We start from the raw sequence: 285781 nt of genomic DNA on the forward strand, positions 1-285781 counted from the left end.
CTGTCGCAGCGATGTTTTTTTTTAAAAAATAATTTTGATAAAATTGCAACAAGAGCAGTGATTTTAATAAAAAAATTAACGGCGTTAAAAATAGCAAAAAAAATCGCTGCCGAGATAACGATTTGTCCCTTTATGCATTGAAGAAAAAAGTAGCCTTTGGCTCCGGACTCATGTTTTATTTGGTACTTCTTTTACATGTTTTAATTTTTATTTTTGGTAATTATCTTATTTCTTGGATACTTTTCCTATTATGTTTATATATTCTTACGGTTTAATTGGTTTCATGTTTCTTGTTTTCTCCGCTGTTTCGCTTGGTGTGTATTTTTTTTTTTATTTAATATAAGATTATTTATTGTATTTATGAATTTGGTTTGACAATGAATGATAATTTTAAAATCTTGTATCGACTTTGGTCCTTTATTTTTACGTCTTAAGCACATAAATTAAGATTGATAAGGAAAAAACAAATTTAAATAGAAAAAATGACTATATAATTATTGTTATACTAAAACATGCATTTTCAACACATCAAAACTTTGGTATATATACCATGGATCATGACCCGTGACCTCTTTAGTTAGGTACGCATAAAAATGTTAGGTGTTTTTAAAGTAAATATTTTTATAGTATTTGGGTAAAAATTAAAAATGTTTTTAAACTCTTCTTTTTAAGCAAAAGATAAAAATAAGTCAAATGCTATACCTCATTTAAAGATTCTTATAATAAGCTCGTCTATTATTGGTTAAAAAGTATTTCCTTTGTTTTATTTTACTTGACTTCAATACCAAAAATAAATATTTCATTTTTTGTATTTATCTTAATAAATCAAAAGAGTTTTATTATTTTTTCTTCCGGCATTACCCTTAGTGTTAATTTTATATTTTTTTTTTGAGAAAGTAAAAAAATTAAAAAAAATAAATATATATCCATACATGTGAACTGTTTTTTAGCAAAGTTTAGGAGTATATATAATCTTTTTCACGCATGAATTAGTTTTTGACTTCTTTGGTTATCGTTATTTGACTTTCTAATTCTTATTTTATTTTTATTTTTCATTCTTTGGTGTAAATATAAGAGAAATTTAAAAAAAAAGTGTGAATGAAAAAAAGAGAAAAAAATCAGAAAAAAATTAGAACTTATTTTTTCCATCTATATTGTAATTCAAAAATAATTTTTTTAGTTGCTTTATTGTAATTTAGTTTTTGTATCTATAAAAAATTTAGGGCATGTATGATAAATTTTACAATAAAAGTAGTGAGAAAAATAAATTTGACCATCAAAATAATAAATTCAAATTAGTCGTTGAATCAAAAAAGTAAAAAAAAAAACAAATTATGTGTGAAAAAAATTAAATAAACCCCTATATGTATTATTTTTTTTAATAAAAATCTTTCAAAAAATAATTTAAACTTTCGTTAGAAGAAAATGGTATATGTGAGTCATTTGTATAACAGTAAGAGTATATATAAATCACTTTCATAACGAGGGGTATATTAACTCTAAATGACAAAGTTGAGGGGTATATCAAATCATTTTTCCAATAATAATAGTCAAATTTAGAGTTTCAAAACAACGTTAATGAAGTTAGTTTAGTACTCCCTCTGTCCACTTTCCTTATTCACTAAACTAAAAATAGATGCATATTGTTTGTCCATTTTTAAAAAATAAAAAATAATTTATCACTTAATTCTTATTTTACCCTTATTATTAACAATAGTCTGCATTTTTTCAAGATATTAAAATTTATTTTATACAAAGATAATGTAGTAAAATTGAGATTCTATTTATGAAAAAAGTATACAAAAAAATTCTTAAATTATGTGAAATTGAACAAAAATGTCTTTCGTTAACAGTTTGATCCAAAAATGTTCATACAATCAATACTCTAATCCAAAAATATCCATATTATTACTTTTGAGTCGAAAATGATAAACATAATATTTCCTTTTTTTTTCTTTTTAAAAGAATTCTTTTTCTAATGAAATATCACAACCCATTACTATTTTTCATATTCATAAGAGCATAATAATTCATTATTAATTTTCATTTAAATAACAATAATTTGTTTTTCCTAATAAAATAGAAAATATTTTTATTTCTCAATATTTTTTGAATTGAAGAAGAATAACTATTATAATCATTGATTTTAATGTTAAGATACAACAATTATAATTTCCTATAACATGAAAACTTATTACATTATTTCGAATAATAAAATATCTTAAAATATTATACATGAAGTTATTGTTGACTTTTTTTCATATTAACTTTAAAATCAAAATATATTAGCAAATATTTATCCTACTTTAGTTAGAAAAAAATAAGAAATAAAAATATTTTATTAGATTTTTTTAATTATTATCTAAATGAAAATTAATGACGAGGTTGCTACAATCTTATATATATATATATATATATATAACCTTTATTATTGATTTAAAAAATACACGAGGTATTTCTGTTATAATTAATAAAAAGAAAATATATTAATTTCCATTTTTATATTAATCAAATAGATTTTAAAAGAAAAAATAATAAGATAATATTCTTTAAAAATATTTCTTTATAGGAAAATGGGTATTTTTGACAAATAGAAGGTTTATGCGATTTTGTATAACTCAAAAATAATTTTAATACTATTTTTTAAGAATAAATTGATAGTAAACGAATAAAAATGAACGGAAATATGAATACGAGAGTAGATGAGAATTGTCAATTGGGCGGAACAAATGGTCAAGTTGGGCCATGGCGGAAAAGGCAGGAAAAACAGCGAGAGAAGGGAATCGGAGCAACGAGAAGGTATGCAAGAGATGCAAACAGATATACGATTCAGCTTCTAACAACTCAAATTCATGTCGATTTCATCCTTCTTTCTTTGTCTGTCGCCGTCACGACGATCAGAAAAGGTATCACTTGCCTGTTTTAACTTTGTGCTTTTTTGTTATTCTGCCTAATCGTTCCTTCCATTGGTCAAAATCATATCCGTTTCGTATATTTGTCGGCAGACATATCAATTGATTAGTGAATTGTTTTGATATATTCAGATCCACTTCATTCAAATGCGGAATAATTTGTCCTTAGGGGTGTTAACGGACTATTACTGTGCACTGATGTGTGCTTTCTGATATCACAATTGTATCATCCTCTTATTCGTATTTTATTTCAGTTTTCGAGGAACGAGGTTAAACTAGGCGATGGGGTTATTTATGAGTGTGAAGTGCGAAATAGCTTTTTTTAAGAACATATATGCTTAGCTTGTTTAAATTGTTTTAGATATGATAGGTGTAATTTATCCTTGTATTCAACTATGTTGCTTCGGAATATTCAAAAATGTCCATAGGTGCGTGTTGGAGGCAGTGCATTTTGGAGAATCTGAGAGTGTGAGCAACATACGTATTCAGAGATCCAGAGATAACTCTAGCATTGTCCAGCTATTCTTCGGTAGGAACACAAAAATAATAGAGTCTCTAGTGCACTTAACAGAAAGAAAAACACTTTTTCCCCATTTTCATTGACCCCAGTCTTGAAAAGATCTCACTGTCATAGTTCATCCGTAGTGCCCTTTATTATATGGTGAGGTACTAAACTGGACATTCTGTATTGTTTTGTACCACTGAGCTAAATTTTGTGCCAAACAACATAAGCCAGGTAAATGGACCTCCTTGGTTGGCCAAAGATATTGAATCTTGATACTGTCAATATTAAATCATGACATGTTTTAGAATTTATACCAAGATTTTTTTCTCAAAACTTTTTGTTTTATAATATTAGATGAATCAAGAGTCGACATCAAGAAATGCATGGCTGTAATTTATGTATACAGTAAAACCTCGATAAAGTAATAATCTCGCTAAATGAATATTTTTCTCCGGTCCCGACTTGGGCCAGTTATATTAAAGTAATATTCTCGCTAAATGCATTAGATGATAATTAAAAATAAAGTATTAAAGGCTCAGAAAAAATATAAAGTAATAATTACTAAAATACATCAAGAATTTATATATATTTAATCAGTCAATAATACTAGACCAATAACTATTTCTTTTTAAAATATGATTCTATAGTTGATTGTTTTTTCTTCCCACCAAAACCAAAATTAATCTCATCTAGCTTTTTCCTTTTATAGTTAACATAAAATCTCTTCATATTCTATATACATGAATACAATTAGAAACATTAAACTTCACTAAATTCGTTTAACTTTTCTAGATTTAAATAATAAATATGCAAAGACTACACTTTTTAGTTTCCTAGATTTAAACTTTTGAAATTCTCAATTCAAATATTTCTTTTTCTTTCTTATGGCACATACTGCAAAATACTCTCTAAAATAATAAATATTTATTTATCGATAAATAAATATTTTATGCATTTATCGATAAACTAATAATCTCGATAAATGAATATTTTTTTTCGGTCTCAAGCATATGCATTTATAGAGGTTTTACTGTATTCGTTTATTTTTTGGGTACTAGTGATAAATATCAAACATATGCTATCAAAATGACCTTATTTTTAAATTTCTTAGACTTCATCTTGTGATATACAGATCATTGCACTAATATACTCGTATTCTAGCCTATTTGGCAAAGCTTCCCTAATCTGCTTATTTTGAGAAGTGCTTTTTGGAAAAAGTACTTTTGGAGAGTAACAATTTGTGTTTGGCTAATCACTTTGGAAAGTACTTTTGCCAATATAAGAGTAGCAATTTGTGCTAGGCCAAGGTCCCAAAAGTGCTTCGGGGGAAAAGCTGCTTTTCAAAAAAATGAAGAACAGTTCAGCTACTATTCAAAAGTATTTATTTGTCTCCAAAACACTTGGTCAGACATATCAACTCTCTAAAATAAGAATTTTTAGAGAAATTAAGTACTTTTGGTTTCTCAAAAGTTTGACCAAGCAGGCCAATAGCCCCTCCCACTATTAGGGGGAGTCCTTCCAAAGAATCTTTGTTAGAACTTATTAGACATGATAAATATCAATGTTACGTATTTAAGTTTCAGTCTCCTGCTCATGATGAATAGGGATGGATTTCAGCCAGAACTTCCCAAGAGAATATTTTAAGTTTCTGAAGCACAACTATTTCTTATAACCGACAGTTCATATTGCCTGTCACCTGGTATCACTATCAGCCATCTAGATGTTTTTTTTCCCCTCTTCTGGCAGGAGTAGGAACTAGGAACATCTACTTAGCTAACCTCACTTATGATAACCATAGTATATCTGACATGAGACCTTAAGCTTTTATTCATTGGGGGACAACCATCACTTTTTATGCAGTTCATATTAATGTATAGTTTGCTCCCTGAGGTTGTACGCAAACCCCTTTACACACCCCTTGACCATGGGAATCGGTTTACACATTAAACCTTTTTTCTAATTATGTTTAATAATTAATACATGCCTCATCTTGACCGCTTTTTCCATTTATGTGTATGTCACGCACGAATGATGGCCTGATACGTGTCACTAACTTTAAAATGAATGACTAAAATTACAATTATAACCATCATCTCTGCCAAGGGTTCTCCACCATTACACCTTAGCTCAACACTTCACACACTTGAAAATCAAATCTTTTCTCTAGCTCAATTACCTCTATCTTTCATCAGGTATGAATAAAAAATCAAAATTTCAATGAGAAGGTTCAAAGAGTGAGTCTCGGCGTAGCTTGTCAGCGGAGTCTTTGCTGTTTACAGTCAGTGTTGTCAAAGGCGAAAAGCGCAAAAAAGCTCTAAGGTCCATGGGGGTTTTAAGCGCAGAGCACAAATAAAGTGTCAGACTTAATGAAAAAGGCGCAAAGGGAGAAAAAGATACAAATACATATGTTTAGTCCAAGACCAATAATTATAAACATGAGTGACAAATATATGACCAAGAAATTGAAAAAAGAAGTATTGATAAAGTGAAATATCAATTGTTTAGTGTCAGTTCTTCAAAAGAGGCTCATTGGCAAGGAAAAGTTTGCCTTAGAACCTTGATGACCACACTGAAGCACACATAAAGCGAGGCGAGACGCTCAACACGTTTTGAGCCTTGCTTTAGGGCTTTAGCATGCTTAAAGCGCGCCTTTGACAACACTGTTTACAGCCATATTTTCCGATATGTTTTTGGGGCTCACTCACCAAATTGCTTCCTAACTCGGTATCCACCGATTTTTGTTCTAAACCTCCAACTCCTTGGCTTCTCAATTTTTTATTCACTATGTTCTGAAATGCCCAAGAGGGAAGTTACGAACTATGAAGGGAGACTCAAATTCAGTAGGGTTTATGGTCGATGAATGGACGTGGACTGAAGTTTTGTTAATATTTTATCTTCAGATTAGCAAACTTCTTCATTGCAGCTAGTGGATTAGTGGTGTATAAATTGGATCCTTTGTCTGGGTTTAAAACAGCAGTAGTAAGCCTTTATCTGGGTTTAAAGGAGTTAAGCAGCGGGACATGACAGGGATTATGGTGTAAAATGTTAGTAACCTTTTTTTTAATAGAAAAAATATATGAAATGTTTACACGTGTCAGTATTTGAACGAAATTGTATGCCACGTAATTAAATTGGTGTGTAAAATGATTCCCGTGGTCAAGGGGTGTGTAAAGGGAATTTGGATACAACCTCAGTGGGTATTGAGTTAAAGAACGGAGGTAAAGTGATGTGAAAGAATAAGTACAATGAGATTCAGTAAGTTTTCCTTTAAGACCTTGGTACATGAATTGAGAAGGATAGAGGAAAGGCCCATTATCGGCCGAGTTTCGAACCTTTGCCCATTATCAACCGAGTTTCAAGAATTTCTCGGTAATTGGGAAAAAAAGTTTCATTAGGAAACAGTACTTTCGCGGCCAAAGAGTAACGATATCTCTTCAGGATGGAGAGGCCCGAACTTTCCATCTTCCAAGGGGCTGCTATCCCTTACCAATCAACTCATCTTAGGTGCCCCCCGCCCCCCGTTTTATCTTCTTAGTGGCTGCTATCCTCTACCAATCAACTCATGTTAAAGAAATCTCTTCATCTCGTTAAGTGTTGACTACTGCAAAGTTCCTTGCAAACACTCAGATAGATAGTGTTTGCTAGGAAAGGACACTATTGGATGGCAGCTTCATGCTAGTTTGCTGTTTCTCATATGTCTGCTGGCTTATATGCCCGCAATTAACAAAGTCTAGAACAAGAGTGCACATTATAAAATTCTTTCCTGGGAAGGAAATTGCAGCTTAGATTTCAAGATAACCAAATTTAGAGAGCTGGGGAAGTGTGTACGACTCTAATAACCTAAATAATTGATTTATGTGCTCAGATCTTAAAATGAAATTGCAAACAATTTATTTCCAAAATGTGCTGGGTTATTAGTTCCCTGCTAATATGCATAAGACTTGCAACTATTGTCAGAAAGTTGGGTTTAGCACAATAGTTTACCTATGAGCGCTTCAATGAAGGTGTAGGTTCACGTCATCTGCTGCAGATTTTCCTCTATATTTATGGAGTAAGATCCTTTTGTTTGTTCTAGAAACTTGAGCACCCATGATCTCACTTGTAGAATCGGAAACTGCTGAAGTCCATAGACACGACTCTTGCGACATGAATTTCCCTGCTAACTACTTGACGCTGCACCCTGCTAGGTACAAGAAGGACAAGCCACCCAGTAACTTTTCTTTAGCCCACATAGATTCACGCTGAATCATAATTAGTCTGGGTGTTACATCTGTGAGGAACAGAGACAAAGAAACACTAGTCCTTTTCTCATCCTTGCTTGTTAATTTTTTGGCACTTTGCACCTTATTTTTCACTCCCTTTTGAGAAAATCCACCTGACTGACAAGAAAACTTTGATGTGCATACATGATTTTTCTGTGTGAAAGGGTGCTTTTCTTCTAGAGTTGCAGCTCTAAGTAATTGGTTTCTTTCAGCAAAGAACTTAGACCAGTTTCAGTGAGACTGAGAGAGCCTACTGATATTTTCTTCTTATAAAGAAATGAGAATATCTGTAAACCTTTGTTATCTACTGGATTGATGCACCGCTTATAACTTGATTGAGGCTTATAGGCTTGCCATTATTCTTAGGGTGTCAACATTTCTCATATAAATTTGTGTAGCCCGTCCAACCCTCCAAACTTGGGCAGGTTGAATTGGAAATAATTCATTGGATCAATTTAGAGACAGCTCAAACCAACCCATTTAAAAGTTTGGTAGCCCGAAATGACCCTTCGCAAACTTCATTAAACAATAGAAAAAGGTTTCTCTCTGTTCAATTTCATCCACTTCCTCGCATAAGTATTAGAAAAGCTGTTCCTTAAAAAAAGTTGTTTTAGTTTTTGGTAATTAAACTAGTTATTAGAAAGAAAAAAACAAGACAAATGATTTAAGTTGGGTGCATTGGGTTACAACTACAACAACATACCCAGTGTAATCCTACAAGTAGGGTTTGGAGAGGATGGGGCATACCTAAACCTTGGCCCTACCTTTTGCGGGGTAGAGATGTTGTTTCGGATAAATCCTCGGCAAAATGTTTCTAAACATAAGCTATTAACCTGTAAATTTCTACCACTTAACTTTCTTGTATTAGTAAGTCCTTTGGATGGATTTCTTCCTGAAAACATGGTACGGGTTTTCCTCCATATCTATTCACTCTCTGGGAGTGATATTACTAAATTTGTGTCACTCAAGATATTTTCTCAAGGATGGTTGACTAGTTGAAGGCCTCTGCCTTCTTTTCTCTTTGTAGGTATTACGAACTAGGACCAGACGATCCTCCTTATGCTGCCAAGTTTTATGATTGCTGCGGAGCAGAAGATCCTGAAGCAAGTGGCTGTACCACCAATTTCCATGTTTCATATGATGATGAGTAGGAAGTTTCTCATGGTCTGTTATGTAACCTTTCTCTAAATTAGAAACTGTCTGTACCTGAAAGAATTTTGCCCTTTGATCTTAAATGGACAGTCTCCACATGGTCTACGTAATTATATATATAGAAAAATTTTGTTTGATCTTGCACTTTGACGTGTTCTTGATTTTAGGGATTAGGTGATGATCAGCCTTACTGATAATCGAAAAGATTTAGTAATAGTTCTAACTTTAACTACTGAATTACGTATTGTTATCTTCTTGTGATATGATAAAGTTGGTTTCAGACAAAAGAAATGTAATATACTATGAGATAAGATGCAACCATAATAGTAGCCTGTTTGGATTGATTTATTTTTAAGCAACTTATAAGTTGAGAACTGCTTATAAGTTAAAAAAAAAATAGGTGCAGACCAACTTTTTTTTTTGACTTATAAGCTGTTTTCAACTTATAAATTGGTTAAAATAAGTTCATCCAAATAAACCTAACTATTTATTAGGGCTTATTTTAAGTACAAATGACTTTAAGTTGGTCAGTCAAACACTCAAAAAAATTAAAATCAGCTTATAAGCCAATCCAAACGGCCTCTAGGTTGTTGCCAACTATAATGAAGAAACATAAACTTGATAGATCTAGTTTTTGCAACTTTTTATATTGTTAACTGAATCTGATTGTATAGCAGGTGCATAAGCCAGCTCATTTGGAGATTCTACTGAACAAAATAGTTATAGTAATATCAACTATTTGATATTGTCCCAACTTGCTTAGCTGGTTTGCTTCAAACTTTTAAGTTAAAAAGGACATTCATATCTACTTATCATTAAAATTGAAGTTGACAATTCACTTGTGGCAATAAAAATAAAAATTGATCAAAATAATTTATTTATAAATAAAAGATTTTGAATGGTGACAGCAGAGTGATAACATGCGTCCCACCAATTGAGAGAGAGAGTGAAAGGCTACTTGTGGCGTGGTACACCTCGTCTTTGTCTGTACCACGTTTTAGCTTTACTTTTTTGTTTTCACCCAGTGTCTGGTATCATATTTGGAGTCTAACTAAACAAGAATTAGCATAAAAAAAATTCCATATTAGAAATAAAAAGCTTTCTAATAAATATGACTCTATACTCATGGGACTCGAATCCATTTTAGCTTTACTACCTTGTCTTCTTCTATAGTTTTATTTTATGGGCACTGTTAATTGTTTGACTCTCCAATCTCTTTAAGATTTTATATTGAGTACTGTCTCGGTTAGCTTACCCAAGCTTTAACTATTTCCTTAATTATTATCGATATGGATATCAGGTAACTATATCCATCAAGAAAAAACGAGTTAGAATTTTTAATTGATGAATTCTGAATTTCATTAAAAAAAGACAATTTATTGAGTGAACGTGCTAATATTGAGTTCTGAATCAATAAAGAATTGATCTTTATAAAAATTTAAAACTCTTAGCATTATCTCTCCCAATTTCTATAAAAGAATCAAGGGACTAGTTTATTTCCCTTCGTTCGTAATTACTCGTCATATAATGTAAGCACATCACATAAATTGAGATAGAGGACCAACAAATCGAAAGGTATTCTACAACTAACTTCCTCGTGCATTTTTTTAGTTTCGCGTAACTTGTAATGTTTACAAAAGATAAGAAGAAAAACGAAAAATGTATGAACTATGGTTTGATGGAGTTTAGTTCATAGATGGAGAGGAAATTAAAGATGCAGAAAGTACAGACCTTTTAACACTTAAAAGTGTGAATTGACTCTTCACTCCTGAAATGATTATCTTAGCTATGAAAAAAGTAAAATTGAAATATGAGAGCATGTTCGTATAATTGTAGATATATAATAATGTACCTATTGTTTGTTTGCCCATAGTCTTAAAAGTAGAAAGAAATCATATGTAGGACTAGGAGTGCATGTTACATGTGGGCATTCAATAATTGTTTCATAGGCACTAATGGGTGGATCTATAATTGAAATTATTGGTTCGATAAAATTTAATAATTTTAATTCAAATTTTTTATTTTTCTTTAAAATTTCACTTAATTAGTATATAGAGTATGAATTATCTATATCGAATTCAGTTATTGTTTAGAGTTTAAAATTCAAATTTTATAAACTTAAAATCTTAAATACATCTCTAGCAACATGACATCACATCATAACAATAAATAAAAATAATATATGTTAGTAAACTGTATTGAAAACAAATAATGAAACAACAACAATAAATTCTGAAATAAAAGACAGAACTATAACAGAAATAAGAACAGTGTTTGGAAAAATTATGTAAGAACAATAAACCGCGCCCACTGAATGCACAATGTGTCCTTAAGGAAATTATTTCCCTCAATGTACCTAAGGTTTTGGAATCTTTCCTCCTAGGATAGAATGATTTACTCACTAGAATAGCGGTACAACAAATCATGGTGACAGCGAATCACTCAAAGGCAGTATATCACACAGTTTTTAGGAAGTGCAGAAAAGAAGAAGAAGAAGATTGTTTATCAGAAATTTTCGTAAGGAACAATTCTGAGGATTAACCGATATATATAGCTTGTTTACATTCTTTTTGAAAAGGTATCTGTTGGGAAAAGATTTGCCAAAGGTTTGCAACTTTTCAGAAAAATTCCATTGGAAAAACGGAGGGAAATATCCATAGCCATAGTTGTAGCCGAGCGAGTGATGACGATGACTGCGCAAAGGGAGACCCTCTTCTTCATCCTTTAGCAACATGAATGAGTGCTTCTACTTTTAAGTAGGAGACTTTTTCTTTCCACCACCTATGTGGACAAATGTTTATTTCATAAAGTAAGAGAGAACAAATCATTTTCCCCTTCACTTCTTTTCCCTCCATTTCCCATTCAACCTATTAATTAAATCCAACAATATATCCCAACAGTGAGGCATAGGAAGGGTAAGATGTACGTAAATTTTATCTCTATCTTTGTGGAATAGAACAAATTATTTTCGATAAACCCTCAACTCAAAAGAAAACAATATCGTAGCACATTGTAGTGTAATTATTATATTTCATTTGCACTCAAAAGGCAGGGTGTGGGAGTAGGGTGGGGGGGGGGGGAGAATTAATAAGTCAAGCATATATGCTATATTCTATTTTAAAAGGAATATTTTTATTTATTGGGTTACACATCAATAAGGCTGGAATCCAAAATAATGTGTCTTGCGTTTTAAAAGTTTAGCATATTTCATGTGTTTGGAATTTTTTTATTTTTTTTTTTGCTACGTAGGCTATTTATATAGTATAATTTAAATTGGTAACCGTAAAAAATGGGGGTGCGGGGCACCGATTAAGAAGTATTGATCGATAGTTGGCCAATAGTATCGATATTACAATTAGATATTTTTCTAATAAAAATAATTTCTAGAGTGTCTGTCCAAATGTAACGATTGTATGCATTGGAGGAATTTTCAAAAGCATTGAATCGTTCAAAAATAATTTTCTTCGAACACTCTCCCTAGTCAAACCGTTTGCCTCTATTTTGTTCTCTAAACACATGCTTGAGAACTGTATTTAAAAATAATGTTATTATAAGGTAGATTTATCATTCTTTAAGCATAGAAATAACCTCTGTTGGGAGCATTAACAAGTTATTCTTAAGTTTTTGTAAGTATTAATTAACTCCTTCATTTTATTGACAGACTCTTTTGATAGGTAAATAGAGATTTAAATTTATTTAAAGAAACATTAGAAAACCAAGAAAACATAGTGAATTGTTATAGTTACATAATGGGGGTTTGATAGACCTCTACTCGTATATTTTTTTTTAAAAATGTAAGATAATTTTTGGTTTTATTGGGACAACAAATTACTCAAATATTGTTATTTGACTAAAAAAACTAATCCATTTGTCATACCATCTTATTTACAACAATAACATATTCTATGTAATCTCATAACTAAAATCTAGAAAAAGTATGTGTACGAAAATCTTACTCTTATCTTAAAAATAGAAAGGTTATTTTCGATAGACTTTATTTCGACTCAAAAATAATAATATTTCAAAGCAGTTAAAAAGAAAAAAAAAATAACGAGAGTGAAAAAACCACAATTTTGATAGGTTATTGTCATAAATTGGATGACCATACCATGGAGAAACAGTATTACATAATTATTCACAAAATGAAAAAAAAATAATCATTTGTACAATTGCGTGATCAGTAGATGAAGAGACAAAGGTATTGTTTGTGTTATATAAAAGGGTCACAAATACCATTCCTTAATTCAAAAGCGCGAATATTTTTGGATTAAAGTATTAATAATATGAACAGTTTTGGATAAATTATTAACAATAAAAATATTTTTGGATTTAAATATTCACAGAAAAAATATATTTATTTTTGAATCAAATTATTAATGAAGAATATTTTTAATTAATTTCACATAATTTAATGATATTTTTTAAAAACCCCAATATATAATATTGGCTACTGTTCGAAGCCATGTGCTTCCAATAAATCCATTTCTGCTTCGGTTTCATCTTCTTCTGCTCATTTTTTTTTTCTATTTTTTTTTGTTTTTCATTTGGTATTCGGAGTACGGATTGAATCCTAAATAAATTTGGATCGCGTACTATAGAGCACATTCAAAAGCGCTTCCAACAAAATTTAGTTCATATCCAGGGCTTGAATCCATGACTTTTTTTTTCATATTTAATTGATTAAATATTTTTATGATACTCTGAACTAATTACACTCACTAGTAGATTCGGGAACAATTTTCATTAAGAATATTCAATATATAAGAAGGTAAATGTAAATATAAAAAAAAGTCAAAAAATATTTAATATCAATTATATATATATGATATTTATAAATATTTTTCAGCGAAAAATATTCAAGATGAACGCAAGCTCCCTCTTCATTGCGGTAGCTTGAAATCTATTAAAAAGATACAAAGTCAATCTTAAGGAACATTTCTAATCAGTTTCTTTATATATTTTGGAATTTGTATGGGTAAGTGGACTTAATATTATTAAATTCCATAACATAAAAATCTAACTTTGTACTCAGTGTTACTTGCATAGGCAACAAAAGTCCGCCTTCTATAATTTCTTTGCAATTGAAAATTGGGATAAGATAATAAGAATTTTTGAATTATGGCAAAATTGTTAGTTATATATTTAAATTATGCAACTGTTATATTATTTTTCTGAATTTGATTTTGTTGTATTATTTACGATCTAAATTATGCGAGGGTCGTATTTTTTTTTTCTGGACTTAATTTTTCTGTATTATTTAAATTCCTACAATATTTTGGTCTAGACTTTATTGTTGTCTAAATGCATTTATTGATCCAATTTTTATTGTTGTTTTAATGCAGTTTTTGATGGCGGATTTTTGATCTAGTTTTAAAAGTAGTTTGGGTACAATTTTTTCTGCAGTTTTGATCCAATGACATGAACAAGATCAATAATTTGTAAGTTTATATACTAAAAATAATGATTATACCTACGCATAATATTAACTTTAATTTACAACTATGACATCTTCATATATAAATGAAGGAAACATGTGCCCAATATCAAGTTTAAGGGTGAAAATAATAAGACCGTCACATAATTTAAGAATGAAAATAATATATATATATAAAAAAGTTCAGGACATAATAAGACCCTCCATATAATTTAAGTGTGTAATTGACAATTTTATCATAGTTCACGAGAATTCTTATGCCTTATTCCTTAAAAATTAGGCATTTTTTTTTTTTTAATTTCTCACCAAGACATTTAACTTTCAAAAAATATCCACTTTCATATAGTAAAAGGAGAACCTTAAAGTGTTAAATTTCCTAGAATGGAAAGTAAATGAGAAGAAGGACAATTATTATATTAAATTGTGTCCATCTTTGTGGGCAATTAATATATTAGCACATTATAAATTTCCTAGAATGGAAAGCAATATATTAAATTGCAAACTTAATAACTTGGATGACTATGAATTTATAGTAAGTTCAGAACTTATAAATTTAAAATTCTGACTCCATATTTGTCCGCAACTTATGAAGATTAAAACGAGAAATAATTAAGTTGAGGGATTTTGGTTCCTTCTTCCAAGTTGGGATTTGATTATTTGTCAAGATTGTTATTCTCCTTTAGCACATGATGAATTAGTTGGCCTCTATAATATCATTAAAATGATAATCTAATAGGACACAAATTTCAATGATAATTATTGAGTTTGTCTCCCTTTTAATTCCTTGATTAATACTCCTCCTAAATTAATCATCACTAATTAATCCCCCCGCCCCCTTCTCATGATCTATATATGTCTCTTTCTAGTTAGTTCTATATATAAAGCTTCCTTATATAGATTAATATATATAAGGTGAAATGTAACTTCATACCTTCTAATGACATTCTCATCTTTATAATAGACTAATAATTACATAAGTTATCTCATTGACTCTGACGTGTTATATTTCAAGTGAAAAGAACCAGATTAATGAAAATGGTACCAAAATTAATTATCAGCCTATCAAAGAAATTAGTAAATTTAATTTATCAAACATATCAAAGGATAATTTATTATTTAACTACCACTCCCTTCGTTCTTTTTTACTAGTTCAGTATACTAAAATTGATTTTTACTTATCTATTTTAATAAATCAAGATAAATTTATTATTTCTCAAGATTACATTTATTATTCAGTACTCACAATTAATCCCCAAACTTATCAGAGTTACACATACAAATTTTTATTAACAAGGCCGATAGTTTGATATAAGTAACTAATTGTTGATAAATTATTTTTTAGAACTAATAAAAAAGAACAAAAGGAGTACATACTATTGTTGATGCATTTTGCAATGGACGTAGAGAAGGACATAAGATAATTGAGTTAAATTAACTTCGTGAAAATAACACATTTTTTACATCATCCAACTAAGATATATAACCAATAACAATAGGTAACTGTGTATAGTAATTTCAATCGAGTATATGTCATATTCACGAAAAGTGTGAAGAATTTTGTTCATTGTATTATCAAGTTAAATTGACTTTATAACATATAATCTATATCAATCTTGATATGGTATCCTAGAAACAAAATAACAAGATGCTATAATTAATTAAATCGTAGTAATCATATGAAGATTATTTATACAACTGGTGTGTAATTTAAACCTTTTACAAGAATATAGTAAATAACATAACCCATTATTAAAACATAAATGAGCAATGTATATAAGTTACTCCCTACACAAGAAATAATTGTAATAATTAATTAGATGTGTGGCTAAGGTAAGAGATAAAGAAGGCAGGAAATTTATAGATCTGTGTAGGGACTCATTTTCCTACCTAAATGTTATATAGTCCATATATTATATCATACTATATATTATATCCCAGCTAGCATTTATAGCAATTAAAAGGTAACGTAATAATAATTGCAATTTCATCTTGAAGTGACTTCTGCCTGCTACCATATACTTATTTACTTATAGTAGTAACTAACGAATTTTATATGCTCGTTTGTTTATTTGTCAACTTCCTACCTAGCTACTTTATTCATCTGCACCTATAAGTACATACAAATTTCGAATTCTAATTTTGGAATGAAAAAATTCATGATAAGGTGGATTCCATTTTCACTAATGAAGTCACCTTAATTCAATGAATGTCGGTTTATATTTTTTAATTCATAAAAAGAATTATTTTAGTTACTTCTTTTATATTTTTATTATTTTTATTATAAAATTTCTAACTCAACAATTACCCTTTTCAATGGACCTTATCCGATATGAATTCAGATTAGTTAGAGCTTTAAAACAAATAACGAATATCGATCGAAAACAAAAAATTATCTTTTCTTAAAAAATTCACATTTTATTTGAGACATTATTCATATTGAGTAAACAATCACATTAAGCTTCTCCTTTTATATGGAAGCGGATATTTCCTTGAATTTGAATGTTTCGGGTAAGAAATTAAAAAAATAATCTTATACATCGCCCTTCAACTTTTCTAATAAACAGAAAGAATTGCTCAAATGGTAAATATTTTTTACTTCCAATTTTAAAATAATAAATTCAAATTACTAAAGAAGCAAAATGGATCGAAGCTCGATTAAAAAAAGAAGTAGAATTTTTTTGAAAAAAAAATCAATTTCAACAAAATGGTGTACAGCACTATTTAGTTATTGTAGGAGTAGGAGTTAATAAAATAAGTTTACTCCTTCTGACCATTTTAATTTTTGTACAACATGATTTTAAATTGAGAAGTCAGATAATTTAATTAAGGGACCATAAACTTCAAACTCCTTAAAATATTCCATTTCCCTCCGTTCACTTTTAGCTGCCAGTCATATCAGAATCAATTTTTACTTTTACTGATACATCTGAATATATTAAAAAATAGAGTTTATTAAATTCCCATGACTTTTTGAAATGATAATACTCACGGATATTATGATAAGATATGCATTTTATTTGTTAACCTTCCGTTCATTTTTATTTATTCAATTTGAACTTTCATATTTTAAAAAAAATAATAATTGATATGAGCATTTTGTTATAATATTCATATTAATTGATATCTAGTTTTAAATATTAAAAAATAATTTAGACTTGAAATAATCTATGGTAAAATTAAAACATAAAGAGAAGACAAGTAAGAATAAAAATATATTTAGTAGATAAATAATAATATAAAGTTATTGTGGACAAGTAAAAATGAAAAAAATAAAATAATTATTAATCATGTAAATTTCCTTAAAAGAGGTCACCTTAAATCGTTTGGTAGAGTATATTGAAATAATGTTAAATAGAGTGTATTATTAATGCTTGTATTAATTATATATAGAATATTTCTTATGCATTGTTTAGTTTAGTGTATTAAAAACTAACACACATTGAATAAAAATATTTATTACAAAAATATCATCAACAATTATGATGAAAAAGATGTAAAAGGGGTTTTGAAGGGTAATTGAGTCTTTAATCATAATAATCCACATTAAATCTCTTGTATTACTAATACTTAAAAATTTATGATATTAATAATGCAAATCTTAATACACAATATAATGTATTAGTTATATATGCCATGAAAAAGTGTACCAAATAAGATATTACAAATATATTTAATTAATGCATATATTATTTTTACTAATACACTCTACTAAATGACTAATATAAGCAAATCTTGAAGAGAGATGAGGACTCAAATCTTTAATTTTGTCAAATTCCTTTTTTTGTACAAAAGAAAGTGCAGCTTTATACAATAAACACAAGAAAGAACAACAACCCCCTTGTTTGGACCCTTGTCCCCATTTCCTTATCTTTATGCTGAAAAAGCAGTAATAAGTAGATATTTGGATTCACAGGTCTTCCTCTGGTTCTGAAAAAAGTTACCCCTACTACAACAGGCTATTAAAGCATACTCCTTTTGCCCTTTTCATTTTTTGACTCATTAAAGTTTCGACGCAATTGATAAAATTATTATTACCTGATTTTATATATTTGAGTTGTGAAAACAATTTTTTGTAAGTATTTTTTTCGAATTTCATACTTAATGAAAGCTCAGTATATCGAGGGTTTCTTTGTAATTCTCCCCTTGTGTTTGTGTGTGAGAGAGAAAGAGACAGTGTTACTAATGTAATGGCGTGGCCACTCTGGAGACAGAAGAACACCAACCCCAAATGATTTTCTCTGTAAATTCTTCCCTTTCCTCAGTTCTACTACTGATATACTACTCCTGCTGCTAGTACTACTACTACTGTTACTACTTGAATTTTTACTATTTTCTTGATATAGAGACTCAAAATTTCTTTGTTTCTTCTATCTGTCTCTCTCTAAGACAAGACCATGTCAGCACTATAGCAGCAAAACATCCTCATTTCTTGATAAAGCACCATTCTTGTTTCCTTAAGTTGTGAAATTTGGAATTTGTATCTTGTTTGCTGCAAGAATCTGCCTCCCACCGACACCATGGCTACAAAATCAAAGTAAGTGACACTGGATCTGATTTGGGTATTTTCAAGATTTTCATGTGATCCTAGTTTGTGGGTTGTATTTGCATTTGTTACTCATTTTTGAGGTGCTTTGTGGTTACTGTTTCCTAGAAAAGCATTCTCTTTTTTTGATGCCCCTATTCATGATTTTGTGCATTTTGTACTTGGATAGTGCCTAGATTTGCTTGCTTGTAAGTTGGTGTTTGGTGGATCATAATTCTTTTGAGGATTCTTATGTACTTTTGGCTTGATCTTTGGATCTAAACTTTACTCTTATTTGCCCTAATTTTTGGGTGGAATCCATTTTTGTGCTTTTGATGCTGTCTCGTTTTCTGTAACTGTATGATAAATGCTGATATAAAAACTTAGAAAAAGGGAACTTTTTGATGTAATTCTATATAAAGTTTCCAACTTTGGCTTGGATCCATCACAATTTGTTTGCATTTCAGTAAAAAGGATACTGTGTTTCTGCTTCTAATCGTGTATATTGAGAATTACCTAATTGTTGCTTATTTGAACTTGTATATCAGATCCACTCTGGGGGAAAATCCTAACAAGTCAACACCAGCAACTCCTCGAGACCGGGTGAGCAAATTGAGCAGGGGACTATCAAAATCTGATGCTGATTCGACCTCACCATTGCAGAATTCACGCCTTCCAGTTGAGAAATCTCCAAGATCTGTTACTTCCAAGCCTTCTGTGGAACGGCGGTCCCCTAAGATCAGTACCCCACCTGATGTAAGTTTCACATAATTCATTTGTTGACTACTTACCAGCGTTTTTTGGGGGGTTGGTGGATCTAGAGATGGAAAAAGGCATGGAGTTGAATGATAGGATGCAACTTAAGTGGCAATGTCTTGCTGTGCTATGTGTCTAATTAGGTGAAAATCTCAGTTTTCATTCACCATTGGTTTGAATAAATGCACTAGTAGTCGTGGCAATGAGTGAATGATTTAGACTCTCTAACAACAATGTCTAAAATGATATCTAATCTATATAGTTTGTCTCAAAACTTACACATTCTGACCAGAAGCATTGCGTGATTTAATTGTTGTCAGAAAAAGCCAACGCGGATCCTGAAGCCATCAGAGCTGCAAGCTGAATTGAATGTTGTTCATGAAGATCTTAAGAAGGCAAAGGAGAAATTAGCTTTGGCTGAGAAGGAGAAAGAGAAAGCTCTTGAAGAAGTGAAGGAATCTCTGAAAATGGCTGAAGAAGCCAATGAGAAGCTGAGAGAAGCTATGGTGGCCCAAAAGCGAGCTGAAGAGAACTCTGAAATTGAGAAGTTCCGTGCTGTTGAGATGGAACAAGCAGGCATTGAAGCATCTCAGAAGAAAGAAGAGGAATGGCAGAAGGAGCTCGAAGATGTGAAGAACCAACATGCTTTGGATGTTGCTGCTCTCCTATCCGCCACCGACGAACTTCAACGGGTAAAGCAAGAATTATCCATGACTTCTGATGCCAAAAATCAGGCACTCAGCCATGCTGATGATGCCACAAAGATTGCTGAAATGCAGGCAGAGAAGGTGGAAATTCTCTCTGCCGAGTTAGTGAGACTGAAATCTTTGCTTGAATCTAGGAATCAAAGTGATTCTAGCGAGAAGAATAAGTTGGTGGAAGATCTGAAACATGAGATAGTAGCACTGAGAGAAGTAGATAATGAGAAGAATAAATTGATGAAAAACCTGAAACTTGAGATAGAGGCACTGAGAACAGAAGACAGCGAGAAGAATAAGTTGTTGGAAAATCTGAAACTTGAGACAGAGGCTCTGAGAAAAGAAGATGATGAGAAAAATAAGTTGTTGGAAAATCTGGAACATGAGAAAGAGTCACTGAGAAAAGGAGATGTTGAGAAGAATATGTTGTTAGAAAACCTGAAACTTGCGAATGAGGTATTGAGAAAAGATGATGGTGAGAAGAATAAGTTGCTGGAAAATCTGAAACTTCAAATTGAGGCATTGAGAAAAGAAGATAGTCAGAAGAATAAGTTGTTGGAAGACCTGAAACTTGAGGTAGAGGCACTGACAGAAGAACTCGAGGAGGCAAAAAGTTATGAAGAGAAATTGGTGGAGAAAGAAGCTCTCCTGGAGCAACTTAATGTCGATCTGGAGGCTTCTAGGATGGCTGAATCTTATGCACATAATCTAGTGGAGGAATGTCAGAAGAAGGTTGAGGAATTGGAGGCACAGTCTAAGGAAGCCCGTCATTTGGAGAGGTCTGCGTCTGAATCGCTGGAGTCAATCATGAAACAGCTGGAAGGAAGTAATGATTTGTTACATGATGCAGAAGCTGAGATTGCTTCTCTCAAGGAGAAGGTGGGCCTACTGGAGATGTCAGCGACAAGACAGAAAGGGGATCTTGAGGAATCAGAACGCCGTGCTCAGGTTGCCAGGGAAGAAGCTTCTGAAATGTCAAAGAAGGTTGAGTCGCTTATTGCTGAGCTTGAAACCGTGAAAGAGGAGAAAAGTCAGGCTATTGAGCATGAAAAACTAGCGGCAGAAAGTGTTCAATCCCTGTTGGAAGAAAAAAATAAACTTATAAATGAGTTGGAAAGTTCCAGGGAGGAGGAAGAGAAAAGTAAGAAGGCGATGGAAAGTTTGGCATCAGCATTGCATGAAGTTTCTTCAGAAGCAAGAGAAGCTAAAGAGAGGTTTTTGTCTGGCCAAGCTGAACAGGAACATTATGAAACACAAATAGAAGATTTGAAGTTAGTACTGAAAGCAACCAATGAAAAGTATGAAAACCTGCTTGATGAAGCAAAAGAGAAAATTGATGACCTCACTACTTCAGTTGAACAATCTAAGAATGATCACCAGATTTTGAAGGCTGAGTGGGAGGACAAGGAGCTTCATCTGATGAATTGTGTAAAGAAAACTGAAGAAGAAAATTCTTCATTGGAAAAGGAAATAAACCGATTGGTGAATCTGCTAAAAGAGGCTGAGCAAGAAGCTGCTTTCAAAGAGGAAGCAGTTCAGTTGAAGAGTTCTCTAAAGGAAGCTGAATCTGAGGTGACCTATCTAAGGGAGGTTCTTGGTGAAGCAAAGGGTGAGAGCATGAAGTTGAAGGAGTCCTTAATGGACAAGGAAAATGAAGTGCAGAATATTCTTCAGGAGAATGACGAGCTTCGAAGTAGAGAGGCTGAATCTTTAAAGAAAGTTGAAGAGTTGTCCAAGTCCCTCAAAGAAGCTTTGGCCAAAAAGGAATCTGAAGAAAATGGAGAACTTTCTGAAAGTGAAAAAGACTATGATATGCTTCCAAAGGTGGTGGAATTCTCTGAACAAAATGGAGGAGGAAGAGTGGAGGAGAAGCCTAAGATTGAAGTTATGCCTCATCAATCTGAGCAATCCCCTGAAGAAAAATCTGAAGGAGTCAACATCATATCGCATGATAAAGCTGTTGAGACCCTAGCTGAAGTTGAGAAGCCAAATGGAGAACTGACTGGAAACGACAACAAAGAAAAGGAAGACGATGATTCAGCAGAAGGTGAGTTTAAAATGTGGGAGAGCTGCAAAATTGGCGACAAAGATTTCTCTCCTGAAAGAGAGACAGTACAAGAGGAGGAATCAGATTCGAAGACAGAGGCTGGAGAGAGCTACGACCAGGTAAACGGATTACCTTCAGCGGAAAATCTTGAGAATGGTGGCGCATCTCCTACAAAGCCGCAAAGTCAGAAGAAGAAGAAACCTTTGCTTCATAAATTCGGAAGTCTACTGAAGAAGAAGGGCACCAGCAGCCAGAAGTAATACACCGGTTGTCACCTATCCCGTGCCTGACTTGTAGAGAGGTATACTAAATTCAAGAGTAAATGTTGGACTTAAATGTGTTTGCTCAAAATCTTTGCTTTATTTTCTCTTCTTTGGTTATTTGTTTGTCCCAAATAGGTGTTTACATAAGAAAAAAGATTGTATCATCCGTAGTGTTCCATTCTTATTAGTTCCTGGGGTTCAATTTCTCAATGTGGTTTTATCATGTTGGGCTAATGTCCTTTATTTTGTATTATTCTTTTTAGCTTTGTTCATTTTCTATACTTTTAGTTTCTGATTTCCATCAGGAGAAGAGATGCTTTTTCCAAATGTACTATGATATGGTCTAGAATTGGTCTTCCGTCCATCGTCTATATCCTAGTTAACCTTGTGATGTTCATTAGTGTTCTTGAACAATTGTTACTCTAGCTGCTCGCCTTAGGGAGATTGGTTTTATGATCCATTACAAATGTTCATTTAGTTATATGGTCATTTTCACAATTGTTAAGGTGTTCGCGCGGTATAACTAAAATTTCTCTTGCAGTTAATAGTTTAATTATCGTTCACCGACCACTCTCAGTGTCATGGTTGTTAAGAGAAGCTACAAATTAGCCAAATGGTTTTGCAAAAATTGAGCAATTGTGCTTGGTATGAAAGTAAAGCACTTTTCAGAAAATGCCCCTTTTATGGTGTTTGTTGTTAGATCTTCCGTCAAGAAAAAACATTTTTCTTCATAATTATCTCGATTTTTAACTTTATATCACTGCTCCCAATTAATGTGTATATATATAAACACATTATATTTCATCGAAACATTATTGGTTTTGTTAAAATAAGTATGAAACTTTTAAACTTGGCCGAGTAAAAGTTTTTTTTTGTTTAGGCCAAACGAGTAGGCTTGTCACATAAATAGTCTGTCAGTCAAATCTAGCAGAAGAGTTCGTCTACAATGTGACTGTTTTTTCTTTACAACTATAAATAGAGATCCTCTACAAGGACAAAGACCACATCAAAAGCTCTCTCAAGAACAAAGCATTTTTAGACTTCCTCTGAGTCCGGAGTTCAAGTCCAAGAAAGAAGTTCAAATCAAGATTTCTGAATGCCACTAATTCTGCTGCGGGATCAAGTGATTGGAACTCAAGCTAGGTGACCGATACCAAATGCAGCATTCTTTAATCCTCCATTCACACTGAACATCGATGGCGATGATTTCCATTCATGTCCTTCAATTTGAGAACAATGATTCAACTGCATCAGGAACTCATGAGCCGCTCCAACTGTGCAATTAGTCGTAGATTTACTAAAGTGCAGAGTAATTTCAATCTCAAGAAAATAGATCACACATGCATTCTCTAAACTGCGGCAATATTAGATGATTTCTTCTTTTTCCGCTTGTTCTTAGGCTTAACAGCATCTTGTAAAGTTTTTTCTCTGCTTATTGCCATTTCTTTTCCAGCTGAGTAGGTTGATGAAGATACTGGATTAACATCTGAAAGTGGTTCATCTGATTTTGTTTCATCTCTAATATTATCACCTAAATTGTCTAGATTCATAGGCACTGCTACTGAACCACGAGAAGCAAGAGTAGCTTTCAGTTGACACCCTCAGAATATGGATCCCAACTGGACGGCCCGCCTGTGAAACTCCAGTTCTTATCACTTCTCTTGATGATTCTACCCTGCTCGACATCCATGTCATCACTCTGACTAACACTGAACTCTTCTGATTTCAAATTTTGCCCCTCCAAAATTTGCTTAGCCTTTTCACCTGGTTCATTGACATCAACAGCATTACTAGGAGCATGTCGCTTGACCATTCTGAGAGCTCTCTCTGTTTTATAAGATTCAACAACGGTTTTAATTTTGCTAGTTATATCTCCAGCTTTTACTGAGCTATGCGCAGACACTGCATGACACCATGTCCTCCAGCTTTTTGAATTGCACAGACATCGCCATTTGCATTCAGGGTGACGGACATTCTTCCTCCCATAACAACTTCTTCATGATGTGTTGGATCGGTGACCATATGCTCGTCTCCAATAAATGCAATAGTTACTGCTATAGGTAGATGGTGTATAATCAAGGGAAGTGGCTCCCTCACCTCAGGTGGATGCAGTGTCACTTCCTGTCCGTCATCTCCTCCTAGTGTACATTCAGGCCTCCGAAATGTCAAAAGCGCAGCTAAAGCAGCAATATTGGCAGCATCAACAAGATTACCTCCATTTTCCAAAATATGGAGATCAATACGAATTGACCAGACCCACTTCCCAGCCACAACACAGAGTGGTTCAGTGTCCACAGCCCTACTTTCCCTTAACCCTCTGTCAATTATGCGACCCAACTCAACAGCAGACTCTGAAGGACGACCTGCCTCAAACGAAGGATCCCCATTGGCGAAAACGCAGTAAATACTGAAAGGGTTCCTTCATTTGGTCGATCTCGATAAGGTTGCACTAGTTGCGACGTAACAAAGCTCATAATATGAGTTTGCCCTAGTTGAACTTCTGATGAACCATCTTCTCTGCCGAACTTGATAGTGAGGCTTCGATAATCAAAGGGACGGCGACCATCGACTCTGAGTTCAGATTCTAAAGCAGATTCTATGAACTTCTTCTCATTCACTGTCATTCGCCATATATTTCCCAATCTTTGCTCCATTCTCTTAGGATTAAGAACAAGTTCTGGGCTTGTCCGGCTGGAGAAGGCCGCGCTGCCGTGGTGGTACTGGAGGAGACCGCGCCGCCGTGGTGGTGCTGTGAGTGGAAAAGAGAGCGGGTAGAGTTTATAAGGTATACGCGTATTCCTCTTTCTATTATAAGTTAGCCAATAAATTGACCCTTGGATTAAAAATGAGAGATACTGTGTATACACGTAATTTATAACATGTTGTACTATAAGATTTTGTTAAACTCTATTTTTTTGGGAGAAGCTTGGAAAATGACATTTTTGTTACTTCGTTTGATTGTTTTATCCCAGAATTAGCTACTCCCAATCTTATCCACATTAGATGTGATTATACTAAGTTTATGTCATAAATAATCTCAAGATTACTTATATCAAAATTAATATTTTAGCTCCTATTTTATGAAATTATTATCCTCATCCTTGATAACCATCCCTAGAGACAAAAACTCCACCAAGCCCGCGGAAAATCCTTCGTTCCTTGCTACTCTTCTTCTCATCACCAAAATCTCGATGAGGCACCAAAATTCCAATGATACTCCATTTTCGATAGGTATAAATGAAATGCCGGCGAAAACCGATTGAGTCTAAACCTACTAGAAAGTATTTGGAGTGAAGAGTAATGTGCGAGGGGAGGGATTAGAGGAGAGAGATATGATTTGGAGTGAAGAGTAAATTTTAGAGATAATTAAGTGGGCCGAGTTCTATTTTAGATTGTTTTTAAGGAGTGGTGTGTCTCAATATATTTAACTCCAAATATGGTACATAATTAGTAAGCGTTTGGTCCCAATTAGTTTCTGGAAAAAACTTGAAAAATTATTGGGAACTAATGTTTGTCCATATAATTTGCCATTACTTGGCAAAAATCCCAAGTTTTCAAGTTCTAGAAAAAACTAGAACTTGGGAACTTGAAAAGTCTTAAAAATTTAAAAATTACCCCAAATTTTTATATTTTATGAAAACACATATCATTTATTAATTCTAACTAAATATTTATCTACCACTTACTCCATCACTTCGTCTTCTCAGTCATCTAATCTAGAAATAAAAACTTGTCGGGAAGAGATTATTCGTACAATGTGAAAAGATTTTATAAAAGAATAGTTTGTTATTACCTCCCCTGAAAAAAATAGTTTGAGTGACAAAATTGAAAAAAAAATAATTTATTTTTAATTCGACTAATGTATTGCTCTTGCCCATATTGTTATTTTGTTGTTGATTGTTATCAATTATGTTATAAGTTTTTTTAATGGAACATGTTCATTATAAAATGATAACACAAATATATGGGCATTTTAATAATTTTTAGAACTTACAGGTACAAATTATCAAAAATATTTGAAAAGTTAGGGCCAAACGACATTTAATAAAGAGTGGATCATTAGGTAGTTATTTGAAAGTATAGATTGAATTAGTAGATATGGTAATTCATTAATTTAGGAACTAATTATGTACCTTCTTGTGAGTTTTCGAAATTACCATTTATGCCTAATTCCGGTCTTCAGATACATGTGTTTAGTGCATCCAAATAAATGTATCTCAAATACATGAGGTTAAAATTAAGTGTAATTTATTTCAGATATATTATATTAATATATGTGTTAGGTGTATGTAAATTGAAATGTAATATAAAATTATTAATTAATAACACAATATATAATTATTTCGAACTACAAGAAGAATTAGTATATGTGATAATAATTAACTTGGTGATTAAGATTTAAGGGAAATAAGTAGCGCGAAATTTCTCGGAGCTCCAACCCAAATCCTTAACCGCCAAACCAAGTAAACAACTGACCCGGGTCGCAGGTAAAGGATCTTCAGTGTGTACTCTCTATTTTCATTTTCTCCTCAAACGAACTCTTCTCTAGGAAGCAAAGAGCGATCCGTTAACTGAGGCCGGAGTTATCATAATCGGAATCGGTGACGGTGACAGAGTGACAGCATGGTGGTGGAGCTGTTTTGTTTCCTCGCCGTTGTTGTAGTACTTAAGTACTTCTTTTACGATGACGATGTTATCGATGTTGGATCCTCCGATTTCAATGCTCTATTTACCGTTGCCGAAAGGTATTATAGTCATTTTTAGCTCATAATTTCAATCTATTGATTGATGATTTTGAATTTTTGATCATATGATCCTTTTATGTCAATTTAGACTTGAGAAGCTTTATGGTGGTAAAGCTCATGTTGGGCTTCAAATACCTGATCAGGACTCTGGTTCTCGACAGAGTATTGATTTAGTTCTCGTCACTAGAAGGTGCGTCTTTTGAACCTACATCACAATCAATTGCATCTATGCTTAATTGAATAAGGTGTATCTGTGCAATTATTTGCTCATAGAAACTTTACCTATTCCCTTGGTTGTTGCCATAATTTTGGACTTTAGCATTCTCAAGCAATAAAGGTTAAGTTGAGATTTTTGTGGAATTCCCTCTGAAGTGAGGCAACCTCTAAGTGCCTCAAGCCAATCATGGGGGCTAAAGTGTCATGGGTCTAACACACAGGTTGTTTGTTGGCTTTACGGTTCGGACAGTCGGCATCGTAAGCCCCAAGTACACCCAGTGATGCTTTAATGTCATTGGTCCCCACTGAGCTGTATGATTTTAACATATGTGATACTTCTTCTTTTGGGGAGTGTTTGCTGTATTAAAATGTTATTATTCATATGGCCGACTCCAACTTGTTTAGCATCGAGTGTAGCTGTACATATATGTTGTGCCTAGACAGTTAAAATCAATTTTAAGACATCTTTGCTTTGGAGTTTATAAAATTTCAATGCATTTCTATAAAAACAATTAAGTTAATCAACTTTTGAATACTTTTATGTTTAAAAATATTAAAAATAAGATACACGGGATTTATGCCCCATGCCTTGGGCTAACACCTTCCCTCCATGATAAAGCGTCTCGCTCTACACCTCCTCCCTTTAAATAATTCTAAAGTACAAACTTCTGTGTTTGTTTGTTTAATCTCATTTCATTGTATAGGGTAGCACAAGGATATATTTTTCTGTTTTTACTGTATCTGTGATTTAAAGAATTTTGTTTCCTTCAATTAGATGGAAACAATACAAATTCATAAATTAGTCTCTTTTTTTCTCAGGGAAGCAGTGATAGTTTGTGTAAAGAATATATCAGGGTTTATATCTGTTGATAAGGACGGGAGATGGGTTTGTACTGGAGGCCATAAGACGGAGCGTCTCCCAAATCCTGTTAGTTGCAAATCTGTTCTTATTGCTTTTTAAGTGTTACTGGATCTGATAATGCTAAAACGACTTGACACTTGATTGATTACTTGACATGGAAAAACTTAGTTCTCTATTATGGCTTTTTCTATGTTTTGTCTGGTCAAACATTGCCTTAAATATCATATTTTCTGTGAAATTCTTGCTTCTGCATTTGCACGACTGCTTAGAATGCCAACTCTTTTGCAAGAATTTCCAAAGTGAATATGGATAGGTACCACTCAATAATAAACCTTTTTTGATTATGCCCATGCAATAATAGTTCTCTTTAGGTCTCTTTTTGTTGTTGTTATTGACAAGGGAATCAAAGTGAAGAGGTAAATGGCACTAGACAAGCTCTGTGCAATGAGCTTGACCGAGAAAGCATGTAGGGGTTTTGAACCTATGACCCCCATTTGGGAGATCATTCTCTTTAGGTCTTCTGTACATGCCAGGATTGCCTTTTTTAGTTTATTCTATTAGTATTGACATGAGCTGTTTAGGATTTCTTCAGTGATGGTCTTCCCAAGAAGGGATGATGCTATGTACGCCATTCACTTTGAGTTTATGCATAAGGACTTTAAGGTAAAACACTAACTAGATCCACGTGTTTACTTCCTTTCTACATGGAGAATTTTCAGTACTGTAGATGCACTCTCCCTGGAAGGATAGATGCTACTTGAGTATGGAAGGAATACTCTTCTGATTCTGTTGTCACTTGCAAATCCCCTCCAAACTTGTGAAACCACTCTGTCGCCAAGGATGATCTTGGGTTGGATTGGAGTGCAGATTAGTGACTTTGTTTCTTATTGAAGCTGACAATTTTAGGTAAATCTACTCCATCAAAAGGTAGGTTGGCATTGAGTAATTTCAGAAAAGTCAACCATCTCTAGAAATCCGAAGAGCCCCTCAAATTTTGTTTTGATAAGGTAAAGGTCTATTGGTGGCCTGCCACGTGAGGCTGATGGGGAAGTGAGGCTTGGTACCCAGGCCATTCAAAAGAAAAGAAGCTTCAAGTATCTTGGGTCTATTATACAGGAAGATGGGGATATCAACGACGATGTTGCACACCGCATTGGTGCAGGGTGGATGAAATAGAGGCTCGCCTTCGGAGTGCTGTGTGACAAGAACGTGCCATCAAAACTCAAAGGCAAGTTCTACAAAGTGGTGGTTAGACCGACTCTATTGTACAGGGCGGAGTGTTGGCCAATCAAGAAACTTCATGTTTAGAAGATGAAAGTCGCGGAAATGCGAATGCTGCGGTGGATGTGTGGGCACACTAGGATGGATAGAATTAGGAATGAAGATATCCGAGACAAGGTGAGAGTGACATCGGTGGAGGACAAGATGCGGGAAGCGAGACTGAGATGGTTTGGGCATGTGAAGAGGAGAGACATAGATGCTCCAGTGCGGAGGTGCGAGAGGTTGGCTATGGACGGTTTCAGGAGGGGCAAAGGGAGGCCGAAGGCCGAAGAAGTATTGGGAAGAGGTGATTAGACATGATATGACACAGTTACAGCTCACCGAGGATATGACCTTAGATAGGAGGCTGTGGAGGACTCAAACTAAGATAGTGGGCTAGGTGGCTTATCTTTTCTCCATAGTAGTCGTAGTTTTGCTCATTTGTTTATTAACATTTGATTTCTGCATTTGATTACTGCTTATATTTGTTGGTCCGGTTTACTTTGGGTATCCTATTTATCTATAGTAGTTAATGCTCCTTTCTTTCCGGTCTTTCCTACCCTGACTTTCTCGCTCTCATTTCTCATATTTTTATATTGTTTTCGATATGCTTGGCTCTACTGACCTATGTCTTGTTTTCCTTGTTTCTCCTCTCTTGTTCTTCTCTCTTAAGCCGAGGGTCTTTCGGAAACAGCCGCCCTCCTTTCAAGGTGGGGGTTAGGTCTGCGTACACTCTACCCTCTCCAGACCCCACATGGTGGGACTATACTGGGCTTGTTGTTGTTGTTGTTGTAAGGTAAAGGTTTATTGACCAAGTACCAACAGGGTACCAAAACCAAAAGTTACAAAAGACTGCTGGGAATATCCATACAGTCAATTACAACATCTCGCTAGCAACTCCAAAAACTTCCATATATTGATCTATATTATCAATGAAACAACTTTTACACCAAAAAAAAACAAATGATGTAAACACTTGTTTTTAACTCTAGAAATATGGTCTTTTTGCCCATCAAAACAAGTGTTATTTCTTTCTAACCAGATAGTCCACAATATGCACAAAGGTATAGCTCTCCAGATTTGCTTCAAAGTTTTATGTGTTCTCTGACGTTGCTAACTCTCCAATAATTCCTTCACACTCTGAGGGATGTTAGTAACCATTTCTCCCGTTACTAAAATGTGTACCCTCTGGGTTGGGCCAACTGACCCACCTGGGATTTGTTGGTTATATAAAATATTTATATGACCAACTCTGGTCCTTTGATTAATTGAGAAAAGAATGCCTCCCGACTTTCTAGGGTCGATATGTATGCTTCGAAGTAAATGTCAGTGTAGTATAGTTTTTCTGGAACATAAAATAGGCGCACTCAAACTTGTGCAAGAGTGGGCTTTAAACAGTCCCTCTGTAGAGAGAATCTATTTCGAGATAGGGTTAGAGATTGCTTTTGGAATCATGAATGTACCTTGAAAGGCTATTTCCGAGAAGATGAATTGCAACAGGTATGTTAAACAGCATGACTTTTGCTCCTTGCTTGTTAGGAAAGTAAGGTCATCTTTGTTTGAGGATACATGTGAGAGTGCTCATAAATTTGTGAAGTGAGATTGTTTGGTGATTCTGCAGTGCCTACTGGGCACTAGCATTCATAAAATTTACTTACCTTATAAAAAATTAACTGAATTGAGATTTTAATTTGTTCTGCATCAAAATTCTGCTTTACGATTTTCAGTTGAGAATTGCACTCAAGTGCGTACTTGTAAAATAAAATAAAATTGTACCTAAGGGTGTGACCTAGTGGTCAATGAACTGGGATGAGAATGATGAGGTATCCTAGATTCCTAGTTCAAATCCAATGGAGGCAGTAAATACTTCCTGTTTGCCTAAGCCTGGGTGGATGGAGTTACCCGGTACCTTTGCTAGTGGAGGTAGCAGGTACAGGTATAATAGTCGAGGTACGTGCAAGCTAAGCCAGGAGACCACAGTTACAAAAATGTCCAATTGAGAATAATTCCATTCGGATGCCACGTAATGCTTGGTTGATTATTGCATTAGTTCTTTGCAACTGTATACAACAACTATGCCTCAATACCAAACACGTTAGGGTCGGTTTCATCTTATCAAACAACTTGTCATCTTCTATTATTATCATTGATTAGTGGAATTTGCTTTTCTTCTTCTGATATCAAGATTTTAGTTTTGTGCATTGTTTTTATAAATTTCTATATTTCAGGTAGCAGAAGCAAAACAATTAGTTCCCGTTCTTGAATCCTACCTTGAACAAAGGGGCATCACTCTGCCGGAAGGATATTTGTCTTGCAAAGTCATATGTTCAAACCCCAATTTCCGGTATGCATTTTCATCATCTGCCGGTTATATATCCTATTAATGTTGAGATTAAGTTGTATTGCACATTAATTCTTCAAGTTATTTGAAGCTTGAGGAGCATTTTTTTTTCAAGATAACTCTTGAGATTTGAGATTTTTTAAGTTGAGATTAAGGCATTAAAGATCCATCCCAGCTCCATAGCTAAATATTATGGTTGGTTAATTAGGCGATAGCTTTGTGATCAATAGTTTAGTGAGGTATGCCACCTACCCTACTTCTAATGATAGATAGAGAAGGTGATTGAGGGGCTCAGGCAAGACTGGTACATTACTAGCCTTCTTAATATCGACCAGCTAAGGCTAAAATTCTGTTGAAGAGCGTTACTTGGTAGAACATGAGATAATTTGACTCTCTTTTTCAAGCAGTCTTAGTGTTTGAACCTTCAAAGAGAGAGAATCCAAAGACTAAACTACTACTTCAATATCGTCTATCACTATTTTCACATTTGTGACGGCTCCTTTGCCCCGCATTCTTACCTCTACCACGTATTTATATTCGATATGAATTCCTTTTTTCTCCTACACCTGCTAAGGATTTTTTTGATGTTCTATTTGTGTCTTAGACACTTTCTCTATATCCTACAAATATTGATGATCTACTTGGAAAAATTAGGACCTTTATTGTATATTCATAGGAAAAATCCAAATTGGTTCTCAATCACCCTTGTAATTCTCTCAAGTCTGTGTCTATAGCTTTTTTCCTCAACGTTTAGTTGTATGGCTTATAGCCCTCACAACTTTGAATGTTGTCTTTTGTTCTGTGTCGTAATCATGATACTGTTTGTCCACTCATTTTGTCATGCCTTACTGTAACATTGAATATCTTGGTTAACTTCAAACATCTTTAGGGATATCATGTTATAAAGTAATTAGCTCGCTGAGAGAATGGACCCATCCGATGTGAGCGACGTGGCATCTCTGTCTGATCCCTGCAGAGCTAAAACATACTTTGAGGCACTTGGGTGTAAGTCACTCGATTCAGGAAAAAAAATTAACTATTAGAATAAACCTCAATAAAAGTATTGTTCACACGTTAAGTAAAGAGTACAAAATACTGTTGTGTTCTCTAGAAATCTTTTCAGTATTTAAATAATCACAAAAGAATTAAAAACACTCTTCCTGAAGTCAAAAGAAAAAATAGTTCTCTTTAGTAGTTTGATAATGATAACATATTAGTTTGCATGTTATAACTTTCCTTTTACTTGTTACTCAGAAGTAAAAGTATCTTGTTATATCAAAAATTAAAAATTCCAACATGAAGCAAGAAAAATGCAACAAGGACTATGTTTACTTTCAACGATAGAAGTTATCAACCATGAGAGATAGATCATGGGAAGGAGTTCCACTGGTATTATATGACTATTTATCATAGAATATAGATTGAGTTGGCATAAATCCTGATAAGGTAAAGCCTATGAGAGTTTATTTAAGATGGCACTCTTCAATCTGACCTGATAGAACTCTAGAAAATTAACAAAATAAGCAAAAAATTTAAAATAAACACAAACACTTGATGGACATTACTCCATGTAAAGAAAATAAACTATAAATATAACTATTTCGAATTAGATCTTCCATGTTATTCCAGTGTTATGTTTCTCTTGTGATCATTAAACTTGCATCTTGTGAATATTGCTAACTACTTCTTTGTTGCAGCACCATTGTCTCAGACTCTTTTCCCTCTGAGGTCATAACATTTGACCAATGGATACAACTTAAACCTGAATCAAACATGCTTTCTGGTTGGATTAAAGGTGCATTTCATGGTGGGAAGAAGGACATGCAGGAATCAATATATGAGAAGCTTAATCTTGTACTCAGTACAGCTCCAATGTGGGACAGGTCTGTTGTACATTATTCATCTTTATGTTGTTTTATGACACTAATTTTTTCCTGAATTAAATAGGAACAGTCTTTTTGTTCGTTATGACCAAGAATGTTGACCCTCCTGCTAGAACGTCAAAATATGTAGTTAAAGTTAGGGACCTAAAAGAAAGTATTTTGGTCTTTTACAAATTTATTTGCAGTGATAGATCTTGAACAAACATGGAAGAATGGCATCAAGAAAGAGAATGTTGGCTAATAAAGCCCACCATTCCTGAGATAAGTGTTTGTTTGATGAGTGTTTATGTTTTTCTTCTTCTCTTTTGGGACTGGAGTGGGGTGAGGGAGGGGGAGCGAGAGAGAGAGAAAAGAGAGTATCAAGGAGATCAAAGCTATTCCTGGAAAAGCAATAATGCAGCTGTTCATGAGTTAGTAAACATTCCTTCTCTTCTCATGGAAGAATTCACACATATCCGTGCAGAGTTGCAGTTTTTATGAAAGCTTTACCAGCTCGGAAATTTTACTCAAATTATTCTGATACATACAGGTTAGAGCTCAAAGGTAATAAATTTGTCCTTGGAGAGTTTCTCGAGTTCAAAGGGGACAATGAAGATATTCGGGCATTGGGAAACATCAGAAGATCAAAAGTTAGTAGAGTGACAATCCAGAAAACAAGCATGTTTGGTGTAGGTAAGGAAAATAATAACTATGATAGTTGGTGCATTTACCTGATTCTACTTGAAGATAACCTTGTGATTAGTGGTTATACATGTCTACTGGATACTACGTTCATATTTTCCTTGAATCTAAGAGATCTTTTGTTGCTTTGTGAGTTGCAGCTCATTCCAAGCTCCAAGTACTCTACTGTCTTCGAGATTATCGTGGTGAAGGGGCTTCAGCTTCTGACTGGAAAGAAGTCACTGTCCATTCCAGGACTGAGATCAAAATTCAACCAAAAGGTTCAACTAAAGTACGTAAATACAAGTTATCCTCGGTTATTTCCATGTTATTAAGTGCCTGACATGTCCGCGTGAAGTCTCATATGGGCATTGAACATTGAGATGGAGTGGTTTAATAAAAATGTTTAACTAGGCTGAAGCTCGTTTTTCCTTCAGAAGTTCTAAGTTTATGCATGTACCTATTTTGTTGTGTATATTCAGTTGTAGCAACTCTGGGTCAAAATGTAATGAAAGGGTTCCCTTAGTAGTGAATAGAAAACATAGGAGGAGGATGGTACACTGTAACAAAATTCTGGTATGATATAGCGAATTGCCGGTAATGTTTTAAAGTGTCGTTTGGTTGGGGAACAAGTTATCCGGGATTATAATACGGATTAAAGAATGATGGGATTATTTTTCATTAGTAGATGTTTGATTCATTGGACTAAATGTGGGATATATAGATATAATATATACAATATGTTAGGTTTAAACACGATAAATCAATATGAACTTTTATTTTCAATTTTAATCTTGTATTTCCTAAAATTGAGAAGTAAGTTTTGGAGAAGGGCAAAAATGTCATATTGTTGTTTTATCATGAGATGAGTAATTTCGTGATTGCTTATACCATTATTGTGGTATTATACTCTGTGTGAGATAAAAATCCCAGAAGTATTTATACAACTGTTATATTATACCACACTCTGTGTCATAATAATTCAGGGGTTGTTGATGTCAATATAAAAAAGTTGTACCAAAACAATGGGATAAGATAATCTCACAATTTATCCTCAAACGATCACTGAGGATTTAACACGTGGTAATTTTTATTTTTAGGGTCACTAATGCAATTTTGTTTTCCGAATCACTAAGCAACTTTTCATGGAAGTCAAACTCGTGTTTAAAATGGCATATTTAGCCTGAGTTTAGTTAATATACTGGGGAAGGGTGGATCATATTGTAAATACTATGTATGCTTTGACTTGCTTATACAATAAACTTCTCTTAATAAGAGTTTAGTTAATATACTGGGGAAGGGTGGATCATATTGTACATACCATGTATGCTTTGATTTGCTTATACAATAAACTTCTCTTAATAAAGTTGTTTGATTTGATATTTATAGCAAGTATTGTATACGAAGCAAGATTATAAAAAAAATTCCATTCTCAATTGATTTCATTCTGTAATTTGCAAGTGGAAAAGGTACTCCTAGCTATTGTTACACATATCAAAGCTTGGCTCTCTGCAAAACGCTTTTATTTGACATTTCTGTTGTTCTTTCTTTTTATGCAACTTTCTTGTAAGTGAAATTTGTTACAGATTTCTTAAGAGAGAAGAAAAAAAGAATTGTAATAAACTTAATGATGAGGTCTTGAATCTCCAAAATCTATCTAAAATTTGACGGGGATCTTCTCGTCTCTTTGGAGCAAAACAATATTCTTCGATTAGTTCTGTATGAGCCATGGTTTATACAGAGTGATGGCATCAATCAATTGACTTGGACTTCCAATCCAGTATCAAATCCCAGCATCAGTTTGTTTAGTTTCTTGTTGCTAATCCTTTGCTCGTATACAATATCGTCCTCCAAACTGCAGTTCACGCGTAAATGTTAAGTCAAAAGTAGAATGAGATCAAAGGTGGTTTGGTTACTCCGAATGAGGAAGAGAATAAAATTTACCTTTGTGTTGCTGATGAAGCTGAAGGAGGCAGAAGCATATTGGCTAGTGTGGTAGCATCTTTACTGGAGTTTATGACTCTGTTGAAGCATAAGTATCGTCCGTAAGAGGAAACATCCTCAAACACACACATATGGGCATCTACCAAGAACTTGAGGTCCACTGCAACAAAGACACCATCTTCATACATTTCTGCAGCTCCCTTCAAGTAAGGTTCTCTTATATTGAGGTCTGGATGAATTAACAATCCTCCATTTATGGACACCATGCTCACTTCTCTGTCCATTGCCAATGCCCATGCTGCCTTTTCCGCTTGTGTCTTTGATAGCCCGTGCCATAACTGCCATGCCAATTCATGTTAGACTTTCAGAGCATCTGGTAAGCAGTACTTTTTAACTTTATCTATGAGTTTGGTAAACATCAAAAGTACCGAATTGTGGAGGATTGAGTAGGTAAACTACCTTGTATTTTTTGCAAAAGTTGATGTCAGTCCAGTCTCTTTCATCGACATAGGAATGAGAATGGGCAGCAACAGGAGAGTCATGTTGGTCCCTCTTCCTTGTGCCCCATAACACAGCTGTTGCAGAGGATGTAAAAACTACCTTGTTTAAGGTGTCTGTTTGTGCACAAGCTTCCATCACATTGTGAGCTGCTCTGACTTCCATTTCTCCCATCAATTCCTGCAACATAACCCAATGATCTAGTTAATTGGATGATCTCTTATCACATTGACCTCAATGTATAGAACCTCATTTTGAAAGTTCCACACATGAAAATCAGAAGCCAAAATTAAGGTGAGGAAAATAAGCCATTGCCTACGAGGGCCGGCTCATTCTTCACAAGCACGTGATCAGAGCCCTGGCTCCTCCCACTACTTAGGATCTTACAGGTTCATGTTCTCTTCTACTTTAGTGCAATTACAATGATATATGGAAATCAAGTAGTTTATGGAGTAACTCACATCGTAGGTAGGATAGTCAGAGGGGGTCTCGAATGAGTAAAACAGACCACAGCAGCCTTTGAGAGCATCTACTATGCTATGATAATCCAAGGGGTCAGCATGGAAACATATCAATTTCTTGCTTGTGCTGTCATCCACATTGCCACAACCATATTTCCTCCTAAAACATTGCATTTCATCTGTTTCATCAAAATTTCAGGGTCAGATTTTTAATTTCAAGATTCCAATTTATAAACTTTCAATAGGTCAGATTGTCTTAACATGCTTAGAGAAAAAAAAAAAAAAAAGGAAAGATCAGAAATGTTACAGTTAGTAATATCATCTTTATACAATTATGAATCGATAACAATGATATTACAAAAATTGACCAGGAAAATAGTTTGCTCTCCAGCCTCAACTACTTTGACAGCTCTTTCTTTGTTTACCTTTCTCTCACCAATCACACAGCAACAACATACCAAGTGAAATCCCATAAAGTGGGGTTTGCAGAAGATAGAGTGTCTACCTCTCCATCCACACCTCATCCCATAAATGATAATAAAAAAAAAAGTATGGTCTCAACTTAAATTGGAAAAAGTCTACACCCTTTTTGTGTGTTGTCCTACTCTACTTTAATTTATAGTCTTTTCAAAGTTTAAAAGAATATGTTGTAGACCTCACGAAATAAAACGGCGTAATTAAGACCAAGTATGACCAAAAACCACAGTTGTTTCAACTCCACCAAGAAAAACAACTGATTCAATACTCATGAGCTATGTTGTTCGGACTTATGTCAGATCCTCCAAAAAAGATATCTTTTTTAAGATCAGGTACGAGTGTGGCAACATTTTTGAAGGGTTCAAGCAACATAGGTCATTAGATTGTTGTATGGGGTGTTTTTAAGTGAACCCCATTGCCAATTTCCCATGTACACTGTGAGTTTACATTTGTCTATAGTAGGTAGTAATTCTTCATAGTAAATTTGATATAATAACACCAAAAGTTAAGTCTACAACAACAATAACATAACAATGTAATTCCACAAATGGGGTTTGGAGACGAACCATGGTTTTGAAAAGCGGCGTGGACTGTATAGCCTCTGAGCAAGAGCCGATGGACTATTGCAGATCCCAGCTGACCAGCAGCATCCATCACACAAACTCTCTTTGAACAAAATACTGAATCTTGCTGATCATAGAAGTCTGCTGCAATAGTCATGACTACCCAACAAAAGAATAAATCAACTAAGAATAAGAATTTGAGCAACCCCTTTTGCTCCTTTGGGAAAAAAAAATGGGAGTAGTAGTTCAAGATCAGTTGGACAAAACAACAAACACAAGGTATGCAAATAGGCTAAGAAAAAGTGATGGTATTTAAAGAAGAAAAAGAAGCAAGGAGAACATTAAAAGAGTGTGTGGTTAAGTAGATGGTTGGCAAACAAATACTGTACAGAGTTGTCAGTTAGATACAGCCTATACCAAACAGTCTTTGACAATTCACTACTACCTCACCTCGTATTACTTGTCCACGTAACTAAATCTAATTATCTCAAATTATTTATCAATTTACAAAATTAGAATATAATTTATTAATTTTTCTTATTTTATCCTTAAAATTAAGGGAAAACTACACAAATTAGATCTATTAGGCAACGTATTTATCCAAATTGGATTTAACCCAAACTATATATCCAAATTGAACCCATGGCCCAAACTATTTACTTGCGTGCCCCCTTGTTTTATTCACTGACCACTGCTTATTCATCCTTGATACCATTGAAATATATATATACTCTGATAGTATATTCTTTGATGGTATTAAATAATAATTGAATAGTTTTTTCACTAAAACACTATCTGTTATATATCTATTCTAATGATATCAAGAAGTAACTGAACTTGTCTTTGATACCATGACACATAAATCTAGAGTATATTAAAGACAGTCTTCTTATTTATAATTTCTTAAAATATGTGTAAAATAAAAATTGGACAAGTAACATGGGAAGGAGTAATAAATGTGCATTAAATTGTTTCACTTTTGTGGGGCTATTAAAGAAGTTTAGGTTTAGCTTACTGTCAATGAGCAGAAAACAGAGAGGTAAACAGAGAAACGGGAAACAAAATGGGGTCCTTGAATAATAAGTTTTGGTGGATCAAAATCACCCAATGTAGAATTTTGAAATTTGAAGTCTTTGCTGTTCACACGCAAAACTATAAATGTGATGGGCAGTATTATAGTCAAAACGAACATACCAGCTTTCTGAGGAAGGTTGGTTGAGTATTGTTGTCCAGCCTCTTTAATTTTGTGGCACTATTTATTGTTTTCAAAGGCCTAAGCAAGCTGGCATTTTACCTTGGACAAATTTAGTAAAACACTCTTTTAAATAAGTCAATAATGTGTAGTAAATAACTCTTATCGTCCAATTTTACTTGTTCATTATATTTCGATTATTACACTATTTTATTGCAATTATTGTTCATTCTTGTAGACTTTACTCAAAAAAAAATTATTAGTTGTTATGCTCTCTTTATTATTTTCTACTTCTTTTACTTAAATTTGATGCACATGAGTCGAAATCTTTTAGAAATGTCTTCTCTACCTCCACGAAGTAATGATAAGATTTGCGTACACTTTATCCTCTCCGGACTCTACTTAGTGAGACTTCACTGAATAAGTTGTTGTATTAAAAAAATGTGTCAAGTCAAACATAAACAATTAAACATGGATGGAGAGAACAACTTTTAAAACTTGGATATGGTTGGAATAAAACCCTTGGTAATTCATAATAGGTGGTATTTTTAGCTTGAATACACCTTTTAAGAAAATTTAATGGTCAAATATGTTTTTCGATATTCAACTCCGAAAAAAAGGTGGAAAATATTCATAACCAAACGGCCATTAATATAAGCATGATGAGATCCACATTTACTGGATAGCCATCAATATCAACCATTCAAACTTCAAAAGTGCTCCTTACTAAAATATTTATCTAGCAGAACTCAGACCCAACATCTCTAGATTAAAATTGAAAAAAACAATAAATATGAGTGCCTTGAAATACAAAGAGGTCAGTGTAAACCACCACTCTCCAAAAATTTCCTTTGCAACCCCCAGTATCTTTACAGTAGTTGAAAATAACTGATGTATTCTACAGGCTATTATATTAAAAAAAAATGGGCGGGAGAGGAAAAGAGATGACGGACATTCCTCATGTGCTTTGCATGTGCAACCCGTTTCAATGAACATCAGGAACATCAAGGTCGACATAGGGAAGGGACTAGCTCAACTAATCAGAAAATGCAACAGCTTACGCCACTGAATCAAACGAGTTAATCACCCCCCCCCCCCCTCACTTTCTTACTAGCAGCATGTCTTGATTTGTTTTTTCGCTTTTTTGAAGAACTCTTTTCTTTCAATTCTTTATGGTGCTGCTCTTCCTCCGTTGAGGTAACGTCACTTAACTGCTCGATATCTGCAGCATTAAGAAGTTTGGCATCCTTGTCCTCCAATTTCCCCGGACCTTCTGGTTCAATGACTGACATTACAGCTGAAGTATACTGGAAAATGCATAGGCTTCTTACTAATCTATCTACTCTATTGAAATGCCTCTGAGTATAAGGTTTAAGACCTTTAAAAAGTTCTGTAAGTCCAGGTACCTATATAATGAGATGGAAAAGGGTAAGATCTCTAAGGAAAGCATTAGGCAAGTAAAACTAGTTTCAAGTAGAGCAAAATGGCAACAACCAGTGCCTAGAGCACAGTGTGGCATTATAGAGTTAAGTCAATTGTACATCTAACAAATCAAGCATGTAGATCAACCAGCCAGTAAATCAACTAAATGGACGTTCTTGCTAAAATGAAAAATCAAGAGCTGAAAAGACCAATAAACCAAGTTAATATATGAAATCACTTTTTGTTGATAGAGATTATTCATTATAGTATATAACAACATTTTGAAGGCCTGTCAAGGCAACAGAGAAATATTCATGGAGTTTTTTACTGGCCAATTAGTGGACTTTGATTGTATGGAAAATAGCAATGAACCTACTAAGCATTATAACACTTTTATTATGACCAAATTTTTTACTTAGTATTGAAGGGGAAAACACAATGGTACCTCAACAATCTCGGTAGCTGGGAGAATACTGTATACCCGCGAAAGAACAAATTGTGCAATATGACAAAACTTTGGCTTCGTGTTCCATTCCCGGATATATTCCAAAAGCAAGCGAAACTCTTCCTTACTGAAAGCCTTTAGTGCTTTTCCGATCTGATCTTCCATATCGCTCTTCCTGAGAACTTAGATGTTAGATGAAATTCTGGTACAATAGCATTTTCACCATGATAACCAAAAATGAAACAAACAAATAGAGCCATCGCGCAGGGAGGGGGGGGGGGGTAAGTCAAGACTACCTGTAGAGTTCGCCAAATAACTGTAGAAGTTTATGTGGTCTGCGAAGCTCAAATGCAATCTGAATTGCTCTTGTGTAGTCAGCATCTATTAAAGCATTTTCTAGCTCTTGACCCCTTAGAACGCCTTCCTCCTGCGCAAGCAACATATTGATATCATCGCATGAAGTTCTGTATTACATTTTCAGACATAACCACATCAGAAACAAACGAGGTCTTGTTCTCCCTTAATAAATGTATAATATAATTTGAAAAAACAGCTCATAGCACCCAGTTAACTATCTCTATTTTACTAATATGGTTGTAAAACCATAGGTATCCTGAATTGTTCACAGAAGTAGTTCCCAGATTCTCTCAAAAGATTTAGAAAGACAGACAAAAAGTGACAAGGTTATGTTGTTAATCTGATAGATTAACTGCAAGTACTCCTTGAAGAAATTAAAAAGTTAGAGCCAAAGCAGCATTCTTCAAGAATTGCTCTAGACATTTGGGAGACAAAGTCCAGTGTGATCAAGCCATTAGGACCTCAAAGGGGCATAAAAACGCCCATTAACAAAGAATTCATTTCTTCCACAGAAACTATTCCTCGGCAGAACTATTTTCATCACGTAACACCCACCAATGTTGTTCAATGAATATCATTTCAAAAGAAAGGTGATATGATCACTCACTTCTTTACGAAAAGCTTCCTCTTTATCTAAAGTTGTTGAGTCATGCCACAAATTGATCACTGCATCACCACCGCCAGTTGCAAGCATTTCTGTTTTCTTACCAACAGCCAAGGCCCAAATCTGGAGAGTAAGTTAGAGGAGAAAACAAGATATTACCAATCCCATCTGTGTGGCAAAAATCTGAGAAGCAACTGACTAGAATTAACAAAATGAACTAGTGTCAGCAACTATTCTGTGTATAAACCACTGAACGAGCAGAGTTAGCTCACCTATCGTTGAAAAGATGATGCTTACTAGAAGTAAAGGCAAAATTATTCAGCCAAATAGACGACAACCTCTCAATAGAGAGATTTTACAATCACATTAAAAGACCTAATAATATGTGGCACCAGAATGCAGCAGCTAATGAAGTAACTTCATGCAGAGCGCACGTGAAATCCAAGAATATGCCGAGTCCACAAACAACTCTATTTGAGAACTGAATATTCATGCTTTCTTAAGGTTTTCTCAGAGCTTCTCATCCCAGTCTTCCACTTCTTTCAAATTTCAGTACCATTCTAAAACTGCTGGTAATTTTAACTGGAGAGCCATCTCGTCAATTAACAGGCGGACACAACCTTTGCTTCTCAGTTGTCAAGAAAGTGTCAAATTTAAATAACAGTTGAAGAAAAGCATTCATCGAATCTTTGGTCATGCACTCAAATTTTGTTGTATAAATATTAACAATAGCAGAGCTCAACAACCAAATTAACTGTGCTCATTAACTCAGAACAATTGGATCTTTGAGGATGGAAATAATGTAATGCTCTTTAACAAGAAAATGATATAAATCAACATAAAATTTGAGCACCTTATTCTCATGTTGGTCATAAGTCGCAATACACTCATTGGTCTTAACTGTCCACAACTTCACCATACCATCAGCATCTGGAGAAAGAGTTATTATTTAGCAAAAACAGGCGATGAGGAAAAGATAAATCAAAACAAAAATAAAGCTACAATGGCTTCCAGAATGTCATTTTACCGCAAGAAACAATCTGGGTGCCATGGGAGAGAAATGACGCTCTTAACACACTAGATCTATGTTCATCAAATATTTTCAAACATGTTCCATCAGATATTGCCCAAATCCTTATCGTCTTATCTCCAGAAGCTGTCATCACACATTGATCAACTGGCGAAAACTCCACAGACCATATCCCCCTTTTATGCCCTTTCAGTGCAACCACTGATACTAGGTCTGGAAGTCTCCATATGCAAGCAGTACGATCCTAGTAATATGACAAGAACGGAAGAAAGATTTGGAAAATATACAAGCATAAGATGCAAATATGCAGCAGCTATTCTATGCCAAGCTTTAATCAGATATCTCAATGTTACAAACCTGGGATCCACTACAAACAAGACTGTCATTTGGTGCTACCGCCAAAGAGTTAATGTCCTTGTCATGCGCTGCTACAACTGCTTTTGCTTTCAAAGTTAGAACTTCTGCATTGTTGTCAGGGACAGAATCCAAATTCCATACCTTCAGAGTACGGTCACTGAAAGAATGCAGAAAGAAGAAAGATATAATTTTTAGAAGATATGATAAGAGGAACACTTTAACCTATTTTGCTTCAAAATAGACGGCATACAGATACAGGTTTATTTGCACACAACCAGTAAAAAAGAATATCAACTCAAGTCAACAAAGCCGTAAGCAAACTCAATTCGGTGCTAAATCCTCATCATAGTACATACTTCAAGTATCAAGAAAGCAGAAGCATCACAGTGGTGTTACTAGATTAAAAAAAAAGTTGAGCACTGTAATTCAGAAAGAGAATTATTGCAAAAGCCTCTAGGAGTTAGATGGGTTCATTCAAGAGCAAAATGACACACAGATCTGATCAATTCACTTCACAACATGGAGGCTTGCATCACCAAGAACATTCAGTCACATTCACCTGTAGTTTTGGGGGGCTTTGTCCTTTGTATAACGTAATAGTTTTAATTCTTATAAAGAATCAACTAGAGAACAGTCAGGTCAAAGATTTGATTGTGAACTAATTCTAAAAGCACATATTATAAATGTGCTTGAGAGAATTCCTACTTGTGAGCTAAAATTCAACAATGAAGCTGAAAATAGATTTCTAGGACACAAAATATTGATTTCTTAAAAAGTCATTTATATGCTTTGTTATATAGGACAAGTTCATTAAGACGCTGTTCTCAACACAAATTTATATGCAATATGCAGAAGGAGGATGTGCCCACTACAGTGATCAGGGATAATCATTTACCTACTACCACTCACAAAGAAATTTCTCTGTTTCTTCGAAAAAACAACAGCACCAACAGCTCCCATGTGACCTATGCCAACTCCAACACAAGCTTTGCTCTGGCAATCCCATAACCTAACCTATTGAAACACTAGAATCAGAATAGCAGAAAAAATTGATACTAACCTTGCATAGCAAAATACATATCTAGGAAACCAGGCAGATAAATATTAAAAGCAAAAGCATAGATCAAATACTGCACATGTCTAAAGAACAGGAAGAGATAAGACAGACTTACGGTGTTGTCCTTGCTCCCTGTTACAATAAGTGTTCTTCCAGAACTTGATACACAGGTATCAAGGCACAAAATAACATCAGTATGCCCAGCCAAGACATAAGAGCACGACATTGATGTAAGATCATACACTCGCACCTGTATATATGCAGCGTTTTAGCAACTCAGAAAACAGTATAAATTAAAGAATGATGTGAGGACTGCTTTATCAAAAGTAAATTCCAACTATTACTTTGATACAGGCACCTATATTACAGCATTAAGGCTAATTTCTAAATCTTGTGTCACATAAAAATAAATAGAAAGGAGTACTAGACTTGCATGCTTTCTCTTCAGACAGGAGGGTTAAATAAACGGAGAAATAAAGAAAACAGTTTGGACTATTAGATTTAAGACACTATATGAAACCTGAAAAAATCTGCTCTGTTCTTATTCATCAACATTCTTAAAAAATGTATAGAATTATAAGAATAATTATAAAGTAAATCATTTTGACGTGTCCTTTCTCACTGATTCATTTAGACAAATGATAAATGTTCATGGGTTCAGTAAATATGTAAGAATAGATGCCAAAGCAAATTTTGAATAAAAATCATTTTTTACAAAAAACCGCAGGCAAAATAGTAACATCTTTTTAGGACCATTTTTCTATCTAGCATATCAAAGTTCACATCAGTTGTGAAACAACAAATGAGAGTGGAGCAGAGATCAACGTCCTCAATATGGCTCAATAAAGGTTCAAGGCCACTTAACCAACAAAAAACTGCTGCAAAACAATTGTTGAATAAATCTCATGAACATAATCCCCGTAGTCCACAAATATGATACCATAACAGGGTTTTAATAGCAAAACACAACAACATACCCAGTGATTAAACCCCCACAAGTCATTAAATTCTAACTTTCAGCAAAAATATTCAAGGATGTCAAATGCTGAAGAGCAACTCACACAAACTTTGCCATTATCTGCCGGATTCAATACATCATTCAGTAATTTACACCCAGGAAAGCGTTGCAGAACTGACCTGCTCTACGCTTGTCGAAACAGCAAGGAACTGTTCCTCGTCACCCAAAAATTTCATATCTACAATCTCTTCATTGTATCCAACAAACCTCTTCCTAAGAACTAGATTCAGACTACCTTCAGATTCCTCAGGATAATAAAGAAAAAACTGCTGGTCAGCTGTAACACAAAGTAACTCCTGACTTGCAGGCATAATCAAAGCCGAAATAAAGCCTCTCTTTGAATCTTCTTCGCCAGAGCTTACGGCAATATCAGAGTATTTCTGCTCAAAAAGGCACAGTGCCCTGTTGCACAAGCAAATTAAATGATTTAGTAATCCAAAGGATTGAAGCCAAAATATTGAACAGGGAATGCTGGGGAAGTTCTTCACACCACAAATAAAATTATCTATCCAGTGATATTTACAAGTTTTGTTCAAGCCTCACCATACACCTAATAATTTGGACAATTCTTGATTGAACACACTAGCTATATCTCCTCTCTTACTTAATTTTTGTACTTTAATTTAGTTACTTTTTCGTATTTCATTTTTAGTTCATCACCCTTCCATCCTTGATCCTTCTCACAGTTAGATCAATCATATACATTTTCTTAGAGTTAATCATACATTTATCATATTCTTGTATACTTCCTCTTCAATAAGTTCTGCAAAAAGAATCCTCACAGATTAAGGAACATTGAATCGATATCACCCAAAGAGTACCTAACCGTGCTCAGCCTAGCAGACAATGTGTATAATACATATAGGGGTTTGCTTTTCATTACCATAAATTCATTGGGTCACCCACACAACATGTGGAACTAGCCTCGTTTCATGGGTGATTTCTGTACCCAAGGGTGGTCAATCACCTTAAGGACATATCCTCTCCGGGCCAACTTGTACGCACTTCAACTAATTCCAAGGGATACATGACATCTCCCACCAGAAACAGGTACCAGGTAACTCTGTCCACCAAGGCTAGGATAGATGGAAACATATTCATATTCATATTCCAAGTCCTTTTCCAATGAAGTTCATTCCAAATCCTCTCTCACCAGGTATTAATTTGAACAATTAAAGTAAAGAGCCCAAAAGTTAATTATCCAGATTTTCACAAACCATGCATCTTGTTTGCGCCAACTTTTTGTTTTAGATTGTCATGAACTCTTACAGAAATGCAGGAATAACATGCCTGAAATGTCTGCTATAAGGTTTGGGCATATACTGATTTATAAATGATAAGCATTATCATTAAAAGCTTATCTCTAATTCATCATCTTCAAGAGAGTATATAACATGAGTGACACGTGACAAGTTGTGTTACTTTCGGCAAGACAAATCAACCAAAAAAATAACATTTAGAAAAAATCGATTAGAAAGTGCTATCCAAGAAGGCAACTAAAGAGCAAAATTACTGCATCTTTCAAGCTTCGACTGGCTTAAATGTTAGATCATTTCTAGAACTTTAAAGTGATTGCGAAGTACCTATCAGCACTCCATATCCGAGCCAATCCTCGCTCGCCAACAGTGATGAAATTAATTGATGGTACATCACTTCTCTTCCTTGTCTGTGGATATGTTGACGAAGACAGGAATGCAGCAAAAGGAGATTCTGGACCAATTATACACACCGCTTCAAGTGACTCAAACATTGGTATGGTGGTCATGCAGCCATAATCATGTAAGTTCCAGATATTTACAACCTGTCATTAGTCTTAGTATCAGAAAGTGCTTTAATTGGCACTCAAGGTGTCATCATGAAGAAGAATCAGAAAAAGAAGAAAAAAGCACTCCAAGCTGATGACTTTAAACAAAAACATTTGATTGGTAATATGCATGATAGAAGTCTCCACTAGCATGTAATATAGGCCATCTAACAACTAAAATGACATTGTTTTGGCGAACAGATAAGATTTCTGTGCCAGCATGAAAAAATCTAAGAAATTACCTGGTCCTCAACAAGGCCAAGATATAAAAATGATTAAATTATAGCCATGCCAGAATTGGGGGCATTGAGTACACAATCCTTATGGGTCAAATTTTATCAAGCATACCTTAACAAGTAACTTCCCTCCCAAACGAAAAAGGAAAAAGGAGTTTAATTCATTGTTAGGAGTATGTTCATGCCTTCCCTTCTAAAAGGTGACATTTCCTTTGTTGATAACTTAATATCAATCTGGAAACCCAAGATTTATCTGTTTTGGGGAAAGAATTCTGTTAGGATAGTTAGAAGTTCTATACTGGCTTATACATTGTGTGACGCAAGCTACTACTCTCAGCTTACATTCTTGGATTCAAATTTAAAGGCCATGAGATGGGTAAAGCTAAGCTCCCTGTAGTCCTCATTAGTTTACTTATGACCTCAGAAACAATTAGTCTCTCAACTTGCCACACTAAAATATAAAGTGGGAAACAGATAAGTAAAAGGAGAACATGCCTTGTCTCTCCCTGCGCTAAGCAAAGTCCATCCGTCTTCAGATATTACCATGGAAGTGATAACTGATTGATGTTTCTCTAGTGTTGACAGACATTTCTTCCTTGTCAGATCCCAGACCCTTACAGAACCATCATCACCACCAGAGAACAGCTACAGACATACACACAAACAATGAGCCAATTAGTTCAACAAGAAGAGAACAAAACAGAGAGAAACCAGAGACTAAAAGGGTAGAATTTAGAATGTCCACCACAACATAACTAGAAGAAACTTATTTTAGCAAATATGGGGAGTAAGTACTACAAATGGCTTGATTAACAACTACATAACAAAAGCTTACTTAATAGATAGCTACAGTAAAAACGCTCAACAATAAGCAGTGATTTGTTAGAAACAAAAATTTTACCAGCTTACAAAAGGGAGGTTTTCACAGCTCCTGTATTTATACTTGAATTCTAATACCAATTTAGTGCCCGTTTGGATTGGCTTATTTTAGGTGTTTTTAAGCCAAAATAGATTTTAAGCAGTTTTAAAGTGTTTTGGTAATGTTAAAAAGTGCTTATAAGCACTTATTTTAAGCCAAAATAACAAAAATAAGCCAAAAGTCATAAGTTAGAAATTCTAACTTATAGCTTTTGGCTTATAAGTCATCAGCCAAACGCCAATCCAAACAGGCTCTTAGTTTAGAAAGCTTGAACGTCATTAAAAAAGAAAGAGTTTACAAGACAAAAGCCCTGCCAGATTAAAGAGTCGCCATTTCCAGCTGAAACAATGATAAGAGAGACCATTAGAGCATCATGAGAAAATTGGATATATAGGTAACAACTACTACAACACCTCAATCTCAGTTGAAGTGGACTACATGAATCTTGTATATCCATTGTTATTGTGAGGATTTATCATCATTTGACTAGTGTTTCGCTGGTTATTGAGCATCTATAGTTTGCAACCCTCATCTTTTATCCGGGCTTAGAACCAGAAAGGTGAAATGACGTGCAGTGGATATCCGTAACAAATTTTAAAAATTAAAAAAAATGACGCTAAATAAGATCTAGGAGGATGAATCAACTTTCTTGGTGTGCAATTTGTAATTTTAAAAATGAATGTTCCAGTGATAATGTATGATATTATTTTGCATGGGTCCTTCATTGTGGAAATTTCATTTGCCTTGACATACCCATGTTGAGTAGTTGTAACACGGCATGATATTTTTGAGTACACTAAAGTTAACTAAATGATGCCCTCAGTTACACGGGATAGTCATAGGCAATGTAGCGGTAGCCAGGTCCATGTAGTGTATATACTTCCAATCCTGGAAATATGTTCAAAGGAAGCACCATGTAGCACACTAAATACTTCCAATCCTAAAATTATGTTCAAAGGAAGCGCAAAAAAAAATCACTGCAAACGAAATGGAACACGGGAAGTCCAATGGACCAGGAAATAGACATTCTGCCCAGGTATAATTATGTAATCAGATAGTTGGAAAAAAAATATGATTCCTTTACAGGTTCAATATGACAAGTTAGCAAGCCAGTAACTATAAACAATCCAAATCTCACCAGCAGACGATTTGGGTCAGGATGAAACATAATGCTGGTAACAATCCCCTTGTGACCTTTGAAATAATGAGTGCAAAAGCCTCCATCAACGTCCCACACGAGAACTTTCCTGTCAGCCCCAGCTGTTGCCAGCAATCCACCTGATGCATCGCAAGCCATGCCCATTACAGGTCCTTCATGCCCCTGTAAAAGACCCATGTCAACATTCAAGTTAGAAAGAACACTAAATAGCAATTAGGCCCTTTAAGCACGCAAAGCTAAAAGCTTCAAGATTATTACCTTCCAGGAACGTAGGCATTCCAGCGTGGAAAGGTCCCAAACTCTAATCTGTCGGCTATGACTAGCAGAAAAGAGGAAATTATTATTAGGGCTAAGAGCAAGAGCTGTTACTGCTTCAGAATCACCTTCTATTGTAGATTTTATCGAAGCGTTTGATAAATCGACAATCTTTATTGCTTCATCACACGCACATACAAGAAACGATTCATCTGAAGCGACGGCATAAGGCCCTCCTGTGTAGAACTGCTGCAGGGACTGCACACACTTGTAACTCTTCTTCAATGATACTGACGCCATTTTAGTCTCTTACTCTTGTTTAGGGCAGCAAGATTCAAGAACACCGCCCACAATGTGTAGAATTATCAGAGGATGATAGAAGTATAAAGAACTTTGCGCCAGTTCTCTGAAGGGCGGAACAGGGACAGGGTTTAGGGTTTTAGAGGAATAGAATTTTTTTTATTATTTTTTTTTTTTGCAGTAGCAGAAAAAATTATAAATGTCACGTTTGTTAGTAGTAGTGGCTAGTCCACACTATGGGACCACTTTCGAAGAAAATTACTCCCTCTCCCTTATCATCGAGCCTATAAATAGCCATACACGGAGAAGAAAAAAAAGGATAGGCAATCATCTCTCATCTTCTGTTCTTTTTATTTTTTCTTACTCTCTTTTTATTTTGCTATATTAGTTTATTTTATAACATGTTATCAGTACGAGCCTCCATCGCTTTGAGCTATATTTTTAAGAAGGTAATAAAAGGGATAAGAATTTTATTTTCTTAAAATATCTAATATCTCAAAACTTGAATTTGTTGTTCTTGATATTTCTAAAAAAGGTTACTTATCATGGGCACTAGATGCCGAAATACATCTAGAATCGATGGTTCTGGCAGGCATCATCAAAGATAACAATACGGCATCTAGTCAAGACCATGCCAAAGCCATGATATTTCTCCGACACCATCTTGACGGGGGTTAAAATTACAATATCTCACATTAAAAAACCCCCTTAAACTGTGAAAAAAATTTAAAAGAAAGATATGACCACCTAAAGTTGGTTATGCTTCCACAAGCATGTCATGATTGGCTAAATTTGAGATTAATGGATTTCAAAAATATAACTGAATATAATTCTGCCTTGTTTAAAATTATAGCTCAGTTATATTTATGCAAAAAAGAAATCACTGAGCAAGATAAACTTAAAAAATATACACCATATTTCCACCCGCAAATATGTTCCTACAGTAATATCGAGAAAAGAATTTTAAAAAATATTTTGAATTACTTTCTCACCTTCTAATTGTTGAACGCCACAACGAACTACTAATGAAAAATCATGATATAATGCACGCCTTGTTACATAAGGATTCTCTTAAAAACCTGGGGTTAACTATTAAGAAACATATTCACCTGTTATGGATGGAATAACTTTTCGATATCTCATCAGTTTAGCTATACATAAAAATCTTGAAATACATCTAATGGATGTAGTTACAACATACCTTTATGGTTATATTGAAATTTACATGAAAATCCCAAAAGAATTAAAATTGCCTGAAGCATGTACTAAGTCTCGGGAGATGTACTCAATGAAACTATAAGGATTATTATATGGTCTGAAACAATCAGGGCGTATATGGTATAATCATTTTAGTGAGTACCTGATAAATGAAGGTTATATAAATGATGTTATTTGTCTATGTGTTTTTATCAAGAAAACAAAATCAAAGTTTGTTATACTCGTCGTTTATGTTGATGACATAACTCTCATTGGAACCCCTGAAGATGTTCAAAAGGCAATTGAATAAATAAAGAAAGAATTTGAGATGAAAGACCTTGAAAAGACAAAATTTTGTCTAGGTATGCAAATTGAACATTTAGCAGATGGGGTCTTTGTCCACCAATCTGCCTACACTGAGAAAATCTTAAAACGATTTTACATGGACATAGCACATTCATTAAGTACTCCAATGGTTGTTCGATCACTTGAAGTGGAAAAGATTTATTTCGACTTTCAGAAGAGGATGAAGAACTTCTTGGTCCTGAAGTACCATATTTCAGTGCTATTGATGCACTTATGTATCTTGCTAACACAACCAAATCTGATATAACATTTTCTGTTAATTTGCTAGTAAGATATAATTCATCCCCAACGCGAAGGCATTGGAACGGTATCAAGTTGCGATACCTAAATGGTACTATTGATATGAGTTTGTTTTATACTAACAAAGGTTGTGCAGACTTTATTGGTTATGCAGATGTAGGTTATTTATCAGACCCACATAAAGCTCGATCTCAGATAGACTATCTATTTACACACGGAGGAACTGCTGTATCATGACGATCTACAGAGCAGTCTATTGTTGCTACTTCTTCAAATCATGCTAAAATAATAGCAATTCATGAAGCAAGTAAAGAATATGTGGGGTTGAGATCGATGATACAGTTCATTAAAGAAAGATGTAGCCTAGAAAATGATGTCAAAGTACCCACAGTTATATTCAAAGACAATGCTATGTGTATAGCTCAATTAAAAGTTGGCTTCATAAAAGGAGACAGAACGAAACATATTTCACCAAAAGTATTCTTCACACATGATCTTCAGAAGAATAGTGATATTGATGTACAACAAGTTCTTTCAAGTGATAATCTTGCAGATTTATTCACAAATGCATTACCAACGTCAACTTTTGAGAAGTTAAAATATAAGATTGGAATGCATTGTCTCCAAAATATCAAATGAAGTTTTCATCAGGGGGAGTAAAATACGCGCTGCACTCTTTTTTCCTTAACCAATGTTTTGTCCCACTCGGTTTTTCTGGTAAGATTTTTAATGAGGCAGCACTCAAGGTGTATTACCAAATGTGTGTACTCTTTTTATTTCACTAGACTTTTTTCCACTATTTTTTTCTAGTAAGGTTTTAACGAGGCACAACGTCTATAAATGTTCAGGATAACTATGTATATTTGTTCTTTCACTAGAATTATTTTTTTTGCAGGTGGACATCCAAAAGGGAGTGTTAGTAATAGTGGCTGTTACATTATGGGACCCACTTTAGAAAAAAATTACTCTCTCTCTTATCCCTTCTTGTCATCCAAGCTATAAATAGCCATACACGGAGAAGAAGAAAAAGGATAGGCAATCATCTCTCATCTTCTGTTCTCCTTTATTTTCTTTTACTCTCTCATTATTTTGCTATGTTAGTTTATTTTATAACAATATTATCCTTTTGAAAAAAGATTTCTTATAGACTATAGTACTGGTTTTGTTTCTTCTATATGAAAAATGTCACCCTTCAGTCAGGGTGTCAATGATTTTCAAAAAATTGAAGTAACTAGTAAAGTTGCTGCCATGTGATCAAGAGGTCACGGGTTCAAGCCTTGGAAACAGCCTCTGACAAAAATGCAAGGTAAATCTGCGTACAATAGACCCTTGTGGTCTGGCCTTTTCCCGAACCCTGCGCATAACAGGAGCTTTAGTGCACCAGGATACCCTTTGACTTAATTGAACCATATTGAATTGATTTTTAGTTTTTTTTAATAAAATTGATGATTTTTATATAAATTTATAATCGCACCGAATAATTGGATACGTTTTTATTTTGTAAAAATTAATTAAAAATATATCGAACCGTACCGAATAATATATGTGTAAAATATATTATATATATCAGATTTAAAATTAATAAAATATTCTTTTTTTGCTATAGACCCAAGATAATGAAAGTGATTACAAGTGACTAACATAATTAACACTCAAAGTCCTAACACTAAAATTTTGTATTCTCCTCCGATTAAAATTAAGTTAGTTCTAACATCTCAACTCTCGAATAGTAACTAGTAAACTACAAGATATTCCAACGATCTTTGATAACAAGCTACAAGTTATTAGATATTTTCCCTCTTTTATGGTTTAAATTTCTCTTATTGGATATATAAATTAAGTAAGCTTAGTTATTGAGTTTCATGTCGATTGATTTCTTTCAATTCGTGTGATGTAAATTCTATATTTTGTCTTTGCTTAATATTATTTTACACTTCCATGATATAATGGGATGAATTTCTATTCTTGTTTTCTTGATTCATCTCCTTTTAACAATAAAAATATTTAGAGATTTTTTGTCCAAGTCATACCCAAGTATACATAATAGCGTGTTCTAATTTTTAGATTTTTTTAAATAAAAAAATAAAAAATAACTTAACCATACGATACCGAAGAGGATTTGAGATAATAAAACGGATTTGAAAAGTCTAGTTTTGGTTGTTAGAACTAACCAAAAAATGGTATATATATATACATATAGGTGATTCAACCCAATTACACTCTATCCCTACTCTTTTAAAAATTACTCAAAAATCCATCTTTTTGGCCACTTCCTTAAATGATACATCACGTAAATAATCTATTCGATGATACATCGTGTAAAGTGCTGTATCTGATCTTCTGATATATCACATAAAGTAATGTATACGATCGATATATTGCATACAGTGATTTATCAGAGAATAGGAGATAGTAGAAATTTTCGTAATTTTTTCATATGGAAGGGATTTTAGAGAATATGGTAAAATAAATTGTATATTTAATTAATTTTTCCATCTTTATATATATACTAGATACAGAGCGTCGTGCTAGCACGACCCAACATATGTTATTTCTTTTGTTCTAATTTATGTGGTATAGATATAATTCTGAGCCAATCTTTTTTTTATATAGATATAAGTGTAAAAAATATACCTAAACCATCCCATTTTTTAAGTTCCATACCTAAACTATTGAAAGTATGAGTTTCATACCTAAACTATCACTTATTAGTTAAAATTTAAAGAGTAAAGTATTTCTATCCCAATTATTTTTTATATAAAAGTAAAAAATAAAATTTAAAATATTTTACTCACGACTCCACCACCTCTCCCCTCCCCCCTCCCACAATCTCTGTCATTTTATTTTTTTTAAATTTCTTTTATAAAAATATTATTAAAAAAATTCATACTTCATACCCTCCCCCATTCTTTTCTAAAAATTGTTAGTAATTTTTTTTTTAAAATAAAATAAAATTATACCACCTGTCTAACCCTCTTCTCTTAATTTATATCTTTTTTTATATTTTTTCTCGTTTTGTGTCAGATATCTACATATATTTTTAGGAAAATATTTTTTTTACTTGCGTTTAAAACCTACTTTGTTTTTGTTTTGTTTGTGGACAAACGATATCCAGTCAGGCCTATGGCTGGATATTCTGAATATAACAAAAATAAAAATTTATTTTAACAAAAGTCTTGCAGCAAGTAAAAAATATTTTTCTAAAATCATATGTATATATCTAATATGAAATGAGAAAAAAATTGGAAAGCGGAGGATTAGGTGAGGTGGGGTAGAATTTTGTTTTAATAAAAATATCTAAATTATTATTTGAACGGAGGGAGGAGGGTGGGAGACGAAGTAAGAATTTTTTTTAAAACTTTTATAATAAAAATTTAATAAATAAAAATAAAACTAAAAAATAGGGGGGGGGGGGTTATGGTGAGAGAAAGTGGTGGAGTAAGGTAAAAAAATATTTTATATTTTATCTAATATTTTTTTTGGACCAGGAGATAGTAATACTTTAATTTTTAATTTTAATTAATTCAAATAATTTATTTAATTTTTGTTAAGGTGGAATATTTTTTTCATGTGGAGTATAATGTGACAATTATTTTTAAATGAAAGAGAGTGTTGTACACATACCATAATGAGAGTGAAATTAAAGAGAGACGTGTATTTCTCAAAACTAATAAGTGATAATTTAGGTATAAAACTTACACTTTCAATACTTTAGATATGAAACTCAAAATAGATTTTTTACATCTATCTCTTTTTTATATAGATACAACAACATATTTATGTAAGTTTCCCAAAAGAAAATGGGCCCACGTATATAAGAAGTCCAATAAAATGAAACTGTTTAAGTACGAAGCAGTGAGGTACCATTTCTTAACACAAAATATAAAAGACCAGAAAAGCCCCTAAGGGAAGCGCATATAATATACGGAGAAGGACCAAAAATATCTTTAAATTATAGAAAAAGGTTTAAAAATATCCTTCATCCATTTTTTGATTTAAAAATACTCTTCTCCTTATTTTTTGGTCTAAAAATATCCTTTCATTTATTATAACTCTTGAAACTAACAACCCCCACTTTATTATTTTTTTAAAAAAAATATTTATCATGTGTCATTTTCTTATTGGATGAAATAAAAATTCCACATCCACTAAAAAAAATTCATAATTTATCTAAGCCAAAAATAATGTACCTCTTCAAAAAACCCTCCCCCTCCCTTGCAATTTTTTCTTTTTTCTACAAGACTAGAATTTTTTTTTATCCGGTTAACCAAAAAAAAAAATTAGATTATTTTAGTTCTTGTCTTGATTTTTTTTGTTTAATAATATTGGTTCTTTTTACAATACATATAAATAGAATAACTAAAATTTTTTAGTTATACGTATAACTAAATTATTTTTAGTTACTGTAAGATAGTTAAAAAATATTTTAAACTAAATTAGTTATTACAAGATAGTTAAAAATAAATAAATAATTTTTTATAGTTATTACAAGATAGTTTTTAGATAATTATTGTAAACTTATCTTGTAATAATACGTATAGATAAAAGATTTTTTAAAAATGTTTTAAATTTTTTTCTCATAATTTATATAAACCAAAACAATATACATGTTTGATGACCATAAAAAATAAATTTTTAAAAAAACTACAGCAAATAAAAAATTATTTTTTATATTTTCAACATAATTTATCCAAATCAAAATAATATCCTTCTTCATGATCCCAAAACAAACTTTAAAAAAAATAAGAAGAAAAAGCTACAGGAACAAAAAATTATTAGATTTTTAAAATTTTTTTGGGGTCTTGAAGAGGTATATTGTTTTTGATAAATATCTTAAAAAATAAAAAATAAAAAGAGTGTTGTTAGTTTCAAAGGTTATAATGAGCCAAAAAGATGAATAAAAGGGTATTTTTAGATCAAAAGATGAGCAGAAAAGTATTTTTAAACCAAAAGGTGGATGAAAAATAATTTAAAACATTTTTCTGTAATTCAAGAATATTTTTGGACCTTTTACATATAATATATATATGATCACAACTTTCGGAGAAAATGCTACTGATTTTGGCCTTTTATTTATTTATTTATATACATACTATTTTTAGTTTTGCAAACTTCCTATTTACAACAGCTAAATGATCAACTATATATAAAAAAAAATAATTAAAAAGAGCATGTATATAAATAAATCAATCAATAAATAAAAGGCAAAAATCAACACATTATCTCCTGAAGTTATGACCATAACTGATGGACATCATTCAAACACAATGTTTTTCCTTTCAAATATTTATACTTGAAATTTTCCATATGTCAAAGACATTAATGATGATTACTATAAATATTTTTATTTTAATTTTATACATAATATATTTCTTAGAAAATATTATCATACAATATTTGAGTATGCATGTTATAAAAAGATAGTTTTACAAAGAGTGTACTGATACACTGAATATCATTGTTGCTATTAATAGAATGTTGTTATAAAAAAGTAAAATATAACATAGAAATTCGATTGTGAATAAATCAATTTGTTAAAGTGAAATGTCGTTATAGCGAATTGCCATTATAACAAGGTGTGACTCAGGGATGGAGTAGGGTCGAGGGAGTTCGTCCGGCCCTCCTTCGATGAAAACTTATATTTTTTTATACATAATTAAAATTATTTTCTTTTGCATATATATATTAGATATTAAACCCTCTTCGACTTCTTCATATATTTACTTTTTCGTATTTTAAACGTTAGTGAAAATTATGGATCCGAGTCAAGTATATGAAAAGACTTTTCAAATATCATTTTTGTCAAAACGTGTGTTATTGGCAGTACTACTGATTATTTCAAAGGGACTTGTGAGAATATATTCTTTTGAAAGATTTCATAACATGCAAACACATTACCTCTCTGCTTTTCATTATTCGCATACACACTTTGAAAATAAAGCTATCAGTTTTATATTTTCTCCTGCTTATTGTAAATTCTACACTTTTAATCAAAGCTATTAATTTTCTATTGCCATGTTTCTTTGTTGCAACAAATACATCTAACACTCTAACTTTGACTTCAACTCGTTTTCACACTTGAACACTCAAATTTAAAAAATGATCATCTAGATAATTTTAAAATTTATGTGTCACGTAATCATCGGCCAATAGAAATAATATTGAGGTGTTTAGAGGTGCAGTTTCAAAATTGAAGTACTTATTTGCAGCAACTTGCAACTCCATATTTTATATTCAAATAGCAGTAGCATGCTGTGCACTGACTTCATAATCCCCTGTTTTAGCTTCTTCTTATTGCATTGCACCATTTCTTGGCTTTTCACCTCTCATTCCCGACAACTATTCATTCGTGGTAAAGCTTAGCCATGTCCGAATCACTAGCAGGAAAGAAGTTTCTTATTGGTTACGCTCTTTCACCTCAAAAAATCAGTACATTTATGAAAGATTCTCTGGTTATTCATGCCTGAGAACAAGGCGTTGATCTCATCCCAATCGATCTCAACAAGCCATTGATCGAACAAGGTCCTTTTGAATGTGTCATTCACAAGCTATATGACACACAGTGGAGGAAACAGCTCGAAGAATTCGCCCTCCAGAGCCCTAGCACCCTCATAATCGACCCCGTAAATGCCATCGAGAAGCTTCAAAATCGAGTCTCTATGCTCGAAATCCTCAACGAATTGAAAATCCAGAATCTCGAAATTCCTTTGCAGGTTTTCTTTAATTCTATTACGTTGGGAGAATTCTTTAAAATATATATATGTATAAAAACCATAACCAATTCCGAAGCATAACCAATCAGAAGAAATTGAAGATGATATATGCTCGGCTCCATCTCTTAAAGTGAAAAAATAAAATAATCCCATTTAATTATCTTTAGAGTAATATCTATGAAAAGTTGTAGTTTTATGAAACTTAGCAGGCATTTGGACATGAGATGAAATTAACGTTTAGACATGTGACATATTGAATGTATTTTTTCGTTAAATGGGTACCCAAAGGCTTAGACCCAAATGTTGACTCCAGAAAAGTCCTAAATTAGGTGACTTCATCGAGCTTCTTCTTCACAGATGAGAAATGGCATGTCCAACACTTCGAGTGATTTGATAAAATTCGATTTGTCCACAAATTAAGAACGGAAAATTAAATGACTCCATGCTTCATTTTACTTTGCATTTTTTTTATGGTAATTGAAATTCGCCAAAGAAAAAAAGAATTCCAAAGCTATTTGATTGATTCAGTTAAACAAGAAGCAATGAGATTGATAACAATTCCTTCTTTGAGATTGATAAATTCCAAATAAAATCTTGCCATAAATTTTGAAGGTGTTTAAATGATCATTTTATTTGTTGAAGTATATTTGTGATCAATTGAAGCCAAATTTAAATGTCGGGATAAGTTATGATGAGATTAATTATGATGAGATTATTTATGACGGGATAAGTTATGATGGGATTAGCTATAATGGGATAAGTTGTGGTGAAATTATTTCTTATTGAGTGTTTGTTTTGTTACATTCAAAATAATATGCATTATATAAATTTTAAGAATAAATTATTTGTTTACAAAAATACCAATGTGAAAAGTAATGTATAAAAAGAGTTTAAAGGGATATTTTTGTCATTTACCTACTTTATTCCGGAATAAGTTTTTTCGAAATTACTATACCATCCAAAGGGAAGAACAACTTATCACGGTACTAATTATTAATCCCAAGATAAGTTATCCTAAACTTGCCGCAAAACAACAAATTAAATGGCACTATAATTTAATCCCATGAATACCAAACGAACTCTTAATTGCTTAGCAAAAAAATCTTAGTTTTTGCTCCTGAACCTAACAGAGCTAAAATTGAGAATACCTTTTTTCTTGAATAATTTGGGCATGCAGAGTCAACCCATTTCACATTGCAACTCTATTAATGACAAGAATAAATACAAGATTTTTTTTTTGTCAACAACAAGTGAAAGAATAAATCAAAAGTGCAACGGAGAACAAAATTGAGCAATTTCTGATGGTACTCGAACAGACAACCTAATGTGAGCTTACCATCTGAGCAACTTTTCTTGACCTGTCAATTCAACTCAATTCTCGACACATATTATTAAATTTCTTGGGTGAGTTTTCACAAGAATTTACATATCAACAAGTAAATCACAATGTTACAGGTAAAACGCAATGTTAAAAAAGACAACAGATAGAAGATTAAATAACATTTCTTTCCAACGTTTGCGTCCATTTCCAATATCGACTAAAATGCAGAAGCTAGTAGAGGATTAAACGAATTGAGACAGAGCACCCTCGGTCGGCATCCTCTTGTTATGTTTTGTTGGAAGAAGGGAGCCAGAATCCTTGCCTTTGGACCACTTGGAAGGCTTTCTGTCTTCTTTCCTCCAAAGCTTGGCAGCTACCATCCTGAATCCACTCTTTGCTCCAGTAACTAAAAGCTTAATGAGCTCTCTGAAATTCAAAAGGACAATTGTCAAATAGTAAAGAAACATCCATTAGAAAAGTAGCTGGGATAGTGTTGTAAGCAGTTATTATTGTTGTGTTTGAAAAGAAAATCCTAGACTGCGACCTTCAAACTTTCATTTGTTTCAGATGGAAGACAGATTCAAGCTTACTTAATAGTTAAAGGAAAACGTGCAAAAGTAAACTAGCGCTTATCAACTGCTTTTACCCCACACGGGAATCTAACTGCCACTGATTATTAGGTGAAAGTGATTCAAAAATGCAGACATGACTATTACTATCATGTTATGGAACTTCGAACAAATAATCAATAGGTCATCACTAGCTCAGAAATGCATGAGGGAACAATGCTTTCATAGAACATTTCTTATGATGATTTCACTTTCTAAGTGGGAAAAAGAATGGATTTTTCTTCGCACCACTTCAGCATATTCCAGTTCTCGTTTTTTTTCACCCTTCCCAAAAAAACTTAGCAATTAAATATTGTGCCTTCTTCTCCCAAGGATATAAGCTATGTGGATAGGAGCCTCCTAAAGGACCATTTCAAAAAGATTATGTGATATTGGATCTACTCTTCGGTTAAAATGAACAAGAATTAGATACTATTCCTCTCTTTATTCTTAAAATAATTCCCCACCCGAACTATTCTTAATATCAACAAGTTCTCTCGAATCAATTTTACTCTTTCTAATCTGGAGTTGAAGTATACCAGAAGCCTGGACTACAATGTGATAGCAATTTCAGACTACCACTTTGAGAAGAGGGCAGGAGGCCATCTTCACCCTACAATCCCCAAAACTCACACACCTCCGTGTTTCACATGTTTAATGCTCTTTTAGTCCAGGGAGTAGACACTAAGGGGTCATTTGGTAGAATGCATTATAAAAAATAATAGATGCATTAGTTTTGTGTATTACTAGTACTTTGTTTGGTACACTTTTTCAACCTATATATAACACTCTATTTGGTATTATGCTATGTATTACTAATACCTAGCAAACCATGGTATTAGTAATGCAAGGATTTAATGCATGCATTAGCATGGTAAAGACACAATTGCCTCTCAAATCCTTTTCCACTTCCTTTCCATCATATTTGTAGAGGGAATTTTTGTAAATATTTTTAAAAATAGAAATTATGCAATGCATGTTATTTTTTATACACCAAACCAAACAATGCATAAGAAATAATCTCAGCATAACTAATATCAGCATTACTAATGCAAGCAATACTAATACACTCTATTCAGCACTATTCTTACACCCTACTAAACGACCCCTAAATGCATGAAGCCAACTGCCAATCACAAATAAGTGTATCGCTGTTCTTTCTAACTGAAACTGAATCAAACAAGACAAAACAGTGCCACAGTAGCGGAAAGGTAAAGATAATTAAGTTCTACCAGGGTTTCCCCATTTTTCCAAGTTTAAATTCAGAAAGCATCCATAAAGCATGTTGAACTCTCAGTATAGATTTGGACAACCTGGGAAATATAGTTGTCCAAGAGTTTGCAACAGCAGATTTGCTCAATGGCCTCTCGAACAAATCCTCAATCTGACAACTGTGAATAACAGATCATCTTCTCAAGGATGCTTTATGTATTTTACTCCAAAAGAATGACAATGTACTTTTACTACTAACACTCTTTTGAACCGTGAGGGACGTGAAATTGATAAATGACAGCTCTACCAGGATAATATTCACAAACGACAAATTAATCAATCAAATAGGTCAAAAAAGAAAGAGGAAACTCTCATCATGTGAGTTCAAAGAAAAGGAAGTTAGCACTTACAAGGGTGAGCAAGGAGAGCGACCACCATTCACATAGTAGATGAACAAGTATGCATCGTAATGCTGACCATTAATAAAATAAAAGGCAGAAAGCCTCCTCACACATTGAAAGGACATTTTCTTGTACAAGTATATAGCAGGGTTATTATATGAGATCACATGTAGGTAAACTGCTCGACAAGTTGGGATGTTCGAGGCATATTTTATGACCTCACGAATTAGAGAACTGGCTGAAAATCCAAAAGTGCAGAACATTTAGTAAGTCATAAAATGAAAGATAGAAGTACAACTAAGAGTGTGTATGAGGAAAGAAAGCCTCACCTATTCCAAGATTTCTATAAGAGTCTGCAACCCCCAGAGTCAAGATGTAAATCAGTGTTTGCTCTGATTTAGATGAGTCATACCTCAGAAATTCTTCAATCTGTAGGTATATTTTATTCAAAATTAATAAAAATTTGCAAGGCTAAATTCTAAGAGTAAAAAGGCAGAAAAGCTCACATCACTGTCTTTCGCTAGAACAGTCCGGGCAGTCACAAATCCAATAAGTTCGTCACTTTTCCCATCGGGTCGATTACGATCAACAGCTCCCCACGACACAATGTCCCGTCCATTAACAACATTTTGGAAGAACTCAGACTCATATCTAAATACCCAAAAAGAAAAAAAGTTATTGATAAGATAAGATGTGTACTTTAAAGACCACAGGTTTTGGTTAAGGAGCACACTCCGTTATGAAAGTTCAGGACAATATCTAACAGCATGGTACTTGAATGACCGAAACATGAAATAAATAATCTGACCTGATTGGGAACAGATCCCCATGGATTTTCTCAAGTACTTCTAAATCAGAGGTTTGTATTGGCCTATATTGTATGAGCGTATTGTGAGAGAGTTTGAGGTTCAGCATTGCACAATCTAGCATCAATCCCCAGCAAAAAATTGGTGTATCTGTAAAGCTCGTTTGAGAAGTGATCTCTCCATCTATACATCATCCACCACAATGGCCATTTAATCTCTACAGGCAGGAGTTGATTTCTTTCTCTTCATCAATTCCTTTATACACGTGAGGTAGAATAAAGCCTAAGCCTCACAAGAAAGTCACCTAAAGCTATCCAGTAACAAGCCCTCTGGTAATAGGAGCTCCAGCAGCTTTCACCACGCCAAATATGTACTACAGAAAATAAAAAGGACGCAAGGTTAAATAAGTTCACAAAGATACACATTAGCTTTTTCCTTGAGTAGAAGAGCTATTATCCAAATCTCTGGCATCTAAAAATTCAGAACATAGTTTTAGATTATTAAATGCAAGACTCTCTTGTATACTAACAAGTACTAAGAAAACGCTAGGATCCACAACTTCTGCAACATTTAAAACTTGGAGACTCGAATGATGAAAGATCCCATCAGACTTCATGGTTTGTTTTCAAAGTTGGAGGTCAACATAATAGATGTCAGTAAAAAAACTAGCAACTTTCACTCAATAATTGACAACAAACTTCAGAATATACATTTGGGTTGAACCAAATTCTAGCTTCCAATGACTCCCTACTTCAACTGCGAAAAAAGGAAAAGGAAACACAGTAATGTGAATCAAGGGCTTTCTCGTGGAATCAGTAGACCTGCGTGCAAGCTGGCCTGGACACGACACCAAAGTAATCAAAAAGGAAAAAAAAAGACCTTTCTAAATCCTGCACGATTACCAATCAACTTTGAGTACCCAATTCCTAATGTATAACGAAAGCATTCAAAAAATTTAATAGTGTAGGTTTATATCAACCATCCACAACTGCTGCTCAAAAATCTCTTCCACCCACTATCAAGCTTAGCTAGAATTTTCAAACGAAAAATCAAAAGAATACCCAATTGAAGTTGAGGAAAAACAATCACCCCAACAACAACAGTTGTCACTGATTGAAACCAACAAAAGGGGTATGAAAAATGAAATCGAACTTCATGATCTATGAAAAAAATTGTTAGATCAGCAGCAAATAATCAATTACCTGAGATGTAGCAGTTGAATTTGAATGCAGCTGAAGCAAGAAAGAGGGATATGTATAAAGAAATTGGAAAAATCAGAGAGATTCCTTTCTGTTTCGTCGAAGAGAAAAATTCTTTGACTGAAAAGGAAGAAGGAATCCAATTCTTTATCTTGTTCAAGCCCTCTTTGAATTTTCTTCCCGTCGACGACTCTTTAACTTTGCCGGTGAATCCAAATATCTCAGTTGCCCAATACACACATTTCTTTTTTAACAGGATTTTTGGGGTCGTTTGGGGCAAAAGATAATACAAAATAATTTTGGTATTAAATTATAATGACATTTAAATTGGTGTTTGATTGATAAGTCTGTAATAACTTATACTGCGATTAATAAATAATATCAGGATAAGTTATTTTTTTTGAGTGGTAATTTCGGAATAACTTATCCCAGAATAAAATAGGTAAATGAGATACTCTTTTAAATATTTTTTATACCTCACATTTCACATTTATATATATTTACATTATTTTTAATACCATATATAACGACATTTACTCCTTAATTTTATGATAATTCTTCATATTTTTTCTATTAAAAAATTATACTATATAATATAATTTTTATTTATAAATTTATTTGACTAATTCTTATGTTTATTTATATTTTGATTTCTCATAAATTCTTTTTTACTTTAAAAAACTTAAAATAAAAATTCAATTTTTAAATTAAATAAGAAGCAAGTTTTATTTTTAAATACATACTGACATTATGAAAATGCACACATAAAAATATTTAAGGTAAAGAAGATGAAAGTTTTATTTTAAGAATGAATGTTGAATAACTAAAGATTGCAAAGAAAATATAAAAAACTACATAAAGTGAAGGATATTTTTGTAACAAACAATATATTCTTAAAATTTATGCAATGTATATTATTTTGAATATAACAAATCAAACACTCAATAAAAAATAATCTCAGCATAACTTATCCATCATAACTAATCTCAACATTACTTATCTCATCGTAACTAGTCTCGTCGTAACGTGTATTCAAATCAAAGTGTAAAGGATAACAAATAATCCTGGAATTAAATTATAGTAGCACTTAAGTTGGAGTTTGGTTGGCAAGTCCGAGATAACTTATCTCGTGATTAATAAATAGTAACGGAATAAGTTATCCCTCCTCTTGGGTGGTATACTAATTTCGAGATAAAATAGATAAATGACAAATATATCCCTTTAAATATTTTTTATACCTCACTTTTCACATTTATATATATTTATAGTATTTTTAATATCATATATAACAACATTCACTTCTTATTTTTAGAGATAAGTGTCAAAAACACACCTAAACTATCCAATTTTTTGAATTTCATACCTAAACTATTGGAAGTGTGAGTTTCATACTTAAACTATCATTTATTAGTTTAAAAAATACACCTTAGTGGTGTGTGTAATATACTCTCTCTATTTTTTGCAAAAACCTTGTCACATAGCATTTCACATGGATAAAATATTTTACCTTGACAAAAAATAAATAAACTATTAATATTAATTAAACGTTAAAGACTAAAGTATTTTTATCCCCCAAAAAAGAAATTATTTTTTTAAAAATAAAATTTAAAATATTTTTCTCACCTATTCCACCACCTCCTCTGTCACGCCCCGAGAGGGTACCCTAGACGTGACCGGCACTCAGGAACCATTTCTAGCTCCCAAGCGAACCACATAGCCTGATCACACATTCGTTCATTCATTCAATCAGCGGAAGACTTAAAATAAAGAGAATATTTGGTGGACAAATCCCAAATCAACAATCTAACTCAAGAAAGAAAGGCTATGGGCCAACAAATCAAACTTCAGTATTTGTCATTAAAATAGTTGACAAGAATGATTTCAAGGAAATAAAATATTCAATCGACCCATCACTATCTAGTCTATGAAGCCTCTATCACTACAATCGAATTGGTGCCAATGACATGTTCATGGCTACCTCAAATCAAAATGAGAGGGCTAACTCGACGCAAGAATAACATAAGCGGTGTCCTCCGAATGTAGGGGAGGACTCACCAATACGCTGAGTGTGAATAGATCCTCAATGGTGCTCCTATTGACGATCTCTTAAACCTATCTCTGCATCAGAAACGATGCAGGTCCAAATGGACGTCAGTACGTGGAATGTACGAATATGTAATATGGCAGAATGAAACATACCTCAAGAAAGAATAACGTTGGTTCAAATATCTCAAAATCAGAAAGATAAGAGAGACTCAATCAAAATATCATAAGTCTAAAGTAAGAATACATTTTAGACAAAGACCAATCATAAACCATCCAATCCAGTCTAATCATGTACGATACAATTCAATTAAATCATTCAATCCAATCCAATCATGTATCATTCTATTCAACCCAATCACATATCACCTAATCCAATCCGATCACTATCCAACCAAATCATGTACAATCCAATCACAATTCATCTAACCCAATCCGATCATATACAGTCAACTCAACAATCAACTCAAAGGACTCAACTCAATAAATATGCAAATTGAACTATGCAATATTTTACAATTCAACTCAATCATCTACAATCACAATCAAGCCAATCATGTCAAGCACAATCCATTCAATTGAGAGTTTCTCTAACCGATAACTATCACCATATGAGCGAGTGATAGTACAATAATCCGACGTTGTTGCCACGTCCGTTCATACTTTGCCAGGGTATGAACGATCAACTAATCATGGATCCATAACCAATCAAGTCTTATCATGTCAGGACAATAAAATGGGAAACATCCGACTTTAATGGTTCAATCCCCTCCTACGTTTGACGACGTAGTTTATTGGTTCGAGTATGGACTATACTCTTACCCAATTCAGTGCTCGATACTCCTCCCAAGACTCAATATGCTCATATCTATCAAGTGAGTAAAATACTCAAAATACTCATTTAGTCTCATTGGATTCTTTTCAAAACTCAATCAAATCTGGCCTCATTGGACCTTCATTCACAATCAACTCATCTCAATCATCAAACTCTTCTTTTTTTGAATTTGATACCATCTCAACTCAATGAATGCAGAAAATATATGTATTTAAAACATAATTTCAACTTCTCAACTCAAACTCAAAATAGATATTTTTTATGTAAAAATGCTCAACTCGTTTATACTCAAAATACTCATGTTCAAAAAAATGATAATTTAGAGACTTCTCAAACTCAACTCATGCTTAAACTCTTTTTTTAAATCAAAGATGAAAATAATTATTCTTTAAACTCAAATAGTGTATAAATAGTTTATGCAAAATGTTCACAAATCATTTATTTAAAACTCATTCTCAAACAATCATTTATACTCATATGACTCTAGTCAAATCAAATTATGCAAATCACATATCATGTAGTCATATTAGACTCCAATCCATTTCATCTCAAACATTATCATCAACATACTTCTTCATCAATATTCTACATATGTTAAAGATAACCATTATTCACATCATCATCAAACAGCTCCACAATTCCCATTTATTTCTATATTCAATTTCATTCACACTCACTAACAAAAATACATCATCTCTATTTGGAAGCAATATTTACATAAAAACTATCAATCTCAACCTCAAAACAAATTATAACAAAAAGAAGTCTCATCTCGGGTTCATGTGAATGAATACATGAATCCATACTCTCAGCAAAACTCAACTCGAGAACACCATCAATACATATGAATTTATATACAAAAAATCATTGTAGTCAATATGTAATTATGGTTTGTGAAATAAATATGAAAGAAAATTATTCAAGAATTCAAGTCATGAAAATCATCAATTAATTAATAGTATGTGAAGATATTCTAGGGTTTTAGGAAAATTCAAGAAAATGTTCATGGAGGGTTCAAGTCTTTCACAATTTCTATCCAACACATCTATGGGACATATGGAAGAACTTAATCCATATTTTAGGTTAGCCTTACATACCTTAAAAGCTCCATAAATCTTGATGAAAAATCTTAACTTGAAGAAGAACGATCAAGAGACCCTTTCTTGAAATTCTTGGTTTGTTTTCTTGAAAACCCTATGGTTAGAATTTAAGATTTCTCTTAGAGATTCATAAATAGATGAAGAAGTTTGGTTTGGAAAGATTGAAATCTATGAAGGAATTACCTTGTTGAAGAATCTTGAAAAAAAGAACCCTAACTTGATACTTTCTTGAAAATTCTTGAGCGTTGATGTTTAGAAGTGAATGAGAGGGTTTTTAATGAGGAAAACTATTTTCTACAAGTTTAGGGATATTAGAATAACTCCTCAAAGGGTTATAGGACAAAAATACCCTTAAAAAAATAAAGGGGGCGTCGTTCGTCGGACTTCTGCCAGGATAGAGCGGCTCCAGTAAAATGGTTATAACTTTTGATTCAGAACTCCAAAAATTGTAATCTTGATGGAGTTGGAAAGAAGACTCAAAGACCTTTAATTTGATAGGTCATGGTCCACCCAGTTCATCATATTAAAAAAGATATGGTCGTTGGAAGTCGACCCTTATACGAACTCATTCGAAAACTTAGCCAAGACGAATTCTTTGGACTTGGCTTGGTTTTAGGGATCCCTTATGACCCTAAATCAACTCTAACACCCTTAAATTACTTAGGAAGTGATCCTAACTCATGTGTAAAATTACAAGTCCTCCGGTCCGAGTCTACACTCACGTGAAGAAATGTTCGAATCTTAGCGAAAAATTTTGGGGGGTGTTACATCCTCCCCTCCCCCTTTCCGACAATCCCCTTCCTTTTATTTTTTAAAAATTTCTTATATAAAATATTTTTTTAAAAAAATCATACTTCACCCCCCTTCAGTGACTCCTTCTTTAAAAAATGTTATTATTTTTATTTTTTTTAAAAAAATAAAATTACCCACCTCATCTAGCCCTCCACTCTTAATTTATTTATTTATTTATTTTTACATTTTTCTCATTTTTGGTTAGATATATACATATATTTTTAGGAAAATATTATTTTCTACTTTCGTACCAAATATAAGAGAAACAAAAATTGCATTTTAAGAAAAGTCTTACGACAAGTAAAAAATACTTTTCTAAAATCATATGTATATATCTAACACAAAATGAGAAAAAAATTGGAAGCGGAGGGTCAAGTGGGGCGGGGTAGAATTTTTTTTTTAAAAAAAATTAAAATAATATCTAAATTGTTATGTTAAGGGGGAAGGGGATGAAGTAAGAATTTCTTTTAAAAACTTTTATAAAAGAAACTTAAAAATTAAAATTAAAACTAAAAAATTGGGGGGAGGGGGGGTTAAGGTGAGAGTGGTGGAGTGGAATAAGAAAAATATTTTATATTTTATTTTATAATTATTATTTTCTTGGAAGTGGAAGGGATAGTAATACTTTAATCTTTAATTTTAACTTCTAATAATTTATTTAATTTTTATCGAGATGTAATATTTTATCCATGTGGAGTGTGATGTGACAATTTTTTTAAAATGAAGGAGATAGTATAGTACACACACCATGATGAAAGTGGAATAAAAGAAATGTGTGTTTTTCAAATTAATAAGTGATAGTTTAAGTATGAAACGCACACTCCCAATAGTTTAGGTATGAAACTCAAAAAAGAGTAATATTTTAGGTGTGTTTTTGACACTTATCTCTTATTTTTATGATATTTTTTCTATTAAAAAATGACACTATATAATATAATTTTTATTTATAAATTTATTTGACTAATTCTTATGTTTATTTATATTTTAATTTCTCATAAATCCTTTTTTACTTGAACAAACTTAAAATGAAAATTCTATTTTTAAATTAAATAAGAAGAAAGTTATATTTTTAAATACATATAGACATCATACACATGCACACACAAAAAATATTTAAGGTAAAGAAGATGAAAGTTTTAATTTAAGAATGAATATTAAATAACTAAAGCTTGCAAAGAAAATATAAAAAACTAAATAAAGTGAAGGGTATTTTTATAAACAAACAACATATTCTTAAAATTTATGCAATGCATATTAGTTTGAATACAACAAACCAAACACTCAATAAAAAATAATCTCAGCATAATTTATCCATTATAACTAATTCCATCATAACTTGTATTCAAACCAAACGACCCCTTATATAGATCTATTATTTATTCAAATTGTATGGGATAATGTTTTTTTTTAATTAAGAAAATGATAAGTATGCTGTACGGGATAGTATGCTCTAGTAGTGAGGGGCGTGCTAAAATCGAATCGATCATAAATAAATCAAAAAAAGTATTATTGATTTCTTGCTATTGAGTTATTGAATTAACAGTTAATTAATGGTTTTATAAAAAAAATTATGGGTTATCAATTCGATATTGGATTTTTAATATTGGATTATTGAATAAATCGATAACCCATGAAAACTATAATAATTTACTACTTTAATTTTTACTCACACATAAATATCAAAGTATCAAATAAAAGATATTAGTGTAATCACTATATCAAACTATCAGTACTCAACACAATTCAAAGTTCATACTGTATTTACATCAAAATCTAAAAAACTCAGAATGGCAATGGCTACAATTTGGTTGTGAATTGTGAGTATTCACAATAAGAATGTCTGATTTCCTTCTTTTACTAGATGTCTGTATCGCGTCAAATTATTGGATAAGTCGTATATTTGTTTTGAAAGTATTTTTTTACTAGTTAAACTGAAAATCGAACCGTTAAAGACCAAAAATCGATAAACCGATAACAAATATCTTATTGGTTTGGTTATTATCGGTTTAACATGTTTAAAAATCAAAACCGATAAACAAAACCGATAATACTTAAAATCGAATCGAACTAACGATGAACACCCTACCGGTGCTTAAAAACTGTTCTATAGAATTTGCTTTTCACTTTCTTAATTCCTAAGTATCTTGTACTTGGTAGCATACTCCTATGGTATTCCATTTGAATTATCCTATTTTAGTTCTTTATGCTCAACTTCCATACATCATTGTATTTATTTTTGGAAGAATGCAAGACGCAGAGAACGAACTATACATCAGAAAAGGCATTGAACAAACTAAGAATCCATTTGAATTGATTTATTTTGGATATTTTTAAGTCAAAATAGTTTTTAATTATTTTTATGATTATGTTTATGAATCACAAAGTAGTTTGCCTCCGCTTCATATATGTGGTGATGACTCTTTAAATTTACAAATGATCTTTTCCAATACCCAAATATAAAAAATAATGAAATTAAAAATAATTACTTCACTACATGTTCCTTTATTTTTTTTAGGTAATATGAAATATCCCTTTCTCTAACTTTCAAATAATAAAAGTAGGTAAGTAAAAGAGATTTAAAGCTAAACGTATAAGAAAGACAAGTAAATAAAGGAGAATCAAAGCGTTTTTGCGTAGATATAAGAATACAATGTTCAACAATCAATGCCTCCAACCCAAAAAAAATTCAGCAGTCAACGCAAATTGATCAATTGCATTTGTATGGAAGTGTTAACCAGCAAAACCTCATCTTTTCCTTGCTTCCATGTGGACATGGGAGAGATACTATTGATATTTTTTGCATTTTCAAATCAAAGAGATAAACACAATGTCCCTCCGTGAAATAAATGGATATTTTCTTAATAAGATTGTTGCTTCTAGTCGAGCAAATTGTCCTCATGGAACCACATAAGAAAACAACATATCATTATCGTCACATGAGGATGGGATGAGGTAATCGCGCCACCGTGGCATATCTAAGAATTCTCCACCATCATACGCGCATTGGTTAACCAATGGTATAACTGTTACTTTTCCAAAGTCATGATCTAGATCCAAATGTACCAGAATTGATCCTGGAAATGTTAATCCGTAATTTATTTATTTTTTAAAACTGTGCAAGACCATCAAAGACGGTGGGTCAAAGAAGAGAACATTACATTGATCACGATCATGTGATGGGGCGGACAAGAAGTATTGTAGCTCATCGTACCCAATATTTGGGAGTTGTGGGATAGAAATTTTGTCGTTTGAAATAAAATTTCAATTATAACAATCTCCAGAATCATAGTCAAGCAACATTAACGAGTGACGATTACTAACACAATTTTTTTTTGTTTCGAAGCTCAAGTATTGTCCGATCTGAAAGATGTTTGTTTTTGCTTCTTGTCATCTTCATGAAAAAAATTAACAAGCCAAGGGTGTGGTTGTGGAGAAAAAGAAAGTCGACTATAGTCTTCTTCCAAACTCATTATATTCAATTTTTTTCTAGCAAAGAAGGGATTTCCTTCTTTCTCTTCTCTGCAAAAGAAAAGAGGATAATAATGTTTTTTTTGTTAATAAATCCAAACCTATGACCTTTTCAATTGGAATCCACAAGTCGATTATCTTCTTTTTGGACAAAATTCACTTTTAGAAAACAAAAAAACTAGCGACAGACATAATTCCTCCATATTAGAGTTAAAAGAAACCTACATTAATTTTATTCTTAAAGAAATCACGTTTAGGATCCACATAACACACAATTTTTTTTTAAAAAAATCAAAGATATTAATTGCAAATCTTGAAGCTTATACTTGGCAATAACCGAAAGAAATTAAGAAAACCTATAGAAAGAAAAAGACAAACAAGAAAGTAAGAAAGGCAAAGGCATAGATAGATATATAGAATGGGAAAGGTACTGGTTCGGCATAACTACATAGCTATTTTTCATCAAAATCATACATTTTAAGGTCCTCCAGACTCCTCATCGTCGGATTGTTTTGTCGTTGGTTTTTTTATGTCTGGTTTTCCTCCAAAGGTAAACATGATCAAAGTTGGAGAGAGTAGCTGGACAATTCATGACTTTTATCATGGTGAATATGGAAATGACAAAAAATTATTCTGTGTGCCCTATAGTCCAGTATATTTCAAAAATAACAATATTGTTTACATGTTGGGACATAAAGGGACTTTAGGAATACTAAGGATCAACGGAAACTCAAATTCTGAGACTCCTACCTGGGAATATCATGAGAAACACTTGTCACATAGAAAACAAACTTCAATTCAACAGATTTTCACAGCAGAAGATATTGATAACGGAGGAATGTTAGTAGTATTTTTAACTCATGAAGGGAAAGTAGATATTTGGAGGTATAAGATGAATGAGGAGGAGTTGGAGAAATAAAAAGTAACAAGTTTAGAGAATAAAACACCGTTTGTGAGCTTTAGAGCTTCCTTTTTGAAACCATGTGTTGCACAACAAAGGGGTTTTCTTTTGTTTGGCCAAACATAAATATTACTCTTTTGATTACTCAAGCACCAATTGTTTCAACTTGGTCCATTCAATATCCAGCATTTGGATTCAACCCTCATGAATCATGATTCAAGTAGAAATTATTCTCTTTATATTTTTTTTGGTATTAATTGGTACGATGAAATATTTGCTTTGCTTTTTAAAATCTGAGACTGTTGGATGCTACTATCAGATTGTTAAGACAGTTTCAATATAGTAGAAACATATTAACTTGAATTTATAATGCAAAATCTTGTGTAAAATTTTACAGTTTTATGATTCACTAGAACTTTCCATGATTCATACATCCACCCCTCAACCTTTGTTTAGTTGGATTGGAACTTCATCATGTAGCTCGACTAATAAATCCAAATAACGATTTGAACTACAAAATTGGAGAAAACATTGCAACATACATGGTTGGTATAGTTTGGTGCTGTGGGTTCTTGTCTCCATATGGATCAACACACAATATATGTACAACTCAAATTCTGTGTGATATCACACGAAAGTACCACTCAGGAATCGATGGTTTACTACAGCTTCTGCAATTGGCCTCCCACGGTAGTCACGATTAAGCATTGCCTGCATAGTTTGAAGTGCTAATATGAAGGAACTTGATAGGAACAAACGAGTGGCTTTGAAACTCAGATAAACTTTAAAGCATTCTTCCTCATAGTCATGGTGCTTCATGTCTTTTGCAGATTCAAAAAAGTAATATGGAAAAAAAAGAAATATTGTTGCAATATTTGAGATATTTAACCTGTAGTAACTCCCAGCCAGCACCATCGCCTAGATCAAGAAACTTGACTGCTTCTAGCAGACGATCATCAGCAGAACAATACCTGTCAAAGATAATAATTAATCATGATGATGTAAGTGTGTTTAGTCGAGAGGGTGAGAAATGTACAATGACAAACAGTGTCAATCAAAAGTCTCTTAGCTGACATTAAGCCCTTGCTAAAGATATGTTATCATTGAGGGGCTACCAGCAAAATTCACTAGACCACAGTTACGTCTTTTTGCACTTCATTTTCATCTCTCTCTCTTGCGCGCGGGTGGGTTTGGGGTGGAGGGGTGCCTTCCAGCCCCTACATCTCTACAGTTCCTAACTGTGGCCTTAACTTTGTCAGCCAACAAAACAGGGTAAACCACATAAACATTGTATGGCCTTAAGCCTGTCCAGATTTTGGTCATTTTTAGTTCTGTTTTTCAAACAATAGAATTCAAAGTGAGGTCTCTTACTCCCTTGCAGCTTGAAGATCAAGTTGAAAAGTATTTTCCAGGAGCCTCTGCAATGGGATGACAGAAGAATAACAGAGGATAATAATCAGCTCCAACCCAAATAAGATCAGAAGATAAAACATTTACATAATTGTACGGGTCACAAACCCGCAATGATATGCTGTCCATGACTCCTGCTTCACAAAATGGAACAAAGGCTAAATAAGCAAAAAGCAGTCCAGCTTCATATCTGCAAATAACAAAAGAATTGATATGAGCAACCTAAAATTTTTAGTCCAACGGTTGTACTAGTTGAATTTACATGTCATCTGCTATTCCAAAAGCTCTTTTCTCCAAAGGACTAGACGCTCCAGCAACAGATGCCCGTCTCCAAAGTCCTTCTGACAAGATATTAGGACGATCTTCAAGTTGAGAATACCTATAAAGCTCGTATGGATATAAAATGTCAATCTTGATGGTCATATAGCTATCTTTTCTTAAAATAAAAAAAAAACACTTTCAACACCTTCACAGGCCAATTATCTGAGAAGAAAAGTCGTCATATGGTATTCATAAGGGAAACAAGTAGTAAAATTGATTAAACGATAGTTGTGTTTATGTGAATTGATCGTCTCTAGTGACCTTGGAAGATACTCTCCTTAAGGAAGTAGCCAGAAACACCTCAAAAGGTACGAATAACAAAAATCAAAACAGAATACAGAAGAAAAGTAGTTATCAACTACTTTGTATATACTTCACATATCAACCAATCATTGTCAAGCTAAATAGCATTACAGTCAACAGAAAGACTATTCAGCTTTTCCAGCATTTTAAAAGTAATTGGCAGTATCAAATAGTATATTCTTCAGAGATAGTCAATCACAAGAATAGTTAGGTCATCCCAAATCAATACGGAGGAAAGTGGGATCACATGCAGCTTTCAAGATATACGTTGAATATTTTGGTATTATCGCCACAAAGAAGAGCTTTCGGATTTTCCAGAGAAGATGGGATCAGAACTTAATAAATTTCAATATTGTTGCTTGTTGCCTCATGACACTAATGTTGTCGGCGAGCAAGCTATGTAATGAGGATACCTTATGTCAACAGAGAAGGCGAGATCCCGGAGCCGAGGAACTAGATATGGAGCATCTTTCTCAACAACTGTACTGGTATTTTGCAACAAAATCATGATTCAGATAGAGGTTTCAATGTTTAAGGAACAACCCTCCACCTTAGACCCAAAAAACAGAAGAACCAAATGAAAGGAAAAATCAAAAAGTGGAGGAGGAAACCTACTTTAGGACAACAGAAGCAGGACCAAGACTTTGGTGTAATCTGTCATTGTCATGCATATAGGACAGACCTCTCATAGTGCCATGAAGTAGCCTAACAACGAAATACCTTCTGCGTTTTATGGTCAGATCCAGCTCAAAAGGGTTCCACAATCTTTGTCCTCCCCCAGCAATCATTTTTGCCATATTTTCACTAGTAATTTTAGCATAATCTGCAGCACTATATTTTCCAATATCCCTAAAAGCAAGCCACTGAGAAAGCCCAAAAGAATCCAGGATGTCATCAGAAACATAAGTCAAAAGCAAGAAATTCACATCGGATCTGTTTGCAACTGAAAGAAAACAGAAACATACCTGCTCCCCAGTTTTTGTCTCAAATCCTCCTAGAAGTGCTTGAATATGTGGGCAGACATCTTTGGGGTTGCTCTGTGAAAATTCAAAAAGAAAAGATTCTCATTTTGAGGTATTCGACCAACAATGATCCAGGAAAGAAAACTCCATAAATGCTATAGATTCAACCAAAGAATTATTATATTACTTGAAGGGAAGCATGAGCATTCAGCTCATTCGCAGCCATCATGTCAGCCTCAATTCCACCAACTTGTTGTCCAGGATATACCTGCAACATATAACACTTCCAATCAGATAAAAGTTCTATGGGAGGAAGGGAAAAGACGATAAAGTGGCTGCTGAAGAAGCTTAGAGAGGAAGCTAACATCAAAGATACAGGCTTTGAATTCAACTCTTTTGTGTATCTGCATACTCATATTTGCCTCAAGATCCTACATGTTAAATTCTTAGACACCAAAAGCATTGCAATGACTGATGAGCATACTTAGAAAGGTAGAACTCAGATTCCCATTCTTTTCTTTGAGAAAAGACAGTAAGGAGTAACATATGTAGGAGAGTATGAACGTGGGAGAAGATGAATCTCAGTTAAGAAAGGATCAACAAGAGTTCCCATAAAAATTCGACAGTGGGATAGATTCCCAAGTTTGTTACATCCACTTGTATATATCCGTTATCCTACTAGGGTATAGTAGCATAAGTACTGTTACAAGAAGTAGAAGCAAAACAGTAACGACAACATAGCCGGAAAATTTATGTCGCCGAATCATCACGTGGAAGCAAGCAAAATCTCGGCTATGCAATGGTTATTAAGTTCAAGAAAAAGTTCCAATTCAAGTCAGATTATAAAAATAATAACATGGAAAAGAATGGCAACGGAAATCACCTTAAAAATAACCCGAGTTCCTCTAAGTGGACCTTGGGATACTCTTCCTTCATAAAGTCTGCAAATGAACTGCGGATGATAATATCAGCAGCAAGAATAATGGTAACAACAAACCACTATTAACTACATTATCCAGATTCAACAATTCAGTAAACATATCATCCCAAAAAGGAATTTGCACCTGATCTTGACACTTCCTTCTCCAATATCTTGTACTTTAAAGTTCCCTATATCTTCTGATACCGCATAATCCATCCCCATTCCAGATTGAAGCCCCGAGTAACTATAAAAAACAAAGCCAAATAAAGAAAATTAAATGGTACGAATCCTAAAAAGAAAAGGCATCATGAATTGACACAAAGAATTTGAAAGGAAGTGAATGCTACATCTACTATCTAGTATCTACTATAAGGTGTCAAGTTTAAATTGTATATTTATAACCGAGAAATCCAGAAGCAGTGTTCTGATACTCTGTTTAGATGATTGTTACATATTGCTTCATAATGTATCGTGTTGTATGTATTGTATGATATTATGTTGTTTTAATGAAAATAACATTTGAATAGTTTGTATTATTTTCCGTCGTTACATAATGAACACATGAACAATTTGAAGATAAACCTACAAGAAAACTAAGTTATGAGGTAGAGCTACGGCCTTTTTGCAGTACGCAAAATAAAATAGGATTATTATACAACAAATAAAGACAAAAATGAGAAAAAAATAAAGTAACATGCTGTCACACTAAATCGATCACTATACAAAATAGGACTTATCGCCATTATAAACAATTACGAATTTAAGGATGTGTCGATCAAAATAAATATGGTATTTAAACTAACATAGAAATACAATATAATAGGTAACAACTAACAATCCAAACAAGTAGATCAAAGTTGTGCTAGCTTTTTTTTTTTCCTCTTTCAATTATTTATACAAAAAAATATAGTTCGAGTTCGAGTAGGCCTCTCCACCCACTTACCTGGTGACGTTCATGAAGCCATAGCTACCGATAAGCCTCCCAACTTCGAACGAATCGGAATTCGTAATCAAACTAGCAACACACAATCCAACAACAGCTCGGCGAGGTCTAATTGTCCTTGGTAGATTCGAATTCAGATTCAGCCTCAAGCCATTTCCACAAAATGATGATGGCGATAATGAAGAAGATCTAGTAACGAACGAACCCCCACTTTTAGAGAGGCAATCTGCTACTGCTCCTCCGACCAACATCGCCTCTCTCTCTCTGGAGGTCTACTTGTGCTTCGTTACTGCTACTACAATGGCGCCAATCAATGGATAATGTACTACTGGTACTATGGTGACACGAATGTGAAAAATTGAAAAAGAAAAAGGCTTTACTGTATTTTAATTTATTATTGGTCTCGAGGGTGTGCATTCTGTTTTTCGATTCGTATTTATGTTATTCGATTTTGATTTTTTGGTATTCGATTTTGAAAAAGAGTAATTTAATTTAAATAAAAAAATAGTTTGGTTCGATTTTTCACTTTTCGATTTGTTTTTTTTTAAATTCGATTATTCGATTATGTCAATAATTAATAGTAGAATCAAAGTTATATTTGCATACTAAAAAAATTAAATTACATACAATGAAAAGTAATAATATTAAATCTCTTAAATATACTTTCTAATATAAGTCATGAGTAAAACTTTAAAAGCACAATAATTTAAATTATATCAATAGAGGTCTAAACATAAAATCTAAACTAAATCATAATGAAACTTTCAATGAAACTAACTTTAGTTTAAAATATTATAATCTAATACCTATAATTTACGAAAATAAAAATGGCTAGTGAAAATCATAATGAAACTTTCAATGAAACTAACTTTAGTTTAAAATATTATAATCTAATACCTATAATTTACGAAAATAAAAATGGCTAGTGAATTGGGCTTAGTCCTAATACAATAAATTACTAATCCTAATAAAAATCATTTAACTAAAAAAAGGGGATGAAAGTGGTTAATTATAATTTTAATTCTTAACATAAATATTATATATATATATATACTATTAAATCAAAAAAAAATTAATTCGAAACCAATCCAAATTAAAATTTAATTTAATTTTTTGATGTAATCCAAATAATGCACACCTCTAATGTTGCCTCATCATATAGAAATCCGAGGAGTAATAAAGAAGTCTATCCACGATTTTTTTGATATTTCATTAGTTTAACATGACTCTTTTTTTTCACGAAAAAGAATCAAAAATATTCTGAAATTATGTGAAATGAACAAAAATGTACTTCGTTTATAATTTGGTTCAAAAATACTTTTGTGATTAATACTTTGATCCAAAAATAATTTTATTATTTCTTCATTTCACATATAAATAGAGAACACTTTTATTTATCTCAAACCTCCAAAATTGATGCAATACTTCCATTCAAAATTTACCACAAGAAAAAAAAAAGGAAGTTTAAAATTTTATGTTTAGTTTAAATAAATGTGAGAATTAAGCAAGTATTGATCTTGCACTTTTTATACTTCTATTAGTTATTGGTATGTTGCATATTACAAATTTTCATTTTAGGTGTATTTTTATATTTTATGTCAAATTCACGAGGATACATGTAGAATATGATTTACTTTTATTTCCTACTTTTTATTTAAAATGTAAATTTGTTGCACAAGTGGATGTCCCATCTCCATTTTTTATTTCCAATAACTATTGTCCCCCAACTTTATTTCCCACTTTTTTTATGTTTTCCTACTTTGTACTAGCTATAAATAGACATTGGTATTGTGCAAATGAATACACACTGAATTCTCTGATCCTTCTCTCCCTTTCTCTTACTGTTTCTTACTATTTCTCCTTTTTATTAATTTGCTAATGTTTTATAACACGTTATCATCTCGAGACTTCATCACTTTGAGCTATTTTAAGAAGGTAACAAAAGGGTAAGAATTTTATTTTCTTAAAATGTCGAATATCTCTAAACTTGAATTTATTGCTCTTGATATATCTGAAAAAAAGTTACTCATCATGGGCACTAGATGCCGAAATATACTTAGAATCGATGGATCTGGCAGACACCATCAAAGATGACAATAAGGCATCTATTCAAGACCGTGCCAAAGCCATGATATTTCTCTGCCACCATCTTGACGAGGGTTAAATTACAGTACCTCACATTAAAAGACTCTCTTAAACTGTGGAAGAATCTAAAAGAAAGACATGACCACCGGAAGTTGGTCATTCTTCCACAGGCACGTCATGATTGGCTTAATGTGAGATTAATGGATTTTAAAAATATAATTGAATATAATTCTGTCTTGTTTAGAATTATAGCACACAGTTAAATTTATGCGGAGAAGAAATCACTGAGCAAGACAAACTTGAAAAAACATACTCCACATTTCCACCCGCGAATATGCTCCTGCAACAGCAATATCGCGAAAAGGATTTTAAAAGATATTCTGAATTACTTTCTTACTTTCTTATTGTTGAACGCCATAACGATCTGTTAATGAAAAATCATGATAGTCTGACCGTTGGTTTATTTGTCACTCGCTGAAGTGAATCAGGCAAACTATAACCAACGAGAAAGAGGTCATTGCTCCACTTGTGATCGTGATCGTGGTCGAAAAAAATTATAATCATGATGCTCGGCTGGCACCGACAAAATGATCAGCACTATAAAAAGAAGAGTGAAAAGCAAGAACCTATACCAAAGAAAAATTCAAAAAGTATATGTCATAGATATGGAGGTATGGGACACTGGTCATGGACCTGCCGGTCATCAAAACGTCTGGTTCAGCTATATCAGGCATCTTTGAAGAGGACAGAAAATAATTCAGAGACAAACTCTATCTCTGAAGATAATATTGAGCCTATGCATCTAGATGTAGCTAATTTCTTCAATTTTCCAAACGAAAATATGAATATTGATAACCCTGATAATATTTAAATAATTTTCTTTTCATTTTGTTTGTACTAAATAATATGTTTGTATTTTTTTTAATTCATGTAAATAAATAAAATTTGTATAATGAGCCATGTATTAATTATAATATTTACTTTATTTCTTTTTGAAGAAAAATATGGATATGCCTCAAATTTTATTTGGATCAATGATCAATCACAAGGATATTTGTGTAATTGATAGTGGAACAACTCATGCCATTTTTAAAGACGAGAAATATTTTTCCTACTTTCTTAGAAAAAAAAGTAAATGTTACTACAATTTCTGGTAATTCAAAAATTATTGAAGACCCCGGAAGAGCTACTATATTTCTTCCTAAGGGGACAAAGATTGTTATAGAAGATGCATTATTCTCTTCTAAATCCCAAAAAACTTGTTAAATTTTAAAGATATTCGCAAAAATGAATATCATGTTGAGACATTAAATAAAATGAATATTGAATATCTTGGTATAACCAAGAGTGTCTCAGGCCAGAAATATATTTTGAAAAAATTACCAACTTTGTCGTCTAGCCTATATTATGCAAAAAATAGTGCAATTGAAGCACATTTGATTGTAAACCAGAAGTTTACTGATTTAAATACATTTGTGCTATGACATGATCGAATAGGTCATCCTGGATCAATAATGATGAGATGAATTCTTGAAAATTCAACTGGACATTCGTTAAAGAACCTGAAGATTCTTACGAATAATGAATTTTCATATGCTGCTTATTATCAAGGCAAATTAATTGTCAGACCATCAACCCTGAAGGTTGACATCGAATCTCTTAACTTTTTAGAGCGTATACATGGGGATATATGTGGACCTATTCATCCACCTAGTGGATTATTTAGATATTTTATGGTCCTAATAGATGCATCATTTAGATGGTCTCATGTGTGCCTTTTATCATCTCGCAACCTGGTGTTTGCGAAGTTATTAGCACAAATAATAAGATTAAGGGCGCAATTTCCAAATTATCATGTAGAATTTACATTCCAAGCTTTTGATGATTATTGCTTATCAATTGGGATAAAAATTGAACATCCTGTTGCTCATGTTCATACTCAAAATAGCCTTGCAAAGTCATTTATTAAGTGTCTACAATTGATAGCAAGACCTCTACTTATGATAACAAAATTCCCAATTACTGTTTGGGGTCATGCTATCTTACATGCAGTAACACTTGTGCGTTTTAGACAAACAAATTATAATAAATACTCTCTATCACAATTAGTATTTGGTCATGAGCCAAATATAGCCCATCTACGAATTTTTGGTTGTGCGATATACGTGCCAGTAACACAACCACAACGTACAAAGATGGGTCATCAACAAAGGTTGGACATATATGTTGGGTTTGACTCACTCTCCATAATTCGCTATCTTAAACCGTTGATAGGAGACTTATTTACTGCTCGATTTGCAGATTGTCAGTTTGATTAAATAATTTTTCCACAATTAGGGAGAGAGAAAAAGGAATTCGAAAGAGAAATTGAGTGAAAAGTTTCATCACTATCTCATTTTAATCCACCTACCGACACATGTGAGCAGGAGGTACAGAAGATCATCCACTTACAGAAAATAGCAAATCAAATGCCAGATGCATTTACTGATTTGAAACAGATAACTAAGTCACATATCCCTGAAATGAATGTGCCTATCCGAATTGATGTCCCAAAAGGACCACCTACTAGTATCATAGCTTCTGAATCCCAAACACGCCTGAAGCATGGTGGACCTTTGGGTTCAAAGGATAATAATTCCAGAAAGAGAAGCGTGAGGAATAATAAAGATGATACTACAAAAGAACCTCCTGGAGAAGGTCAAGAATTGAGTAATCCTGATATTCTTGAAGAAATCAGTAAACCCAAGACTCAAGGGAATGAAATATTTTCAATAAGTTCTACCGGTGATGAGATAAATTTAGTTCGATCAAAAATCATGATTGATAATGTTTTTGCATATAATGTTGCACTTAATCTCATACAAGATAGTGAAAGTCTTGAGCCTAAATCAGTCGAAAAATATCAACATAGATGTGATTGGACAGAATGGCAAAAGACAATTCAATCTGAATTAGATTCACTTACTAAACGCGAGATTTTTTGGACCTATAGTCCAAACCCCTGAAGGTATAAAACCAGTTGGCTATAAATGAGTTTTTGTGTGAAAACGAAATGAGAGAAATGAAATTGTAAGATACAAGGCACATCTTGTTGCACAAGGATTCTCTCAAAGACCCGAGGTCAACTATGAAGAAATATATTCACCTGTTATGGATGGAATAACTTTTTGATATCTCATCGGTATAGTTGTACATTAAAATCTTGAAATACATCTAATGGATGTAATTACAGCTTACCTTTATGTTTCACTTGATAATGAAATTTACATGAAAATCCAAAAGGATTAAAATTGCCTGAAGCATGTACTAAGTCTTAGGAGATGTACTTAATTAAACTGCAAAGATCATTATATGGTCTGAAACAATCAAGACGTATGTGGTATAATCGTTTTAGTGAGTACTTGATAAATAAATATTATATAAATGGTGTCATTTGTCCATGTGTTTTTATTAAGAAAACGGAATCAGAGTTTGTTATACTCGCCGTTTATGTTGATGACATAAATCTAATTGGAACCCCTGAAGAGGTTCAAAAGACGATTGAATACCTAAAGAAAGAATTTGAGATGAAAGATCTTGAAAAGACAAAACTTTGTCTAGATCTGCAAATTAAATATTTAGCAGATGGGGTCTTTGTCCACCAATTTGCCTACACTGTGAAAATCTTAAAATGATTTTACATGGACAAAGCACATCCATTAAGTACTCCAATGGTTGTTTGATCACTTAAAGTGGAAAAAGATCAATTTCGACCTCCAGAAGAGAATGAAGAACTTCTTGGTCCTGAAGTACCATATTTAAGTGCTATTGGTGCACTTATGTATCTTGCTAATGCAACCAAGCCTGATATAATATTTTCTATTAATTTGTTGGCAACGTATAGTTCATCTCCAATGCAAAGACATTGAAACGGTATCAAGCATATTTTGCGATACCTAAAGGGTACCATTGATATGAGTTTGCTTTATACTAACAAAGGTTGTGCAAACCTTATTGGTTATGCAGATGCAGGTTATTTATCAAACCCACATAAATCTCGATTTCAAACAGGCTATTTATTTAAATATGAAGGAACTGCTATATCATGACGATCTACAAATCAATCTATTCTTGCTACTTCTTCAAATCATGCTGAAATAATAGTAATTCATGAAGCAAGTAGAGAATGTGTGTGGTTGAGATCGATGATACAGTTAATCAAAGAAAGATGCGGCCTGAAAAATGATGTCAAAGTACCCACAGTTATATTCGAAGACAATGCCGCGTGCATAGCTCAATTGAAATGTGGCTTCATAAAAGGAGAACGAATGAAACATATTTCATCAAAATTATTCTTCACACACGATCTCCAGAAGAATGGTGATATTGATGTACAACAAGTTCGTTCGAGTGATAATCTTACATATTTATTCATAAAGACATTACCAACATCAATTTTTGAGAAGCTAAGATATAAGATTGGAATGCGTCGTCTCCAAAATATCAAATTGAAGTTTTCATCAAGGGTAGTAAAATACGCGTTGTACTCATTTTTTCTTAACCAAGGTTTTGTCCCACTAGGTTTTCTTGGTAATATTTTTAATGAGGCAGCACTCAAGACGTCTTATCAGATGTGTGTACTCTTTTTCCTTCATTAGACTGTTTTCCACTGGGTTTTTTCTAATAAGGTTTTAACGAGGCACAATATCTATGGGTGTTCAGGATAACTATGTATATTATTTAATGTAGAGTTTTTAATGAGGCACATTACACGTGGACATCCAAGGGGGAGTGTTGCACAAGTGGATGTGCCATCTCCACTCTTTATTTCCACTAACTATTGTCCCCCAATTTCATTCTCCACTTTTTCTACGTTTTTCTACTTTGCACTGGCTATAAATAGCCATCAGTGTTGTGCAAATGAATACACACTGAATTCTCTGATCTATCTCTCCCTTTCTCTTACTGTTTCTTACTATTTCTCCTTCTTAGTAATTTGTCAAGTTAGTTTGTTTTATAACAAAATTATCAATGTATATAATGTTAGAAAATAGACTAAGAAAATAGGTAATGCGGTTGAAATTACTGTAATAACCTTTCTTGTTTTTTCAAATTTGTAAGTCACCTTATTAGCTTGTGGTTGTTTTCAATACGTATAAGTACATGCACATTTGAATAATTAAGATGTTATTTCAAAATTTGAACACATAATTATTAAGACTGCTTGTTTTTCAACATCTGAATATTCATAATTTATTTATTTGTAAGCATAATAAAAATACAGTTTAAATAGAAAAGCAATTGAATATTAGAGAAATTAAATTTTAATAAAATAAAATTACCATTTGAATTTAAAAAATGAAATACCTAGTGAGCGATGGTGGAGATTATTTATAGCGATGGTAGTAATATTGGTGTTAATGGCTAGTGATAATGATGGAGGTGATAATAATTATAATGCTAGAGATGGTTGTTATTGCAGTGGTTGATGTGACAGTGATGATGGTAATTGTGACAATGAATTGATTAAAAAAAGATGAATGGATTGATATTAGTAGTTGACGATTTTGATGGTGATGCTTAATGATGTGTTGGTGGTAGTAATAATTGTGATGGTGGAGGTGATTAGTACAGAGATTGTTTTTGATAGCAGTAGTGATTGATAATAGCAGTGAGGAAGTAAATATATTTACAATTACCGAGGTGGTGGATATTATAGCAATTGACAATAATTGTTAATAACGATGGTGATTGCATTGATGGTTATAATGACATAAGTAGTTGATGATGAGTGATGACGATCATGGAGATTGACAATAATGGTGCTAATTATTGTGATTGCAGAGATGGTTAATGACGGTAATGGATGATTGTGAATTGAATAGTAATAAAAATTATCCACATAAAAATACCTCTTAATATATTAAGATTTTATTTAAAATTTAAATGATTAAAACTTAAATCTTATCGTAAACAAATGAAGTCGGCAGGTAATAGAGTTTTTCTTAACTCCGTGGGTGCAAGAATAAAAAATATGCAATTTGGTGGATGAGTATACAAATTTTAATAGACTTAAAGGACAGAGAATAAAAGAAGTAAAGAGCATGCCTCGTTGGCGCAAACCAACGGCTTCAAGACCCTTCTCGCGTGCTCTCTTTTGCCTATTTCCACCGCTTGGTGCCAGTCACTCAGTCCCTCTAGTTCCTCATTTTTCCTCTATCTGCGTCTATTCGGATCTCGATACTTCCGAGTTCCATTTTCCGCATAATTTCTCTCCTTTTCTCCGTTTCTGTTTGTTTGTGGAGCTTGTGAATCGCTGGATTGTATTGTGAAAGCAGTGCGATTGTGAAGTGGAAAATGGACGGAGTTCATGAAGCTCCAGTGGCAGTGAATTCGTCGTCGCCGCCTTTTCTGAGCAAGACGTATGATATGGTGGATGATCCATCGACGGATTCTGTAGTGTCGTGGAGTAAGAGTAACAATAGCTTTGTTGTTTTGAATGTACCGGAGTTTGCTAGAGATATTTTGCCCAAGTATTTCAAGCACAATAACTTCTCCAGCTTCGTCAGACAGTTGAATACATACGTTAGTATAATTTCTGCTTAATCTTGCTCTTTATGATTGTGTCCGAACCGTCACGTTAAACTCCTAGTTCACAGTTTTCTTAGCTAATAAAATTTCTGTTTTTGCAAAATTTTTATACCTGTTTGGTTTAGAGTAATAAGGTAATTTGTTTTCTCTTTTTATACGGATTTAAATGCTTCTGCTTCTTCCGCCTCTAGCTTTTCTAGCTCTTTTTTTCTGAAATATATTAGGCTAAGCTTCTTAAGTGCAGCCCGGCAAACTCCCGATAATTCCCGATAATTGAAAATGTTACAGTTACACTGTGCAGTGATCATTTCTGCTATTCGGAATCATAATCTGCAAATTTTATGTCGGTATGAACTGATAATGAGTTGGTTTAACATATATTATGTATATAGAAAATTAGGGGTCATTATCAGTTGTTCAGTTGATTATTTGCCAATTTTCTGTAGGAAAATTAGAGTAAATCCATCTGATAGATTTGTTCTAAGTGTTTCTGGAAGTGACTTATCAAGGATAAAGGAAATTAGTACTTCTGATTTGAGAAATAATTGCAATGATGGTACATCTGATATTCTGATTTAATGTCAATGATTTCAAATTGTGATGGTTTTTTTAGGGGGAAACTTAGGATGGATTGAATTGGCCAAGGGGATTAGATCAAATCACAGATTATTCTATGCTTTTGAGCCAAGGCATTTTGTCACAAATTTAAGTACTGCTTTATTTATGTACATACCAAATCGCCAACATAGTTGATGGAATGTGATCCTGCAGCTGATGCTCAGGAGTTCCTTAGACCGTTGCCAGGAGATATTACATAACTTGTGTATTGTAGAGTCCAATTGAGTGGACTTCACTACTTTCCAGCTAGAGGTCAGGCTAGACAGTGGTGGAGAGCTTATGCAGAAGCAGGCCAGCAGGTTTACTTCCTCTCACTTGGGCACAATTTGGCATCTCTTCCTCCGCCTATATTTATCCACCAAACAACCAGGCAAAGTTATTTATTTTCTTATGCCTATTTAACCATCCAGCTTAAATTTTGCAAGTAATAGAGCTTGCCAATTTTTTTTTTTGAGTAAGAGATGGATTCCAGGGGTCTGTTTGTGACCAGAGAGTTATGTTTTTTTAGAGTGTAGTTCTGCCATTTTGGTGTATTCTGCATTTTTTAAATATGATATCAAGTCTCCTTGTACCCCGGGGCAATTGTAATTCTTTTTATAGTTTGCTTTCCCCATTCATCAATCAGGGTTTCAGGAAGGTTGATCCGGACCGCTGGGAATTTGCAAACGAGGGATTTCTTAGAGGCTACAAACACCTATTGAAGAATATAAGCAGGCGAAAACCCTCTCAGGTGCAGGGCCATCAACAAATCACCTCCAAAGTTCCAAATGCATCTGTTGCATCCTGTGTTGAAGTTGGGAAGTTCGGAATAGAGGAAGAGGTGGAAAGGCTTAAAAGAGATAAGGATGTTCTTATGCAGGAGCTGGTTAAGTTGAGACAGCAACAGCAGGAGACGGATCACCAATTGGTGACTGTTGGGCAGCGCGTTCAATTAATGGAGAACAGGCAACAACAAATGATGTCGTTTCTTGCCAAGGCCATGCAGACCCCTGGCTTTGTAGCCCAACTGGTACATCAACAGAATGTCAATAACAGGCGTATTACTGGGATTAATAAGAAAAGGAGACTTTCTGAACAGGCTGAAGAAAATGTTGCGTGCAAGCCTTTCGATGCTTTGCAAGATGGACAGGTAGTCAGGTATCAACCTTCAATGAATGAGGCTGCAAAAGCATTGCTGCAGCAGATTCTGAAAATAAATGCATCTGGGGGGCTGGACAACAGATTAAACTCAAATGGCTGTTTGACTAATAATCCCCTCCCGCCTAAAAATTCTCTAGACAGGAGCGGTACATCCAGTTGTATTTCCAATGTTACCCTCTCAGAAGTACTGTCAACTTCTTCACAGTCTAATCTAATGTCAGATTCAGGATTTCCATTGAACTCTTGTTCATCCATCATGTCTGAGACCCAATCTTCCACTACTGTGATTCCTGGGGAGGCCAACATTCCTGTATTACCTGAAGCTGATGCCCTGAACTCTCAGGCAGTCCATGATTTGCCTGAATTTTCTCATACTCTTGGAGTAACTGACCTTAATATGTTTGAGACTGGAAATGTGCCAGATATTGACACAACGCAAGGTATTTTGGATGGTGTAACAACAATTGTCCCTGATGAATTTTCGGCAAACACAGATGGTGATGTTTTGCTGGATGATATGCCTAAGCTTCCAGCTATTAATGATATTTTCTGGGACCAGATTCTCTCTGCTAGCCCTGCAAGCCCTCTCACTGGGGATACGGATGAGATTGGTTCCCTAGACGTGGAAGAGGATTTCCTAGGAGTTCAGGAGAGTGATTGGGATGAACTAAAACATATGCATCATCTTACTGAACAGATGGGGCTACTTTCATCAGTTGCCCAGATTTGATGATTTCATGTATTTTTTTGAATGCTTGCAATGACACAGGTAAAATCTCCATCCTCCATTATAAGCTTATTGCTAGCCTATCAGATCACAAATCTTGCAAAACTTCTGCTATTTGGGTTGGTTTTCCTCATCATTTCAATTGCCATACAAATAGGGTTGTTTAGGACCAAAGACTTCACCATCTTTCATGCTGGACCTATTGTGTGTATGTGTGACTTGGCTAAAGGAATTTCACTTTCAATGTACCGATGTACCTGGTTGTGCATTTTGTCAAAACCATGGTGATATCTTGAAAATATCTTCTTGATATAATTCGTGTTTCCCTTACAATTTATAGATATACGTCATTATGTAATTTGTTAACACCATGTCGGTATCTTGAAAATCTCTTCTTGATATAATTCTTGTTGCATTGTGGTGGTCTGAAATAATTTGTTAGTATGCTTCAGTATACTGCATTAAATGGGTGCATCACAGACATTGTGAGGTTGCATCAAGTGTCAGAACTGTTTTCTTTCCCTTTTGTGCCTTCTGTTACAATGTCCATTGTTTACTTGTATATTTTACTCTCTGCATCAGTTTTTCGGATATGGTAGGGTAGTCTGCATTATTGTGATACTGCCTTGAGCATAACTGCTGAAGTGTGGTGAACTTCTAGAGGGTGTACAGCAATGAACTTCCTCCATGTGGTAATATTTTTTTGTCAGGTGGATGCTCTGAATAGGTGCGCGTTTACAAGCCTGCCTTGAAAGACTTGTTCTTCACTACTAATGATGATGTTCTGAGTAATAAAAAGGGAGATCCCCAAAAGACTAGTTTGATGTATTTTATTCTGACTTTTTGTATGTATATTATCTGGCACAATGGGTTAGTTAAAAAAGAACAGTAAAATATTATTTACTTATTAAGAAAGTGAAAAAGGGATGCAAAAAAGTTGTTGCAGATGATCTGGATGTAACTTTTGCTGTTTACATAATGCAACGATTTCGATGTAGATGCAAGCTAGATGAATGGACGGGTTGGTTTTTGTGTCCTGAGGGCTTGTATTCAATGCAGTAGTTTGTTTCAAGCAGCTTCTCCACCATATAATGTTTCTTTTGGTTGGGTAATGTTGACAACTCTCTGAACCTCTTAGTGGATGAAAATGGGTCTTTGAGGTTCATTCAAACTTCTCTCATTCTCCTTCTGAGCAGTGGATTTGGAGAAATTGAATTGTAGATCAAGCAACTTATGATAAGACTGATCCCAAATTATATGATAGGCTTATATCTACTTTATTTGACAACAGAATCCTTCCAAGTAATATGGTGATTGGGATGTGTCCATTAACAACAGAATCCTTCCAACTCTCACTACTCTTCTACTGTAGTAAAAAAGGAGAAAGGTTCCTTATACAATAATAATGAGTACAATTTAATTTTTTTATACAATACAATTATACTCTTTTTATTTCATATTAAGTGAATTTTGGGGCTTTTTCATTATTTAAAAATAATTGAATTGTTCAAAGTTTAAGATAAATATTTGAATTTTTTTCCATATTTTCCCTCCCTTTTAATGAAATTTTATATTTTTTAGGAGATAAATTGTACTACTTGAAAAATAAACAAAAGGACAATTAGTGAAAAATATGATTTAACTCATGTTCTTGAATGTTTTTTTTAATAAGTGTATATTGCCTCACAAATTTACTTAATATAGAATAAAAGGAGTAACTCATAAAGTGGTAGTTTTTGTCTTTATTTTAATGATGGCCATAGTAAACGTAGTTATATGTGTTTACTAACGTCTAATGATGATTATCATAAATATATATAGTTTATGTTTACATATAATATATTTCTTAAAAAATATTACTCGTATTACACAACATGTATGATTGTTATATAAAGATAATAGTGTTGTCATATAAAATTAAAAATATATAAAAAAATTCATCTCTAAAAAAAGTTATACCATTATAATTGAATTTTATTATAATGAATAACTTGTTATAACCAAGTTTGATGGTACATGAGAAAAAGGTATTGTGGTTTTTTTTTTTTGGTTCAGGAGTACAATTTGTAAAAAGTAAGGGGGGCGAAAGTTGCAAAAATCTCTTTACCTCGAAAACGAAAGCAGCGTGTCCATTTTCTCCCTACTTCTCTTCTCCCTCTCGCACGTCACACGTTGACGTTTTGAAGTACACCACTTTCTCCCTAAAACCTCTCTTTATACCCTTTTTCTCCCTTCTTCTACGTAACTCATCCGCTCAATTTCTACAAATATATTTGCTTCAAATAACTCTATACTGTTATTGATAATCTTCTGATTCCATGTCGGTGAGTAGTTCATCATCTGTCGTTTTTTTTTGTTTTTTTTAATAGTTGTGAATCAATTTGATCTGTTTGGAATCTATGAATTACTGTTCTGTTGGATTCAATTTGTTTTGATTGAATTCGTTTTTTGTCGAGTTTATTAGTATGACTATGTGTTTGTAATGGCTCTCGATTGAAATGCCCTAGATTTTGCTGGTTCTAATGAAGTCGGTGTCGATAGTTGTTATTGCACGGTGATACATACCCTAGTATTTTGATATGGTTGATAAAATATGTTACAATGTACTGCTCATCAGTGTTTTCGAGCAATTAGCTTATAGTAGTAGCTGAAGTGCCTAATTCATACATGAGTGCCTTTTGTTGTTACGAAAATGTATTACAATAGAAATGTTGATTGAAATGCTTTTGGAAGATTATTGGATTCCAGATCATTAGTCTCATTTACTTCAGAGATGGGACAGGACGTTATTGACGAATGATGAGGGTGAAACAATAAGGTCCTTCATTGGATTGAGTAGACTCGAGGACCAAGTGTATTTTTGGGAGTAATTCAAAGTTCTGAATATATGTTTTTCTTCCTCAAATTTTGTGCTTTTAGTCACTTATGATGTTCTGCAGTGGCCTCAGTTTCTGATAAGAGAGTTACTTCCATAGAATGATGAATGCACAAAAGAAGATCATTTCTAAAAGATAGGCAGTATCTGGGCTAAAAGATTAAACTGATTTCTTTTATGAGAAGAGTAAACTTTAGTATCCTTTTCCGTAGTGTGCCGATTATTGACCGAGTTTCAAATCGTGTGCTACTGGCCCCCGCGATTTCTTGGTTATAAAAAGAAATCCTATTCAATGGTGGATTTTGATAACATGCAGTTATGTCCATTGCACAGTTATGACCCTAAGAAGCTTTGTGTAAATTCCTCAAAAGCCTCACGTTTTTCTCTTCCATAACAGTAAATCCACATGTGAGAAAAGTCTTGCTTAATGTTGGCAAGGTTACAGGATACTCCACTAACTTTCTCAAAAGAAAAACCAAAATGCATGGACCTTTTCCCTATGTTGTCAAGTCTTACTTTTGATTTCTTCTTGTTCATCATAATAGGCTAGAACAGTGAAAGTAAGCAATGTCTCTCTGGGTGCGTCGGAGCAAGATATCAAGGAGTTCTTTTCATTCTCCGGGGATATTGAATATGTTGAGATGATGAGGTTGGTGTTTGTAATAGAAAGTATTTTCTTTCTTCTCTCTTCTATCTGTTTTCCATCTAGGCATATTTTGAAATCGAAGAAAACCTCTCTTTTGAGAATTTAAAATCAGTTCTTATCCAAAAAAGGATTTAAAAACAGTCGATACAATATTAGCTCCTTGTTGGTGTCTTTTATGGATTTATGCAAGTTACTTTTCTGGCTATTCTAGTGAGAATGAGCGATCTCAAATTGCATATGTCACATTCAAGGATGCCCAGGGTGCAGATACTGCAGTTCTTCTTTCTGTAAGTTTACTTTTCTTGTCATTTGGAGTCCTATGTTAAATCTTTATTGTACAAGTATAATAGTTTCTGCTAGTTCAAGTCTTACAGATTTGATGTTGAAAATGCTTGTAAGTTTCTTATTGAATGAGTGATTTTAGGGCAGTAAGATATATATTGTCATTTGAATTTCATTGTGTCATTGAGTGCATTTCCATAAAAGATGATAAGTTCCTGATTAAATTCTTTAAGCATCCTTTATTAGAAGTGATAAAAGCCTCTTTATTTATCTTCATATTTAAATATTTTGTTATTTATCCTCCTATTTTGTCTATAAAGTTTGTTGCTTCATCAAATGAGGGCAAACAAATTGAGGTTCTTGTTAGAAAATTGTGTTGCTTCACTAGGTTGGTATGTTAGCTCCTTTTGAGGCTTATATGTAGTATCTAGACCTTTTGGGTTTTGTAGTTTGTGCTTTTGGTCTATCCTTGGTGTTGTATTTCAGTTTTTTCCACTACCGGCCCATAATTTCATTTAAACCAAGGAATAAGGATAGGGTTGCATGTTGATTAATATTAGATCCCTGCACAGTGCGTTGCTGGTAATAAATTTGCTCTTCTCTCTAATATCTGTTGTGCTCTTTCTTTCTGTAGCTAAAGTAAATATATTGAGAGGCAGCCACTTTAAACTTGTAAGACCTTTAAAAATCAAGATACCATTAGAGTTAATCCATCCGTGTAAGACTGAACTTTACACTGTCAGTGGTCCTCTGTATTTCAGTTTATATGTTGGAGTCTTTGTATCAGTAAGGAAGTCATAGAAGACAAAAAGGGTCGTCTGATTGCTAAAACGGGGTTGATTGATGGTGTGTTCCATGATACAGGCAATTATTTTATTGTTAGAAGTTTGTCACTTTTAAAATGCATAAGCATGTGGAAACTTGCAATTCTTTTGAGGGGGTAGTGGGGGGGGGGGGGGAAGGCAGGTGAAGTTTTCTTCCTAAAATTCATTTTTGGATTTTAGGTGTCGGTGTTTCATTATTTTATGTCTTCTCTTCTTTCATTCCTTTATGCTCTTTTGAAAGGAAAGGGAAAACGATATGAATAACCCCCCTCTTGTGCTCTTTCATTTGCATTAACCTCAACTTTGTAATTGGTAACAGCTAGCCCACAAAATTTTGGGTTGTTTAAAGTCTTGAAGCCCTGTTCTACCAGAGAATTTTTTGCAACCAAAAAGGAAAAGTAGTTTTGAGATCAACCCTATGACCATCTGTTGCATATTTGCCTTTTCCCTAAGCCATTTGATGATTTTTATTTGTACCGAGTCACTGTAACCGTATTTCTTCAAAAGTTTTCTAGGAGTAAAATGCTTCAGAAGAAAATCTAGGGAGGAAATTGTAGTTGAGAAGATACGTATGATCTCCTCCCGTTCTCTTTCCTTTGCACTAAGCCTAAACGGCATAATTGGTAACAGCTAGCCCAAAAATCTTTTGACTTGTTGAAAGTCTTGCAATTGGTTGATCAGTCAACTTGCATTTATGCTTGAATTGAAGGTGGAGGATTAGCTTTCAATACTTTTGCGTTCCTCTCTTCTTTTCTTTCTTTTGGTGTTTGAACTGATAAGCTCACCTGTGGTTTCCAGGGTGCAACAATTATTGATCAAAGTGTCACAATAGTCCCCGAACCTGACTACGAGCTGCCTCCTACAGCTCCAGTGCCAATCAAGGTCTGTATAATTTATGTAGACATTCTGGTTTTTATCTACTGTCTGGTAGTCCCTAACACGGTGTATACCTTCTATATATACACACAGGCAACTGAGAGCGCTAATGCAGCTGGTGGTGGATCTGCTATTCAAAAGGCAGAAGATGTTGTAAGCAGCATGTTGGCAAAGGGCTTCATCTTGGGCAAGGATGCAGTTAACAAAGCCAAGACATTTGATGAGAAACACCAGTTCACATCCACTGCCTCAGCAAAAGTTGCTTCCTTAGACCAAAAAATTGGTCTTAGTGAGAAAATTAATTTGGGAGCAACAATTGTGAATGACAAAGTGAAGGAAATGGACCAGAAGTTCCAAGTTACTGAAAAGACAAAATCCGCTCTTGCAGCTGCTGAGCAGACGGTTAGCACTGCTGGATCTGCCATCATGAAGAACAGATATATTTTGACAGGGGCATCTTGGGTTACTGGTGCTTTCAATAAGGTCACCAAGGCTGCAGGGGAAGTGGGCCAGAAGACCAAGGAAAAGATGGCAGAAGAAGAACAGGCAAAAAATTCAGCTGAAGGTTATGTGCCTATACATGCTTTGTCAGAGTCCCCAAAAGCCTCCAAGACCGAGGAACCTACCAAGCCATCTTCACCTAAGGGTTTAATCCTCTAGCTTATGCAAACAAATTTTATTAAACTATTTTGCTATTTCGCTTGTCTCATCTTTTAGTGGGTCATTGTGTTATGGTTAGATACTTAGATATACTAGTTATACGTAAAACGTCCTGTAAGTTTGATGCATAGAACGATAGTTGCTGGACTGTTGAATTCCTGTGAAATTCTCTTCTTTATCGAACATTTGCATTTGGATTGGTTTTTTGTCTTTTGGAAATAGGCAGCTACCTGAGGTTTTACTGCAACAATTTTACGATGGGCATGAACTTTGACCTGATTAGTCTTGCTGTTTGTCCCTGTTATGAAAACTTCTGAACACAGATATTGTAGTGGATGAAGATAGAGTGTTGCAGAAACGTCGGAGGTGTCCTGTCATCATCAGTATGAGCTTTTGCGTTTGGATCTGATTTTAGATTATTGAGTAGAAAATTTTGAAAACATGTTTGGGGTTTTGGGTATGGGGGATATGTTTTGTTTGTAGAAGTATTTTGAAGTTGTGGAATGTTTTTCGAAGACTTCCAAAACTTGGATGATCTTGATGACCAAACCGGAGGGTTTTTGAATGAAGGGAAGTTTTCAGGACCTTTTATTGAAGGACTGCAGAAAGCAGGAAAGTTTCTGGGTCAGAATTTTAATATAGCAAGCATCTAATTGAAGGTCTGTTTCGTCCTTCCAAATACATTTCATTTCTGTAATGACGATTATGCTACAAAGACTTACCTACCAATAGGAAAAAACAATACACAAAAACAAAACAAAGAGATTGGCAAAACTGGAAAAACCAAGTTGAACTATGAACTCCTTTTGGAACATTCCCATCTATTTCCGCCAGATAGCTTCGTTGATTGAAATTTGTCCTTGTTCGAGCCCAAGTCTGTTTTTCTTTCGCCTGCATGGTTAATTTTCGAAATAATCAATTCAGCAGTCATGTATTAATCATCATGTATAGACTAATGATATTGGGGCATGAAAATAACAAATAGAACTAAGAATTGATATGAATATGGAACTTGCTCACACGGACATCTAGAGTGTGGATGATGTAACATGGATAGTCAATATTGGATAAAATTAAGAATTTATATGAATATAACTCTGATACCATATTAAAAATGGATATGAGTCAAACTCAATGTAATAGTTTTCTTATAAAGTGGCAATTGTCCACGACTATATAAGGAAAAGAACGATCCATCACACAAATTGATACGAGACTCTTTAACATTTGTGTACACTAATTATCACAAAGGATAATACTTGTATCTTTAGACTTTGGACCATCCAAAAACAACAAGGGCTTTCCATTTTTCAATAACAGCAATAACAATATATCCAATGAAATTCCACAAGTAGGGTCTGAAAAGGTAGAATATAGACAGACTTTACCACTATATACACGAAAGAATTAAACAAAGCACTAGAACTACATGCTAATAAAATTAATCAAAAAAGAGTCGAATGCCTATAAACAATAACAACATACAATGTGTAATCTCATAACTGGGATATGAAAAGAGTGGTGTGTGTGCAAGTTACTCTCATATCTAGGTATAAAAACTGTTTTAGAAACACTCAAACTCAAGTAAAACATATCAAGAATGAAAAATTCCCTGTTGCTCCGATCTCCCCTACGCCTAGGACGTTGTCTGGGCCAAGAGCAAGTGCAATCAGACACATGAAACTATCAAAAAAATAGCACAAACCAGAAAGAAAAGGCGTTTCATGTCCACGAATTATCGAAAGCAGCGGAAGTCATTGCCTGAGCAAACTCCTCAAAGCTGATGCAACCATCACCATCCCTATCAGCTTCCTTGATCATCCCTGTTAACTCCTCTTGTGTAAGTGCATGCCCTAATTTAGCCATCGAATGCGCCAACTCCGCCGCCGTGATCACACCATTACCATCCCTATCAAACATCTGAAAAATCTTCTTCAGCTGTTCCTCGGAGTACGGACACTTCGCCGGTATAAGCTCCGGCGCCACCAAAGCCACAAATTCCGAAAACTCAATCAATCCATTGCTGTTCCTATCTGCCTTCTGGATTAAATCCTCCAATTGATCATTACTCGGCTTTAATCCCAATGATCGAAGCAACGATCCAAGTTCAAGCTGCGTTAAGCTTCCGTCATTGTTCCGATCAAATGACCGGAAAATCTCACGAAGCTCCGCAATTTGATCATCGTCAAGCTTCGGCTCTGCATCTCCGCTCATGATCTCTAATCTCTATTCCAAATCTAAAAACTCCTCTTCTGTGAATCGCGTTTGATTATCGATTTATCCACCAAATTATGAATGAATTACAAAGTGAACATTCTTCTTCCAATTGCGTAAAAGAGCATAAAACCTCTGCCAAAATTATTCATAAATTTCGGATCTGTGAATTGATCAAATCAAATCATACATACAGGGATGAAGACCGTAACAGAAGGTAAATATATTTTATTTTTCCTTTTTTATTTTATTTTGGTGATAGAAATCAGCATCGGTTTCCGTGCCGTCACTCTCTGGTTTTGATGATTGGGAGTTTTGAGATAAGGTAAGAGAAACCGTCAACTCATCCCTTGGCCTCTGTTTTTCAAAATTTCAAAAAGTTAGTTGAGCTAATCACGCGGATCCTCACTCCTCACCCGCCACTGATTCTTTTTCTTTTTTCTTCTTAAAAACTGAAATCTCACTCCCCTCTCCTATTTTAAGTGTCAATATTTTATTGGACGTGATTTATTTGTTTTTTTAAAAAAAATTATATTGCAAAATTATATATTTATTTATGCTACTATTAAGATTAAAATTGATTAGAGATATTGTTTTAGATTTGAACAATAAATAATTGCAGTTATTTATTTTTCAACATTTAATTTACATAATTTTAGTTATTTATAAACATAATAAATATACAATTCAAATTAAATTAGTAATTAAAAAACATACTTGATAAAAAATTAATTTATGTTCGTTAGTGATAATGGAGATGGTTTGTAGAATTAGTTGGTGCTATTGGATGATAATGGTGGAAATGATTGATTTTGTAGTAACTGACATGATAGTAGCAATTGATAGTGGTGGGTGGTGGTGATGACTAAAGAATGTAGGGTGATTGACGATGATGTTGGTGGTAGTCAGTGATGGACCCAAAATTTTTATCAAGTGGGTTTAACATATAAAAAAAAATAAATGACACAAAAGAGAGAATATAAGTAAGAAAATAGCTAAAGAGAGAATGACGCAAAGACGAACGAACTTTTTTGCAGATAAGGTTTTGATGTATCATGTATCACCGAATATGAAAAGCATCTGCCTTATCCTGATAAGCAAGAAAATATGCAGCGACATACTCTTTTAACAAATGAACCAACATGGATTAGAGAAAAGAAAAGTTAATGTGCAAAGAAGCGAATAAAACAACAACAAAACAAAGTTTAATTAATTAAAATATATCATTACAATTGTATTCTGCAAGTTTTCATTTCCTGAAATCTATTCATAATACTATCATCAGAAATGATATTAAATATTTTTTTTCTACATAAGGCACAATACATCCACCCATGAAGTCATCATCCATTCGGTTTCGCAATCCACTTTTGATTAACTTCATTGCCGAAAAAGCTCTTTCAACTGAAGCAGTGACCACCAGAAGAAGCAATGCAAATTTTACAAGGCGAAATACAAGGGGATAATTTAAATGCTTTTTTGCCTTGACTAGCTTTTTAGAAAGATCACCAAGTCCTTTCATCAACATCATGTACATTAATAATAAAAGTCTCCAGCTGACTCCTAAGAGTAATCATTATATTTTCACCAAAATCATCAGGATATAATTCAGTCATTCTCAATATTTTTTTGATGTCAAAACTAGAAAATGAGTCAACTGGATTCAAGCAAGCAATTCTAATAAGCAAATCTGTTCTCACCTCATTAAATCTATCATTGAGTTCTTGAAGTTGCCAATCAATAATCTTTAAAAAAAAACTTCAATGCGATAGTGATGTGAGATAGTATACTCAGCAACTTTACATTAAAATCTTTCAAAATTAACATAGAACTCATCAAAATTAGGTATCAAAATATCATACTTAACATAAAATGTAGACACTCTCGATAAGTGAATCCCATCCTTCATCCCTTAGATTTTGCAATTGTCTCTTCACCACTTTAACAAGTAGAATGACATTTGCAATATCTTGTTCTTTCTTCTGTAAGGACTCATTAAGCTTATTTGTGAACGCCAAAATATCTCTCATTAAGTGCAATATAAAAGCAATCTCAAATGTTTGACAAACCTTAAGATATTCTGTTGCCTTAGCTTTTTCTTCAATGGATTCAGAATCAACAACAATAGTATCAAGAACATCGGTAATGCAGCCAAACATACTAATAAAGTTCTTAAAAGATTTATAGTGTGAACCTCAACGAGTACCAGCAACTCTAGCAATACCAAGTTCTTGATTCAAGTCTTTACCAATTTCAACCTCACTCATATCTAATGCCTCTTGAACTTTTTCTGCTTGAGATTCTCGAAGTTCATCCATTCGTTTAAAGGAACCTCCCACTACATTTAAGACATTAGAAACCAACAATACAAGTTCTCCAACTTCAAGACATTTTTTAGATACCCCGACAAGCGTCAACTGAAGCTGATGAGCAAAACAATGAATTGCATGAGCTGATCTATTTTCTTGTTGAATCAAAATTTTAAGGCCATTTAGATGTCCTTGCATATTACTTGCTCCATCATAACATTTTCCACATATATGAGATAAACTCAAAGAATGTTGAGCAAGATAGTTAACAATTGATTTTTTTAAACATAAAGCACTAGTATTACGAACATAAACAATCCTAATAAACCTTTCAACTACAACACCCAATCTATCAACATATCGCAGAACAATTGTCATTTGCTCCTTACGTGACACATCACAAGATTCATCGACTAGCAATGAGAAATAATCACCATTTAGATCCTCCATAATAGCTTTAATTGCTTCAAGCTTACATACAGTGACAATATCTCTTTGAATTTTATGAGAAGTCAACTGATAATTTTTTTGGGGTTTTTTCAACACAAGATCTTTAATTTTATCACACCGCCTTCCATACCATGAAAGAATTTCAAGAAAGTTACCTTTGTTTAATGATGATTCATCCTCTCGATGTCCACGAAATGCCAATCCTTGATTCAAAAAAGGAGTCTCACCACCTCAACTGAAACTTTTAAACGAATTATGTGCTCTAGCTTAGTTTGATTGGATAGCTTAATAAATGTAGCTTGAATTGATTGATCTTGTCACATTAAATCTCCACACTTCTTCTTTGCCTGGTCGTGAGCACTATTTGATCCACCGAAGTGTATATCTAATCTTTTCTTTTTGTGCCAACTCCTGAATCCTATACTTGAAAATGCTTCGCCTCCACCTTCAACACAAACAATAAGTTGCATCTTCAATCACACTATACTCTAACCAATCATGATATTTTTTGAACCATTTACGATTAAAACGACGTTATAATCCGTAAATATCTCTTTGAGGAAATTTAGGAAGTCGAGGTTGATGAGGTCCTCTTTGAATATATGCTCGTCTAATCTCATCACGTTCATCTGGATGATAGTTCAAAATGGGTATTCTTTTTTTTTTGGATTTGCTGGTAAAGAATTCAAATTTACTCCTTGCTTTTGTTTTTTAATAGAATATTGATTCTCTTCTAATTGATTCAAGCTTTCTTCCATGTGAGGAGCATTTTGAGAAGATGAACTTGATTGTGATAACTTGAACGATATTGGAGAGAAAAATTTCTTCATTGAATTTTTACACCGGATTAACAAACAAAAAATCTAATTAGAACAATAATATGAAAGATAAAAATTGGTTTCATAACTCATAAGAATACACTACAAAACTTGTAAGTATTTCTAATTCCAAAATTAACATAGCCACTAACAGTTGACACTCAAACAATCAAGAAACAAAGCCAAAAAAAAAATGACTACAGTACCATAAAAAATATAACATAGGAGAAATAGCCATTGAAGCACTATAAAAATTAATAAACATATTGTAGACATAAAAATTATATTAATAGTTGAACTATAAGTTCGATTTTGACACACCGACTAATTCTCCGAACTTCAAAATCTAAAATTATATTCATATATAATTATATAAAGAGTAAACCGTAGAAATACAACAAATTAGAAATGAGAGACGAGAGTAGAAAGCAAAGAGAAAATCTTGATCGATGATTTGATGTTCTTAAAATTGAGTTTTTTTTTTACTATTTTTGATCTTTGCGTTGATGCGTTTGAGAGAGATGATAGGGTTTGGGTTTTGGGAATTGTCAAATTGAGAAGGTTACATAGAACTGGTAATTGGTATAATGGTATGCCCTTTTTGGATTAGGATTTGGGACTTTTTAATTTTTAATTTTATTATATTATATAATTAAAAACGTTGAGGCAAACTAAAATTATTGAATGACAGCAAAAAGTGGGCCAAATTATTTGACTTACGTCCATGCTTTAAATATTTAAAAGGTTAAAAAAAAGCAATGCAGCCTTTAAGTCACTTTTTAATTTCTTTTTTTTAAAAAAAAATTTAATTTGTTGTAGGTGGGTTTCGAACTTGGATCAATCACAGAAATTGAACCCACTTTGTCATTAGACTACAGAATGCCCAAATATCCGGGTTTGATAATTAGGACCCGCCCCTTTTCGGTATGCCCAAATACAAAGGTATAAATAGCCAAAGGAACTGTAACGTTCTATCCATTTTCAAATCTTCAAAGGGAGGGCCTGAGATTTCTCTTCCTAATTTCTTGAGTGCCTCTAGAAATTCTACACATTTATGCAAAGAACGCTCGATATGGTAAAGTTTCTTCACATTTCATTACTTCTTATAAGCAATTCGTTCAAACTTATCTCATTTTACTGTAAATTTTGAGTTTCTTTTACTCAAATGATTATAAGCAACGAAATCGAGTCTGTTGTACTTCCGTTCATATATTCGGAAAATTCGTAGTAATAAGAGTCAAAATTTTCGCACAGATGTTCGTATTTTTACTCTTATAAGACTTTTCTGCAGGCTAAAGCAGGGGATTGTTTATCTCGTGAAAAAAGAGTGCAAGAAAAATATAAGCGTAGAAAAGATGGTTTGAATGATGTTAAGAAAGTAGCAAAAGCAAGATCTGCGAGAAGAGTGAAGAAACCGTGTCTTCATGGAAAAGTTTCTCAAAAAAGAAAAGCCTCCGGTCAGATTAGTATGAATGAATTTGATTGGACCGATACGATTAAAGAATGCCCAGTATATCGTCCATCTAAGGAAGAGTTTGAGGATCCCTTGGTTTATGTGCAGAAAATTGCTCCTGAAGCATCAAAATATGGTACAATTGATAATTGAAAATTTTCTCTTGTTTTTAGTATATTTGTATGGCAACGTATTTTGTTCAGATTAGCTATCAGAATTCATTAAACTGACCTTCAATAAGAAAAAGGCGATTACGCTTGAGATGAAAGGAGTATTAAGGTTAGGCTTCTAAGGTTATGTTTCCTACTTCTGATATAGGCACTATCAGATCACAGCATTTCTGTTTCCTCTTTCTTAGCGCCTTTGGGATGTGTCGTTATAGGATTTCCTCATAAACCTGATAATGGCGCTAGGAACCAGAAAAGTTTAATAAGTCTCTTTTGATCCATTCACTATACTGTTCTTTTCTAACCATACATTGGTTAAGTTGAACTCTTATTGCTTCTTGCATTATGCTGTGGTAATTGTCATACTTTTTTCATCCATCTTCTTCTGATTGGCTTGAATTTTATTGAATTTCAGGCATTTGTAAGATTGTCTCTCCCTTAGGATCTTCTTCTCCAGCTGGAGTAGTGTTGATGAAAGAGCAAAAACGTTTTAAGTTTACCACTAAGCTTCAACCTCTGCGACTTGCTGAATGGAATAACAACGATAAGATCACCTTCTTCTTGAGAGGAAGGTATTATATAATTGATGTTCGGTATTAGCTTTAGATATGCAAATGCTATCACAAAATGATGGCTGAATTTACTGCAGCACAAACCGCTGCTATCATAGTGCATCTCATTATTGACGTCATCTTGCTACTTATCTGATGGATCTTATATGATCATTTACTTGTTTGCGTTTCAGAAATTATACTATTCGTGATTTTGAGATAATGGCAAACAAGGCAACTGCTCGAAGATACTGTATATCTGGATGCCTTCCTCCAGCATATGTGGAAAAGGAATTCTGGAATGAAATGACACTTGCAAAGACAGGAATGGTTGAGTATGGAATTAATATAGATGGAAGTGCCTTCTCAAGCACTTTCACTGATCCTCTTGGAAGTAGCAAATGGAATTTCAAGGTTCTACTTATACTTTTGCTGCTAGATTTTTGTACGTCATTTTGTCTTCTTATGTTATCATCTTTCTTCATTGTCTACAATGGACTATATCCTAAGCTTATTGATGCATCCTAAGTTCATATTTTACTGTTTCTCATGATAGTTTTCTGTGCTCGAGTACCATCCATCAATGTTGCTGTCTCTAGTTTTAGGAAATTTTTAGCAGTATTGCATAAAGATTTTCTAATTTCATTGAGCTTGTTTTTGTGTTGAGGCATAAGATTTGCAAATGCCATCATTCGTACACCTTTTCCTTTTCATCCAATAACAAATCGTTGTTTTCTGTGCAGATACTTCCTCGGCTGCAAAGATCCGCATTACGCTTGCTTGATGCTGAAATCCCGGTAGTGTATGATTGTAAATTCTGGGAACAATGCAGGATATCAGTAAATGCTTCAATGGTTTGATATATTTATTTGTTTCAGGGAGTAACAGACCCCATGCTGTACATTGGGATGCTATTTAGTATGTTCGCTTGGCATGTAGAGGATCATTATCTCTATAGGCAAGTCATACTATCAACATTCTCTTAGATATTTTCACTCATTCGGTTTCTTTAAATTTTCCTTATTCTTTTGCCTCTCAGCATTAACTATCATCACTGTGGGGCGGCCAAAACTTGGTATGGGGTTCCTGGTCATGAAGCTCTTCGGTTTGAGAATTTTATTCAGCATCGTGTTTATAATGAGGAAATCCTATCAGAAAATGGGGTCAATGGAGTATTTAATATTCTTCAAGAAAGAACAACAATGGTTTCTCCAAAGATTCTGTTGCAATATGGTGTCCCGGTTTACAAGGCTGTGCAAATGCCAGGAGAGTTTGTTATTACCTTCCCTAGAGCATACCATTCAGGATTTAGTCATGGTTAGATCTTGATAAGTCATTTGCAATGATCGTATACAATATTGAGGATATTAAGTTGCCCCATACAACTAACTTTCCTGGTTCCTGCAGGCTTTAACTGTGGTGAGGCCGTGAATTTTGCAATTGGTGAATGGTTCCCATTTGGGGCTGCAGCTAGTGAACGTTATGCTCTTCTCGGCAAGGTGCCAATTATTCCTTATGAAGAGCTCCTCTGTGCAGAAGCAATGCTTCTCTCAAAGTCTTTAGTTCAGAGACCTTATTGCACAGCAGATTCAATCGATGTCCGTTGTGTAATGACTTCATTTTCATGCCTATTGAGATCATACCACTGTGCCCGCTGGTGCTTGCAGAAGTTGAAAACTTCTCTTAGAATGTGCTCAAAACTTCGAGGGTCATTTACCTGCATCCTCTGCAAACGACTCTGTTATGTGGCATACCTTGAGTGCAAATGTTACGCTGGTCCCATATGCCTTTTTCATGGTACTGTTGCACTAAATGCCTAAAATTTACTTAAGAACATTGCAATTTGATTTACAAGCAACAGTTTGTGCAGCTCGATGAGCCATAGGGCTTTTGAAACCTGTTGCACTTATTGAGCACCATTTGATCATTTCATTTTCTGCTCCAACAAATTCCATATCCTGTTTCTTTAACAAAAACAAACTTGAATCGTGCAGATTTTGAAACTTTTAACTGTCTGTGTGGAAGTAGCTGCAGCCTCTTTGTTACTGAGGACATTTCAAAAATGGAAGCTGTTGCACAGATGTTTGAGGCTGAGGAAGGGATGCATTGTGAGGTTGAGAAGAAAATGAAGTCTCTGCCTTTCTTGTGGATGCAAACCTTATTTCCGCACATACAAAGAAAATATCATCCGTATTGTGAGGTACCATTCTTGCTGAGCCCATTGTGACTAAACTAATTGTAGCATTGATTTGTGTTTTTACATAACTCCATGTCTGCTTTCTGATTTCAATATTTAGGTTTCCCTTCTCGCTATTAGACCAGCTTCCTCTAGTTCAAACTCTAAAAAGTATCAAATTGAATTGCGAGAATCAAAACAGAATATAGTCAATTTCGCGAGTAAAGAAATTATTGCATAAAATGATCTCCAACAAATTAGATGAAAATAAGTTTTTGATGCATTTAGATTTTCATGACTTAACAGATAATGTCAAGTAGTACTCAAAATGTTGACGCTGGTATAAAGATGTCCACGATTAGAAGATCATCTGCTCAAGGCAAGCAAATGAGGGATAAGAAGAAAAAAGGTATACTTTTTAGTTTTTCCACTTGGTTCTTGACTAGTTCACGACTAGTTTGGAATTGAGGCGTAGTAGTTATCATTGTTTCTAAGCTAGTTCACTTCATGCTCTTGCTATTTTATTTGTAAAGCAGATTCAATAAACTGAAGGCCTCCATATATAAACCAAACAATTAGGTGTATATCCGGTGATTATACAGCATTTAGACAAGAAAAGTTCACAGTTAGAATACCAGCTAGGATTCTCACCCTGTATTTTCTACAGAGAATCAATGGAGCTTGACGAGGAAGGAACGTATCCCAAGAGCGCGCTGTGCTTGTCAACTGCAAGAAAACGACATCATGAAAAGAAAGTCTCAAAGACATAGGTGACTTCAAATGAGAGCCATCAAGTTCCACTAACCTCAATGTAAAGAAATCAACTAATTATATGCCTTTTCTGTTTGGTCCAAACATGGAAGGGAAAATATTAGTAGTATATTGTAACTCTTTAACTATTGATATGTGCAGCTCAAATTCACTAGTTTATAGTATAATTTTCCAGGCCCATGCCTTAAATTTCTTGCTTCTCTTTAGTCCATATTTAAGAGAACTCGATTACTTCATAGTTGAACTACGACATAGTCAGCAGCGGCGGATTTAAACCCCCTTCGCTGCCTGCAAAATTACATTGTACATACAAAGTCGATTTTTTCTTATAAATTATTTATGTATATATAATAGATGTACTTGCTTAGTTTCTTCGTGTGTTTATTTCTTAATTTTTATATAACTGATGATGAATCAAATTGATTGTTATATAGGTCACCTTTCGTTCCTCACTCATCACACAATAAGAGCCCGTTTGGATTGACTTTTCATTTTTAACATATAAGAAAAAAGTCATAAGTTAGAATTTCTAACTTATGGCTTTTGGCTTATTTGTATCATTTTAGCTTAAAAATAAGTTTATAAACACTTTTTCAACTTACCCAACTACTTCAAAAGTGGTTAAAAACTATTTTAGCTTAAAAACACTTAAAATAAATCAATCCAAATGAGCTCATAATGTCATCACACAAAGTCTTTAAATATTGTTGAATGCTATAGTAGTATAAACTCCTTCTCATTTCATGTGATACTGTTTGATTGTACATGAATTTTAATAATAATAAAAAAAAGTAAAAACTTTTAAAGTTTATGGTCTAAAAATAAATCATAGATATTTGTGTGGCTATAATCATCTCATTAATGATAAAATGAGAAGTTTAAAATTATATTATTGCTTATTTGCTTATAAGGAACTATGACAGAGTAAAATGTGATGTTTTTTTTTTTAAGAGATTAAGAAAAAGACAGGATAAAAGAAGTACTCCTTTCAATTTTAATTATGAATCTTTGTTGTAAATAATGTATGTGAATCTTTGTTGCCAGAATAAGGATTGCTCATTCCTATGTTGATGTAAATAAATCACTTTTAGTCTAAAGCATTTTGATGCAACAAATAATGCTCGTTAGTTTGTTGAAGTGCTTCCTCGTTAAATTTCTATTTCCAAACAAGTTAAACTACTCATTTGGTTTCTTCGTCGTGCAGAAAAATAAAACGGAACATCAATGGTAGTGTCAAGCCGCATTTTGATAATGTTAATAAAAGTGAAAATAAATTACTTAATTGTTGTCAAACTTATCAATAAAGAGAACATATACCATCATCTACTTAGACCTATTATTTATGAACATTTTTAAAATCTTTATTTTAGTTTGCTTTTACTAATGTACCAAAAAAACAAAAAAAAAATTCGAACATGTTACAGATGAAAACCAATTACTATGGAATAGTTATCACTTGTAGTATTAATTATGGAATAATTAGGCTAGGTTGCTTTCAATCCAACAATTGCATCATTAATTACCTAAAATCATAATATAATCTCAAAAATACTTATTTAAGAAAATATATTTTAGAAGTTAAAAAAAACACTTTGAAAATATTGGTCAACACAAAGTATCTTAATTTACGAAATTAACAGTTTAATTGCATTTTCCCGTTAATTAACTGCATGAAAATGCAATAGGTGTGAGTGGGTCGGGTCATCCAAGACCCGCCCCTTTTCGGTATGCCCAAATGCAAAGGTATAAATAGCCAAACGAACTGTAACGTTCTATCCATTTTCAAATCTTCAAAAGGAGGGCCCTGAGATTTCTCTCCCTAATTTCTTCAGTGCCTCTAGAAATTCTACACATTTATGCAAAGAACGCTCGATATGGTAAAGTTTCCTCCCATTTCATTACTTCTTATAAGCAATTCGTTCAAACTTATCTCATTTTACTGCAAATTTTGAGTTTCTTTTATTCAAATGATTATAAGTAACGAAATCGAGTCTGTTGTACGTTCGTTCATATATTCGAAAAATTCGTATTAATAAGAGTCAAAATTTTCGCATAGATGTTCGTATTTTTACTCTTATTAATTGACATTGTGTATAAAAAATAAAATTAAAATGAATTGCATTAATATATAGGGCAAATTACACCTATTGGTCATTCGACCAAAGTAATTATCAAAAAAATGGTCATTCGCTGTTATTTATGGTCAAGTTGTATTCTGTTTTTGAGTGTATTATAATGTATATTCAATATATAGCTTATGTATAAATAATCTATATTATATAGTCAGTGTACAGTCACTATATATTTTTTATGATTTTAATTATTTTTATATAAATAAAATATAATTATATTTATTATAAACTAATTAGTTTATTGTATATTTTTGAAATTATTCATTTTTTTTCGTAAATACAAAATTGATGAAATGAAAAAAATCAAATGAGTTGTAAAAGTAAAAAGAGCATAAACGCATGAGCGGTGTGTCTTTTACTTTAAGTTGGTTTTTTGTTAATAATTTTTTTTGAGATAAGGCGGTGGTTGTTAATTGTTTTTCTGTTAATTTATTTAATTTATTTGCTTAGTTTCTCTACAATACACTGTCAGAACATGTATTAATTTATTTTTAATTATTTGTTATTTACGTTAATTTAAATTGCTTAATTGCTTAATTCTATTTAATACAAATTGCTTTTAATTGCTAGTTATTTGTTATTTATCTTATTATTTTTAGTTATTGGTATTTATTTAATTTTAATGTGTTATTTAGATAGCTATTTATTTTAATGAGTATAATATATATTAGTTTACTAAATATTTTTGGAATTTAAAACTAATAATTAGCTCACTAATGTATTGTAATCTCTACCTAACTAATATCTACATAACTAAACTCTGCATAAATATATCATGCATAACTAAGTTCTTAAGCGGAGCCTTATACACCCCATCAAACCTCTTTAAGGAGTCGTTTGGTGTGATGAATAAGATGAGTTAATCTCGTGATAACTTATTCCAGTATTAACAATTAGTATTGGGATAAGTTATCCCTTTCTAAGGGTGGAATAGTCATTCTAGAATAATTTATCATGGGATAAAGTATACAAAATAACAAACATATCACTCTTAAACTCTCTTTTATACACCACTTTTACATTTATGTATAAAAGGGCAGTCCGGTGCACTAAAGCTCCCGCTATGCGCAGGATCCGGGGAAGGGCCCAACTACAAGGGTCTATTGTACGCAGCCTTACCTTATATTTTCACCAAAGACTGTTTTCAAGGCTTGAACCCGTGACCTCCTGGTCACATGACAATAACTTTACCAATTACTCCAAGGCTCCCCTTCACATTCATGTATGTTAACATAATTTTTACCAACATTTATAATAACATTCACAATCTTAATTAATCGTTGTTTTTATGATAATATATTTTTCTATTAAAAATTACATTTATAAATATAATTTTTATTTATGAATATATTATAAGTTCAATTTATTTATCTAATTCCTATGTTTATTTATATTTTGATTTCTCTTAAAATATTTATTCCACTACTAAATTACATATTTTTAATCAAATAATTATTACTCACACAAAAATTATATTTTATATATTAATTAAAATATATCTAATTTTAAAATATAGATAATTTTAATAATAATTTTTTTTTTACTTTAATAAACTTAAATTGGAAGTATTTTTTAAGCAAAATACAATGAAAATTTTATTTTAAAACTAAATAAGATGAAAATTTTATGTTTAAGTTAAATAAGATGAAAGTTTAATTTTAAAAATATACGGCACAATCATAAAAATGCATATACAAAAATATTTAAGTTAAATAAGATGAAAATTTTATTTCTAAGAATTCATATCCAAAATTTGCAAAGAAAATATAAAAAAAAACAAACTAAATAAGGTAAAAAATATTTTTGAAAACAAACAACTTATTATTAGAAGTTATACAATGAATGTAATTTTAAATATTACAACAATAAAAACTACTCTTAAAATAACTAATTTCAACATAACTTATACCACTATAATTAATTCCATAATAATTTGTATCTAAACCAAACACTGTCGTGCAAGTCAATTCCGGAACAACCCGTAACAAAATATGAGTACAAAAAAGCCCATGGAGGTTATCCGGGTTCGGTGGTTGCAGAGTTTCCATTCACCGACGTCGTCATGAATCGGGTAATGCCTCCGTCGCGTCCACCGCCGGAACACGTATCCTCGTCAATAGCAGAGGAATCGGAGTCCCTGCCGCAGAAGAAACTTGATCGACGAAGAAGATGGGCATTCCGTTGTTAGCGTAACTTCCAGTGAAGATAGCATGGTCTTCAGCGACGAAGTGACTGATACATCCAGTCCCATAAGACCTACTCATAGCCAGTAGGATTCAGACGAAGATTTTTGCCCATATTACCCCCAGAAAATGGATAAAGCTGTTTGGGAGAAGTACTACCAACAGGTTAAAGAGAGCGAGGTAACCTGGGATTATCATTCCTTTCTAATTTGAGTCGTTTATGAAAATTTTGAGTCTATATTTTAAGGTGATTTAGGAGTCTGTAGCTTGCCTAATTGCATATGAAAATTTTGAGTCAAAATTAGCAATTTTTTAAGGTGATTTAGGAGTATGTAGTTTGCGTAACAACCTGTATATGAATCTAGGGTAGTTTCCAGCAGCCTCAACCTGTTTATTCCATTCATCTCACCAAAACGCCTAAAAAAACAGGCTTAAGTTGCAGCTGGTTTGTTTAAATATTGAACATGACAGTAGATAATGGTAAGATGAGCTTAAATGGAGCATCATCATCAACTATGATTCATGTAGTCGCCCCAACTTGCTTGTGAAGTTGTGATTGATGAATAATAGTAGTTTTTGTATAGATAATCATAGGGAAAGCTAAATCAACTGGTCAGATTATGAATCCAAATGAGATGCTTCGAGTGGAATTTAAAGGGATCTTAGGTTCAATAAGTACATTGAAGCATGCATAAGTTCCAGGATTAGAAAATAATTCTTTTTGAGGGTGGGGGAGGTAGCATAGATTGGAGTTCAGATTAAGGGTTGATCTAAGGCTGGCATCTCAGCTTCAGAAGAAATTTCAATGACGAGGAAGTGGAAGAAATTGGTAAGCTGTTGAGTTTATTGGATAACATCAGCATTGCCGCAGGAAGAATGGATTCTAAAATACGGACTTCTAGTAAAAGTAAGAAATTTAGTGTGAAGAGTTGTTACTAGCTATTGGAGAGGCAGATTGATTTGGTGGAGAATAACTGGCTATGTGAGATGTTTGGAAGACTAGAGCTTCTCCTAAAGCAGTTTGTTTTGGATGGATAGCAGCCAAGAATGCATGCCTCTCTCAAGACGTGTTGCAAAAAGAGGCTTTTGTTTTACGCAATAGATGCTTCCTATGCAAAGAAGCCCCAGAATCTGCTAGTCATCTGCTTATTCAGTGTGGACAGTGTACACAAATCTACGTGGGGTGGAATAGACAATGCCACTCAATATGAGGAACCTATTGGAATGCCGGCAGCATCAGAGGGCTGACATTAAGCAAAGGAAATCTGGAGAACTATCCCTTTATGCATAATGTGGATGGTCTGGTTGAAAAGAAGTAGGAAGTTTTTTTTTTTTGGATGACCGTGGTGTTCGGGTCAGTTTTCGCGCACCTTGACTAACCTTTCACCTCACACCAGCAATAAGTACCTCGTAACTCTGTCCACCAAGGCTAGGACAGATAAAAAGAATCCCCTAGTGTTTTCTGTCTCCACTGAGTTTTGAACCTTAGACCTCAGGGTTCTCGACCACTTTATTAATCACTAGGTCACACCCTTGGGTGCTGAAATAGAAAGTGTTTTGAAGGCCAAAAAGTCATATTTGTTTTTATTTTTTGGCGATATGGTCTAATGAAGCCTTGTACTTGTATGAGTTTGTATTTTGGATTCTTTTACTTAACAATTTGTCAACTGAACCCCTGAACCTATCAACAACAACAACAACAACAACAACCCAGTGAAATCCCACATCGTGGGGTCTGGGGAGGGTAGAGTGTACGCAGACCTGACTCCTACCAATGTAGGACGGCTGTTTCCGAAAGACCCTCGGCTCAATAAAAACATAGAAAAAGATTAGACAAGAATATTAGAATAAATAAGTAGATGACGAAAACGGTCCAAACAATATTATAATCAAAGCACAAAAACAGTAGATATTATTATTGGATAATAACATAAATACCATAAATAGCATACATCAGAGTACAAGAAATCATAGTGCGTTAATACGCCTACGAATAAGGGAGAATAAAATCATTATGTACTAGCCTTCTACCCTAATGTGTGTCCTCCACACCCTCCTATCTAGGGTCATGTCCTCGGTAAGTCGTAAATGCGCCATGTCCTGTCTGATCACCTCTCCCCAATATTTCTTCGGCCTACCTCTACCTCTTCTGAACAATCCATGGCCAGCCTCTCACATCTCCGCACTGGTGCATCTGGGACTCTCCTCTTCACATGTCCAAACCATCTCAGTCGCGTTTCCCGCATCTTGTCTTCCACCGAGGCCACTCCTACCTTTTCTCGAATAGCCTCATTTCTAATCTTGTCACTCCTGGTATGCCCACACATCCATCTCAACATTCTCATCTCGGCAACCTTCATCCTTTGCACGTGGGAGACCTTAACTGGCCAACACTCCGCCCCATACAACATAGCTGGTCTAACGACCACTTTGTAGAACTTGCCCTTAAGTTGTGGTGGCACCTTCTTGTCACATAACACACCGGAGGCGAGCCTCCATTTCATCCATCCTGCCCCAATACGGTGTGTGACATCCTCGTCGATCTCTCCGCTGTCTTGCATGATAGAACCAAGATACTTAAAACTACTTCTCTTCTGGATGGCTGAACCCCTGAACCTATCGAAACACAATATTAAAACACTTTTTTTACTATTCAATTGCGTGTGTATAACAAATGCTGACTCATTATTTTAAAAAAAATTATAAAATGATACGTATGATTATAAAATGACACGTGTAAGCCACATCATTTTAGCTACACTTCTCTTTCCATTTGCCTTTGCCATCATTATCCCCATCTCCCACAATCTCATTTCATTCCTCGCTCATCTTCCTTACACTTTTTCTTTTTCCAACCTCTTCTACTTTTTTCATTGAAGAAAATATGCTGGCATGACTGAAGAAGACGGGTTCAACTAGGGCAATTCATTTTCATCTCCGTCCAAGTCGAAGAAGACGGGTTCACCGCTTGAATGGACTATGCGGCGGGAGATTGTTTGAGTTTTTTGTTGTTATTGTTTGATTTTCAATTTATATATGTAAGTTTTTCAATTTATTTTCGTATTTATTTTCAAGTTGTTGTCATGTGACTAGGAGGTCACAGGTTCAAGCCTTGAAAACAGCTTCTGGTAGAAATGCAAGGTAAGGCTGCGTATAATAGACCCTTGTGGTCGGTCCTTCCCTGGACCCTGCGCATAGTGGGAGATTTAGTGCACCGGGCTGCCCTTTTGTTTTTGTTTGTTTGGTTTTGGGGTTTTAGTCGATTTACACTGATTTTGTTGAAATTTTTTGGGGATTTTGCTTTGTTTCGTGCCTAATGTTAGTGTAAAATGGTTTTGTAGTAGTGTTATGCCTTCAATGACATGTTTCATGATTTCGATTAGATTATAAAATTCTAACAAAAATGAATTTTCATGGTGATGAAGAAGAATACAACAAGATCAACCAAAAAAATTGAAACAAAAATCAATTGAAAATGCATGAAAAAGAGAGCAGTTTAGTGAAGAGAAAAAATGGAGAGGAAATTTGGCAGGAGAAGATCGAAAAAGAGGCAAGACAAACCTCAAATTTATCCAACAATGGTGTTAGATACAAATGGGAAGATGATGGCTTTATAACAAGGATCTCACACTCTTAATATGTGTGTATCACACGCTCTTTGACTTTATCTGCCACATAGGATGCCAAGTCAAAATAATTGTTTAAAATATTGTGTTTCAAGGGGTTCAGTTAACAAATGATTTAGTAGAAGGGTTCAGAATACAAATTCATACAAGTACAGGGGTCCATTAGACCATTTCACCTATTTTTTTAGACGTTTGTTGTTATCTTTTTTTCCTGGTGCAAGGGTAGGACAACTAACAATTTTTGGCAATTTCTAGGTTTCGTGAATACACTTAATTGAAATTGTAACAACTTTCCTACTTGGTACTTATTTGTAAAATTATCTGACCTTGTAAAAAACACACCATGTTATTTGGTACTTCCAAGCTTATTGCCTGATATAGGTTCTGCGATTTTTCTGAATACTAACTAATTACATAGCAAAATGGATGTAACGGGTGATACTTGTCTCTTATTGGTGGATTGTACTTTTGCAGGGATTTGATATCATAGATTATCCCGGACAGTGTGCGACGACAACCGTCTACCCAATGCCATTCTACTTGAACAACCCTAAGAATGTTGACATGATGAGGGATTATGCTGGAAAGGCACTTAAGCTATACAATGATGAAACGGTATACTGTAGAGGCACTTTCCTTGTCTTTCCTAATTGTTCTTTTCCTTCATTTTCTTTCTGTATCTAAGAAAATTACTCGACTGATTTTTAGGGCACCAATTATGAGGTCAATGACATTTTTGACGGTGAATGGAGGTGGTTGTCGTGACTTCATCTTCTATATTACCTTTTCTGTTAAAACTCGTGATGGTAAGGATGACATTTTTCAAGCAAAAGTTGTGAAAGGTTTAAAATATCGCTTGCAGTTTCCAGTGGTCAGGCCAAAGGTAAAAGCTTTTAATGGTTAGGGCTGTTATCAACACCATTATGTCATTCATTCTATTTCTTCTGTTATTTTTGGTGTGCTGATATTTCTTCATGTGCTTTCAGCATGTTTTATTTCTAACCAGAGTCTTAATAGAATCATGTGTTCTTTGAGATTGGGCTGTTGTATCACAAAATCAGTAATCATGTATCATAATGGATACCAGAGTTGCTTTGTCGTGAATATGTAATTAGTGTGTGTGGTAAATTTAACTGATAGTACGTGTTATCTTCCCTTTGCCAATAATCTTTAATTTATTTTTTTATGAATAGCTACATTAATTTTGAAGGGGGGAAGTTTCAGTAAAAATAACACTACCTGAAAAGTTCTTTAGTTGTAGGCAACCTTTGCTTTTACCTCATATGAACATGTTTTAAAAAAACTAATTCAAAAGTGCTTTTTTCCTCTTAGCACTGCTTTGTATAATTTACAATACTTAAAGTCAACCTATTTCTTGATTGTCTGCATTTTCCTTTGACAAAAGAAGAAGAATTCAATGGATGTGGCGTGGATATAGTAGTGCATGTACACGAATAGAATAAGTTAAATAAGTGCTTGGGTAACTAGAAGCTTAGAGAGCAGTGATGCTCCAGTAGTTCCTAAATTGGCGAGGAAATCTTTAGTCTGAAACATGAGCTCTCTGAGTTGAAACCACACCTTCCCCCCCCCCCCCCTCCCCATGTAGTAGATGCTGACTAAAGTTATGATATTCATAAGTTTTACTTGACCCAATTTCTTTTATCATCTCCATTGAGATGTGCAGGCAGGTTTGGCTTTCTGTTACAAGGAAGAGCTTTTCTGTTTGATAGAGCTTTTTAGGTGATTTATTGCAATGAAATCTATGATTAATAATCAGGGGTTGGCCTGGTGGCAATTGACTTGAGCCTTGGGGTTTGCTCCCTTTCTACAGATTTGATCCCTTTCTCTTAGGGAATCTCGACTAGACGAGGGAGATATAAAGGTAACGTTGACGCTACGAAAAAGAAAGTCATTGCATAAGTAATGAATGAGCTAATTTCAAGGTCTCAAGTTCGAAACCCACTGGGTGCAAACAATTTCTGAGGGCCATCGGACTGGGTAAAACCTGAATTAACCGTGGTGCACTTGCGGGAAAATCCTTGTCGAGGGCTTGTGCACCCCTGGGATTAGTCGGGGCTCTAAGAGACTCGGACACCCGGTGCAAATAAAAAAAAACTCTGATTAATAATTAACAATGAACTTTGAGGTCTAATCGCATTGTTTTGTTGTTGTTATTGCTTCCATATTTGTATTCCTTTTCAAACTCTTTGGCAAAGTTTATTTAAGGTCTATCAAAAACAACCTCTTTATATCTACGAGGTAGGGGTAAGGTATGCGTATACTCTACCCTCCTCAAATTAAACTGCACTTGTGGGATTACACTAGGTATGTTGGAATTCAGAAACGGATTCAGTTTTGAACTTTTTAAAAAGTGAACTTGGCAAATGTTAGTATGCTAAGTGTATTGTCTTTTTCTGTGGGACTTTACTTTTAAGGAACAAGTAATTTCGGAAATTGTATCTTTGTAGTAACTGTCTTCTTCTATTGTGTAGCCGAAGAAAGGTTTGAATATGCAGTGATTGAAGAATGTGTTCCGAAGTCTCTTTTTGGACTAGGGCGGGCATTCGGTAATTCGGTTCGGTTTTGTTTTTTTTTATTTCGTTTTTTCCAGTTATCGGTTTATGTATTTGTTTTACCGAATACCGTCGGTTTTCTTGGTATTCGATTCGATTTTGGTTTATTAAATTTGGTTTTTTGTGTTGAGGGCCTGCTTACTGGGCTTTTTTAGATTTTGTATTATATGATTTTTTTTACAAGTACTATGGCTACTACATTATATATAGGTAGCTCGTATCATGAAAAAAAACACTCTTAAAAATTAAAAAGATTTAACTTTTGAGTCTTTCACTATGTATTTTGGAGATTCTTCAGTCCATGAGTAGCAAACTAGCAATATAAATTCATTTCTGTCTAGTTGCTCAGTAATACACAAACAATGCTTCGTATGAATGTCAACATGCGTGATCATTGAGACTGAAAAAACCACCGCTTATGAGAGGAACAAACATCAATCAAGTAATTTCGTTTTTCATAGTTAATCTTTCACCTAATTAAGTAACTTTTAAATTTAATCAGAGTTTTACTTTTAACATTCCAACACATTTTGATAATAATTTTTCTCTCTTGAACTTGTATATGCATATGCATGTCGCATGAAGTATATGTGTATTTCTGTTTCACTTGTACTATTTCTTAAAATTTGATGGTGATATTTAGTCTTACGTGGTCCAAGGAAATCAAAGGTCCGAGAAGGGGATGATCCTAATCGAAGCTTTTTTCACACTGTGGGTCTATGTCTTCATCCCGAATTCTTCATGATAGATTCCATTTTCCTCTTTAAAAGAAATTTTTGTTAGTCACCTTGTAGCTAACCATCTCTGTCATCTTTTCTTCTTCTGAGTGTTCATCTAAGATATGGATTTTTTGGCTGAAGAGTGGGAAGGACTGGTAATCTCAGACACTGTCCAATAGCTAAATGAGAAGTTCACTCACACTATAAGTTACCAGCTCTTTTTTGGGACTCACACAACAGCCAAAACTCAGGTTACGAAGTAATAAATCAGCCATAATAGAATTATGATTAGAGAATAGCACACCCGCTTTTTTAAGGATCCTCATTAATTCAACTAGTTTTCTTTTTCGGGAATGTAGGTGGATCAAACCACCACTGCTTTTTGTCAAGCTTAATAGTGATGGTAGCTGTAGAGATGGAATTTGTGGAGGTGGTGGTGTTGTATGAGTGCTCTTATTATGGCTTACTCTATTTCCTTGGGTGTTGGAACCAGCAATTAGGAAGAAGCAAAGGCCAGGATTTTTGGCCTTAAATGGTGCATTGAAAGAAGGTGTAGGTGAGCAAGAGCTTGGGCTACGTCAAGATCACCATTTGGCAAGGCTACTAGGGCTTGGGTCTCTCTCTTGGACGGAGCATCAAGTACATGTCAGTCGCTCTGGAGCAGGTTCTTCGACTGGATCAATGTATGTATGAACCCTATAAAAATCTGGAAGGTCTAGTCTAGAAAAAACCCGTTTATAATTGAATGTGTATATATATAGAGAGAAAAGTGATTAAGAAAAGAGTATGGAGGACGATTTTCTTCAAAGTCTAAAGATTATTATGTTAATACTAACATGAAGAAAGGACCAAGGTCACCCGAGAAAAAAATCAAGATAAAAAGACTCTTTCATGTCTATCTTTGAGATTTGAACCCGACACTTTAAATAAATGTCATTTATAGGTGTATAAGATGAATGTGCAAAATTTAAGACACAATTATTTTTTAAAACCTTTTCCACATTTTTTAGACCATATTTGTGAATGGTATTTTTGTAAACAAATATTCTTTTTTAAAATTATGCAGTTCATATTATTTTTAAAATACTAAACCAAATAATGCAAAAAAATAATTCAGCATAACTAATGCGTAAGTAATACAATATTATTAATACACTCTATTTTATATTATTCTTATAAATATAAGAGATTTTAATACACATTAACATCGATAGAAATAATTACCCTTAAAAAAAATTCCATAGTTATGAAGGATTATTTGTAAACAATTTTATCTTTTTTTAAAAAGTTATGCAATACAGTAATCTCAATATATTATTTATTTTTATACATGTACCAAACAAAATGAATTTCTTAATACGGAATAGAATACGAAAATACAGTTAGTAGAGCAATAAAACAGTAGGAATAAAAGGTAAAGTAGAATACTTTAGTCTCCGTAACCGAGGAACATCGGAAGACTCCTTCCTTCCATCTAGAGAGCGAGAGAGAGAGAGAGAGAGAGAGAGAGAGAGAGAGAGAGAAAAGTCGCTCGCGTTTACCCGTCGTCTTCTCCTAAACAAACACGCAATCGAACAGTCTTCGATCCTAAGCTTCTCAATTTCTCAAAGGTAACACACTCACTGCTTTCACTCTCTTTCCTGATCGGAATATTCCTTTTTTCTGTTTTCCGTTCTATGAAAATGGTAGAATTTTATGCGATCTTGTTACTGAATTTGTTCCTTATATACGTATTATCTCAAACTGAATTCATCTGTTTATCAGGAATGTTAGTTCAGCTCGCTGAAACTTGTAAAAACTTGATTATTTGTTTTTGTAACTCTACTGCCATTTGAATTGCTTATTTTCCCAATTTTGTTGTACTTTTCTCTCATGATCACAAATTTTCCAGCGATGTAGTCTGCATGCCGGATATCTAGTTGCTTGTTTGTGTTTGGTGGATAATTTTTTGATTTCTCCATATTTTCATAAGTAAACCCTAACAATTGACCATATCCTGGTATTAATGAAACTTATGAAATCGCAGTAGGCTGGGGTTTGAACATCAATCAATAGATTATTTTATCCGAAATTAGTTAGGATCATTTCTCAGATTTACTTTACTGTACTGTCATTATGGAAAATTTTGAAGAAACATATGTATTGTTTTTTTCTTCTTCTTTTGATAAGAAGAATACTTATATACTGTTGTTGAGGTTGATCATTTATGATTCTTCTTTCTATTACCTTTTCAGGTTAACATCTGAGTCTGTTTAGCTGGAGATAGTGTAGAGGGAAGGTTTTAAAGAACTTAAGCTAGGAAGTGCCGTAAAGGAGTGAGTTGCAGAAGATTTAATCCAAAATGAGTGACAATAACTTATTGGATAAAGTCAGTGCTTTTGGGGAGCGCTTGAAGATTGGAGGCACAGAGGTTGGGCAAAAGATCACTGCTGGAATGAGCTCGATGAGTTTCAAGATGAAGGAGCTTTTTCAAGGCCCGAATCAGGCTGATAAGCTTGTCGAGGAAGCCACAGCTGAAACTCTGGATGAACCTGATTGGGCTATGAATCTTGAGCTTTGTGACATGATTAATCATGAGAGAATTAATAGTGTTGAACTTATACGGGGCGTGAAGAAAAGAATAATGTTGAAGAGCCCCAGGATTCAGTACTTAGGCTTGGTGTTACTTGAAACTATTGCAAAGAATTGCGAGAAGGCATTCTCAGAGATTGCAGCTGAGAGGGTTCTGGATGAGATGGTGAAGTTGATTGATGACCCTCAGACTGTTGTTAACAATCGAAACAAAGCCCTGGTGTTAATTGAAGCTTGGGGAGAATCATCGAGTGAGCTTCGCTATTTACCTGTGTATGAAGAGACTTACAAGGTATCATGTACAGTTCTCAGTCTCACATTCAGTTCCTAATAAATTTAAGATTTGTTACCGTTGGACAATGACTAAACATGGGAATGCAAAATAATTTGGTCCCATACAATATTAAGAGCCCATTTGGATTGGCTTATAAGCTGTTTTCAGCCTTTTTGAGTGTTTGACTGACAACTTAAAGTCATTTTGTGCTTAAAATAAGCCCCAATAAATAATTGGATTTATTTGAACGAACTTACTTATTTTAAGCAGCTTATAAGTTGAAAACAACTTATAAGTTAAAAAAATAAGTTGGGCTGCACCTATTTTTTTTAAAACTTATAAGCAGTTTTCAACTTATAGGCTGTTTAAAATAAGTCCATCCAAACATGGTCTAATTTTCTTTGATGATGGTTTTTTGGTTCAGTCTTAATTTTTTATTAGAAGGGGAAAGGGTTGGAGAACATCAGGGAGAGTGAAGAATGAGCCCCAAGCAAACATGTTTATCAGTCTATAGCAATCGAGCTTTTTTGTTGGGCCCATTCTTAAAAGAACATTTACCTGCATCATTTTCTCTCGTTCCAAGGCAACCCCGCACATCACGACAGTCTAATTATTGAGCTGGTCAGTTTAGCTAATTTCCTAAAAGAATATCAATATGCCCCATTTTTCTTCCTAAAAGAAAAACTTCAGTCATTTCACTTCTTAATTGGTGTCTTGATCATTCTCTCTTCCAAATTCTGGACAATGCTTGTCAGGTACTTAGGAAAGTCATTGACTACCTATTAAAGATTTTGTTGTGGATGTTAGCCCAGATTGTAGAACTATGTTTTGTTGACTTGGAAAAATACATTATTGCCTGGACTTCCCTCAAATATACATCTCGTAGCTCCAAACTACTACAATTTCGACAAGGGCATTCTAGCAAATACATGCATGATGTCAATATAAATGGTTGTTTTAGCAATGGAAGATCAGATATATACTTGCTGATATTCATTTCTTCACATTCATATTTCATACATCTGTATTTTTGTTTTTGTTTTAGAGTTTGAGATCTAGAGGGGTACGCTTTCCTGGTCGTGACCATGAAAGCCTAGCTCCGATCTTCACTCCTCCAAGAACAGTGTCAGCTTCAGAACCAAGTGTTACTCTTGCCCAGCAAATTCAACATGAGATTCCACGGGAGAACTTTACAGCTGAACAGACAAAGGAGGCATTTGATGTGGCTAGAAACAGTATGGAGCTTCTGACAACTGTTCTGTCCTCTTCACCTCAGCAGGATGCTCTGCAGGTACTTCTGTTTTACTCTTATTATCACATCGCAATCTCAGGATCTGAAGTTATTGTCTTAATACATCCTTAGGGTATAAGGTTCTAGGATTGATATACTTCCGATTGAATATTGTTCCATCACGTTATTCATATTCCAGTTTTCATCTTGTGAAATTATTAGGATAGGGGCTATAAATGAGCTGAGTTTTGAAGCAGGAGCAAAATCTTATGCTTGTATCTTTGCTTGTTCATGTATGTTCATGAAAAATGTAAATTGGTTACTATTTGTTGGGGAAAATTTTGGGGTCTTTCTTTGACTTTTATGGTTCAGTGAAATAGAATGGAGGTAATATTTGTATCGAGAGCAGAAAATGTGGGCCTCTTAAAACTTTTTCATTTTGCTCATGCTTGTATCTTAGCTTGTTCACATATGTTATTTAAAAATTTAAATTGGTTAGTAACCATTGGGGAAAATTTTGAGATCTTTCGTTGAATTCTATAGTTAAGTGAAATGGAATGGAAATATTTTTATTGAGAGGAGAAAATGTGGGCTCTTAAAACTTTTATGTCATATTAGGATGCGGATGCCATTTGAGGCTGATCACGAAGGGAAGTAGGACCGGTTTATTGGGATAGATAGGAGTGTTTTATTGGGACAGATGGAGAATCGTACTGTTGATTTAAATCTTTCGAGTTGCATAGCATGAGTTATGTAAGGGCTTTAAGTTGGGTTTATAAGGTTTCTTCATCGAAAACAGGTTTATAAAGGTTTTGTGCTACTCCACCCATTGCTTTAATGTTTGGGTGCTCAGTTTTTTCTTTCCTATGGTATCCAAGCGGCAGAGCCAAACCTTCAACAAGTCATTCTTACATTCATAGCTCTGTGTAATTGTCCAACATGTCTAAGGGCTTTACAAATATTTTGGGTTACTCCACCTACTGATTTAAGATCTTTGTTGGATGCTCATATTCCTTTTCTTTTCTTGATGATCGATATTCTCCCCTTGTCAAGTTTCACATTGTTTGAAATTCAGTGGGTAAGGAGCTCCTCTCTCTATCCTATTCCACTTAAATATCAGGCTTCTGTCTGCGGCACGATTTTAACCTATGATGTGCGCCTAACCTAAACATTATGCATTGCACTCTTACTGCTAGACCAAAACCCCTTCATATTCTTTCACAAATTCATAATGTTATTAGTGCCAAAGTTCTTAATAGTTTGAATAAACATATAGTTTGACTGTTAGGGGCTTCTACTGTTCCTAGCCATGCTTGAGCCCAAACAAAATTTATATAAGTCGAGTTCAAGTTCAACTTAAAATTCATTTAAATGTGCTTAGTTAATGTGTTTTTCAAGCCAAGCTTTTGCATCTTAAACCGGGGGTCTATTATTTCGTCTTTTTGTTATGTATAAATATATTTCCAGCTATTGTGATTTATGCATTTTTAAAACATGCCCTAGGTCTTTGAAGCCCGTCTTCTATTATGAAATATCAAATCTAGCTGTATTGAAGTCCAAATGAAATGATTGGATTTGCAAGAGTGGTGGTAGAATTGTATCCTAGTACAAACACTTATATGGTGATGATGTTTTTATGCAAATAATTCACTTCTTAACCAATTGTCTTAGTTATGTCTGGAAGGAAATATTGAACTACTGAACAATAATGAAGAACAAGTCTATAAATTTTCTTGCTAACACCTTTTTTCTTGTCTAAAAATTAAGAAGAGTTAGTTATCTCCTCAAAAACCTTAAAGAAGTGTCATTGATTTAACGGAAAAGTGTCAAAATTACCCTCGAACTATTTGAAATAGCTGAAATATACCCTTCAATTATTTTTGGGATCAAATATACCCTCGCCGTTACCAAAAGAGACCACACATACCCTTTCCCTTAACGGTTGTCCGTTAAAGCTGACGTGACAGTGCCACGTGGAAAAAAATATCCGTATGGACGGCCACATCAGCCTCTCTCCCTCTTCCTCTTTAGTTCAGGGGTATTTTTGACCCTTCTTTTATAATTTTAATTCTTTTTCTAAATTTCCTACACCACCACATACCCCCTCCCTCTACAACCACCACCCACTTTTTTGTAATTATTAATTATTATTATTTTAAATTTTCTACAACACCACATGGTGGTGTAGAAAATTCAGAAAAAAATTTAAAACTTTAAAAAATAATTCGGACGGGGGAGGGGGTTGTTGGGGGTATGTGATGTTGTAGAAAATTTTAAAAAATAATAATTAATAATTAAAAAAAAAGTGGGTGGGGTTATGGAGGGAGGGGAGTATGTGGTGTTGTAGGAAATTTAGAAAAAGAATTAAAATTATAAAAAAAGGGTCAAAAATACCCCTGAACTAAAGAGGGAGAGAGGCTGACGTGGCCGTCCATATGGATATGTTTTCTATGTGGCACTGCCACGTCAGCGTTAACGGTCAACCATTAAGTGGAAGGGTATTTGTGGTCTATTTTGGTAACGGCGAGGGTATATTTGATCCCAAAAATAGTTGAAGGGTATATTTGAGCTATTTCGAATAGTTCGAGGGTAATTTTGACCCTTTTCCGTTGACTTAATGAGTGGAAAAGGATGTACAAACTGGTAAATGGGCAACTAATTGCAGCCATGTTAGTTGATTCTTGTCATTTCAGTTGAAGACTTGAAGTTTAATTTTTCAGTGCTACAGTTTCTGTTTTTACTAACAAGTTTTGAATTTTGGTGGTCTCTGACTAGTAGAGTCGTGTAGTAGTTTAAGATTTTTGTGCTTTCTTTTTCATAGTTGATTTCTAGAATGCAGTTGAACACATTGTGCCCTCCACCTCAAGACTGAGTTTTGTTCTTTCCAGTTAAACCTTTCCTCCTGCTATGATTGGTATGTTTAGTTGGAATATTGTTGCTTGTGAGTTATGATGAGGAGCACTTGTTGTTGGTAAGTGACATGCAGGTGGTACTGGAAATGAATTTCAAAAATTTCATGCTTTCATGTAAGGGCTGGGATTCAATTTAGGATTGGAATATTATATGCCCATATTTTTCTGATTAATTGTGTAGGAGAATCTTATGGGTTAGAAATATCAGTCTCAGGACCCATCAACTAATTCTAATATTGAAAGATTTATCAACTGCTTCTGGAAGCTGGAAAATTTTATCTCTGCAATGGTTTGCTAGATATTGGGAGACTCAAGTTTGTACTCGCATAATAAAATTTTGTGAGAAGACTTGGTGTAGCATTAAGTACTTCTGATTTATCTTAAACAAGAAAGAGAATCATCAAATACTTTTAACTTTGTTTTTATTTCGTCTTCTTGTATATGCTTATAAGATGTTTTATAGTAAGTAATCAATGCTACTCTGAATGTGTTCCGCTGAATATTACTGTAAAAGTTTTGACTGAAGGAGGCGGTGCAAGTCCTAGGTAAAGGGAAAGTTCAGTATTTTGGTACCCAAGGGCATGGTTTGCCGCCCACCGTGTGTGCTGTAGATTGTCACATCAAGTGTTCTCATCATTTCATTTCATTTGTTTCCTTCTCTTCTTCCACATTATGTTTTCTTTTAGATATGAAGCGAGAACATGATTCTTAGTAATTTCTTCAAACGTATGGCTCTAGGTGTGTCAATAGTGATTTTGCTGGCAGGTTGCAGGTGGGTCGGCATTTTTGAATGGCAGAGATGTACAATCTCTCTGGTTTTCAGTTGCATAGGTCGGACTGAGATATGACAAGATGTAGCAAAAAGATAGTAACTGTTCCCCCGCTTCTAGTTCCTTTTAGTCTGTTTCAAAAAGATGGAGCTCCTAAATTTGAAAATAGTTTTACTCAAACTTCCCATCCTATCCTTAATGAGAAGTTTTTATGGCCACACGAATGTTATTGAATGTTTAAGACCACAAGTTCCAATTTTTTATAGCCACACCAATGTTACGGCACTCTGGGCCCAGTCAACTAGGTTCACATAAATTGGAAAGGAGGAAGAAATATGTTTCTTTTATCATTGAGGTGTTCGATTCCTTTCTTATGAACTCCACCATGAGTTGATTGTCTGGTTTAAACACTCTTGTGAGGGTAAGAGTTGACATGTTGTTTAAGAATTTGTTTGTTAGGTCAATATGTGGGACTCATACATTATTTTGGTGTTTAAGGAATAGAATTTGAAAAAAAGACCTTGTATGGAGAATAAAACTAGGTCGTGTGTAGCTATTGGTGCAAAACAATTAGTGAGTCCAGTGCATTCTTTTTAATATAGACGTTTATCAATTGTATGTATTGGATGAATTACAGTGTTGTCCGACAGTCTGAAGTTCATGGCGCCTTCCATCACTTTGTAGCAATGCTTATGTTTAGTGGACCATTGGCTATGAGCTTTTCTTGAAGGTGCTGTAGACTTCATAAAAATAAGTTCCCTAAAGTGCGCTATAGACTTGTGTGGACATTTCAACAGCTGAATTCTAAGTTAGTAATACGAGTAAATACTTGAGATTAATAGCTACCCTGCAAACCAGAGGACACTAGTCATGTGTGCTTTTCTTAAAGAAAGGGCTATCAGCTTGAAATTGTTATTTTTTGTAGGATGACTTGACAGTTACGCTAGTACAACAGTGTCGCCAATCCCTCAATATTGTTCAGAGAATCATCGAGACTGCTGGAGATAATGAGGCCCTCCTTTTTGAAGCCCTGAACATAAATGATGAAGTCCAAAAGGCCCTTTCGAAGTACGATGAAATGAAGAAACCTGCAGTTGTTTCATCAGAGCCAGAACCTGCCATGATTCCAGTTGCAGTGGAGCCCGATGAGTCACCTCGTGCTGGAAAAGAAGATGCTCTGATCAGAAAACCATCAGGCTCCCGATCTGCAGTCCAGGGAGGCAGTAATGATGACATGATGGATGATCTTGATGAGATGATCTTCGGTAAAAAAGTGGGTGGCACATCTGAATCAGGACATGACTCAAAGAAGCAGCAATCACCAAAAGATGATCTCATCTCTTTTTGATTTCCTTCCAGTGCGGTGGACACTGGCTTTGGTGATGTTAATATCAGGCTTTTTCACATTCTGTCTACTCTAGTGCTCATGATTGAACCTTCATAAATGAATGTAGAAACTTCGTCGATTTGTTCTCCACCATATACCTGAATAACTAACAGTTTTAATGTTTAAACTTCTGGGATTTAATTGCTTGAGAAGAGATCCTGCATGTCTTTTCATGGATATTGGATGATGTTTGTTCTTGATCTTGTGTCAGTGCTTCAAGACATATCAGTAGTGAGGGCTCCATCGGTTGTCTACGTGCTGCTGTCTGTGATTTTGCCTGCTTAAATTCAGTTCGAGGATATGGAGAATGTTATTGTTAGTACTTTTTTGGTTGCAAAATGGTTATTTGTGAATTTGATTCGAGGCTGGCCAATGAGTTTTTTCATATTTCCTAGGAGTAGCAAAATTATGTGAAAAAAAATAATCTTAATTGGTACAGTTGCATAGTTATATCATTTAACCATATAGTTTTACACCACTAATCAAACAAATCGAAATACAAAAGAAAAAAACATCATACTCTAAGCTTTGTTCGGATGATTGTTATATGCTGATTCATAATATATCATATTATATTGTATTGTGCTATAGTGCATTATATTTATGAATATCACGGTTGAATAAATTATATTATGTATCGTAGGTTATATAATGCCACAAAGTTACGATGTAATCACCTCATTGCATAAAGTGATGATCGGTCAAAACAAACAATATATTTAAATAACAACACCACACAATATACTCCCTCTCTCAATTTATATTATATTTTTCACTTCATGGCTGTCAATTTGAATAATCTTTGAAAATAAATTAGATTATATCAATTCAATATTCTAAAATTTAAATTTATATATTCAAAAAAAAATTATAAATGCAATTTATCATGTTAATAGGATTAAAAAATATATAATTTAAATGTTTGGTCAAATTTATATAGTCTGAACGAATTTTTGACTAAAATCATCCTTAAACTATACTCCAAACTTAAATTATATTCTTAACATATTATTTTTTTTTTGCAGAAAACAACCTCCAAGTATTTAAAAGTTAACAAATTTCATCATTTTGCTAGAATTTTGTTAGAAAACTAACAAATCCAACAAAAATCAAGTTATCTCTTTGTATTTATTATTTTGAGATACGTCAAAAATATTATCGTGAACTTTTTGGGCAATTGAGTTTAGCATTATGTAAAATCTTTTAATTAAGAGTGTTTTTCATTTATTTTCATGTGATTTAGTATTAAAAAATTATCGGTTGAAATATATTTCTTTTCAACTGAATCTGCTAGAAGCGGTGTTTGTTGGAGACTTCCATTTTTAATAATGGAGAATTAAATTCGAATACGAGACATAATCAGAATTTTGATCACCTTAATATCAGATTGTGCCAAAATATTATTGATCTAACTACAATTTGACTTTGGAAAAGCTGAAGATAATTACACTCCAACTTCATTCCGTTGGTAATAAAGAAGAAAAGCAGATCATGTATTGTCACACTTTTCTAATATTTTTTGTTTCAACAAATAATTGTGTCTAAGATTTTTAAATTTCTTTTTTTTCAGGAGCTTTTTATAGCTAATAATGAATTATGCAGGAAAATTTATGGGATTATACTGAGTTTGTTGTTGTTGTATATTTTTAGAGGGTCCCTTAATTTTTTGATAATATTTAACAAAATGACGAAAATTGTTAACTTTCAAATACAATGATGTTTTCTACTAAAAAAAATATATATTTTAAGAATATAATTTAAATTTAAAATATAGTTTAAGAATATTTTTGAGTAAAATCTCTTGTTTGAACCGACAGCAAAAAGATAAATAATGGACCAACAAATTCTGCCATTTGCTAATTTTCCTGGTTCCAAGTTCTCTAAGCTATGGATTCTTGAGATTTAACGATTGTCGCTCTGTGGTGTTGAACAGTGAATGAGTGATTCAATTATCTAAAAATGGCCGGAAGACATTACACTCCTGCTTCTGGAACCTTCAAACCCAGATCTCCAGCACTATTTTTTCTCCTTGCGCTTCTCGCACTCACTCTCCTCTTCTACATCTTCTCCATCTCCTCTTCTTCCTCTCCTCACTCCACTGGCCACCTCATCTCCTCACGGAACCCTAACTCTGGTATCGATTACTCCTTCGTAGCTTCACTCGAGAAATTCCTCACCAAATCTCCGCGATCCGCAACGGCCGGTGTGGATACTGTTTCAGGAACGACGTCGGTGGAGGATGCTAGGAAGCTGGATGATTCCATTTGGAAAAATGAGAATCAAAGGCTTTATGATGAGCCGTTTTACCCTGCCTTTTCGCCGCTCAAGGTTTATGTATACGAAATGCCGTCGAAATTCACTTATGATTTGCTTTGGTTGTTTCATAACACGTATAAAGAGACTTCAAATCTTACCTCTAATGGTAGTCCTGTTCACCGCTTGATCGAACAGGTAATATCGATTTTTGTCAATTTTGTTACATTTGTTTAGCTTAGTATGATGAAATGATTTTTTTCCTCTGTAGCATTCGATTGATTACTGGTTATGGGCGGACTTGATAGCGCCAGAATCAGAGAGGTTACTGAAGAATGTAGTTAGAGTATATAAGCAGGAGGAAGCTGACCTGTTTTACATTCCGTTTTTCACCACCATTAGCTTCTTCTTGATGGAGAAACAGCAATGCAAGGCTCTTTATAGGGTGTGAGTGTGTTTCTTCTATAATGTGTTTCCTTTTATTCCTACTGAACTTTTTACCAGTTTTATTTGAACTCTAAACATTCTCTTGCTTTTTCACTTGTGCTTTATTCATGATTTACTCACTGAAATTTGCTTGATGTGATGTTTATGAGTAATTCAAGCTACATGTGATCTTTATAACGTTGTCTTCTGACTGAAGCACAGTCCTGGATATGTTTTGGGATGCAACTCCGGTCCGGACTTCTAGTTGCACCATCAAAGCTGTACTTCTTTCCATGCTCTCATTTCTTAGGCATGCTAATTCTTCTACTGCATTGGAGCTCTCAATTCCATAAACTAGTTGTAGGCATTTTTATTGTGCTTGTTGGTGGACTGGAATCCAATAATACTATGATAAGAGTGAAATAAGTAGTTTCTGTGGTAATAAAACTGCGGATTCGTTGCTATCCTCAAGGTTCTAATTATTCCTTTAACTTACCTTTATCTTATCTGTTTTATCTTAGGGTTTCCTATCTTGTATGAAACACATTAGCATTATCATCTCAATTTGGTACAACTTAGTAACAAACATGCTCCTTTATTTTCAGACTTGGGGAATAAGAAAGAAAATCCCTCGTTGGAAGGAATAATTGTAAAATTTGTTCCACTATCAGTTAATTCTGAGTGGGGAAAACTAGTATCAAAATGTAGTATAAAAGATTGATTGTTTCCCATTTTCAATTTACCACAGTTGAAACTTATACCTACCCATTTTTTTATATATAAGTCTATCATGATCAAATTCAAAAGAGTAATTGACAAGTTTTCTAATATGCATTTCCTTTTGGTTGAACACCAACAGATAAATTAAACTTTGATACTTTTTTGTTATCTATTTTAAATAGAACTGTGGATTCTGCGACAGGATTAAAGACTCTGTTATGTTAGTGGAATATAATGCTAGACTCTGTGTAGCTTTGCTGTTGTCGTAAGTCAATGGTTTTTATTAAATTTTTATAAAAATTTAAATGTAGGAAGCTTTGAAATGGGTTATGGATCAACCAGCTTGGAATAGATCCGAGGGAAGAGATCACATACTTCCAGTTCATCATCCTTGGTCTTTCAAGTCTGTCCGCAAGTTTATGAAGAAAGCTATTTGGTTGCTCCCTGATATGGACTCAACAGGGAACTGGTTAATATCTTCACTGCTAATTTTTGCAACCATTGAATGTTATTGCAGCTCCAACATCAACTATTGTTGTTACTTTGAACTTCAGGTACAAGCCTGGGCAAGTTTATCTCGAGAAAGACCTGATACTTCCTTATGTCGCCAATCTTGATCTCTGTGATGTGAAATGTTTATCTGCATCAAGGAGAACTACGCTACTATTTTTCCGAGGAAGACTTAAAAGAAATGCTGTAAGATTCACTCTGTATTAATCATCCAATTTTATTCAGTTTGTGTACCACTACCCACTAATTCTTGTTACTGCTCGTGTTTTGAGTTGGTTAAAAGATGATATTTGGAGAAATGTTTTGGAAAATTTGGGGCTCTCCTAATGACAGTAAAGTGGGATCTGCGCTACCATGTTGGCTTCAATAATTTTCCCGACATCTGCAGATTTCAAAATATTTGAGGACAGGGCATGAAATGGTTGGAAAAGAGCTTCCAAGCTAGTTGATGACACAGTAAAATATATACTTCTATACAATTGTGAAATCCTAGAACAAGAAGTTACTTATTTCTTTCCTTATTACGACAAAATGACGGTAGGAGCTAGTTGCTAAATCATACTAGTAACTGGTTCCTTAATCTTGCTAGGGCAGAACATGGGTACTAAATCTTGTAACATTGTTCACTCTTTCAATATTCCTTTTATAAGTAAAGAACTGAAGTTTCTATGTAGTTGATGCTACCTTGTAACCTTGAAAAGTTATATATACGCGGTCAAGAAATTTATGATAAATGAACGAGATGGTGAAAAGAATTTTTTTTCATGCTATTCAGGAGATGCTGCACTACCAATTACTTTGCAGTTGTGAACCAGATTAACAACTTTTCTATCTTCTCTTGCTTTGTATACCATGATTATATTGTTAGGGTGCAGAATGTGATGCCCAACTATTTCCATGCTGTATGGACTGTTTATAACTTAATTTATTATGATTAGGTTCTATTTGTTCTTTTTTTGATCGGTCTACTAGGTTTAATTTGTAAGTAGTTGCTAAATTTACAATTAGAAGCAATGGACTTCCTTTGAATCTGCTTTTCCAAGTATTCCACGCATTGCGTTTTTTGGTTTCTTCCGAATGAGAATATTTTTCCACAGAAGCGGTTAAAACTTTGGTAGGTTATGACTATTAAAAAGAAATTATGGTACATTGTGGCTATCTGATAAATCTTCCTTTCCAGGGTGGTAAGATACGTGCCAAACTGGTGGAAGAGCTCCGTGGTGCAGATGGAGTATCCATTGAGGAGGGGACTGCTGGAGAAGGAGGGAAAGCAGCAGCACAGAGCGGCATGCGCAAGTAAGATTTAGATTGATTGTCATCTTTAAATTCTTTAAGTGAAGGTTGTTCATCAGTTAAAACAGTAAATTGAGTGGTTTTATATTTATTTCCTTGGGTAAACAGGAGTATATTCTGCCTAAATCCAGCTGGTGACACCCCATCATCAGCCAGATTATTTGATGCAATTGTCAGTGGCTGCATTCCTATCATAGTCAGCGACGAACTTGAGCTTCCTTTTGAGGGGATTCTTGATTATCGAAAGGTATTAATTACTTTGGCATTCTTATTCTCAATTTCAATCTGAGGTAGTAGCTTTCTTCTTGGAACATATTCTTTGATCCAGGCTTTATGGAAACCCTTAATACAAAGTTAAGATGATTAATCATCATAATTGGAAGTGTCAGACAAAAAAGCCACAGTATCTGTTCAAGGCCAGTTGTAATGTTGATGGTCTTAGAGAAAGTCAGGTCTGTCAAGTTTTATTAGTTTTTGGTTGTCCGTGAGGAAGTTGCATCTATCAATTTATATTAGTTTACTGGGGAACGTCAAGTTTCAGTGGAAACTTGATATGTGATAGTTACTTGCCCTCTGATCACTTTTCTAGCAACTACCTAGTACCTGTTCCTCAAGTCAGTATGACAATTGACACGGATTTCTGTTTTTTATTGTAATTGCATTGAAGCTGGAATTCATCTTTCTTTTCAATCATAATTACCACCCCCTTTACCCAACAAAGTTCCTCCTTTCTCCTTAAAGGAGAGTGAACGTGGAGTGAAGGGTTGAAGAAATGAAATTGCATACGTGTATCTCATACTCTTGTTTTTCTTTGACAGATTGCTCTGTTTGTCTCTTCTAGTGATGCTTTGCAGCCAGGATGGCTTTTGTCATTTCTAAAAAGTGTTAGTGCAGCTCAAATTAAAGAGATGCAAGCGAACTTAGCTAAGGTACGTAGATTTTTTAGGCTGATATTTTGAAGTAGCATTGTCATCATTTCATAGATTGGCTGGCAACATAATTGCGTAATTTTTTGTTTTTGTTCTTTTAGTGATGTTTTGGTCAAATTGTTGTTTCAGTGAGTTATACAAAACCCTCAGTTGATCTAACTTTTGAATCTTTTGCTTATGCCTGCAGTACGCTAGGCATTTCCTTTATTCTCATCCAGCTCAGCCGCTAGGTCCTGAAGACTTAGTCTGGAGAATGGTTTGACATTTACTTCTCTTTAGTTGGCTCATGGCTGCTATTATCTCTTTGCTATTGTGAACTACCTTTTTTTTTCTTGGTGATGGCTGGATTTTTTTGGTTCTAACTAACCAAAGTCTGTCAAGTATTGGTTTCCAGTCCTATTATTTCCTTCTTTCATGCCATAACTGATTCTTTAATACTCCCTCCGTCCCAATTTATGCAGAGTTGTTTGACTGACCACGAAGTTTAAGAATATAAGGAAGACTTTTGAAATTTGTGGTCTAAAATAAGTCATAGATATTTGTGTGGCTATAAATCATCTCAATAAGGGTAAACTGGAAAGTTTAAAGTTAAAATTATTACTAAATATAGAAATGTGTCATTCTTTCTGGGACTAACTAAAAATGAAAGAGTGTCACATAAATTGGGCTGGAGGGAGTATCTCTTTTTATGCCTTTTGATGAAGGGGGATATCTGGAAGGCAAGAGAATGTTTTATGTCTTCATAGTCATTCTTACCAATCTCTTGTTTCTCCTCCTTTTGAACGGGTTGATTCATCTACTTAAGGAGATTCTGTGAAGAAACCTCTACGTCTATTGCTGCTTGTAATGAGATAACAATAATGATGCTGAGATGATTGAGTAGAATCATGTGTGACCACTAAACTGCTGTTTGGCCTTGAATCATCTCATTCTTTGCTAGAAAACTGCTTATTCGGGTGAAATTGGAGAACCACTCTGCATGATGATGTAATCAAATGAATTCGTCTAAGCTGAGAGTCCCATATTATTTTATTTTTTTGTTGAAATTCTTCACATTCGTTGCAGTAATTTGCTTGTGTCAAAATTATTGGTAGTGTTGGTCAACTTTTACTGCTCATTTTATTTCTTATTTTATAATTTGACTCACTGATGATGCTTTATGGCTAAATACTTATCTGTGCAATTTGTGTTAGTCAGCATCTTGTGATGATAATTTGCTTCACTAATGCCTGTTCATCTTGGTGAAAATGTGTTATTCTTAAGATTCTTTTTCTTTGTTTGGTGGGAGGGGATCTTCATCTGTTTTTACTATTCCATCTGTAAGTGCAGCATGAGGTAATAGAGACCTGAAATTTTGCTTCCCTTCATTTTTTGGTGATTCGACAGATGGCAGGAAAGCTGGTCAACATCAAGCTTCACACTCGAAGGTCACAACGGGTGGTGAAAGGATCCAGAAGTGTGTGCACTTGTGAGTGCAGAAGTCCCAATGTTACAAACCCAGGTCCTTTATCTTGATTGTAGATCACAGATGTTTCCCTTTTTTGTCGCTCAACAAGAAATGTCTTTTTTCCCCTTATATAAATTTGCACTTCAACGTTTGATAAAGTTCTATGAGATTTGGCAAAATGTGATTGTGTAAGTAAGAACTAAGTAAATGTGATTTGTTCTTCAAACTCCTGTCTAATTTTGTGTGAAGAGTATTTAAGTTAGCTTGATGACAGAAACTTAATAACACGCAATTTTTATACATACCTTTAGTGGATTTCTTAAGAATCTGCAGTTTGTGATGTTGGCTTAGATTTCTACTTGTGGTAATGATCGGCCTTGAGATATTGAAGTTTTGAATTTTGTGCAAAGCTGTGACTTTTTCATAGGAGTAGTGACATGTGTCCCAATTTTGGTCCTGGTTCCTTTTATTAGATACTTGTAGCATATATTCAATTCAAGCACGGATATTTTTATGTTTACTATTATTGTACATATCTTGGTCTCCTATTGGGAAATATCAGGTAATGGATACAGCTAGTGAAGCCCTAAGATATTGAACTGCTTGGTTAGATGTAGTCACAGGAAGGAAAAAGGAAACAAAAAAGAGTATATTTCTTAAAACAGTATATACATGTGATGCGAGATGGACCGCACATGCTTTTTTTTATTCCCTGCAATTGTGCAAGTGTGGGATGGTAGTAGTAAAGGTGATGGGTGCAATGACTAGTGAGCAAGGCTGGCTAAGTATGGGACGTGGGAAGCACATACATATGATGATAAATTGTTTATTCATGAAATCATGATGATGATCGTGCTCATGTTTTTGGATTGTTGTCTTGGCATGTTGCATGATCTGTGTCACTTGGCAATTCTGTAGTTTCCTGGCAACAAGTCACCGACCTCCTTTTGCTTCCAGATGTTATTATGTATTATAATGATTTCTTCTTATAATCTCCCCCCCCCCCCCCCCTCTTCTAGGTCCCATAACTTATTGCTCTCTTTTTCACACGATAAGAATGATTGTTTCCTCAGAGGAATCTGGGCTTTGGATTTGGACAATTTTGAAGTCGTGTTGCCATCATCTTTCTATTAGCAGTACTTTGTAACCCATGCAGTGTTCCCGTATCCCGTGTTAGTTCAAGGAATGAATTGTTACCATCTTATATGGTTTTAGACCTTCCATTCACGAGTTAATTTTTGGGGTTTAGTTAAACCCAATGTCTACAATCAATGGTGCATCTACTGTTCGGTAGAACCCAATATTTTTAGCTCAGACCCTATATTTGTATTTATAAATTCATTTAATATACATAAACAATTTATTCAAAATTCTAACTCATGGAGTGTGACCAGAGAAAAAGAATCTGGTGCTAGTTAAAGATAAACGCATTTCCTTTTGTCTTAACCTTTCAACTACCGGTCATCCCTGGATTCTGAACAAAAAGATCCAATGCAAACACGTGATTGGTTAGTGGGTTAACTGTTTTAAGTTGGAGAAAGCGACATATATAAATATTCTTACTGAAAGTAATGAAGCCACGTAGGATGTCAAGAATAAGCCAAAAATGTTTATGTATAAACTGCTAATAATAAGTAGAGAAAAAAATAATGTAAATGACGTTTTAGAGTGGGTAAAGAGTTGTTGCCAGCCAATGTTTTCCCGCGTTGAAACACAATTAGAATAGCATAAAAATCGTGAAAGTACATACAGTGAACGTGAAGTCCTCATGCGTTCCGCTAATTACGCGTTTACCATCATCAGCAATATTGTGGCACTTCTGTAATTAGACTACAACTTTTGGTGCTTTCGTTTAGTGACTAGAGTGGACCATTTAGTATCGAGTGTTATGACACTTGTCACAAAATAGAACTTGCGGTTGTTTCCCCTCTTATTTTTTATTTTTTATATATATATATATATATATTATGGGATGAGTATTGATTCAGTAATTTTGCACAATCTAAACATGTAGACACGAAGCAAGTGAGAAAGGAGACAAAGATAAAAGGATGAAAAGATTACACGAAGCAAGTGAGAAAAAAGATAAAGATAAAAAGGTTAAAAGACGTATGATGACAAAAGAAAATAAGGTGAATGATTGTACTAAAAAATTTTAATACACTTTTGTAGTTCAACTTAAATTTCGAAGATAAACATTTGAAATCTGGATTGAACTAATCAAAGTGCAATCAATTTTTAATATTTAGAGTCACTAAATCATGATCCAATAAGATGACACGAAGCAAGTGAGAAAAGAGATAAAAATAAAAAGATTAAAAGATACATGATGATAAAAGAAGATAAAGTGTGATTGTACTAAAAGATTTTTTAATGCGCTTCATAGTTCAACTTGAATTCCAAAGATAAAACATTTGAAATCCGGATTGAATTATCAAAGTGCAATCATTTTTTAATAATTAGAGTCATTAAATCATGATCCAATAAAATGACACGAAGCAAGTGAGAAAAGAGATAAAAATAAAAAGATTAAAAAGACACATGATAATAAAAGAAGATAAGGTGAATGATTGTACTAAGAGATTCTTTAATGTGCTTCATAGTTCAACTTGAATTCCAAAGATAAAACATTTGAAATCCGGATAGAACTAATCAAAGTGCAATTATTTTTTAATACTTAGAGTCACTAAATCATGATCCAATAAGATGACACGAAGCAAGTGAAAAAAGAGATAAAAATAAAAAGATTAAAAGACACATGATAATAAAAGAAGATAAGGTGAATGATTGTACTAAAAGATTCTTTAATGTGCTTCATAGTTCAACTTGAAATCCGGATTGAACTAATCAAAATGCAATCATTTTTTAATACTAAATTACGATTCAATAAGATAACACGAAGCAAGTGAAAAAAGAGATAAAGATAAAAAGGTTAAAAAACACATAATAACAAAATAAAATAAAATGAATGATTGTGCTAAAAAAATAAATTAATACGCTTCATAGTTCAATTAAATTTCGAAGATAAACATTTAAAATTCGAATTGAACTAATAAAAAATGCAATAAATTTTTAATACTTAGAATCACTAAATCATGATCCAATTTTCTTTTCAAAGGCCCTTAATTATTTTCCCCTATTAGTAAAGATCCTTTTTCCCTTTTTTGAGAATCATATAGTCTGCATTAAATACCAAGAATAACCTCCACATTGTCAATAATATCTGATTTGCCCTTTTCCGACACCCCATCACCACGTTCGCGAAAATAAAATAAAAAATAGACGAAAATTTTCCTTCTTCGTCCTTTCTTGCCTACAAAATATATTTTAAAAAATAAAATAAAATAAGACAAAAAACACGCCATTACAGAACATCTTATAGTAAGAAAGACAGTGAAATTTTTTTCCATTTCTTCTGCTTATTTATTTAAAGCTATAAACAGAAATTGAAGTGAAAAGATAAGGAAAAAAACAAGTTCCTTTAATTTCCTCCCTTTTCTTTCAAAGAAACTTTTTTTATTTTTGGCTTATCAAGAATCTCCTCATATACCCATTACAGTTTTATGCTTTAGATTCATACATTTGTTTGATTTTTTTTTTTAGCTACTGGCTTGTCCACCCATTTTAAGCTAAAGGGTACAAAACCCCATTCTTGATTTCTGAAAAAGGTTGGAGCTTTTGGGCTGATGAAACCTCTAGCTCTAGTATATGCAGAAGAAAGTTGAAATGATTTATTACCCATTTTGAAAATATTTTAGATTTAACATTGGATTTGAAAGATCCACAAACTAACAAGTTGGTAGTAAGCAAATTGGTTTTGTTGCAGAGATTCAAGTCTCTTGGAATTTTGATTCTCAGAAATTGATGGCTTAGCATTTCTTCTCTCATTGATAGGTACAGTCTGCTGTCTCTATTTACTGTTCAATTCTTGTAAAGGTCTTTTTACATTTTATTACTTGTCTGAGAATTTTGCTTGTATTGCTTTTATGCTTTAGTAGTGACCAATGATTGTCTTTTTCTTGTTTGTTTATGTATTTTAGTTGCTAATTGGTATTCATGATCTGGGACTTGGGTGGTCTATGGTAAGATCATTCGGATCTGTTCATCTTGATCTCATTACTCTGTTTATCTGAATGTGAATTTTGCTAGTTTCATAGCTTCTTGTTTACAATTGACTTGAAGTTCGACTGCATTTGAACTTCATGTACAAATTGTGCATCTCTCTTTAAGTTGCAAGCTTTTATGGTTTTTATTCAAGCCAAATTTATGAAAAAGAAAAAATCTTTGTTGGGTATAGCCAGCATCCTTTATGGCAAGGCCCCACGAAGGGGCCGGGTGACCCGGGTTGGAGTCATCGAACATGGTTCTTGCTCGGTGGCTTAGTTAAGAAATAAAGTTGTGTTCTTTCTATCAGCTCTAGCTTTTGGCACGATGGTAAGCTTTTGATCCTGACTGAAGTGTTTTGAATCTAATCTACCAATACTTCAAGACTTCAAAGCTTTTGGCATTTGGTAGTTAGTTGTTATCATTAGCATAGTATTTCTTTTCACGTATGTTTTTTGAATTGTGATCTCCAGATGTCTACATCTGATTATTTGGTTGTTTCCCTTTCTAGAAGGATGATGATATAGCATGTTGATAATGAGATTTTTACATATGAATTTCAAACTTGAACCAGGTTAGTGTTTTCTTTCTTCAGGATCTCGGTTTAAATCTGAATTAGTCTATGGAAATGGCTTCAAAATCATTCAAAGCTAGTAGATCATCTCTGTCAACATCCTCAGATTTACCTGATTCACAGCATGGCAAACCTCCACTTCCTCCACATGTGACTTTCCAACGGCGGACTTCCTCAGGCCGTTATGTAAACTACTCAAGGGATGATCTTGATAGTGAACTTAGTAGCAGTGACTATATGAACTATATGGTACATCTCCCTCCAACTCCTGACAATCAGCCCATGGATTCTATTTCTCAGAAGGTTGAAGAGCAGTATGTATCCAATTCACTGTTCACGGGTGGTTTTAATTCTGTTACACGCGCTCATCTTATGGACAAGGTGATTGAATCAGAGGCAAATCATCCCCAAATGGCAGGTGCAAAAGGGTCGTCGTGTGCTATCCCTGGATGTGATGCTAAAGTGATGAGTGATGAAAGAGGCATTGATATTGTTCCTTGTGAATGTGATTTCAAGATATGCAGAGACTGTTACCTGGATGCTGTCAAAACTGGTGATGGTATATGCCCGGGGTGTAAGGAGCAATATAAAGTCACTGACTGGGAGGAAGCTAATGGAAACGATCGACCGCTTCCTCTCACTGCGCCAGGTGGGATGTCAAGGATGGAGAGAAGGTTATCGATTATGAAATCAACTAAGTCAGTATTGATTAGGAGCCATACTTCAGATTTTGATCACAACCGTTGGCTGTTTGAAACAAAAGGCACATATGGGTATGGAAATGCTATATGGCCGAAAGAAGGTGGATTTGCAAATGGAAAAGATGACGATATTATGGAGCCTACTGAACTGATGAGCAAACCTTGGAGGCCACTGACGCGCAAATTAAAAATTCCTGCTGCTATCCTAAGCCCTTATAGGTGACGTTTCCCCTTTACTCTTCAGAGTCCTTCTATGTATTGTTTTAATATTGATACTAATAGCTGTGAGCTCTACATAATCACCCTTTTTCAGGGTCTGAAGAATAGCTAGCAGCTCGTTTGATCTTCTGCTTTTACTTCATCTGTCCCTGACATATAGTTTTTCCATTGACCTCAGCTACCTTTTAATTGATTATTTCCTTGTTTCTCCACCAAATTTTAAATGCGTGCGTTTTTATCCCAACATATGCTATATGTGTTTCAGAACTAGGTTAGTCTTGAATGACAAAAAGCTAGTATATTGGAAAAACAATTCCTTTATTCGGTTGCTATTAATTGAACCATTCAAGGGTGCAATATATCAAATGTTATATCTTTCAATGAAGTATTACTTTCCGAAGAAAAAAGACAACTGCTGTCTTTATATTCTTTTAGTTGTTATAAGATATAAAAAGGAAAGGAAAATCTGAATATGTTTCTACTTCTCCTCACCTGAATAGTGCTATCACTATTGTTCTAGTGTTTACCGTGAAATCCCTTTTCTTTGATAATCCGAAGGACCCTTGTCAATAAACTGGAGAGAAAGAAGAAGTAGTTCATTGTTTTGTCTAGCTTTTATTTCATGCAATGACAATCTACAGGTGTCAGATATTTTGAGCTGACATGTACTTTCTTTTTCTATTGTTTCTTCTATTCAGACTTTTGATTGCTGTTCGGTTTGTCGTACTTGGACTTTTCTTGGCATGGAGAGTGAATCATCCCAACAATGATGCAGTTTGGTTGTGGGGGATGTCTGTTGTTTGTGAAATATGGTTTGCTTTCTCTTGGATTCTTGATCAATTGCCCAAGCTTTGCCCTATCAACCGTGCTACTGATCTTAGTGTCTTGAAAGACAAATTTGAAACACCTAGCCCAGGCAATCCTACTGGGAGATCTGATCTCCCTGGTGTTGATATGTTTGTCTCTACGGCTGATCCAGAGAAGGAACCCCCTCTTGTGACTGCTAATACTATATTGTCCATTCTAGCTGCAGATTATCCTGTAGAAAAGCTTGCTTGCTATGTTTCTGATGATGGAGGTGCTCTTTTGACTTTTGAGGCAATGGCAGAAGCTGCAAGTTTTGCTAATATATGGGTACCATTTTGTCGTAAACATAATATTGAACCTAGAAATCCAGAAAGTTACTTCAATTTAAAGAAGGATCCTTACAAAAACAAGGTAAAGCAAGACTTTGTTAAGGATCGTAGGCGGGCAAAGCGTGAGTATGATGAGTTTAAGGTTCGTATCAATAGCTTGCCCGACTCCATTCGCCGTAGGTCTGACGCTTATCATGCAAGGGAAGAAATTAAGGCCATGAAGCAACAGAGGCAGAAGACTGATGATGAACCTTTAGAGAACATAAAGATCTCAAAAGCTACGTGGATGGCAGATGGAACCCATTGGCCAGGGACATGGTTGAATTCTGGACCGGAGCATTCCAAGGGTGATCATGCTGGAATAATACAGGTAATATTCTTTAAGTATCTACTCGAAATTCTTTGGAATTTCACCTACAACCAAGTTAACAAATTGAGGCTTTTGTAGCCATTAATGTGATCATGTTTGCAAATATGCAGGTGATGTTGAAACCTCCAAGTGATGATCCACTTCATGGTAACAATGAAGATGGGATTATTGACCTGACTGATGTTGATATCCGTCTTCCCATGCTTGTTTATGTTTCCCGTGAGAAGCGCCCTGGCTATGATCACAACAAGAAAGCAGGCGCTATGAATGCCCTGGTTCGAGCATCTGCGATCATGTCCAATGGCGCATTTATTCTTAACCTTGATTGTGACCATTATGTTTACAACTCCCAGGCTATCAGGGAAGGTATGTGTTTCATGATGGATAGGGGAGGGGATCGCCTTTGCTATGTTCAGTTCCCGCAGAGGTTTGAGGGCATTGACCCATCTGATAGGTATGCCAATCGCAATACTGTCTTTTTTGACGGCAACATGAGGGCCCTTGATGGGCTTCAGGGTCCAATGTATGTGGGAACTGGATGTCTCTTTCGAAGGGTAGCACTTTATGGTTTTGATCCTCCTCGTTCCAAGGATCACCACTCCGGTTGCTGTAGCTGCTGCTATGGTCGCAAAAAGAAGCACGTTAATACATCAGAAGAGCATCGGGCCTTGCGACGAGGTGATTCAGACGATGAAGAAATGAACCTCTCTCTAGCTCCTAAGGCTTTTGGGAACTCAGCAGTCCTTATTGATTCGATTCCGGTGGCAGAGTTCCAAGGCCGTCCTTTGGCGGATCACCCAGCTGTGAAGAATGGACGGCCTCCTGGTGCTTTGACCATTCCTCGGGAGCATCTCGATGCATCAACTGTTGCAGAGGCCATCAGTGTCATCTCCTGCTGGTATGAGGAAAAGACAGAGTGGGGACAACGTGTCGGATGGATTTATGGTTCAGTTACTGAAGATGTTGTGACTGGATACAGGATGCACAACAGGGGTTGGAAGTCAGTTTATTGTGTTACCAAACGTGATGCATTCCGCGGGACTGCTCCTATTAATCTCACTGATAGGCTCCATCAGGTCCTTCGATGGGCTACTGGTTCAGTTGAAATCTTTTTCTCCCGGAACAATGCCCTTCTGTCCAGCTCAAAAATGAAATTCTTACAGAAAATTGCTTACCTCAATTGCGGAATCTACCCCTTCACATCAATCTTCTTAATCGTCTACTGCTTCCTTCCAGCACTGTCCTTGTTCTCCGGTCAGTTCATTGTCCAAACACTCAATGTCACCTTTCTTGTGTACCTTCTGATTATTACAGTCACCCTCTGCATGCTTGCGGTGCTTGAGGTCAAGTGGTCGGGCATTGAGTTGGAGGAGTGGTGGAGGAATGAGCAGTTCTGGCTGATTGGAGGGACAAGTGCTCACTTGGCTGCTGTGCTTCAGGGGCTATTAAAAGTTGTTGCTGGGATTGAAATTTCCTTCACCTTGACGTCAAAATCAGCTGGTGATGAAGAAGACGATGACTTTGCTGATCTGTATCTCGTTAAGTGGACATCCCTCATGATTCCACCAATTACAATCATGATGGTGAACTTGATAGCAATAGCAGTTGGTTTTAGCAGGACAATATATAGTGTTATACCACAATGGAGCCGTTTACTAGGAGGTGTATTCTTCAGTTTTTGGGTTTTGGCACATCTCTATCCCTTCGCTAAAGGGCTTATGGGAAGAAGAGGCAGGACACCCACCATTGTCTTTGTATGGTCAGGACTTATCGCGATCACCATATCCCTTCTTTGGGTGGCGATTAATCCTCCAGCAGGCACTACCCAAATTGGAGGATCATTCCAGTTCCCGTGATCAGCTTCTCCTCCTCGGAAGTTTTCTCCTTGTGTCAAAAACTGCTGGTTTGTTTATTAATTCATCACATATTAAATGGAATTATATCTTTTTCAGCTCACCAATGAAATTGGTGATTCACAAGCTGCTCAACTATTTTTAGCATAGTGGAAGCAGAACTAAGCAAGTTTAGTTGAGTTGGACTTGGATAGAGGAAATTCTGCATTTTTTCTATCATCTTGGACCAGAAATTACTCATTTAATTGTTTGATCTACAACACCATGATGTTAAGGATTTGCAATATACATTTTGGTCATTCAAATGTCCTACACTTCTTTCTTCTGTTAATCATGGAAATTGAATTTCTGCCATCTTTTTTTTTTGTAGCTCATTGAGACTGGAGCCAAATACTCACATTGCTCCAACATTACTCAGAACAAAATCCTTTGATGTTAGATAATAACTCGCGAGATATTTGTGTACGTACACTCCAAGTCTCCAACCTATAAGGTCGAGATCAAGTGCATATATTATAACATACTCAGTATAATTCTACAAGTAAGGCCGCGTGAAACAAAATAAGGGGAGTTAATGATTTGTGACTTGAGGTGAAAGTGCAGATATAAATAGCTGGTTTGAAAAAACAAAATAAATGATATGTGTTCCATAATAGTATTAGGTATAACCTCATCATACTATGGTGTAATGTTTATAGCCCAAAAACATTAAAACCCCTATTTAAAATGCTGAACAAAAGAAGATAAGGAAAGTGTACCATCAATGGTACTAGGAGGATCCTCCATCCTTTCATAGGTTCCCGGTTCGAATTCTGTGAAATAATGACCACCTAAAGTTGGATTTCCAGTTGTAGTTTTTAGTTTGGGGACGAATAAGAAGGTGCCGGAGCTATAGTACTAGTTTTCATTCTAAATAGTAGGGCCTCAATCAAAATTGATGGAATTGGCCCTAAAAAAGCCATTCAGGTTCGTTATCTCACAGAAAAAACTTATAAAACGCCTTATAAGTACAATCTAAATTAGTCGAAGTCCAAAAACAAATAACAATGAAGAATAAAGAATAATGGAAGGTGCTCCTCTTTCAAGCTTCATCTATACTCTAAATCATTACATAACGATTAACGTTAGTAAAAATCAGCACAACGACAAACATGTATTATTCCTATATGACATGACGAAAAAGGAGAATAACACAAAATCGTCCATTTCTACCTTTCAACAAAAGCTAAAAAATTATTCGCATCTAACATTTATACTAAATCAATAAACATATAATATGTGTTTGAACATATACTTACTTCACTTAATCATGATTAATTTATGTATATTTTTAATTCATTAAATCACTTAACCATGATAAGTTTAATTGGTTATATGTTGTTACCATTATTAGCGGGATGAGCATTTGATCAATTAGGTAAAATCTTGATGTATTACCATATATAAAAGAGACCGTGCTAGTATTGACCCAATATATGTTATTCTTTTCTCTCGATTTATATATTATTTTTAATTTTTTTTAATTTTTAAATTGATAATTATTATGATTTATATATTTTATGTCATTTTAATTAATACATATTATTTACTTTGCTCCATTTTATGTCGCATCAAAATTTTATTTGTCTTTTAAATATTTTAGATTATTAATTATTGTGGTTTATAGTACATTTTACATAAATTTCAAATAATGTATGTTACTCTCTCTATCCCAGTTTATGTGGCACTGATAAAATTTCAAGAACCATTTAAATTTTGTCTATGTCTTTTAAATTTTTAAGTTGATAATTATTGTGATTTATTATATATTTTACATCATTTCAAATAATATATGTTACTTCCTCTGTCCCAATTTAAGTTGATAATTATTGTGATTTATAGCACTGTGTACATAAAATTTTGAAATTGCTAATCACTGTAATTTATAATACTTCACACTTAATTTTTTAATATATGATATTTCCAAAAGAGTAAAAAAAATTAAAATAAAAAATACGAAAATGAATATAAGTAGACACGTCAATAACCAGCTTCCTGCTTCAAGCAGCTGAAACAAGCAGGACAATCGAAAGTTGCTCAAACAAGTAGCACGACCGGAAGATGCACCAACTGTTTGCTTCAAGCAGCTGAAGCAGGCAGGACAATCGAAAGCTGCTCAAACAAGTAGCACAATTGAAGTTGTTGAAGTTATTCCTTTATATATAAGTACTAAACTAATATGGCTATAGATTCTCTTTAAAAAAATAAAATAACTCACACCCACTGTTATACTAATCATGATTAATTATATTATATCTCAATTTATTACTCGACCATGATTAAACCAATATAGTTTAGTATAAGCATGGAATGTACATAAGTTTTTTTTGCGCGAATGACATTAGGGGTATGTAAAAATTGATTTAATCGATAAATCAAATTGAAAAAAATATTATTGATTTATCGATATTTGGTTATTGGATTAGCAGTTTCTAAACGATTTTGTAAGAAAATTTATTGGGTTATCGGTTCGATTTCTGATTTAGTGATTTTTGTTAATGGTTAAACCTATAATCCAATAAGATTATATTAAAATTACTATTTTGCACCTTATTATATAACAATGACTTTCATATTTTACTAATTTTATTTTCTAAATTTTAGTATTACTTTCAGTCATAGGCAACACAAACTAGCATCACTCCCTCTCTATTGCTACACCTCTCTTCTCGACATAAACTAATATTACAATTAATGTTGTTTCCTCAATTTATTGCATGAGTCTTTAGAAGGAATTCGAATAATTATGTCTTAAACAAAAGTGATCAATGTAGAAATTTGTGTTGGACTTTTATTCTCTATTCTCAATTTTAGATTTGATTGTGAAAAAGACAAACAATTAATGTTGTTTCCTCAATTTATTACATGAGTCTTTAGAATGAATTCGAACAATTATATCTTAAGCAAAAGTGATCAATGTAGAAATTTATGTTGGACTTCTATTCTTAGTACTATTTCTATTTTTATGAACATCATGTATACATAAATATATAAGCATTTTTTTATTGGTTAAATAAAAAAATTGAACCATTATTATACTGATCTGATCATGATAAATTATACTACTTATCTTCCTTTGTTTATTTAATCATAATGATTAAACTAATATAATTTAGTATAACCAAGAGCGCTAATAAATTTGTTCGCTATATAAAAGTAGGGGTTTATGTATCAATGAGAATTTACCATCATCGACTAAAATCTGAAAGAAAGTGTACATATATGCATAAAATTAATTCAAACGTATCTTTTTTATTTTCTTATTACCATTGGAACTTGATTAAGGTAGTTCTTTAATAGGTTTTGTCATTTCATATTTTGATTAAAAATTTAGGGAAGGAGATCACAAGGCGGGAAGTCGAGAAAAAAGTGCAAAAATAAATAAATAAAAAGAACATTTTTCATAGAAAGATATTAATTTTTCAGTAATAATATTATAGGTGACATTAAAATATAAATAAGAAGTGAATTTTTTGTGTACTAATCAAGTCTTGCAGCAACAACTGAATAATTGAGAGGCTGGGTCTAGAACGCAAGAGCCATCATTAAAGGATCTCTGTATGCAAAACGCCAAACACTCATTGTTGAAGAAGTGCTTTGTGCACAAATCATAGCAAATCACATTTTTTTCATCTGTCCCAAAAGAAAAAATTATATACATTAAATTTTTGTAAATAATATATATCAACATAAAATGAATTTTAAAAAATGAACAAGATAAAATGGAAAAAATATTACCAAAATTCCTTGCAACAGCCAGACTAATAATAGCTAGAAATACCAAGAGAAGACATGAGTAGGACTTGTACAAAGCCATTGGAGAGATTTTGAAGTATATTTGCTTGAATAATTGTAGATTTGGGGTAGTATTTATAGTTCTTTGTTGAAAGATTTAAATGAAAAATATTTAGAGAATCTATTATTTATGAAAAAATTACAAATTACAGACTTAAATTTGTTAATGTATATTTATTAAATTTCCAAATATAAGAGATCTTTATAATTTTTAGTCGCTCTTTAACTAGTCAATCCAAAAAAACTGTATCAAATTAAATCTAATATAATAGGAAAATGAGATGGGACATAAGTGCATAAACCAACTATACTTATATATTCTCCGCGTCTCAAAATAAGTATTATCTAACCAAAAATTACGTTCATTAAGAAATTAAAAAATATAATGTTAAATTTACCTAATTATCCTTATTTTATAAATGTCTCTCGAAAGTTTAACATTATTAAGAAATAGAGTATATTCAAAACATACTTACTAATTAGAGTATAGACAAAACATACTTACTAATTTTTCACTTGGATTCGTAAGGTAACACTTATTTTAGAATAAGAAAATTTTATTAAAATGACACTTATTTTATAACGGAAGATAATATTTTACAAAATCTATTGTTGACAAAACAAATTCAATACTTAAAAAAAAAATGCTGGCAAATTTAGGTATGTTGCTTCTACTATAGTGTTAATAATATTTGATTGTTGATATCTCTTATAGCTTGTTTGGTCAAACTTATTTCTTTAGCAAAATGTTTATTTTTTAAAAAAAATTGTTTATTTATAAAAAGTGATGTATTTGATCAAGTTTTTGAGAGAAAAATAAGTATTTTTGGCAAGTAGCGAAAATTGTTTTTAAAAGCTAAAAAAGAAGTAGTTTTTCCTTAAAAGCAATTTTTTAAAAGGTGTTTTTGAGAAAAATACACCTCAAAGCATTTTTAAAAAGCTTGATCAAATATTAATTACTGCTCAAAAATATTTTTAAAATTTATTGCCAAATACATATTGTTTCTCGTCAATACTTTTTGAAAAATGCTTTTCAAAATAAGTTAATGTTAAAAGTTTACCGAACAGTTTATTAATTAATATCAATTAACTTTATAATTGAGCTTATTATATACTTTTAATAGTACTTCTTTTAAATTCCTTTTAATCAAAGCATTTTTTTTTCAATTCTAAAATTGAACATATACCACATAAGTCATTTTTGCTTTTCTATCTGAAGTTTCTTTTATTCCATATCGCCTTGTAACTTTCTTTGTTCATTAGTATCAATTTCCTCTAAACTTCCTTGAAAAGGATGTGTGGTAGACCAAGAAAAAATAGAAAGAAATTTTTTTCAGATAATTGATTGTTGATATATATATATATATATTTGCAGGTACCTAAAATATGTCTTTTTAATTTGAACTTGTAATAATGGGAATCTACCAACTTTATATTTTGTATAAATTCACGGCAAGTTACATTAATTACCATCAATTACAATTTATATCTTCCATAAATAGTTTTAATTATGATAGTTAGCACTTAGCTAGATTGTATTAGAATCTGTTTTAATTGTATTTATCATGTATATTTTTCTTTATAATCTTATAAAAAAATGATTTTCTTCATTTTCACAATGTATAGAAATCAAGATTTTTTCCTTGTTCATACATTTGAATGCAAGAAACAAGACAAGACATTGGTAAAATTAAATATACATATCCCCATAGACTTGTTTCAAATTTATAAAATTATATATTTGTACTTCACAGAAAATAATCTTATTACCCTTTGAATTACTGTTATGTCGAAAAAAGACGTTTTAAAATTAATTTCAAGTTTTTAAAAAAGAAGAGTCACCACTTAATTTTTTAAAGAAATTAAGAAAACTTAATTTAAAAGACCCTAACAGATTTAAATCTTAAAAATTCAGAGAAAAAGGTGCGAGATTCATATTACTACTTTAAGAAGGTTTTAGAATTTAAAATAGCCGCTAACATGCAGTTATCCAACGATACAAATCATTTGGAAATTTAGAAAATATTTAAAGAAAAGTCACTTTAGTTCACTTGAAAAAGAAAAAAAATTAATTATTTGAAACACTTTAAAATATTTTGAAAGGAGGACTTTTCGTCAAAATAACTATGTAAAGATATCATTTAGGTAAAATCATTTTAAAGGATAAATTAGTCATAAAAGAAATGGTTCCTTTTTAGGAGGATTTAATATGTTAAACCAAACTAACAAATAATATCTAAATAAATAAAAATAATATAAATAATTAAATTATTACAACTCGAATTAAATATAAATAAATAAAATAATGAAAATATGAAAAATTGACCAACACTTAATTTCTGTATGTCTGAATTAAGTAATTGGGCCACCTACATTTAAGGTCTTGGGCCCAATTCCCTGTATAACAGTTGTATATACATTGTATATCATTGTATACAAAATAAATTCCCTGTATATCGGACCATATATTAGGCGTATATGATTCATTTTCAGCACCAACACCTGTTTTCACTCCATTTCTCAAATTCTACAGATTTTGCTCCAATTTCAAAGAGACAGACTCGATAAAGACACGAGCTTGGGCCTCCGTGGCCCAAATCAAAATGCAAAGGAGGAAAGGAAATCCACAAGGGATCAAGCGGGAATGTCTTTGTCGAGTTGGTTGGCATCATTCGCTCCTTTCTGTCTTTTCATTGTCCGCCTCCGCCCGAACAGATACGCACTAACCCACCTGAAATAAGGTAAAAGCCTTCTTTCCAACCCTTTGTACGAGACTCCTATGTCACATGTAACAAAAAAAAATCAAGTAAGAACCTGCTCAACAAATCGATATAGAAAACATAATCATATCATTAAATCTTGAAAGACGAAGACATCATGAAATAAAAATAGAAAAGAAAAGGAAAAAAAAATGTTCTAAGCTTACACAAAAGCACTTCCCGTAATAAGAGAAAACTACAATAATGATGATTCAAAATAAGCAATTAAGGTAGATATTCTATTGCTTCAAATAGGTAAAGAAAGAATTTGTTTTTAAAAAAATAAATCAAGTAAATGATAAATGATGAAAGTTAAAACAGAAATTATGCATTTCATTTGTGGTCATAGACAAAGCTTATTTCTATTTCTTCCAACTCCACAATATATTATGAGAAAAATTGATAGAAAAGGACCATCACACAGTACTTTAGAAAATCATTGCCACAAAATTAAATTCCTCTATAAACAACCATGCTCAAACACAAATATTATAGCCAAGCATGTATATTATATCTATCCTAAAAATCAGTAAAAGCAATTGTAACTTCATGAGTTCAACATGTGAACTAAGACAAAGGAAAACTCCTAAAGAAACAACATCCCAACTATCAATGTTAACAGATTTGACCACTTAGACATAACCAACTTGTAAATGGATAGTATTGAAATGCTAATTTAAAATGTGAGAATTTCATATTTAAACAAATAGTGAGATTAATAGAGATTGCATTTCGCACAGTAATAAGAAAAGTAATGATCAAAAATCAATCTTTTAGAGAAAAACATGCTAGTGGGAGTATTTCTTTTACCAGCTTCAGCAAACATTAAGATGAAACAAATACCCTAACACTTCATACATACATAAGCCTAAAGGATCTGTTCCCTCAAAAATGGCACATGAGTTTGGATAAGTAGTCAAATAAGGAAGGCAAGAACTAGAATAAACTCACATGAAAGACATTAAAGATGTTGACCAGAAATCAATAAAGTAACAACCAGCAGCTAAAGTTAGCGTCAAAATCAATTCCATATTCATTAGGAAGACAACAATGTCAGCAAACAAACGGAATTAGAGCAGTAATTAAAAGACCAAAAAATTAAACTAAGATAAAAATATGATAGAGAAGATAAGGAAAAACTTAAATAAGGCATGCTCAAAACCATGAGATACCATCAATAACTAAGAAACATCAACAAGATTAGGAGTGTTTCGACACAGCGTTAACAACAAACTGAATTATAAAATAATGACTACAACGAAAAAACCAAAGCAGAACACGCGTCATTCGGAAAGAAAATGAAAAATAAGAATGAGGTCATTATCTTTTCTTGGGCAGCGTTCTGAGAACAATGAGCAAAAGGACTTTACCATGATGAGCTTCGACAATTTCCAATAAACCGAATGGCTTGAGACAACAAAAGAAAAGGGCGTTTGCCTCTAAAAAAAAATTCCTAAACCTCTGAATGATAGAATCCCAAATTCGAAATTCAAATCCACTCTGGGTTGTACTGTTTGTCGGGTTTGTTTTTTAGGAAGACTGTGTATGGGAATGAGTATGTGCCTATTTTATGTTGTAATGAGTTAGTGGATTATGGGATATATTGTAATTAATATATTATATAATGGAGATTAGTGTGGAGAAGTGGGGAGTGGAGTTATCTGCCATCTGCAGTATTAGTAAAGTGGGAAAATGGGTGGTGGGGCAATGTTTATAAAAAATAATTATTTCCAAATGTTTTGACATTGAAGGAGCTCAATGACTAACTTAAATTTTGGAGGATCAAAATTGAGTGTTAATAATTATTTTGTAATGTAATAAAAATAATATTTAAATATCGAATAAATTCTTACTTGTGAATAGTAATAGTTCAAACTATTTGGTATGATATTGGTGAATTTATTTTATATTTCTTCTCCCTTTTTTCCCCTTTTTCTTTTTGGAATGTTCTTCTTCTTTGTTTTCATCGAATAAATTACATTGATGGCCCCGAATATTTGCAAGAGTTTAAATTTTGTGCATTATTAATGTATAATTTTTTTACATCATCAAATTATATTGATCTGCCACAATAGGTAATCAACTTTTTTTAAAATTATTATTTTTTTCCAAAATTCAAACACTGTTTCATTTTTGCCTCTATATTCATAGCTCCTCAAATCGATTACAAATTTACTATTACACATTTACAAAAAAAATATATATAATAATGGTTATATGTTGTTACCATAGCCAGATGATCATTTGATCAAGAAGGTAAATCGGTAATGTCTTGATGTATTACTATATGGGTTTAGATTCTCCTTTTTTTTTAAGAAAATAAGAAATCAGGCTCATTGTTGTACTGATCATGATTAAGCATATATTTTAATTTTTTACTTAATCATGATTAAATTAAAATAATTTATATAAGCAGCGAATAAAGTTTTTTCGCTATATAAGGATAGACGGGGGTGATGCATCAATGAGAATTAACATCATTCATCGACTAAATTTAAATTTATACTCATCTGAAAGAAATTGGGCATATATAAATAAAATATGTCAAACTTATTTCTGTTTTTAATTTTCTTCTTACCAATGGAACTTAATTAAGGTAGTTCATTAATAGGTTTTGTCGTCTTCATATTTCAATTAAGTATTCAATTTCATCAATAAGGTACGGAGATTCTAGCAATTTATTTATTTTCAAATCGATTTATTTTTTATTTTCTTCGTTCCTTTTTACTTGTCAAATTTAACAAATCAAAAAAGTATAATTTTTTTTATCTATTATATCCTCAATTTATTGAGAGAGTTAATATCTTTAAAATATATAGAATTTCTTGAAGTCTAAAATGATCAATATCTTGGCTAATAATTCCCCCCCCCCCCCCCTTAAACTCAACTAAAGAAAAAAATAAATCATTAGAGTTCAACTTAAAATATAAAAAGAGACGGTAGTATATGTAAATGAGAAACTCACGAACTTTCCACTGTATTAATGTTCATATCAAATCAAAATTTGACAAATAAAAAAAAAGAAGAAAGTATCTATTATTTATTTGACTAAGCGACCTATCCAATTTATTGTAGAAATCTTCATGAAAATATTGGTCTGAATCGTGTATCAACATTCGGATGAGTTAAAAAAAAGGGCAGCCCGGTGCACTAAAGCTCCCGCTATGCGCGGGGTCCGGGGAAGGGCCTGACCACAAGGGTCTATTGTACGCAGCCTTGCCTTGCATTTCTGCAAAGAGGCTGTTTCTAAGGCTTGAACCCGTGACCTCCTGATCACATGGCAGCAACTTTACCAGTTACTCCAAGGCTCCCCTTCGACATTCGGATGAGTTATAGGGTGTAAAACAAAAATAAATACATTGATAACACATATTATGTTCACATCATCAGGCCATTCAGGAAATTGCAAGGATACCATACGTTTGATAATTTTGGCATTCCATTGATCTTTTTTAAAATAAAATAAAAAGTTAAAAAAATTGAGGGGTAGGGGGATGGAGAAATAGGAAGGGAATTACGAGGTAAGGGAATCAAATATTCATCAACAAAGTGAAAGTTCAGATAGTTAATTAACTGAGTTACTAAGATTTTACAAAAACACTGATCATATATCAAGATATATGAATATTCATGACAATTTATAATGTGATTACAATATAATGTGGATTAAAATTTTATTTAAAATAGCCCACAATTTATTTTTTGATATCTAATAGCTCAAATATTTGGCATTGTATTGCCAAATATTGAAACGCTTTATGCTATATATTGTTAGTTTGTTTCAAGTAAAGGTGGATTCAGAATTTGAAGTCTTCGGGTGTAAAGTAATCTCATCGATTAAAGTAACTTTAAACTTCAAATAGAATTATTCATCTTTTCGATCTATATGATATATCAATCAACAAAATTTGAATGGCAATAAAATGACAATTTATATATATATTCAACTGAAATCATAAAGTGAACAAAGTTAGTTAGTAGTCAACCTCAACTAGTGGACAAGTTAGGGTATTATCATATTCAACTGAAGAGTAAAACATGAAAACATGAAGAACTAACTTGCAGAGAGTTACAAGTTGGGATGGTCACTCAATTTTGGATAATTAGCTACTATAATTATTTTATTTTATTTTATTTTTCAAAATCATCGAATTTTGTTAATTTAGCTTCGATGCTCAATATTTTCATAAATATAATTTTTGACAAATATTTAATGATGTTACGGTAGTAAAAAATATTTTTTAAAATTAAAAGCAAAAAATTGTTTAGGACTCAATTTATTAAAAAATTGACTCAATTCTTAATCTGACCCGTTTAATGAGTTGACTAATAAAGGATGTCCATCCTTTAAACTTTAATATCAATTTAACTAAAGAATCACCTGATTCATTTCAAATATTTAATGTGATGAATGAAGAATAATTAGTGTTTTTATAAAATAAATGAGATTTCCTTCCTTTTTAAAAAATTAGAAAACTACTTTCCAAAATTAGCGTAATCAATTTTTGAAATCTTCCAAAAATTATGAAACCTAGTTTAACAAAATTGCTAATACAACATAAGATAAAAACACAAAGTTATTTAAAACACGAATTTAACTATTTGAGCATATTTCGATAATATATCTATCTATACTATATTAAAAGCATGAAAGTCTTTAAAATGTCGATTGAATATTTTACCCTCCATTAAAAGTTTCTCCTTTGGACAATATTGTCTTTTTACTATTTTTCTCTGATTATAATCATTTAATAATTATTATCCTAATATGTCGGAAGTTAAAATTAATTAAAGTTATAATTATTGATTTTTTTATTTGAACTATATTAAAAATCATGACATTTAAGACTCTAAAATCAATATTTTTACCTTGTATAAAATAAATAAATAAATAAATATAAAAATAAAAAAATTAAAATAATAAAGAAAGAGGTTTCGTGTTTTTCAGAATAACTTCTTGACCTCCTTATATGAAATTCTTATCATTTAGATCATATAACATTTAATGTTATTTTTAAAAAAAAAATTGTACTTAGAAATATAACATACACACAATAATTTATTTTTTATATTTATTTATTATTAATTAATGTGTACACCCGTATAAAACACGTACTCTTAACTAATATATTTTAAATAGGCATATTCAAAACAACGTCTTATTAATTTATATATGAAGAATAACAACAGAGAAAATAAAAAATTACGAAACTACTAAGATAAGATAATAGAATCAGTTATAAAAAACACAAGTTTGACTAGTTGAGTATATCCTATAACATAAAATGCCTGATCAAAGGTCCAATACAGTAAATAGCAGGCACATTTGTTTTTGGCTAACATATTATACTCAAGACAATACCTTATTAATAGATTAATGAATTATAACAAGAAAAAACAAATTAAAGAACAAGAGAAAAAATTACTACGAACCCAATAATTAATTGTTGATTTTGATTTTTATTGAAAAATTGTAAAAATATATAGTTATCACATTTTGTTTACTTTCATAAACTTTTTGTTAAGTCAAAATAACACAAACAAATTAAAATAAAGAAAATGCAAAATTAGCTATTGTGGAATAAAATAATCAAAATGAAAACTTTATAAATTGGCGATAATTGTTATGAATTGCTTGGTATTACACGACCCAAGTGATGAGATATGAATTGCTTGAAACTTCCTTGAGCAAGTGGTAGCTGGAATGTAAGCTTACTACAGGGACAACACATTGCTTCAATCAACCGCTAGTTTTTTCTTTTATTCTTGGCTAGATTTTGACAACTTTAAATTGAATGATGACTTGTCTTGGTTCACTAGTCAAGTCCACTTGGTTCTTCACTCTTGACCTTACTGTACGAATTGTCAAAATCAAATCGAAATCAATAATTTAAATCAAAAAAATATATTAGTTAATTGTAAAATGGATTATTGATTTAGTGATTTCGATGATGATTTTAATTTTTTTTTTTATTACTTTGGCTTAAGAATTTGAGGGTTTTTTTTAACAGGTTAATCGATCATCGATGGAAAATTCATAACTTATATTTGTAGCATTTGAATATAAAGTCCTTAACTTAGGGTTTAATTTCATACTTTTTTTTGATTGTCTCAAACTCCCGATTACTCTATAAGGTGTCAGTGTTTGTTTTTGAGCAAGATGCAGTTTATCAACTCATTACATAGGTAAGTTGACTTTTCACTTTGTTTTGAAGTGATTTTCAACGATTTTTTGTTGTGTGAAATCTTAACGATTAAACCGATAACGGTCAATAACGGATAAGCTGATATTTTAATGGTTCTATAATAATTTAATGTGTCTACAAATCGATAATCGATAAATCGAAATGGGTAAACTTCAAAACCGAACGACTAATACGCAACCCTACCTTTGATAGCTTGATATCTTAACCTCTTTCGATTTGAATAAAAGAGAATGATTTTTTCAGATATTTCAGATATAAATACGGAAATCTTTAACAATAATAAATAAAACGATAATTATTATTTTTTTGGTAAAGGATTAGAAAACAATTAATTTCTTCCCTAATTTTTGCATTTATAATTGCAAAAGTGCAATGAATTTAATAGAAATAAACCGATCAAATTTAAAATTTGGATTAGGAGCGCATGATGAGCTAACCGGGGGCCTTGGCCCGAGAAGGGGAGAGTGACCAAGTGGTCAAAAGCGGCAGACTGTAAATCTGTTGAAGTTTTTCTAATGCTGCTTCGACGGCGCTTTTTAGCTTTACCGTGTTACTATTCGGAGAATTGATTTCTTCTTCTCTTATGATTTCTCAAGTCACAGAAGGAAGATACGACCGATTTCTATTGAATTAGCTCCAATTTCTATAATAATGTTTATTGAATTAGCCCCAATTTCTATAATAATGTTTATCAAAATAGAATCGCAAATAGGTAAATTGCCCTTCTCCCCGGCCCATATGCCCCACTATTTTGTTTTGGTGTGGTAGACTTCCAAAGTCTCTAAGTCATCCTCCTCAATGAAATAGTTTTGGTGTGGTAGACTTCGAAAGTCTCTTAGTCATTCTCCTCAATGTTAACGTAACTACTCAATTAGCCTTTTATTCTTCTTTCTCAACCAAGCCACACGTTTATGTACTCACCCAACTTTCTCCACCTTACATTCAATTCTATTTATATCACACACCTTCCCTTCATCCTTTTACACCAATCTCTTTCTTCTCTAACTCATAAATTTTCTTCTTTTCAACCTTTTTTCTCTTCATAACCAAAAAAAATAATTAAAAATGGTGAGTGTAGCTACTGTTGAAGCCCAAAAGGTAGAGATATCATCTTCTGTAATTCCTTCAAATCAAAATCAACCATCTGAAGAGCTACATGTATTTAGATCAAAATTACCAGATATACAAATTTCTAACAACATCCCACTTCACGTCTATTTGTTCGAAAGGCTATCGGAGTTTGAAGAAAGGACATGTCTTATAGCAGGAAACAGTGGAGAAACTTTCACTTTTGCTGAAACTCATCTCATCTGCCAGAAAATTGCTGCTGGTTTAACAAACGTAGGCATCAAAAAGGGAGATGTTATCATGACTTTTCTTCAGAACTGTTCGGAATTCGTGTTTACTTTTCTTGCATCTTCTATGATTGGAGCTGTTATCACTACGGCGAATCCGTTTTACACAAAATCAGAGGCTTTTAAACAACTAAAAGCCTCTAATGCGAAATTAATAGTTACTCAATCGCAGTATGTGGATAAATTCCGCGATCCTGCGGAGAATGATCCGAAAATCGGAGAAGATTTTTCGGTTGTCACAATTGATGATCCGCCAGAGAATTGCTTGCATTTCTCTGTACTATCGGAAGCTAAAGTAGAGGATATGCCAAAAGGAGTTGTTATCCAACCTGACGACCCTGTGGCTCTGCCGTTTTCGTCAGGGACCACGGGGTTGCCAAAAGGAGTGATATTGACTCATAAAAGTTTGATCACAGGGGTTGCTCAATTAGTCGATGGCGACAACCCAAATCTTTTCTTGAAGCACAACGACGTGGTGTTGTGTGTGCTTCCTTTGTTTCATATATTCGCGTTGAATTCGGTGCTTTTAGTATCGTTAAGAGCCGGGGCTAGTGTTCTGTTGATGCAAAAATTCGAGATAGGTGCGCTGTTGGAGCTGATACAAAAGCACCGTGTGTCAATAGCTGCTGTAGTTCCGCCCCTGGTTCTTGCATTGGCGAAAAATCCAATGGTCGATTCGTTCGATTTGAGCTCGATACGGCTCGTGATGTCCGGGGCCGCGCCACTGGGGAAAGAGCTGGAGGAAGCACTCCATAAAAGAGTTCCGCAAGCCATATTCGGACAGGTAAAAAAAACAATCAAACACGGTGCCTCTGTTTTAGTTTTTATAATTTTATTTTTGGGTGAAAATCGTTTTCTACTTTCAATTTTATTTTTAAAATCAAACTCCCTCTTCAACTTTAAATAATAATCAAACTCTCCCCTTTATCCTAATTAAAATTTTAAAATTCCTATTATATCCTTTCATTATCAATTTTTTTTTACTTCTTTAGAAATCATAATATTTTTATTTTTTATTTAATGTAGCAATTTTTTTCATAAAACCATAAACATTATTTTTTGGACAAAAAAGTAAAAAATGCTAATTAAATATATAAGTTAATGATATTCTATAATTAAGTAAATTAGCATAATGAGAAAATTAATTTTATTATTAATAATAAAAACTCAATATTTATTTATACAAATGAAATAGCAAAGAATAATAACTATACAAATATATTTCAATGTAGAAAATACAAATAATTAATTTAATTAAGGACAACTTTCTAAAGATTGTATTATTTAGATTTTAAATTATTTTAGATTATAATTTATGTAATACTTCATCAATGTCAATCAAAACTTGTTTATTTATATATAAGAGAATATCCACCGCCATTTATATTACTTGACTCTCATTCTAAAAATAAAAATAGTTGTTTTAATTTACTTTTTCAATTTATGAAATTTAAGAAATTTTTAATATTTTTTTATTTCTACCTTTAGTATTAAATAACTGCATAAAGTAGTAATAGTCAAATTTAAGGTTTTAAAATATTATTAATAATGTTGGTTTAGTAAAATACACCTTTAATTAATTTTTAAGGGCGTAATATATATCAAGAAGAGTCAAGTAATATGAAACGCATGGAGTAAAATAGTGGAGAAAAGAAAAAATATAGGTATACATACATATACACACACTTAATGCATATTATATTGAAACAACGGTCATAAGAATAATATTAAAATTTGCGATAAATTCTTAAAAATATTATTCTACTTATAATGTTAAAGAACTTAAAAAAAAGTTATAAATATCTATGTTAAAAAGTAAATTATATATAATATAAAAAAATATTAAATAAATGTGATATAACAAGGGTAAAATGCATAATGCATGGGATAAAAGAGAGGGTTTGATTATTGTTTCAAAATTGAAAGGAAAGTCTGATTTTAAAAGCAAAGTTGGAGTGGGTTGAAAATGATTTTCACCCTTTTATTTTTTGGTTTAGCTAAGCACAAAATGACATTTCTTGATTTCCTACTTTTGGCCAACAAATCATAACCAATTTAATTTCATGTTATTTGAATGATTTATTTCCCAATTGTATAGTCATTGATTCAACCAATAACGACCATTCTTAGAAGTTACTCACTTAAAATACAAAATTCCAGACGAAACGAATAGTTTTACACATGGCACATGGCCAAATTTAGTAGGTAGTTTATGGTATAGGTGAACTTTATCATCTTTTCGTAAAATTAGATATTTATTAATATATTTTCTAAAATTAATGTAATATTGTTGAAAATTAAGTTATTTACCTAGAAGTACAAGGATCAATTCCAATTTGATGCTTTTATTCTTCATGCGATTATCATCATGTCAAAAGTTATATCTAATAGTAAAGACATAATTTTATGTCTTAATTAAATTCACCGAATAAGCATCATATTCGATCATAACTTCGACTCGGGGCACCTCAACCCCTCATGTGTCTTGCCATAGGCAGGATGTTGGCATTAACCAACAACCCCATCTCCCAACACCTGCCCCATACTTTAAAAGCATTTGTTAGGATCAAATGTTTATCATCATAACAAAAAATATAGCTAATAGCAAAGGCGTAACTTTATTTCTTAATTAAGTCCATCAAACAAGCGTCATGTTCGATCATGACTCTGACCCGAGCCACCTCAGTCCTTAGTGGTCCTTGCTATAGGAAGGATGTTGGCATTAGCCAAATTTAGCATAATGCCCCGTCTTCTAGAAATTCTAGAATTCGCCTTATTTCTTAAATTTTCCTTATATGACACAATTAGCTATAATAATCAAGATCGCCAAACTTTGTTTACAAAAGGTTTAATAAGCCAAAGGTTCAAATCCGGTGCTCGAAATAAAACCTACTGAAAAGGACACTGGTTGTGGTATAACTGTTGGGATTTCTTCGAAATTGTCATAATATGAAAGTGTTTTAAGACGTAATCCACATGCATAACCAATATACCAAATTAAATTAAGAACCAAGTTTCTCACATAATTTAAATGATCAAATCCAGTTAGGTTGTCTTAGGAAACAAGTTTCTAACTAATTTTGCTATTATTTCTTCGTATCATATTTCAATTTATTTCGTCATATTTCTCTGCACGGTGGCAATTTCTGCCCGTAATATTAGTGTACGTAGAGTACTGTATATTTTAGCGGTGGGTAGCGTCCATTTAATACAAATATGGTACAAATATATTAATTGTTGATAACATTAAATTCATTACCAACTTTATCTACATTTTTTGAATAGGTAGCGTCCATTTAATACAAATACCATAATATTTTTAATACAAATATATGGTATTTTACTCAAAAAGTGAATGAATTTATATTGCAAATATGCTTTGGCAATTAAAAAAAAACTAGAAGTATTTTTTAATTGTAAAACATAATGTTTTGACCTAACATTTTCTTTTGGGAGGATTAGGGCAGCTTCCAACTCTTTTAGAGGTCGTTTGGTAGGGTGTATAAAAATAATGTTGAATATAATGGATTAATAATGCAATGATTAATTATGTTGACATTGTTTTTATCCATAGTTTAGTTTAGCATATTAAAAATAACATGCATTACTTAATATTTTTAATATTGTAATGAACATGAATTTGCAGGGATATGGTATGACAGAGGCAGGACCAGTAGTAACAATGTGTCCAGCATTTGCAAAACAGCCATTTTCAACCAAATCCGGTTCATGTGGCTCTGTGGTTCGAAATGCGGACCTCAAGGTGGTTGACCTGGAAACCGGTGGCTCCCTTGACCGCAACCAACCCGGTGAAATTTGTATCCGCGGTTCTCAAATCATGAAAGGTCGTCATTAATTCAATATGAATTTAACTTTTAATACGTGTAAAAATATATATTGTAAACTCAAATATTATGGAATTTTACTAAAATCTACATATATATGGTTCAATTATATTAGGTTATCTGAATGATGATGAGGCCACTGCACGGACCATTGATGTCGATGGATGGCTCCACACCGGCGATGTAGGATATGTTGATGACGATGATGAAATATACATCGTCGATAGAGTCAAAGAGCTCATCAAGTTCAAAGGTTTTCAGGTATAGGATATAAGTAATGCATAAATTTTATTTTTACATAAAATTACCTTTATAAGTTATCTGATTGTATAAATATTTTTTAATATTATCAGTACATAGAACTTAAACTCATTTGCTTGTTCGTTTAGGTGCCACCAGCTGAGCTTGAGTCTCTTCTAGTAAGCCATCCAGATATTGCAGATGCTGCTGTTGTGCCGTAAGTGCAATTAACACAATTCCATATATACTGATCATAGAAAAGTTTATTATGTGTTAATTTGGCTCTATATATTATAGTTTTGAAAAATGTTTCAACAATTTAATTAATTTGTGCAGGCAAAAGGATGATGCTGCAGGGGAAGTTCCGGTTGCATTTGTAGTCCGTTCGGGCCAAGGATTTGATCTTACTGAAGAAGCTATAAAGGAATTTATTGCTAAACAGGTAATACATCTTTTCAGGGCGAATCTAGAAGAGAACTTATATACATGTGTATTTTACTAAGCAAAATTTAACATAAAATGATATGACAGGTGGTATTTTATAAAAAATTACACAAGGTATATTTTATTCACGCCATTCCAAAGTCTCCATCTGGAAAGATACTGAGGAAAGAATTAAGAGCCAAATTAGCTAGCCGCGACACCATAGTGATATGATAATGCACTCCTCAAAAAGCTGTCCTCTCAAAGTCCATACGTGTATCGAAGAGATCAGACTTTGGGAAGGAATCACTGCTAGAAGGCTTAACAATTATGTATCAAGCCTCATATATCCAATGATTAAATATGTGAATGTTGTTCCAATTTTTGTGTGAAGTCTTTGGATTCTTTGAAAGGAAAACTTTCTATTTTATAAATTCACGCACCATAATTTGTTACCCTATTCCATGTATGTCAATTTATGTGAGCTTATTTCAAATTTTGAAATTTGTTGCAAAAAGAATGATTTATTATAAAATTGAAAAGATGTTTGATTTAAATTTCTCACTTTATTTTTAATGAGAAGTTTCTATATAATTATATGGACACACCAATATATATCATTTATTAATATACATAGGGTAACGTCTTTTTTCTAATTAAGAAAGCAGCATATTCATGTTCTCTTTACCTTTCATGTAGGCCAATTTAACCAGACAACGTATCAATTATGCACCATTCATTATTGACCAAAAATAGAGTTGTACTTCACTTGGTCCCATCAAATTGCGTGTTGCTATGTATCCTATCATTTCTTTAATGAAAAATTACGGGGATACACTCTATTTATCATTTCTTCAACTTCAAACGCTTTTTTTTTTCCAACTTTAACTCAAAACATTTAGAGGAAGCTGGACTGCTGCAGTATCCTTCGAAAATAGCAAAAACTTAAAATATAATTAAGCTATTTAGTTACAGTTTATCTAATTATGTTTAATAGTTATAATTTCAGTTGCTATGTCAATTTCCATTTGTATATCTCGCTGCATTATGCAAAATAGGCATTTCAAAGAAATAGTATATACAAATACAAATTTGCTTTACATGTTTGTATATGAGCCCTTCCTCTAAATTCGTTTTGTATACAAATACAAACTTTTAGAGATTTGTATATGAGCTTCCACAGATTTATATATGAGCCCCTAAATTTACTTTTAGATTTGTATATCAGCTCCCAGATTTGTATAATAGCAAATTTCATTAAACTATAGCTGCGATTCATAATTAGGTAAAACTATAGATATATTAAATAATACACTAATGACATAATGAGTAGAGTGATCCCTTCAAGATAATAAGGGCCTCCACCTTTTACGTAGGAGCCCATTTATATATTTACTTTTTGATCACTAAATTGAACATTAACATTTTCTCGTACCTATTGATGGAAGGAAACAAAATTAAATTCAATCCGCCTAATCCGTTTAATAATTGGTGTATTAGACCTACCTACCAACTTAAGTTATTTATGACTTGCAATTTTTATCAATTCTAAACTCTTATATCAATCATTATTTTTTAAGGAACATGCAAAGTTTAAAATGGACAAATAAAAATAAACGAACTAAGGAATAACAAAGAAGATTCATAATAAAATATAGGAGATCCTTATAATGTCATTTTATTCTATTTGAACAGTAACATCTCATGAGATGAGTTAACTTAAGTACCCCTCCAGGGATTTTAACCCAAGAAAATTAATTACTTATTAAGATGCTAAAAATATGTATTTTTAGAATACTTTCTTTCTTAGTGTCGAATGCCCCTAGTCTAGTTTTTAGATTTAGAAAAGCATATATGTAGAAGAGATTAATTGAAATAAAAAATAGATGGAGAGCACGAGATGAAAAAGATATTAAAATTTGAAATGATACCTGGATACTTAATTCAGATGATTTTACACCCCTACAAAGGAAAACACAAGTAACTTTATAACTAATTAGGGTCAAAGTTCTTATGGATCACAAAATTATACATGAAATATTCAAGAGCTTTATAATTATTTTATCCTAATGACAACAATTCTAGTTTGTCCATCCCAATATCTAGTACTAGACTTTCTGATAGAATTATTTGGTATTATACAAAAGATTTTGTTAATTATAATGAGGCTAGTCTTGAAAGACCTCAAATCAGTTGTCATTTTTTATTTCATATCTTTCTAAAAAAATTGCAGTCAATGAAAATTAAAAATAAATATATACATTTTTGTAGAAAATGCATTGTCTTACCTATTGATGCAAACATTGCTAAGAAATTGCACCATACGTGTTATTTTTGTAAGGTTTGTGGTTTAACAACATAAATAATCGACCAAATGGGTTTTAGCTGTCCATAATCTCAATGAGTGTGGAAGTTAACTTCTATCAACTATTCTGATTTAGAAAATAGAATGAATTTTACAAGATGGTGAAATAATTTATTTTGTAATATATATTAGCACTCAATTTTTATTGAGCTGTTGAGATTAAGTGTTCCTCCTTTATGACAAATTGAAAAACTGGAAAGTTATTATGTTTTAATAGTGATATATATGAACTCAATGATAGTTAACAAGATTTTATTTAATTTACACGAATATAATAATGCTTTTGCAAACTTCATCAGCTTTGACTTATATACTTGATAGGAATTATGATGAAAATATTACTCTAGCACAAAATGAAATTGTTGTTTTCACATATGCAACTTTACAAATGGAAAAGGAGAAAACAATCATTGGAATGCAGGTCAGTTGCTTCATGTCTTTGGCACCCTTATTTAAATTGTAAAAAAAATCATAACCGTCAACGGACTAACAATTAGGGAAGTGTTGGAAAGAGCGTTGCATAATAATTGATCAAGATTCATATATTATCAAATATAAAAAATATGATATAAATTCTATTGAAGAAGACGCTAATATTTTAAAAAATAAATGTCAGAGATTAATAAATTATTTTAAAAATATTAAAATTATATATTTTCCTCGAACATAATATATATTAGCCCACAATCTAACTAAAATTCTCTATTTTCCTCTTCCTCTTATCTAGAGTTGTTTGGAATTCTACCTTTCCAAGTTGCAATATTGTCTTATGAACATTTATAAATCATACTACGAAATAATATAATGAAGTTATTTACCCCAAAAAACTTAAACCCTCCCAAACTCGAAAAAACCCCACTAATTCCCGGTTCAGATTAACTTGTCCGGTTCAGATTAACTTGTCCGGTTCAGACTCTTTACAAAGAAAGAAAGGCCCAAAACCGCCATTTCACCCAATAAATCTCAAACCCTACATAAACCCTGCACCTTCTTTCCCATCTCTCAAGAAAAGTTATATTTAGAGACATTTCATGGCGTCTTTCTTCTCCATCAAGCCATTCTAGCTGAAGAAAAAATCCCTACAGTTCTTCTCATCGCCCACAATCTCAATCCGGAAATGGGAAAAACTTATGCAGCAGGGCTATTTGCAGCCCTAGCTACTGCTAAATTTGGTACAGAAACTGCTTATGCCGATGGTAGTTTCAATTTCTCTCCGTTTTCCACTTCTTCTTCTACTAATAAGGCACCAAGTGCTCCTACGGATGTTCCCCAGCCACCTCAGACGACAGCGGAAGCTCCTGAAAAGCCCAAGGTTCGAAATGATAATCCGAGGACTACTTCAGCTGGTTTTGATCCAGAGGCATTGGAGAGAGGGGCCAAGGCGTTGAGGGAGATTAATAATTCCAAAAGTGCCAAACAGGTCTGGCATCCGAGTTGATTTTCTAGTTTTATACTTAGGAACATAATTGAAATGTCCCAATTTGTTTGGGTCTGTTACTATTTGGGGAATCGATTAGTTGGAAAATTTAATCAACTATCAAAATTGAAGGATTTGTATATTGTTATGTAGTTCAAATTTTGTTTCAGAAAAATTAAGGTACTTCTGTGGTGTTCACACTGAATATATGACTCCATGATTCACAACCTTGCCATTTTTCTGTATCTTCTTTTTGGCAATGGAGGTGAGTTAAAGTGGGAAAAAGAGGTCTGGTTGAAATTGAATTTTGTAAATAACATTCTATGGTGTTAATTTATTGTTTTCATGAGATATTCCATGGTTTGGTGAGAAGTATTTTGTGTCAATCTTGTTAAACCCATTTCTGTTAAAGGTTTAGTCTGTTAAGTTTCCTTTTCCAAAATCCAGGCTCTATGTTGTGGAAGATATTCAATCTGAGTGTTTGTAGCAGGTTTTTGATGTGATTAAAAAGCAAGAAGAGACTAGGCAAGCAGAGTTAACTGCAAAAATGCAAGAGTTTAAAGCACTGCAGGCTCAGGCTGAGATGGTAAGATTGATTTTCTGTGGTGCACTGTTGCTTTTGTATCAACTCATTAAGAAAAAAGTTCCTTTTATTTAATTTTGTTGATAGATATAGAAAATTTCCTTTTAATGGAAGTTGTAATCAGAAGTATGAGCTTGCAAACAATTGTTGTAACTTACACTGTTATTTCATTTCATAATTTCACAATTTGTTTTTGGTTTTGATCTCTGTTGTTTAATTAGGATATTCCATGTGTGATATCCGTGGTTTTTTTGTTTTTTACTTGTGCTATAAAGCTTAATCTAGCATTACTGGTTAGTACTAAAGTGGACTAGAAATTTCATTGGCCACAGGGGACATGATTATGTATTTCCATGTGCAAGTTAATCCAAATGCAAATAGCCCGAATATTTTACCTTAACTTCTATTAGGGAAGTTCTAGAAGATAATTAAGCCATGCATTCCATCTAATTTCCATTCAGTCTGGCTCTGGAAATAAATCTGGAGTGTGGCCTGCTGAATACTTGGGCTATTCCGTCTCTGAGTGCGTAATGCGAAAAAAGAAGCATTTTTTTGAACCAAGTCAGGGGATTTGAAAAATGTTTATTTGTGCACTTGTTGATGATTATTTGTTGTTCTAAACCACCGAGATTCAAATCATTTGCTACTTGCCCTTGGGATTCTTGTTCATAAAAAAATAATTATTTGTTCACTAAACAACCTGAAGGAAACCTTTTTTTGTTGTTCACTATTCTTATCAGTGCACCGTTTTACTTATCTTGCTTGTAATATCAAAATATGAACTTTACTATTTATGTACCAATGAAGAAAAAATATGTGATTAGCTTCTTTCTTTTAACAGGAGAGACAAAGGGTTGTATACGATGAACAGAAGAAACTAGCTCAGCAACAGGCACAAATCAAGTCACAGATGGCTCGGTATGAAGATGAATTAGCAAGGAAAAGGATGCAGGCATGTAAAGTTCTTCTTAATGTCGTGGTTAAATTGGTATTGCATTAACTGATAAAAGCTGACTTCTCCTTGCATTTTGCAGGCAGAAAATGAGCATCACAGAGCTAGAAATCAGGAGTTGGTAAAAATGCAAGAGGAATCAGCTATGAGGCAAGAGGCAGCTAGACGAGCAACAGAAGAACAAATCCAAGCGCAGCGCCGGCAGACAGAGAGGGAAAAGGCAGAGATAGAACGTGAAACTATTAGAGTGAGAGCTATGGCAGAAGCCGAGGGGAGAGCACATGAGGCAAAGCTGGCTGAGGATGTTAACAGAAGAATACTAGTAGACCGTGCAAATGCTGAAAGGGAGAAATGGATTGCTGCGATTAACACGACTTTTGAGCACATTGGAGGTTCTTCTTTAACGACCATCTTAAAGCTTGCATTATATGGGTATCCATGTGTAGAGTTTTTTTAATAGGTAGTCATGTGTAGAGTTATTGATCATATCCCTCTATTTTTCATTCATGTCATTAATATTGACTTGCGTAATACATACTTATCTTGTTTTGATGGTGGATTTTTTTGTCTGAACCTGCCTTTCATGCCAATTGGTTGTGCTTGTGATTTTTGCTGAAGAGACCTGGAAAACAGAAACAGGAAGAGATTTGCATTTATATTTGTTTTTAGTATTGTGGATTAATATTTGTTTGCTGGTGTCAGAAACAATTATTGAGTTTGTAATTTACATATTTTCTGTGCTCATTTCTTTTTAGCTTCAATGAGTAAAACAACAACCCAGTGAAATCCCACACGTGGGGTCTGGGGAGGGTAAAGTGTACGCAGACCTGACTCCTACTAAGGTAGGACGGCTGTTTCCGAAAGACCCTCGGCTCAGTAAAATCATAAAAGAAGTCAGATAAGGACACTTTAGCTTCAATGAGTGTAGCAGAAAAAAATTAACGACACCATACACATTTTCTGGACTCCTTACATATTTATAATTGCTTCATTCTTCTGATGCTTGGCACACCCCTAGCGACTGCAATTAGTGCTGATGCTTGAGTGGTGGATTAGAACTTTGCAAAAGATCAATTGCAGTATGTAACCGTTTTCATAAAAGGTAATAAAACACCACACATTTATGCCAAATGCACACATTGTAGCTAGGCTTACATTTCTGGCTACTGCCAATGCAAAATAAATATGATCTTTCTGACATGAAGATATCCATTTATGTAGGTGGTTTCCGTGCAATACTAACGGATCAAAATAAGCTTGTTGTGGCTGTTGGTGGTGTGACAGCTCTTGCTGCTGGAATATACACAACAAGGTATTAAATATATTTTCAAAATAACAATGTAAAGTTCTTGGCTTGTGCTAATTTTTCCCAAGTCATGCTAAATGTTGTGATTTGAATTTTCTTATGTACAATACTTGTGAGATCTACCCATTTTCTTTTCCTCTTCCGGAGACCACATTAATAGACATCAGACACTTTGATCATATTCTTTTCATTTTTTATGACGCAAGAGAATTTCATTGATGGCATCAAGAAGATCCAATGATTACAAACGATAGTGAAAACACAAAATACTCTCAGCTTTAAATACAATATCTAAGCTAATGCTAAAGAGCTGATAATGTCCAAAAAATTAAGGGGGCAATTTTCTGGAGATAAGTTCCGCCAACTACTTTGACCATGCTCCTTTGTTTATTCTAAAGTTTCTAAGTTGGTCAAATTTTTTTGAAGGAGCTTTTTTTGGGGGTGGCTGGAGTAAGGAGTGGTGGTGTTTTTAATCATATTGATCAGTCCTTTACTTTTCCATCATTTTAGTTGTGGCTTATGACGCCCCGGTGGGATTGAAGCTTTCCGCTGGCTTTTGAATCCATTGTGGTTATTGGCTTATGTCTTCTTTATTCATTTTTCTAGATTGAGCATCATTATTACTCAACCCACATTGTGGGTAAAAATGAAGATTCACTAGTGAGGAGACTCCTACTGTAATGGGATGCAAACTTTTAAACATTTCCATCATTTTAGCCATGCAGAATTCATATGATAATTAGCTACTGGTATAATTGTCTTGTTTGACTTCCCCCACTTGTTTATTTAAAATGGCTAATACCAACAAAGAAGTTGGTCGATTTGGAATAGGCGGTGGTAAACTATTAAGTTTTGGTTATACTCTTGGATCCTGTGGTTGTTCTTGAAGGTACTTTTCAAGCACTATTTGTTTTCCCTGGTGTATCTACTATTGGTTGATGCTAGTTTGCTATCTGGATTGCAGAGAAGGTGCAAGAGTTGTTTGGAGTTATGTGGACAGAATATTGGGACAGCCATCATTGATCAGAGAGTCATCTAGGGGTAAATATCCCTGGTCGGGCTTCTTCTCGCGAGCCATGAGCACTCTCAAAGGTGCTAATGGAGGTTCCGCAGCCAAATCTGAGAAAGGGTTTGGTGATGTTATTCTACACCCATCTCTTGAAAAAAGGATTCAGCAGTTGGCCAATGCAACTGCTAATACCAAATCTCATCAAGCTCCATTTCGCAACATGCTCTTTTATGGTCCTCCAGGAACAGGGAAGACAATGGTTGCTAGAGAGCTTGCTCGCAGATCTGTAAGATCTCTCTTCCCCTTTCAACTAATGAGTAGTGATCTTTACATATTTATATTGATATGTGTTTCATTCAAAATTGTTGAAGTATTGCATATGGGTTAGGAAGCCTGTTGATACAATTTATAATAAAGCATTGAGTTGCCATGGAAGCAGGCCGAGCAGGCATATGTCTACCATCTTATAAATTTGACACAAAGTGCCTGAAAAAAACAAAAAAGTAAAATAAAACATGTGATGCAAAGTCTCACGGTTCTGAAATTAAAGACACTCATCAAGTAGTTCTATAAGGGAATTCTCTGGAGAGATGATATATGACTACCCATGAAATATCTATAAATTGGTAGTTCTGACTTTGTTTTGGTGGTCAATAATATGCTTGAACCTGTTGCCAGGGACTTGACTACGCATTGATGACGGGTGGTGACGTTGCGCCGTTGGGATCGCAAGCTGTCACCAAAATACATCAGTTATTTGACTGGTCCAAAAAGTCCAAAAAGGGTTTATTACTTTTTATTGACGAAGCAGATGCATTTTTGTGCGAGTAAGTGACTTTTCCTCAGTCAGCATTGCTGCCTTTGGCTGATCTAGATCTTTAATAAAATATCTGCATAGGTTTATACTATTTAATTGGGTCTCTGTACAAAGAGGTCTACTTCCTTCAATGAAGTAATTAGTATAATCTTGTTCGGGAATTTCTGGAGTCCTTTGTGGCTTCAAGATGAGCTGGAAGAATTTGTTTTAAATACTGGGAGTTGCCAAGGCACTGAAAAAAATCAGGTGAGGTAGACATGCCTGAATGGTGATTTCTATACTGAGTCCTTGTTCTCCTTTGAGAGAGAACTTGCTGAAGTTAAAGGGAAAATTCTGACCTCATATAAATGTCATCAAATTAATAATATGCCACATTGCTCCCTAGAATAAATAACCAGTTATGTCATCTTCATTTTCTGATATCAAGGCCAGGTATATTATATGGCTTGCTCGATTTTCACTTTATCATGTATAGATAGATGATTGGCGCCTAGAATTTGATTGTACAGCCTTTTGATCTGTGAGTTGGTACCATTTCATGTCAATTTCAGGCGAAATAAAACCTACATGAGTGAAGCTCAGAGGAGTGCCCTCAATGCACTCCTTTTCCGCACTGGTGATCAGTCAAAAGATATAGTCCTTGCCTTAGCTACTAATCGCCCCGGTGATCTTGATTCAGCTGTTGCAGACCGTATTGATGAAGTCATCGAATTCCCTTTGCCTGGTGAAGATGAGCGCTTCAAGCTGATCAAACTGTATCTGGAGAAATATATAGCTCAAGCTGGGGAAAGGAAACCTGGCTTGTTTTCTAACTTATTCAAGAAACAGCAGCAGAAAATAGAGATAAAAGGTTTGACGGATGATATTCTGAGAGAAGCTGCAGCCAGGACGGAGGGATTTTCAGGCAGAGAGGTAGCAAAAATGATGGCTAGCGTTCAAGCTGCTGTATACGGGAGTGAGGACTGTGTATTGGACGCCAACTTGTTTCGTGAAGTGGTAGATTACAAAGTAGCAGAACATCAGCAGAGAAGGAAATTGGCTGCAACTGAGGGTGACAAGTGAAGAAATTTTTTCCTTTAGATGATTTTTGTCAAAGAAGTTGATCAAGGGTGCCTTCTGAGAAAGAAAATTATTACTGACAAATTCATTTAGCGAATGGTTTATATTCTTTTCCCAGTCATTTGGGAAATTTTGGCTTCTTACGAGTTAACAGTTTCATTGTATGAGATTACTCATAGCCTAGGCATGCACTGTGTTTACTCACGTTTTTAATGGCCACTCGTGTATTCAGTGCATGAAAATAAGTGTTAAAAAGGCTTAAAATTGTCACCACTAAAGAGTATTCTTACAATAGAATCATTTCAGGTTTCATCAAAGCTAACCTTCATTGTATTCTCAGCCAGAGAATATGCAATATTACGACTCTACCTATGGATTGCAATATTCTCAAACTTCTGAATCTGCTCCAAGACGTTTTTCAAGTGTCTTACCTCAGGGCGAGGTCCAAATTTGCCTTTTTAAGTATTGTATCTGTAGCAGTAGTAGTAATTATAAAGTGTCGTGTTGAAAACCTTTGGCAGCTAACATAAATTTAATCAGGCAAAAGCTTGTGCTATGTATGTGCAAAAGAGAGAAAAGAACTTGTCAAAAGCATCTGCATGCCAGCTTTAAGAAAATGGGTCACACGGAACCCTAATCCTTATTAATAGAGGCAAAACTTGCCCGCATCAGTAGTGCAAAAGGAACACAATAATCAGAGTTGCTTGCATATAAAATGAAGATGACTTTTTAATTCAGGAATCCTCATATGCAGCCCTAATGGTGACGATCTTGAACAAAGCGCAAACCACAGTACTTGCATATAGCTGGCTCGGGCAGATCAAGGCATATATACTCAATTGGATGTCCAAGAGCAGGTGTGTCTGTTTCAGAAGAAAAGAAAGAGTACTTTCAGGCAGATTGATTCTTAATGGAAGCACTATAATTCCTAAGCAACTCACTAACACTTGCAAAAGAAATGGGAGCACAATATGTTATTCAAATTACCTCCTTCACAGGCAACAATCCTTCCCTCAATTTTGATAGGTGGAACTTCATTGATCAATTCCATGGGAGATTTCTTGCTAGTATCCTACCATTAAGCACCACGAAACAGTCAGGAAAGAAACAGAGTACTTTATAGCGAGAAATTTTTTGCTGTAATTTTGGATTAAAAGTGGCATGGTAGAAACAACAGCAACACCAAGGGCATCATGTCTTTGTACCATCTTGAGACTTTATTGTTCATCTAAGCTATATCTGATCAAGCTTATTGTTTCACTGTCTTGACACTGATTAATATGGAGAAATTTCTTGATGCAATTTTGGTTTAAAAGAGGTATGGTAGAAACAACATCCAAAAACAAGGACTTCATATCTTGAAACATCCTTGATACCTTATTGTTCCACTGCCTTTTTTTCCTTTTGTCCAGCTTATTGTTCCACAGGCTTGACATTTCTATGAGGTGGTCGCCTGTTTACATAATTCCTGACAAGCTTATAGAAGTGTGTGCTTTACATATGATTCATGTCCAAAATTGACGAAATAATAAATTTCCTACCATGCAAATGGTCACAGAACTCTGTGGTGCAGCCCGTGCTAAGACTACTAGAGCAGAATCCTTTGGAAAAGAGAAACAAAATTATGGATTGAGAATGAAGGGGGGAAATGGATTGCTATTTGGGCCACAAGCCCACAAGCATGCGAGGACAGCTCACAAGCTACTCAAGCAATCTGGAACTTGCTTCGTTTGACTAGCATTCAGTGTTATCAAAAGCAAAAAGCGCAAAAAGGCTCTAAGGTCCGTTGGGGCTTTAAGTGCAAATAAAACGTGGGTGTTAATGAAAAAAGGCGCGAAGGGAGAAAAATACAAATATATATATTTAGTCCAAGACTAATAATTACACACATAAATGACAAATATATGATCAAAGAAATGGAATTATGATAAAGTGAATATCAACTATTTAGTGTTGCTCATCGGAAGTATGTGTTAGAACCTTGATGATGAATGATGACACTAATGCGCACGTTAAGCAAGGCGAAGGGATAAACACGTTTTGAACCTCGCTTCAGGGCTTGACCGCGCCTTTGACAACACTGCTAGCATTCTATTAAGCTCAATATCACAAAAGCTCGTCTCCATGCTCGTGAGCCCCTTTAATTTTTTTTCTACCAGATAATTGAAGCTTAAATACATCTTTCTTGAAAACTTGAAGCTTAAGAACATATCGTCTAAATAGAAACCATTAAATATCTTCCTACTACTTTTCCTTCATATATATGATAAATACACACACTAATAAATCCATTTTGTTTGAACAAGTACACACTACTACATCTACTTTCAGTTAACACATGTTTTACTTCTCCCCTCCATCTGTCTTTCTAGTCCTGTCAGTCCAATCTCCAATCAGTCCCTTCTGGCCATCTACACTCATGTGTACTCTCTATTTTTTATTCACTGTCTCCAATATTTCTTCTTTTATCTCTCCCATTTCATTTCCTATCTCAATCTCATCTTTCCTTCTCCATGATTTCGATAATGACTGCCATTTCAGCTTCCATTTTTTGACATGCAAGCAATACAAAATTCAGGTGCACACAACCACATGAGAAATGTTGAAAGTTGGGTCGCAAGGTACTCATTCCAATGGTTAAAATTGGAAATGGCTAATTCTATCTCAAATCAAACTGTTCAATCTCAAGCCTCCCAGTTGCTAGATTGTGTCAATCTTAAGCAACAAGATCTTAGGCTAGCCTAACTCAAGCGTGGACCTGACAAAGTCAAGCTTGTCCTCAGATTTGGCAGGCTCAACTTGCTGGCATCCATGTATATCAAGGTGCACAGAAGCTTGTGATCCTTTGGGAAGTGCACTATACGAAGCTTGTTTCGTTAGACTTTAATAATCTATGTTTAAGTAAACAAAACCCATAAGATGTTAGTAACTGAAGGACACAACAGACTCAGAAGAACTAATTAGGGCGAGAAACCATTTTAAGTGTTCATCCAACAGCTATCTATTTAGCATCTGTCCTAGTTTATATGTTCTATTTTGTCTGGAAATTATACAGTGAGAGTCAAAGTAATGCTGCATTTAAGAGAAAAATGACATAATAGTGGAGAAAAAGTTGTAAAGAATAAGAAATGGTCCAAATACCTTCATAAAAAAGTAGCCTCATAAAAATAGAACAAAGAAATGTAAAATGAAGCTAGCAAACTGGAAGAATAGGAGAACTGCCAACAGTTTACTGGGGACGCCATTGGGGGTCAAGAGCAGATCAAAAGCAATACAGAATGGTGTGTCAGAGAGATGTGGAAGCTGGTAAACTGTAAGGAGTCTTTTGGTGTGAGGTATAAGAAATAATAATCCCAGCATAAAATGTAGGATTATTTTATCCTGTGTTTGGTTGGAGGTATTAGGTAGTCATGAGATTATTTATCCCACCATTTATAGCTTAGTGATGGGATAAGTTATCCCATATACATGGTGGGATAACTTATCCAGGATAACTTACTCCCAACCAAACGACCCCTAAGAGCCAATCTATATCTATGAGGAGTAGATTAATTCTGATTAACACTGTACTAAATGCAATGCCTACTTATATAATGTCTTTATTTTCAGTTCCTGTACATGTAGTGAAGAGAATAGAAGCACTAAGAAGGAACTTCTTTGGCAAGGTAACGGTGACAAAAAAGAACCTATTTGGTCAAATGGAGTACTCACTACCGGTAAGAAGGAAGGGGCAATTGGAATTAAGAATTTGGGAGTTCAGAATAGGGTTATGGAGGTTTGTTGCAGACGACAAATCACTATGGAAAGATGTAATCAGATACAAGTATGGGATAAAAGGGAAATGGACAATTAAGTCTGTGAATGGTCCTTCTAGACTATCTCGGAAGTCTATCAGAAATCTATAGTCTAAATTCCTGAACAAGTCCAGCTTCAAAGAAGGAAATGGAATGAAGATATCTTTTTGGGAAGCTAATTGGCTAGGTCAAAAAACATTGAAACAACGTTTTCCTGATCTTCACAATCTGAGTCAGCAACAAGCAGCAGAGGGAGAGATATATGGAAAACTCAGGGATGGATCATAAGCTTCAGAAGACTGCTAAATGATTGGGAGTGGCAAATTAACTAACTTCTTTACTGACGACTATATGATTTGGCAAGGGAATAGGCAAGGCAAGTTCTCAGTTAAGTCAGCTTATAGGAATTCAACCTCTCAAATAGTCAAATTGGATGTTAGCCTTGGAAGATGATATGGGAAGTTAAACTTCCAAATAAAGTTTGCTCGCTTTACATGACTTTTGACAAAAGAGCCAGTTTTGGCACCTGACAACGCTACTAAGAGAGGATCCAGTTATTCTCAAGATTTTACTTGCATGGAGAGGAGGCTGAGACAATCAATCATCTCTTTTTACATTGTAAGTTGACAGTACAGTTATGGAAGATATTCATCAACTTAAGGGGTATTATGTGGGCTATGCTAAGGAGAATACCTGAAGTTCTAGCATGCTGGAACAGAGATGGCAGCCTTTCCAGTCAGAAAGAGAGATGAGGTTGTCCCAACTTGTATTTGGTGGACATTTGGAAGAGAGAAATCAAAGATGCTTTGAAAATAAATCCAGTAACACCAAGAAGCTAAAATGAAGCGTCTAGTTCTTTTCTATTTTTGTGTGCAAGCAAGAGTACTTAGAAGACCTCGAATCTGTTCAAGAATCCTTGTGAGAAGACAAAGGATTAGGAATTCTTCTTGTACTCCACAATACAAATATGGGTGACCGACATAGTTTTTGAGTAGTTTATTTTATTTATTTATAGATATGTTACCTTCTAAAAAAGACATAGAACAAAGAAATACCAGAAAGTATAGACAAAAAGTTTTCTTTTAAGAAAGTGAATATATTTGTAACAACCCAAAATAGTACATAGGAAATCTAATATAGGACGCACTTCCTTTTTGAATAGTTTCTAGGAAAATGTGATCAGTGTTTTCTCAATTTTTTGGTTTCTCCTTTTGATTGTGCATTCTACCTCCCAACCTATGTTGCTCGGGCTCTTTAAAAATGTCAACGGGTGCGTGTCGTATTCTCCAAAAGTAGTGTATTTTTGGAGAATTTGACACAGGTGCGGCATCGAAAGTGAAGAGTCCGCGCAACTTAGCTCCCAATGGCTTCACTATTCCACTTTCTCTTCATGCTTATGTTTTAGCGGCAGCACGGATGTGGGGGTGAGGTGATCTCTTAGTGCCATTCTCTTCTACGCTGGCTCTTTAACCTTGACGGCTTATTTTTGTTCAGTTCTTATTTGCAGCATCGACTCCCAGTGTGCATTTCAGCTTTTGCACAAGCTTGAAAGTACCGAACGCAATACACAGACGATCTGATTGCATCCCAGCACATATTCCGACTTACACTCTACATACACTCATATGCTTGCACTAATGTTTAATATATCTTTTAATCCCTCCAGTCCTTCCATATCAACAAAGAAGTAAAGATATTCTCTCCCTGTATGAGCATGAAATTGGTTTACATATTGCTCAAGGTATTGACTTTTTGATAATTTTATTCTTCTATATTTTTTTAATGGTTAATTCTATTCCTCTATTTGCTTTTATGATGCTAACTTCACCGTGTATGTACGATTAATTTCATCAATGTCCCATGAAGGGCATTTTGTTTTGAAAATAAACCATTTTCATTCTCATATATGACTATCCATGTTGAAAAGTATGCTCCTTTGTCAAGTTCAAATCTTGAAAGAAAAGGAAAATGAAGGGCGAACCACACCTTGAACCAAATTGTTGGTGCTAACTTGTCCAACATTTGAAGACAGAAAATGACGGTTGCTTCTAAGTTTTAACAACTGATTGACATAAGACCTCTCCTGAAACTAGCCCAAAAGGTTTGAGGATATGCGAGGCAATCTGTTTCCTTCTTCCAGATTTGTATTGTTCAAAGTCCATGTACAATACAGATATTCAAAAAGCAAAGTCCATGTAATAAGAAACTACAAGCGTGGTGCCTTCTCTTGAGCTATTTTAAAAAATGATTTCAAATGCAGTTTCTCCATGTGATATAAACAAATTGCGTACTTACAGTATAATACGCAATACTCAGCATTCACTCCCTTTGCACAAGATATGAAGCTGTCCTAAAAGGTGGGAAAATCTTAATCCCTCACTTTAGAGATAATTTCTCTCACCTTCACTTATATCTTCATCCTTGTAATTTGTGGCCAAAAAAACAAAAACATAGCTCTGCTTATAAATTCTTCTACAACCAGACTTCCTAGGGCATCAAACTACATAAGTTTCCAAAAAAGATTTTAATCCTATCCTCCTTATGTCTCGAAATTCGGAAATTCCTTTTGAACCACTCCACTGGAGAAGAACAACACACGTCTGAATATATTATCACTAATGGAAACCGTGCGACAAAAAAAGCCTAGGGAAGAATAGAGTAGCTACTACAAATTTCAATTTTTGATGATCCATAACCTAGGGCATCACAGCACCGATGAAGATGAGTAGAACTCTGACAAGAAACATCAAGAGCAAAATAAAGCACGAGGTAAGGAAAGGAGAATCTAACCTGCATCCATTTTTCTGTATGGGAGGTTATGACCTCGCTGCTAGCAACGCCGCTGAGACTTCTGGTGTTGAACCGGAAATTGGAAGATGCTCCGTTTAGGGTTTTGAGGAAATTGGTGGCCATTGATATGCCCTGTTTCGATGCCATTGTAGTTTTGCCCCAACGCTGAAATTCCCACTGCTTTTTCAACAAACGCGAAGCGATTTAGCCTCGACTCAAACCAGATCTTGGTTAGTACTATTTATTTTCTCTTTTTTTCTTTTTCCGCTTTCTTGATAAATATACAATATTCAATTTTTACATCAAATTATATTCACGTCCCATTATATTACAAATTTAAGTGTATGACATGTAATTATTGATAAAAAAATTTTTATTGATATGGTTCAAATATTAGATGCAGTGGGGATACGCTATTTGTTTACATTTGTTTATATTCATTAGTTTCACACTGAGACTGAAACACGGCCCAAACTTCTATGGAAGGCAGTAGCGGAAAAATTTTCACAATGGGCGAAAGCCTGACTAAGCAATACCGCATGAAGGTAGAAGACCCATGGGTCGTGAACTTCTTTTCCAAAAGAAAAAGCAATGACAGTATCTAAGGAATAAGCTTCCTCCGACTTATCATCTCAGTCTGTTCAGGATTCCAAACTCAACGATGGCCGGATTCAACCATTTCACCATGCCTTCAATAGACCTTTTTTGTAAAAAAAAATTATTTGTTTCCAAACCTACAATTTTGAATGGTTTTATTTCTGGAGGAAATTGTTAAGACAAAATCCTTTCATTTTTTTTTTATGTATGTTGGACAATTAGAGTGGATTAAAATCTTACATTGGTTGGAGAATGAACTGATGATCTGCTTATATAAACTTGAGCAATCCACCCCTCAAGAGCTAACTTTTAGAATTGAGTTAAACTTAGGTGTCATATTTTTACCATGTTAAGGGAAAAAACGAAACAGCTGAGATGAGCAATAATGTAGAAACAATATATATCATTAGTAGGAGATATTTTTTGTACATTGTTAGGGGAAGAAAGAAATACAACAATGTGATACCACTTAAGCCACTAGATTCAAACACATAAAACTAGAATGGAAGAATTTGCAAGACTTGTAAATAGAAACTAAATGTACAAAGTAAGATTTAGTGTCAACGTCTGTACATTAAGCTTAATCATTTATGGTCTAAGCAGTAAAAGACACAAACTAAATACTACAATTTACACTCCGTCATACTTCTCAGGCCTTCAAAATTGGTATAACAGAATAAATCACATTCCGACTTTGGAAGTACACCGCCCAGTAAGAAGATAATCAGCTCATCGGTACTCAGATAATGCACTCTGCAGTGTGGCAGACATTGCGAACACATATTATTTCAACTGATCAACTCCTACACAAAATATTAGCTGAGCTCCATCTCTGCTAGTATGTCCTTGGCTATTGCATCTACCCTAGTCCAAACACACTAGCACAGTTGCCTACTTGATACGATGTAATTGTAATTTGGGATTCGGTCTCATCCCACAAGAAATTCATTATAAGGTCCAGTTTACTAAAGTCTATGCTGGCGAATCAGTCAACTTTCAATTTTGATCCAACTTCAAGATTCTTCAAGAAGGGAATCCTGAAACTGTTCATAGACTTCAACACCCCTTCTGCTTTGAGTTCTAAGCCTGCTGACCTGTACAAATGCACAGCTGCACTCATTATAAACCGGTCAGGTTTTACAGACTTGGAGATCCGTTCAAAGAAGGAAATGCCTTCCTCCACATGACCATAGTCCATGTAACATCTAAGCATAATACTTTTAGACTCTAGGTCAGGTTGTAGTCCAGCATTCATGAGATTATTATAAATCCTTTCTACTTCTCCAATTAATCCCCCTTTTGCAAAACCTGATAGCAACACGTTAAAATGAGCACAAGAAGGGGGAATTCCTTCTTCCTGCATAGAATCAATGGCATTTTCAGCATCTGAGCACACTGCGCCCCTTATATATGCTCTAATCAGTGCAAGATAGGTTAGGGAATCAGGTTTACAACCACTGCTCCGCATGCTATGCATGAGGACTTCAGCTTCTTGATAAAATCCAGCAGCCGCATATACGTTGACCATAACATTGCAGCTCACCTGCAATGTGCTGAAAATTATTAAGTACTTTAATGTAGCAATCCACTTCTAAACATTCTTCCATGCAATATATGTGAGAAATATAGGAGAAAAATATTATTGAATTGTGTAAGAACAATATTACACAAAGACGTCTATAAAACAATTCTTTTCCAAGTAGGATACTATAAATTATTCTTATTTCTATTCCTATTCTAAGTAGGATTGTGTACACCTATTCCTATTCTAAATAGGATTGCGTACACATATTCCTATTCTAACACTCCCCCTCAAGATGGTGCATACAAATCATATGTACCTAGCTTGTTACAAATATAATTAATACGAGTACCGGCGAGGGACTTAATGAAGATATCTGCAAGTTGATCACTTGACTTCATAAATTTTATAACAATATCTCCTGAGAGTATCTTTTCTCTGACAAAGTGACAATCAATGTTAATGTGCTTAGTCCTCTCATGAAACACTGGAATTTGATGCAATATGAAGGGCTGCTTGATTATCACACACAAGTTCCATATGACCGGTTTCTCCAAATTTTAGTTCTCTCAGCAACTGTTTGATCCAAACTAGCTCACAAGTTGCTATAGCCATTGCTCAATATTCTGCTTCTGCACTAGATCGAGCAACCAGACTCTATTTCTTACTCTTCCACGACACCAAATTACCTCTTACTAAAACACAATATCCGGATGTAGAATGTCTATCAGAGGGCGATTTTGCCCAATCAGCATTTGTATAGCATCTGTATATCCGGTGATATGCTCATGGTCGTGATCCTTGAAGAGTAGTCCTTTACCGGGAGCTGACTTTATATATCGCAGAATACAAATAACTGCATCCCAATGACTATCACAAAGAGAAGTCATAAACTGACTTACAACACTCACAGAAAAGAGATGTCAGGTCTAGTCACTGTGAGATAATTCAACTTTCTAACCAGCCGTCTATACCTTTCAGGATTAATGAGTGGCTCCCCTTGTCCAGGAAGGAGTTTAACATTCGGATCCATAGGAGTGTCAATGGATCTACATCCCTCATTCCTGTCTCCTCAAAAATGTCTAAGGCATACTTGCGCTGAGAAATAACAATACCTGATCTAGATTGAGCAACCTCAATACCTACAAAATACTTGAGTCTGCCGATGTCTTTAGTCTAGAAATGCTGAAAAAGATGTTTCAAATTAGTGATATCATCTTGATCATTACCGGTGATAATGATACCATCAACGTAAACAACTAAATAAATACACAGATTTGGTGCAGAATGCCGATAGAAGACAGAGTGATCAGCTCCACTACGAGTCATGCTAAACTGCTGAATTACTGTGCTGAACTTCCCAAACCAGGCTCGAGGAGACTGTTTCAGACCATAGCACTACCTACGCAATCGACATACAAGGGTACTAGACTCCCCCTGAGCAACAAAACCAGGTGGTTGCTCCATATAAACTTCTTCATCAAGATCACCATGCAAAAAAACATTCTTAATATCCAACTGATGAAGAGGCCAATGACGAACGGTAGTCATAGATAGAAAAAGGCGGACAGATGCTATTTTAACTACAGGAGCGAAAGTGTCACTATAATTTAGCCCAAATATCTGAGTATACCCTTTGGCAACAAGGCGAGCCTTCAGTCGATCCACCTGACCGTCTGGGCCAATTTTGACTGCATAAACCCAACGGCAACCAACAATTGATTTACTTGTAGGAAGGGAAACAAGCTCCCAAGTACCACTCGTATGTAAAGCAAACATCTCATCAATCATAGCCTACCTCCATCCAGAATGAGAAAGTGCTTCACCTGTAGCCTTGGGAATGGAAATAGAGGACAAAGATAATACAAAGGCATAATGTGGTGAGGATAAACGAGGATAAACGAGGGCCTAATTTATCTTTCCCTGGGGCTAAGTTATGAACAAAGCATGTACTCCCAAAGACACGAAGGGGGATAGAATAAAGACGTGACTGAGGAAATAGTATGGAATGTGAAACTTGATTCTGAATAGAGGATGAGGGCATTCTATTAATTAAATAACAAGATGCAAGGACTGCATCACCCCAAAAACGCAACGGAACATGAGATTCAATGAGAAGAGTGCAAGCGGTCTCAATGAGATGCCTATTCTTCCTTTCTGCTGCACCATTTTGTTGAAGGGTATACGGACAAGATGTTTGGTGAATAATTCCATGGTGAGTCATAAACATCTGAACTTGGGCGGATAAGTATTCTAAGGCATTATCACTACGAAAAGTACGAATAGAAACACCAAATTGATTTTGTATTTCAGCAAAGAAACTTTTGAATGTAGAAAATAACTCAGAACGATCTTTCATTAAGAAAACCCAAGTGCATCTTGAATAATCATCAATGAAACTAACAAAATAACGAAATCCTAAGGGTGAACTAACTCTACTAGGACCCCAAATATCAGAATGAACTAATGAAAAAATAAAGACTCTGAATGACCCTCAGTACTACGTGAAAACGTAGCACGAGTGTGTTTCCCAAGTTGACATGACTCACAGTCTAAACTAGACAAACTAGGCACCATCTTTTGCAGTTTGCTTTGCATATCGCTTTGAACTTCTTATCCTTATCAGACTTCTTTTTATGATTTTACTAAGCCGAGGGTCTTTCGAAAACAGCCGTCCTACCTTGGTAGGAGTCAGGTCTGCGTACACTTTACCCTCTCCAGACCCCACGTTGTGGGATTTTACTGGGTTGTTGTTGTTGTTGTGGATAGACTTGGATGTCCCAAATGTTTGTGAATTAGGTCTAGAGGATCTATAACGGAGCATGCTGTGAAGGAATTTGAAGAGATAAGATAGTAAAGGCCTTGTGATTCATGTCCTGTGCCAATCATTTGTCCCGTACTGCGGTCCTGCATGAGAAAAAAATCATCAAAAAAGAATATGCCACAATGTAAGGCACGCGTCAAATTAAAAGGAAAGTCAGGGACATAAAGAACAGAGTCTAGAGTGACAGAAGATAAAGGTTTGGCTTTTCCAACCCCTTTTGGTTTTGTTTGGACCCCATTAGCTAAAATAATAGCTGGAAGAAATTGTGAATAAACAATATCAGACAAAAGTGATTTATTATCAAAAATATGATCAAAAGCTCCTGAGTTCATGACCCATGATCCAAGAGTACTAGATTGTGAAACACAAGCAAAAGACTTACCCGCAACAGAAACATCAAGTTGTGCAAATGAAGCTACTTGTGGTGACGTTTGCTTTCTTGCTCGGTACTAGAGGAACTCATCATATTATGTATGAGCAATATGAACATTATTGAATGATTGATAAGGCTAAGCCACAGATGCTATTTGTGGAGATGTCTGCTTACTTGCACGATTTCGAAGGAACTCATTATATTCCTTTAGAGTAATAGGATCATAACTGGGTGGTGGACCATGCAAATATATAACATATGTCACGAGTATGCCCAAGTTTATGACAATGACTACACTTGGATCGAGGTTTCCCCAAACACCCTCCTCCTCGCCGATTCTCCATAGATTGATATGTTCGTTTTTCTATGGTTTGAGATGCAAGAACAGAAGAGTCAATGGTAAATGATGAGACTACTTTGTGACTGGGAGGCGCGGCAAGACGAAATAGACGAGAGAATAATTCATCAATTGTAGGAACTACAGGACTAACTAAAATCTGATCACGCACTGAATCATGGCCAGTAGGAAGTCCAGCAAGTGTAAGAACTAGTAACAACGTCTGTCTCTGCTCTTGTTGTTTTTCCACATTCGTAGTAACTGACATCAGTGTTTCAAATTCCTCCATGACTGCTTGTACCTATCCCAAGTAAGTAGACATATCAGATTTTGGTTTCTTTAAGTTGGTCATTCGAGATATCACATCATAGAATCGAGATATGTCATTAGTGTATAAAGCACGAGCCTTTTCCCAAACTGAATAACATGTCTGGGATGGGCGAAACAAGGGCATCAACTTGGAATCGATAGATCGCCATAGGAGACTACATAATTGAGCATCGACCTTCACCCATTGTGCTTTGGCTTTTGCATCTTCCTTGCTAGCCTTATTTGTTAAGTGATCTTGAACACCTTGACCCTTGCACCACAACTCAACCGAAGAAGCCCAAGCTAAATAGTTTGAACTTTCCATTAATGGTTCTGAAGTGATTATAGGGGTTGAATTTCCAATCCCCATATTTTTGGAACCAAAAACATCACACCCAAAAGACATGGTGTGAAATTTGTCTTGAAAGCAATAGGAAACACGGGATTACAGAGATTTGGTTGCCGGAGAATCTGGATCTCACCGGGAACAACCTGGAATTCTCCAGAACCCTAATTTCGGCAATCGAATCTGGTCAAAAATTGCACGAATCTGGCCGGAATGGCTGGACGACCACAACTAAAACAAAAATTGCTCAAAAAATCAAGTGGAACAGCCCTAAAAAAAGACACAAATCAGTCCCAACAACCACTGGAAATTGACGCACGATGACTTATTTCTACCCTTGAATTTTTCTCACCAATGATCTGATACCATGTGAGAAATATAGGAGAAAAATATTATTGAATTGTGTAAGAACAATATTATACAAAGACCCTATTTATAGACACTATAAAACAATTCTTTTCCAAGTAGGATACTATAAACTATTCCTATTTCTATTCCTATTCTAAGTAGGATTGTGTACACCTATTCCTATTCTAACATATGGCATTGAACATTAACAGTGCATTATTGACAATCAAGACAAGTAAGCTTGTACTGAAAGCACATGGCAACATTTCACCAGCCAGAATGTGGCTGTACTACAGATACATATTTACTGCCGCAAAATAAAAGTAAAAATGACTTTTCTACTGGATCTGGCTCTGATTACGCGTGCATACCTGTCCAGGTTTTATCCCTGCTTCCTGCATTCTGACAAATAGATTAGATGCTTCATCATATTTCCCTGCATCGATCGAAAATAAGAAATCAGAAATTGCTACAACTAAAACACTGTGACAGAAGCCAAGAGAATTCAAGTACAGCCACGCATTTTCCTCTCCACCCTCACCCAGGTAAAAAACATAGCTCTTCACCAACCAAAACAATTGGCGACAATACAATCATTGTAACATAAAATCATTATGACAGGTGTTTGAAGAGAGCAGAAAAGGAGCATCTTAAAATTAAGAAACTAAAAAGGATACACATAAGAAGTATGACCATTCACATTAACAATTTTTTGTTAGGTAATCAGAAACACACAAAAGATAAAGGGAAAACCAAGCAGCTAACTAAGCCACAAAGATAAAAATGACAAGTTTCATTACTAACTATGTTTACGAGATATTCTGAGATAAATAAGAAATTAGGAGAATCAGCATTTGAGTGATCTTCACTAAAAGGACCCAGGTCTCCTTAACAAACCCCTGATGAGAAATTTAGGCAGCAGGTAATTACCAGCCTTCCCGTAATAACATATCAAGTTGGTATAAGCCTTTTCATCCAAAGAAATGCCCATCTTCTGAGCAGTATCAAAAGCCTTCACAGCTTTATCCAGGTTTCTTCCTCGTCCATATACACTGCATCCGCAACCAAATTCTTACACTTTCACGAAATGCAAAATATAATATCTTTCCCTCATTCATATTAAAGAATGGCATGCTCTAACCTAATCATGGTGTTGTATGTTTGAATTGATGGAGGAACACCCGAGGAGAGCATGTGCTCATAAACTCTGGAAGCAAGCCGCAATTTACCTGCACTCCATTAGAATGTCTTCAGGTCTCAAAACTTTTAATTTCTGATCGATATTGGATATCAATATGCTCCAAATGAAAAAGAAAAAAAAAGTTCAAATGCTTTAGGCAATTGTTCTCTTCGATAAAAGTTAACCTGCTTCCAGCATTGCCTTGATAAATGTATTATAAGCCACGGTATCAAGCTCTAAATTAGCACGCAATGAATTGTGAATAGTGTCCTCCGCTTCAGTATATCTCCCTGCACATTGCATTTCAACAACATCAAGCAACATAATCAGATAATACAAGCAAATAAGACAACTATTTCTTCTTTCCAATTTCAGGTTCTTCTACAGCAGCTGTTTTAAATGTGAATCAAAAAATCTTATGAGATAATGGAACTCTTTATGCATTATCTAATCCTAACACAATCCACTTGTAATACTGGGGAAGAAAGTTGCAGTTCTTCAACAAAAAAATAGAGAAATAACTTTGGTGTGGTGTTCAATCTACCTTTAAGTTTAAGAAGAACAAAAGATATTAGAGAGATCAATTGCATCAACAGAAGGCATTGAGGACATCAATTAAAAAATTGTGGGACGCAAACACCAAACATCTGTTTAATTTATTCGATCGGCCTAAAGCTAAACCAACTTGAAGTATCAGGAGATTTTTGGTGGATGAAAGGCAGGCATTTCATATATGCTCCTTGAAAAAGAACTTGATTTTCACGGAAATTTCTAAAACTCCTTAAGAAGTGGAGAGGAAAGGAGTCAGTCTGATCCCTCGCCACCCTTTACGTACACTAACTTAAGATATTGTACTAGAGTGTTAATAATTTAGGGTTATGTCAAAATAGATGATTGTACAGATAAAGTAGTTTAAACACAATTGAACACTGTAACACAAAGTCTTAAATTGAGCAGAAAGCATTCAAGTCAAAGATTCCATAGTCTTACCACAATTACTTAAACCATTCACTAGCATGCTAATAGCAACTGGACCTAAAACATGCCCTTTCTTCATCTCTTCCTTGTAAAACATGTAAGCTTCCTCTTGTTTGTCACATCTATTATATGAATCAATTATAGAGTTGTATAAAAGACTTCCAGTCCTGGAGGAGTCTGCAACTGATGCAAAGACATTTAGCGCTTCCTTCAAATTCCTCTGCTTCCCATAAAAGTTGATCAAAGATGCACTTGCAACATCCTCTGGTTTTCTACCCAGCTTCATTAACAGCTTATAAAGGTTTTCTGCCTTTGAAATGTCACCTACATGAGAAATTGATGTAAATTACCAAAAAATCAGGCCTCTCAACATTTCTGCTTGAAGGATGAACTAGAGGGGAAAGAAAAATTCAGCTACAAGAATCCTAGATTGCCATCGTGGAATCACTTTAGTAACCATATTATACCACCATAGAGGGATGAAGCTAAAGAAATTATGAGATCGTGGGTTCTATGCTATTTAATCAAAACATTTCATAGGGACAGGAAATCTGCAAGCTCAATCTTTTGCCAGCCAAATTTGTATGCATATCAAGAATATTAAAGAGCAGAAATAATCAGTGTTGCTTACAACTAACTTACAAACGCAAGAGCAAGTTTTTTTCACCTTCTTTGGTGAATTTTCTGATAAGCTGACTAGCAACAGACAGGCCATTTGCAGTCTTAAGCAACAATTTCAGTGTTTCTTCTGCCTTCATTGTATTTCCATCTGCTATAAAGAGGATAAGGGCCAGCTCAAAAGCCATAGCACCTCGTCGGTCCAAGAACTTGGAAGCAACTCCGGTTGCTGTAAATTTATCATTTCCCTGGATGGCCACAGAAAAAGTCTGTGTAAATACAGAATCTTCAAATGTCTTGCTTGCACTGAACTCTTGTGTCAACTGCACTGCATCTCTGACCATTCCTTCAATGCAAAAAACTTTCATGACTGTCTTGAGAAGCTCCTCATCAAATTCGACTTGAATTTTCCTAATCTGGAAAATGAAATCTTTTGCTTTCTCAGTTAAACCGAGTCTCATGTACAAATTGAGCATGTCTCTGCAAAAACCACACTCAGGAATTTGCATCTTAGAGAGAGCCTGAAACACAGCTTCGGCAGATGCCAAGTCTTCCTTCACAATATGGCACCCCAATAAGATACCATAACAGAAATTTGAAAATGATATGTTTTTTGACTTCATTTCATCCATTATATTCAGTGCTTCCTCAATGTTTCCAGCATTAAGATGTACTTGAGCCATTGTTGTATAGGTTTTCTCGTTACTAATCATACCCAACTTCTTAACGTCTTCAAAAGTCTTTTGAGCATCTTCATAGAGACCAAGCTTGCCATATATTCTGATAAGCAAGCCATATATGACTTCATCTATTTTGATGCCATATTTTTCCATCTCCTCAAAGAGAGCAAGTGCCTTGGGATAATCCTCCTTTCTGTAATACATTGTCAAAAGTGAAGCACATGTAAAGTTGCTCGGGATTATCCCTTGTGATCTCATATCTTCATAAAGCCTGAAAGCATCATCATAGTTACCACTCTTTGAAATCAGACTAATGAGAAGGCTATAAGTTGCCTCCTCCGGGATGAACTTCAAACTCTTCATCTGATTTAAAGTCTTAAAAGCTACTTCAGCATGACCTTCTTTGACGAGTGAGCAGATAACAACTGTAAAAGTAAAATGATTTGGCTCAACCCCTTTTTCAGTCATCTGTTTCCATATACTTATAACATTTTCATGAAGTGATCTTTTCTGTAAAGATGACAGCATGAAATTATAGACTGCAGTTGAAGGTGTAATTCCCCTTTCCTGAACAGCAGAAAAGAAGGACATCATAGCTTTGTGACGTCCCCACCGAGCATAAGCACACAACATGGTACCACAAGCAACTTCATCAGGTTCACACCCCACTTCAAGCATTTCCAGAAAGGTCTGCTCAGCAAGCTTGATTTTCCCAACTTGGCCATATGCACGGAGAACAATCGTATAGACAATGACACTTGGCCGGTAGGTTAACTGTTCCAAGCATAAATCTAAATTACACCAAATTAATATTTCAGATTCTCAAAGAAAATACTACTATAAAGAAAAACTTGTCATCATAGATGCTAGATTCACAGAGTACTCCTGACAGAATCATAGCCAATGATAATCAAGATTTTCAGAATCATCTAACAAAAGGTGTTGAAAATCTTTTAAAAAACAATAGTATGCCAGAAAAGAACATTCTGCATAAACCTTAACAGGTGAAACTCCCTCCATCCAAATCCATATGACACTATCCAATTTGGAACGTCCCGAAATGTTTGTCAACATTCCATATGTATACAACTCGCACAATTTTGAGAAATATGAAATTATTAAAATTTTAAACATGATGTGATATTTCTCTACCAAAGTACTAACTTCTCAATCATCACACTAATATTTTTCTTCACTATAATTGTCTTCTAATAAGGTTTTTCTCCACTATCTGTAATGTTATAGAAGTCAAATTAATACCTTAAACGTTCAAATTCCATCCTATAATATACACAGATATATCTCCACTATCATTTAGAAAAAATGCAATCTTGAAAAAGAAGCCCAAGGAGAAAGGCACATGAAAGATGCACAAGCCCCTCAAAATTCAATCTAAAATCAGAAATACAGAAAAGATTCAGTCTGATATCCAATCCACACGCCGTTTTCAAGTAGAATTCAACTGGGTTTATGTAAAAGTTGAAGCATCACTAATAAACTCACCTGTAATTTCATCCAACCGAAAAAATCTCTAACTTGTCGCCAACCCCTTTGTTCTTTGAGCACAACACACATCTCTCTATAAGTAAGTTTCGTAACAAAAGAACCCATCACTTCCCTCATATCATATGACCCTTCAGCTTTGCCTGAAAGACTCCTTACTATCTTAATAGCCGCAACCACATGCTTCCCGTACAAATTCCCATTTCTATCGTCTTCCAAGTACTGCACCATCTGTTCAGGTGTCCGCTTAATCCATTTGGGAGTCAAAGCTTGTGAACCTTGGTTTCGCCTCAACGCGCTTAAATATTGGGCTTTAGCTTTGATAATGCGACGAGCGTTGTCATCGGAAAGTGGGTTCTTGGGGTGTTTTGATCTGGGTTTTGGTTTGTTGAGGTTCTTGCTGTTGCCGTCGCTGAGTGTCCATGGGTCTGGTGTGACGGAGCAGTAGACTATGGTGGGTTTCCGTTTGGGTTTTTTGGTGGGTTTGTGAGATGGGGATTTTAATGGAGTTGAGCAGAGGAATGAAGATTGCAGAGCTTCCATTGATTGATTTGGATATTTGAAGAGGGCAACAGAGCCTGCTTCAATGGAAAGTAGATAGCATTGATGATAATGGCGGCTCAAAATTAACTTGAGGAGCTAGCTCGGGCAGTTTAAAATATCGGTCAGCAATTGTCAATTTTATTTTATTTTTTTTGACTAAGATAATCCGTTCTCGCTATCTTTTCCAATAGGTGTTTTTTCAAACGGATACAATCAAAAGGTAATTCTTATGATTCGGAATATAGTATTTAAGCATCGGGTAATTAGTTAAGTGCTATGTAGTACCATTTTCTTTCATATATCTGGCAATTCAAACATTCGCGCCAGGTCTCGTTAATGTGTTGAAGACAAGAATTTTATGTACAAACATAACAAGCACAAAAGGCAATTTCACTCTGTTCCGTGACAAAACTCAATTCCTGTTCTTCGTGAGTTATCGAGCTCCGTTTCAGAACATCTTTAATTCCAGAAGATCCATTGGATCCAAAAAATGGCATGACACAAACAGATGACCAATAAAAAGTAAAACTGTAAGAACCCCCACCTCTTTTTTGTAGTAGTTAATACAGAAATAGATTACAAGTCATTGATAACTTTTAAGAAAGTTGGGACAGAAGAAGAAAGATAGACATTGCCCATCAAGCAACAACAACATATAAAAAGTAAAACTGTAAGAACCCCCACCTCTTTTTTGTAGTAGTTAATACAGAAATAGATTACAAGTCATTGAATAACTTTTAAGAAAGTTGGGACAGAAGAAGAAAGATAGACATTGCCCATCAAGCAACAACAACATATCGGGTGGGGTGTGCTCAAGAATAGTGTTTTCAAAATAGGTTTGACAAATACAAGAGTAAAAGCTATGTCACTGCCCATCAAGCACTCAGCCAAATGATTCTAATGCCCTCTTCCGGCTATGCTTGCATCTGTGGAAGCTTCTACAACTTATTGCTTATCATATTTCCTTTTGCTGTTTCCTGCAACACATGGATTTGTAATCAATACGCAAAATCAACAAAGAATCCCTCCCCACTAGGAAAGAGGGGCGGACAGAACAGAACAGAAAGCAGATGTAGCAACTACCAAAATCATCACAACTTTTAATATTTTCACATAGAAAGTAAAATATTCATAATAGGTACACACAAGAAGCAAAACAATAAAAAGATAAAACGTCCTTCCTACTGAACTAGCCATCTCAGCTCAATCTTAAATTGTGACTACCATCAAAATGATTGTGCAATAGCCTAGAACGGATCCAAGACACTGTGGTCAAAAGATGCAGGTGCCTGAAGGAATGCCATTTATTCACAAAGGCCCTAGTATCTTTAGTAAGTAGAGTCAGACTCAGTAAGGAAATGGTCGTATAGAAATAATGCCCTATAATATACTTAGTTGAAGGTAGAGTTTTAAATTACAATACAATAAAAGGGCAGCCCGGTGCACTTAAGCTCCCGCTATGCGCAGGGTCCGGGGAAGGGCCCGACCACAAGGGTCTGTTGTACGCAGCCTTACCTTGCATTTCTGCCAGAGGCTGTTTCCAAGGCTTGAACCCGTGACCTCCTGGTCACATGGCAGTAACTTTACCAGTAAATTACAATACAATAATATAAATAATTTGTCTATCATATTCTCAACATTGTAAGAAACAATTCAATCGAAGTGTTGCCATTCATTGCAGGTTGTACCCAATTGACCTTTGTACCTTATGAATACCACCAAGATACATTAAGTGATTAGTCATAGTATTGTCTAAAATATATTTGAGCTTCTTATTTTAGTGTACTTGCAAAACCTTTTTCTCTAAACTTCAAATGTTCAAAATTGGCAAGACCACACTCTAAAAAAAATTGAAAGCTGGGTTGTAAGACTTGTACACAACGCAGCTTCACTGCTAGTTCAGCCATACAGGTATGTGCATGGTTGCTATTATTGCAGACAGAATGTTGCCATATAAGGTCGCAGATCAACATCTGTTGATTGTTATAGATTGTGTTATTTGTGTCATGGAAGGTTGAAGGCATAGATGTACTGCAAATGTTTAAATTCAATGTAATCTAAATTTAGAACCACACTTCACAGCTTCTGCTAACAAGAAGTAAAACATGGTCCAAACTCATCTGACAAGCCCAGACAGCATATACAAATAGCGGAAGAGGGGAAGAATAAATTAGCTGCAGCTGGATGCTCCAGAAAATTTTCAGAGCTAAGAGATTTTTTGAAGAAGCTGGTTATGACCTATAACAGGAGCAACAGATGGAAAAACACTCAATCAGAGCAATGTATATACAAAAGATGTAAGGATAAAATATAATAGAAAGAATAAAATATCCCCAATACAACCCAATGGAACGACGAACAGGAGGAGCTTATTACCTCGTATTAATAGTAGTAATCATAAATATGAACAATAAGAACTAGAATTTTTATTGAAAGACGTTTAAGAATGAAAAAACTTCTAATTAACATTTGTGACAATAAAAGTTTCCCATTAAGGAGATATAGAAATGTATTTTAATCGATTAATAAGGGAACAGTGGCAAAACAAAGTGGAGCAGAGGGAATAGTATAATTCTACTGAACAAGGATCACTTAGCCAAGATTCAGGGAGTGACAAATTGTACCACTATCAGCCAAATGGACAAGATATCAGCAAAAAACAATCAGTTTTGACTTTCGCCTTGCTGCAATATCAGCTTAGTAGTTAGTATGTTGTTGTTTTTGTCAATACTAACTACTAAGCTCATATTACAGCAAGGCATTAACCATCATTTTTCCTCCAACTTCCAGTGAGAGGGAAGTCCATCAACAGAAAAGCATGCTAATAAAAAGAACCAATTACCAAATTCAAACAGAGTTAACTCTGGGGCATATACGAGCTCGTAGTGGATTCTTCATCACAACGGTGAATTCTAGATTCTCCGAGAGATCAACATCATCTCCTTCCACGGGCTTCCATTGAAAATGCCAAACTAAATTAGCCACAAAGTATTCCAAGTGAAGAATAGCCAACGCATAGGCAGGACATATTCTCCTCCCTGCACCGAATGGCATCATCTTGATCGCTCTACTTCCTGTTATATCAAATCCTTCCTTATCTGATCCTTCCACTAAGAACCTCTCTGGCCTAAATTCCATTGGATCCTCCCACACATTTGGGTCTAAACCCATCTCTGCAACCATGAAATTGATGGTGGCATTCTTTGGGATGACGTAGCCGTTCAGTTCTACTTCCTCCGTCACTGTGTGTGGCAGCACAAAGTGACCAGGTGGGTGCCGCCTAAGGCCTTCCAATATCACTGCTTTCAAGTATGGCATTTTCTGCAAATCTTCCTCCTTCACCACCTCTTCATCTGTCAACTTGCTCTGTTTTTCTCCCACTACACCGGCAATTTCTTGGTATAGTTTCTCCTGAATGGAAGGGTTTTTAACCAAGTTGGCCATAATCCACTGTAAGGCAGTGGACGTCGTATCAGTTCCGGCGCTTAAGAATTCACTGCAGAGGCTAACGATTTCTCCATGATTGAGGTGCCTGTTTTCCTCTGGCAACTCCAAATTCAACAGCGTATCCACATAAGCCACCACAAATTCATCACCGTGCTCCATCTTTTGTTCTTTGTCCCTGCTTCGAGCTTCAATCAAAGGAATGAAGATACTCTCTTGCTCTTGTCGTAGTTCAATGAGTTCCTTCCAGCGATTCCTAAAGATTATTTTTCCAACTCTAGGAAAGAAATTGAGTATATTGAATCGTCTGAAACTCAGGAGCAACTTGCGCTGTATATTTTCAATTTGTTTGATTTGAGATTTCTCAAGCTTATCCCCAAAACACATCAATACAAGAAGACAGAACATAGCATACTGAAAATGATCAATCAACTTTACAGAATCGACTTGGGCATGACGGAGCTGATGAAGGAGGATACCCAACACCCACGATCTGGCCTTGGAATAGGACTTGATGCGAGAAGGGTGGAGTATTTCTGAAGTCAAGTTTCGACGGAGAAGACGCCATATAGGGCCGTAAGGGGCGGAGCTGATGTTGCGCTGGTTACTACTGAGGACTGCACCGGTGGCAACAGCCCTTGGCCGGTCAGAGAAAACAGAGCCTTGCTGGACTAAAGCTTGGTAGGCTAAGGAGTGAGTAGCTACGAATATGGCGGAACGAGACCCAATATTGAGGGTGATGAGTGGACCATACTTAGCCTTAAGGTTACGGAGGATAGGTTCCAAGTCGGCGAAGGACCTTTTGGCCCATAATAAACTACTGATTACCGGAAAACTGTAGGGTCCCGGCGGGAGCTTCTTCTTGGAATTGGGATAGAGAATAATAGTAAAAAGAGATTTTAGTAAGAAAGCAATACAGAGAGTAACGACAATGATAAACCAGATTTCCATTACTGTATTTTTTTTCTAGTAATCATCAAGAAAAGAGGAGCTTTTAATGATGGCTGTTAGTTGTCAAATCCTCCTCAATTCATGTTAACACACTTCTTTTTTAAGGGATTTGGCTCCTCTCACTTTCTATCTCCATTTTCTATCATAGATTTAAAATGTTGATTGAGATTAAATAAATCAAAAAATAAGCTTTAAGGTGTGTTCAGTGTGGAGGAAAATATTTTTATAAGTGGGTCACAAATTTACTTTTTAGTATTTGATAAGGGAAAAGTTATTATCCCAAGAGATAATATTCCAACGGATTTGGCTCCTCTACCTTTCTATCTCTATTTTCTACTGTTTTTATTTGGATAAGAGACACACTATCATAGATTTAAATGTTAATTGAGATTAAATAAATTATAAATAAGTATTAAGGTGTGTTTGGTGTGGAGAATTTTTTTTTTTTAATAAGTGGGTCTCTTATTTATTTTCTAGTATTTGATAAAAAAAAAAATTATCCCAAAAGCGTTTACGTGTTATCTAGAAAAATATTATGGAAGTGGATAGAGATGGAAAGTGGGGGTTCGAGGGTGGGATGATCAAGGGGTGGGTTTTGGGGGTGAGATTGGGGAGGAGATAATAAATTTAGAATATCACTTATGCAACTTATTTTTTCTACTTCTAAAGTCATTTTCATCCAAAAAACTTGTTTTCCTACCAACATAATAAAATTGGAAAACATTTCTTGAAAATTGAAAAATATTTTCAAAAAATATTTTCCTCCATGCCAAACACACCTAACCGATAATATGGCTTCTTTCTATTTTATTTCTTTCAATTTTTTCCAAAAATCTTATTTAGATGAAAGACATATGTCATATATTCAAATTAATGATTGAGGTTTAATAAATTAAAATCAAGTCTCAGCCATGATTAGATAAAAAATATTTTAATGTTTGTGTGTTACATGAGAAATGCGTACCGAAAATAATAACCTTCAATTGCATATAATATTGAATATGTACATAGTACGAAGTATATATAAGCATATCCTTAAAAAATAAAAGAGTAATTTGAGTTAGCTTTGAGTGGTTCACTGCAAATTAAAAGTACTCAAAGTATGTTACGTTTATGTTTTTCATCAGTCGGAGCAATATTTGTATTCTATGATAACTTGTTTTATCGTAGTACGAAGTATAAGCAGATTCTTTAAAAATAAAAGAGTAATTTGAGTTAGTTTTGAGTGGTTCACAACAAATTAAAAGTATTCCAACGTAATGAGTACAAAAGTTTTTTATGAATCATTCCGTAAATTTTTACTACATATTTTTGACTATTCGATAACTACAATTATTTAATTGAAGGGTAACTTTAGATAATTAATTTAATTGGTGGCCAAATTGACAATTTAGTTAATATATTATACCCTTGTTCCATATTATTAAAATAAGTTCAGAATATTTATCACTTTTAATACAGAAAATTTTGAGAAAAAAGAAGAAGAGAAGAAACTGCTTACGGCGGACGAAACGCAAACGACGGCTAGCCTTAATTATTTTAAATATCACATTTTAATTCATGTTTTGCTATATTGAGATAGATAATTAAATGATAGGTGTATAGTATTATATGAACATCATTAGATTTTGATTATTGGAAGAAATTGAAACTTAACAGTGACTTGAGATTTAGAAAATTAATTATAGATTTGGGTTAGTTTGTGGTCTAGGCTAGACGTATAGTAATTTGGGTGTCTATAGACTCGCTTACTTACGAATATTGTATATTTGATAGATTGGAACGTTCTGAGGCATTGAAGAAAGAAAAGTATTGGTGAATTAGCTTGCTTGACTTCGGTTCTTCGATTGAGGTAGGTTATGATTTATTTTATATCATAGATAGACTCTTAATAGTGATTGATAGTCGTTGAGTAATGCTGTGAAGTTTTTTATGCATTTAATTGTTGTGGTTTGGATGGTTGATATGTTTTGTGATTGCTCTGTGAAAGAAATTAATCCCTTGCTTTATTTCATTAACATAATAAGTATATATACACCTAATACAAGCGTCTAATACAAGGAAACTAACTATCTATATATGGAAACTAAATATATACAATTTGTTACAAATCTGTCAGAATATATTACCATATATTCTAACACACACCCGCAGTCGAAGCGGGAGGTCGCCGAACACTAAGACTGTCCCGAAAGTCTTCAAATAACACCAACGGTAGGCCTTTGGTGAAGATATCTGCAATCTGATAACGAGAGGTGACATGTAGTACCCTAACCTGGCCACGAGCCACCTTCTCCCGAACAAAATGTATATCCATCTCAATGTACTCAGTGCGTTGATGCTGAACAGGATTACCAGCGAGATATATGGCACTAACATTATCACAATAAACCAAAGTAGCCCGTGGAATATGACAATGAAGTTCCAAAAGCAAATTTCGTAACCAATAGGACTCAGAAACCACATTGGCAACCCCTCGATATTCTGCCTCGGCACTCGAACGGGACAAAGTAGCTTGACGTTTGGCAGACCATGAGATCAAGTTATCACCCATAAAGACACAATAACACGATGTCGAACACCGTGTGTCGGGGCACCCACTCCAATCAGCATCAGTATACGAGACAAGGTTGGTTGTGGAAGAGGGATACATGTGAAGACCATACTCCAACATACCTTGTAGGTAGCGCACGATGCGCTTGAGAGCGTGCATGTGCTCATCCCGTGGATCATGCATGAACAAGCACACCTGTTGCACAACATAGGTAATATTAGGTCTTGTGAATGTTAGGTATTGCAGTGCCCTGGCAAGACTTCGATAAAGTGAAGGGTCCACAAACGGCGTGCTGGTAGTAGCCCCAAGCTTCGGCTTTGTATCAACTGGAGTAGGAGACGGCTTACACGAGGACATGCCAGCACGGTCAATAATCTCAGTTGCATACTTCTTTTGAGATAAAAATAAATCGGTTGTATGATGACTGACAGCAATGCCCAAGAAATAGCTCAACAGACCCAAATCCTTCATAGAAAATTCGTAGCTAAGAAGTGATATGATAAACTGGCGAAGCTCATCAGAGGAAGCAGTTAAAATAATATCGTCGACATATAATAAAAGATACGCCATAGAAGAACCTCGATGATAAACAAACAAGGAATGATCGGTCTTATTGTGAGAAAACCCAAGAGTATGGACATAGTCAGCAAACCGTTTATACCAAGCTCGCGGAGCCTATTTCAGTCCATATAGAGATTTCTGCAGCAAACAGACATGATTAGGCCGATCAGGATCCCGATAACCCAAAGATTGATACATGTACACAGTCTCCTTGAGCTCGCCGTGTAAGAAAGCATTTTTGACATCAAACTGGTGAATCGGCCATGTCTTGGAGAGAGCCAGACTAAGAACCGTACGAATAGTCGCCGATTTGACAACCGGACTAAATGTCTCACCACAATCCACTCCAACCTGTTGGATTTTACCATCACCTACAAGACGAGCTTTATGTCGCTCAAACGAACCATTAGATTTTTCCTTATGAGCAAAAATCCACATACACCGAATAATATTAACATTAGGAGGATGGGGCACCAACACCCACGTCTTATTTTTAATAAGAGCATTATATTCATCATCCATAGCCAATTTCCAATTCGGATCACGAAGAGCAGACACAGGGTTATGGGGTAAATGGGACTTCGAGACGGATGTAAGAAGGTTAAAAAACCTCTTAGGCTTGTAGATCTCATGCTTACTCCTAGTAACAAGACCGGTGGGTAGACTAGAGGGAGAGACGGGAGTGGATCGAGAAGAAGAGAGAGGAGGAAGAGTGGAAGACGGGGCGGACTGCCCAGGCATCGAGGAAGGAAGCTGCCCAAGCAAGGGGGCAGACTCGCCCGCTGGACACGGCGGGGCTAGCAGCAGTGCGACAGAAAGGGGTGGAGCCGGTGGGTTCGTAGGGTTAGCGAGATGATGAGCCACATATGGAGAAGGTCCATTGTCTAGAAATTGGTATGTGTGATTTTGATGGGTATGTAACTTGGGAAAAGAAAATTGCGTCTCATCAAAGAGTACGTGACGGCTAAGGATAATTTTTGAGAGGACAAATCATAGCATTTATACACACGATGATGTGATGGATATCCCAAAAAAATACACGGGGTTGAAGTTTATTTATTAGTGTTGAGGGAAAGAGAGGATAACATAAACACCCAAAGACACGAAGATGGGAATAAGAGGGATCCTTCCGATAAAGAATGCTAAGAGGAGAGTGAAAGTTTAACAGTTTATGAGGAAGAATGTTGAGAAGGTAAATTGTCATTTGTAAAGCATGATGCCAAAAGGAAGGAGGAAGGGAAGCATGAGCTAATAAGGTACGAACAATGTTACTAATCGTACGAATTTGTCTTTTGGCTTTTCCATTTTGAAGGAACGTGTGAGGACAAGACAAATGAAACGACAGACCATTGATTTTACAAAAGTCCCAAAAAGGTCCATTATCAAATTCCTTGCCATTATCACATTGTATATTCTTAACATCCCATTCAAAGTGAGTTTGAATAAATGTCTTGAAATTTAAAAATGTGGAAAAGGTTTGTGATTTGTGTGATAAAGGAAATGTCCATAAGAATTTAGAATAATCATCCATAAACAAGACATAATATTGATGACCGGAGGAACTCAAAATGGGTGACGTCCAAAGATCACTATGTATAATATCAAACGGCATAAGAGTGCAAGAAGTTGACGCATAAAAGGGCAACTTAACATGTTTTCCAAGAGGACGTGAATGACAAATACGAACATCGCTACTTTGAGTACAATCAATTAATTTATTCTTCCTAAGGGAATTCAACACAGGTGCGCTCGGGTGACCCAAACGATCATCCCAAAGAGAAGGTGCCAAAGCCGCAAAAGTAGATGGTAAAGTGACTGGATTGGTAATTGGATAAAGCTCTCCCTGACTGTTACACCTCATTACCAGCCTCTCCGTCTGAAAATCCTTCACAGAAAACCCAAAGGGATCAAAATTCACAGAAACAGAGTTATCAGTGGTAAATTTGCGGACGGACACTAAATTTTTAACTAGATGAGGTGCATGGAGGACATTTTTTAAGTGCAAGAGAGGACCCGAGGTAGACAAAGTTGTGTGACCATAGCCGTGAATTGAAATAGAGTGACCATTACCAACCATAATACCACGATTAATGCTCTTATTAAAATAGGACGTGAGGTTACCTTGATTGGATGTCATGTGGGAAGTGGCACCGATGTCCATGTACCAATTTGTATCCGGAGGAGTAATCCCAAGAGTATGCATTGCGGCCTCAATGTTCGTAGGCGTAAGGGCTGCGGTGTATGCCTGCTGGGGTCGGGGGCCAAGAACACCCGCTCTTGGTGGCTGCTGCTGTCCATAAGTGGGTCGGGACCAAGTGGTTGACGGATATGGACATGGTGGGACACCCCAAGGACTAGGGGTGCTCACGGTTCGGTTTGGATCGGTTTTTATTTAAAAAATAACCAAACCAATTGAGTCGGTTATTCAAATTGTCAAATCAAACCAAACCAAACTATATCGGTTTTTACTATTCGGTTTTTGTCGGTTTTTATCGGTTTTTTCGGTTTTTATCGGTTTTTAAATCACCTTGTAGACGCTAGTCACTATTTGAATTTAAACTTATTTGAAATAGTATTGCCAAGAATAGTCACTCCTAAAACTAAACTCAGGAGCATAATTATTCTTAGCAATGATGATATGAAGTCCACATTTTGTTTACTTTTACTTTGGGTCCAACCATGCAAGATGGACTCATTTCATTAGAAGTTCATCAAAATATTTTGATCCAATCTAGTATAATTCAAAAGCATGGCCAAGATCAAGAATATAAAAATTCAATATAAATTGTATTTTTTCATAAAAAAAAATAAAATACACACACATATATATACAAATTTAATTTTTAAAATATGTATATATAAAGTCGGTTTGGTTCAGTTTTTTCGGTTTTTTTTAGACTTGAAACCAAAATCAAACCAAATATAGTCGGTTTTTAAATTTAAAAACCAAACCAAATCAAACCAAATAAATGTCGGGTTTTTTTTCCGATTTGGTTTGGTTATCGGTTTGGTTCGGTTTTTCGATTTTTCGTGTTCAGCCCTACCAAGGACCCCTAGAGGCCAGCCACGGCCACTATTGTCCGCCAGACCAAGGAGAAAATTGTGGAGAGTGTTGCGCCGTTGAATGCTGCCTAGTGCTACCGCGACTGCTGTTGCCACCTAGCTGACCACCACGGCCAGCAGGACTGCCGCAGCTGCCATCTCCTCTGCCGCCGCCACGACTGCCATGGCTGCCGTGAGATCTGCCTCCATTATTGTTGCGATTGTGGTGCCTCTTTCCACCACTATTATAGCTGTGGGAAGAGGAATTATCAGGAACATCAATGGGACCTTCGGACGAGCGAGCAACTAATGCAGCGGAGGAACTTTGGGCTGCTTTCTTAGCACGGCCAGCTTCTTCAAGAGTGAGCATCGAACGGGCTTGATAAAATTGTGGCAAAGGGTCGCATTGACAAATAAGAGTCGCCACACCTTGGTATGTTTCGGTAAGGCCCGAGACCAATTGAAGAACTAGACGATCGTTAGCCACTGGAGAGCCAACATTCTTGAGTTGATCCGCCAGAGATTTGAGATGTTGACAATAGGCAGAGACATTGGGGAAATCGGCCATGTCGACATGAGTGAAGTCGTACTCAAGGGTGACAGCACGAGAGTGTTTGTTATCCTGAAAGATATCACGCAAGCAATTCCAAGCCTCCATCGCCGTGGTGTCAGGTTACAAAATTGTATGCAACAGATCATGAGAGATAGTAGCGTAGAGCCATTGGAGAACTGTGGCGTCTAGGGTGGACCACAGTTCTTTGTCCTTCTCCTATTGAGGTCGTTTCTCCGTTCCTGCCGCCGGAGGAATAATATGATCAATTACCCGATGGAATCGTGCATGAATCTTAAATAGTTCCGCCCAAGTGGAATATTGGACATTTTCCATCTCAAGAGTGATGGGAACATGGTTCTTGATGTTGGAGACAGCAAGAGGAGGATGAAAGGAAGATTTGGAGGTAGACATGGTGAAAAAGCGAGGAGGAGGAAGGCGAGGGGGGCTACGGCAGCGGGAGACCTAGAAGAAGAAGGAGAGAATTTGCCCTAGACAGCTGATACCATGAAAGAAATTAATCTCTTGCTTTATTTCATTAACATAATAAGTATATATACACCTAATACAAGCGTCTAATACCAGGAAACTAACTATCTATATATGGAAACTAAATATATATAATTTGTTACAAATCTGTCAGAATATATCAACATATATTCTAACAGTCTGCAATCCCAAGACCATAAAATCCATAATCTTGAACTTATTCAATCAAAAGTGATGTTTTGAATAAAGAAGGCTTGATGAAATATTATTAATGAAGTGGAATGTGATAATAAAAAATGATAAATTAATTATATTATGAGATCGAGTGTCACGAGTCGATACGATATTATCGGATCAGGTGTCACGTTCCGACATGATAATATTAAAGGAATACAAATTAAATAACTTAATATTACTCAATCTCAAATAACTCACTTCCCAAAAATCCGTAGTGTAAAGGCCTGAGTCCTTATGTATACTCTTGATATTGTTGACTCATTACGTAATTATTTCATTGTGTTGTCACTTAATCTTGATCTTGTTGTTTGCCACCTGTTAAGTGCTGCAGTTGATATTGTTGACTCATTACGTAGAATGTTTATCCTATATAATCTTAAAAAGAAGATTTTACTTTTCTTCACGCTCTTATAATTTTGCTACATGTATTTTCTCATTCTCCTTTTATATGGATCTCCTTCGAAACGTTATACTTGAGTTGACATGTATTGAAAATAACCTTTGTATCTTGTCCAAGTAAGGAAAAAGTCAGCATATTACGTCATTTTTTAAATTTTATTTATAAAATAACATTAAATATGTTGGGAAAATATTTTAGAATATTGCGTTACTTTAAAAGGCTAGTGAGAAGAATCCCGTGCTATGCACGAGCTCGAGTTCAATATATGTTTATAAATTTATTTATTTTAACTGATGTTAATTAAATAATATTAAAATTTATAATCTAAATTAATCTAGATAAATGATGAAGTTGTCCTCCCCGTAAGCAAGATTGTCAATGAATGGTATTTAATTTAAGTGCAGTGGCGGAGCGAATTTGTGGTTAGGGGTTCTTGAATCCCATTCGATAGAAAATTATATTATTTATATTTAGTTAAAATATATATATATTTTATATATATATATATATATATATATATATATATATATATATATATATAATAGATGTTGAATTCTTTCAATTAATTCGTGTGTCTATTTCTTCATATTTTAAATTATTTTAATTCTGCTATTGATTAACTGATATTTGATTAAACAAATTTTGAATTTATGATTAAAATAATTAATGACATTGCCCTCACGATAAAACACGTCAACAATTAGCCATCTGCTTCAGCAAATGCAATAATGCATAGCACGTGAAATTGACGTGGGATCCAATTTTTCAGCAAATGCACACGAAATGATCAAATTGTCCTGACCTTCGAAACTCTATTCTCGTACTCCTCGTTCGTCGTTCCAGGCGTACTCCAAGAGCAACCAAACATTGTCAACGAAAGTGGTGTCTGGTTCAGCACAACTCCACTTCCACAACCAAACATTGTGATTTTTCCTCAATCAATTAATTTGGCTAAGTTTATCTCATTTTCAATAATTTTCAATTGTCCAAAGCTAACTTCCCTTTTTCAAGTGACTCAAAATGTTTTTCTTTATTTATTTTAAATTATTTTTTTCAAAAGTTATCATGAAGTTTTCAAATTGTTGAATAACCGCATATTAGCGGACATTTCAAGTGCGTAACACTTCTTGAAATGGGAATGAAAACCTCATATCCTTTCTTTGGAATTTTCAAAAGATTTTTTTGTTTTGAGTCTTTTCGAAATTAAATTGAAAAGATTTTTTTGATTTTTCTTTAAAAATTAAATGACGACTCTTTTTTCTTAAAAAAATTGATTTCTTCCTAAAATCAATTTTAAAACATCTTTTTTCCAACAAAACATCAGATACCGAATGCAAAATCAAAAAAAAAAAAAAAAAACTACAACGTTGATATTGCAACAAGGCGTTAACCATGGGCAAAGCCAATGTATAGCTTATCGATTCAACTAAACTCACTAATTTTAGTCTAAATCATATATTTGTTTTATGAAATTTATTGAATATGTTCAAATTATTAATTTGAAATTCAATAATGTAAAGAACTCGCTAAAATTGTGAACTCATAAGACTAAAATATCCTATTTTCATTTGATTGTTGACAACTCAATGGTTATGATGAAGAGGAGCTTAATTATTCCCTCATCCCATAAAGAACGAACAAGACCCAAATTCAATTCATAATATTATGTCATGATGGACAAAAAAGAAAGAACTTAAACATGAACATATATAAACCCCAACATGCCAAATCACATAGAAAGAAATCATCAATAACCAAATCGAAGATAGAGACAACATCAAACACATAAAATCAACTTCAAATCAAACAATCAAACTAAAGGGCAAAGCAATCACGGAAGAGAACCTATAGGTCGAGTCAAATATGAGTCCATAAAAAATGAATCAAATGAAAAACGAATAAAATATTCAATTCAACTCTCATAAAAGCGTTTAAAAAGTATATTCTTATTGACACGAACATAAAATTTGAACAAGTCATAACATTTGTATAGTGATAAAATTTTTTGACATAGCTGCTCGACGTTCATAAAGCAGTTATCAAATTCAAATAGAGTTAACTCTGGGGCAGATACGAGCTCGTAGTGGATTCTTCATCACACTGGTGAATTCTAGCTTCTCTGTTAGATCAACATCATCTCCTTCCACAGGATCCCATTGAAAATGCCAAACCAAATTAGCCACAAAGTATTCCGAGTGAAGCATAGCCAATGCATAGGCAGGACACATTCTCCTCCCTGCACCGAATGGCATCATCTTTATCTCTTTACTTCCTGTTATATCAAAATCAGCTTCCTTATCCGATCCTTCCACTAAGAATCTCTCTGGCCTAAACTCCATCGGATTTTCCCACACACTTGGGTCTAGTCCCATCTCCGCAACCATGAAATTGATGGTGGCATTATTTGGGATGACGTAGCCGTTCAATTCTACTTCCTCCGTCACTGTGTGTGGGAACAGAACGTGACTGGGTGGGTGCCGCCTAAGACCTTCCAATACCACTGCTTTCAAGTAGGGCATTTTCTGCACATCTTCCTCCTCCACCACCTCTTCATCTGTCAATTTGTTCTGTTTTTTTCCCACTACACTGGCAATTTCTTGGTATAGTTTCTCCTGAATGGAAGGGTTTTTGACTAAGTTGGCCATAACCCACTGTAAGGCAGTGGATGTCGTATCAGTTCCGGCGCTTAGGAATTCACGGCAGAGGGTTACCATTTCTCCTAGATTGAGGTTCCTGTTTTCCTCTGGCAACTCCAAATTCAACAGCGTATCCACATAAGCCACCACAAATTCATCACCGTGCTCCGTCTTTTGTTCTCTGGTCCTGCTTCGACGTGCTTTAATCAAAGGAATGATGACACTCTCTTGCTCTCGTCGTAGTTCAATGAGTTCCTTCCATCGATTCCTAAAGATTATTTTCCCAACTCTAGGAAAGAAATTGAGTATATAGTATCGTCGGTAACCCAGGAGATACTTGCATTGTATATTTTCAATTTGTTTGATTTGAGATTCCTCAAGCTTATCCCCAAAACACATCAATACAAGAAGACAGAACATAGCATACTTAAAATGATCAATTAACCTCACGGAATCGACTTGGGCGTGACGGAGGTGTTGAAGGAGGATTCCCAGTACCCACGATCTAGCCTTGGAATAGGACTTGATGCGAGAAGGATTGAGCATTTCGGAAGTCAAGTTTCGACGGAGTAGACGCCATATAGGGCCGTAAGGGGCGGAGCTGATGCTGCGCTGGTTACTATTGAGGATAGCATGGGTGGGCACAGCCCTTTGTCGGTCGGAGAAAACAGAGCCTTGCTGAACTAAAGCTTGGTAGGCTAAGGAGTGGCTAGCTACGTATATGGTGGGACGAGACCCAATATTAATGGTGATGAGAGGACCATACTTAGCCTTGAGGTCACGGAGTATCGTTTCCAAGTTGGTGAAGATCCTTCCCGCCCATAGTAAGCCGCCGATCACCGGAAAACTGTAGGGTCCCGGCGGGAGTTTCTTGTTGGAATTGGAATTAGGAGAGATGATAATAATATTAAAGAGTGATTTCAGCAAGAAAGCAATACAGAGAGTAATGACAATGATAAACCAGCTTTCCATTATTGTATAGAGATGAGCTTTTTGTCCTTTTTCATTTTCAATGTTCATGTATATGAGTTTATATAGAGCAACAAAGGAGAAGATTGCAACGAAAGTAAATTTATTAGGATTATAAAATGTACCAAGATATCATTGTATATGCTTAATCATGTCAAGTATTAAAATGTTGCTTAAAAAATGAAAGAATTTATTTTTTTGAAATACATTAAAAATGAAAGTAGTTATTTTTTTTTGAAATGGTGGACGATTATTTATTTGAATTTTTATTTGTTATTTGCACGATGTAAGCAAATGGGAAGTCAACTGGACAGTAGGGGTAAGGGAAAGAACGTGAAAGGAAATACGATAAATATAATGTCTATCCTATACGTTTCCTCTTCTCCCATAAGGATATCAGGGAAGATTTAACAACAGATTTCTATTTCAGAAGAAATAGAAAAACAATTTTGGAGATCTAGAAAAGATATACTGCATTAATGCGACTTTATTCCCTTTAAGAAGAAAATGCAGACAAGTTGTTATTTATAAGAATTAACGAATTGTTAATGTGGATGAATCAAAAGGTAACACAAATCATGGTCAATATCCTATTTAGAAATTGTAATAACATGAGTTTGGAATTCAGTGAATTTTCACTCACTTATTAAGAGGTTGATTGAACGGGAGGCCCTCCAATCATGAAATCTAAACTATCTAAGCCGTAATTCTTAATGCTTGATATTCATATTAGTTACCATAAATTTAAGTAAGCTTATTTATTCATATGATTTTAAACATACATTTATATTTTAATACATAAAATTTTTATACATTTTAAATATATTTTGTTATTGTTTTTACCGTACGATAAATATATCGCTATTAAATTTGCTCCATTCATATTATAGACATATATATCACATGCTGTATTTTTCCTCTTTCTTTCTCAAATTAACGAATATCCTCATATCATCATTCTATAAAGCAATAAATGAATAAATATCCCTGAATATTTTTCTAAAACTAAATTTAAGGACTATTTTCGGATAGGCTCTGAGGGATGCCTAATACCTTTTCCTCGAGTGATCAAAACCCTTACCTAGAATCTCACCGGTTTCGCAAATCAAAACAGATTTTACATTTACATTTTTTTAAATAGGTTTTCTAATATTTTCCTTAAAATTAGGTGGCGACTCTAAGCATTTTTTAAAATTAGAGGCATAGCCATTTTAGCCTATAACCACTCACATGAAGGGAGGTGTTTTACACTCGCCTCCACTTCATTTATGTCAGTGCCACGTTACTAAATCGTCAGACCTAATAAAAAATTAAAAAATCCATGTCATTTAATTCCTATTCTTCATTACTATCACTACACCCACCATAACCACTAAATCCACTATTTCCACCATTAAAACTTATAGCAACCACCATGAAAATTGTAACCGCCTCCAAATTCATTCCTTCACCACCACCGAAATCATATATTTTATCACCTACCTCCAAATCTACCACAAAATATCACTCTAATGGTCAAAAACTCAAGCTATTCAATTTGAATTTAAAATGTTGGATTTCTTGTATCCAACTAAAATTTGTGACCTAACAAGTAAAATACAAATCTCATAAAATTTGATCTAAAATTTTCATCGAAGAAGTTACCCAAAATTAAAATTCCAATTCGAGAAAAATTAAACATTGGGGTCCTTTTGTTGATAGAATTTGGGTTATGAAATACAATTGTTCTCATTTAAAAATTATTTGGGCAAGATGAAGTAACTGACCAATTGAAGTGGAAAAAAAAGAGAAGGAGGCGGAGTGCCATTATATTGGAGAATCGAATAGGAACTGGAGTGGGTTGGAGGTGAGGGTATAGGTGCTATATCAACGAAGAATTGAAGCGGGGATGAGGGCTGGGGTGAGGGTGGAGCTAGGGGTGGTGGTGGGGGGGGTATGTTGGGATATGTCGTAGATAATTGATGAATGGAAGGATAATTAAAAATTATTTTTTTAAAAAAAAGAAATTTAATTTAAATTGTGCTCACCATATATTGCCTTAACTAAATCTCTAATATGCAAAAAAAAAATCGAATTTCATGTTAAGTGTTTAAGTAAAAAATAAAAAGAAAAAGAAAAATTATTTCGATATTATACAAATTGATAAAATATCTAGAAAAAGATCACCAGCAATTTAAGTATGTTATGAAAAAGATATTTAAATTTCTAATAATGATAAAATTGGGCTCTATTTCATAATTTAAAAAAATTAATTAAAAAGATATCCACCTAAATTTTAATATTAACTACTTATGTGTTTTAATTAATAATGAAAATGCTCAATTAAAAATGGAACATGTGTCCAAATTAATCATATTTTAATACTTCTTTTTCGTCTTTGCACTTTACGTTTCTAATATGTATTTTTCTTTGTGATTTGCACCCCATTTAAGTGAACATGAATAAGCAAATCAGTAGTCCACCGGACAAACTGGACAGAAGGGGTCAAGGGAACCGCGAAGGAAGGGAAAAGAACGTGAAAGGAAATACGATGAAGATTCTGTTAATCTCAACTTTTACGCTTACTCTGCTTCCATAAGGATGCTTTAACAACAAATTTCTATTTCAGAAAGAAAAACAAAATCAATTTTAGAGATCTAGAAAGGATAATGCAGACAAACTGTTATGTATAAGGATTAACGATTTGTTAATGTGGATGAATCAAAAGGTAACTCAAATGATGGTTAATATGTTATATAGAAATTGTAATAACACGAGTTTGGGATTCAGTTGGAATTTTTTCTCTTTTATCAATATTATGTTAGGAGTAGAGATAAAGAAAACGTTGCGGCTCTTTTGAGCTATGAACTTTGAGAGCTCCAACTATGAAATCATACTGCCAACAGCTAGCCTTGAAAATACTGCAATAAGTAACTTTTTGCCATTTTTCGTCATTTATGTGTGATAAGAGTAACTGACGGTACGTTTATAGATTCATGAATTTCAAACTTGTCCAGAAGATCCGTCCTATCCACATAATTGCATGATTCAAAATATAAACACCAACTAAAAGAAACTACAAGAACCCATCTCTCCTTTTGTTTTTCTAGTAGCACGACAATACTAAAGGTAAAGTAGATTACAAGCCATTGTTAATTTTTAAGGAAGTTGGCACAGAAGAAGAAGGATAGACATTGCCCATCAAACAGTCAGCCAAATGATTCTAATGCCCTTCCTGCTATGCTTACTCCACCATTACATCTGTGGACGATTCTGTAGCTTGCTTATCAGATTTCCTTTTGTTCTTTCCTGTAACACGTGCGTTTGTAATCATCAATAAGCAAAATCAACGACAGAGAATCCATAATACATCCGGAATGAAGACAATATAGCAATTCTACTGTAAACTTGCCTTTCTTCTTCAGTTGCTTCAGTTTAAGTTTTGAGCTCTTTTTCATTGGAAATTTAACAGAAGTTCTATTGGAGTCTTGAGTTTTCCCTGAATCCATTAGGAAAATGTCAATCAATTAGACATAGAACATACATCCTCTCTACCAGTGTGCATAAGGAAAAAGAGAGGAGGAACAAACAAAGAGTAAAGCAGATATATCAACTACCAGAAACACCAAAACTTTTAGCGTATAGCATAGGAATAAGCAACATATATTCATAATGGGAAGCAATAACTCTACACTCGTGAACACAAGGAGCAAAGCAACAAAAAGATGAGCCTTTCCTACTGAACCAGCAATGTCAGTTCAATATAAGAAATTGATTAGGATCAACATTATAGCACTCTAGCCTAGAACGTATCCAAGACATAGAATCACAAGACTCTGAATTCTAACTAGCTAGAGCCAGGGACGGAGCCAATAAGAGAGACTAAATCTCCTTCCTGAAAAGATTATAATGAGCAAATAGGATAAAAATCAAAACTTTTGGTTATATATAAACTGTTGAATCCCTAACATACGGGACGTAGTAATAACTAATAAAGGAGTAGACAAAAGATGCTTTAGGTCACACGTTCGAATCCTAGTATGGTTAATCTCTCCTGTGTGCTTTGGGCGCTGTGGGTTTACCCTGTTAGCACTCAAAGGGTAGCAGCTGAAAAAAGTTTCCTCGTTCTGCCACTGGCTCAAGGAGCAAATGTCATTGAAGTCTTATAATCGGTTCATATAATTAAAATGGATTCCCATCCACCATCCACCCCCCCACCCCCCTCCAACATACACACAAAAGGTCATAAGCAAAATATTGTGGAGGTTCAAAGTTCAAACCTCCAACTTAAACATTAGGTCCGTAGCAACAGCTACAGACATAAGTAGCATACCTTCAGCAGCATCAGCGACAGCCATCTCCACATCCTCCATTGTTATTACACCCTTTTCTATAGCCTCCTTTTGGTCCTGTTTCACATCAATCAACACCCTCAAATTACAAATTCACAATACACGTAAGTACAATACTTAAAAAAATTAAAAGGAACAAATATTGATCAATGATTATAGACCCTGCGCCATTTCTTGAAGAGCTTGCGTTTACGCTTCCCGGAGATGGCAATAGGTTGGGCCTTCTGCTTAAGTTTCCGGGTATTCGGGTCTCCATGTCTTGCTCTCTTGCTCTCTGAGATTAATGCTCTTCTCTTCTTCTGCACCTCGTTAAATTTCGCCATTATCTCAATTTGCCTTCACCTTCGAAACTTTTTCTTCTTCTTCTTAAACCCTAGTTCTCTTTCTCTATGCCACTTTATACGTATAGCCGCCGCTTTACGTTGAAACACCGGTTTAGTGTTAAATGTATTGAACCCGGTCCACACGCCCCGTTCTATTATCTTTTTGCTTGATAATAGTGCATTTATGTGTATTCTTTTGCCACTTTGATACACATACTCGAAAATTTCTCAATATTAAAATATAAATAATTTAGCAGTATTCTGTGATGGAACTAGTTCTCGTTTAAAGAGTGTGAATCAAATTAATATAGATAACTCATGTCACGTTGAACTGATTGAACAAATAATCTCCCAAATATGAAATTTCAGGTTCGAAATGATTTATTTATATGCATTTGAAGTATAGCGGTCACGAGTGTTTTTGTCAACAAAAATATAAATATGGACTTGTGTCATTATTCATTATGGCATTCCCGGCGGCACCTGATTTGGTCGAAATGATACTCCCGCAGCTAAAAGCAAAGTAATCCATTTTGTTTGACCATTTTTGCTTTAGTTCATTAGAATTATGATCTTTTTTCTAAACATAAAGTTCACCAACCCAAAAAAATAATAAACCATAATAATAGCACTTTATACAGTAATATTTTTGGATTCATTATACATCTTTATACCTTATACTTACATTGGCTTGACTCTCGGGGCCTCTCAACCGGAGACGGACCTTCCCAAAAACAGGGAGATCTTAGTATAATGTCCGTATTCAAAGCTAAAATCACAGATCCATGTACTTACTAATAGGCACAAAAAAAATATATCATGTACTAAAAACATTAGAAAGATGACCAATTTATGGATGGTAAGTTGGTAATGATCACAAGGACAATAGAGAAAAGGATACGTGAAATCTCTGGCATTCGAGAAGATATACTGTGCCAAAATAGTCTCCCAATAGGAGGAATCAAGTTAAACAACGAACTGGAACACTATTATTTCCATGTTTTTCCTTTTGCACAAAGTAGTGACCCACTGTTGATGACATAATACACATTCATGGTATAATACACCATTACACAACTCGGCTAATCACCAGTCCTCCATTTCGCATACTGATGTTACGAGAGAACAGTTGCAGAACACAACTTGATTGCCTCAAGTATTCTGACATGACATGGGGACAAATTCACGTAAATAAAATGTAGGCATACTTCCTATTGCCCGAGAGATGGAGGGGAAGTAACATGTGAGTTCTAGAGATATTTGGCCTCAATCTCTTCCAGAGTGAGCCCTTTTGTCTCTGGTATGATGAAGAAGATGAATACAAGAGACAAAACAGCTATGCCACCAAAGATGAAAAATACAGTTCCGGCGCCCAGTAAGTCCTGCAATTAGGAGTAACCAAAAATATAATTTCTCAAAAGACTTATTTGTTAATTCTGGCTCCTAGTTGATTTTCTTAGATGACATCCATTTTTGAAGCCAAATAATGACACTTAAAATAAACATAAGTTGGAAAAAGGGTGGGGACCAAGAGAGAATAGCCTCGAATGCACAATCCACCAGTGATGTTGCTTGGTCTCTTCAAAAATCCCCAGGTGTGTGTCAATGATTCAGTAATGCATTTTTTTAAGATACGACACAGGGGTGGTAGCATTTTTGGAGAGTTCAAGCAACATAGTCCACCAATACCTTTTCAACTAAGATAAAACGACTTCGAGATGACATAAAGTTGTATGGACAAATTACATCACTACTTCTAGGTGATATAAACTCATAAGAAGAAATTGCATCACAAATGGCCAATTTATCATGGAGCCACTTAAGAGAAGGTGTCTCCAAATCAATCAACACCAAACAATCTTGTGCAATTATACTTCAAATTGGAAAACCCTATAATTTTATCCATTAGCAATTATAAACCATGCTTACATGAGGTGTCAACTATGTCTACTCGTACATTTTGTTACTCCAGGTGCTTGTCAGGATTCAGGAGTCATTTTAGACTTGAATGTTAGTGCAGAGACAAGTGTAAGAGCAAGAGAGCATCTAGCTTTAGAAACCCCATTTAGTATTGAGGTCAAATGTGTCCATATAGAGCAAAATAGATAAAGTATGTAGCCTACCCCTATTAGTTCTGGATTAAGATATTATGATCGATCAATTTATTGTGACTGGCACTCACTTTTAGTGTTCTTGTGAGTGAGATTCCAAAATCGAAGAGACAAGTGATTTTGAAAGCTCAACCACTAATGCAGGCAGATTCTAATCAGCAGGTGTACTATGACCATGAGACTTTGCCAGTATGGCATTATTAGCACCTAATAGACCCACTATCCTCCTTTTATCTTCCATTAATTGCACGGAATACATTGTCAAATCTTCAAATTTACTATTAAGATATAATCTATTAGAACTAGAGATGTACAATATCTGCACATTCAAGTACATAACAAGCTTGAAGATACTCCAGGTTGAAGCAATAAAATTTACACTAGTGCGTGACAGGCAAAAGAGATGCAGCTTAATGGATACTATTTAGTTCTGTATGCTAAAGGAATATAGCATATGACTTTCTAAGCGTACCAATTTCAAGTATCTGATTTCATCCTCTATCCTTTTCTTCTTTTATCTTTTCAAGATTAGCCTTAAAATGATTTTTTTTTTTTTAAATCCTCAAATGAATCTACAACGGACTAACCTTCACAAATCACAATAACATGCCTCAAATTAGCTTTCAAGGGATTCTTTAACAGAGTAAGTGCAAGAAATATTATTTAGAAAATTCCAGAGTATTATAGAGTTTTCAGTACCTGAAGAGGAGAAAATGCAAATGCCACTAGTGCATTTGCACCGAAATTCACAAGAACTGTAATACTCAACCCTCGCCCTCTAACGCGCAAGGGAAAGATCTCTGAGATCATCAACCAACCAATAGGACCAAACGATAACTGCAAAAGATGACTTCAAGAAGTTAAGAGCATTACTTGGTCAAGCTTCAAAAACCAAAACAAGCTGGATAGAGATGCTGTGGATTCTTTCTTTCTTTTGTGGCTCAAGGAACGTTATAGTTAAACAACAGAAGTCATGATAAAAGGCAAGAGGGTCGATTACAAAACCATAGGCCAGAATCTCGTACAAAATTTTTCTAAAATCTAAAAATAGCGCACACGAATCACAGAAAGAATTGCAGATGTTATCTTGGAACTATCAATACACCAAAGTAGAATATGTCCACAGCCACTTCTTTGGAACAAACCAGGAAGTACTACTGTTTTGCGGTTCAACCTCTTGCAAACTAATACCTTAGAAAAGAATGTAACAAGTCTTTCAAATCTATTGTCCAAACGTTCTTGACTTTTTGGACTTAGACATACACATAGTAGATTAATAATAGGAAAGACTTATCATAATTTCAATTGATACACATAAGACTAGCAAGAGTTTTTTGTGGGACACTTAGTGATTTGACACACACTCAACAAAGCCCCAAGTTTCCTTTTACTTCTATAACATAATTCTTACGTAAGGCAATAGTGGATTACAAAAATACTTTATAGTACCTCAGTAATTTAACTTTCAGATACTTTTTTCTTTTACTGATCTATGATCTAATTTTATGATCTGCAAAACAATGGTGCCTAATGGTCATGAAATGGTCTCCTACCTTTTTTCCTTTTCATAACCTCTGCTAGTATAAGGGAACAGTGCAAAGGACTGCAGGAAGGAGAAGACACACGCACATGGAAAAGGCATAATAAAGGGGTTTACACAGTGATCCCTTCATACAAAGTCCTGAATCAAGAGGGATCACAGCTCAGTTACTTGCGTTGGAAACTATATGGGAAGTAAAGGTACCATACAAAGTGGCATTTTTCACTTGGTTGGTTTTGAGGGAAGTTATTCTTACTCAGGATTATCTAAGATAAAGGGGATTTCAATTTTGTTCAAGATGTTATTTATGTGGACAAAATGCAGAGACAATTAGCCATTTGTTTCTATACTGCAAAGTGACCGGCCATTTACGAGATCTGTTTATCAACCGCAGAGGTATCAGGTGGGAAATGCCAAGAAGAACCTCTGAAGTCTTGACAAGCAGGAGCACAGAGGGTAAATGCAGCACAAACAAAGACAGATGGAAAATTGTCTCAGCAAGAATTTGGTGGACAAAATGGAAGGAGAGGAACTCAAGGTGTTTTGAAGATACAAGCAACCCCTTGCAAAGAATCAAAATGAATTGTATTCTTCTGCTTTGCTTTTGGTGTAAGTCGGAACATATAGATAATCTAGTTTTCATTATCGAAATTCTAGGTTCCTTGTAAGAAGAGCAAGGAATTAGTCTTTAGTTTCTGCTTTTGTTTGGATCCTCGGATGTAACACTCTCATTTTTTGTTTCCAGCACATTTTTGTCTGATGATTTATATACAGATTTTGTATCTTCTCAAAAAAAAGCTCTGCCAGTATAAGATCACCAAAAAGAAGAAAGAAACATCTTCTCTCAACAAACCATTTCAACCCAATTACCAATAAGATTAGACTATTTCAAAGTCGCTGAAAGTTTCAGGTAATGAACATTCACAACGTCCAAAGAAATAATTGCCACTATACAAGTGGGGTAAAAGATGAGCAAAGGTTGTTGCTTACTCTTCAAAAAAAGAAAAAATATCTAGAATTACTGCATCTAAAAAAATTTGTACAAAGTTGAACTTCAATTTTGTCTGCCTCAAAAAAATAAAATGTGCACAAAAATCATGATGTCATTTGTACTGTATAGCCAAAAGTTAGACTCAATCTATTGTAGTACTTTCAAGCACAAATATTGAAAGAAATAAAACTTGAATTACCTGGTAACAGCCGACATATAGTAGCAGAGCGGTAACAGCCAAAGCTGGAACATCACCAAGGAAAGTGTAATATGATCCCAGCAGGAAAAGTGACATTGTCTGCAGAAAATACAGGATTATTGGGAGCTTCAGAAAAAATTAACATTGATTGTTATGAAGTTGCTTCTTTGGAAGTAAGTTATCTTAGGTTAAACATGTCAAACCCACCTTACTAGCCATTCTGAAACCATAAATTTATAAAATTAATATTCACTCCATTCCAATTTACATGATACTTTTCATTTTGGGATGTTACGGCATGTTATACAACAATCCATTGACAATATCATATAATACAATTTTCATAATTTTCTAGAATTCAAATACAGTTAACTATTTTTAAACTCTAAAGTAATGTTTTCTCAATCCAGCTACCATTAATTTAATATATTTTACTACCACAATACACAAGTCAAATTAACGTATAAAACTTAGTTGTCCAGTCAAACATTGCCCTATAAAGAAAAAAGAGGGTATAGTTACTTACAATCCCAGACACACCTCCAAGAAGAAGCGGCCTCCTCCCAAGCTTATCAACAACTACCACTGCTACAGCAGTCATAATGAGCTGAAAATGGTGGAAAAGAGGGAAACATAGGATCATTCCAATGCTGTAGCTAAAGTTAACTGACACTAGCAGCAACATCCCATAAAGCAAATGGGATAACTAGCACAGAGCCACAGAGGAAGTAAGTTAAAAGGAAAAGACAGACTATTAAGACTAATATCATTATTCTGTATCAATGAATGCTACTGAATCAACTTTGCAACGATCTTCCGAACAAACCTCGAATGCAAGCATCCTATCCACTTAACGGCACAGGAAGTTGTTGCCTTATATTATCAAAAGTTCAAAAAAAAATGTATATATGTGTCCTTTACCACCTGAGTGGACATCTTTTCTTGTTCATTCTTTTCCAGGAAAGAACAAAGTTAAATAGAAAGAGAAAGAAAACATTCTTCCCCAAGAAATCACCTTCAACAATGCAAGGAAAACCGAAGCTCTTGTAGCATCAGCTGCAGCCGAAAATCCCGCATCCTGCCATTGAACGATAAGTTAGTAGGGCACAAAGAAGAGAAAGTGATATAAGAACAGCATTAGCACCCTTCACCTATTTGGCAAGTGTACCTGAAAAATTTTTGCAGCATAATACAAGACACTTGGTTGCCCAGTTATCTGCCATGTGGAAAGCAAACGAAGTTAGTGCACAGTTAGATCATTGCATGTGGAACGGAAATGAAACTATTAGATATATAGCTACCTGTTGAAACAAGATTAGTCCAGCACCAACTGTTAGGGCTTTCAAGCATTTTCCTTGCAACATCTCACCTATTGTCGCCTCTTTTTCTTCGCTTAGTTGTGAAAGCTCAGACAGAATGTCATCTACTTGACTAGATGCTGAATCACCAATTGCAGCTCCCCTAAGCTGGCACAAGCAACATATGGCTTTTTCTCTTAAACCCTGCAACTCACCCTTCCCCTGTATAGCACATAGAAGAATCCACCTGGGTGATGAAGGAAGCCACCACATTCCAATTCCCATAATCACTGCTAAAGGGGCACTAACTCCATACATATATCGCCAACCAGCAACAGTTTCTATCAGAAGGCTTCCAACTGTATATCCAACCTACAAATGTCAGCTTTCCACAATTCAAAAGAGCACAGTACAACAAATCATGATGCCATGAAATATAGACCTATAGTTCACCTTCCCCTACAGTAACAGTCATATAGACCAACCAAAATTTCCAGGCAAGTATGTAGTACTTACTAGCATCCCAAAAACTATGAAGAACTCTTTAAGAGAAATCATTTGTCCTCGTATCTGGCTAGGAGCCGTCTCAGCAATGTACATGGGAGCAGCATGCATTGCCTGCCATGGAACAGAAGGAGAAAATGGAGCAACCAGTTTGAACGTTGAGTCTTTAAAAAGAAGTAGATTTCCAAATACTTTTCAGGTTAATACTGTTTAATTCCTCACTTGACTTTGATGGCCTAATGTAATTGATGTCTCGTCAAATCAAACAGAAAGAACAAAGGAAGATAAAAGAGGCCATTTCTGTGTTCAGGAGTTTAATCAGGAGACAACTCTTAAAGGAGAACGATAGAAGTGAGAGGTTCATGTATGTGAAAGCACCAGTCAGAGTTCAGGGGAAGTAGAAAGACACCTCAGAGGAGAAAGAAAATGGTAAACAGTAGACAACTTTTAAAGGAGTTATAAGCAAGTGGAAGGAGTGGAAGGACTCATGTGCCTGAGAACTCATCATCACAATTCACATGTGAAAATACAAGATCCCCGGTAGAATAAGTAAAATGGAAAGAAAAGATTAAAGACTTTGCAGTATCTTACCAGTCCAATTCCTACACCAAACAGCAAGCGCCCAATTACCAGAATAACATAGACAGGGGCAAATGCTGTTACCAGAGCTCCAAGAAAGTAGAACAAAGAAGACACAATCAACTCCCTTCTTCTCCCTACCAATAAATTAAGTAGTTTCAGTCACAAGAGTCACAATTGAAATGTGACACCAATTGCGATCGGATAGAAAAACTAACCAAGCCAGTCAGCAATTTTGAAAGCAACAGCAGATCCAATTAAAGCACCATACAGTGAGCCACTAGTCTGTGACAAGCAGCAAACATAAGATCTTTCTAAAGCTCAGACAGAAGAAAGCACATATGATTTCATAAGAAAATGGTATACTTACTATGAGACCAGTTTGCACAGAAGACAAATCATACCAAGAAATGCCACTCAATGTAGCCGACTGCAGAATATAAACAACATTATTTTTTTTTCAATCAAGAATATAAGCGGCATTAACTTGTTAAAAGTTGTTTTTATTTAATGAGCCAACTGCAGAATATAGCCAATGTGACGCATTAGAACCATAACTCTATATGCTAGAATGAATAACAATACCATATGTGATAAACAAATATTATGAAATCAACAGCAACATTTGAAGACCTTTCTACAGAAACTTAAAACAGTAGAAATTTTCTATGACCTGTCATTGAAGAGAAACAAGCAATTCAACTGGACCCATTTCTATATGACAATCGACATCTTTGTAACAGCAAACATCTTCTTGAGGCACAGGATATTCAAAGCCTGATCTCAATCAAAAGTAATTTCAACATATTACAAACTACCATGAGCTAGACAATTGAAACAGGGTAACTGGAAAGACACATAAAAATGTCAAGTTTGGTATTTTTCCTACTTTCTAGGCCAAAGACTAAAGCCTCCATGTTTCCTCCAATATCAGTTCTTTCTCCTTTTGTACTGAGTTGGTCCAGAACCCATAAAGATTCTTGTTAACAGCCTTATGCCATCAGCCCGGAGGACATAAAATCAAGGTAGAGGAGCTAGAAACATGGTAATGAGACACAAGGATTCTTTTTTTTTTCTTTTTTTTTGATAATACAATACAAGGACTCTTTATCAGGTCAAAGGAAGCAAGATACCTCTATGGAAACTGTAGCGGAGGATGTGGCTCCAATATCATAACCATAAAGCAGTCCTCCAAAGGCGGGGAACAGAAAACTGGAAAATCATTCATCAACTTATCATAATGTATTCAAACTAAAAGATCAAAAAATAATAATGAGTATCCTACTAAGTGAATCAACATAGGACAGAGAAAATCTATGGATATTGTAGTAGTAATATTTTTCTTTCCTAATTTTTCCTTTTATTCTGGAACACTAAACCTTAAGCAACTAGCAATGTACAGATTGCACTACAATAACCCAAAGTGATTTTGTAGTCTATCATGTTGTACCTAAAAAGCCAAAAAGTTTGAAGCTGGAAAATTTCTCCATTTCGTATTCTTCTTAACACAGATTTTTGTCATGTGGATCATCTGACTAATTCATCTCTCGGAATAAAAATGGATATTTATATTTCCAACAGTATACATAAAAATATGCCAAATCACATAAAGCATCACTTACAATTCACAATTGTATAGATAATTGTATACTATAACTTAATAGAGGAATCTATTGAGCCAAAATATATAATGTATATACTTATGATATCATCTTGGCATGCTATAAACAACAACAACAACAACCTAACAAGTGTAATACCACAAGTGGGGTCTGGAAAAAGAAAATGCCACATCACGACTGTTTTTTGAGGGGGGTTTCGCACATTGCAAGGCCCAATTCATGCTATAAACAAAGTGCATTCAATTTATCAAACAAGTTGACTTACAATTCCGGAATCTACTCGAAGCAAATCTTACTGGTACATTTCAAATGAAACTACTATGTTCAATTTCAGCACCAAATGCTTAAAGTTGATGACTCAGATTACAAAAGTGGACTCAATTAGTATATACTCACGGGAGTACTGCGGAGAGTATTGAGTAATTCTCAGCATGATGCTCTATTTTTAGAAGAGGCTCTCGGGCGATGTTGATCTCACTGGACGAATTTTCACCCTGCTCCAATTCACAATCATCAAAATTGCACAAAACACTTTCCCCCAAACAAATGGATAAAACAAATTACGGCAAAGTACCGAATTACCTTGTCAATGGATGAGATAATTAGCTGCTCAGGATCGTTGGCTGCCTCCATTGGAAAAGGCCAAAATTTGAAGGTTTAAGCTTACAGTGCTTAGAGTATTGTCGAAGTTAACTGTATTTGCTCTTCTTTTTATTATTTAAGTTTTGGGAAAGTAAGGTGAAAAAAGTGGAAGAAAATACATATAGACGAAAGGAGAAGACTGATTTCAGAGAAGCGGACGATAGCAAGCAACGTTGCTTCTTCAACTGCGCTGAAAATTGAAATCAAATGCAAGACTGGTTAGAACAGACCTTCAGGTCCGGCCTTTTTTCGGATACCGTGAATAGCGGAAGTTTCAGTACATTATGCTGCCTTTTTTGGCTATTAATATATCAAGTTTTGAAAGGGTAAAAATGGCAAAAAAATCCAAAATTTCAAAAAGTGATTTTTGAAAGTCCATGGATTATGACTTTTACTGTGAAAGTGGATTCACATGCATATACATAAGAACTGCATAAGAAGAAGAAAAAGAATCTAAGTTACTGAAAAATGCATACTTGACATGAAGAAATTGTTGTAGAATGTGGAAAGATTAAATTAAAGAATAGTTAGTTGGAAGGCATACATTCTAGTTGAGTCAAATTAAAAGACATTTATGTATTATGCCTTATTATTGTAGTATCAGTCCACATATAACACCACCAGACGTCTACAATGAGATTCTTGCAGCCTATCCTCAGAATATTATTCGTATCTTATGTTAAAAATATGATCACTTATTAACTTGTCGAATCTTGTGTAACTGAAAAATCCATCTTAAGATTCATATTTCTACGATATTCATCCTGTGAAAGGGAAGGGGGAAACTGTACAAGGTATTTACATTCAATGCATTTGCTCTTCCCACCACGATCCACCATTTTCAATTTCAATGGGGTATAACTTATCACTGAATAGCTTAGTTTCAAAAATAACCATCAGACACTATAAACCGACAAAGGAATAAAGTATGCACGACTACATTTTGGATCCAATTCAAAACTTGACACCATATCAAAAGGTCGTACAGCAAGTGTATCGAACTGAAATTTGAGAGTACACATGCGCTTACACCCACAAGTTCAATACGAGGACTTTTTTTATTAAGGATGCATGGCAGAAAATCCATATAATTGTCCAGCTGTGCTGTAGAATTTGGAACCTATTCCTTCTTGGTGGGTTGCCAAGTTTGGTACCTAGTCCAGTCTCTCTGTTCAGGATTTAAAGTGTGTCCCTTGGAGTGATATATGTATGCATCACCTTCACCAGAAAAGTTCTCCTTGTGCTCAAGCCCGTACCTCTTTGGTTTCAGCAGTAGCAGCTGCATGGCATGTATAATATAAGAATTCTGAAATGATGCGGTACGCATAAAAGAGAACTTGACAAGACTTACTTCATCACCAGTGTGATCAGTAATGTGATGGAGCCAGCCATGCCATTCTGCTGGAACTTGAGAAGCATTGTAACGATTCTTCTGTGCATACTCCACCCACCGGTGTCTTCCTACATAATCATGTCAAAAAAAGATGCTTTTACTTGAGCAATCATAAAATAAAATAAACAAATAAATCACTGATGTCAAAGGTCTCCAAAATTTGGGTTACAGGTATCACTGCATTCCACTATACGTGGGGATTAAGGGTGATGATACTCCTAACTATCACTCTTAAGGTTATCCAGATAATGTCTTGAACAAGATTAACATACCTCTAGAATTTGAAATTGTAGTCAAGCTTCCCAATCTAGAAAGCATGTTTAACTAGACCAGAACTATTATTTCACACAGTGAAACAAACAAGCCTCCAGTAAAGTAAAAATCCTCTACCAAGAGAGATTAGTAGAGTACACATACTGAAACAGATCATTTGAACCACACAAAGTTCTCACCATAAAGTACAAGTCTTGACAAAGTAGCAACTCTTAGTTGTGGATAATGCAACTGGAGGCAACAACTACTCGGTGAATGAAGAGCAAGAGGCATTTGCTCTTTTACCTAGAACAAGGGGAATATAACTATTCTTATATGTGGCTACATAAAGCCTGTCCTCTGATCACCTCAAGGGGAAAATATCAGAGCACAAGACTATACAACCAAATGATACAACCCTCAACTTTTAAGAGATACTCAAAGGAACCCACAACCTTGAAGATACATTCAGTGGCACTCGTATTAAACAAGATAACGACAAGTGAGATGTACAAGGCAAACTGATTAAGACACACGAAAGCATGAAGCAGCTGTACCAACCATATTGTGTATCGCCTAGCTTCTCATAATATTTGTTACCAAATTTATCCACACCAACAAGTGTAGCACCTATGTTGTGGATCTTGGTTTGCCTGAAGCAACAAGAAACAAATAGTATCTTAGATGGACAAATTTAAGAAATCGCTTTAACAAGAAAGAGAGGTGGCAAGGTCTTCAATAGTCTCACTAATACCTTACCTAGGCATGTATTATACTGCTGTTTGTAAGCATGAAAGCAATGAGAAGAAAGAAAAACTTAAAATTTAAACCAAAGAGGGAAAACAAGAATGTAGATTGTAATAATTTTTTTCCCTATTTTTGATGTTTCTTTTAATGTGAGGAGAAGTCAGAAAGTTACAATTTCCAGTTACAACAACTACGCCTCAATACCGAACAAGTTGAGAGCTCGGATCGAATCGATATGGATTTAATGATTCGATCCGACCTTCAAGAATTGAAGTAGGGCTATATGATACCTCCTTGACCATGTTTCTCCATTTAAGCTCAACTTATATCATCCTCGTACCAAATAAAAATAAAAGTGAAAAATAAGCTAAATATATATAGAAGAAAAAGAAATATATTCGAGAATCACACCCCTTGTGGTACCAATGTTAGCTCAATATGGTCATTATTCAGAAAGAAAATGTTTATTAATAACAAAAACTCAAGACAATCAAAACCAGGAAAAGCAAACAATACATGGGATTTCATCCCCTCCCTCTCTCCTACTAATATTTCATAGCTGGCCAATGTTGAAATTAGTGTCCCAAATTTAGAGAGATTTCACACTGTAAAATTTTGGAACCATTTGAGAAGCCTGAACTAGCAGTAAGGGATCGGTCTCCATAACCTCCTTACCAGATTCCATCCTACTTCCTTTCTCACAAAATGATAAAACTGCCACCATCAACTAAAAACATAGTCAACATTTGGATCCTGAGCATAAATAAAATAATCCCACACACAAATGTATGCATATGCATCTATCTTAGAGAAAATACATAAAGTCCCCCCTTAACTTATACCCTTTTTTAAGTAGACACTTAAAGTTTGCAAGGGTCCTATTACCCCACCATTTCCAAACACACTAGACACACCCTTCTTACACCAGTTTTGTTCTCAAAGGTTGTGCTTGTGTCTCAATCTAAAATAAAATAACATAATTATTTAGTTTTTTCCTACCCGTTTAATAAAGGTCGGGTAAAACCCTGACCTGCTCACATTTTAACCCTAACCTCACAACTCGAATCCTCCTTCAATGGCCTTTTTTGTCGGTTTGCTTCCGTTCAAAGATTTATTTTTCTGGGTCTTGTAAATATATATTTATGTGAGTTTTGTGTGTTATCTTCCAGTGTTGTTGTTTATTTGGTGTTTGGTTTCAATTTTTTTCCTCCAAAATTATAGTTTAATCCCTTTTAGCGTTGTGGGTATTCCGAAATTGAGACTAGCTTTGAGTTCTATAAGTAAATTTCGCATTTTCTTGAATTTGTATGAGTTAATTCTTTGACCCTTTTGATCTTGGGACGCTATATGAATGGAAATGGGTTCAAATTTCTTTGATGGCAGATAAATTTAGGTGATATATTGGCTAAGTATTATGTCGTTGTTAAGTAGATTTTTCTATAGAAGGCCCCCATATGGGTGGCTGGAACTTGATGATAGAGAATACGGTAAAGGAATCAGCTTTGACTCAGTAAAGGGAACAGCTTTGGCTATCAAGAAAAGCTCTCCAACAGCCATCAATGGTGGTTTTGGAGAAGATGAAAAGTGGATCCAATTAATAAATTAAGAAGAGAATTCAAATGGCAATGCCAGGTGGCATTTTTACAATGTTTTGGGACTGTATTTTTACTCCTTCATGTGCTCTTCTAATGTGAGATTACAAGCTGCTGTGGAAATGGGTCAAAGGGGTGTATTTATTGTAGTTGGAAATGATTTTGTGGGGTAATAGGACCCCCACAAACTTTAGGTGTCAACTTAAAAAAAGGGGTGTAAGTTAGGGGGGGGGGGGAGGAGGGGGGACTTTATATTTTTTTCTCTCTATCTTACCCCTCCAACAAAACAAAAAAAAATCACGCCCATAGCACTTAAGTGCATCACATAGCTTTCAACAAATTCAGATGTGATCATTGTGAAGTCCAAGTTGTTGATGCAATTAGATTCAGCATCCATGTCAAGTTTCAATAGCTTCTATCAATTGTCAGCCAATATAGGGTTTAATGTGTTTCGAGAGATGATGCGGAAGACTTAACAAAAGAGAGAGGACTGTGCTAAGATGTACAATCTGGCTAGCTTTCTAAAAAAGAAAGCTTCACCTATCTCTAAAGAAAAACATTTGTTACAGAAATCTTCGGAAGATATAAATGTTTCCGAAGAGTTATCAAGTATTAATGGATCATATCACTGGAGGTAATTAGACTGTAATACACAGGTCTACTAATAAGCTTCACCTAAAATAAATATTAGAAGGGGATTGTCTATCCCTCCCAAGATAACACAAAGTCATAGATTATAAGATAATGCACCCAATAATAACAAAAGTTTTTACCCAAAAAAAAACCAATTTCTGAACTACTCTAACTGGTGTGGGTTTTTCCGATGCCTTTGGCTCTGTTTGAAATAAATGTTCTGAACCTGGGGTTTTAGTTCCAGTCTATTTCCTGATATTGCAAGATTTCTTTAGCACATCCATAAGTTCATGTCTCCATTTGCAAGAATTTCAACTCAGAGTCTCAGACCTAGTCGGTAGTTGCCGATACCTGTAGTTGAAGTTTTTGAGAGCAAAAACCTTGAGTAACCAACCAAAATTCAATTTTTCTGACAGTTGCAAGAAGAAAAAGTTTTCTTCTTCTATGATGAAATTCTAAAGTTACAGCACGTTTCTACCAACACAAGTTTTCTTCAGGACTTGAAACCTAAGCAACTGATGAGAAGAATTAAGGTCGACAAAGAGAGGATCATAATTGTTGGTTATGAAAACAAAAGAATGTATACCTTCCAGATTTACATGTACAACACCAAAGGACTTTTTCATAAAAGAGTTAGCTGTCCAGACATTTACAAAAAGAAAAAATCAACCGAAACAATGAAGCCACCCCCCTGACAATGAGCTGGGAGAAATCAAAAAAAAAAAAAGTGAGTCCGTTTGACATGATCATGATATAAGCAAGCTAAAGATAAAAAAAAAGAGAAGAACAAAAAACTCGGGTAATAACTACAATGAGTTCAATCCCCTTGAGCTTGTCTCTTGTCATTTAACCAAGTAACAGCTCTAACTTCACCTCATTTCATCCAAGAAATGGACTATCGTATAACTATTACATACTAAGGAGAATATCTAGTTCAGCCACTAAGGAACTACAAAAAATCTATTTAGTTTTTCTAACTGAGAAATCCCCAACTGTTCGAAACTAGGTGGAAAATGAGCTTGCCCCTCTGCCCTTCTCCACTTATATACCAGGTTTTTATCTATGGCAGGGTTCGAACTCATGATGTGTGTCTAACCCACACCACTTGTTTCACTCTTACTACTAGATCAAACTTGGGGTAGAAATATGGAAAATCTTTCAACAAGAGATAACATAAACAATCAAAGGGAGATATTTTCCCTTACTTGAAAGACACAATGACCAGTCGGAATGGAGAGATTATAAGGAAGGAGCCGAAGAAATGGAAAAATATCCCATCATGTATATCTTGAACAGTGTTGATGGACAGATGGAGAGAAATTCCCGGTTCTTTGAGATAAGCTTTTATCTTCTTTTTTTGAAACTGGTGACTTTAGAATAAGCTTTTATCTTGGACTTTTGTAAAGTTTAATGTCTTAAGATTTTGTGCTTCTGGCATAAGAAGGGTGTAAAAAGGAATATCCCTGGGAAATCCTGGAATCATATAGTATGTGAAGTCTGATTCCTTCAAAGACTTTTTAAACCATACGACCTACTTGGTACTGGCCAGATTAATGAATTTTATTTCTGTTTCTCAAAAAAAACAAGTTACTTTGTGCATCTTGAGGTATATGATCTTCGATTGTCCGCGGGCCAAGTAAAAAGAACAATTTGCCACCAAAAAGTCTAAAGTCCTTATCAAGACTTCATGTCATTGTGCCCATTTACAGATACAGTATCAGCAAAAGCCTTGACACTGTAGTCGTGTAATTATCCTATAGATTGGTAAAAACTTAGGTATTGAAGTAGTGTTCAAAAATAAGAAATATCACTTTCTTCCTCAGATCTACTACAGCCAATCTCTGACTATACTTGGAGGGCCAAGATTGAAAACTCAATGCATGGTGCCTATTAGGTGCAACTCAGCTGGTCTAAGTGCAGCAATTACAGACAGACAATCAGCAAAAGCCTTGACATTGTAATCTTGCAATTATCCTATAGATAGGTAAACACTTATCGGTATTCAAGTAGCAAAAACATCACTTTCTTAATTTTACTTTCTTCCTGTGATCTACTACAGTCAATCACAGACTATACTGACATTTAGATCCACGGACGAAACTAAAAGAGACTAGACAAGCAAAAGGGCCTGTAATGCTCTTTCCCCGTCATAGTCTAAAATCTTGTGCATGTAAAAGTATTTGGTCACTGGCAGGGGTGAATCTAGAAGGTCATTACAGGTTTACATGAATTTAGTAGCTTTTGCCCAGATCTTGTATATATACTAAGAAATCTACTAAATATCTATAAATAATTATTAATAGTATTAACTTGAACTCTTGAAGTTGTTGTAGGAGCCCATAAACTTCATATGGTCTTTGGCCGTTGTGCTCCTACTCTCCTCAATGTAGCACATTGCTAGGGAAAATGAAAGAACAATTGTAGCTCATACATATGAGCACCAATCTATATGAACAAAAGACCTGAAAAAATCAAACTTTATACTGTTATTTGTTACTAACCAAGTCCCCTCTCCTGCCCCCACAAATTTTCAAAAAATATTAGCAGACGAACGCGACAAACAACATTAAAGAGTTAGATAAAACCACACCAAGATTTACGTGGAAACGCCCATTGAAGGTAACACCCCAGCCAAAGGAGGAGAAAGTCTTGTTGTATGTCAAAGTGTACTATTTAAAGTTCATCAACAATGGAGAGAGAATCTAAAAGTGCTAAAGCACCTTACCAAATCAGCAAATAGAAATAGGGCGAACAGAGAGGTCATGACAGACCAATCCATCAACAACCACAAATCTTAAAGAAAAAATCCATAGTCCATATTTCATACTGTCATCTTCTAAGCTCAAGTCAACCGGAATTTAGGCAACCAAACAATAAACAGAATGAACAGTTTTTTCAATTGTTCAACCAGTAATCACTAGTGTAGATGGTAACAAGTACAGCTAACAACACCATAGAACACTGAATAGTTTCGGTACCTTATTTTAATTAAGTTCATTCTGTGACCTCGTGCGGACCAGAACTCCAAGTATTGAACATGCTTATAAAGATGAACAAGTCAACCCCCTAATTTACCCCCATTGACAAATGAACCATTCAGTTATGCATTCATCATTTCAAGGGTGGTGTTTCCACCAACAGTGGCTCAATCTTATTACAGCACTTAATTAGAAAGAGAGATAAAATGGTACTTACAGAAGATTTCCATCCGCTAGACACCTCCTAGTAAAATGCAAGAGGGAAGATGTAATTAGTTGAAAGATTGAGACTAATTAAACAACATAAAAACAAGAAATGTATATGGTTTTAACTGATAATAACAGTGATGGGGCACCAAGCAAGTAAGTTTACTTTGGTGACTAAAAGTCAATGCCCTAAAATGCTAGAATCAGTCGTAATATCCAATGAACTTTGGTCATTTGAAGAGCAGAATTAAGTTAGCTTAAGCTGGTTATAATAACTTTATCACATGTCGTTATGCAGAATAATAATGAATCAAAAACACCAAAACATTTTACCAGAAACATCTAATGTTATGTAATCATTCAGACATCAGACCATTTAATATAATGCCCAATTTCATTTCCATGTTATCTTATTGCTCTTGTTATAGAAAATCCAAACCAAATCATTTTCAACAACTTACTAACGACAAACCAAACAACAGGGATTTCAAACCCTCTCATTCTCAAATTTAAGCTTACAACAAGAAATTAAATGGAAATTATCAGCAGGAAAGATCGATTTCAGATTAATATTACGGAAACAAATTAACAAAGATGCATATCAGATTTTCAAAAAATTACGGAATGCAATTTCCAAACATCAATGAATAATAAAAGGTAGAGAACCAACACGTATCCTTCTTGTCGAAGCTCCTTGAGGAAATTTCCGATACCCTTTTCCTTGATCGACTGGAAAATGCTCCTCACCACCGACGCCATTCTCTTCTCTTCTTCCTCCTCTGAATTCTGTAAACAGACGCCGAGATTCGCTTACTGAGATGAAAATAGTATGGGCCCGAGTGAGTTGGTCTGGTTTACAGATTCGAGATCCTGACTCGCTTTGAACCCGTTTGGAGACAATTGGGCTGGCAGTTTCATTAGCGAGCGTTTGGCCACAAATCTCCAAATATTTTTGTCAAATTATTTTTGGGCAAAGTTTCACCACTTATTTGATCACAAATTTTTTTAAAAATATTTGATTATTTTAAAAAATATTATTTGTACCCATAAGTTCTAAAAAATATTTTAAATACTCATAAATTTGTATTATCATTTTATAATGAACGTGTTCCGTTAAAAAAAAATTATAACATAATTGATAACAATCAACAAACAATTAACAATATGGGCAAAAACAATACATTAATCGCACTAACAATAAATTATAGAAAGGAATAGTTTGGTTATTTATTAATAGATAGATGTGTTATTTAATGATATTGGTTGGCCATGTTAATGGAGTAAGTTGGTAGATAAATGTTAGTTGGATTTAATAAATGATAAGTGTGTTTGTAAAATATAAAATTTTAGGATAATTTTTAAATTTTTAAAACTTCCCAAGTTCTATAGCTTTTCCTAGAACTTGGGAACTTGGAATATTTGTCAAATATATTTGCCAAGCAATTGCAAATTATATGGCCAAAAACTAATTTTTTTCAAAAATTATTTGGGGCCAAACAGCACCTTAGTGTATGGAGATTTTTTCAGAGAATTTCCTATATATACGATATTAGATTTGAAGGAAATTTTAATGGCTCAATTGATTGATTAATTGAATTTTTATCTTATTGGTGAGGTTTAAATTCTTCAATTTCTAAAAAGAGAGAAAAAAGGGTGGTGAACACGCTAGCAAAAGAAGGTGCCAGATGTCCAATTTTGAAAGAAACAAGTATTTTGGAAGCACACTCTTGGGGCTTTGGAGGCTGTCGACGCCGACATTATTGGAACAATCTATTTAAAGAAAATTATTTTTTCTAATATCGATTCTTGTAACAGCGACTCTTTATACCACCTAGTGGCACCTATTATTGTTACAGGCACATATCAAAAATTATGCGACTAACTTTTTGTAGTTAATATTAATCCTCCTATTTGTACCCAAAAAAGAAAGAGTAATGCTAAATAGCCCCAAAAATTTGACCCAAATTTGATCAAAATGGTAAAAAAAATCAATGATAACATTTGCTTATAAGAATTCTATAATATTTTTATTTTGAATTTTACATTTATTTTCCCTAACTTTCCTCAAAAACAAAGTTGACTCTTTCATATTCCCCATACTCTTTGAAATAATAAATAAAGAAGGATGAAAAGTCTTCATATATTTCTTTTATTTGTGTATAGTATATAATTCATTTTATTTTATTTTTAAAAATAAACAGTGATTAATTAATTAAAAAAGTTATATACTTCAGTTTTAAAAAGTTTTTGTAATTTCATTTTTACATAATATTTTTTTCCATTACAATTCAAATTATGTTTGAATCATATATATCCCTCACCCCTCCCGCATGTCACTCCCACTAAAAAGAAAAATTCATAATTTACTGTCTCAACCCATTTTTAATTATAATTATTTTTTTAGTATTTAAATTTTAAATAAGGAAAGTAGCGATATAAGGTAACTTGAACAGTACTATCTATTCTACCGGAATTTATTTAGAATATGACTCTGTCTTACCAAAAATTCTATGCAATCCATTGTCTCTTTTTTGTTTTATTACTTTCAGTTTTAGAATTTTAACACCATTGAAGCAAGAAACAATTTTTTCTTATGTGTTTAACTTTACAAACAGAGAAGAAGAACTTCAATCTGAAAATGTTTGCAGTTGAAAAAAAGAAACAATACACAAAAGGATTCAAATGCAATCATATTTGTGTTGGTACTAAACTAATTTATTAATAATATTAGTATGACTTTATTTTTTTTGTAACATCTCTCATTTAAGTAGATAAAAAATCAATATATATATATATATATATATATATATATATATATATATATATATATATAAATCAAAATTAAATAAATAATTTAATTATATTGTATTTATTACTTTAGCTGTTAATGTAGAGTATTACGGTTATTTTTTCTCCCTACCTCACTATTGATATGTTCATCATTCACGAAAGCTTAAAAATTTGTAATAAGATTTACAATTCAATATTAAAGTGTGACTAAAACATTAACGTGTGACTCTATTGGGTTGCTATTATTATGGTAGATACTTTTAACTATATAATTTTTTTATGATTTCTACGATATGTCGATGTCTATCATGTAAAAGTGTTTTGAGTTTTAAAATAATATTTTAAAATTATATTAAGAAAACTATTTAAATATGTAGTTATATTTATTTAAACAAAAAATTAATAAAATTACATATATAGAAATATAGATAATGATTTACAGATTATTAAATCGGTGTAACATAGGGACAAAACTCACAAGACTATAACATTAATGTGTGGCTCTCTTAGGTTGATGTTAACTAGACTCGACACTTATTCACTATATGAATTTTATGATTTGTACAATGTGTCGATGTCTATCATATCTAAAATGTTTTGAGTTTTGACTGTTCTTATTGAAATATTCTCAAATTATATTTAAAAAATTATTTGAATATGTAGTATAAAATTATTTTTACATAATAATTAATAAAATTATTAGATTAGAGATCATATTAATAGAAAATGTAAGTATTGACTCGCAAGTTATTAAATCGGCGTAATATAAGACCATAAGACTACAACATTATTGCATGACTCTCTTGAATTGTTGTTAATTATGATTGACAGTTATGAACTGTCTATTTTTTATTATTATATTTCTATAATGTATCGATAACTACCATATCTAAAGTGTTTTGAATTTTAACTATCGTTACTAAAATATTATCAATTTTTTTTTTCTTCTTAAATATGTTGTATAAATTTATTTAAACATAATAATTTATAAAATTGCATAAATAGAGGTCAAATTAGTAATAAATTTAAGTAATGATTCACAAGACTACTACATAAAATGTGTGACTTCCTTGGATTGTAGTTAACTAGAGTCGGCACTGAGGAACTACATGATTTTTATGATTTTTACAAGGTGAAGATGTTTATCATGTTTAAAGTGTTTTGGGTTTTGACTAGCGTTAATGAAATGTTTTCAAATTATATTTTAAAAAATATTTAAATATGCAAAATTTTAGATGTAAGACTCTTAAATATTAAATCTAAATCTCCGAAATATTTTTAATTTAAATTATTCAATGTTTCTTTTAAATATTAATATGAAAAAATTTGGATTTAAATTTTTTAAATATTTTTTATTTTTACTATGTTGTGGGATCCTTTAAACATGAAAAACTTTTTTAATATTCATCAATTTTAATCACGAATAAAAAGATCCAGTTAACCAATAATACTAATGTCACGATCCAACCCCGTAGGCCGTGACAGGTGTCCGAACTGGACACTCGCGCATACCCTTGCTAACTATAAGCAAATTTATCCCTGTTTGAGTCACATTATATAACATGCAAGAAAATATATAAGCCGACAAGGCCATCACGACGGAGGATACGTCCCCAAAACATAAACCATATCCGCACGACTGTACATACATACCTATGTAACCCATATATAACCCACACACATATCTACAGACCTCTAAGAGTATAATGATAACATAAGGCGGGACAGGGCCCCCGTCGTACCCCTGAATAAACAAAATGAATGTACAAATCAAGAGATCAGTACCACAACTAGGCTCTGATACAATGGAGCTTCTCCCGAACTTGCTGGTAGGAGTCCTAAGCTGGTGGGTCTCCAAAATGTGCGTTTGTACCTGCGGTCATGAACGCATCCCTCCGAAGAAAGGGGGGTCAGTACAACATATGTACTGAGTATATAAAGCATACATAGCGTAACTCGGAACATATCTCGAATAGAGAGTCAAGGGATAATTATGTCACTTAAAAAAATATTGTACCTGTACCTTTTGAATTAAAAAATACATGCATGCTCATATCGTACAATATAGCTGACCCTTTCAAGGACTTAGTGAATCATATAAATGTAGGACCACCATAGGGCTCGGCGCCAACATCCTCTTATCACAGCACATCATCCTATATATACATACGTACCTGGCCCTCTAGTGAGGGACTCGGTGAGTGGATCATGTCATTGCATTAGCATGTCTTTATATAACGTACTCGGCCTTTTAATGAGGGATTCAGTGGATAATGCAGTGAACTACGCATGATTTCGTACCCATCCCGGGACTCAGTGATAGAAGGGTTACGGTATACACGAGTAGAGTAGTGAGTAACCATATGCAATTTAAATCATCAGTGGAGACTTGTTGAAATAATCAAAATGAACTATCATTCAAAAATTAGGACCATAGCCATAACAAGTACATTTAGAGTGTCATTACGGTTTGCATCAAAGTAGCACTTTTGAAATCATCTACTCGTATCCAGGCGTAATAAAATATCTTTTGGAATTCAAGAAAATGACCATCTTAGTGGCTTTGAGAATGGGGACTTCCTTGGGATCACATATACTTCGTCTATTCATTTCATAAAGTTTATGCTAAAAAAAAAGATTAGCTTTACCTACTTACTACTTCCCAATGTATAGAAAAACTTGAAAAGCCATAGTTCAATTATTGGAAGAGTTCTAACTTAAAGGAGTGAATAAGAGTCATGCTTTATACCACAACATAAATTATACCAACTTAGGATGGTTGGACACTTTCACATGAATCGAGGCAAATGGACATAAGTTCTAGGAAATTAAAAACTTTGGCCATCCTAGTGTACTTAAGAATAAGAGCTTCTTGTAGACTTTGTGCATTCTTTGTTCGTTGGCTTTCTATGGGTCATGCCAAAAGAAGGAAGAGAATAAGCTTTACATACCCTCTACTTTCCCTCATAGAGTCATTATGTACATATACCGTACCCGGTCCGTCATGAGATCGGTATCATAACTTTCTCATTGCTTTACCATACCATTATATAATGTATCCGGCCCATGATGGGACTCGGTGAGTAATCATAGCATTATAACATCGTACTTATGTCAAAGACATATCAAGAGGGAAGAAGGGTAGCTTTACATACTTGTGCCAAAAACATGACAAGAGAAAGATGAGAGCGTGCATGTGCTCATCCCGTGGGTCATGCATGAATAAGATACATGTTGCACAACATAGGTAATATCCGATCGCATGAACGTGAGGTATTGCAGTGCCCATGCAAGACTCCAATAAAGAGATGAATTCTCAAACGGTATGCTTGTAGTAGCCTCGAGCTTCGATTTTGGAGCAACCAGAGTAGGAGATGGCTTACACGATGACATGCCAGCTCGGTCAAGATCTCGGCCGCATACTTTTTTTAAGATAAAAATAAACCGCCTGTATGATGAGTGACAACAATGCCTAAGAAATAGCTCAACTGGCCGACAACACACTACGCGACTTTGATTTAACTACAACGACTTCAATTTAGTTTGTTTCTAGCGTCTAACATCCTTATGCAATTTTTCCACTTCCAACCTTATTTAAGACATGTAATACACCTCATATCAACATCATAAACTCCAATTTGAAAGGAAAACCCTTACCTTGCCCGAAACTCATCAAACTCGTTGAAACTTGCCTCGAAAGTTCCTTTAGTGCGCCTAAAGCTTCGTGGCTATTTGCTAACATTTTGGGCTGCTCCAAACCATAAATTTTTATTACTAACACCTTCATAACATCGTGGTGCACCCTAGATAATTAATTTACGGAACAAAATTGGAGACTTACCTTTTTTTCTCCTTGGCCGAACCTACTCTCTCTCTAGTTCTACATTTTTCTTCTCTTCTTTCTTTCTCTAGAAGCCTCTTGAACTTGGAAGATAATGACTTGTTGATAAGGTTGATCGTTAGCGACCGGAGAGCCGACATTATTGAGTTGATCCACCAGAGATTTGAGATGTTAACAATAGGTAGAGACATTCGAAAAATCTGGCATGTCTACATGAGTGAACTCGTACTCAAGGGCGACAGCACGAGAGTGTTTGTTATCCTGGAATATGTCACGCAAGCGATTCCAAGCCTTCATCGCCATGGCGTCGGATTCAAGAATTGTATGTAAAAGATCATGAGAGATAGTGGCATAGAGCCATTGAAGAAGATTGCAACGAAAGTGAATTTATTAGGATTATCAAATGTACCAAGATGTCATTGTATGCTTAATCATGTCAAGTGGAAATCTAGAATTAAAATGTTGCTTAAAAAACGAAAGAACGTGAAAGGAAATGCGATAAATATAATATGTCTATCCTATACGCTTCCTCTGCTCCCATAAGGATATCAGGGAAGATTTAACAACAAATTTCTATTTCAGAAGAAAAAGAAAAACAATTTTGGAGAATCTCAAAAAGATATACTGCATTAATGCGACTTTATTCCCTTTAAGAAGAAAATGCAGACAAGTTGTTATTTATAAGAATTAACGAATTGTTAATGTGGATGAATCAAAAGGTAACACAAATCATGGTCAATATCCTATTTAGAAATTGTAATAACATGAGTTTGGAATTCAGTGAATTTTCACGCACTTATTAAGAGGTTGATTGAACGGGAGGCCCTCCAATCATGAAATCTAAACTATCTAAGCCGTAATTCTTAAATATTGACTTGTTCAACTTCTCGTAGGGGGCGTAAAGGTTGAATGAAAAGAGACTTAAAATGACTAAAATCGAGTTAAATAGTTGTGTCAGTTTTAAGTTCGAGATTATATAATTAATTTATTTTTTCAATTTGTTTTTTTGTTATCACAAAATCACCATACCCATGAAATCATGATTTCTTCAAGCTTTTCTTAAAGTTCTTTAATAGTGATTCTCTAAATTCCGTAATTAATTATGGCACAGGTCTGATGAAATCCAAAAACGCAGTGGATGAATATGCTGAAATGGGCAATCGAAATGTTGAATTTTGAAGCAATTGAAGGAACCCATCAAGAAGCAAAATCGAGGAGTATAAATTGAGGATCTGAATCTTCCCGTCTTGAGAAAATTTTGAGGTACTTGGCTTGCTCATGAAATACATTAATAGTGGCCTCTGCATTGGTAGCTTTTAGATGTGGGGAATAAAAAAATGAGGAAATTTTAAGAAAGGGGCAAGATTTGGGGAAGGTTTTGGGAGACGAACAATATTTTGCTAGGAGTAGAAATAAAGAAAACATTGTGATTCTTTTTCCGCTGTGAATAGAAGAAGTTTATGTGATATATAAGCTTTTTCTTTCGATTCAACCTTAATGGCGTTCACTGTGCGTTAGTCCGATATTTTGCCTTAGGTTGTATTTAAGCTATGAGCTTTGAGAGCTCCAGATATGGATTCAGTCTGCTAAAGGCCCAAAAACTAGCCTTAGAAATACTGCAATATGCAACTTTTTGTCGTTTTCCGTCATTGTGCGATAAGAGTAACTGACGGTACATTTATAGATTCATGAATTTCAGGAGTTCAAATACAAAAAAAAAAAGAGAAATTCAATGAATACACTCTACATTAGCGGTGGCTTCGGACAGCGAGGAAGAAAGCAAATGAAGAAGAAAACAAAGAGAAAAAGGAAAGAATAAGAATAAAAAAAAGTTGAATATGCAGTTGTTTGTGCCGTGTTTTGTACACTTTGACATAGAACTTGTTATTATTTTTTATGTAGGTGATTATTCTATTTTAAATTAGTTCAAGAAGGCAATATGACCCCTATGAAATATTGGGGTGTAGTTGATAATTGAATAATAAATTAAAAAGTATTTAACTATTTTAGAAAATGTTAAACAAGATGAGACAAGACGGATCAAAATCTTAACAGGACTTGTATGCCTTTCCCTGCCATGCCCTATTGCAATTCCTAACTATAAAGGACAAGATATAACATTCATTTTTTGACTTTTGGTCTGTTTGATACTAATTACTAACAAGTTTGTTTGGATGGTTATTATACATTGTTTATATATATATAGTTATTATTGTTTGAATAAATAATAGGAAAAAGGTTCAAAAATGTCCTTAACGTATTAGAAATGGTTCAGAAATGCTCTTCTTCCACCTATTGGATCAAAAACGCCCTTGATGTATAAAATTGATTCAAAAATACCCCCTTCCACCTATTGGATCAAAAATATCCTTAACCTATTAGAAATGAGTTGTAAGACTTGTACATAACGCAGCTGCACTGCTAGTTCGGCCATACAGGCATGTGCATGGTTGCTATTATTGGAGACAGGACGTTACCATATAAGGTGGCAGATCAACATCTGTTGATTGTTATAGATTGTGTTATTTGTGTCATCGAAGGTTGAAGGCATAGATGTACTGCAAATGTTTAAATTCAATGTAATCTAAATTTTGAACCACACTTCAGAGCTTCTGCTAACAAGAAGCAAAACATGGTCCAAACTCATCTGACAAGCCCAGACAGCATATACAAATAGCGGAAGAGGGGAAGAATAAATTAGCTGCAGCTGGATGCTCCAGAAAATTTCAGAGCTAAGAGATTTTTTGAAGAAGCTGGTTATGACCTATAACAGGAGCAACAGATGGAAAAACACTCAATCAGAGCAATGTATATACATAAGATGTAAGGATAAAATATAATAGAAAGAATAAAATATCCCCAATACAACCCAATGGAACGACGAGCAGGAGGAGCTTATTACCTCGTATTAATAGTAGTAATCATAAATATGAACAATAAGTACAAGAATTCTTATTGAAAGACGTTTAAGAATGAAAAAACTTCTAATTAACATTTGTGACAATAAAAGTTTCCCATTAACGAGATATAGAAATGTATTTTAATAGATTAATAAGGGAACAGTGGCAAAACAAAGTGGAGCAGAGGGAATAGTATAATTCTACTGAGCAAGGATCACTTAGCCAAGATTCAGGGAGTGAAAATTGTACCACTATCAGCCAAATGGACAAGATATCAGCAAAAAACAATCAGTTTTGACTTTCGCCTTGCTGCAATATCAGATTAGTAGTTAGTATGTTGTTGTTTTTGTCAATACTAACTACTAAGCTCATATTGCAGCAAGGCATTAACCATCATTTTTCCAACAACTTCCAGTGAGAGGGAAGTCCATCAACAGAAAAGCATGCTAATAAAAAGAACCAATTACCAATTTCAAACAGAGTTAACTCTGGGGCAGATACGAGCTCGTAGTGGATTCTTCATCACAACGGTGAATTCTAGATTCTCCGAGAGATCAACATCGTCTCCTTCCTCAGGCTTCCATTGAAAATGCCAAACTAAATTAGCCGCAAAGTATTCCAAGTGAAGCATAGCCAACGCATAAGCAGGACATATTCTCCTCCCTGCACCGAATGGCATCATCTTGATCACTCTACTTCCTGTTATATCAAATCCTTCCTTATCTGATCCTTCCACTAAGAACCTCTCTGGCCTAAACTCCATTGGATCCTCCCACACATTTGGGTCTAAACCCATCTCTGCAACCATGAAATTGATGGTGGCATTCTTTGGGACGACATAGCCGTTCAGTTCTACTTCCTCCGTCACTGTGTGTGGCAGCACAAAGTGACCAGGTGGGTGCCGCCTAAGGCCTTCCAATATCACTGCTTTCAAGTATGGCATTTTCTGCAAATCTTCCTCCTTCACCACCTCTTCATCTGTCAACTTGCTCTGTTTTTCTCCCACTACACCGGCAATTTCTTGGTATAGTTTCTCCTGAATGGAAGGGTTTTTAACCAAGTTGGCCATAATCCACTGTAAGGCAGTGGACGTCGTATCAGTTCCGGCGCTTAAGAATTCACTGCAGAGGCTAACGATTTCTCCATGATTGAGGTTCCTGTTTTCCTCTGGCAACTTCAAATTCAACAGTGTATCCACATAAGCCACCACAAATTCATCACCGTGCTCCATCTTTTGTTCTTTGGCCCTGCTTCGAGCTTCAATCAAAGGAATGAAGATACTCTCTAGCTCTTGTCGTAGTTCAAAGAGTTCCTTCCAGCGATTCCTAAAGATTATTTTTCCAACTCTAGGAAAGAAATTGAGTATATTGAATCGTCTGAAACTCAGGAGCAACTTGCGCTGTATATTTTCAATTTGTTTGATTTGAGATTTCTCAAGCTTATCCCCAAAACACATCAATACAAGAAGACAGAACATAGCATACTGAAAATGATCAATCAACTTTACAGAATCGACTTGGGCATGACGGAGCTGCTGAAGGAGGATACCCAACACCCACGATCTGGCCTTGGAATAGGACTTGATGCGAGAAGGGTGGAGTATTTCTGAAGTTAAGTTTCGACGGAGAAGACGCCATATAGGGCCGTAAGGGGCGGAGCTGATGTTGCGCTGGTTACTACTGAGGACTGCACCAGTGGCAACAGCCCTTGGCCGGTCGGAGAAAACAGAGCCTTGCTGGACTAAAGCTTGGTAGGCTAAGGAGTGGGTAGCTACGAATATGGCTGAACGAGACCCAATATTGAGGGTGATGAGTGGACCGTACTTAGCCTTAAGGTTACGGAGGATAGGTTCCAAGTCGGCGAAGGACCTTTTGGCCCATAATAAACTACTGATTACCGGAAAACTGTAGGGTCCCGGCGGGAGCTTCTTCTTGGAATTGGGATAGATAATAATAGTAAAAAGAGATTTTAGCAAGAAAGCAATACAGAGAGTAACAACAATGATAAACCAGATTTCCATTACTGTATTTTTTTTCTAGTAATCATCAAGAAAAGAGATGAGATTTTAATGATGGCCGTTAGTTGTCAAATCCTCCTCAATTCATGTTAACACTCTTCTTCTTTTTTAAAGCATTTGGCTCCTCTCACTTTTGAAAGTCAATCTGCCAAAAGGGAGTCAAGAATGGCTGCCAATCTGCAATGAAAAATGTATACACATTTTCAGCAATTAAGTCTTCAATGGCTGCTGGCTTCTTTGACAAACGCGTAGAAAATTAACGCGTAAATTTTCTACGCGTTTTTCATCCTCCTATAAATAGAGGGCTTCCTGCCCTCATTTATATCATCCCACAAAGAGAGAATAAGAATACAAAGAGAGTTATACACCAAGATAAATATTGTAGTCTTGAGTGTCCTCTTTAGTAGTTGTTCCTTTTACAAGAGAGAAGTGTTAATTATTGTTTTCTCCTTGTATTTGAGAGCTGTGTACTCCATAAAAATATAGTGAGATCCTTCTACCCCGTGGTTTTTCCCTTCTATCATTTAGAGGGGTTTCCACGTAAAATTCTCGTGTCTAATTTATTTTCAATATTTTCATCATATCAAACTTTAGTTGTGGTGCTTCCTCCCCCCAACAGTGGTATCAGAGCCCTCGGTTATTCTGTCTATTTTATGCGAAGGTACTATCTGTGAATAGTAACTTTTCGTGAATAGTAAAATTCGGTGAATAGTACTATTCACGTGAATAGTAAATTCGGTGACGGTACAGTTTGTCACGATTGTTCGCAAAAATATTCAGAAACGATCTAGAAGGGTGTGAAGCAAATAACAATGTCGAGTACAACAAAGTTTGACGTTGAAAAGTTCAATGGGACTAATTTCTCATTGTGGAAAATGAAAATAAAAGCGATATTGAGAAAAGACAATTGTTTAGCTGCAATTGAAGGCAGGCCCACAGACTTTGTTGATGACAGCAAGTGGAATGACATAGACAGCAACGCAGTTGCTGATCTACACTTGGCACTAGTTGATCAAGTATTGTCTAGTGTGGCAGAAAAGCGGACGGCGAAGGAAATATGGGATACCCTGACAGGGTTGTATGAGGCCAAGTCTTTGCATAATAAAATCTTCTTAAAAAGAAGATTGTATACTCTTCGAATGGCAGAGTCCATGTCAGTTACTGAACACATCAATACTTTGAATACTCTATTTTCGCAACTTACAACAATGGGTTGCAAAATAGAGGGTACTGAACGTGCGGAGCTTCTACTTCAAAGTCTGCCTGACTCGTATGATCAACTCATCATCAACCTGACGAACAATACTGACAGTCTAGTTTTTGATGAAATTGCAGCCGCTGTCTTGGAAGAAGAAAATCGGCGCAAAAATAAGGAAGACAGACAAGCAAGTTCGCAACAAGCTGAAGCTTTGATGATGGTAAGAGGAAGACCAACGGAACGTGGCCCCAGTGGGAGTCAAAATCATGGCAGATCTCAATCAAGAAGTAAGAAGAATATCAAGTGCTACAACTGTGGCAAGAAAGGGCACTTCAAGAAAGATTGTCGGTTCAAGAAGAAGAGTGAACACCCTGAGCCATCAAATGCTCAAGGGAATGTTGCATGTACCTCGGATGATGGCGATATTTTATGCAGTGAGGCAATATCAAATAATGAAGGCAGAAAACGTTTTGCTGATGTCTGGATCATGGACACAGGAGCAACATGGCACATGATTTCCAGGAGAGAATGGTTCCATCAATATAATCCTATCTCAGGAGAATCTGTGTTCATGGGAAACGATCATGCTTTGGATGTTATTGGTATTGGGTCCATCAAAATAAAAATGTATGATGGCACGGTTCGCACCATCCAGGAGGTACGACATGTAAAAGACTTGAAGAAGAATCTATTGTCTTTAGGACAACTAAATGATAATGGATGTTCGTATAAGACTCATGGTGGAGTCATGAGAATATACAAAGGAGCGCTTGTAGTGATGAAAGCAGAAAAACTTGCTGCAAATCTATATGTGCTTAAAGGTGAAACACACAAGGAAAGAGAAGCATCAACCGCATCAGCAAGTTCATTTGAAGAATCAACGATGATATGGCATCGTAAACTTGGCCATATGTCGGAACGAGGTTTGAAGATTCTTGCTGAGCAAAAACTTCTTCTAGGGCTCAAAAAAATTTCACTACCCTTTTGTGAGCATTGTGTTACCAGTAAGCAAAATAGACTGAAGTTTAGCAGTTCCTCTGCTAAAAGCAAGGAAATACTAGATCTGGTTCACTCTGATGTCTGGCAAGCACCGGTGGAGTCTCTAGGAGGAGCGAAATATTTTGTGTCATTTATCGACAATTACTCCAGGAGAAGTTGGGTGTATCCAATCAAGAGGAAGGCAGATGTTTTTTCAGTTTTCAAAGAATTCAAAGCGCGGGTGGAACTTGAATCTGAGAAAAAGATCAAGTGTTTGAGGACAGATAATGGAGGAGAATACACTGGTGATGAATTTAATAACTTCTGTAAACAAGAAGGTATTAAATGGCAGTTCACGGTGGCATATACTCCACAACAAAATGGAGTAGCAGAGCGGATGAACAGAACCTTGTTGGAATGGACAAGAGCTATATTGGCAACTGCAGGGTTGGAAAAACCATTCTGGGCAGAAGCGGTCAAAACCGCTTGTTATGTGATCAATCGGTCACCATCAACAGCAATTGATCTGAAAACGCCAATGGAGATGTGGACAGGAAAACCAGCTGATTATTCTCGCTTACATATATTCGGAAGTCCTGCTTATGTTATGTACAACACCCAAGAAAAATCGAAGTTGGATCCAAAATCCGGGGAATGCATTTTCTTAGGGTATGCTGATGGAGTCAAGGGGTATCGCTTGTGGGATCCCACAGCCCGCAAGGTGGTAATCAGCAGGGATGTTGTATTTGTTGAAAACAAGATACAAGCAAAAGAAGGTAGCATTTCAAAAGAAAAATCAGAGACTACTACAGTTGAAGTTGAAGAAATAGAAGAAGTTCCAGTTTCTTCTGAAGCAGCACCAGAGCACGAAGAACAAGAGCAAGCTGAGATCGAAACTCCAGAAGTTCGACGGTCAACAAGGGAGAGAAGAGAACCAGCTTGGTACTCAGATTATTCTATGGAGAGTAATATTGCATACTGTCTATTAACAGAAGATGGAGAGCCTTCAACCTTTCAAAAAGCTATGAAAGGCCAAGAATCATCTCTGTGGGTGGCAGCAATGCAAGAAGAAATTAAAGCTCTTCATAAAAATAAAACATGGGATCTTGTTCAATTACCACAAGGAAGGAAGACCATTGGAAACAAATGGGTCTACAAGATCAAACGCAATGGTAATGATCAAGTGGAGAGGTATCGTGCAAGATTGGTGGTGAAAGGATTCGCTCAGAAAGAAGGTATCGACTTCAATGAGATATTTTCTCCGGTGGTTCGACTCACAACAATTCGAGTGGTCCTAGCGATGTGTGCTACATTTGACTTGTACTTGGAGCAGTTAGATGTCAAAACTGCATTTCTTCATGGAGAGCTTGAAGAAGAAATTTATATGCTTCAACCAGAAGGTTTTAAAGAACAGGAAAAAGAGAACTTGGTTTGCAGGTTGAACAAATCTCTATATGGTCTCAAACAGGCGCCGAGATATTGGTATAAGAGATTTGATTCCTTCATTATAAGCCTTGGATACAACAGACATAGTTCAGATCCTTGTGTTTATTACAAGAGATTTGGTGATGAAGATTTTGTTATTTTGTTGTTGTATGTTGACGACATGTTGGTAGCAGGCCCCAACAAAGATCGTCTCACAAATTTAAAGGCACAGTTGGCTAGGGAGTTTGAAATGAAGGACTTGGGACCAGCAAACAAGATTCTAGGGATGCAAATTCACCAAGACAGAAATAATAGGAAGATTTGACTTTCTCAAAAGAACTACTTGAAGAAAATCTTGAGACGTTTCAAGATGCAAGACTGTAAGTCAATTTCTACCCCACTTCCTATTAATTTCAAGTTATCCTCAAGTATGTGTCCTAGTAATGAAGCAGAGAGGATGGAGATGTCTAGAGTACCGTATGCATCAGCAGTGGGAAGTTTAATGTTTGCCATGGTATGTACAAGACCTGACATTGCACAGGCAGTGGGAGTGGTTAGTCGGTACATGGCTAATCCTGGAAGAGAGCATTGGAATACTGTTAAGAGGATCCTGAGATACATCAAGGGTACCTCAGATGTTACAATGTGTTATGGAGGATCAGACTTTACTGTTAAAGGTTATGTTGATTCAGATTATGCAGGTGATCTTGATAAAAGCAAGTCTACCACAGGTTATGTGTTTACTCTTGCTGGACGAGCTGTAAGCTGGGTTTCAAAACTGCAGTCTATCGTGGCTACATCTACGACGGAAGCAGAATATGTAGCAGCTACACAAGCTAGCAAAGAGGCAATATGGATGCAGATGTTATTGGAGGAGCTCGGGCACAAACAAGAGAAGATTGCTCTATTTTGTGACAGTCAGAGCGCTTTGCATCTTGCAAAGAATCCGGCATTTCATTTAAGGACAAAGCACATACGAGTTCAGTATCACTTTGTTCGTGAGAAGGTGGAAGAAGGCAGTGTGGATATTCAGAAAATTCACATTAATGACAACCTGGCAGATATGTTTACGAAGCCGATCAACAGTAACAAGTTCATATGGTGTCGATCTTCTATTGGCCTAGCAGAAACGTAACATTGCAGTAGTTGGGTAGAAAGGATGGTGTGAAGACTTAATTGATTCTCAATTAAATCTTCAAGTGGGAGAATGAAAGTCAATAAAAGTTGCTGCAAAAGGGAGTCAAGAATGGCTGCCAATCTGCTGCAAAAGGGAGTCAAGAATGGCTGCCAATCTGCAATGAAAAATGTATACACGTTTTCAGCAATTAAGTCTTTAATGGCTGCTGGCTTCTTTGACAAATGCGTAGAAAATTAACGCGTAAATTTTCTACGCGTTTTTCATCCTCCTATAAATAGAGGGCTTCCTGCCCTCATTTATATCATCCCACAAAGAGAGAATAAGAATACAAAGAGAGTTATACACCAAGATAAATATTGTAGTCTTGAGTGTCCTCTTTAGTAGTTGTTCCTTTTACAAGAGAGAAGTGTTAATTATTGTTTTCTCCTTGTATTTGAGAGCTGTGTACTCCATAAAAATATAGTGAGATCCTTCTACCCCGTGGTTTTTCCCTTCTATCATTTAGAGGGGTTTCCACGTAAAACTCTCGTGTCCAATTTATTTTCAATATTTTCATCATATCAAACTTTAGTTGTGGTGCTTCCTCCCCCAACGACTTTTTATCTCCATTTTCTATCATAGATTTAAAATGTTGATTAAGATTAAATAAATCAAAAAATAAGCTTTAAGGAAAATATTCTTATAAGTGGGTCGTATTTGTATGGATGTATCTATCCAAGTGGGACCCACCCACTTGGATAGTTGGACAAATTATGCAACAAATTGACTCTTCCTTATACCTATATAATGTGCACATTCTGTGCAAATGAATTGGTGAAAATATACAGAAAACACGCTCAAAAGAGCAATTACTTTCTCCTCCTTATTTCTCTTAATCTCTCTTGTTATTATTTTCTTCTTCTTAAATTATTAATCTAGTCTATTTTACATGACGTTATCAGCACAAAACTTTGTTATTTATTCAAGGTAACAAAAGTGGTAAAATTTTTATTTAATTTTATTTTTATAAAATGGCAAATATTTTAAAACTTGAATTTACTACTCTTGATATTTCTGGAAAAGGCTACTCATCATGGGCAATTAATGCCGAAATTCATCTAGAATTAATGGATCTGGCAGACACTATCAAAGATGATAACACGACAACTAGTCAAGACCATGCAAAAGCTATGATTTTTCTCCGCCATCATATTGACAAGGGCTAAAATTACAATATCTTACATTAAAGGATCCCCTGAAATTGTGGAAAAATTTAAAAGAAAGATATGACCACCTAAAGTTGGTCATGTTTGCACAAGCACGTCATGACTGGTTAAATCTGAGACTAATGGACTTTAAAAATATAACTGAATATAATTCTGCCTTATTTAGAATTATAGCTCAGTTAAATTTATGCGGAGACGAAATCACTGAGCAAGATAAATTGGAAAAAATATACTCCATATTTCCACCCGCAAATATGCTCCTGCAGCAGCAATATCGCGAAAAAGGTTTTACAAAATATTCTAAATTATTATCTCATCTTCTTATTGCTGAAAGACATAATGAACTATTAATGAAAAATCATGATAGTCGGTCAGTTGGTTCTTTGTCACTCCCTGAAGTGAATCAGGAAAATTATAACCAACGAGAAAGAGGCCATGACCCAAGTCATGATCGTGGTCGTGGTCAAAGAAGGAATTTTAATCATGATACTCGACTAGCAACGAGAAATGAACAGCAATAGAAAAGGCAGGATAAAAAGCCAGAAGCTTTACCGAAGAATAATTTAAAAAGTGTATGCCATAGATGTGGAGGTGTAGGACACTGGTCGGGGACTTGTCGGTCGTCAAAACGCTTGGTTCAGCTATATCAGGCATCTTTGAAAATGACAGAAAATAATTCAGAGACAAATTTTATCTCTGAAGATAATATTGAGTCTATGCATTTAGATGTAGCTAATTTCTTTAATTTCTAGACGAAAATATGAATATTGATAGGACTAATAATATATAAATATTTTTCTTTTTTAAATATCATGTTTGTATTTTCCTAGTCAATGTAAATAAATAAAATTTGTGTAATGTACCATGTGTTAATACTTATTTTATTTCTTATTGAAGAAAATATAAAAATGCCTCAAATTTTATTTGGATCAATGATAAATCAAGAGGATATTTGTGTAATTAATAGTAGAACAACTCATGCTATCTTTAAAGACGAGAAATACTTTTCTAACTTGCTAAGAAGAAAAGCAAATGTTACTACAATTTCTGGTAATTCAAAAATGATAGAAGGTCCGGAAGAGCTACTATAATTCTACCTAAGGGGACAAAATTTGTTATAGAAGATACACTATTCTCTTCTAAATCCCCAAGAAACTTGTTAAGCTTTAAAGATATCCGTAGAAATGGATATCATATTGAGACACTAAATGAAATGAATATTGAATACCTTGTTATAACCAAGAGTGTCTCAGGCCAAAAATATATTTTGGAAAAATTATCAACTTTGTCATCTGACATATATTATACAAAAATTAGTGCAATTGAAGCACATATGATTGTAAACCAGAAGTTTACTGATCCAAATATATTCGTGCTATGGCATGATCAAATAGGTTATCCTGAATCAATAATGATGAGAAGAATTCTTGAAAATTCAATTGAACATCCGTTAAACAACCAGAAGATTCTTACAAATGATGAATTTTCATGTGCTGCTTGTTATCAAGGCAAATTAATTGCCAGACCATTGACCCTGAAGGTTGGCATCTAATCTCCTAACTTTTTAGAGCGTATACATGGAGATATATGTGGATCTATTCATCCACCTAGTGGATTATTTAAATATTTTATGGTCCTAATAGATGCATCATCTAGATGGTATCATATGTGCCTGTTATCATCTCGCAACCTGGCATTTGCGAAGTTGTTAGCACAAATAATAAGATTAAGAGCGCAATTTCCAGATTATCCAATTAAGGTCATTCGTCGTGATAATGCTGAAGAATTTACATCCCAAGTATTTAATGATTATTGCTTATCAATTGGGATAAAAATTGAACATCTTGTTGCTCATGTTCATACTCAAAATGGCCTTGCAGAGTCATTTAGAAAGCGCCTATAATTGATAGCAAGACCTCTACTAATGAAAACAAAATTGCCAATTACTGTTTGGGGTCATGCTATCTTACATGCAACAATACTTGTACGTCTTAGACCGACACATTATAATAAATACTCTCCGTCACAATTAATATTTGGACATGAGTCAAATATAGCCCATCTAAGAATTTTTAGTTGTGCAGTATATGTGCCTGTAGCACCACCACAACGTACAAAAATGGGCCCTCAACGAAGGTTGTACATATAAGTTGGTTTGACTCATCCTCCATAATTTGATACCTTGAACCGTTGACTGGAGACTTATTCACTGCTCGATTTGCAGATTGTCGGTTTGATGAAATAATTTTCCCGCCATTAGAGAGAGAGAAAAAGGAACCCAAAAAAGAAAAAGAAATTACGTGGAAAGTTTCATCACTACCACATTTTGATCCACCTACTCACACATGTGAGCAGGAGGTCCATAAGATCATCCACTTGCAGAAAATAGCAAATCAAATACCAGATGCATTTACTGATTTGAAACCGATAACTAAGTCACATATCCCTGCAGTGAATGTGCCTATTCGAATTGATGTCCCCAAAGGACCATCTACTAGTATCATAGCTTATGAATTCCAAACACGCTTGAAGCGTGGTAGATCATTGGGATCAAAAGATAAAAATCCTAGAAAGAGAAGCGTGAGAAACCATAAAAATGATACTACACAAGAACCTCCTGAAGAAGGTCAAGATTTGAGTAATTTTGATAATTCTGAAGAAATCAGTGAACCCGAGACTCAAGTGAATGAAGAACTTTCAATAAATTCTATCGGTGATGATATAAATTTAGACCGATAAAAAATTATGGTGAATAATGTTTTTGCATATAATATTGCAATTAACCTCATACAAGATAGTGAAAGTCTTGAGCCTAAATCCGTCGAAGAATGTCGATGTAGATGTGATTGGCCAGAATGGCAAAAGACAATTCAATCACAATTAGACTCGCTTGCTAAACATGAGGTTTTTGAACCTGTAGTCCAAACCCCTGAAGGTGTGAAACCAGTTGGCTATAAATGGATTTTTGTGCGAAAACGAAATGAGAGAAATGAAATTGTAAGATACAAAGCACGCCTTATTGCATAAGGATACTTTCAAAGACCCGGGGTCAACTATGAAGACACATATTCACCTGTTATGGATGGAATAACATTTAGATATCAGATCAGTTTAGCTGTTCACAAAAATCTTGATATACATATAATGGATGTGGTTACAGCTTACCTTTATGGTTCACTTGATAATGAAATTTACATGAAAATCCCAGAAGGATTAAAATTGCCTGAAACATGTAATAAATCTCGAGAGATGTAATCAATAAAACTGCAAAGATCATTATATGGTCTGAAACAATCAGAGCGCATGTGGAATAATCGCTTAAGTGAGTACTTAATAAATAAAGGTTATATGAATGATGTTATTTATCCGTGTATTTTTATTAAGAAAATGAAATCAGACTTTGTTATACTCGCCATTTATGTTGATGACATAAATCTCATTGGAACCCCTGAAGAGGTCCAAAAGGCAATTGAATATCTAAAGAAAGAATTTGAAATGAAAGACCTTGGAAAGACAAAACTTTGTCTAGGTCTGCAAATTGAACATTTAGCAGACGGGGTCTTTGTCCATCAATCTGCCTACACTGAGAAAATTTTAAAAAGATTTTACATGGACAAAGCACATCCATTAAGTACTCCAATGGTTGTTCGATCACTTGAAGTGGAAAAAGATCAATTTCGATCTCCAGGAGAGGATGAAGAAATTCTTGGTCCTGAAGTACCATATCTCAGTGCTATTGGTGCACTTATGTATCTTGCTAACGCAACTAGGCCTGATATAACATTTTCTATTAATTTGCTAGCAAGGTATAGTTCATCCCTAACGCGAAGACATTGAAACGGTATCAAACATATTTTGCGAAAGCTCAAGGGTACTATTGATATGAGTTTGTTTTATACTAACAAAGGTTGTGTAGACCTTATTGGTTATGCAGATGTAGGTTATTTATCAGACTCACATAAAGCTCGATCTCAGACAGGCTAACTATTTACACGCGGAGGAACTGCTATATCATAGCGATCTACAAAACAGTCCATTGTTGCTACTTCTTTAAATCATGCTGAAATTATAGCAATTCATGAAGCAAGTAGAGAATGTGTATTGTTGAGATCGATGATACAGTTCATCAAAGAAAGATGTGGTCTGGAAAATGATGTTAAAGTACCCACAATTATATTCGAAGACAATGTCGCGTGCATAGCTCAATTGAAGGGTGGCTTCATAAAAGGAGACAAAACGAAAATATTTCACCAAAATTATTCTTCACACATGATTTACAGAAGAATAGTGATATTGATGTACAACAAGTTCGTTCAAGTGATAATCTTGTAGATTTATTCACAAAGGCATTACCAACATCAACTTTTGAGAAATTAAGATATAAAGTTGGAATGCGTCATCTCCAAAATATCAAATGAAGTTTTCATCAGGGAGAGTAAAATAAGCGCTGCACTCTTTTTTCCTTAACCAAGGTTTTTGGTCCCACTGGGTTTTCCTGACAAGTTTTTTTTTAATGAGGCAGCATTCACGGCGTATTACCAGATGTGTGTACTCTTTTTCATTTACTAGGCTTTTCCCACTGAATTTTTTCTAGTAAGGTTTTAACGAGGAACAACATATATGAACATCCAAGGGGGAGTGTTATGTATGGATGTATCTATCCAAGTGGGACCCACCCACTTGGATAGTTGGGCAAGTTAGGCAACAAATTGACTCTTCCTTATGCCTATATAATGTGCACATTCTGTGCAAATGAATTGGTGAAGATATACAGAAAACACGCACAAAAGAGCAATTACTTTCTCCTCCTTATTTCTCTTAATCTCTCTTGTTATTATTTTCTCCTTCTTAAATTATTAATATAGTCTATTTTACAACAAATTGAGATTAAATAAATCAAAAAATAAGTTTTAAGGAAAATATTTTTTATAAATGGGTCGTATTTGATAAGGAAAAAGTTATTATCCCAAGAGATAATATTCCAACGGATTTGGCTTCTCTCCCTTTCTATCTCTATTTTCTACTGTTTTTATTCGGATAAAAGACACATTATCATAGATTTAAATATTGACTGAGATTAAATAAATTATAAATAAGCTTTAAGGTGTGTTTGCTGTGAAGAATTTTTTTTTAAAAAAATAAGTGGGTCTTTTATTTATTTTCTAGTATTTGATAAAAAAAAATTATCCCAAGAACGTTTACGTGTTATCTAGGAAAATATTATGTAGGTGGACAGAGATGGAAAGTGGGGGTTCGAGGGTGGGTTGAAAGTAGGGAGGAGATAATAAATTTAGAATATCACTTATGCAACTGATTTTCTCTACTTCTAAAGTCATTTTCATCCAAGAAGCTTGCTTCCTACCAACATAATAAAATTGAAAAACATTTCTTGAAAATTGAAAAATATTTTCAAAAAATATTTTCCACCATGCCAAACACACCTAATCGATAATATGGCTTCTTTCTATTTTATTTCTTTTCATTTCTCTAAAAATCTTATTTGGATGAAAGACATATGTCATATATTCAAATTAATGATTGAGTTTTAATAAATTAAACTCAAGTCTCAGCCATGATTAGATAAAAAATATTTTATATAAGATAAATTTCATATAAATAAACAATTTGAGTAGTTTTATTTGCATCAAATATAGCCAAGTTTTTATTTTTGTAAAAAAAAAGCCTAAAATTAACGATATATGTACCTGCAACAAAAATTATTTACAACAAAATGGTCATATGCATATAAAATGTATCGATATGTACATATAATGTATCGATATTTGTATAAATAGTATACTTTGTATTATATTACTATTTATTTTGTCATTTGCCATTGCAAATGATAGAAATTTAATAAGTTGGGGGGACAAATTGAAGTGGAAAGAAAAAGTGGAGGTTGATATCCACACATCCACTTGTACAACAATTTCTGTGTTCTTAAAATAGTTTTATTAAATGTCTTTGTGGATAAATAATTGCTCTGTGTTGAACCATTTTACGAAATGCTTACGGTGTACCAAATGAAGTATTTTAGTGATGTGTTTTAGTCTAAGCTGTAGAATTTTGGAAGAGTTGTGAGAATTAGTCTTATTTTCATAAAGTGGATTGTGCTTTGTATAATGTGATTACTTACAAATCTTAGTTATGAAAATACTATCATTATGTTATGAATTATCTGTGCTTGTTGGATAAATCTTTCTTTTAATCACATTTCTCTTTGCTTCAATCCTAATTATTTGTTTATGTTAATTTTTTTCAAAAACTTTCTGTTATACTCAAATGATTTCCTTGTTATGCTTAGATAATTTTGAGTAAATGCTTATTTGGAAAATTTTGGATTATCTCTAATATTTATCACCTCCACTTCATGTTAATTTGTGACGTCACTGTTTAGCGGTTTTGGGTATTTTTGCATTCTTATGACTAGAAATTGCATTACACTATTTGAAATTGAAGTCTCCCATGAGTTGAGAACTAATCACCTTTTTTTCTTTGCATGAACTGCATCTCGGGATGAGTCCAATTGGACTCTATTTTCCTTGCATTTTCTCGAATTGAGTCAAACTCAAATTTCGAGTCAGCCATCTTTGTTCGAAAAGGAAGCCGATACAGGTCAAAAGGAAGTTGAATTAGAGGTTTCAGAGAATGAAAGCAGGTTGTATACAGTCATGTATACGCGATATACAGGTGGAAAATGACAAATATACACTGATATATAATGTGTATACATCAGATGGACATGGGCCAAAGCCCAACACGCAGCAGCAGAAAGGACCAAAAATCAGTCTAGACGCACAGAACCTGATTTTGGGCCCAAAATATTAGACATTTATTAAATTTAGATATTTATTTCTTACTTTGTTGAATTGTTATTTGTTAAATTCTAACTTTAGCTTTGATTTAACTTAATTAGATTACCCTAAATATGAACCAATTTTGTTTTGTAATGATTTAATGATTTTATTTATCAAATGATTTTTCCTCAATCAATTAATTTGGCTAAGTTTATCTCATTTTCAACAATTTTCAATTGTCCAAAGCTAACTTCCCTTTTTCAAGTGACTCAAAATGCCCTTTATATATATTTCATATTATAATGTACTCTATTGTTTATAATGTTTGAATAAATAACAGGAAAAAGGTTCAAAAATGCCTTTAACGTAAAAATGCCCTTAAAGTATTGGAAATGGTTCAGAAATGCTCTTCTTCCACCTATTGGATCAAAAATGCTATTCATGCGATCATAATATATTTTATCAATAAATATAATATTTTTATAACATCAAAAATTTCTAAAAATTCTTTTTAGCCTTCAAATTAGAATAAATTAAAACACAAATTTTTAATTCATTTTACTTCTATTAGCATCTTAGTTAAATATTTTTTCCATTGTTTTAACAATTTTAGTCTTTTAAAACTACTGAAATTTTTGTATAAATTATGTTGATTGATACTGTATTTACACTCACAAAAGAATTCAACAAAAATTATCTTTTTATGGGATACATAATGAAATTCTTCTTCTCTGTGACTAAGACAATGTTTTTATACAATATATATTCGGGTTAATTCACACATTAGTTCATATATTTTATCTAAAGCAAATAACTTCTATTAGGTAAGACAAACAAACAAGAATTTTTCAAAAAAATAAATACAAATAAAAATATTAAATAATCGTCAAATTACTGTTAAAAAAATTATAGACATATATAATTAGAAATAGTAAATTTTTGAGTCATTTCTAATATATTAAGGGAATTTTTTATCTTATAGGTAGAGGAAAGGACAAATTTAAACAATTTATACTAGATTAAAGACATTTTTGATCCAATAGGTGGAAGGAGGACATTTTAAAATTATTTTTAATAAGTTAACGGAATTTTTAATCCAATAGGTGGAAAAAGGAGAAAAATTGACCCAATAGGTGAAAGGAGCGCATTTCTGAATCAATTCTAATACGTTAAGGGCATTTAAAAACTTTTTTCGTAAATAATATCATTTTTTATTGTTAGACAATATTATAGATCAACAATTTGAAAGATAAATTTATAATATTATAAAAAATTGGATAATAATTAACAAAGATAAAATGAGAATAATACAACCACATTAAATTAATCATCACATAAAATGATTTTTTTTGCATCATTACATAACAATAGATTTAACAATATAATAATAAACAAAATATTTAAAATAACAATACAATTTAATACGTAGCAACCATTCAAACAAGCCTATATTGCAACAAGGCATTGAACATCATTTCTCCTCCAACTTCCAGTGGGAAGGAAGTTTACCAAATTCAAAGAGAGTTAACTCTGGGGCAGATACGAGCTCGTAGTGGATTCTTCATCACACTGGTGAACTCTAGCTTCTCCGTTAGATCAACATCATCTCCTTCCACAGGATCCCATTGAAAATGCCAAACCAAATTAACCACAAAGTATTCCAAGAGAAGCATAGCCAACACATAGACGCTTGTTGGAATTAATCCGCTACGGGATTAACATTATACGCAACATAAGCACCTAAATTACTAAACGGAATAGTATTAGTTTGATAATGGTTGGAGCAGCAAACTCGGATTCGGCAAGAATCTCATTTTTTGGTAGTACGAAGGGGGAATTGGCCCAAAAATTGGATGGGAGGCGGGACATATTCTCCTCCCTATGCCGAATGGCATCATCTTGATCTCTCTACTTCCTGTTATATCAAAATCAACTTCCTTATCCGATCCTTCCACTAAGAACCTCTCTGGCTTAAACTCCAACGGATTCTCCCACACGTTTGGGTCTAAACCCATCTCCGCAACCATGAAATTGATGCTGGCATCCTTTGGGATGATGTAGCCGTTCTATTCTACTTCCTCCGTCACTGTGTGTGGAAGCATAAAGTGACCTGGTGGGTGCCGCCTAAGACCTTCCAATTACTGCTTTCAAGTAGGGGATTTTCTGCAAATCTTCCTCCTTCACCGCCTCTTCATCTGTCAACTTGCTCTGTTTTTCTCCCACTACCCTCGCAATTTCTTGATATAATTTCTCCTGAATGGAAGGGTGTTTGACCAAGTTGGCCATAACCCACTGTAAGGCAGTGGACGTCGTATCAGTTCCGGCGCTTAGGAATTCATGGCAAAGGGAAACAATTTCTCCATGATTGAGGTTCCTGTTTTCCTTTTTGTGCTTTGATTATACTATTGTTTGGACCGTTTTTGTCATCTACTTATTTACTCTAATATTCTTGTCTGACCTTTTTCTATGTTTTTATTTGAGCCGAGGGTCTTTCGGAAACAGCCGTCCTACATTGGTAGGAGTCAGGTCTGCGTACACTCTACCCTCCCCAGACCCCACGATGTGGGATTTCACTGGGTTGTTGTTGTTGAGATTCCTGTTTTCCTCTGGCAACTTCAAATTCAACAGTGTATCCACATAAGCCATCACAAATTCATCATTGTGCTCGATCTTTTGTTCTTTCGCCATGCGTCGTGCTTCAATCGATGGAATGAGGATATTCTCTTGCTCTAGTCGTAGTTCAATAAGTTCCTTCCAGCGATTTCTAAAACTTATTTTCCCAACCCTAGGAAAGAAATTGAGTATATAGAATCGTCGGTAACCAGGAGAATCTTGCACTGTATACATTCAATTTGTTTGATTTGTGCTTCCTGAAGCTTATCCCCAAAACACATCAAGACAAGAAGACAGAACATAGCATACTGAAAATGATCAATTAACCTCACAGAATCGACTTGGGCGTGATGGAGGTGTTGGAGGAGGATACCAGTACCCACGATCTGGCCTTGGAATAGGACTTGATGAGAGAAGGGTTGAGTATTTCTGAAGTCAAGTTTCGACGGAGTAGACGCCCTGAAGTCAAATTTGGGTTACAGGTATCACTGCATTCCACTATACATGGGAATTAAGGGCGATGATACTGCAAACTATCACTCTTAAGGTTATCCAGATAGTGTCTTGAAAAAGATTAACATACCTCTAGAATTTGAAATTGTAGTCAAGCTTCCCAATCTAGAAAGCATGTTTAACTAGACCAGAACTATTATTTCACACAGTGAAACAAACAAGCCTCCAGTAAAGTAAAAATCCTCTACCAAGAGAGATTAGTAGAGTACACATACTGAAGCAGATCATTTGAACCACACAAAGTTCTCACCATAAAGTAGTCTTGGCAAAGTAGCAACTCTTAGTTGTGGATAATGCAACTGGTGGCAACAACTACTCAGTGAATGAAGAGCAAGAGGCATTTGCTCTTTTACCTAGAACAAGGGGAATATAACTATTCTTATATGTGGCTACATAAAGCCTTTCCTCTGATCACCTCAAGGGGAAAATATCAGAGCACAAGACTATACAACCAAATGATACAATCCTCAACTTTTAAGAGATACTCAAGGGAACCCACAACCTTGAAGATACATTCAGTGGCACTCGTATTAAACAAGATAACGACAAGTGAGATGTACAAGGCAAACTGATTAAGACACACGAAAGCATGAAGCAGCTGTACCAACCATATTGTGTATCGCCTAGCTTCTCATAATATTTGTTACCAAATTTATCCACACCAGCAAGTATACCACCTTTGCTGTAGATCTTGGCTCGCCTGAAGCAACAAGAAACAAATAGTATCTTAGATGGACAAATTTAAGAAATCGCTTTAACAAGAAAGAGAGGTGGCAAGGTCTTCAATAGTCTCACTAATACCTTACCTAGGCATGTATTATACTGCTGTTTGTAAGCATGAAAGCAATGAGAAGAAAGAAAAACTTAAAATTTAAACCAAAGAGGGAAAACAAGAATGTAGATTGTAAAAAAAAATTCCCTATTTTTGATGTTTCTTTTAATGTGAGGAGAAGTCAGAAAGTTACAATTTCCAGTTACAACAACTACGCCTCAATACCGAACAAGTTGAGAGCTCGGATCGAATCGATATGGATTTAATGATTCGATCCGACCTTCAAGAATTGAAGTAGGGCTATATGATACCTCCCTGACCATGTTCCTCCATTTAAGCTCAACTTATATCATCCTCATACCAAATAAAAATAAAAGTGAAAAATAAGCTAAATATATATAGAAGAAAACGAAATATATTCGAGAATCACAACCCTTGTGGTACCAATGTTAGCTCAATATGGTCATTATTCAGAAAGAAAATGTTTATTAATAACAAAAACTCAAGACAATCAAAACCAGGAAAAGCAAACAATACATGGGATTTCATCCCCTCCCTATCTCCTACTAATATTTCATAGCTGGCCAATGTTGAAATTAGTGTCCCAAATTTAGAGAGATTTCACACTGTAAAATTTTGGAACCATTTGAGAAGCCTGAACTAGCAGTAAGGGATCGGTCTCCATAACCTCCTTACCAGATTCCATCCTACTTCCTTTCTCACAAAATGATAAAACTGCCACCATCAACTAAAAACATAGTCAACATTTGGATCCTGAGCATAAATAAAATAATCCCACACACAAATGTATGCATATGCATCTATCTTAGAGAAAATACATAAAGTCCCCCCTTAACTTATACCCTTTTTTAAGTAGACACTTAAAGTTTGCAAGGGTCCTATTACCCCACCATTTCCAAACACACTAGACACACCCTTCTTACACCAGTTTTGTTCTCAAAGGTTGTGCTTGTGTCTCAATCTAAAATAAAATAACATAATTATTTAGTTTTTTCCTACCCGTTTAATAAAGGTCGGGTAAAATCCTGACCTGCTCACATTTTAACCCTAACCTCACAACTCGAATCCTCCTTCAATGGCCTTTTTTGTCGGTTTGCTTCCGTTCAAAGATTTATTTTTCTGGGTCTTGTAAATATATATTTATGTGAGTTTTGTGTGTTATCTTCCAGTGTTGTTGTTTATTTGGTGTTTGGTTTCAATTGTTTTTCTCCAAAATTATAGTTTAATCCCTTTTAGCGTTGTGGGTATTCCGAAATTGAGACTAGCTTTGAGTTCTATAAGTAAATTTCGCATTTTCTTGAATTTGTATGAGTTAATTCTTTGACCCTTTTGATCTTGGGACGCTATATGAATGGAAATGGGTTCAAATTTCTTTGATGGCAGATAAATTTAGGTGATATATTGGCTAAGTATTATGTCGTTGTTAAGTAGATTTTTCTATAGAAGGCCCCTTGGAACTAGATGATAGAGAATACGGTAAAGGAATCAGCTAAAGGGAACAGCTTTGGCTATCAAGAAAAGCTCTCCAACAGCCAACAATGGTGGTTTTGGAGAAGATGAAAAGTGGATCCAATTAATAAATTAAGAAGAGAATTCAAATGGCAATGCCAGGTGGCATTTTTACAATGGTTTGGGACTGTATTTTTACTCCTTCATGTGCTCTTCTAATGTGAGATTACAGCTGCTGTGGAAATGGGTCAAAGGGGTGTATATATTGTAGTTGGAAATGATTTTGGGGGGTAATAGGTCCCCCACAAACTTTAGGTGTCAACTTAAAAAGGGGGGTGGGGGGAGGGGGGGACTTTATATTTTTTCTCTCTATCCTACCCCTCCAACAAAACAAAAAAAAATCACGCCCATAGCACTTAAGTGCATCACATAGCTTTCAACAAATTCAGATGTGATCATTGTGAAGTCCAAGTTGTTGATGCAATTAGAATCAGCATCCATGTCAAGTTTCAATAGCTTCTATCAATTGTCAGCCAATACAGGGTTTAATGTGTTTCGAGAGATGATGCGGAAGACTTAACAAAAGAGAGAGGACTGTGCAAAGATGTACAATCTGGCTAGCTTTCTAAAAAACAAAGCTTCACCTATCTCTAAAGAAAAACATTTGTTACAGAAATCTTCTTCTGAAGATATAAATGTTTCCGAAGAGTGGTCAAGTATTAATGGATCATATCACTGGAGGTAATTAGACTGTAATACAAAGGTCTACTAAAAAGCTTCTCCTAAAATAAATTTTAGAAGGGGATTGTCTATCCCTCCCAAGATAACACAAAGTCATAGATTATAAGATAATGCACCCAATAAGAAACAAAAGTTTTTACCCCAAAAAAAACGCAATTTATGAACTACTCTAACTGGTGTGGGTTTTTCCGATGCCTTTGGCTCTGTTTGAAATAAATGCTCTGAACCTGGGGTTTTAGTTCCAGTCTATTTCCTGATATTGCAAGATTTCTTTAGCACATCCATAAGTTCATGTCTCCATTTGCAAGAATTTCAACTCAGAGTCTCAGACCTAGTCGGTAGTTGCCGACACCTGTAGTTGGAGTTTTTGAGAGCAAAAACCTAGAGTAACCAACCAAATTCAATTTTTCTGACAGTTGCAAGAAGAAGAGTTTTCTTCTTCTATGATGAAATTCTAAAGTTACAGCACGTTTCTACCAACACAAGTTTTCTTCAGGACTTGAAACCTAAGCAACTGATGAGAAGAATTAAGGTCGACAAAGAGAGGATCAATTGTTGGTTATGAAAACAAAAGAATGTATACCTTCCCGATTTACATGTACAACACCAAAGGACTTTTTCATAAAAGAGTTAGCTGTCCAGACATTTACAAAAAGAAAAAATCAACCGAAACAATGAAGCCACCCCCCTAACAATGAGCTGGGAGAAATAAAAAAAAAAAAAGTGAGCCCGTTTGACATGATCATGATATAAGCAAGCTAAAGATAAAAAAAGAGAAGAACAATAAAACTCGGGTAATAACTACAATGAGTTCAATCCCCTTGAGCTTGTCTCTTGTCATTTAACCAAGTAACAGCTCTAACTTCACCTCATTTCATCCAAGAAATGGACTATCGTATAACTATTACATAGTAAGGAGAATATCTAGTTCAGCCACTAAGGAACTACAAAAAATCTATTTAGTTTTTTTAACTGAGAAATCCCCAACTGTACGAAAATCGAAACTAGATGGAAAATGAGCTTGTCCCTCTACCCTTCTCCACTTATATACCAGGTTTTTATCTATGGCAGGGTTCGAACTCATGATGTGTGTCTAACCCACACCACTTGTTTCACTCTTACTACTAGATCAAACTTGGGGTAGAAATACGGAAAATCTTTCAACAAGAGATAACATAAACAATCAAAGGGAGATATTTTCCCTTACTTGAAAACACAATGACCAGTCGGAATGGAGAGATTATCAGGAAGGAGCCGAAGAAATGGAAAAATATCCCATCATGTATATCTTGAACAGTGTTGATGGACAGATGGAGAGAAACCCCCAGTTCTTTGAGATAAGCTTTTATCTTCTTTTTTTGAAACTGGTGACTTTAGGATAAGCTTTTATCTTTGACTTTTGTAAAGTTTAATGTCTTCAGATTTTGTGCTTCTGGCATAAGAAGGGTGTAAAAAGGAATATCACTAGGAAATCCTGGAATCATATAGTATGTGAAGTCTATGATTCCTTCAAAGACTTTTTAAACCATACGACCTACTTGGTACTGGCCAGATTAATGAATTTTATTTCTGTTTCTCAAAAAAAAAAGTTACTTTGTGCATCTTGAGGTATATGATCTTCGATTGTCCACGGGCCAAGTAAAAAGAACACTTTGCCACCAAAAAGTCTAAAGTCCTTATCAAGACTTCATGTCATTGTGCCCATTTACAGATACAGTATCAGCAAAAGCCTTGACACTGTAGTCGTGTAATTATCCTATAGATTGGTAAAAACTTAGGTATTGTAGTGTTCAAAAATAAGAAATATCACTTTCTTCCTCAGATCTACTACAGTCAATCTCTAACTATACTTGGAGGGCCAAGATTGAAAACTCAATGCATGGTGCCTACTAGGTGCAACTCAGCTGGTCTAAGTGCAGCAATTAAAGACAGACAATCAGCAAAATCCTTGACATTGTAATCTTGCAATTATCCTATAGATAGGTAAACACATATCGGTATTCAAGTAGCAAAAACATCACTTCCTTAATTTTACTTCCTGTGTTCTACTACAGTCAATCACAGACTATACTGACATTTAGAGCCACGGACGAAACTAAAAGAGACTAGACAAGCAAAAGAGCCTGTAATGCTCTTTCCCCGTCATAGTCTAAAATCTTGTGCATGTAAAAGTATTTGGTCACTGGCAGGGGTGAATCTAGAGGGTCATTACAGGTTTACATGAATTTAGTAGCTTTTGCCCAGATCTTGTATATATACTAAGAAATCTACTAAATATCTATAAATAATTATTAATAGTATTAACTTGAACTCTTGAAGTTGTTGTAGGAGCCCATAAACTTCATATGGTCTTTGGCCGTTGTGCTCCTACTCTCCTCAATGTAGCACATTGCTAGGGAAAATGAAAGAACAATTGTAGCTCATACATATGAGCACCAATCTATATGAACAAAAGACCTGAAAAAATCAAACTTTATACTGTTATTTGTTACTAACCAAGTCCCCTCTCCCTGCCCCCACAAATTTTCAAAAAATATTAGCAGACGAACGCGACAAACAACATTAAAGAGTTAGATAAAACCACACCAAGATTTACGTGGAAACGCCCATTGAAGGTAACACCCCAGACAAAGGAGGAGAAAGTCTTGCTGTATGTCAAAGTGTACTATTTAAAGTTCATCAACAATGGAGAGAGAATCTAAAAGTGCTAAAGCACCTTACCAAATCAGCAAATAGAAATAGGGCGAACAGAGAGGTCATGACAGACATTCCATCAACAACCACAAATCTTAAAGAAAAAATCCATAGTCCATATTTCATACTGTCATCTTCTAAGCTCAAGTCAACCGGAATTTAGGCAACCAAACAATAAACAGAATGAACAGTTTTTTCAATTGTTCAACCAGTAATCACTAGTGTAGATGGTAACAAGTACAGCTAACAACACCATAGACCACTGAATAGTTTCGGTACCTTATTTTAATTAAGTTCATTCTGTGACCTCGTGTGGACCAGAACTCCAAGTATTGAACATGCTTATAAAGATGAACAAGTCAACCCCCTAATTTACCCCCATTGACAAATGAACCATTCAGTTATGCATTCATCATTTCAAGGGTGGTGTTTCCACCAACAGTGGCTGAATCTTATTACAGAACTTAATTAGAAAGAGAGATAAAATGGTACTTACAGAAGATTTCCATCCGCTAGACACCTCCTAGTAAAATGCAAGAGGGAAGATGTAATTAGTTGAAAGATTGAGACTAATTAAACAACATAAAAACAAGAAATGTATATGGTTTAAACTGATAATAACAGTGATGGGGCACCAAGCAAGTAAGTTTACTTGGTGACTAAAAGTCAATGCCCTAAAATGCTAGAATCAGTCGTAATATCCAATGTACTTTGGTCATTTGAAGAGCAGAATTAAGTTAGCTTAAGCTGGTTATAATAACAACTGCTCGTTAACCGAAAACATAGGATAATAATTTTATCACATGTCGTTATGCAGAATAATAATGAATCAAAAACACCAAAACATTTTACCAGAAACATCTAATGTTATGTAATCATTCAGACATCAGACCATTTAATATAATGCCCAATTTCATTTACATGTTATCTTATTGCTCTTGTTATAGAAAATCCAAACCAAATCATTTTCAACAACTTACTAACGACAAACCAAACAACAGGGATTTCAAACCCTCTCATTCTCAAATTTAAGCTTACAACAAGAAATTAAATGGAAATTGTCAGAAGGAAAGATCGATTTCAGATTAATATTACGGAAACAAATTAATAAAGATGCATATCAGATTTTCAAAAATTACAGAATGCAATTTCCAAACATCAATGAATACTAAAAGGTAGAGAACCAACAAGTATCCGTCTTCTCGAAGCTCCTTGAGGAAATTTCCGATACCCTTTTCCTTGATCGACTGGAAAATGCTCCTCAGCAACCACGCCATTCTCTTCTCTTCTTCCTCTGAATTTTGTAAACAGGCGCCGAGATTCGCTTACTGAGATGAAAATAGTATGGGCCCGAGTTAGATCCTGACTCGCTTCGAACCCGTTTGGAGACAATTGGGCTGGCAGTTTTTTGGGCCTCTTATTAGCGAGCGTTCGGCCACAAATCTCCAAATATTTTTGGCAAGTTATTTTTGGGTGAAGTTTCACCACTCATTTGGCCACAAATTTTTTCAAAAATATTTGATTATTTCAAAAAATATTATTTATACCCATAAGTTTTAAAAAATATTTTAAATACTCATAAATTTGTATTATCATTTTATAATGAACGTATTCCGTTAAAAAAAATTATAACATAATTGATAACAATCAACAAACAAAATAACAATATGGGCAAGAGCAATACATTAATTGCATTAAAAATAAATTGTAGAAAGGAATAGTCTGGTTATATATTATTAGATAGAGATGTTATTTAATGATGTTGGTTGGCCACGTTAATTGAGTAAGTTGGTAGATAAATATTAGTGGGAATTAATAAATGATGAGTGTGTTTGTAAAATATAAAAATTTAGGATAATTTTTAAATTTTTAAAACTTCCCAAGTTCTATAGTTTTTCCTAGAACTTGGGAACTTGAAATATTTGCCAAATATATTTGTCAAGCAATTGCAAATTATATGGCCAAACTCTAGTTTTCAAGTTTTTTTCAAAAAATATTTGTGGCCAAACGGCACCTTAGTATATGGAGATTTTTTCAAAGAATTTCATACGATATTAGATTTGAGAAAAATTTTAGTAGCTCAATTGATTGATTAATTGAATTTTTATCTTATGGTGAGGTTTAAATTCTTCAACTTCTAAAAAGAGAGAAAAAAGGGTGGTGGACACGCTAGCAAAAGAAGGTGTCAAATGCCTATTTTTGAAAGAAACAAGTATTTTGGAAGCACACTCTGAGGCTTTGGAGCTATCAACGCTGACACTATTGGAATAATCTATTTAAGGAAAATTATTTTTTGTAATATCAAATCTTTATAACACCTAGTGGCACCTTTTATTGTTACGGGCACGCCCAAAAATTATGCAACTAACTTTCTATAGTTAATATTAATCCTTCTATTTCAACCCAAAAAAAAAAAAGAGTAATGCTAAATAGCCCAAAAAAATTGGCCCAAATTTGACCGAAATTGTAAAAAACAACGACAACATTTGCTTATAAGAATTCTATAATATTTTTATTTTGAATTTTACATTTATTTCCCCTAACTTTCCTCAAAAACAAAGTTGACTTTTTCATATTTTCAATACTCTTTGAAATAATAAACAAATATGAATGAAAAGTCTTCGTATATTTGTTTTATTTGTGTATAGTATATAATTCATTTTATTTTATTTTTTAAAATAAATAATAACTAATTAATTAAAAAAGTTATGCACTTCAGTTTTAAAAAGTTTTTGTAATTTCATTTTTACATAATATTTTTTTTCCATTACAATTCAAATTATGTTTGAATCATATATATCCCCCCCACCCCTCCCACATGTCACCCCCACTAAAAAGAAAAAATAATAATTTACTGTCCCAACCCATTTTTAATTATAATTATTTTTTTAGTATTAAAATTTTAAATAAGGAAAGTAGCGATATAAGGTAACTTGAACAGTACTAACTTGAAAATAATATTGCGCATATGCATCTGGATGTAATTGATTTTTTAAATTTTGCAGAAGACAATATAAATATTGATAAGACTAATAATATTTAAATAATTTCCTTTTTATTTGTCTGTACTAAATGATATTTCTATTCTATGTAAATAAATAATATTTGTGTAATGTATCATGTTTTAATTATAATATTTATTTTATTTTTTGTTAAAGAAAAAATATGGATATGCCTCAAATTTTGTTTAGATCGATGATCAATCATGAAGATATTTATGTAATTGATAGTGGAACAACTCATGCTTTGTTAAAGACGAGAAATATTTTTCCAACTTGCTTAAAAGAAAAACAAATGTTACTATAATTTCTGATAGTTCGAAAATGATTAAAGACTCCGGAAGAGCTACTATATTTCTGCCTAAGGGACAAAAATTGTTATAGAAGATGCACTATTCTCTTCTAAATCCTCAAGAAACTTGTTAAGTTTAAAGATATTCGCAGAAATAGATATCATGTGGAGACAATATATGAAATGAATACTGAATACCTTGTCGTCTGGTGTAATGACCCAAAAGGTCGTTTTTGAAATTTTTGTAAAATGACCATTTTATCTCTCTCTTTAGTTGCCCTGAGTCGTTTCTGATTGGTATAGAGTGTTGGTTTTAGAAAATCCTATGAAAAGTTGAGTCTTTGGAAAATTTGATTTTTCATAAGTTTTAACTATTAAAATGTGGTATTTGGGTCAATCGGAGCTACAAGTCTCGAAATGAACTTCTGTCGATTCCAACAATTCCAAAATGTTAAAATTGGCTTACGAGACTTTACAGAATCAGTTTTGGAGTTTTAACGAATATTTGAAGCTTTGATTTGAGAATTTGAGAAATTTTATGCCAAGATTTGACTTTGGTCAACTTTTAGAGTTTCAATACTCGAAATGGAATTCATACAACTTCGTTGGATTCAGGGGATGGTTTTTGGTCTAGAAGAATTGTTGGCTGAATTTTTAGAGGTTCCGAGCCCATTTTGGTATTTTAAAGGCCTAAGTTGGTTTAGTTGCGATTTTTTGAATTTCGGGTCAAAGAGACCTCGAATTTGAATTCTGATGGTTCCATCAGCTTCAGAATGACCAAATTAGGCTAGTAGTATAGTTGGCATGACTATTGAGTCAATCGATACGAGTTTGGAGCCATTTGACTCTTTTGACTTTGAAAGTTAGCCTATTGTTGACTTTGGTCAACATTCTTGAAAAACGAACTCAGATGAAAATTCTGACAGCGAAATTAGTTTTAGAATGTCAATTTTGATCTAGAACGACCCTTCGTTCGCTCTCCAACGCTTACGATCTAATCTCGAGGCCGGTTGTAGAATGTGGTTTAAAATAACACTTGTGTGTGGAACCCACTTTTTAATAGAATGACCTCGTAAAAAAATTTGAATGCGCCATTGAGTCCGGAACATCGAATTTAGTGGAGTAGCATACCTGGTTTATTTTTATTGAGTTCCGAATAAATTTCAAGCACCCCGTCGGAGATTTTGCACTTTTCAAAAATATGTGTTGCAGAAAATCTGGTGCAAAGGCAAACCCGTTTTTGGGTTTTCACTCAACTTTAAAACTCCATAACTTGAATTCTAAAACTCCAAATTGGGTCATTCAAAAGGCAAACTTGTGTGATTTTTCAAGGAGAACGCATTGGAGAGCTCAGAAACTGATTTGAGGCATTTGATTCAGGTAAAATATTGATTTTAATTGCAGCAGTGTGCATTTTCGGAATGATTTTTTTGAAGAACTTTGAGAAGTTATTTCTTGGTCTATATAAACATGATTTTGGTGATTCAATGATCTAAATTCAAGAGAATCTCATGAAGAATCTCGTGGTGAACTCAGTAACATGAGGGGAAGCTTCATTTGAGGTAAAAATGCGTGTTTAATCACCGATTTAGTTGTTTTTGGAGCTGCTTTTTATTAATTTTTGGTGAATTATAACTTGATCGTATGAACTCCGATTTGAATAATTTTTGAGGCTAGGCTGTGGGTTTTTTAGCAAGGATCATTGTAGTATAATTTATTTGGGTTGGAAGAATCTCATTTCTTCGAAATTAGGTGATCTTGATACTGTCATTTTTGGGTCTTTTAGTTGGAATTTATGAGTTTTGGTTGCATGCTCATTCCGCACAGTTTCATACCCTGAATTTTGTTATAAATTTGATTTGTGAGCATGGAATGATGTTTAGAACCTATTTTTAGGGTCAAATCTGGAATTCCGAATGCGGGTCCATATTTTTCGTTTTAGACTCCAAAATGGGTTCGTCTTTAAAAATTATGAAATTAGTGTCTAAACGACCGTATCGACATCGTGGTTCTTTTTTTAACAGTGTGACTACGTTCCGAGACCGTTGGAAAGGGAAAAGCTCCAGCATAGTGATTTGGAGCTCGCGTGTTTAGCCTACAGATAGGCTACGATTTGTCTTTCTTTAGATTGAGTTGGAATATGTGAAAACATGTTTAAATAGTTGGAATTTGGGTTTGATAATTTAATTGTATATCTTAGGTGTAAGAAATCATGCTTTAGGCTTTTTATTGGGTTTTTTTGGGTATTTGGAAGCATATATATCTTGTCGTTATTTGTTAGTATTGTAAGGAGAGTTAAATAAGCATGTTGTTGATACTGTGGAGTATGTTGGCCTTAGCATAAGATGTAAACTTGCTTTAAATACCCCAGCGTCGCTCCGGTAGACTTAAATCCTTATAGAATGGTGTAGCGGGCTAGTACCTAGTAGTTGGCCTTAGCTAGGTGATACCCTTGCTCTTAATAACACCCTCATCCATAACTCAGTATAGTCATAACTTTTGAGATGCGTTGGCAATACTAGAATTCGTAATCATTTGGCTTCAGCTCCGGTTTAAGTTTTGGCGGCATATCAGTTGACACATTGGGAAGGAGATTCTCGATACTGTTATTGTTTAGTTGGAAAGGATATATTCAGAACCATGGGATAAATTATCTGTGGACATTTGGGTACCTAGTGTCGGCCTCCGTTCTGAATTATTTATGAGCATCCGGGTGCCCAGTTCCGGCCTCCATTATCAATTATTTGGGAGCATCAGGGTACCCAGTCTCGGCCTACACCGGCTTGCTAGTATGACGAGCATCCGGATACCTAGTCCTGGCCTCGATCATATTGATGGGTTGAAGCGAGCATCCAGGTACCTAGTCACGGCGTCGATGGTACTGATGTATTATGGCAAGCATTTGGGTACTCAGTCTCGGCCTTGGCCACTTTGGACATTCGGGCGAGCATTTGGGTCTCAATCCCGTCCTCGACCCTAAGGCACCCCTTATTCATTGACTTTTGGAGATTTTTGGTTTGAAAATGATATAGTACTTCGGTTCCTAACATCGTAGATTTTTTTTTTCCAGCCTCAGTAGTTGTAGCTATACTGTGTGTTGACACCCAATTTTGGCCGGCCTATAATTATTTTGAATCACTATCTTAATAGATAGGCATTTTTAAAAATTATTTTCTTGAATTATATATATATGTATAAAGTTAATTATTTTTAGTTTTTACCAAAAAAATAATAATAATAATAATAGTAATAAAAAATCATATATTTTGGATTTCATAGCTTATAATATTTTTTTTATTTGTTAATATTATTAACATCATTTTTATCGTTTATGGAAATAACAAGCTTTGTACATTCAAATATTTTTCCACATTATTTAGTATATATTATACGTATGTGTGTATTTTCTTCATATAGAATATTACTGAACTAAGTATATTTTATCAATTTACTTTTTCATATTTATTTGTGCATGTTGCATACCTAATTTAATACGACTTATATACATATGCATATAAAGTTTACTTATTTAAGTTTATTGTAGATTTTAGTTAGTATGTATGTCATACATCTATTTTAGTGTGCATACATATATATATATATATATATATATATATATATATATATATATATTTGTATAGTATATACATAAGTATTTCTTTATAAAATATGTTATTTACTAATTTTTTTTTTTGTAATTTACTTATTCATATTAATATATACGTATTACTTCTATTTTAATAGGTCTTATGTACATATGTATATAAAAAGGGTTATTATTTAAGTTTATTATATATTTTAATTTGTTTATGTTAACATACCTCAGCCATCTACACTCCGTGCGAGCTGCTGTCCGGAGAAGACAGCAGCAACCCCAGCTTCCAGCACGCGAGCAGCCCGCCTCGCGCAACCAGCAGCCATTGATGGTGAACAGCAGCTGCGACAGCGAGCTCCAAGCAGTTGGAGATGTTGTCCAGTAGATACAGCACGCGAACCAGCTGCTCAGCAACACCTGCAACAGCGGTGGTGCCAACGATTCCAGCAACACACACAGTAGCCACACGAACGCAGCAGCAGCAACTGCTGCTCCTTCCTCGCAACTTCTTAACGGCGGCGCAACGGTAGCCAGTAGCTCCGTCGACGTGCAGCAGCTTCCAGCTCGCAGCTCCTCCTCCGACGGCGCACATCGACAGTGACGACGGCGGCCTCCAACCAGTGACGACGGTCTCTTCAAGCGTCGGTTCTAAACGAACAAAATGATAAATCGAAAACGGATCTTCATAGATCCGTCTTGGTATGATTTCATTTTACTTTTATTTAATTATATACGTATATAGATTTATATATATATTGTGTTTCTTGCAAATCTAAATTTCATATGATTGTTGTGTATATGTTGGTATGGTTGCATTTAAATTTTTACTTCATTATATGTGTATATAGATATATATGTTATGTTTCTTGCAGATCTAAATTTCATATGATTGTTGTGTATATGTTGGTATGATTGCATTTAAATTTTTACTTCATTATATGTGTATATAGATATATATGTTATGTTTCTTGCAGATCTAAATTTCATATGATTGTTGTGTATATGTTGGTTTGATTATATTTTGTATTCTCATGTTAGACTCCATTTATAGATTTTGTATTCAAAACAAATATTGGATTGATTGTCTACTTCAAATGATTTATTAAACTTTAAATTCAAAGATTTTTGCTCATTAATAATCGATTAAGATTTCAAAGCATACTATGTTGTTTTGCTCTTGTTTTTGTTCTTATTCATATTCATAAGCTTATATTTTAATTATACGTAAAATGTAGATCATTTATTTTAATGTTTATTTGTTTCTTAAAAATGAAGATTATTATACGTATTTGTGTTGTTGTTTTTTGTCCATGTTTATAATCTTATATTTGATTATGGACAAGTATAGTTGAAATATAAAATAAAGTTAGTGCTCCACCACTTTTGATAAAGTTAGCACTCATGCTACTTTATAATAATAATAAAAAAAACATGTTTGTCCCCTCCCTCTTTCTGTGTATGTGAATGTAATGTTTGTTATTAACTTGCTTAGTCGGCCTTTGAAGTATACGAGTATTATTGTGCCTATATTACTTCATTGTTGATATTTCAGTTAGCTACGAATAAATGATCGATATTTACGTGTTGTGTAGTATGAGTTCTTTTCTTGTATATTTAGCCTAATTATGAGACAAGTTAATTTGTAAATTAAAGTAATAATTTATGTGCAATTAATGATAGTAGGTCCCTTTTGGCATGATATTTGAGATTTTTTTTTGACAAATGGAGTTGTTCTTTCTGACTTTTTCACCATTTGTTTTGAATATATCTGACTAAATTGATTTGGTTGTTTGAATTTTGATAGATTTCATTGTTGAAATCTTAATTGATTTGTTGTTGAAAATTTTGTTTGACTTTATTGAAATTTTGTACCCCTTTTGAAATATTTGCCCTTTTGTTTGAATTATTTGAAAAAAGTTTTGACTAAGAATAGTGAAATTACTTTTGTTGATTTTCTTGAATACCTTTCTTCATTATAAATGAAGAACTCACATCTTCATTTAAGGAAGAAAAGGGAGAGACAGACAGAGACAAGAGACATAAAAACAAAAAGAAACAAGAGCAAAAATAACAACAACAAAAAAAAGAGTAGAGAAAGAAAGGAAAAGAGCAAAAAAATATTTTACTTTACATTTCTTACGCACCTAAAACCAAAACAAAGACAATAAGAAAAATTTCTTACATACTTTATTGTTGTTTTGCTTGTTCTCAACATCATAAGCTAGATTCTATTTGCCTATTCTTCCTAACTAAAGTATTCAGGTTAGTTCCAATCTTTCTTTATATGTTAGTTTATTATTTTAAAAATGTTCTTGCTTTATTTGTTTACTTTATCAGAGTAAAATCATAAGATTATGTTATACCTCTATATATTTGTATATTGCTCGTATTTTTCTTATGGTTTAGCAGGATTTGGATTTCAAATGCAAGACACGAAGATGTTCATTCGGAACAAGATTCAAATAGTTTTAGTTCCTGTCCTATTATTTCTATTTGTGTATTATTCTCTCTTGATTATTTTGGCGTGTAATAATAAACTCTGTATATAATAAAAAGGGGAAGAATACATGGGGAGGGAATATACTTGCTACTTGCTTTAGTGATTTATTTTTAGTTCATCTTAAATTTATGTGTGCTTGAAATATATGTGAAATTAGTTATACTACTCATTTCCACATGCTTAGGTTCATTTATTCACGATATGAAAATTTTATTTTTTTACAAGAGGTTTGCTTTAATAATAATAAATAATAATAAAACAAAATGATCTAAGAATAATTTGTTAAATATTATTTATCATCATATATGTTTAAAAAATAATTTGTCTATTTTATATGTCTTATATTTGTTTATGACAAATCTCATTAAATAATTACTTTGATGATATTTCTACATTATAACTTGTATTTTAAGCCTAAAATCATGAATATAGTTTTAAATAATAGCTTTATCATATTAACTATTTAGACATTATATATGTAGGATCTACTAAATAATTTTGAATGTGGTAATAATCATATTTAGATTTAAATGTCATTTTGTATAGACATCATGTTCATAGGATTTACAATTTTAATTATATCATGTTTAAATATTTTAATTAATATTTTTAACATGCTAGTCATTTGGAAATCATGTGCATAAGATTTTATGTTAAATATCATATAGCAAATCATGTCTATAAGACTTAATGAATATTTAAGTATTTATAATATTATGGGCCTTGCTAAATATTTTTAAGCTCGTTATATGGATGTAATAAATATTGGCAAAATATTATTAGGTAGTTTCAATATGAAATAATCCCACCAATATAATTTTAATAATTATTTTTTATAGCCAAACTATGCCTATAAAATTTCAATAAATGTTTATCATGACATTATGTATAAAAATCATATCTATAAGATTCTAACAAATATTTATTGTATTATTCCATTTTGAGGCCATGTCTACATTTTAATAAATTTTCATTTCATTTAGAAACCATATCTATAGTATTTTAATAAATCTTCAGCATGTTATTAACTAAAATCATATTAATAGGATTTATAAACACTATTAGTTAATAACTAAAATTATCAAGCATCCCTTCTTTATTACAATCGCCTTTGTAATTAACATTGCCTTCATATATTTAAAATAATGAAATTTATTGTCTATCTTATTCAAGTTTTATATTTTACAATATCTACGTCTGATTATATGCACACACATAATTATTATGACCTTCACAACTTATCTGTGTTTTCAAGCATGCTAATTAATTAATCTAGAGGCTTATTTGAGATTTTATGTGCTAACTGCTTGTCCTATCTGTTTTGTTTGACGATGGGTCTAATTAGGACGCCTATATTTTCTTTGGTCTAAAACCTACCCTAATAGTATATCCAATGCCTCTTGGACATTAAGTTGGATCGATAGACACGCTTTAGGACGTTAGTTATTATTTCTTTTAGATCGCTTTAGGATTATAATAATAAATAAACTTAAGAGGGGTAGGGGTAATTAGGCCCTTCAGAAATGATGGAAGTTGACCCGAGCAGAAAAATGACAAAAACTTTATATATTTTGTCTTCCGATTAATGAGCCGGCGCTGATCCGAAGAAAATAAGAACGTAGATAATTTTATTTCCTGTCGACTTTTAAATATTTTGTTTGTATATATATTTGGGGTAGTTTAATATTTTAAAATTCAATGATTTTTAGGCATCCTCAATCTTATTATAGATTTCACCCAAATTAGATTTACAACATATTACATATTCATATATCTACACTTGTCTATTATCTTATTCATTTTTTTTATTGTGGCTACAAATAAAGTAACTATTGCTAATATTAGACATTCATTTTAGTTACCATAAATTAGGTAAGTTTATTTATTTAAATGATTTTAAAGTATACATTTGCATTTCCATATATAAATTTTTTATATATTTTAAGTATATTATTTATTATTTATTTTTACTATACAATAAAATATTTATTATTAAATTTGGTTCATTAATATATAAGACGTATATATATGACATACCTTATATTTTTACCTTTTTCTCAAATTTAATGAAAACCCTTTTTCTTAATATTTCTAAAATAAACAAAAATGAATAAATATCCCTAATCATTTTTTCTAAAACTAAGTTTAAGGACTATCTTTGGATAGGCTCTGAGGGATGCCTAATACCTTCCCTCGAGTAATTAAAACCCTTACTTAGAATCTCACAGGTTTCGCAAATCAAAATAGAGTTTACATTTACAATGGTTTTCCTAATATTTTCCTTAAAATTAGGTGGCGACTCTAAACAAACAATTGCAAAATCAGAGGCATAGCCATTTTTTATGTTGTGAACTATTTCAATTCCGTTCGAAAATAGGGTGCGACAGCTTGGCGACACCGCTGGGGAAACCCCATGTACTTAGCATTTTAGGTTTTAACCTTAGTAAAATTTAGTTTTAGAATTATGGGATATTCATTTATTACTTGCCTTTATTTGATTTAATTTATTTATTGTGATTTGTTATATTACTTGTTATTTGAAAGAACGCAAGCTAAATCCAAACTTGCGCTCCTTATTTGCTTGAAAAACACTACATGTTATTGCTATTCTTACACTTCACTTGCATTTTCTATCGAGTCTTTGGCCGTACACAATACCCACACTGGTTCATGCGGGGAGTGTCTCACACTCCCACAAACCTTCTTTTGGATTCTTTAGTTTCAGAGTTTGTACAATAAGATCTGTGTGTCTTCTCGCAAACATTCAGTCCTCTCTTGAATATCTAGGAAAAAATCATACTCTAGAAAATAGGTCATGATGCATACACCTTAGGCGATGCGATCCAAGGCACCGTCTTTGCAATTAGGAAATCCACCCTTTGTCAAAGGTTACACATCTAACGACATATTTTATGTGAAAGTTGTTATGAATGATCCAAACAAAAACACATGACAGATTTGGAATAAACATACTTATCAGACCCTTACCTTTCTTTCAGATGAATATCAACCAAAACCTCCCAAACATTCAGATAGTTGTTTCGGCCCCCCATACGATACAAAATTGGTGGCAAAACATTCGTAGGGCGCATGGTGTTGAGATCAGAAGGCATTTAGGTGCTTTGTTGTCGCTCATGGAAATTCGAGCTAACAAGATCTTCATTATATTGCTGATGGAGTTTTGGGACCCAAGCACTGTAACCTTTAAGTTCTTGGATTTTGAAATTACTCCAACACTAGAGGAATTTAGTATTTTTCTTGAATTACCAATTAGAGGAAGAACACCGATATGTCCATCAACCATAAGTACAGAAGGTTTCCTTGGGTTGTTGGGGCTGCGTTTCTTGCCATCACTAAGGCGTGCAGAAAATGGGAAGGTAAAGTTAGACTATCTTTTCCAAAGATTTGGTCATCTCGAGAGCTTCGATAAGCACCGAGATGAATTTGCATGCACTCGTAGACAATGGATGCATATGAGACCAAGGGTATTTGTGATGGCCTTTTGGGGGGCTATGGTCTTCCCAATGAGGTTTCATTCGATAAATATCAACATTTTGCCAATTGTAATGGAACTTTTTGCGGTACCGCATAACTATTCCTTGGTGCATATGATTCTCGTTGAAGTATTTCGATCATTGTCAGCATGCACGAGGAGGCATAACTTCTTTGGGGGCTGTAATTTATTATTACAGATCTGGGCAATAGAGCACTTCTATCGCCGAGAACCACAAAAGGACTACACGATAGACGCCCGCAATTTGATCCAAACCCACAATGATCGTCTTAGGTATTGGGATGCACCTATGAGAGAGGAAGAGCGGCGTCCGTTTTTGACCAACCTCACAGGAGATTCCATCTACTGGAAGTATTTTTGGATGGGAGGATCGGTTTTTATCAGGACGCAACACCTCTATTTTATTAATCTGGTCGGGCTAGGAGGTATTCATCCATATGCTCCTCTCCGAGTGTTACGATAATTCGGAGTTGTCCAAAACATACCATTATAGGCAAATATGGCATTACACGAGGATGATCTCACTTCGGTCCCAGCAGGGCGTATAAGGAATTTGCAATTAGAATGGGATCACATGATTACGATAGAGGCAGGAAATGAAAAATGGTGCACGCCAGAATATTATGTGTGGCGTACCACTGTGATACATTTGGCTCGGCCAAGTACGAAGGGGATTGTGGGTGTTGCGGACAACCAATGGATTAATTGGGTTAAGCAGGGAGTACTCCCTCACATTGAATTCACAACACCAATGTACAATCAAATAATTCCAGGATCAGTAGATCATTTGATACCAATGATCGAAGAAGATCCAGAAGTAGACCCTGAAGAGGATCCAAGTGAAGATCCTGAGGAGCCGGAAGAGGAAGATTCGGAAGAAGATCCAGAAGAGGACCCAGAGGAAGAAGCTCACTCTGAGTATGGTTCGATAGGGTTTGATGAAGAGGTAGGATCGAACCAGATTGACGAACTGTCGGAGTACTATCCAGGGCCCTATTATGATTATGATGATGATGACGACGCTCCAACATGGCCTTAGATTTTCATTCTTATCATGTGCTTTGTCATCCTTTTGTTCGCCTTATGGCCTCCATGTAATTTCATTTTTTTTAGGTTTCTGCCCGTGTACTTCATTACAAAGATCCAAGGCATCTTTGATTAATAAAATTATGTTATTCCAAATCCGAAATGTGTTTAATGGATCATTTATCATCAAATTGATTGCAATATAGGTCATCCTCTAGCAAAAAAAGGCTATATATAGGACACATTTGAATGTCGTTAACTTGGCGTGTATGTGTATTATATACTTGTTGTACTTTTAAATCTTTCCCAAACTAATATACTTTACTTTTTCTTTCTTTTATTTTGTTTTGTTAATCCCTAAAAGAACGTTGATTTGTGTCGACTTACGAACTGGCTGACTCACGATACAACCTTCGATCAAGGGAAAGATGACAGGTGAAGAAGAATTTAACATTGCTGCAAATATAATGATACCAGTAGAAAATCCTGAGAGTTCTCAAAATATGGCTAATATCCAAAATGATGAGAAGATGGCTCACATGGCGCAAGATCTTGAGATTTTGAGAGAGGAACTACGTCAAGTGCGAGACTTGGTCAAGCTTTCGGCTACTACCTTCCCAAGTTTCAAGATGCCCAGCTACTTCCCTAGAGCTGACCTGCCTCCTGCAGATTCTCCAAACATGCCTAAATGTGCTCCCGTTTATGGTCAAGCGCCATTAGCTCATCCGTCTACAATCAGGACTGCTCCTGACCTTCCCACTCATGACCCCGTCATACCTACCTACCCAGTGACAAACCAGCTATTTGGAGCACACACCGTCGCTCCTTATGATTCACAGATCCCACCTGTATATGCTATTGAGGCCCCTACTTTCACGACACTGGTTAGGGTCAAAGTCTTATATGAAGTTGACCAATATGCAGAAATGGAGAAGGATGCTCGATTGAAAGAAGATAAGTCAATAGACGCTCAACTTCGAGGTCTAAGAAAGGCGTTGAAAAACCTACAAGTCACTAGGGGAACAAAGAGACTAGATTATGATGACTTATGCATCCACCCAGATATTGACATGCCGGTAGAATACTGTCACGACCCAACCCCGTAGGCCGCGACTGGGGTCCGACCTGGACCCCCCATACATATATCTATTAGCTGAGGTCACATTGGATCGTAAATAAGACAATATCATGTAACAGAGCCCCACTGGCGATAACATTTTCATAAACTGTAGCCCTTTTCGTTTGTATCACAACATGACAAGGCACGCAAGCCGACAAGGCTGCCATAACATAATAATATATATCATATATCATGTAGACCCAGCTTAATCAAACTGACATACACAACCCACATATACATGTCTGCAGACCTCTAAACATATAAACAACAACATATAGCGGGACAGGGCCCCCGCCGTACCCCTGAATGGATAAAGCAATTTCTATACATCCGTGGACAGTATCAAAAACTAGGCTCCGATACAATGAAGCCTCTTCCAGCTGAGCTGCATGGAATCCTAAGCTGACGGACTCCCAAAATCTGTATCTGTACCTGCGGGCATGAACGCAGCCCCCTGAGAAAGGGGGTCAGTACGATATGTGTACTGAGTATGTAAAACATAATATAAAACAACTGGAAACATATTTGAGATAGAGAATTAGGGGATAAGATATCAATTCAGAAATCTGTACCTGTACTTTATGAATTACAAAAACATGCATGTTCGAGTCATATCATATAGCCGGCCCTTTCGGGGGTCCGGTGAATCATCTCTGTAAAATCATCTCTGTAAAACCATCATGGCCCCAGTGCCATCACCACCTTATTACAACTCATCATCATATATTTATACACGTATCCTGGCCCTCTATTGAGGGACTCAGTGAATAATGCAGTGAACTGTGCACGAGAACATATCCTGGCCCGGGACTCAGGGAAAGAAGTGTTACAATATACACGAGTAGAGTAGTGAGTAACTATATGCAATTTAAATCATTATCAGAGACTCGACAGAATAAGAAAGTTAAGCTTTTATTTGAGAACCCGAGTAGCGGTGTAGTCATCTCGAGTGTCCTCTAAATGCCATTATGGGCTGTCTCAATTATAATCTCGGGGCTCCTAGACATGTACTAAAGTAAAGCCAAATCGCTTATGGAACCAGAACATTTGTTAACATATAGTCTGTAAGACTTGGAGCCTGTACATTTGTTACCTTTTTAACATATAAAAGTTTCCAGGGAAATAGTTCGATTATTATAAAAGTTCGATATTCAGACGTAAATAAGAGATGCTAAGAATGGAGTTACACCGGAACTCATATCATGTTTAACCTACAACTAAGACATGCCAGAAGAAGAAAGAGAATAAACTATATATGGTCTGTACTTTTCTTTATGGGATCTGCATACACATATTTCATACCCGGCCCATCATGGGGCTCAGTGAATCATTATGGCATCATAATCTCACTTTCGTACCAAACACGTATCAAAGGAAATGAGAGATAGCTTTCCAAATACTAGTGTTTAATACATAGAAGCCTTACTAGGCAATACTCAATTCTTGCAGAAATTCCAATACTAAGCAGTGGATATGGGTTATGAGGCATACTTGGAGTTTTGGGAATGGAATTATCCCCACATTCCACACACACTTCACTTAAGGCTAAAACTTGCCAAAAGGAAAGAAAGATAATTGTACGTGCTTATACCAAAACATGCCATAAGAAAGCTTTACATACCTTTTGGGAGTTACCCTTTATCCTGCTCGTCTCGTCGTCTTCCGAACCTATTCAATATGAAAGTAATACGAATATCAACTACTCTTAACTTTCCTGCATCTTGGATTACGCCTTAATGTTAATGGAATCTATTGCCTTAGTTGTTTCCTCGACTAGTCCTTTAGTTTGTTAAGGCGTTAACGAAAATTGGGCAGCACCTCCCCTATAATGTGCCCTATCCAAATTTCCAATCATGTCCCTAAGACCTACAGCCAACCAACAACAACAACCTGCAGCAATTCATACCAACAATATACAACATACACTCCAAACAACTTATTCCAAAAATACGATATCTCAATAGGGCGTCTAGCCTTTATTTTGTGACGCCTTTAATTATACATAACAAGGGGTCATGTGGCTTCTACCAGCAGCACCCTAACCCACATTAGGACATATTTAGGCCCTGCAACAACAAGCCACACCCCTGCAGAGCAACTCACAAGAACAACACTTTGTTTCGACAACAATTCAACTATAACGACTACAAATTAGTTTATTCCGAACGCCAAGTATTTCTAAGCCATTTTCATATTTCCAGCCACCAATAGGGAGTGTAACATGCTCCATAAGAACACATAAAGCTCAAATTTAAAGAAGAAACCTTACCTTACGTTAAACTTGTCAAACTCGCCAAAACTATCCAAAATGTGAAATCTGGACAGCTTACTGTTTTACCTTGTCGCTTCGTTTCGAAGGGGTAATGGAAGGAAACAGGATTTTCGTCCTTCATGAAAGTTATAGATATGTGTATTAGGGTCGGAAAAAATTTCGAATCATCCCTACATCAATTTTGTACAAAAAGATATGACCAAAATACTCACAGCTGTCCGTGTAGGATTTCCAAAACCAAATTTGAGCAGTACCTCCTCTACACTTCATCACCACTTTTCAAGCTGATACAAGTGGAACTGGATTTTGGAGTCTGAATGAAAGTTATAGAACCACGAAATACCTTTCCAAAACATATTAAATCACTTGAAACGAATCTGTACACAAGAAGTTATACGATTATTACTAACCACTGTCCCTTCCAAAAACGGGTTTATTAATTAACGTTTTCTCTTATTTTCTCTTCCAAATTCCAATTGCAAAGCTGGAGTTTTACTTCCATGAAGGTATTAAAATACATATATACATATCCACGTACTTAAGGTACACCGTATATAATTAATTCACGGAAGAAAATTGGAAAACAAACCTTTAAACTTCAAGAACCATGGCTGCCTCTCTATTTCTCTCCCTCACGTTTTTTTCTCTCTAAGTTGGCTGATGTTTTGATGGATAAATGAAGTATATGATATATATCAACATATATATGTGGCTTTAGGGTGTAACACGTGTCAACCCCAAGAGGTGACACGTGTCCAGCCCCTATTGGGCCACCGTATCATGCTGCCAACTATGGGCTGCCACGTGGCAGTGGGGTCCACCACCCCCCAAGCAGGTGGATCACCTGCTTGCTTGAGGTGCTGCCACGTGTCACTTCTTCATTGGCTACCACGTGTCATCTTTTTTTTTTTCCTTCCTCGTGGGCTCGTAATCTCATCTTATTTTATGTACCTATGTAATCCGTGCTACGTAAGTTTGATATATGCTTAAGTAGCTCAAGTGCATATGACTTTTAACTTAGTAGCTTACATAGGTAAATCGAGTCCTATGACTCATTACTTGACCTCCAATTCCTTTCGGACTCTTATGATTTCATCTCCAACCTTCTCTAGTATGGGGTATCACATTCTCCCTTCCTTAGAGCCGTTTGATAGTGTCGTAACTTAAGTGGCTCACATGCTAACTTCTAAGTAACTTAAGGGACATTCCGAGTTTAAAAAGGGTGGGGTGTAACATCCTTCCTCCCTTTAGAACATTCGTCCCCGAATGTTAGCTAAAACTTCTCTTAGCACCTTATACAAATCGTAGGGAGATTCATTGCTATTTTCTTAACACGTACTTCCATACCAATATTTTATATACGTGTTTCAGGAATCGGGGTTACCTATAAATATTGGGAATAGGTGCAAATACTTGTGTTTTATATCCTCTTCAATTTCCCAGGTCATCCCTTTTCTGGTTTTGGTTTTGCCACAGTATCTTGACGGAAGGCACGTCCTCAGTTCGCAACCTTCTAATTTGCCAATCCAAGATAGCAATAAATTTCTCCTCATAGGATAACTCTTCCATCTTATGGACTTCATTTATGAGACATACTATGGGTGGATCACCAGTACAGTTGCGAAACATTTATATTTAATAGACTGGGCGTATGGTTTCCAAATCAGGTGGTAAGCTTAAATTACCAGTCACATTGCCCACCTTATGAGTAACTTGATACCTTCTAACATATTTTGGGTTAAGTCCCCTTTTTTGGGTGACTCCGTTATGAACATCCAATCATCCATTTGAACTTTGAATGTCGATGTCGATTATCTGTATATCATTCCTGCCGACTCTGGGCTTTTAGTCAATAGTTTGCTTAATCCTGTTTGGCCTACCAGCTTAGTCTTTTTCCCATCAGGGGGACCTATAGGCGCTTCCTTACAACATCTTGTAGGGGGTCATTTGGATACTGTAATGGTAGCCCTTCTCATAGGCAAACCTAATAATTGATGGACGATAGTCCTAGCTACACTTAAGCCAACCTCATAAGCTCGCAATATATTTTTTAGCAGTTGATAGTATGCTCAGTCTATTCAGAAGCCCGAGGTAAATGCGGTATGAAGGTTTGTCTGTGCTCTCGACCTCTTCTTGGACCGAGGTCCAAACGTTAACCATATTTGAAGTTCCTCTATCTGAGATATTAGTTGGGGAACTTCACGGAATCTTACTACTTCCTTGTCATATAGCTTCACCTAGTTCCAGTTGCATAGGTGGTCTTGCTTGGAAGCAAAGGGGTTGATTCGTTAGCCTTCTCGCAATAACCCGCATAGCACCCTACTCTTGAAAAGTTTAGAATAGGTGCATGGTGACGTTGATAATTTGGGAATCCTTAGCTTCGTATAGTTTTTCTCGACTTTCTTTAGAACTTTAACTAGCCTATATAGTTATTCTGTGGTTTTCCACTCGTTAACTGGTTCTATGTTGAAGAACTGTGGCATTCAAGTGCGTCGTCAATTAGCAATTAGCTAATCCTTCTTATTTTGCTTAAACCCTTGTTACAATTGCCTTAACGTATCTTATAATACTCTGGGTACATAATCTCATATCGTTTTTCCATCACTAGTTCAGATTCCTCCATCTCGCGGGATCCCACCAGCACTAACGCATTAAGTTCCATCAGAATTTTGAAGTTAAGCGTGCTGGGGCGAGAGTAATATTGGGATGGGTGACCTTCCTGGGAAGTCTTCGTATATCGTTTCACTGTAATCCTTTCTACGATGTGCGGGCACTCAATTTAGCCCAAGATTTACCTTAGTGTTGTCTCGCGGGTCTTTATGTTTTTCCCTGTCCTTCCTTCGTTATCTTACGACCAGTATCGACATAGACCTTTAGTTACGCTATGACCATGTCCCTTTTTGGTCAGTTTGGTTTAACTTCCCCTATTGTATCCCCCCCCTTTCTGTACGCACCCATTCATTAGGGTGGGCTACTGAGTAGCGCTAAAGTTCTTTTATATAGTAACCTTTGGAGCCATTTTGAGTTTTGGCTATTATTAGCTGGCATATCTTTAATGTAATTTCACATATGAGCTCCCCTATCCTTTATTCATTTTGTGTTCTTCTCATTTTCTACCACAGGAGGCTTTCTATTCCTTTGTCCTTGGTTATACATTTATCACAACATCATTTGCGACAAACTCTATAGCCAACATTTTGGCTTTTTGGTCTAGCATGTTGTCATTATCCCTCGTAGTGTCTCTTGAGTTATCCGATATCCTTCCATGGTTACATTTTTTTGTGTTTTTATCCGCAACCACCTTCTAGTGTTATGTTGTTCAGGGTCTCGTCACAAATTTCTTAACGCTACCTTATGTAGCATTCCGGCTTCCATCCAATTATTGGTAACTTTCGGAGCTTTCCAACTTGGTTTAGCAAGATATCTTATCAAAGTTTAGACGTCTATCTCACATTTATTGCTATATCAACTGCCTCCTCCTACCTTTGCCATTTTCTCATTAACTTCCCCCCTTTAGGGGGTACCCGCACTTTCCTCTATTTGTACTTTGTTCTAAGTCTCTATGTCTAGTCTAAATTTTTGTCCAATTCCTTTCACCAATCTATTTGGTACCGCATCATGTCTTTATTTATCTGCATGTTTATAATCTGACTATCCATGTACGGAGCCTTGATTAAATTACGAAGCGATAGAACCTTTCCATATCTAACATAATGTCTTATCTACTAATCAGTACTTGAACAATGTGACCTAGGGAACAACTCGTCCAAGGCCACCTTCTACTTTTTCTTTTTCCAAGAATTACTTAGCACCTGTAGTTGTTCTAATCCCTATTAGGTAGTGCTAGTATTCTGACGATAACTATTCTAGATTTTCTCGAAGTAGTGGTTTTGTCCCAACCTATATCCTTTGTTTCTTGGGACGAATAAAAGTTATGTCATTTGTTCCTTAAGTTTTCCATCCTCGTCCCTTAAGGATTCCACTATTTTTGGGGCGACGTTGTGTATACGCGTCATTTCTTTGTATCTTAAGCCCCATGCTCTTACTCCGTTCTCAATGCAGGCCTTTAACTTAGGCAACGCGTACGAAGTGCATCTTACTAGTGGTTCCAATTTATCCCTGCATACTCGTATCACACTGTTCAGTTCATACTTACATATCCCCCTTTTAATTCGTATTTCTGTTTAGTTCCTGACACCTCCTTGAGGTGCTTCTGTCTAAAGCTCTTTCCCCAAATTAGTCGGTGGAGAACTATAAGCTGTTATCGTAACCCTTATTTCAATCATTGTTGGAAGAAAACAGAACCTCTTAAACATCACAGTACTTCTTCTAATACTTGACCTACCTGGTCTCCTTCTGAGTTTATCCTCGAGTTATGAACAACTCATCTAATTTACAATTAGGAGTTGAGGGCTTGGATTTTTTTTTTCAAAAAGAGTGAAACTCATTCGCGGGACATCTTATCCTTCACCCTGAGCCCTCTGTTTATATTTCTACAGTACAAATACGGCTGGAGATACCGTAGTCTGAACTTTACTACTTAATTAAGCTTTTGTTACTCCGAAATAAAATTCTTCAAGTAAAAAAAAGTGCCCCTTGTCGGCGACCTGAAAGATACCTCTTACAGTTTTAGTTAAACACAGTAGGGGTATTTGGTATCAATTTCTCGGGCATCTCAGAAATCTATGCTTTACTTCATTTTTCTTGTTCTGGGAAAATTTCGGCAGAGTTTCCTCTACATTTCTTACTTATCCCAAAACCTGCATGCAGAAAATACCAACAATGCCTCACAGGGCCAGCATATATATTTACATGTCATATCACAGCCGCACAGGGCTTTCAATGTCATTTTTTTTTATCGCAGCCACATAGGGCTTTCAACGTCAACAATAATATAAAAATATTAGACTTACCTCATATGTCCAACTTCAAACTGCAACTATTGCACTTCCTGACTGCTTTCCCTTCAGGTTTCAGCTTTACATTTCAAATAATACTTCACTACCTTACCAAACGGATATCTTCCGCGCCTTCACTTTACTTACCTGCGTGCTTTATAACTTTCCATGTCATCAATTACTTTCTTCTGTTGGTGTCATCCTTCTGTTAAGATCCAAGGTTAGTATAAGGAATTTTTTTCCTATGACTCAGATCTAAAGCACGATCTCAGATGTAGAAGAAAGGTAACATCCTAAATGTCCTATAGCTTCCTGTTTATAGATGTGGCGCGCAACACATCGATAACCAAGACTCTATTAGACACGGTCTGCAGACACTCCGAGGACGAACTGCTCTGATACCATTTCTGTCACGACCCAACCCCGTAGGCCGCGACTGGGGTCCGACCTGGACCCCCCATACATATATCTATTAGCTGAGGTCACATTGGATCGTAAATAAGACAATATCATGTAACAGAGCCCCACTGGCGATAACATTTTCATAAACTGTAGCCCTTTTCGTTTGTATCACAACATGACAAGGCACGCAAGCCGACAAGGCTGCCATAACATAATAATATATATCATATATCATGTAGACCCAGCTTAATCAAACTGACATACACAACCCACATATACATGTCTGCAGACCTCTAAACATATAAACAACAACATATAGCGGGACAGGGCCCCCGCCGTACCCCTGAATGGATAAAGCAATTTCTATACATCCGTGGACAGTATCAAAAACTAGGCTCCGATACAATGAAGCCTCTTCCAGCTGAGCTGCATGGAATCCTAAGCTGACGGACTCCCAAAATCTGTATCTGTACCTGCGGGCATGAACGCAGCCCCCTGAGAAAGGGGGTCAGTACGATATGTGTACTGAGTATGTAAAACATAATATAAAACAACTGGAAACATATTTGAGATAGAGAATTAGGGGATAAGATATCAATTCAGAAATCTGTACCTGTACTTTATGAATTACAAAAACATGCATGTTCGAGTCATATCATATAGCCGGCCCTTTCGGGGGTCCGGTGAATCATCTCTGTAAAATCATCTCTGTAAAACCATCATGGCCCCAGTGCCATCACCACCTTATTACAACTCATCATCATATATTTATACACGTATCCTGGCCCTCTATTGAGGGACTCAGTGAATAATGCAGTGAACTGTGCACGAGAACATATCCTGGCCCGGGACTCAGGGAAAGAAGTGTTACAATATACACGAGTAGAGTAGTGAGTAACTATATGCAATTTAAATCATTATCAGAGACTCGACAGAATAAGAAAGTTAAGCTTTTATTTGAGAACCCGAGTAGCGGTGTAGTCATCTCGAGTGTCCTCTAAATGCCATTATGGGCTGTCTCAATTATAATCTCGGGGCTCCTAGACATGTACTAAAGTAAAGCCAAATCGCTTATGGAACCAGAACATTTGTTAACATATAGTCTGTAAGACTTGGAGCCTGTACATTTGTTACCTTTTTAACATATAAAAGTTTCCAGGGAAATAGTTCGATTATTATAAAAGTTCGATATTCAGACGTAAATAAGAGATGCTAAGAATGGAGTTACACCGGAACTCATATCATGTTTAACCTACAACTAAGACATGCCAGAAGAAGAAAGAGAATAAACTATATATGGTCTGTACTTTTCTTTATGGGATCTGCATACACATATTTCATACCCGGCCCATCATGGGGCTCAGTGAATCATTATGGCATCATAATCTCACTTTCGTACCAAACACGTATCAAAGGAAATGAGAGATAGCTTTCCAAATACTAGTGTTTAATACATAGAAGCCTTACTAGGCAATACTCAATTCTTGCAGAAATTCCAATACTAAGCAGTGGATATGGGTTATGAGGCATACTTGGAGTTTTGGGAATGGAATTATCCCCACATTCCACACACACTTCAC

The 285781-nt window shown here is 34.5% G+C and overlaps 27 protein-coding genes, 1 long non-coding RNA gene and 3 pseudogenes across 37 annotated transcripts; 12 read left to right on the forward strand and 19 right to left on the reverse strand.

Moving 5' to 3' along the window:
- Positions 1-2684: 2684 nt before the first annotated feature.
- On the forward strand, positions 2685-8975 carry LOC129894436 (uncharacterized). Its single transcript, XM_055970136.1, has 2 exons — positions 2685-2906; positions 8707-8975. The coding sequence occupies exons 1-2, from the start codon at positions 2746-2748 to the stop codon at positions 8828-8830; spliced, it is 285 nt and encodes a 94-aa protein (XP_055826111.1). The 5' UTR covers positions 2685-2745; the 3' UTR covers positions 8831-8975.
- Positions 8976-18393: 9418 nt separating this feature from the next.
- LOC129896493 (WEB family protein At3g02930, chloroplastic) lies at positions 18394-22948 on the forward strand. Its single transcript, XM_055972414.1, has 3 exons — positions 18394-18799; positions 19336-19543; positions 19864-22948. The coding sequence occupies exons 1-3, from the start codon at positions 18783-18785 to the stop codon at positions 22546-22548; spliced, it is 2910 nt and encodes a 969-aa protein (XP_055828389.1). The 5' UTR covers positions 18394-18782; the 3' UTR covers positions 22549-22948.
- Positions 22949-23340: 392 nt separating this feature from the next.
- Positions 23341-25405, reverse strand: LOC129896494 (exosome complex component RRP45A-like; annotated as a pseudogene).
- Positions 25406-27010: 1605 nt separating this feature from the next.
- Positions 27011-35205, forward strand: LOC129895472 (uncharacterized). The gene is made up of 7 exons (XM_055971195.1): positions 27011-27296; positions 27385-27486; positions 28332-28440; positions 31863-31978; positions 33673-33858; positions 34388-34530; positions 34680-35205. Exons 1-7 carry the CDS (start codon positions 27175-27177, stop codon positions 34859-34861), a joined length of 960 nt encoding a protein of 319 aa, XP_055827170.1. The 5' UTR covers positions 27011-27174; the 3' UTR covers positions 34862-35205.
- Positions 35206-35929: 724 nt separating this feature from the next.
- Positions 35930-38866, reverse strand: LOC129896570 (cinnamoyl-CoA reductase-like SNL6). Its single transcript, XM_055972507.1, has 5 exons — positions 38465-38866; positions 37422-37600; positions 36922-37140; positions 36463-36800; positions 35930-36373 (listed from the first exon to the last, which is right to left on the reverse strand). The coding sequence occupies exons 1-5, from the start codon at positions 38616-38618 to the stop codon at positions 36274-36276; spliced, it is 990 nt and encodes a 329-aa protein (XP_055828482.1). The 5' UTR covers positions 38619-38866; the 3' UTR covers positions 35930-36273.
- A 1577-nt stretch (positions 38867-40443) lies between these two features.
- LOC129894418 (protein TORMOZ EMBRYO DEFECTIVE) lies at positions 40444-50783 on the reverse strand. The gene is made up of 14 exons (XM_055970110.1): positions 50320-50783; positions 50041-50223; positions 48479-48628; positions 47527-47744; positions 46063-46345; positions 45041-45175; positions 44764-44882; positions 43869-44025; positions 43509-43755; positions 43335-43411; positions 42485-42604; positions 41817-41947; positions 41521-41695; positions 40444-41059 (listed from the first exon to the last, which is right to left on the reverse strand). The coding sequence occupies exons 1-14, from the start codon at positions 50614-50616 to the stop codon at positions 40733-40735; spliced, it is 2619 nt and encodes an 872-aa protein (XP_055826085.1). The 5' UTR covers positions 50617-50783; the 3' UTR covers positions 40444-40732.
- A 9714-nt stretch (positions 50784-60497) lies between these two features.
- On the reverse strand, positions 60498-64955 carry LOC129895894 (histone acetyltransferase MCC1). Of its 2 annotated transcripts, XM_055971677.1 has the most exons (7): positions 64683-64955; positions 63483-63853; positions 63181-63325; positions 63004-63103; positions 62684-62912; positions 62375-62452; positions 60498-60879 (listed from the first exon to the last, which is right to left on the reverse strand). In XM_055971677.1, the coding sequence occupies exons 2-7, from the start codon at positions 63602-63604 to the stop codon at positions 60696-60698; spliced, it is 858 nt and encodes a 285-aa protein (XP_055827652.1). In that variant the 5' UTR covers positions 63605-63853; positions 64683-64955; the 3' UTR covers positions 60498-60695. The 2 variants fall into 2 exon arrangements, with proteins under 2 accessions (XP_055827652.1, XP_055827653.1); XM_055971678.1 differs by lacking the exon at positions 62375-62452 and having other exon boundaries at positions 64683-64951.
- Positions 64956-74158: 9203 nt separating this feature from the next.
- Positions 74159-79075, reverse strand: LOC129895946 (uncharacterized). Its single transcript, XM_055971738.1, has 12 exons — positions 78680-79075; positions 77879-77980; positions 77698-77755; positions 77002-77082; positions 76818-76889; positions 76468-76715; positions 76266-76337; positions 75491-75607; positions 75337-75418; positions 75190-75236; positions 74708-74789; positions 74159-74529 (listed from the first exon to the last, which is right to left on the reverse strand). The coding sequence occupies exons 1-12, from the start codon at positions 78928-78930 to the stop codon at positions 74446-74448; spliced, it is 1296 nt and encodes a 431-aa protein (XP_055827713.1). The 5' UTR covers positions 78931-79075; the 3' UTR covers positions 74159-74445.
- A 7809-nt stretch (positions 79076-86884) lies between these two features.
- On the forward strand, positions 86885-90816 carry LOC129895356 (heat stress transcription factor A-1). The gene is made up of 3 exons (XM_055971068.1): positions 86885-87328; positions 88578-89861; positions 90530-90816. The coding sequence occupies exons 1-2, from the start codon at positions 87101-87103 to the stop codon at positions 89820-89822; spliced, it is 1473 nt and encodes a 490-aa protein (XP_055827043.1). The 5' UTR covers positions 86885-87100; the 3' UTR covers positions 89823-89861; positions 90530-90816.
- A 1122-nt stretch (positions 90817-91938) lies between these two features.
- On the forward strand, positions 91939-96201 carry LOC129894001 (binding partner of ACD11 1). Its single transcript, XM_055969480.1, has 5 exons — positions 91939-92143; positions 93240-93343; positions 93552-93627; positions 95245-95328; positions 95416-96201. Exons 1-5 carry the CDS (start codon positions 92138-92140, stop codon positions 95980-95982), a joined length of 837 nt encoding a protein of 278 aa, XP_055825455.1. The 5' UTR covers positions 91939-92137; the 3' UTR covers positions 95983-96201.
- A 431-nt stretch (positions 96202-96632) lies between these two features.
- On the reverse strand, positions 96633-98617 carry LOC129894002 (probable calcium-binding protein CML18). Of its 2 annotated transcripts, none has more exons than XM_055969481.1 (2): positions 97744-98617; positions 96633-96873 (listed from the first exon to the last, which is right to left on the reverse strand). In XM_055969481.1, exons 1-2 carry the CDS (start codon positions 98194-98196, stop codon positions 96691-96693), a joined length of 636 nt encoding a protein of 211 aa, XP_055825456.1. In that variant the 5' UTR covers positions 98197-98617; the 3' UTR covers positions 96633-96690. The 2 variants fall into 2 exon arrangements, with proteins under 2 accessions (XP_055825456.1, XP_055825457.1); XM_055969482.1 differs by having other exon boundaries at positions 97688-98613.
- A 1441-nt stretch (positions 98618-100058) lies between these two features.
- On the reverse strand, positions 100059-100955 carry LOC129894534 (uncharacterized). Its single transcript, XM_055970238.1, has 2 exons — positions 100403-100955; positions 100059-100294 (listed from the first exon to the last, which is right to left on the reverse strand). Exons 1-2 carry the CDS (start codon positions 100953-100955, stop codon positions 100059-100061), a joined length of 789 nt encoding a protein of 262 aa, XP_055826213.1.
- Positions 100956-102768: 1813 nt separating this feature from the next.
- Positions 102769-107205, forward strand: LOC129895333 (lysine-specific demethylase JMJ13-like). Of its 2 annotated transcripts, none has more exons than XM_055971040.1 (11): positions 102769-102848; positions 103065-103362; positions 103809-103965; positions 104139-104358; positions 104688-104741; positions 104823-104902; positions 104984-105261; positions 105352-105741; positions 105939-106144; positions 106427-106529; positions 106788-107205. In XM_055971040.1, the coding sequence occupies exons 1-11, from the start codon at positions 102828-102830 to the stop codon at positions 106892-106894; spliced, it is 1914 nt and encodes a 637-aa protein (XP_055827015.1). In that variant the 5' UTR covers positions 102769-102827; the 3' UTR covers positions 106895-107205. The 2 variants fall into 2 exon arrangements, with proteins under 2 accessions (XP_055827015.1, XP_055827016.1); XM_055971041.1 differs by having other exon boundaries at positions 106657-106875.
- A 3798-nt stretch (positions 107206-111003) lies between these two features.
- On the forward strand, positions 111004-118473 carry LOC129895008 (uncharacterized; annotated as a pseudogene).
- A 30-nt stretch (positions 118474-118503) lies between these two features.
- LOC129895007 (TOM1-like protein 1) lies at positions 118504-127446 on the forward strand. Of its 3 annotated transcripts, none has more exons than XM_055970624.1 (4): positions 118504-118807; positions 120359-120987; positions 122015-122260; positions 126808-127446. In XM_055970624.1, exons 2-4 carry the CDS (start codon positions 120466-120468, stop codon positions 127228-127230), a joined length of 1191 nt encoding a protein of 396 aa, XP_055826599.1. In that variant the 5' UTR covers positions 118504-118807; positions 120359-120465; the 3' UTR covers positions 127231-127446. The 3 variants fall into 3 exon arrangements, with proteins under 3 accessions (XP_055826599.1, XP_055826597.1, XP_055826598.1); XM_055970622.1 differs by lacking the exon at positions 118504-118807 and adding an exon at positions 119555-119734; XM_055970623.1 differs by lacking the exon at positions 118504-118807 and adding an exon at positions 119772-119809.
- Positions 127447-129108: 1662 nt separating this feature from the next.
- LOC129894289 (probable arabinosyltransferase ARAD1) lies at positions 129109-135173 on the forward strand. 2 transcript variants are annotated; one of them, XM_055969903.1, is made up of 9 exons: positions 129110-129720; positions 129794-129967; positions 130980-131137; positions 131223-131364; positions 132359-132474; positions 132580-132718; positions 133290-133400; positions 133588-133656; positions 134787-135173. In XM_055969903.1, exons 1-9 carry the CDS (start codon positions 129229-129231, stop codon positions 134913-134915), a joined length of 1530 nt encoding a protein of 509 aa, XP_055825878.1. In that variant the 5' UTR covers positions 129110-129228; the 3' UTR covers positions 134916-135173. The 2 variants fall into 2 exon arrangements, with proteins under 2 accessions (XP_055825879.1, XP_055825878.1); XM_055969904.1 differs by lacking the exon at positions 133588-133656 and having other exon boundaries at positions 129109-129720.
- Positions 135174-138304: 3131 nt separating this feature from the next.
- On the forward strand, positions 138305-144109 carry LOC129894288 (cellulose synthase-like protein D3). Its single transcript, XM_055969902.1, has 4 exons — positions 138305-138741; positions 139547-140445; positions 141144-141951; positions 142062-144109. The coding sequence occupies exons 2-4, from the start codon at positions 139574-139576 to the stop codon at positions 143805-143807; spliced, it is 3426 nt and encodes a 1141-aa protein (XP_055825877.1). The 5' UTR covers positions 138305-138741; positions 139547-139573; the 3' UTR covers positions 143808-144109.
- A 13321-nt stretch (positions 144110-157430) lies between these two features.
- On the forward strand, positions 157431-162926 carry LOC129895380 (4-coumarate--CoA ligase 2). The gene is made up of 6 exons (XM_055971091.1): positions 157431-158742; positions 161605-161803; positions 161919-162064; positions 162193-162260; positions 162380-162485; positions 162575-162926. The coding sequence occupies exons 1-6, from the start codon at positions 157669-157671 to the stop codon at positions 162698-162700; spliced, it is 1719 nt and encodes a 572-aa protein (XP_055827066.1). The 5' UTR covers positions 157431-157668; the 3' UTR covers positions 162701-162926.
- A 2844-nt stretch (positions 162927-165770) lies between these two features.
- LOC129893792 (uncharacterized) lies at positions 165771-172244 on the forward strand. Its single transcript, XM_055969182.1, has 8 exons — positions 165771-166251; positions 166739-166834; positions 167673-167783; positions 167866-168175; positions 169005-169095; positions 170054-170384; positions 170777-170925; positions 171467-172244. Exons 1-8 carry the CDS (start codon positions 165949-165951, stop codon positions 171975-171977), a joined length of 1902 nt encoding a protein of 633 aa, XP_055825157.1. The 5' UTR covers positions 165771-165948; the 3' UTR covers positions 171978-172244.
- Positions 172245-172553: 309 nt separating this feature from the next.
- LOC129893791 (NADH dehydrogenase [ubiquinone] iron-sulfur protein 6, mitochondrial) lies at positions 172554-178851 on the reverse strand. Its single transcript, XM_055969181.1, has 3 exons — positions 178559-178851; positions 172962-173046; positions 172554-172837 (listed from the first exon to the last, which is right to left on the reverse strand). Exons 1-3 carry the CDS (start codon positions 178703-178705, stop codon positions 172731-172733), a joined length of 339 nt encoding a protein of 112 aa, XP_055825156.1. The 5' UTR covers positions 178706-178851; the 3' UTR covers positions 172554-172730.
- A 692-nt stretch (positions 178852-179543) lies between these two features.
- LOC129894446 (pentatricopeptide repeat-containing protein At5g27270) lies at positions 179544-191141 on the reverse strand. 3 transcript variants are annotated; one of them, XM_055970151.1, is made up of 9 exons: positions 190174-191141; positions 188040-189444; positions 187385-187696; positions 186580-186684; positions 186356-186443; positions 186145-186266; positions 185586-185650; positions 180611-180698; positions 180354-180512 (listed from the first exon to the last, which is right to left on the reverse strand). In XM_055970151.1, exons 1-9 carry the CDS (start codon positions 190714-190716, stop codon positions 180478-180480), a joined length of 2763 nt encoding a protein of 920 aa, XP_055826126.1. In that variant the 5' UTR covers positions 190717-191141; the 3' UTR covers positions 180354-180477. The 3 variants fall into 3 exon arrangements, 2 of the variants coding, with proteins under 2 accessions (XP_055826125.1, XP_055826126.1); XR_008767688.1 differs by lacking the exon at positions 180354-180512 and adding an exon at positions 183358-183584 and having other exon boundaries at positions 180593-180698; XM_055970150.1 differs by having other exon boundaries at positions 179544-180698.
- A 229-nt stretch (positions 191142-191370) lies between these two features.
- Positions 191371-195304, reverse strand: LOC129894447 (cytochrome P450 89A2-like). 2 transcript variants are annotated; one of them, XM_055970153.1, is made up of 2 exons: positions 193559-195292; positions 191371-191693 (listed from the first exon to the last, which is right to left on the reverse strand). In XM_055970153.1, exon 1 carries the CDS (start codon positions 195109-195111, stop codon positions 193564-193566), a length of 1548 nt encoding a protein of 515 aa, XP_055826128.1. In that variant the 5' UTR covers positions 195112-195292; the 3' UTR covers positions 191371-191693; positions 193559-193563. The 2 variants fall into 2 exon arrangements, with proteins under 2 accessions (XP_055826128.1, XP_055826129.1); XM_055970154.1 differs by lacking the exon at positions 191371-191693 and adding an exon at positions 192353-192954 and having other exon boundaries at positions 193559-195304.
- A 5995-nt stretch (positions 195305-201299) lies between these two features.
- On the reverse strand, positions 201300-201926 carry LOC129894535 (uncharacterized). The gene has a single exon (XM_055970240.1). The coding sequence runs from the start codon at positions 201924-201926 to the stop codon at positions 201300-201302; it is 627 nt and encodes a 208-aa protein (XP_055826215.1).
- A 3046-nt stretch (positions 201927-204972) lies between these two features.
- Positions 204973-206552, reverse strand: LOC129895963 (cytochrome P450 89A2-like). The gene has a single exon (XM_055971758.1). The coding sequence runs from the start codon at positions 206550-206552 to the stop codon at positions 204990-204992; it is 1563 nt and encodes a 520-aa protein (XP_055827733.1). The 3' UTR covers positions 204973-204989.
- Positions 206553-209558: 3006 nt separating this feature from the next.
- LOC129896810 (uncharacterized) lies at positions 209559-211388 on the reverse strand. The gene is made up of 4 exons (XM_055972785.1): positions 211042-211388; positions 210862-210937; positions 209941-210027; positions 209559-209837 (listed from the first exon to the last, which is right to left on the reverse strand). The coding sequence occupies exons 1-4, from the start codon at positions 211201-211203 to the stop codon at positions 209773-209775; spliced, it is 390 nt and encodes a 129-aa protein (XP_055828760.1). The 5' UTR covers positions 211204-211388; the 3' UTR covers positions 209559-209772.
- Positions 211389-212101: 713 nt separating this feature from the next.
- Positions 212102-220981, reverse strand: LOC129895315 (D-xylose-proton symporter-like 2). Its single transcript, XM_055971013.1, has 14 exons — positions 220630-220981; positions 220444-220541; positions 219559-219637; positions 218796-218855; positions 218644-218710; positions 218438-218562; positions 217859-217960; positions 217346-217714; positions 217213-217260; positions 217060-217122; positions 216571-216651; positions 216045-216143; positions 214014-214151; positions 212102-212585 (listed from the first exon to the last, which is right to left on the reverse strand). Exons 1-14 carry the CDS (start codon positions 220678-220680, stop codon positions 212454-212456), a joined length of 1512 nt encoding a protein of 503 aa, XP_055826988.1. The 5' UTR covers positions 220681-220981; the 3' UTR covers positions 212102-212453.
- A 520-nt stretch (positions 220982-221501) lies between these two features.
- Positions 221502-229393, reverse strand: LOC129894224 (probable NADH dehydrogenase [ubiquinone] 1 alpha subcomplex subunit 12). The gene is made up of 5 exons (XM_055969806.1): positions 229162-229393; positions 228502-228528; positions 222896-222987; positions 222041-222150; positions 221502-221968 (listed from the first exon to the last, which is right to left on the reverse strand). Exons 1-5 carry the CDS (start codon positions 229248-229250, stop codon positions 221810-221812), a joined length of 477 nt encoding a protein of 158 aa, XP_055825781.1. The 5' UTR covers positions 229251-229393; the 3' UTR covers positions 221502-221809.
- Positions 229394-237373: 7980 nt separating this feature from the next.
- Positions 237374-240147, reverse strand: LOC129895595 (cytochrome P450 89A2-like). The gene is made up of 2 exons (XM_055971321.1): positions 238490-240147; positions 237374-237886 (listed from the first exon to the last, which is right to left on the reverse strand). The coding sequence occupies exon 1, from the start codon at positions 240040-240042 to the stop codon at positions 238495-238497; it is 1548 nt and encodes a 515-aa protein (XP_055827296.1). The 5' UTR covers positions 240043-240147; the 3' UTR covers positions 237374-237886; positions 238490-238494.
- Positions 240148-254139: 13992 nt separating this feature from the next.
- Positions 254140-255898, reverse strand: LOC129894536 (cytochrome P450 89A2-like; annotated as a pseudogene).
- On the reverse strand, positions 255897-263014 carry LOC129895797 (probable NADH dehydrogenase [ubiquinone] 1 alpha subcomplex subunit 12). The gene is made up of 3 exons (XM_055971563.1): positions 262772-263014; positions 262080-262106; positions 255897-256606 (listed from the first exon to the last, which is right to left on the reverse strand). The coding sequence occupies exons 1-3, from the start codon at positions 262858-262860 to the stop codon at positions 256381-256383; spliced, it is 342 nt and encodes a 113-aa protein (XP_055827538.1). The 5' UTR covers positions 262861-263014; the 3' UTR covers positions 255897-256380.
- Positions 263015-278943: 15929 nt separating this feature from the next.
- Positions 278944-279526, reverse strand: LOC129894307 (uncharacterized). The gene is made up of 3 exons (XR_008767660.1): positions 279491-279526; positions 279114-279278; positions 278944-279016 (listed from the first exon to the last, which is right to left on the reverse strand). It is a non-coding gene; the product is annotated as an uncharacterized LOC129894307 (long non-coding RNA).
- Between the last annotated feature and the right edge of the window lie 6255 nt (positions 279527-285781).

This window comes from Solanum dulcamara, chromosome 7 (genome assembly GCF_947179165.1).
Source record: "Solanum dulcamara chromosome 7, daSolDulc1.2, whole genome shotgun sequence".
In the NCBI taxonomy this organism is placed as follows: Eukaryota; Viridiplantae; Streptophyta; class Magnoliopsida; order Solanales; family Solanaceae; genus Solanum; species Solanum dulcamara.

Excerpts from the sequence above, each read along its gene's own strand:
- LOC129894436 (XM_055970136.1), top strand. The coding sequence starts at position 2,746 with ATGGCGGAAAAGGCAGGAAAAACAGCGAGAGAAGGGAATCGGAGCAAC. Across the intron at positions 2,907-8,706 it reads CGTCACGACGATCAGAAAAG|GTATTACGAACTAGGACCAG; the intron begins GTATCACTTGCC and ends TTCTCTTTGTAG.
- LOC129896493 (XM_055972414.1), top strand. Across the intron at positions 19,544-19,863 it reads AGATCAGTACCCCACCTGAT|AAAAAGCCAACGCGGATCCT; the intron begins GTAAGTTTCACA and ends AATTGTTGTCAG.
- LOC129895472 (XM_055971195.1), top strand. The coding sequence starts at position 27,175 with ATGGTGGTGGAGCTGTTTTGTTTCCTCGCCGTTGTTGTAGTACTTAAG. Across the intron at positions 27,487-28,331 it reads TTAGTTCTCGTCACTAGAAG|GGAAGCAGTGATAGTTTGTG; the intron begins GTGCGTCTTTTG and ends TTTTTTTCTCAG. Across the intron at positions 31,979-33,672 it reads TGTTCAAACCCCAATTTCCG|CACCATTGTCTCAGACTCTT; the intron begins GTATGCATTTTC and ends TCTTTGTTGCAG.
- LOC129896570 (XM_055972507.1), bottom strand. The coding sequence starts at position 38,618 with ATGACTATTGCAGCAGACTTCTATGATCAGCAAGATTCAGTATTTTGT. Across the intron at positions 37,601-38,464 it reads CGCCGCTTTTCAAAACCATG|ATGAAATGCAATGTTTTAGG; the intron begins GTTCGTCTCCAA and ends TTGATGAAACAG. Across the intron at positions 36,801-36,921 it reads ACTTTTGCAAAAAATACAAG|TTATGGCACGGGCTATCAAA; the intron begins GTAGTTTACCTA and ends TTGGCATGGCAG.
- LOC129894418 (XM_055970110.1), bottom strand. The coding sequence starts at position 50,616 with ATGGCGTCAGTATCATTGAAGAAGAGTTACAAGTGTGTGCAGTCCCTG. Across the intron at positions 48,629-50,040 it reads CTGACCCAAATCGTCTGCTG|CTGTTCTCTGGTGGTGATGA; the intron begins GTGAGATTTGGA and ends GTATGTCTGTAG. Across the intron at positions 47,745-48,478 it reads TTAGCGCAGGGAGAGACAAG|GTTGTAAATATCTGGAACTT; the intron begins GCATGTTCTCCT and ends GACTAATGACAG.
- LOC129895894 (XM_055971677.1), bottom strand. The coding sequence starts at position 63,604 with ATGCTAGATTGTGCAATGCTGAACCTCAAACTCTCTCACAATACGCTC. Across the intron at positions 63,326-63,482 it reads GGGGATCTGTTCCCAATCAG|ATATGAGTCTGAGTTCTTCC; the intron begins GTCAGATTATTT and ends TTGGGTATTTAG. Across the intron at positions 63,104-63,180 it reads TTCTAGCGAAAGACAGTGAT|ATTGAAGAATTTCTGAGGTA; the intron begins GTGAGCTTTTCT and ends ATATACCTACAG.
- LOC129895946 (XM_055971738.1), bottom strand. The coding sequence starts at position 78,930 with ATGTTGGTCGGAGGAGCAGTAGCAGATTGCCTCTCTAAAAGTGGGGGT. Across the intron at positions 76,716-76,817 it reads AGACAAAAACTGGGGAGCAG|TGGCTTGCTTTTAGGGATAT; the intron begins GTATGTTTCTGT and ends GGGCTTTCTCAG. Across the intron at positions 76,338-76,467 it reads CCTGCTTCTGTTGTCCTAAA|TACAGTTGTTGAGAAAGATG; the intron begins GTAGGTTTCCTC and ends GCAAAATACCAG.
- LOC129895356 (XM_055971068.1), top strand. The coding sequence starts at position 87,101 with ATGGACGGAGTTCATGAAGCTCCAGTGGCAGTGAATTCGTCGTCGCCG. Across the intron at positions 87,329-88,577 it reads TCAGACAGTTGAATACATAC|GGTTTCAGGAAGGTTGATCC; the intron begins GTTAGTATAATT and ends TTCATCAATCAG.
- LOC129894001 (XM_055969480.1), top strand. Across the intron at positions 93,344-93,551 it reads GAATATGTTGAGATGATGAG|TGAGAATGAGCGATCTCAAA; the intron begins GTTGGTGTTTGT and ends TGGCTATTCTAG. Across the intron at positions 95,329-95,415 it reads CAGCTCCAGTGCCAATCAAG|GCAACTGAGAGCGCTAATGC; the intron begins GTCTGTATAATT and ends ATATACACACAG.
- LOC129894002 (XM_055969481.1), bottom strand. The coding sequence starts at position 98,196 with ATGAGCGGAGATGCAGAGCCGAAGCTTGACGATGATCAAATTGCGGAG. Across the intron at positions 96,874-97,743 it reads GCTTTGAGGAGTTTGCTCAG|GCGAAAGAAAAACAGACTTG; the intron begins GCAATGACTTCC and ends TTAACCATGCAG.
- LOC129894534 (XM_055970238.1), bottom strand. The coding sequence starts at position 100,955 with ATGGAGGATCTAAATGGTGATTATTTCTCATTGCTAGTCGATGAATCT. Across the intron at positions 100,295-100,402 it reads TGGTATTGCTAGAGTTGCTG|AAAAAGCTAAGGCAACAGAA; the intron begins GTACTCGTTGAG and ends AATCCATTGAAG.
- LOC129895333 (XM_055971040.1), top strand. The coding sequence starts at position 102,828 with ATGCAAAGAACGCTCGATATG. Across the intron at positions 102,849-103,064 it reads TGCAAAGAACGCTCGATATG|GCTAAAGCAGGGGATTGTTT; the intron begins GTAAAGTTTCTT and ends ACTTTTCTGCAG. Across the intron at positions 104,903-104,983 it reads GAGGATCATTATCTCTATAG|CATTAACTATCATCACTGTG; the intron begins GCAAGTCATACT and ends TTTGCCTCTCAG.
- LOC129895007 (XM_055970624.1), top strand. The coding sequence starts at position 120,466 with ATGAGTGACAATAACTTATTGGATAAAGTCAGTGCTTTTGGGGAGCGC. Across the intron at positions 120,988-122,014 it reads TGTATGAAGAGACTTACAAG|AGTTTGAGATCTAGAGGGGT; the intron begins GTATCATGTACA and ends TTTTTGTTTTAG. Across the intron at positions 122,261-126,807 it reads CTCAGCAGGATGCTCTGCAG|GATGACTTGACAGTTACGCT; the intron begins GTACTTCTGTTT and ends TATTTTTTGTAG.
- LOC129894289 (XM_055969903.1), top strand. The coding sequence starts at position 129,229 with ATGGCCGGAAGACATTACACTCCTGCTTCTGGAACCTTCAAACCCAGA. Across the intron at positions 131,138-131,222 it reads ATGGACTCAACAGGGAACTG|GTACAAGCCTGGGCAAGTTT; the intron begins GTTAATATCTTC and ends TTTGAACTTCAG. Across the intron at positions 133,401-133,587 it reads TGCAAGCGAACTTAGCTAAG|TACGCTAGGCATTTCCTTTA; the intron begins GTACGTAGATTT and ends TTATGCCTGCAG.
- LOC129894288 (XM_055969902.1), top strand. The coding sequence starts at position 139,574 with ATGGAAATGGCTTCAAAATCATTCAAAGCTAGTAGATCATCTCTGTCA. Across the intron at positions 140,446-141,143 it reads GCTATCCTAAGCCCTTATAG|ACTTTTGATTGCTGTTCGGT; the intron begins GTGACGTTTCCC and ends TCTTCTATTCAG. Across the intron at positions 141,952-142,061 it reads ATCATGCTGGAATAATACAG|GTGATGTTGAAACCTCCAAG; the intron begins GTAATATTCTTT and ends GCAAATATGCAG.
- LOC129895380 (XM_055971091.1), top strand. The coding sequence starts at position 157,669 with ATGGTGAGTGTAGCTACTGTTGAAGCCCAAAAGGTAGAGATATCATCT. Across the intron at positions 158,743-161,604 it reads CGCAAGCCATATTCGGACAG|GGATATGGTATGACAGAGGC; the intron begins GTAAAAAAAACA and ends ATGAATTTGCAG. Across the intron at positions 162,065-162,192 it reads TCAAGTTCAAAGGTTTTCAG|GTGCCACCAGCTGAGCTTGA; the intron begins GTATAGGATATA and ends TTGTTCGTTTAG.
- LOC129893792 (XM_055969182.1), top strand. The coding sequence starts at position 165,949 with ATGGGAAAAACTTATGCAGCAGGGCTATTTGCAGCCCTAGCTACTGCT. Across the intron at positions 166,835-167,672 it reads TGCAGGCTCAGGCTGAGATG|GAGAGACAAAGGGTTGTATA; the intron begins GTAAGATTGATT and ends TTCTTTTAACAG. Across the intron at positions 167,784-167,865 it reads TAGCAAGGAAAAGGATGCAG|GCAGAAAATGAGCATCACAG; the intron begins GCATGTAAAGTT and ends TGCATTTTGCAG.
- LOC129893791 (XM_055969181.1), bottom strand. The coding sequence starts at position 178,705 with ATGGCATCGAAACAGGGCATATCAATGGCCACCAATTTCCTCAAAACC. Across the intron at positions 173,047-178,558 it reads ATACAGAAAAATGGATGCAG|GATACTAGCAAGAAATCTCC; the intron begins GTTAGATTCTCC and ends GCTTAATGGTAG. Across the intron at positions 172,838-172,961 it reads GATTGTTGCCTGTGAAGGAG|ACACACCTGCTCTTGGACAT; the intron begins GTAATTTGAATA and ends CTTCTGAAACAG.
- LOC129894446 (XM_055970150.1), bottom strand. The coding sequence starts at position 190,716 with ATGGAAGCTCTGCAATCTTCATTCCTCTGCTCAACTCCATTAAAATCC. Across the intron at positions 186,685-187,384 it reads GAATGGTTTAAGTAATTGTG|GGAGATATACTGAAGCGGAG; the intron begins GTAAGACTATGG and ends TGCAATGTGCAG. Across the intron at positions 180,699-185,585 it reads CAGGGATAAAACCTGGACAG|GTGAGCTGCAATGTTATGGT; the intron begins GTATGCACGCGT and ends AGCACATTGCAG.
- LOC129894447 (XM_055970153.1), bottom strand. The coding sequence starts at position 195,111 with ATGGAAATCTGGTTTATCATTGTCGTTACTCTCTGTATTGCTTTCTTA.
- LOC129894535 (XM_055970240.1), bottom strand. The coding sequence starts at position 201,926 with ATGGAGGCTTGGAATTGCTTGCGTGATATCTTTCAGGATAACAAACAC.
- LOC129895963 (XM_055971758.1), bottom strand. The coding sequence starts at position 206,552 with ATGGAAAGCTGGTTTATCATTGTCATTACTCTCTGTATTGCTTTCTTG.
- LOC129896810 (XM_055972785.1), bottom strand. The coding sequence starts at position 211,203 with ATGGCGAAATTTAACGAGGTGCAGAAGAAGAGAAGAGCATTAATCTCA. Across the intron at positions 210,028-210,861 it reads TGTCGCTGATGCTGCTGAAG|GGAAAACTCAAGACTCCAAT; the intron begins GTATGCTACTTA and ends TAATGGATTCAG. Across the intron at positions 209,838-209,940 it reads GAAGCAACTGAAGAAGAAAG|GAAAGAACAAAAGGAAATCT; the intron begins GCAAGTTTACAG and ends CACGTGTTACAG.
- LOC129895315 (XM_055971013.1), bottom strand. The coding sequence starts at position 220,680 with ATGGAGGCAGCCAACGATCCTGAGCAGCTAATTATCTCATCCATTGAC. Across the intron at positions 218,711-218,795 it reads CTGTGCAAACTGGTCTCATA|ACTAGTGGCTCACTGTATGG; the intron begins GTAAGTATACCA and ends TGCTTGTCACAG. Across the intron at positions 217,123-217,212 it reads ATGCTGCAAAAATTTTTCAG|GATGCGGGATTTTCGGCTGC; the intron begins GTACACTTGCCA and ends GTTCAATGGCAG.
- LOC129894224 (XM_055969806.1), bottom strand. The coding sequence starts at position 229,250 with ATGGCGTCGGTGGTGAGGAGCATTTTCCAGTCGATCAAGGAAAAGGGT. Across the intron at positions 228,529-229,161 it reads CTTCGACAAGAAGGATACGT|GAGGTGTCTAGCGGATGGAA; the intron begins GTTGGTTCTCTA and ends GCATTTTACTAG. Across the intron at positions 221,969-222,040 it reads CTGATCACACTGGTGATGAA|CTGCTACTGCTGAAACCAAA; the intron begins GTAAGTCTTGTC and ends CATGCCATGCAG.
- LOC129895595 (XM_055971321.1), bottom strand. The coding sequence starts at position 240,042 with ATGGAAATCTGGTTTATCATTGTTGTTACTCTCTGTATTGCTTTCTTG.
- LOC129895797 (XM_055971563.1), bottom strand. The coding sequence starts at position 262,860 with ATGGCGTGGTTGCTGAGGAGCATTTTCCAGTCGATCAAGGAAAAGGGT. Across the intron at positions 262,107-262,771 it reads CTTCGAGAAGACGGATACTT|GAGGTGTCTAGCGGATGGAA; the intron begins GTTGGTTCTCTA and ends GCATTTTACTAG. Across the intron at positions 256,607-262,079 it reads CTAGCGGATGGAAATCTTCT|GCGAGCCAAGATCTACAGCA; the intron begins GTAAGTACCATT and ends TTGTTGCTTCAG.